Below are 281,747 nucleotides of genomic sequence, written 5' to 3'. Positions count from 1 at the left end.
TAGTTTGTGTGAGTGAGTTTGTTGTTGGGGGAAGGGAGGCAAGAATGAAGGATGAAACCCATCAGGCAGTTTTCCATCTATTTATAATGGTATGACTGTTTTATGCCATTCCAGTTTAACCAGGTCTCCCCCTCCCCATTCCAGCTTTGTGCTGGGACAACTCATTGTTCAGCTTTGAAATGAACTTAACCTGTCTAAACAATAACTCTGATAAAAAGATGACACCACTACTGAAAAAATGCTTATGAAACTACAGTCTTAGAATGTCATATAGGATTAAATCAAGTACTTTGCAAAATCAGAAGCCAAAGTTGTAATCTCAGGAAAATGAAACAAAAATAAAAAATGCTTTTCCATTACACATACTGATTTGCACAAACAATTTGACCCTTTCAGTTACTTATTACCCATTTCCTCTATCACTGTTTCCATTATCATTCTAAAGACTAATATAGTTACCTCACACCAAGAACATCCTGCTCATTCCTTCTGCATATCGGTACATCAGCTCTCTCTCGGAATTTCCCAGTGGGCCTGAAGCTTCCTGTTATGTAATGTCTCCTTGACAACTAATGGAGCAGAGAATATTTCTGTAGATATAAGCATATCTTTTCTCCTGCATTTGGAAAGAAGCAGAATTACTTTGACTTTTTGCATTAACTTTTCTCTCATTATACTTAGCCTTATCGTTAGGAGGCAGGCATACTCAAGCTCGGTTTGTCAATTCTCTTACCTTGAAGGTAAAAGGATGTGCAGCTCTCATCAGTGAAATGAGACTCCAGCTCCTGACTGATACAGTTCTTCCCTGTCTCTTCCAGAACCATCATTTATCAGTGACCACTGAAGAACTGTTCCAGCTTTTAAATGTCTGTACATTTGTGGAGAGTGCAGCTGGGGTTTTTTAAATTTAATTCTAGTGATTCCGTGCAATGGGGCTGCGTCCTGTGAATTATGGCAGTTGTCTCTAATTATCGGAGTCAAATACTCTTAGAATAGCTGGAGAGATTTACTTTTTCCCCAACATATGTGGCTCAGAGTGAAAAGTGTTTTAATCTCCTGAGTTAAGGTGCTTATTTTTTGTGCATCTTTGAAATGTGTGCAAGGACAAATTCAGTAATTGCAGCTAGTGCTCCAACATACTGTTCTTTCCTTACGTCCTTTAATCCACAAGCCTCCACTGTTCAATGGAATGCATTTGGAGGAACTTTTTGTGCGACTCTGCTAGGTTTTAGTTTCTCAGTGAAATGGAAGTGGTAAGTTTCAATCCCTTTTACTCACACCAAGTAATTCTCATTTCAGCATTAAAGCATTTGCAGTACCTGAAGGATTTTCTTCAGCCTCTACTGCCCAAGACAGCAAGAGTGAAGACAGAGAACAAGTGTACCATGCTCCTGAAATTATTCCACTTTATGGGGTCTCAACAAAAATGATCCCGCTCTTTCAGGAATCTGGACACAGGTAAGCACTAGAAAAGTACAACAAAATCATTGCTACATGAAGAGAGAGACTGACAAGCCTATGCTGTTACCGTTTTTTAGCCCTCATGGGGAGGGCCCTGTGATGCTGTCAGGAAAAACGATGGGAATCAAGAATGTATTCGTTGCTTCACAAAGGGAAGAAGGATAAGCAGCTGTGACAACTGTGTTCAGCAAGTACCGTACACCACTTCTCCCACAGCGGAGGAGGCGATAGCTCAAGTGTCAAAATCGATATATTTTACTTGGATTGTCTTAATTTGCCATTGGATAAAGCATATTCTGCCCACCCACAGTATGGTTTACTTAAAAGAGGATGCCCAGATAATTAAAGAACTCACTTGCCTCCTGGTGCCCTAGTCATGTCTGTTCCAATGTAGTTTGGAGGGCGCTCAGTGGCAGCCTTTCTTCAGCTGAGCACTTTTGTACAAGTTATCCGCAGTCCCCTCAAGTCAGAGGTGCCATTAGGGTCATCCTGCCAAACTAGGCTCCCAGAACCAACGGGTTTAGAGGCTCTGTAATTACTGCTGTGAGCCTTTTGTCTGGTTTACAGCAGCATAGATGTAACAAGAAATCACTCCCTAGCAGATGCATTTCAGTATTGAGCTATTGCTACCAAGTGTAGGTCAGGTTAGTTGCCATCCTGTCTTAGTGACAGAACCCAACGCTTAACTACTTCAGAGTAGTATGTTAAAAGGTGAAGTTTTCTTTCTCTTTAGAAAAGGCAGCATCCTCTCGAGCAGCGAGGTGAGAAACATCATCATTAACTATGTGAAGACTAATGAGTTGGTTGATGAAACTAACAAAAAGTAAGTAGACAGGGAGGTTGTCCTACCCTGCTTCCACAGGAGATGCTGAAGTTAGAGGAAGAACATGAGCTTGTCTGCTTCTAAAGTTTGGTTTTGTTTTGCAGCTTTGTAAAGGTGAATGCCATTCTGTGTGACTGTCTGTTAGACAAATCGGAACAAGATGAAATCTCAAACCTTAAATGGGATGACCTTTTCAGCAGGTGACTTTTCCCAGCGTAGTGTTTCAGTACTGTGCGGATTTATTGTGTGCAACTCAAAGCCATGTATTATCGGAGCTACCCAAGTTCTAACTTCCTGCTGGTAATACAGCAACAAAATATCCAGAGACCTTCACTTCAAGGATCTCTAATTCTTCATTTAAAAAGCATCTAGCATTAACTGTTGTTGTTAGGGGGGGTTTGTTTACCTGTTAACCACTTACCAGGGAAGGCTTCCTAAACAAAAGTGCCTGGTTCTGTTCATAATCTGTATTTATATATTTACAAAGCCATTCTTCGCAATAGATAGCTGAACATGCACTTTCTAGGTGGCAGTAGTCATCCTGCTCTTCATGTGCAGCACAACTTCTGCATTTATAACCTAAACCCACCTTTTAAATCCAAGAGGCCTGAGTATCTGACACAAGACCATTGTTCCCATATACTGAAAAACTTTGCTTAAATATCCCCAGTGTCTTACTTGCCTTGAGCCACTTCTCCACATGATGCTTCTGAGGCACCTCCAGCAGCTTCCTTTCTTTCTGAAGCCCAGTTTGCTCACAGAACAGTAACACAGTTTATGCTGAATTTTAAACTGAAGTTGCTTCATGGATCTGTGGACAATATAGCTGAACAATAGCTTCAAGGCAAAATTAAAGAAGGTTTTCCTTTACAAGAACCAATTTATAAATTTTTACCAGTAACAATCATCTAAGCTACAATTTTTGCAAGCCCGTAGACTAGTTTTCTTTTTAGTCAGTCCCTCTCTTAAGTGATAGCTAGGATGGAAGTCTTTGCATGAGATCATCATGCATGATCTTCTTAAGATACCAGTGCTTCTCACCTGTATAATCTTGGCTTTCCTGCAGTCTCAAGAACCTGTGAGAGGCTGCAGTGGAAAAGCACAGTCATCATCAGCCTTGCTGTACTGTACAGACTAATTGGATGTATAAACTTTGTTCAGGTGCCTTGAACGACTGCAGCCCTTACACCAGGTGACATTTTTTGGACAAGAACCCATCGTGAGGAAAGGAAACATTGAGCCCATCGACATAACTATAGCACAGAGATCATCAAATAAGAAGGTAAAAACCCTAAAATTAAGGGGTTTGAGCAGAATTCAGTTTCTGAGAGCAGCTTTGGCAGCTCGTTTTTCTGGGATGAATGAGACTTGACTTGCTAATACCTACAGCAGTGATGTTTGCAACAATTACTAAACCCCATAGGTGACAATTATCAAGAACCTCGAGCTGTATGGTCTAGACCCACAGTGTGTGGCCAACATTCTGCAACAAAAAGTACAAGCCAGTGCCACCATCACACCAGTACCAGGAACAAAAGACAGAGTTCAGGTCCAGATCCAAGGCAACCAAATCCATCATCTGGCCAAGATGCTGCTAGGTAAGTAAACTCGAACTGGGCCGGGACTGGTTACAGCAAGATACAGATTTTAATTCTTGAGCTTTGAATATTTACCTGAAGTGAACTCTTGGTTATGTTGCAGAAGAATACCAGCTACCTCGGAAATATATTCAAGGCCTTGAGAAGGCTCCAAAGCTTGGCCGCAAGAAGTAGGAGAAAAATCTACTGTAGGAATTACTCAGATCTCATTATTTATAGAAACGTTCTGCCAGCAAATCAAGGATAATGTACAGGCCATATTCACTCAAGAAATGAGTCCTGGATGTTTACAAGGTCTGGGATTCACCCAAATAATAATATTGCTCCAGTTGTTCATTTTTCATAAAAATAAAAAGCTGAATAAAACCCTTGGCATTATCCTTTTCCGTCTGTTTTCTAAAAGTTCTTGATGGTGCACCGGTTTTCTGGTTACAGTGCCTTTTGGCTAGTTTAACATTCCTGCTTTGCATCTTTTAGCAAAGGCATGGTAAGAGAACCTCCCCTGACACGTAAGCAAAGTCCATTCCAACACATTATCCTGGAACAGTCCGGTGTGTTCTGCCATAGACTGTGTCTGTCCAAAGTAAACACCATTTGGTTTTAGATTTTATCCTTTTAAACATTTCCAGGTATTCATACCAGACATTGCAGCACTGAGAATGAACTCTTATTACCTGGATTTTGTATCATTTATATCATGTATATAATTTTTTATATATATATACACACATTTTTATGTACAACATTAACTGTAGCTTTATCATAGGTACACATGGGTAGCAGTTCTGTCAAATCCAGCTAAAACATTAAGAGAAGATTAATAACACTTTGGTCAGGTTTCACAGGGGTGGATGTTCTGTACCTCTTTAGCTGAAGCTTAAACACTTTACAGTAGGGATAAGAAATTTAAATTCACCTCTAGGAAGGATTCCTGTTTTTCCCTTCAGACTTAATACATGAAAGTTCCATAGGAGGGCGCCAGAAAAAGAAGTTAAGGAGATTTCTTTAATTATTGACAGTTTTATTATCGTTGTCTTTTACACTGTCTGCGTGTGAACAAGTAGTTTCAGAACCTTCAAAAAAGCTGGAAGTGAGACATTTTTTAAAAATGCCATAGAATTACTAGGGAGTAGTAAAAATAAATTACAGCATTGCAAAAATGCATTTCACTTTGCCATAGAAGCTTTACTATTCTATTCTATACACATTATTTTACATGTTTTACAATAGACATGAAAAATCAACTCACACAAACTAGGCAAGACAATATACTAACCAAAGGCACTGCACTGCCAACAGTATTTTGCGCTTAAGGAAGGGGCCAGTGCTTCTATCCTAGACACAGCTCAACCACTGAGAATTCGAGTTTCAAAATCTACTGATTCTTAAAATGCCCCGTATTTTGAAAAACCAAAAGAAACAGCCCTCCTCTCCGCAGGAGGTTTTCAGCAGCATTCACGGTAATTGCATAAGAAGCCATGCCTTCTACAAAATGTCAAAGACATGCTGGGTTCCAGGAGGGGAGAGGGAGACGGTCACCAAAACTCCAGTAGAAAACAACGACGACGACAACGAAAAAGGAATCTTTACAACTTTTAGCCAGAAAGAGAAGGGATTTAAAAACAAGCGTCTGGATCATACTTCTCAGAACCAATGGCAGTTTTTACAGTGTTCTTCCTCTTGGCTGAAGAGAAGTATTTCTACGGTGCTTTCAAGACTCAAAGCACTAGATAAATGTTACTTAAATTACTTCACAGGTGCACAGTGAAGTAGTATGTGTTCTCGTAAATGGACAAACAGCCCCAGAGCGTGAAACCCGCCGCTCTGGGCTGCTGCCACATTGTTAAAGGTCATCTGGGTGTAGAGTACAGTACAGCTGGGAGGCCTGTCCTGCACCGCGTGCCCGAGGCCATAGCCCTGTTAGCAAACCCTTCTACACTGCTGACTAAAACAGGAGCTGAACTAAGCTTGCAGAAAGTGGCAGTTATACAAACCGAGGGGCTGTAAGTGATGCAGTTACTCTCTTGCAGTTTATGAACAAACATACTCAAGAATAAGTTGGGGGAGGGGGGAAAAAATCCCAATCACCTTCAAGAAAGAAACAAAAGAGTTCCTCATCCCTCTACAGACAACAGCAGCCTCATCACAGTACTTCAGGGAACTGGGGGACAGGACTGGCAAGGCCTCTTGACAAAAGCCCCTTTCAAACTCTTCCTTAGCCCAAATGCAAAGTTTTCATGCTTAAGGGGAAAAAAAAGGCACTGAGGTAAATTTTAGACTCTTCCGCATCGTCTCTGTTGTGTTACCTGACAACCTGCTGCCTCCCTCCCCACTTCACGCAGGTGGGGTCACAGCACCCTGCAACGAGCTCGAAGGGACTCGGGTTCATCAAGTCAACACGAAACCCTCTCACATGCTCCAGCCGACCCCAGCTAGTGTCACCGTTCCCTTTTCACCTTTGTGGCGGTGCCCTGTGCAGACAGAGGGAAGACTGAACCCGGCTGCGTGCAGCGTGCTCGGTGCAGAGCGCTGCGAGTAAACGCGGGGACCCTCCTCTCTCAGACTGGCATCCCCCGAGCCCTCCGAGCCCTCCCACGATCCCTGCATGGCGGCAGCAAGATCAGGGGTTCTGCTCAGAGTCACGGCAGTAGCTGACGCTCCAGCTCAAGGATTTTTATGAAGGCTGCACAGTGCGTGCGTCGGAGATGGTGGGGAGCCCTGAGGGAGGGGAGAGAGCCTGTCCTCTCCTAGCTCCACGAAGAGAGCGAGATCTGGTCACCTTCCTGGACGTGCAGGCAGAGCACCGGTTGTGAGCGGGGAGGGAGGGGAGGAGAACACGACACATACAGGGTGGCGCAGGGAGGAAGAGGATGGTGTGTCATGGACAGGAGGGGTGCAAGGAGGGTTACCAGGAGGAAGCGTGGTATGACAGTGGTGGGCAGAAAGCATCTGAGACTAATAGTTCCCTTACTCTTCCTGGTACCAAGGCTCTCCCGTGCAGGCAGCCTGTGCTCTTGGTGCTGCCTCCGCACCCTGGCCCTGCTGAGGCTCCTCTCCCTCGGTGCCAGCCCTGGTCATAGTTCAAAATCAGTTTGCTTTGTGAAAGGAGTTTTTAGTTTTCCTGGGTTAGTCTGTTGGACATGTATTGCTAAACATTCAATATCGAACCGTCAGCCTATGCCCCAACCATCACTCTTCCAACAATTTCTTAAAACATAGCTCCCAATTACCACAGAATAGAAAAATGGTAAAACACTGGCTAACTTAGCTAAGCATCAGGGGTATTTGCTTTAATTCACATCTGCTTTCAAAACTGGAAGTTAAATAGAACCAAAATGGATGCCTCTTCCTGGAACTACTATTACCAAGTTTCAATAATACTTACTAACAGACTGTTTGGGTGTTGCAGCTGCCTTGCTGTCATAACTTTACATCTCCCTGGCTACGTTAGCCCTGACAAGTCCGTCCGGCATTGCTTACAGCTGCAACACCCACGTGGTTTGGTGCAACAACCTCCTCCACCATCGCTGCTGCTTCCTGCGCTCTACTTACGAAACAAGAACTGGGCCACGTGGGCGCGCGCAGGGAGCCGCAGCACCTCCGAACAAGAACAAGCAAGTTGCTGGGAGGAGTGTGAACAGCAAGTGTTACCCTGCTCAAAACATAAGCCAGTAGACATTCCTCTTGGGTTTAACACGGAGCATTTTCCTCAAAGCTTTTCCGTCAGATGGTCCAGCTGAAAAGCGAAGCAGCAGCCAGCTGTGTTTGGTTTGTTGACCGGCGCAGTTTTAAAACAGGCTTCCCATTCTTAGACTGGCTCTGGTCCTGGGATAAGAGGTTTCAGAAGAAGAAAATGCAGTATGCTCATTTTATGGATGCTGTGAGCCAGTCCTTAATGGAGGATGAAGAGGGAGAGCGACTACTATAAGGTGTCCTGAGAAGTGTCTTTCTATTTTAAAAATAACTAGCTTAGTCTGATGCCCAGTGCCCCCCCAAGGGTTATCCAGGCTTGCCTCTGGCTTCTTTCAAGGTCTGTTGCAGTCTCTGTTTAAACTTCTCATACTTCCTTTGCACTTGCTGGATTTTGTCCTTTTCTTCTTTGTCCAGTATCATCAAGAAGTTCTGGAGCTCCGGGATGGAGAACGCATCCCACTGCAAAGACAGTAGAAACAGAGGGAAAGTAAGCACACACCATTCACCTTACTGCTTTTGTGGGGTTTTACCTCCTGAATCTCTGAAAAGGAACAAAAAAAAAAAAAAAAAAAAAAAAGACATTTAAACATGTATCTGATCCCCAGGGAGCCTAATCTCACAGCATCACGTTGCGAGAGAGAGGGGAATAGTGGGCTACAGCATAAAGGACCGTCTTTATGCTGAGACTCAGGGACTGAGTCCTGAGCCCCTGAGACAGCAGATTTAATCGAAATCATCTTTACTCAGGTGAATTAAAGCTCCCACCACAAGAGATGGCACAGGTCCCGAAGGAACCAAAATGTATATGGGACTGATTGATGTAGCATTTGCCTGCACTGCTTGTTACGAAAGGGGAGCGAAGTCCCAGCAGGAGCCCGTGCTCCTTATTTTATTGCAAAGTGATCAAAACTGTTTGAGCTTCAGTAAAGCTCTTGGCACAGGACGCCAGCAGACAGGCTGCTCCGGCTGTCACCCGCACCAGCGTCGGGCTGGCGGCGAGGAACAGGCAGGCCACCGGCTGATGGCTGTGAGCGCTTCACAAATAACTACTGCTTTATGTCTGCTCAGCACTGCCGCGGCAAGCCGGCATTCCTGCAGCATCCTTACCCGCCGCAGTCCCGCTCCTGGTGGGAGGCGGAATCCTGTGGGCTGCAGCAGCTCCCAACATTTGCTTTCATTGTGGTGGCAAGCACCATCGCAACCAAACACAAACGGCGGGTTTATTACCTGAGCGTCCCCGGCTTCTACTTAAATTAGTGGATTACTTATAACAGTGTTTAGCCAAGCTAATTATTGAGGATTAACTCTGGGGTGGCGTAGCTTGGTTCTATAAACAGATTATAGGTTGGCCATCAAAACTGGCTTTGCTATTTTCACAGCTCAAGTTGAAATTTTTTAAAACCATGAGCAATAAACGACCAAAAAAAATTATTATTTTTTTTTTTTTTAAAGTAAAGTACAAACAGTCCATTCAGCTGATAATTCAAGTCTGGAGAAAAGCCAGTACCTCACTCAGTATTTTAGAAGGCAAAGCCAGCCCCACAGAGGGATGCGGCCTTGCTGGCATGGCATGGCTGCACCCACGCTGCCTCTGCTGCACGCCTCCCGGCTCTGCAACACTGCTGCGTGCTCTGCAACGCTGCGAGCGCTCCAGCAAAAACCGAGGGCAAGAGTCATTGACGTACCTCAACTTCCCCCGTCTCATTTTCCTTCAGCACGAAGCTGAGCGCATCTGTGTCGGGGCCCGCCAGCAGCCGGAGGTACAGGGGGTACTCGGTGAGGGGGAGCTTCTGGAAGAGCACTGCAAGGGGAGAGCAGACAGCCACGGTGAGATCGCAGCTGCCAGGGCAGAGGAAGGCTCAGGAGGTCAACTGGAGCAGGTAAAAGCGGTTCATGCTGCTCAGGATCACAGTGAAAGTAGCACAGTCTCTAAGACAGATCTGTAACGATCTTTGTTAGGTGGCTTCAGACCCCTTCTGAAGAGTAGCAATTCCCCATGAACTTAAGCAGCATCACCTCCAGTGGAGGTCCGGCCATTTATTCACCTGCCTGACACACCGCGGAGTCCAGGAGAATGCTTTGGGTGTGTTTCTGCAACACAACATAGTAAGCCAAACCAATGGGCCACAGGAAAGCTGGTGGGTCCGAGGGCGCAAACTCACCTTGCCCATCTTTCCGCATCTCCTTGAAAAGTGCAAACTTCTGAGGATTATCCACCACCATAAATTTCTTCAGGAGCCCCTGGATCACCTCGCTCACGGTGGTTGTGCTGCTGATGTGGAGCTGCTTGATGGCATCCAGCGGCAGGTAGAACGAGGTTCTCTTGTCTGTCATATCAGCCAGGTTCACCTCCTTGAGGGCATCGTAGATGGACTGGGGCCGGATCCCTGCTGGGACCGTCACGGGGCGGCGCAGTTTCAAATGCACTTTAATGAAACCTGTGTACGTCCCATCGTCGTTCTAAAGCAAAGGAGAGGGGGTCAGGCTCCAAGGAGTCTTCCCACTCCTTCCCCCTGCTACAAGGGGCTTTCTGGTCTACAGTGCTGCAGCCTGTGGGGTGACTGCAGGACTTCCCACCCCTCAGTACTGCTAGGAGCTTGAGAGTTTCTTATTAATCATGTAAAAAGCAACCAGTAATTTTGGGTTAGTCTCTGTTGATTTTCTCCTGTTCCTCCCACTTGGTAGTGACTCAGACCTTCCTTGTGTCTGCGCGATCTTGTCTTATTTAAAACCAACACTGCTACAACTCAGTCATGGAAACCATTACATGTAATTTGTAGTTGCACTTAAGTGAGGATTTGAAACCTCTGGGAAGGTCTCCACCCCCATTCAGCAGGATCTCCCAATTCTATTCCTCATGATTTATTCCCCACTTACGACATTGTCATATCTCCATGTAGTAAATCATCATTCAAGATCAGCCTGTCTCACAACAGGTCCCTCACCCTACCCTCCGCTCTGCAAAAATGCAGAAACCAAGGGAAAAGCCTGGCTCTGTACGGACTGCCCATGCCACGGGACCGGTGCCAGCAGCACTCCCGTGGTCCCACGAAGGGCCACCACGAGCACCTGAGCCCAGTCGAGTCCCAGGACTGTGTTTCTGCTAAACCTCAAGCCAAAGAACTCAGGAGTAAACATCTGGGTCCCAAATGACTCCTGTAAGTCAAGGGGTGATAAAACCCAGTGGGTGAGACATTCCAGCAGAAGTTACTGTGCAGCCTTCACAAAGGAAAGCGTTGTAACATCTACTTTTTAAAATAAATGTCAGGTTTATTTTCTGATGTTAGCAAGGCAGTTACGTAGCTGCTGTTACTGGAAGTTCTACAATTTAGTTATTTCACTTTATGAGAAGCTTTTCCCCGTACTCTGTAAGATCCTCTGAAGTTTGTACCTTTGCGATACTCCAGCTGGTAAAAGAGGTTATTTCCTTGTCTTCTCACCACACACCAAGGCTTTACTTACAGGTGGTGATAAGTGAGTTTGCAATCAAAGCTTCAAAATATAAGGCATCCACTGTTGGTCTTAGACCTCTGCTTAAGCCCACCTGGCAGTGGAGAGGAGAAAAGCATCTCCTCCTAGAAAGGCTTTGTGTTTCTAAATCCACTTCGCATTACTAAATCCACCTGGTGTTTCTAAATCCGCCTTGCGACAGGTGCTGAACTGCAGCGCCGCAGCCCCAGCGTCACCGCGACACATCCCCGATGTGGGCTCACCGGCTCGTGGCAACTCATTCGCAGCACAGGCTGGTAACAGATCACCGTGCCACAGATCGCCATGCCACAGATCACCGTGCCAAGGATCTCCCAGGCGAGAAGGGATGGAGGCAGGGAAGGGTTACCTCTAGTGTGGGTGACTAACACTAATGGAACCCAAGGAGGAAAGAGCAGGAGAAAAAGCAGATCGGGTAAGGAAAACAAGAAAACCCCGACAGCCCCAAGCCCTCTTGCTTGGAGGAACCTTCCTCCAGCCCAGCTCAGTTCACAGCCAGAGAAACCAGCATCACTTCCTGCATATTAGGTAAACAGGGCCCAATACGTACCAGCTTCATCAACAGGCAGTTTGTAACTTTTGCATTGTATTTTTCGATTTTCTGTTTGATCTCCTGGATGGTCGGAGGCTCGCGTTTTTCTTCTTCTACTGTTTGTGTTACATTCTGAAATCAGAAGAGACAGGCTTCAGCTGTTGGATGTGTTGGGTAACGCTGCACCTGCTCTGCTCTCCTTTTTCTTAGGAAACACAGGAACAAAGAGCCTGTGCAGATCCTGAGCTCACGCTGGCAGCGATGGTGCAGGTGGAGATGGTCTGTACGGCCAAGAGGCTGAATGTGCAGGATGCCACATCCCTGCCCCAAACCACCTCTGTACACCAGTAACAGCCAGTGGAGGGTAACCCAAACCCCACCAGTTAGTGGGATGCAGGGGCACAGAACAGTAAAGATGTCCCAATACAAACCAGGGCAAAGAATCCAGCCTCCGAAACCTGTTTAAAAAAAAAAACAACAGGGAAAAAAAAAAGCCACCTGCACCTGCTGAGCATTGCTCTGCTTCTTACAATGTCATTGTGGGGGGGAATAAAAATCACATCCTAATCCTAGTATCCATGGCTCTGCCTACCCAAGCCAGGCACCCCCTTAAAAACCTGGGGTGCTTCTCAACCAGCTTCCAGCAGGCTCACCCAAGCAACACCTGAAGTTAAATCCCTGCTGGACCGCTCCTCACTGCTCTTGTCCAAAGCTTTGGAAGTTATAGCTCGAAGCAGTAAAATCGCACAAGCAGCAAGCTGGCTGTGTGATTAATAAGTCAGTCACTGCAAACCCAGTCCAGGCATCCCAGCCTGTGTCAGAAACCACTCAGCGTCGGCCTGCGCGTGGGCTTGCCGGGAGGATGACGGCGGCTGCTGCTCACCCAGGTTTGCGGGAATTTCCTCATGGGTGGCCAAGCGACAGATTGGGCACGTAGGTGGGTTTTACATGCAGGTCAGATGTGGAAATGTCACTAATGAATAACAGGAAAACATGATCCTGTAGCAGAGAGGCAGCTTGTGGGAGCTTCCCAAATGCAGCCCAGGGTTTGGAGTGTTTGAGCAGCAAGGCAACGGCTGGGCTTGTGTAACGTGCCGGAGCAGAGCCCAGCGCTGCCGGCAGCACGGGCTGAGCCGAGCTGGGACGGGGGGCAGAGGCCAGCCCAGGAGGATGCTGCCATGGGGTCGGAGCAGCTGCAAGACCTGCACAAGAGGGGAGCAGGACCATAGTGCCCATTACTGGCTGTCTAAACCAGGAAAAGGACAGTGCTTTCTGCAGAAGAGCCAGGGCACGCATCTTGGGGCTATGCTGGAGCAAAACGTGCAAAGCACCGCTGCGCCCTGCCCACCCCTGCGCCCCACTGCTCCCACACGGCCCCAGGGAGAGCTCTCTGGCCACCATCGAATGGCATCAAAAGCAGGTGACATGGCTCATAGCAAGGTTTGTGGGACGCCAGCCATCTTCCTCCAGGGACATGTGAGATGGAAAGAGCGGGAGCAGTGTTGGGGGAGCCGGCCGGCAGGCTCTGGTGAGGCACCGGCACCGTGCAGTCGCAGATGGTTTTCTGCGGGGAAGGTTTGCAGCAGCCTGGAGCCAGAGCCTGAGCCACGCTCCCACCTCCCATCTGCCCAAGCGCCGCCACACAGGCTGCCAAGGCCCACGGACACCCTGCAAACAAAATGTCAGGATGCGATCCTCCATCGTGGCCGGCGTGACAGCAGAGCCCAGGCGCTGCAGGAACACACGAACCAGCGAGCTCTTCTCCGAAAACCTGCTAGAAAGCAGGAAAGGGCGTGCCAGCACATACGGGCAGGGATTTTGTGTGTTCCCACTCTAAGAGTTCCAAGTGCAGCCCCGGCAGGTGCAGAGCCCCTTGAGGCTCCTGGGGCTGTCCCTGAGTGCTGGTGCTTTGCCTGCATCATGCAGGAGGAGCAAGGAGGGGAGGGAAACCCAGAGCACAAAATTAAAGATACCAAGCCACAGCCATGCCCCCAGGATGCAGCAAGTGCTTCTGGGGACACCCCCCTGCATCCCATCCCTGGGGACTACGGCAACAAGCCCGAAGCAGGTATTCGGGACAAAGCACCTGCTCACCTGCAGCATCCATCTAGAACAGTCTGTTGCAGAGTTAATGGCTCCTATAATCCAGAGATGGAAGCAAGGACTTGTGTGACCCTGAAGTAAACTGCAAATCACAAGTAGGCTAAGAAAATCTATTCTAAAAAAAAAATTAAAATACAGGGAGCTAAACTAACCCAGGAGTTCCCAGCTGCACGATAAAGCCCAGCAGCCACGTTTGGGTCTCCTCATGGGAAACAACCTGCTGCAAGGACAGGACCGCAGCGACTGCACAGCAGCTCCCAGCCTGCGGGGCCACGGGGCTGAGCAGCGTTCCCCGCGAGGTACCGCAGCTGAACTCCTGCCCAGAGCACGGCTCCCACTAGGGATGCCAGTCACGGCAAACCCCGCTGCCAGATGCAAACCAGCAGCAAGAATTGCAGCCTGCAGCAATACCTGCTCTTCACTTCTTTGCTGGAGCTCTTCACCAGCCGCTGCCTCGCCAGCAGCAGGACACGGGTCCAACAGTGGCATCCAAGGAGCTTCGATGACTTTATTGCCACAAGACCACTGGAAACTCCCTACACGAGGCTCATCTCGTGGTTCAAGGTCTGACACCACTGTATTAGCCTGGGCTACCCAAAGCCCTTCAGCGGAGGGGCTTTCCACCCAGCCGGGAGAGCAGGTCTCCTCGAAAGCATAGCCTTCAGCATCCCAGACCTGGACCTGCTGCAAACAAGCCTGCATGCATCTTGGGCTATGCTCACTGGGCTGGATTTCCCAGCGCCGCGCTCTGCTGCCTTTCCATAACTCACCACCTTCCCCAGAGACAGGCTGGGAATACATTTTGCCAGCGCTGCCTGAAACAGCAAGCAGCGCTCCCATATTTTATATGGGCTCGCTCAGAAGTTAGCATTAGCGGAGAGCAGAAAGCGTGAAGGGATGTGCTATCAAGGCCAGTAAGGCTCAGAATGAAAATTGTAACCTCTAAGAAGGAAAAAAAGAAAAGCAAAAAACAAAAAAAAAGAGCAAGATTTCAGAGCAAAGCCTGCCTCTTCCCAGGCAGTCCCACAGCACACACGACAAGGATGCAGCAAGCTGTAAATAAGCCAGCATTGCCCAAGGCTAGCTGTGATATTTCTTTTAGGTGGAGAATCAAGCACAGGACAGACTGAAATCCTGGTTGCAATCTGGCAAGACAGCTACAGTCCTGGGAGTTGAGAGCCCCAAATTTATCATCAAGCAATTCCCAAGTGAGAGTTCACAATTTCTGCTTGAGACTGGCAAACAGTACGAGATCTCTTGAAACACCACTCTGGAGCAGTAACCCAGCAGAGGAACGTTGACTTTGTATTACAGTCTCCTCCTTGTTCAGTGCCTTAAGAAAATAAAAGCGAAGCTTTTCTGAGGTATTTAAGAATTGCATATAAACATCCACTTATCACAACGCCAACTTCCACTGCACAATCCGTCAGTCTTTAGGTGCGTGCTTTGCTGCAATCTATTGACTGCAATAGGTCTTACATGGCTGCACACAGGTGCTGAGCTGGTGCAGGAGTCTTTAAAAATAATGCCAAGGGTAGAGATTTTCAAAAGTAAGAAATGAAAAGAGGGGGGGTTAGGGATGAAAAAATGACCAGAAACTTCCCTTTTAAGTTAACGGAAGATGTGCACTCAGAAATTCTCCACTTCGTCATGTCACGTGTTTCACAGCGCTGGGGACAGGCACAGCCGTGCTGCCACCCACCAGGGCTGGCCCCCACCCCAGTCGTAGCAGGAGACCCCTCGGCACCATCCCCTCCTGCATGCAAAGAGACTTATAGCTGCACCTCACAGCTGCAGGGGTAAGGCATGCCGCGCACGTACGCTGCACTTCACCCGCGGCACAAACACAACCCGGCGCAGACCAGCATCCATCCAGACACGCATGGCAAAAGCAAACAGAGCGGCTCAGTCCATCCCTGTCACTGCAATTTGCTTCTCCCCAGTGGGGCACATCCCTCCCCTCTTGTGACGGTTCCAGCTGAGGAAACCAGCGTGTGCCAGCTATTAAGAGCTTTGGGAGCAGCTCGTGCGCTGATGCCACCCGGTTTCCATGGAGGACGCACGGTGCACCCAGGACCGCAGGAGCCTGGGGTGGTGATGGTCCCCTGGGCGTCACAGCAGGCACAAGGCAGGCACTAATTGCTTCATGCTCCAGGGAACCTAAATCACTCACAGCAGGAGGAGCGGGAAGCCCAGCTCGGGAACACGGTCCTGGTGGCAGAACATCACAGGTCTCACACTGTGTCCCCATGCAACTCCAGCAACAAACCGCTGCCCAGCCCCTGGCATCCTGCCTTCCCCCGTGTGCATCTTGGCAGACAGATGTACCGGCTGGTCTCTCAGCTTGCTCAGCCCCCCAACACCCCCAGCACACCCCAATCCTTGCAAAACACTCGTACTCCTCCAGCCAGGCACAGGGCAGACTGTGCTGCAGAGCCCTGTGCCTTCCCAGCACCCCCACAGCAGTGTGACCCTGCTGAGGCATCCATAGCTGCCCTGCTGCTGCTCCAGGAGGTTGAATTTTGCTCCCAGGAGCAGGAATCGGCCGACACCTGGGATATGCTGCTGTGGCAGGAGGGCAGTTGTGCCCCTCTCGCCTGCTGCTCCTGCATGGCAGCGCTGGGGGAGGCAGGAGGCAGCTCAGTTCCCACCTGCACCAAAGTTTTGCCAAACCTCTGCCGCCTTCTGCCCATCCCGCAGCTTCGTGATGCTCAGAGCCTAGTCTGGGAAAACACTGGGAAAGAAACACTGCCCCTAATTTCTCTATTTACCACATCTATTTGTTTTGATTAACCCAAACATAAACCAAAGCATTCACAGACACCAGGATCGTACTGCACACAGGAGCGTACCAGCACCCGCTGCTCAGCCAGCCCGGCCAAGCCCTGAGAGCAGCACAGCACCCCCAGCACGACGAGCCTTCGTCTGCTGCTGGGAGAGTCAACACCCTGGTGTAAGGATTGCCCCAAGGACACAGGGTTCCAACCCTTGGCCATCACACCTCTGACAGTTCACACGATGGTGCAGCCACAGCTCCAGGTAACAGGTTGTTCTCTCCCCTTCCATGCGCCATTATAATTGATAAAAGAAACCCTGCATTAGGACAATTTGACAACTACGGGTTTTAGCGGCTGTATTATGTTCTCTTAGGGTCATTTATTAAGTCATCTTCCACCCAGTGTGGAATTAATTTGCTTTCATTAATCTCCCAGTGTCAGTGACAGATGGTTTAACTGTTTCCACTGCAGCACAATTTAAAGCATGCAGAGAGCAACCAAACTGCTCTGGAAAACAAACCCAGCGACCTTGCACAGGGCTCCCGGCTCCACCAGCAGCTGAGACCCAGCCATGGATTTAAAGATGCATCTCTGAAACAGAAGGTTGTGTGTATGGCAGAAACCAGCCCGGACTCCCAGGTCAACTGTGGTGCAAAAACCAAACCAGAAGTTACCACTTCCACAGTGCTCATGTCTAAGTGGGCTTGAAATGTAGCTAGGCCAGTTCTTGTAGCCGCTTTGATTTTAAAAGGAAAACTGCAAAGCACTGTGAGAGTCAGCTGGACCAGCACTGCCACAAAACACTGCCACAAAACACTGCCAGCGCTGCGAAAAACAATTCGTTTCCCCCCCCGAGACGGGAGCAATCCTACTGCACCAGCCTGTCCCAGCTCACCTTCCCCCTACACCCTCAGACTCCAGGAAAAGAAAGTTTTAATCATCTCTCTGTGCAGCGACCCCGCCGTGGGGCTGACAGGCACCGTGCACAGGGCAGTGCCTGGATAAAACCCGAGGGACCCACTCAGTCCGTGGCCAAGCGGCAAGGCTGCCGGAGCAGAACTAACACACCCAGCTGGCTGTCCCGTGGGACCCAGCGCGGTGCTATCCTGACTCTGGCAGCTATTTAGGGTCTGGGGAGCCCTGTGAGACCATAAAGGTGGCTCCGAGGGTCCCCCCTTCACCTCTCCTTGCCGTTCATGGCAGTGATGCTCTGGCACGGCTCTGAGCTCCCCGGAGTGACCACAGCATCCATCCCCAACCCCCTGCATGCTCCATGGCTCAAGACTCTGCTTTTCTGTTTTATAAACCAGAACCTGCCCGCAAGCAGGACCTGCACCAGCCCAGCAGCACCAGCACCACAGCTGGGGGACCCTGGGAAAAGAAGCGCTGCTCCTTCCATCACACATGATTAGATCAGCTACTTCTTGCTCTTCAGAAATGTACCCGGACCTCCGGTTTTGCAAAGTTTCTGGTGCAGAATATGCAATTCTGCCTGAAGGAAGAAAAACAGAAGCTATTAACCATAAACCGTTGCCACATTTCCTGTTGTACCAGGACAGGAGGAAACAAGCTGTTAACAAAACAAGAGCTCAGTAGCTCTGCCTGCACCTAAACTCTGGCAACCGCTGCTGGACCGGTGGCTCTCCTGGCTGGAACTCAGGGAAGAGCCACCCCCTGGGGATGGCCTGGCTGCATGGCACGACATCTGCCTGCCAGCCTGCAAAACCAGCACGTTCCCATCGCCTCCATCGTGCCACCCTCACGTGCAACTGGCAGGAAAGCGATGGCGAGCCTGGAGCTCCAGGGTGCTCCTACTCCTGCCCTGTTAGAAACCTGATGCAGAACGCTGCACGGTCACAGATGCCAGAGGTTAACTACCACTCAGCCCGCTGGCATCATTTAAACTCAGCAGGCAGCGTGTTTACCATCCCCTATGAAACTGCCATAAAGTAACTTGCAGACAGCCGTGGCCCACAGCGAGACAGCCACCCACGGGCTGCGCAGGATCAGCCCGGTGGCCTGGGGTACCCGCAGCAGCACAGAGGGATGAACCCCGCCGCGTCCTCTCCCTGCCCATCACAGCCCACTGCACACAGGCTCCCCTTCCGTAACCTACATTATTTCTCAGTGGTAGGAAACAGCGATTGTAATAAATGACTTGAGCCTCATCTGGCACTTGGGCTAATGCTCGGCAGGATAAAGGCTGCCCAGAGCAGTGCCTGGGAAGCGGTGGGCGGCTGTGATGCACAATGCCCATTGCCCCCAGCGAGTTAGCCACACCGTCCTCCCCTTTGCAATCTACTACTCATCTAATGAGCCATGAGCTTGTAACAGGCTATTACGGGGGAGGTAAAAAACCCATGGGCCATCATGACTACGGTGACACGCTCTCAAAAGAGTGATTCTAAGCCAAGAAAGGCAACAACAAAGCCTCTGTGGCAGATTTTTTCTATTCTTGGAGGGGTTTTTATTTCATTGGTTTGTCAGGAGGGACGTGCTCCACGTCCAGCTGGCGAGTGTCCTTCCTACAGCCTCTCACCTTGCAGAAGTCAACCCTCAATTTAAAAACCTTTTTAAAACAAGCAAAGGCAGCAGCTCACGTCGGGCCTCTGTGTTGGGAATAAGAGCTCTAGGTGGGACCCGGGAGCTTTCCGACACTGCAGAGGGGATGGTGCCCCCTCCCCACGGCTCCCCATCCCACCGCAGCCCCAGTTGGCACCAAGGAGCCGGGGCACAGTTACAGCTTGGATGCGCAGCTCAGGAGGAGGAAGATGGGCAGCTCACAAACCGTGGCTCTGCTAACCATAAAACTAGGCATGGAAAGGCACCATAGATAGAAAGGCTGAGTGTGCACTTCCACGGGACACTCCTTGGAGCAAGGGCTGCTTCCCTGCAGCCACAAACCAGCCTCAGAGACACTATCCCTGGCCCCTCTCTCCCAGCCAATTTTCCTCACCAGCTATTTAGTTAATGAATTTGAATAGCAGAACGGTGGAGATGGATTTGGCCCAACATCACCACATTCTTGGCAATGACTGTCTTATCTAGAGCAGGAGCGGCCAAGTCCTCCCTGGTGTGCACGGGCACAGGTCCATCGCCATTTACATCAGCAATGCTGTGACAACTGGCATCCCCAAAAACACAGCCCAAGCTCTCCCTTTGGCTCCTGTGTTTGGATTGCAAGAGTATTTCAAAGACCTGCTCCGAAGCGATTTTACGCCTCAGCGCATCAATCCTCAATTCTTCTGCTTATTAAGGAAAGATTTGCCTTAAAACATCAGAAAACAAAACCTGGAGAAATGCAGCTAAGTGCTGCTCACCGGGGAGCCGCAGTTTGGAGGAGCATCACCAGCTCATGCCCTGTGACCACCACCACACTGCAGCACAAAGGACCGGAGGGAAATGTGAACACTTCAAATTTGAGCCAGAAAGATGAGAACCGGCAGCTCAGAACTGTAAATCCAGCTGCAGCAGGGAGCAGTGGTGGCTGGGGGCAGCGGGGCTGGGGCAGCACCACACAGCCCCATCACAGTCACCGGAGAGATGGGTCATCTCTGCTGGTGCACAGCTCTCCATCACTGCCCCTTCACCGCGCGCCCCCATGGCTCACAGCATTACATGGGGAAAGGATCCCCTGCTCAAGCGCAGACAGGCAGGGAGAACAATCATACAACAGATCTGGGGGGGAAAAAAAAAAAAAAGAAAAAAAAAAAGAAACCCCAACATATTTCACTCCCTTTGAGAAATTCAAGTGAGATGCTGCGGTTTACTTTGGGGTTCAGAGGAAAACGCAGAAGACAGGAGAGCAGTGCATCTCTGGAGAAGGGGAGAAGGATTGTTGCTGCATTTCAGAGGTTAGAGGCAAGTGAAGAGGGGCTCGGTGTTTTGATTGCCATGGAGATTTCACTTAGAAACCGTTTTTCCTGCCACATCCCTGCTCAGCAGCGAGAACTGAGCAGGTCCTCCCAGAGAGCTCCATCTGAGGGGGCCTGGGCTGGACAGGACCCCATGGGTGCTCAGCCACCCCACTCTGTGTGCACAGACCAGCCTGGTGAGACCCCGGCCTGGATCAAGGAGGCTGGGTGGATCAAAGGGATCTGTTGATCCTCAGCAGCAGATATTGGGGGACCAATCACAGCCTTAAAGAGCCAGGAAAACCCCCCTCCCCCCTGGCAGAAGAGGTGCCCTGGGCCACCCCAGGCTGTGCCAGACCCCCTGCAGACCCGCCTCCCCTCTGGAATCACTCTGTTCTCCCACACTTCGGAGACGACAGGCCAAGGACAGGACCCTGCGCTGGTCCCTCAGCTCTGGCTCCTTCTGCATCGCACCAGGCAGAGCGATGCTCCCTTTGCCCACCCAGCACAGGCAACGTGAACGCTGACGGTTACCTGCAACCCACGAACTGGCACAGATGCTGCACCTGATGGCCAGCCACTTCTGGGACTTCGTTTCTCCAAGGCTGGACGGGATCTTGGAGACCACCTCATCCAGCCCCTGGCTGGGTTTTGAGCACCTCCAGGGATACAGTCCCCATCGCAGGTACCACTGCACACTGCCACCGTGGAGGGCACAAAGAGAGGGAGCAAACAGCCGTGGGGCCAAAACACCGCTGCGTGTCCTGCATCTCCCCGTGCCCAAGCTCACGTAACTCCCCGCCGGCCACCCCCTCCCACACAGCAACCCCTCCGTGGTGGTCTCTGCTGGGAGCCCCAGATCCACCAGCACCTGGTAGCATAGCAACACCGCCCGTGCATCCCACCATCCCACCACCACCACCACCTCCACAGCCTCCCTCCTCTTCAGCAGGGAAGGCTTTTGCTTGCTGGGTTACCCCAGCTCACCTTGTTCAGGGACTCCTAAGCCAGGAGCTGGTCCCATCATCCCCATCCCTAAATCCCACCCTGGATCCCACCCTGGGTGAAACTACATTCCTGTTTCTCACAATTCCTACAGTCCCTCTCATGTTTTCTATCCTTGGACAGAAACGTGCCCCTTTCCCCTGATCCAGCCCTCCCGGCAGCCACTGATGCAGGACTCAGAAGAGCAATTTGGCAGAGTTTTAAGCCATCGTGCTCCAGGCAGAAGCCACTGAAGCCACTCGGCTGAAGAGTCACAAAAATGCCAAGTAATAGATCTCCTGGAATGAGGTCACATCTGAGATGTAAAAGGGTTCTTTTCTAATGAAGAGTGATTGCACTGATGGTTCTGAAAATAAAAAGGAATTACAGAATTCCTAGAAAGAGGCTCTTCAGACTAATACAGTTACATCAATCAGAAAAATTGTTTCTCTATTCACAGCAATCAAATTCCACTCTATTGTTTTAAATGGTGGGAGGCCTCTATGTCCCCACCTACAGAGATTGTTTCCTAGGTCTTTTAAGACATTCATCCCCAAGTTACCCGTATTTAGCTTATTCCTGCCCATGCTCACGGGCTGGTGCCTGCTGCTGCTGCAGCGCTGGCCACACTGTGCATCCTGGGCTCGGGAATCATTCCTGGGCATCTAAGATCAGAGGAATGTTGCTGTTCCCCAGCGCACCTGGCAGCCTAACTCACTTTCAGGACCAAGCTGATGTTTTCTGCCCACGGCCAGGAGCAGGTACTGTACTTGGTGGTGAAAAGCAATGCTGTTGGCACACGCTGCCCTTGCAGCGATGGAAATATTCCACACTCAATAACATCGCTCAAGAGAAGATGCCAAGCAAAAAAGTGGGGACAGGGAGTGAAGCATAACCCAGGGGGGATGTCCACCCTGGGGCTGTGCCTGTCCCTGTCCCTCTGCTTTGCTGCCTGCTCCCCAGGAACATGCTCTCCTTGCTGCCCTCCACCTGCCATCCAGCCCAGCCTCACCACACCACTGCCTCCTCCTCCTCCTCCTCCCCACCATGCCCCATGCTCCTGCAGGACCTGCACCACCAGCAGCATGCCACAAACCTCCCAAAACGTTCTCCCCTCGAGGCCTGAGGATGGTTTCCACCTCTAGCCGGAGAAACCCAAGAAGGACCCACCTCCGCACACAGGTCCTTTACACAACATCATCTGCTTAAAGAGCAAATGTGTGGGGTTTGGGTTTTTTTTTTTTTTTTTTTTCCTTCACACACAGGAACCATTTCCTCCCTATGACACCAAACCCCCAAAAGGCTCCATCTTCTCTAGCGGCCAGGAGGTCTGCCACCCATGCTGGCCACATCCAGGTGAGGAGCCAGCCAAAAAGGGGCTGCAGCAGCCCCTGACCCCTCTGCACAGGAGAGCTCCCGAGCACGAGCGTGATCAGGCTGATTTTGGAAGGTAGCTGAGGATCTGCAGTGCCCTGGCTCAAAAAGAACAGCATTAAACCGGCATGGAGCACAGCGCCTATTGCACTAACGCTGCGATCTTTCACATCTCCTACACAACTGAATCATCAAACGACATTTAAAAACCAGCAGTACGTGTCGGTTAATCATAGCAAGAGGGAGCTGCTGGCTAAAAGGGAATATCCCATGTTAAACCCAAGGGAGCATTTCTTCCAAGAAATTAAAATAATATCGCCAGTTGATTGGAACTCTCCCCCAAAGTAACTCCCCCCACCAAGGGGAACAGCCCAGGTCGCCGGGAGAGCCCCCAGCACCCCGCGCTGCAGCAAGCTGAACCCCAAAGCACCTGCTGAGGATTGCAGCTCAGCAGCCTGGGGCGTGCAAATACAGCAGAGCCTGAGCAGAAGCGCCTCGGTGCTGATGGTTTACAGGGGAATTTCTAAGTAAAAAAGCTGCTCCCCGGGCCAGATCTCATCTCTGGGTGCCACAGGGCTCTGGTTCCTGAGCGAAACCCCCGCTTCCGCAGCGGCGCCTTCTCCTTTTATGCTCAGTTCTGGTTGGGGCCCCAAAGTTTATAGCAGGGATGTTTGTTGCTTTTTGGATTTTTTTTTAAAAATAAAACACTTTAAAAAGATGAAGCAGCTTTGTCAATGTTACTGATACAGAAATCTCATCCTGGGGTGCAACACTGGCCAGCCAAGCACTCCCTCCTCCTCTAAGGCAGGTACATATGCACCCAAGCACCCAGAAAAGGACCAGATTCATCACTGTGTTAATAAATTTGCAGATTAATTTAGTCCTGTAACTTTCCCATCTCCCAGGTCCAGTTTTCACCAGTGGTGCCTATTTTGCAAGGCCAAACCACAGGTCCCTGGCCAGCAGCCCGACCCATGGATGACAGCTAGCAGGGCTGCTGCCTGCCCCCCCCCAAAGCTGAAAAAACACACTTGGAGTTGGCTCCTCCGCCGTGGTTCCTCGGGGAAGGGGCCAAGCCGGCATGCTAAAGGTTGAGACATGGCTGAGAAAAATCTGCAGCCGCACAGACCCCCTGCATGGAGTGGGGACCCTGGAAGAGGCGGACAGAGCCTTCCTCCCCGCCAGCGGCTCTGCCCTGACTCCAGCTGCAAGCTCATTTTGGCAGCACCTGCAGCCAAACGTGCAGGAACACTGACATCTCCCTTCACCAGCAACCCCCCCGCCGCCTCCCACCCAGCACAGCCCTTCTCACTAGTTTTTAAGCTGTTACCTTGGCAGGAACCTTGTTCGGCGTGCTCCGGAAGAAAGAGGTTTTTGCTGTGAAAAAGCAATCCTCGAGGTCTTCATCCAAGCTGCAGTACCCGCTGCTCATGGTCATCGAAGCCCAGCAAAGGTGAGAGGCTGAGCGTGCACGGGGCTCGCCGGGGGGCTCGGGGGGCCGGCGACCATCAGCGGTCCCTGCTCCGGCTCCCGCACCAGCAGCGAGCCCGCTCTCACATCCTCAGCTCGCCGGCGCTTATCTGCAATAGCTCCTTCTGCTCATCCTCCAGAGCCAGCGGAGCTATTTCTCTTTAACAGGCAGCCGTGCCGGCTAACCCTTCCCTCTCCTCCTCCACCCGCCTTCCTGCGCAGCAGCGCTGGGGCAGCATGGAAGGGGCCGAGCGGCGAGTTTGCTCCCACTCTTGGCACCCAGCTTCGCTCACCGCCCGCGGTCTGGTCCCACGGGCGCCCGCGCAGCATCGCCTCCCCTTCCTGCGCTCGCCCCACAGCGCGCAGCCCTGCCACTTCCTCTTGCAAAATTTCTCACCCTGCGGCACACCAGGGCCCAGGCGCTGGGCTTGTCCCCGGGTACCCCCACACCTCCTCCGCTACCCAAAATCCATCGCCAGGGCAGGCTGGCCTCTTGCTCCTTCCCTGGCAGCACAACCTGGAGAGCGGCGTTGCATCTGCTGTCCCAGGGAAGCAAACCCCGGACCGAGCCTGACCACGCTGGTGGTGGGGAAGGGGGGAGGCTGGCAAGGATGTGGCCTCAGACCCTCCTCAGGGGTGCTGGGAGCCCCTGGTCATCACGCTGCAGGAGGCAGTGGGTGCCTCTCTGCTCTGCAGCTAATTTTAGAGCAGTGGGAGTGATCGCAGCAGTGCTGGCACCCGGCTGAGGCAGCTTCGATTGCAGCCCAGGAAAAAGCCATTCAGCTCCTCAGTCCCGTTTGCAAGAAGCGCTCGCTCCAGACTGATTAAAATGCTGTGTTGGCCTTGGAAAGAGCCTCAGAGCAACAGCACCATCCCAGCTCCCCTCTCCCCTTGCAGCCCTGTGGAAACCCAGGCCGGCACAGACCCATCCCCAGAGCTGCTTCCTCCATCCCACTCTCCCCTGGCCCCTGCAGGGCCCCCACCATCCCACTAACACCCTGTGTTCTGCCCAGCAGCTTTTGAAGCAGCTGTGACCTTCCTCCTCGGTGAAGATGACAGGTATTTCTGGAGCCGGGCAGGGGAAGGGCTCCACTCCCCCCAGGCTATCCTCCTCCCTCGGTGGGGGCTCCCAGGAGGGGCTGCGCATCCATGGGGTTGCAGCACATCCCGGCACAGGCTCTCCCTACCCACCTGGAAACCGACGTGTGTGCACAGGCAGGCTGGGGGGACTAAAGAAAAGCCTGGCACACCGTGTTAAAAAGGACTCTGCTTAGGCAACAGTATTAGCCTACAGGCTAACAACTCTCTATCATGCTTCAGAAAAGGAAGAGGGAACAAGGTCCGAGAGTATCATGTCGCTGAATAAATCCATCCGACGCCCACACTTGAAATACTTCATGCAAGACCCGGCCAGCCCATCCAAGAAAGAATAAAGAATTGCAAGAGGTACCACGAAGGGCAGGGTAGGCAAGATCCAGGGAGGTTTCCATGCCTGGGGCCAGCCTGGATCTGGAAAGGAAGGACTAGAAAGAACATAGACACGACTGAGAGCTACAAAATCGTGGGAGATGTTCACAGGAAGAGTGCAGTAAGGAGGAGTGCTTTTCCAGGCCACGCACGATCAGATTTGCAGAACTTATCACTAGGTGTGCTGGCGGTGGATGTGCAAAGTCAGACTCCTCAGAAGGAGCTCACTGACAGCAACTACAAGTGACAGTTCAGACACAACCCCAAGGAGCGCCCACAGCACTGCTCACAGGGAGGCCACGGCAGCACCACGCCATCCTCGCCCTGGCGTTCCTGCTCTCTCCCTCAGCATCCACCAGCTGAGAAGAGAGGAGGCACCCTGTGCCCGGATAGCTGCTCTTATGTTAATTCCTTTGTGCCCTTTTCAGGGCACGACTCTCCCCATCGCTAGGTGCAGTTTGCACGTCAGGCTGGCGAGCACGGAGAGCTCCGCACCCCGCTCCCCCGCTTGGCTACCTGCAGCAGGACCAGTGGCAAACCCCTCCTGCAAACGGGAGCGATCGCTCGCTCCTCCAGCTCACAGGGCTCCTTTGACTGGTCCAAAAGGGCCCCAAGATCTTCGTACAAGCTACCATCCACGCACGAAAACCTCTTCCCCTCTTGATGGCTTGCAGACGGTGTTTCATACCCTCCCATCTGTATCTGCTAGCTGAAGGACTTGAATTGCTACCAGCTTTTGATAGCTCTGTACCCCACAGCCTGCAGCACCCCGGGAATACAAACCGGGACACCAATGCAAAGACTAGCAAGAGGACACAACACCTGCATCTCAAAGAGGAAGGCAAGAATCCCAACGGCAGCAACTTGTAACAATGCAAATAAATAAGCTATCCTCTTAGCAGCATGCGTACTTCTGCAGTGGCACAAACCTCCTCGGCTTCACAGAGCTATATTTAGAAGAGAAAGAGGCTTGAAGTCAAGCACACACGACACAGTGAGCGTTGGGCCGATGAACGGCATGGGCATCCTCACGGAAGCTTCAGCCCCGAGTGTTTCCCATGGAAACAGGGTGCAGCCAGTTTTGCAGAGCCCCATGCGAAGCTGGATGCACCCCCGCTGCATTGCTCCATGTGCTTCTTCCAGGACCCCTCGCTTTTCCATGGCGGTTCACCTGCCAGGGAGATGTGCTCCACAAAAAAAAACAACCACGGAAAAAAACCCCAAGCAATGTTGACCCATTGGTTCAGCAGCAGCTCCGGTGAACGGTGAGCTGCACGACAACCCTCAGAGGACCCGCTCACCAGTGACCGGCACCAGTTCGGAGGTGGGAAGCGCATACCAGCTCTGCCAAAAGCAGGGACCGAGCTCCTGGTGCTGCCAAGACCAGCAGGGACTCCTGCCGGCTTTCACGGAGGCTTCATTTCACGCAGGGAGGCTAATCTGGGACCCAAATGTAACGCACTCTTAAATACTTTGTTGGATCAAAGCCCAAATTATTAATGCCTGGTATTACATGGCAACAGGGCTTAACTAGGTGATATTAAAGCAGCTGTTCCTGATGCTCCTAGTTTGCTTACATTTGATACTACTATTGAATGACTTTCAACTATGCTAGCTATTAGAATCACCGAACGGTTTGGGTTGGAAGGGACCTGACAGACCATCTGGTTCCCACCCCCTGCCACAGGCAGGGACACCTGCCACCAGCCCAGGTTGCTCCAAGCCCCGTCCAACCTGGTCCTGAACCCTTCCAGGGATGGGGCACCCACAGCTGCTCTGGGCACCCTGTGCCAGTGCCTCGCCACCCTCACAGTAAAGAATTTCTTCTTAATATCTAATCTAAATCCTAATTTAAGTTTCTTGTGTTTTCAGTGTGCAATCCCCCCCGCAGTGTATTCAGGCACCCTATTACTCTCCTTTCTGCAACACTGACACCGTTTCCCCTCCACCCTCCTCCTTCCAAGCAGCAGAACTCGCCTGGCCCACAAAAGCACACCGGGAGTGTGGCTGCGTGCTCAGCTTCATGGGCTCCAAGCAAGCAAACCTGAAGATGATTTTTCCTTGATTACCCATTATCCACCAATGAAAACAGAGCTTTATTGCAGCAATTCACCCTCTTCACCCTCAAACGAGCCCACGTACCCCCTGCCCCCCCCCCAGCCTCACAGCCTTTCCCAGCACAGGTAATGAGACCTCTGCCCACGCTTTGCCGTGCGGAGGGTTCGGAGCAGGGATTCCTGGCCGGCACCTCAGGATGGGTTTATGGATTTCTGTTTGCTGCTGTAATTGGAAAGACTTTTGTTTCGTTGGCACAAAATGCCTCCCCCCTTCCCGGGATCACACCAGAGACGTGTCAGGGTGATGAATTGCCACGAAGCGCAGGCTCTGTGTTTATTATTAGCACCATCAATAACCCCCGGCTGGTGTTATCACCCTGAAGAAGAAAAAAGCCTTTCTAATTTTTCTAAAATCCAAGCTTTTCTCGTGCTGCTGGGGGAAGCCCAACAGCATCCGAAGGAGATGTAAACACACACAAGTCTGGCTCTTCAAACAACCTCAGGGCTCAGTGGAGAAGCCATTCGGAGTCCCTTTGCAATGCGTAACTTCCAAGATAAATCCCACCTAACTTCAGGCTCCCCCTGACCCTTTCCTGCAGAGCAGCACAGCCAACAACCAAACCCACCACTGGCTGCTCACACACCCAACGGAAACCCCGTGTCACCTTTGAAAAACATTTATTCTTTGAAAAACCGCACCACTCCATTTCCAGTGTTGCACAAACGCAGCAAGGTCTTCCAATACAAGGAATATAAAGGCATGGTTATAATGGAGAAAATACAGATTTTTTAAAAGCATATAGAGATCGAAAAGGCTCTGTGCAAGTCAAATCCAGTGCAGCCAGGTTTCTAAGCTGTGTTTTAAGCTTCCAGCATTAAGCATCTCACATCTCAACCCGTGTGGCACCGTGCAGTCCTGCTGTGCCCCACTGCACGTGCTGCAGCTTGTCCCAGCAGACACCCAAGCCGGGCATCACCGGTACCATGGGACCCTCGGGTGGGGGTTAAGCAAACAACTAAACCTTCCTGGAGTAGCCCTGGGGATTAGTGCACATCCCTAATAACAGACTGAAGAGTCTCAATCCCCCAGACGAGTGAAACTCTTAAAACAAGGCTATCAACCTGAAGCTCCTTACAAAATCCATGCTCACACTGCCAAGATGCAGGTGAAATGCACCCTCTTGCTGCTCCTCTTCGAGCACTTTGCTGGGACACAATTTAATGCCGGTATCGACCCTCCCTTGCAGGCACCTGGGCATGGCCGGGCTGCAGCGTGGGGCCCGACACCCCTGGGGGACGCCGCTCCTCCCCCGCTCTGTTCCAGGCAGCCTGGCCAGGCTGACAGCAGCGTTTTAAACATGACACAGCTCCACACACACCTTTACGGCGAGGGGGACGCCCCCACGTACAACCTCCAGCGTGCCAGCTTGCACCCACGCAGGATCCAGGTGGGCAGGATGCACACAGTATATACGCGACTCATCAGTGAGCGCTGCCCGGCTCGGCCGGACCGATGGGCTGACCTCCCCGACAAGACCTCCCTGCTGGAAAACCCGCCAGGAGCAAGAAATCGGGTCTCTGAAGGAGATGCCATTGGTCACCACGAGGCTGCCGGCCCCCGCGGAGCCCCCTCCCCAGCGTACCTGGCTGCAGGGCGGCAGCAGGGTGCTCTCGGGCGAGAGCTGGCTCTGGCACTGGCCCGGCCGACGGCAATCCAGCTGGATGAGGCTGCGGCATTCCTGGTGGCACGTGTATCTGCAGTCTGCACAGGAGAGAAAGGAGACAGTGAGGCACCCAAGAGCCGCAGCCTGCTGTTGAGGAGCAGCGGGGGAACCCCAGGAAGGGACCAGGCTCCTGCCAGAGGGCAGATGGATGCTCATGGGCACTGGCACAGCCGGAGCTGTCAGCCAGGCACATGTCCTCACTCGGGCACGCTCCTGCAGGTGGGGAGAGGTACCAGGATGCCTCATCCAGAGCAAAAATTGCTCCCACACCCTCTCCCCAGGGAAACCTGTGTTTCTTGCTGCAATGCTGCAGCACGGGCAGCGTTCCTGCCTTGCATCCTGCTGCCTTTCCCCCGATCTGCTGGCATGCTGACGTACAAAGTAAAAAATATGCTCAAGTCCCACCAAACCATGTGGTACCCGGCTCCTCAGCTGTGCTCCCTGGAGACATCACCTGCACAGCGCCTGCAGCGAAAGCTCGGCCACTTCACCCAGAAAGGATGCTTCATCTTCTAGCATCAGGAGGGAAAAAATATCTTTGTATTGGACAGAAGTCAAACTATTTAAGTTCACTAAACATGAACAACTCAAGGGCCAGTTACAGTGACTGAGGCATGGATCTACCATCAGGCTGCCAAAAAGCCACCCCTGGAGAGGGTACGGAGATGTCCTGGGCCCTGGCAAAGGCTGTGAGCTCCCATCGCCAGCGCACACTGCCCAGGAGCAGTAAGGCGTTGATGTAGCCTGTTTTCTTTGGATGCTGACCTGTCCTGTGAGACATTAACTAGTTTAAGGTAGGAATTGCACAGACACCTCTGCGAAGCCCAGGTTTAACCTGTTCAGGCACAGGGTCCCAGAGCGGCAGCATTCGGCACAGCCAGCTCCATCTACCAGACACAACAGTTAGCACGTATCGGTGGCTATCGCTCCCCCAGCCCTTTTTTTCCAAGCCCTGACTTTTCTATACTTGCCTGACCGCAACTACCAACATCCTTCTACTTTAACAGCCCTTCTGATCCTTTTTAATTTTTAACTGTTGTACAAACAGCATTAAATTTACTTTTTACACTACCCAAAATTCCAGAGCGGTCACCGACCTCAAAAAAAAAAAAAAAAAAAAATCCTAAAACCAAAGCAAGAAAGCTTACTCCACAGGAGGCAGGACCGAGTGCCCATCCCTGCACCAGCCCTGCCACCCCGCTTCAAGCCAGCAAGCTTGTATTTTAAATACCTTTCTTTTTTCTTTTCTTTTTTTTCTTTAGCATTTGGGTCATTGGGTTTGAATATCTGGGGCTTGCAGGAAAGCAAAGGAATATCCCATGTTTGCTCTGGAAATAGTGATCTCTGCTCAGCTCTGCCGAGCACTCACAGGCGGGAATGCCTGAGAATGAACGAGTGGAGCTGAGCCACTGCTGGGAGCTGGTGCCTGAGGGGGGAAAACATCAATCTCCAGGGGAAACAGGGAAATAATTTATCATTTTACATTCATCTGGCAGGAGCTGTCTATCATACTCCTATTCCAAAGCAGTTGTCTCAAGTAAGCCTGGGGGAAAGCAGGGAGACTTGCTTTTTTTTTTTTTTTTTTTTTTAATTAGAGATAAGCTGCACAGTTACATGGTAATTTCATGCGTGACCTTTTGAGCAACTGGAACAGCCTTTTAATAGGGGACATTCGCCAAGCCTTTGCTGGAGCTGCCAATTTGAGATTGCTCTAGTTGCAGGTTCACCTTGAGCATCTGGCACCAGCAGAAAGTCCCTTCTGTCTACTTGGTCCATGGTTTCCAGACCCTGGACCTCAGCCTGCTGGGGCGGGAAGGCTCAAGCATCTTAGGCGAAGGAGGCACGCAGCGAGAGGGCTGAAATACGTAATACAGACCACAGAAATTACAATTCCTAAGCACACCTCTCTGGATCAGGCCCATCGTGGCCAAGCACTTCTTTACAGGATTTAAGTATGACACCTCCTTAGTCACCATCACCTATTAACAGACCTAATCACTCCGTATCCGGCAGGGAACACTAATTTTAGAAACCCAGCACAGCTTTAGGAAGCAGTCACGTGACAAGTTTGCTAAGAGGAGCAGGATGCCTCCACTCACGCTTTAAGATAATTTCCATTCAAGTCAAACAAAGTAACACTTGGAAATGTAGTTTCTTTTTTTTTTTAAAAAAAAAAAAAAAAAGTCAGATCATGATACTGTGAAAAACTTTGGTGGCTGAAAGGAATTTCCCTGGTTTTACAGATAAAGTTTCTCAGGGGGATAAAGCTGGATAGAGCAAAACCATTCAATACAGATGCCCATCTAGGTGCCTAAATATAGGACTGCAGTCATCCTGCCCACCGCATCCTCCCACTCCCACCTCCCGAATACCACACAGATGCTATGGGGCGTCTTTCCATCCAACCCATGTGTAAGCCCCAGGTCTGTAGGCTCAGGACACAGCACGAGGAGGCACAGGGCTGTGGCAGTCACCAGATCCCAGCCCCAGCCACGACAGAGGCTCCAAGAACCTGACCCCAGCCAGGCTTCCACCTAAAGGAAAACCTCCTGCAACCCCAAAGCAACACCACATGGGAGATCATGTAGGATTGCCCCCCAAATTAGGATGGAGAAGGTCTAAAGTGTCTCTTCAACTCTTTTCTGGCCGAAGTTTGTAGTTCCTGCAGCGGTGCTGGGGGATTGTCCAGGTGAGAACACCCACATCACCCCAGGGCTGCCAGCCCTGGCACACACGGGACCGCTGAGCAGGCGTGCTTCAAAGTGAGCTACAAAAACCCCTTGTGTGATGTTAAAATGAAATTGCAGGAGTTACCTGGAAGCTCTGGTTCCTGGTCATTAAGGATCCTGCCATTCATTTGAAAAAAAAAAAAAAAAAGGGGAGGGGGGGGGCAGGGAGGATGAGGGTGCAAATAAATTTGCTCCCAGTATCACCAAAGTTAAGGAAAATCGTTGAAGCATGACCCAGCTGCCTCGGGAAGGCTCAGAGCCACCAAAGAGAGAAAAATAAACCATCCTGAGCTTTGAAAGCGGCCGTGAGGCTCCGCAGGTGTTTGAGCGCTGGAAACGGACCCTGTTGGAGAACAGTGACTTCTTCCATGCGCGTTCCCGCTCCGGGATCCTTCAGCCTGTCCCACCCGCCTTCAAACGCAGGCTGTGCCAGGCTGGGTTCGCTGAGCCGTGCCAGGCTGGGTTCACCAGGCTGTACCACCTCAGGTGGAGGGCTCGGTGCCTCTGCCCTCGCTCCGAGCAGCCGCCCCATGTCACTCGGGGTGACCTCAGGCACGGCTGTGGGATGCAGCCCCACGACATCACGAGAGCCGGTGTCTCCTCTGGGCACAAAGGGTCAGGGCAGGACCTGCGGCATCGCCACCAGCTCCAGCATTCCCAGAGCGAATGCAGGGGAGGGTCTTGGCTTTCCCGTGAAGTGCTTCCTGACACCCCCCAGCAACGATCCGGCCTCGTTCCTGCCCCAAGCCTGCGGCTTCATCACTGGAGGCCTCAGCAGGTTTAGGTGTAAATCAGGTGGTTTGGGTTCTGTTTTTCACAGGTAAAACCCCAGGGTGGTCTTTGCTTGTTCAGAGCAGACAAGACCCCTCCAGTGACAGCCACCCCTCTGAGAGGTCCCTGCATCACTGCAGGATCCGGAGGGCAAACCCCGCGGCCAGGCAGATGCTCTCAAGCCATTATTTACTAAAAGTCAAATTTTCCTTTCGAGTGGCAAACGCAGCACCACCGATGCCCCACGCTGCACCGATGCCCCACATTGCACTGCAGCACAGCACGCCTGCAAGAGCCGGGCAGCAGGAGCCAGAGCAGATGCTGAAACCACCCAGTGCCACCAGCACGGTGGCCAGAGTGCATGCCAGCCCCGTGCCAGCCCCGTGCCAGCCCCGTTACCTGCTGGGCAGGATCCCAGGTGGCTGTGCATCACCGGCCATGCTCTGCAGCACTGACAGGGCAGCACCGCAGGGATCGATCCCTTCACGTCTAGCAGCAGCCCGCCAGCAAATACGCCCAAACACACTGATTTACACCACCACCTACCTCTGACCAGCAAGACCTCCCTGCTCGACCTCCTCAGCAACCGCAGTCCCTCGGACCAAGCCTTGGACTTGGGAAAATGCCTGAATATTTTGCGAATTCTCTTTGTCACGAGCCCAAAGCAGGCGGCTGCCCCCGCCTTCCCGTCTGCCATCCTTGCGGGAGATCGATCGCTCCCCGGGCACGCGGAGCCGGGCGGGCAGCTCCTCGATGCCGAACGCCGCCGAGATGCAACGTGCATCGGCGCAAGCTACGCCTGCTGCCACGAGAGGCCTTTCCTCCCAGGGAGATAAAACATGGACATTGTCCATTGACAATCCGCTGCCGTTTGAGGGATTTATTTATTTCATTTTTGAGCAATGAGGCAACACGCAGCTCAGAGCTTGTGCATCTCTGGGCTTGTCCTGTTAGCCATGGAAAACTTTCTATTTCTGGGGCTTTTTGCTTGATAAGATAAAACAACCCAACGGAAGAGATTAGAGAGAGAAAGCGCAGGACCCAGACGTATGCTGGGAGGCCTCTTTCCAATATCCTCTCTCCACTTTGCTGCTTTTCCCCTGCAGCCTGCTGAAGCTTAAGGGGGAGGGGAAAAAAAGCCCCCAACATTTAATCAAAGGTGCAATTAAAGGAATACACTGAGATTAACCATATTTATAACATCGCTTTAAAAACTGCACATGGTTTGCTAGGGTTTTAGATTGACACTACCGTCCTTTCACAGCATCTATCAGTTACAACCACACCAGGTGTCAAATGATGGAGTGGGACGTAAACATCAGTTTGACAGCATGCTCGAAATCTGCCACTTTGTACCCTCTACATCGTGACTGTCCCCTCTCTGCTCAGCTCCTCTTACAGACTGGCTTTCCAGCACCCTGCGCAACACGTTCTTGCATTTCTACAGGGAGTAACAAAGGTGTAATTGAACTAATCCTAAAAATCACACCAAGCAGCGTAAGCAATGAGTTAACACAGAGCGCTTTCTTATTCAGCCCTGGCTGTCCCCACACCCAGACAGCATCTCTTCAGCGATACCCATCCCTTCTGCCCACACCGAGAGCAGAAAACTCAGCTAAACCCACCAGGCCAGGGACGAAGCAGGGGGAGACAAGAGACACCCCAAAAACTAACCTGCCATGGAGGCGCTGGAGCCTTGGCTGGTGTGTCTCTCCATGAATCCTTCCCAAGGGCTGGACTGCAGATGGAAGGTGACCCTGCAGACCTGTGCCGCTCCAGGAGCCCCAGCACCCCACCACACAGCTCTGGGCAGGTCACTGCTCCCCCCACACCTCCGCCCCCCTGGCCAGCAAACGCCCTGCCCCGGGGAGCCCCAGCACCTCACCCTGTCCTCACCTGACCCCAGCAGCACCCGCCTGGCAAGCGCCAGCCCAACCTGCCCGAGTCACCGGCGAGCAGGAGAAGCCTCAGGAATCCGTCTGGACCAGCCAGATAGGACAGAAATGCAAAGCACCGCGGGTCCTATGAACTGCTAGCAATTATTATTTACAGAAATGCAAAGCACTGCTGGTCCTATGAACTGCCAGCAATTATTATTTACACCAATTATTATTTAGCTCTTGGTTAGCAAGACCAGAGACACGAGGGAGTGTGGGAGGACCTGTTGGAAGAAGATAACATGAAAAACTACCGTGTCCCGGAAAGCGCCAGTAGCATGAGCCCTCATCCCTGCGAGGCTGAGCTCGCTAAAGAATTTGTTATCTCAAGCAAACATCTACTTGCAAACCAGTAATATTAGAACTGTAGTTTGCTCTACAAACGAAATAAAAATGGTGTGTGTTTAACCAGTTTCCTCCTTCAGGCAGCAAGTCATGATTCAGCGCAGTACTTGAGGACTGAACTACCTGCTCTGAGAGATACGGGTGGCCTCAGCCCAGGAGATAAACCCAAACGGACACTGAAGTGCTCTGCTGACCAGGTCCGTGTTGCAAGATTTAAGGATCAAACCCTGGCTTCAGGTACAACTGCATGTGCCACCACCGTCACCAGGCGCTGGACGTGCTCCGAGGTTTCCCCCGAGGCAGCGCCCCACAGCCAGCCTTCCCGGCAGGGAAGCGCTGGGAGCTGGAATCATTTCCTTGAGAAGCAGCACTTCAGCCCACAAACGCCCTGTTTTGGTAACACCGTGGTCATCAGCACCAAGACGCAGGCCATCGGTCGGGGTGGGCACCCAATTCCAGCCACCAGCAGCCCTGCGCCAGTGGCTCCCACCACCGCACCACCTGCCTACGGTCACTCCACCTGCAATAGGTGCATCCCACTTAACCCACGTGGGCCAAAGAAACAACTCCACCGGACTACACCAGGCAATACGTGGGTAGTAAATCGTGTCCCCAGCTGCCAGGTAGAGAGAGGCCATGGGGGAGCCCCACCAGCACAGGCACGGGGCCAGCGCACCCCCGGGGTGAGCACCCCAACCTCACCAGAGGATGGAGCGAGCTGAAGGAGCGGGCACGCTGCTGAGCCATCGCTGGGACGGGTCTTACTGCGGGTTTCACTAATGGCTGTGGTGCCAGAAACAGGAATTTCTTATCAGCACCTGCATCACGGGCACAGCAAGGATAAGAAAGTCCCCCAGGAAGAACTGGCCCATCTCAGGGTGAGCTGGCACGGAAAGGGAGCAAAGCAGCTGATCCACACCCAGGTTAGGCTCCTACGTAATTCTTCTGCCTCAAGCCATAAGATCCCCGGTCATCAGTGACCAGCCCACCCCAGGCAGCACAGAGGGACCCTGAGTCACCGGCGTGATGCTGCCAGGAAAAAAAAATAAATGCAACTGCAACCCTGAGACTGCGCCAGCGGAGATACTGAGAGCCAGGGAAGCAATCGAGCCATCAGCCAAAGCCCGACCCACCGCTGCCCTGTCTGGTGCTGCTCCCACCGCTACCCACCCAAACCCTTCTCACCGGGAAGCTGCCCCCAGCACAGAGCTCAGCCTGGTTTCTCCTCTGCCCCAGCTCCAAAACGAAATAAAGCACGCAGAGGGCTTTGAAGCTGCATTAGTCACCATCTGCCCTACCAGAACAAACACCAAAAGAACCCACAGCAAAGATGCACCTCTGCAACCTGCCCATCCAGCTCCCTTCTCCCCTCTCATAGCAGGAAAAGCTGCCGGCAGCAGGGCACAGTTACGCTCCTACAGTGGTTTATTTATTTATTTTTTTATATATTCACTCAGGCTTTGAAAGGTGCCAGCAGCACCAAGCCACATACATTAGCTAGGAGATATTCAAGATACAGCATATAATGGCACAGCCACTCCTCGTGAGCAATTGCATTCGCTCTGGGACTGAAATCAAGTATTTTTTTATCGAACGCCAGCAGGACAGCCTGGGGTCCGTCGCTCCTGGGCTCCCACTTCCCCATCCCTTTGCGCTGATGCCCATGGAAGCAGCATGCCTGGTGTCTGTCACGCACAGGCCAGACCCAGACGCTCCGGATCAAGGCACTGAAAAGGCTCCCAATGTCTCAGACATCATCTTCGTCAGCCCCAGATGCAGCACCCACAGGTGGCACTGGAGCTAAAACCTCGGTAAGAGCCTGTCCGCCACCTCCAGAGCCACGGGACTGATCCAGGACAGCCGAAACCCATCAGCTGCCCAAGGGAAGCCACCCAAGGGGATCCTTTTCCAGATTCTGGGACTTGCCAGGTCTCGGCCCCCACCCCTCCCATCCAGGCCCCCGACTGGAAGAGGAACCGCAGCACACACATCCCACGTTAGCCTTGGAAAGCCAGCTCCGCGCCGCTCGAGAAAGGGGAAATGGAGCCCAGGGGATTTCAGCGCGTCTCTGGTTGGCACAAAAAAAGACGTGGCCAACCCACCTCGCCCCAGCTCCGCAGCGGGGCCAGCTCCCACTGCCCCTTCCCAGCCCTCCAAGCCTGCTGCAGACAGCGTGTCCCCCCTCACCGGGGCCAGACACCGTCACACGTGGGATGCTGTGCCCGCGGCATGGACAGGAAGGACACGGACCGTTTGGGGAGGGAGGAGGAATAAATGCCACCTTCACATGTTACTACAGACGGTCAGGTCTGATGTAAATAAAAATAGACTAGAGCTGTACAAACAAAAACCTGAGTATCCTCAGGCTGCAAGTCAAAAGCAAACAAGCAGCAATTCTGCATCAGAAGAAAAAGAAATATTCACCACGGGAGGATAGCACGCCCCGTCTGCAGCTCTTGGGCATTTTTGAAAGGATACGCTATTGGGATGACAGGGAATGCAGATGATGTTATAAGCGTCTCCACTGAAGTTTCCCTCCCCTCCCAGCCTGGCTGTTTGGGGAATTTTAGAGGCAGAACTACTCCCACAGTCTGAATAATTCTCCTCTGAAATGAAAAGGGAAATAGTGTTCTTTGAGATTTGTTTCAATATAACTATCGAAAAAAAATCCTGCCAGAGGAAAAGTCCCCCAAAACAACTATTTATAGTTATTTGCAACACCACAAGATTCCGTCACTTATTACTTTAGATCAGGATTTCGAAAGCCGCAGCCCAGTACCTCACCTCGCACATGAGCCCTGTGACAGCTTTGCAGGATGGCTGGTGACAGACAAGAGCCCCAACAAAATCTGGTTTGCTTCAAATAAACCCACGCTATTTTTTTAACCCCGTTCCATCCCGCATTTGCTCCAGCGTGCCAGGCACAGCACCACTGCCAGCCCCAGGGAAAACACTGGCCCTTACCGGGCTTCCAGGGAGTTAATCGGGGGTGGCAGGCAGAAAGCAAAGGTACACACCAGCCAAACGTCTTTCCATCACCCTCCTTCAAACAGCGCTCCAGACAGCGAGTTCACCGGCATATTCCTGTGTCACGTTGTGCCGGCCGCGTGCTGACGGCTGGGTTACGTTTAATTAACAGCAGTCAGTGCTAAAACCTTAATGCGACGCAGCAGGGCCATATGGCACGACTGTCTCTCCCAATCGCCCTTCATTTCCAAACGGCACCGGCAGGCACGTGTAAGCGCCCTGCTCACGCCGCGCCATGCAAATCGCGGCTAGAAACATTTAATTGATTCATAATCTAAGGAAAGCCAAGCGTAAGAAGCACAACAGGCTGAGTGAGGGACTAATTGCCCTGGTGAGGCTGGTGTTATAGCATGTGCCTGACATGACACACACACACACACCCCCCCAAACAAACAAACCAGCAAATGAGCAACGAAGCCTCCTCCTGAGCCACCAGCTGGGCACCCAGCCCAGCACCTGGGGCGGGATGCAGCTCCTTCCCTTGCCCCAGTAACCACCAGTACCAGCTACCTGCCCTCCACACTGACACCAAGGGCACCCTCAGCTGGCTACGGGTGATCTTTTAAGCCTGAGCTAAACGGCGTTGGCTTTAGCAGCTTCTGCCGAAAATCAGGAGGCTCAGCTGACCCCAGCCAGCAAATCTTGGAGCTGCCCAAGCCCCAGCGCTGCAGCTGCATCCCAAACGGCAGCTCCCACCCAGCCCGCAGCGGGACGTGCCGAGGCCGAGCTGGGAAGGCGCAGTTCCACTGCCAGCAGCCAGCACAGCACACGCCACCGCGCTACCCATGACACACGTTTGCTCAGACCTCCCTGCCCCCCCACCCGCACCACCACGGGTGTCACTGACCCCCACTGACGGGGGTCATGTCATGTCTTCCCAAGGCCCACGCAAACGCCTGGTGGCCCGAGCACAGCGCCCAGGGCTATGGGACAGGGAGCGTGTGCTGCTGCACGGCCGTGGCTCCGTCACCTCGTTTGCCCCCCCGGGTCCCCTCCCACGCGATAGGAACATTAATTAATTAATCTCTCCCGCAGAACGAAGGGATGAACGCAGCATGTCTGACTTGGGGGATATGCGTCCTGGGGAATCGCGCTGGCGTGAGTGCTCTTACCCAGGGAGTAAGCAAGGCAAACCAAGCCCAGCAAGGCGTGCGATCAGTTTACTCTTTCTAGAGGAATTTACACCTCACCGTAAAGCTTTAGAGACACAAACCCAGCTCACCGGGACCTGCTGCCGAGCGCTGATGCCAGCCCTTTCCCAACCCTGCGCACCCGCCGATAACCTCCGCTTTCCCGGAAAAGCCTCACTTCCCAACCCCACCGGGCAGCCCCCCGCGCCCTGCCCCCCGCCCTACCCCGTGCCCACGGCCCCTTTGCGGGGAGACCCCGGCCAGGTCCCCTCGCCCGCCCAGCCCCTGTAGAGCGCGGTAGCGCGGGGGGGGGCAGCGATCCGCAGCCCGGTGCGGAGCCCCCCGCAGCCGCAGCGGGGGAGAAGGGGGGGGGAGAGGGTGTCGCTGCGGGAGCAGGGGTGCGGAGAGAGCGGGGTGCGGAGAGAGCGGGGCTGCGGGCAGAGCGGGGTGCGGGGACAGCGGGGTGCGGGGACAGCGGGGGTGCCGCTGCGGCCAGAGCGGGGTGCGGGCAGAGCGGGGTGCGGGCAGCGCCGGGCAGGGCTGCAGCGTGGGATGAAGCGCCCGGGCAGAGATGAGGTCAGGGGTGCGGGGCGCAGGCAGGGCGCAGGCAGGGCGCAGGCAGCACTCACGGTCGCAGCGCAGGGCTCGCTCCCGCACCGCCTCCCCGCACAGGTCGCACCAGCCGCGGCGCGGGGGGCGCAGGGCGAAGCGGTGCCCGCGCCCCGCCGGCTCCCGCGGCGCCGCGAAGATGCTCCGCACGTCGGGCAGCAGCCGCGGGGCCCCCCCCCGCCTCCGCAGGCGCCGCCGCGCAGCCCGCGCCCCGCCGGGGCTCCCGGGGGCCATCGGCTCGGCGGCGGCGGGCGGCGGGCGGGGGCACGGCCCCACGGGCGGCCACGCCATGGGCTGGGAGCGCCGGGCGGGATGGGGCAGCGCAGGCGCCTTGCACCGGCCTGGGGGGAGGAGACACGGCGGGGGGGGGGACACCGGGACCTGCCGTGCACCGTCTGTGGAGACTGCCCCCCCCCACCAGAGGACGGACCCTCGGGCCCACTCCCCGCGGGACCCATTGCCCCTAGCGCACACACACACACGGTGCGGTTCTTCCTCGTGGAAACTCCTCTCCCCGCGGGATTCCCCGCCCCCCCGCAGCACCCTCCCCCGTGGGAATCCCCCCACCCCACCCCCCGAAACACCCTCCCCCCCCCGCCGGGGGTGTCCGGGGGAGCGCGTACATCCCCCGCGGTGGGATGTTCAGGGGCTTTCTCCACATCTGCTGCAGGAGCCACATCCCAGCCCGGGCTTTGTCCCCACGGGAGCGGGCAGGTCACACGTGGGGCACTAGATTACACACGGCTGGTGCAGACCCTCTCCTGGCACAAGGCGTGTGCGTGGCCCAGGCTGCCAGCCTGGAAGGAATGGCCTTTCCCCACTGCGGTGACAGCAGGGCTCGGGAGCCACGCTCCGGGCCGGGAGCTGAAGCCATTACCTCTCCCAAAGGAGGCTCCTGTGGTTGTGGGAAATGCGAAAAGGAAAATATTACAGCCAAATTCTGAAGCGGCTCCAGCGCTGCAGCTCCAAGGACAGCCGTGCCTGGCTAGCTCACTTGCAAACCTCTCGCCTGGGCGAAGGGGGCTTTGGGGGGGCACGAACAGGGGTGGCTGGCCCGGGTGTGGTGTGGTGGTCACTGCTGCTCTGCCAGCGTGACTGCTAAGCGGCCCCCTCGTCCTCTGAACACGAGGGATGCGAAGGTCCCCTGCCACCCTAACACCTTCCCCCGCGGCTGCAAGAGGCTGGAGCTGCTGCCCCTTTCCCCCTGGTGCCGATGGAGCCCAGCACACAGAGAGGATGACACGGTCACCCCGAGTTGTGCAGAGCGTGACTGGCCTCGTGGGTTAGCCATCTGACCCAGAGCATCCCTTCCCTGCTGGGCTCAGTTGTGCCGGTTTGAAATACGTAACTCAGACGGGAATTGCCCCTGGATTTCCTCGGTTTGCCTGACAGCAACTGGGCAAAGAGGCGGCTGCGGTGGGGGCAGTGCTGGGCTGTGTGAATCCTGGTTTCTGGGCTCACAGGAATCTGAATTTGATGTCTCTCATGAATTCCTGAGGACAGGATAAGCCAAGGATACCTAAATCCTTTTCAAGGATTCTAATTTGAAGGATGGATTAAAAACACTGGCTCTGAGTTACAAAAGACTAGTGCCATAAGCAGTCACTAACAAGAGCTTCAAACCAAAGGAAGAATAATGCAGCTTGGAAAATTCTAGTTTTGTACTGCACTAAGTAGCAAGATTAATTTTTGGAAGGTCTTTTTCTTCCCTATTCAGAATCCTGATTCACTTTCATGCGTCCTCTGCTTCTGCCTGAGAACAGCAGCAGATTTATTCCTGGGTAAATTGTTTCCCCAAACCTCAGTATTTTAGTCTGTGATCTCCCCAGATTCTTAATTGTGTAAGGAATCACCTGCAAGAAAGCAAATGCTATTTCTGAAGGCAAAAACCTACCTGGCACCTGGCTGAGGACCTGCTCAAACCATTCTGGACATTTGTTTTTCCAGTGCCGTCCCAGGGCACGGTTTCAGACCCAGGAGGGAGGCAGGAGGGAATCCCCTGCCGCTTGCAGGGGCCTTCGGTTCCTCTCGCCCCCGAGGAAGTCCCCGGCACCTGGGAGCCAGGCGGCCGCAGCGAGGGACACGCACAGCCTGACTGCAGGTTGCAGGCATCTTCCCGGGAGATGCTCCAGCAGAGGCTGGCATCCCCAGAGAAAGCCCTCCCCAGTGCCGGAGGACCCTCTGCCCACGGGTCACACGCCTTGGCCCCTTCCTGCTGGCAGCGGTGCCAGAGCCGGCCGGGGAAGCTGCAGAGCTCAGCTCCTGGTGCAAATAAATGTAGTATTTTCTGTCAGCACAGGAAGCTTCGGCTTCTACCTGCACAAGAGATGGGCAGAGTCATTATCCTCCTCAGCTGTCTCTGCAGGCAATCAGCTCTGACAGCACAGGACGATCTTTTAGTCCAAGGGTTAAAACATTTGAGGAGAAAAACCTAATTAACATTGGCAGGAAAATTCCCGTTTCATTTGGATTCCGGGAGTCCCCTTTGCAGCTGCTGTGTTATGGCAGTTTAAGCATGACAAGGGCTATTAGCAAAACCTCTTTTTTCTTTTTGCCAAGAAATAAATCCTTTTTTGTTGAAGCCAAACATGTTCCAGGTCAAACGCTCAGCCGGTACGAATCAGCGCAGCTCCACTGAACCCGAGGAAGTGCGGCAGGACACCCTGCCTGGGCTCCCTGCCCTGTCCCTACAGGGGATGTCAGTGAATTTGAACTGGATTAAAAATAATGTTCATTATAAAACTAAGAGAATCCTAGAAAATAATTTGTGGGAGAAAAGCTTTTAAGTGATGGCTTAGTTCCACCTCTTCTACAGTAAGTAGTTGGGTCTGACAGTCAGGATGTTGGTTTTTGGTTTTTACAATTAACATGAATGGGAACATCTGGTGCCAGATTCCACTCGGGAAGGTTTCCTGGGCGAGGGGAGCTCCTGGGTGTGCTTGGCCTGTTCTTACAAGAAAGCGAAGCTTGGCACAGCCCTGGAGCCGCCGCTCCTTGCTCGTTTTGCTCCCTCGCTGAGACTCGAGGCAGTGCTGCAGCACGATGTTCAGCTCCAGGAATGCACCATTTCCCAGGAATGCACCATTTTGCCTTATGTCCCCCTGTGTCCCCCAGCAGAGATTAGAGATCTTTGCTGCCACGTCGATCCCAGGAGCATCCACGGCAGGCAGCCCCTTGCCCAGCCCTTGCTGCAGCTCTGCCTCTGGGTGCCATCAGACTGGGAGTCCCAGCACCTAGGGGCTGCGGGCAACCAGAATAGCCGTGGCAGGAGGCTTTTAGTGCAGCTAATAACATGTGTCACCTCCAGAAAAGAGGCTGGAGAAGGAACTGGAGGAAAGGTGAAGGGCAGAGCTGGGTGATTCATTTTCTGCAGAGGGACAGGTCCAGGCAGGCACTCTGAGCATCCCTACTGCCGTTGAGTCAGACACGTTCGCTTGCCCAGGGATGGCTCAGCATCTCCTTCCAGATGCAGCGTCAGTCCCTGGGAGGTGCAGCAAGTCTCTCACCCTTGGACTTTGCTGGTGCCGGTGTTCCCGAAGCCCTGGCTCCCAGTCCCTGCTCCAACCTCCTTTAATCCCAGCAGCCCGTTTGCACACTGGCAGTAACCAGGCAAGCACAGAGGGAAGGGCCGTATGCAAGGGACAAGAATGAATCCAAGCATTTCCCAACCCAACTGCCCATGCCTCCCACGCCACAGACCACGGGGCCGGGAGGGACCTGCGCGTCCCCTGTGAGTGTCAGTAGCACAGTCCCCTTCCCTAGGGGAGTGTTTGGGGGGCAGGGGCTCACCAGGGAGCCCAGGGCAGGGATTTATGTGTCTTTGCACTGGTAGGGGTGGGAAGAGCCAAGGCAATTCTGCCCATCGGTCTGCCAGGAGCCTCCCAGGTGTAACTAACCGTGTCTGAGCCTGGCTGGCTGGGAGTTATCGCCCTGCCTGGCTTCGGCTGCAGCCTGGGATGTGGGGTCAGCGTTGGGATGACAACCCATAAATCACGCTGGGGACAGGCAGGAAAAGGTGGACAGAGGAGCAGCATGCCTGACTCTTCCCACAAAGAGCTCCATGATAACTATCTAATGCTCACGGATCCCAAGACCCCCGGCTCCCCATATCGCTGCTCCACACGCTGCTGCTGGCAAGCAGCTGACTCAGCCGATAACCGGAGGATTACGGCTCCTCATAAAACCCAAGGTCAAAAACCAGTAGGAAAATCAGAGCATAATAACTACACCTAACAAAAGGGCTGGTGCAGCCCCGATGTGGAGCATGGGGGTCCTTCTGCAGCTCTCTGTGCACTTCCCGGGGGGGCAATGAGGTGGAGGTAACGTGTTTTCCCGCCAATCCCATTTCTCTGGAGCGTAACAGGAGTGACGTGTTGGGCACGGTCTTCCCAGGGCAGCTCCACACGCTCACAGCCAGCCCCACAGAGCACCCGCTTGGGTCCCTCCTGTCCCTGTCCCAGCTTTGCCACCCCAGCTGCCGTCACCTCCACAGATGAATGCATCCTTTCACCCTGCAGAGAGGTGGATGCTTAGGATTTCTTTTCCTCTTTCACTTAAAAGAAAAAGGAATATCCCTGCCTTCTCTTGCAGAGATGTGTCTGGAGAACGTTCATGGGTGCCCTTTCATCTGCAATTTTGCCTTGGCATTCAGCAGCATCCCCGGGTTCGGTGGCTGGAGCCACAGTTTCAGTTCAGGCTTGTTTGGAGAAGGCACACACCCCCACGTGCATAAACACAGAACTCAGTTGCATTTATAGAAACATACCAAAAAAAGAGAGGCCTCCCTTGGCTTCCCATTCCGATACCCCTGAGCAGCCCAGGCACGGTGCTGGGCTGGAGGTGAAGCCCTGAAGCAGGAGGGGAGGCTGCAGTGCCCGTGGGCAGAGGTCTGTGGCTTTTGTCTTCCCTGGGCTCTCACCTCTGGGCAGAGCACTGGAGCCATTCTGTGCTGGGTCCGGTCTCTCATCCATCGGGCACAGCATCCCTCCTGCCCTGGACCCCTGCCCCGCTCCACAAAGCCTCAGGGAGCAGGCGTACGTTAAAAATGGGAGTAATCCCTAAAGGAGTAAGAGGGCCTAATTTATCGGTCTAGCCTCTTCATCATCCAATGTGGTGATACAGAGAAGCTAGAAAAACAAGTCCTTCAAGTACATTTTAAAAGAACAAAAAAAAAAAACCAAACCAAAACCCACCCAATTTTCTGGTCACACTTTTGAAGGCTCAAGGCTTGCAAGCCACTCAAAGCTAATGCTGGTGTAATGCTGGTGAACTGTGCAAAAGTGCTGGAGCGAGAGGTAGGACACAGAGAGCTCCTCCAGCACGAATGTCAAACGCCTCCGTCGCTCTGGCCCCGAAGTGCCGTACGTGTTCCCTGCTGGGGGAAGTGGTTTGCTTCAGCAGCTGCAAATTCACCATCTCTCAAATGCCGGGAGTGGGGGCAGCCCCACTCAACCTGCAGACACAAAACCAGACGCTTTAGGTTAGGGAGGGCTCGCCTGGGCTCATGCAGTCCCAAACTACAGTTTGGGCTGGACACTAATCGTTGGGCTGGCTCCTGTGCCTCTTGGGCTAAGCTCTTCATACCGAGAGCACACCAGACCTTTCTGATCCCCTTATTCACAGTGGACGTGCTGCAACAACACAGGTGGTCCTACAAAAACAGGGCTGGGCTGAGTCACCCATTTCTTTTTTTCTTTCAAAATCTGATCTGAAACTCTCTGACATTTTGATACGCGTATTCACGTTGTTGATTTGCATCAAGATCCCCCCCAAAAAAACCAAAAAAGGCTGCATAGGAAGAAACGCAGAGGGGTTTGTCAGCAGTAGGTTGCTGGGTTTTGCACTGAGTTTCATCCAGAAAGTTTCTACTTCTCCGTGGCAGTCAGCAGCTGCCAGTGCTGAGCAGCACAGGAAGAAGGCTGGAAAGATGGTGTAGAAATGACATAACATTTGCAGAAGTTCATGTTTAAGCTTCCAAGATAAATAAATTCTCTTTGCTGCCAGATCATGATGTAAACTCAGTGCCATTAAAACCCCCATGTGAACCAGCCCCAGGAGTAGCTGCGGTTGTGCTCGGCACCAGGCACGGCTGCCCATGCTGAAGCTCATCCATGGGCTCCCATGGAGCCCACCCAGACCCACCACCGCTTCCCAGGTCTGCACGGCCACGTCTGGTGTTAGGGCCAGGAATTGCCGCTCGGAGCAGCGTCTCTGGGTGCCTTCACTCACCTCTCGATGATGCTGTTGTTGAACTGGAGATCACAAGTTACTGACCTCATCTGCTCCAGGAGCTCCTGCATCCTGCCGGGGACACAAGCAGCCCCTTACCCCCGTGCTGCTCAGCACCCCACCCCCCGCAGGACCCCCTCTGGCAGGGACCCCCCCCCACCCCGGGTCACTGAGCCAGCATCACACTCGGCAGGGCCACGGTGATGGGCTGAATGCAGAGTGTCCCCACAGCCACAGAGCCCTCGCCCAACGCTCGCCCTGTTGCTCGTGCCCAGGATGAGCAGTAGCAGATCCCGCTTCTCCCTGGGGAACTGAGCTGTCGGCAAAAGCCTCTTCCAAAGGACCCACCGAAAGGCCATCTCCTGGCGTGCCTGGCTCAGACGGACGGGCAAAGGTGCAGGAGGAACCGGGGCCAAGCTCCGTTTCTCTGTCTGGAGAAACCTGTCCAGAGCCTGCAGAGGGAGAGACGTGGCAGCCCCTGGCAGGCAGCGGGCTGTCTGCGGTGCTGTGCCCGCCGGTGCTGCAGCGCCTGCCCCCCCCAGGACAAAACTTGGGGAAACGATGCCTACATAGCCACGGCCAGCACATCCACTTCGGGACAAATGAAATAAAATAACCAGAGGACCAGAGCATCTACCAGGTGGCTTGTCAGGTAACCCATCCTGAGAGCTGGAGGTGAAGCATCATTTTTCTACTGCTGCTGTTCCTGTTTACTGGGTACCGATCCCCCCGGGGCCCCCACCCCAGACCAGGGATGTCACTGCTGGGGCTTTATCCATTCCTTGCCCACGTAGTGGGGGGAAGCAAGCTCTCCAGTGTGGATCACCCACAGAGAGCTGCAGAAAGCTGTTCACAGATCCTCTGGTGTTTCCCTGCTCCAGACGCACAGGGTGGGCGCTGGGAAGGGGAGCAGCAGCGTTAGGGGGAAGCAGGGAGAGGGTGGGCAGCAGCATCCCGGCAGGACCCCGCGCGGGCACCTACGCTCTGCAGGCAGTCCTGGCACTCCATCGTCTCCACACTGCAGGTGCTGATGCGGTTGCTGAGCCTCTTCAGATGCTTCTTTATCTCACAAACCTTCCTAGAAAGAAAAACGACAACAAAATTCAAAATTCCCGGTCAATGTTCAGCAGCAGTGTGGGTATTTTTTTTTTTTTTTAATTGTGTGTGGTTTAATTCTGTACTGCTTTCAGCAAACCTTTCTGGATCCAAGTTAAAATCCTGAAGGAAAGCAAATGAGTCACAACAGCGTTGTAGTTATGGCTGCAGCTCTGCTAATAGCCACTGTAGGCCAGGTTATCCAAATAACACTAATAGCAAATTAATTGGAGAAAATGCTGCTTATATGAGACAGCTCAAGCTCATCACTTCTGCCCTAAGTGCTGCACCGGCCGGTCCTCTGTGTCTCGTGGGGGACTGAGCATGTACTCGGAAAGGGTCCTCGGGTTTGCATTTCTTTTTGCATGCTCTCCCTTCGCATTTGAAGTGTATTGGAGGGCAGAAAATTTGCCCCTCGAGCACGTTCCCGGGGCCAGCCTCAGTGCAGGCAGCACCACTGATGCTGGAGGGGACGGTGTGACCAGTGATCCCTCCGCTCTGCCCCAGTCTCTGGATTTTCGGGGGGGGGCAACTGCTCTGCTCCTGCCAGGGTGTTGGGGCCCTGGGGTGGAGGTGCCATGCTGCCAGCGAGCTGTATAAAGATAGGTTTGGTTTGGCTTTAGGAAAAAAAAAAAAAAAAGAAAAAAAAAGAAAGAATATTTAAGGTGACCGCTCCACCTCCGGTCCCCAGAAAAACAGCCCCCACACCACAAACCCTGGCTGCTAGCAGGAAGAACAGGACAATTAAAACTGAAGTAACAGTGAATTAAAAATATCCAGCTGTGACTCATGATGCCTTCTCCTTAAGGACAGAAAACCAGTGACAAAAATACTCCAGAAAAGCACACAGAAGCTTTTCCTCCCTGCGAGCAGAGGTAAAAGCCTGGCTTTAGTGCAGATTCCTGGGCTGCTGCATGCCGTGGGGCTCCATACGCAGGAGGAATCTCACCCCGAGACAAGATTCCCGCTGAAGCCAAGGGGAGATTTTGTGGCCCCGTGATGGGACATGGCCATGGGTGACAGCTTCTGTCCCCAAAGCAAAACCTGCCTGCAGGTGAGGGTCTGCAGCACGGACCTCCCCCCCCCCCCCCCCCAGCTGCACAAGCTGAGGCTGGAAAAGGGGAGAAGCAGGGAGAGGGCAGGCACTGCCTGCTGCTCCTGGGGCACTCCAGAGCACCTGGGACAAACTTCTAGCCTAAAAATCCTCCCCCTAGTAAATCCTATGCAGGGCTACTCCGCACCAGAACTAGGGGCCAGGTCAAAAGCTGGATTTAATTCTAAAGCATCACAGCAAATCATTCTTCTTCCACCCACGCTGGCAGCCCAGGGGATGAATGCTCCTCTCTAAAAGCAACCTTGCAATAAAAGTAATTTCTGCGGCATCCTCCTCCCCCAGCTGCCCCCCCCCCCCCCTCACCCCTGCTCTTTGCTGCTGTGATAGTCGGTGGCTTGCACTCAATCATGGCAAGGTAATCTGCTCTATGCCTTACTCCCCAAACACCATTTAACAGAAAATCATGCCTAATGAGTAGATCTCTTCATCTCAATAGCAATTTTGTCCTGATAAAATAACCTCTCCTAGTCAGAGAGTGAGGAAACCAGCTGCCTGAACTCAAGCTGCAAGTTTAGGGGGATTTTTTAAAAAAACAACCACAAACTTAAAACAAGAGGGCAGAAATACACGGCAGGGGAAAGAACCAGCGTACGCAGCAGGACTTCTAGCACTCACAGAGCTGCTTCTTTAAGGTCTTATTACCTGTTTACGAGTCCCTCAGCAGCAGTTAACAATAACATCATCTCCATCCATGTCTCAATACTCAATCAATAGCTGAGAGCACTGGGAAGCCCTGGACTAGTGGAAAGCCTCCTCCCTGAAAGCCAGAGCCCCCAGACCCCAGGCGAGAGCTGGGCAGGGGCTGGTACCTCATCCTGCTGCCATGGAGGGCCAGGGCCTCCTGGTACCGCTGGACACAGTTGTCCTGGAAAATCAACAGAACCTTCCTGGCCAGATGCCCTAAATTCACCCTAAAATGAGACAAAAAGAGAGAACACCATTATTTCCTTAAATGCATGAAAATGGACATCACAGTTCTCATGGCAGGAGACCGAAAGCTGGCTCTTGAATGGAGGAGGGGGCACGGGGTGCTCAGCAGTGAATTTTCCATCAGTGTTACGGAGGAAACAAAACCTAATTGTGATGAAGAGGAGAGGGAGGTTTCGGGGGCCAGGGGGCCGCAGGCAGGGATGCTCAGCTGGGCTGTCATCCCCACCCCTGGGGCACTTCTGAGAAGTCTTTGCCCTGGAGTTTAAGGCAAATGTCCAAGGTTAGACTGAAGATCGATTAAGATATAGAAGCTGCCTGTTAAATTTCACCGTCCATACCATATATTGAAGTGTGCGTTTTATTTCTTGCCCGTGTTAAATCCCCCTGGTTTCAGCAGAACCCCAAAAGAGGATTTTTAGAGGCACAAAAGCCATCAGAGACTTTACTCCCACTGAAAGTTAAGCAGATATGAAGGCATAGACACTTTCTAGATCAGCCTCTCAGCAAATAAATGGCCATAAAATGCATAAGCACTGTGTGAGCAATAGCCTGAAATGTGCTTATCCCTGCAGACCCACGCAGGGATCTGGCCCAGCAGCAACTCCCTGTCCCCAAGTCTGCAGAGGTTTTCCCACATCTTCATCTGAAATAGCTGGTAGCTTGAGAACTTCGCTGCGAAAGGTCCTGCATCGATGAACCATCCAAGAAGCCGCTTATAGGTGCCCCCTCTCAGCGTTAGTGACCCAGGAACATTTGACATCCCCTTGGGATTCAACCCCAAACCCCAAACACCTGTCTGGCTGCAGCACGGGGCAAGTCCTTGGAAGGGGAGACGGTCGGGACTTACTTATCCAGCTTGTGTATTTGTTCCTCGTTGTAGCCCAGCCCTGGGGAGGAAAGAAGCTGGTCACCACGTTTTCCTACTCATAACCGAATAGACGGGCAATTCCACAACACACAGAGATCACTCAAAGGGCTTTTCAGGGCTGCAGCCCCTGGGACTACTGTCACGGCACAGAAATAATCGCTAAAGCCAGCAAACTGAAATAATCCATTTTTCTACCAGGCCAGCGCAGGGAGATTCCTGCTGCAGCCCCATGCCCCATGCCCCCGGGGGACACCATCCCTGTCACTTACGCAGACACATCCTGGCCTTCTTGAACTGCTTGTAGATCAGCTGCATCTTCTCCAGGCAGCACTCGATCTGCCGGATGCTGCATTCGGGACAGGGGAGGAGGAAGGGCATGAGGTCGGGGTGAAATCAGCACTTTGGGGCGATGCTGTAACTAGGGGACACGGCTGCCACCCACGCCTGTACATAGGGGCACCACGCAATACCACACGTGTGTGCACAGGGCTGTGGAAAGGTGTTTGAGTGGCTGTTTGGGCACATGCAGCGACGTCTGCTCAATCCGGCCGGAGAACAGCAGAGCGTTGGCAGGGATTTTGGTAAAACCGGTGCTACGAACCTTTTGTCTTCGTGCACTTGCTGCCTGTGCTTCACCAGTTCAGACAAAATGCCATCCAGCACCCCTTGAAAGTCAAAGATGCTGTGGGAGCACTGAGAGAGCTCCTCGGCGACCTGCGGGTGAGGAGGAAGGTCGGGCTGGCTGCTCCGAACGCTGCCTGTGCCTGCGGGTGCTCCTGGCCCCGCGCCCACCGGGCTCACCCGCTGCAGCCTTGTCTTCACCATGGCCACGTCCTTCGGAGCCAGCACCCCACTGCCGGCAGGAGCAGCTTCGTACCTGAAAAAAGTCCGAAAATGAATATTCCTTAAGCAGAGCATAAGCCGGAGGCAGCCGTCACCTGGGCAAAGAAAATCCATCCCATGGTGGAAGCAGCACCAGGGTCCCCGGGGGAGCTGGGCAGCGTTTGCTCGGGCAGTAACTCTGCGTTCAGGGTACTGGAACTGAGCCACCAGATGCAAAGTGCTGACACGGGGAAAAAAACCCTCACCCCGTTGTGTCCAATTTGTTCCAAAATTGTTAGCTTTGTACCCACTGGCTTTACGCCAGATCAGATGTTGCCTGCCTCCCTGCAGCTGGCATGGGATGTAACGCCAAGTGGTGCACGCTGGCTAAGTCAGCAGAAATACGCCTGATCCGGACCGTGTTCGAAGGGATGGATAAGCCAGCAGCATCCAGCTGCAGCATTAGTGCTCTTGGCACTACAGCCCTGCGCTAATCCGGCTGGAGTCAATGGGAACCATGTGTCCCTATCTTTTCAGATGAAATGGAAATTAAGAGACTTGCTAAATTGAAAAGAATAAAAGAACAGCAACCCAGCAGGAAAGAATTTTCCACCACAATAGCAACAAAACAGAAAAGCAAAATAACTGTGAGCTACTTTAGATAAAATGGGTTCAGCTTTCCCTGGGGCAGCGCGGGTGGGAGTGGGCGCATCGGTTATGGGGAGGAGAGCCCGGGGTCTCCCTGTAATTCAGCCCCTGATGAACGCTGCGTTAGTGGAGCCTCTGGAATGGGAACCCAGCCCCTCGGACGGTGCGGCCAGGCGGGATGCCAGCTCGGTGGGAACGCGGCACGATGGGCTGCCACCCTCCCGGCACTGCCCGATGCTCCCCGCGCTCGGCTCTCCGGGGCTGCTTGCAGGGGTCAGGGCCGGTGACGGTGGCCAGAGCCCAGTGGGGACTGGGCAGCTGATGCCACCCTGCCTGTTATTTGCACTCTGCTGGCAGCGGTGGCTCTTTCCCCCTTTCCCACATGCTGGCAGCAGCAAGCCCTGTCTCCTCACACTTTGCAGCTCATGGGCTGTAACAGTCTGAAAACGCTGGAGCAAGAGCCAGGGAACAGGGACTTAATTCTGGGCTGCAGTGAAACCAGGGACCGATCGTTACAAACTGAAGCAGAGGGAGAAGCAGCAGAGCGGCTCATTTCCCACAGCCTCCACAAACAGTGAAAAAAGCCTCTTACCTTCCAGCTACCAGCTCCTTCCTGGAATTTTACTTATTTCTGATTTTTCAGGCACCTTTAAGAGTCCCACATCTTATCTGCAGCAGCCTCAGCGCAGCGCTGCTGCCTGCCCCAGCCCAGAGCCTGCACCCCAAAGGCTCCAAAGCCACACTTACAGCCCATGGATCTTCACCTCAGTCAGCTGCAGGCAGGCGAGCACAGAGAGAGCCCCTCTCCTCTGCTCCAAAATCCTCGAGCAATCTGTTTTCAGGTTCCCACTGCCAAGAAAGAAAACAGTCCATCCGCCGTGGTCCCCGGCAGCCTGGCCTCCATCCCAGGGCCAGCCGCCGTGGTAGGGGGTTAGGATGGAGCCAGTGGCTCCTCTCGGGGTGGATGCTTGTGAGAAAATGGGGGGGTGGATGCATGTAAAACTGGGTGCAGCTCACAGGCAGGAGGGCTCTCACCCACTCAGCACCATCCTGCCAGTGCACAAAAAGCTCCTGCCCCAAAGGAAATGGGCGGGACAGTGAAAATGCACAATGAAAATAGTAATAGTAATAATAACAATAACGCTGTTTTCCTCAGCATCTCCTAAACTGGGAAAAGTGACCCAAAAGTAACAAATGGGGACAGGAGCATCCTCATGGCACTAAACGGTATCTTCCTACAGGTCCAACTCCCTCACAGCCTGGCACAGGGGACACGCTGGCCACTGGGCTCCCTCCCAGTACCCCATGACCACGTCCCACCAGACCCAGCGGTCCTGCACCCTCTGGAAGAGGCTGGAAAACCCTGAGCGGTTTAAACTCCTAAAGCAGAACCCTCTGGGCGCTGGGCAGGGATGGGTGCCCCCCGCGTCGCCCCCACTCACATCACCCAGTGGAGACCTCTGGCCAGCAGCTCCCGGCAGCGCCGCAGGGCCCGGGCGATGCGCAGCGTCTGGTGCGTGGCACCCACCGCGCTCTGCAAAGCAAAGGGCACTGCTGGTGGCTGTGCCCCGTGGCTGGGGCTGCCCTGGCACCGCCGACACCGCGCCTACCTTGGCTGCACCGCAGTCGGCCACCACGTCTACCTTGGGGGCGAACTTTGGGAACTCGAGTGCCGCTGGAAAGACAGACGGAGGTCAGGGTGCTTTGGGAGTGAGCTGGGAGACCCCGAGCCGTGGCTGCAGCCCCACAGGGACATCCCACACCCGCCGAAGCAAACCCTGCAGCTGCTCAGGACTTCAGGCACAGGAGCAGCTGCGATGCTGGAGGCTTAGCGCAGCCCTCCAAGATATTTTGGAAACACAGACAAAGGCACGAACCACCCAGTGTGGCCGGCAGACATGGAGGAACTGCACACAGCAGAGGAAAACTGACCCTGAAACCTCCAAATCCTACCCTGGCATCATAACCTTCCACCCCCTGCTGTGCACTGGCATCTATTAGGATAATAATTAAAGCAAATCTCTCTTACGGCACCTACACCGCATGCTGTGATGCATCTCCAAGCCAACAGTACTCACGGTCTCTGTATCTGACTCCTGGGACGTCTTCTGGCTGCTCAGCGGTGCTCAGCAAGGTCAGAGGGTTGTACTCTGTGGTTTTGCAGAAATTATGAGCTTGTAGATTAGGATCTAACTCGTACAGATGACCTTCAAAAAAGTATTCTTGATGGTGAGGGACTATGTTTGTTTGTTTGAAGACGGCATCTAAAAACTTGGTAGTACTGAAATGAAAAAGAAACGGGGAAATGAAAAAGAAAAGGACGGGGAATAAGCGATGAGGTGAGTGCTGAGAGTACCATCACTTTAACAGCCTGCCACCTTCTTCTCAGAGCTAAACACCCCACAGGGTCAGCAGAGCCCCAGACAGCATCCCTGGGGCTCTCCATGTGCTGTGCCAGGAGCCAACAGCTCCCTGTTAGCACACGCCCCGGCAAAGGCTGGTTTTAACCTGGCTTAACTGTGGTGCAAAGGGAACGGGCGCTCCCCCCACGTTCACCTACTGAAACAAGGGGGCGAGGGTCCTGAGCTCGATTCTCAAATCTGCTTTTAATGTGACTTCGGCATCCTTACGTGTTGTAGGAGTGGATGTAGATGCGATGTGAGGAAGCTTGCTGCAGGGAGAAGACGTCAACCACGATCCTGTGCAAAATGTCATTGGTTTCTGCAAAAAACTGGTCGAATCCCCAGCATTTCTCCTGATCCGCCTCCAGGATGTTGGCCAAAATGGGTATCAGCTGGTCCTTCAGCCCCCTGCAGCAGCAGAAATGTTTGCACAGGGCGGCATAACCCTGAGCCACAAACTCAGGGTGCTGAGCACCCGCACCGATGGAGCCGCTGCCCTCTCTGGTACCCCCATTTCCCGGCTGTAAAGCAAAGACCTGGTGTGGGAACTGTGACACCCGCAGCTGGAAAGCTCGTCTGCCTCATTAAGCCTTCCCATTTGGTCCGAGGCGGGATGCCCTCTCCAGCCACTGTGCCAGGACACGAGAGCCAGAGCCCAGCCCGGCAGGGGACACTCACGCGGAGAGCTGGCAGGTGACAGGCAGCTCGTAGCTCCACTCGATGCTCCCGTTCTCCTGCCTCTGGACCCCTGCGATGGCTCCAGGAGGCTTCTCGGTGGTGATTTTGTACCTGTTGAAAGGATGCTGCTTGCAGCTGAACCGGGGCGAGTGACACCTGGGCACTACGTCCCTCGGGTTCAGCGAAGAGGGAAAGGGCAGAGCACGGATGGGCTGGGAAAGGCACGATTCACAGAAAGGGAAAAAATACACAGAGGAAAAATACTGCAAGAAACAGTCAAAAACTTCCCAGCAAACAGTAGCCCTGCCTCCTCTTTCAGCTGTTTAGCCACAAAGTCATGAGAATGCATTTTGAGGGCAAATGTGGTAAATGGGACAAAGACCCGTTACCACACTGCACACGCGCCCTCCCCACGGGCTGCATTTCGGGGCTTTTCAGGCTACACGGGATTAAACGAGCAGCAAACTACAGCGCACAGTGTCACGGGGCTGCTGGCACGCACCAAGCCCCAGCCAGGTTCTCCTGCAGCCCCCAGGGCCACCAGCCACGGTCCCACCTCCCCACGCAGCAGCACCAGCCCTCCCCAGCGGACACGGTACCTACATGATCTCCTTGTTCCTGCGAGGTCCCCCGAAGGGGACAAAGGGGAGGCTGCCAGTGGCAGCGTGGTAGAAGGTGACGCCAATGCTCCAGAGGTCAACGGTGACACCGTACGCCTTCTGCTGCGGCTTGCGCAGGACCGCTCGCTCGTACATGTCCGGGTGCTGCAGGGATGAAGCAGAGAGCGCTGCAGCCAGCATCAAGCCTTGGGCGTTGGGAATGAACGCTGGCTGCTGGCTTTGGCCTCTTCTACTGCGGGATCCTCCAAATAAAACGTCACTGGTAACTCTACAACGAAAATGCTGAGCCCTCCCTCTTCGGAAAACGTGGCCCCTTTGAGACTGGGCTCTCCGAGTCCTCCCTACAGGTTGCCCCACTGTTGGATGGAGGGATGGGGACCAGCTTCGCCCAGGACTCCCAGTGGTCACCAGACTGGCGACCCGCTGTTACTCACGAGATACTCCTCCGTCCCGTAGACAGACACAAACTTTTCATCATCATCCAGCTCTCGGGCAGCCCCAAAATCCGTCAGCTTATAGACGCTCTGCCCATCTTCCCCCATCAGCCGCATGATGTTGCCGGGTTTGATGTCTCTGTGCACCACGCCGTTCTCCCGGAGATGGTTCATTCCTGCCACTGGGTGCAAGGTGGGAAGGCAGTGTTCGTGCGCGGGGCTGGAGCACAAAAGCCTCCAGAGGGTTTTGCTTAAATGCAGGAACATAAGAAGGGCCGGAGAGGGGATGAGCCCCGAGGCTGGCTGTGCTTAAATGGGACCAGCATGACCGGGGGATGGAGAGGGTGAACGAGCACAGGGTTGGGCGCTGCCCTCGTGCTCCTCCATCACGGGGCACAGCCTGTTCCCCCAGCCGCTTCCCGGCGCAGGTCTGCCAGGAGAAACCCTCAGGCTTCCCCCGAACACCAAGCTTGCAACCCCCCCCTTCAGAGGGGCAATCTGTGCCCGTCAGCCCCCACGTCCACAGCCCGGTGCCAGTGCCCACAGGGTCCCACCAGCGCCATGACGTCCCCAGCCCGCAGCGCCTTGCCCAGGGCTGTACCGGGGGGGGTGGGGGCAGCTCCCCATCACGGGCTGGGGGCACAAGGACCCCCGCACTCACCTACGCACTGCAGCACGATGAGGAACTCAGACTCAGCCAAGCCGAAGGCATTTGCTGGGTCCTCCAGCACGTTCAGCAAGCTGCCGCTCGAGCAGTACTCCATCACCAGCACCTTCTGCTTGGTGCTGCCCTGCGGCGGGGAGCAGGCGTCAGGGCTCGGCCGACCCTATGTCCCAGCTGGTGGCCTGTCCCCACCCCCCCCCGGCAGAACAAGGTCCCCTCCCTCAGCTGGCGGGTCCCTGGGTTTCTCCTGCTCAGACAAACAAGTGTTGGAGAATGTCCCCGCTGTGCCACGCGACTGGCTGGGGGACAACAGCCGGTCACATCTGAGCTGCAGAGCAGTGACCCAGTGCTACCAGTGGACCTAGTGCTACCAGTGGACCCAGTGCTACCAGTGTTCCCAGCGCTTGAAAGGCTGGTGGTGCGGAGCCAGAGGGAGGTGGGAGGAGGAGGCAGCCTGGGACCGCTGCTCCTCACACCAGCTCCACATCACCAGCCCAGCTGCGGTCCCCTTACCGTCTCCTCCACGGCAAATAATTTGACAATGTTTTTATGGTTCAGCTTCCTCAGCATCTCGAACTCTCTCATCTGGACCTCCTGGGGCCGGAGGTAGCTGGCATTATTAAAAACCTTCACAGCAACCAGCTCTCCTGATTTCTGGGAAAAAGAGGAAAAAGAGAAAAAGGAAATGGGAGGGGACACCATCCATGCCCTAAGCAGCTCCTCACCGCTCCCACATCCCGCTCGGGATGAAACCACGCTGACACTACAACGTCTTTTCTGAACAGGCGTCCCACAGCCTTCGCTGCCTCCGCTGCCGAAGCAAACCGCTGATACTCACCTCCCTTTGCTTCCTGCCCCTGAAGCCCACGTGCTGCGTGTCAGTGTGTTTATTCAGCTTCATAACAAGTTGGTGGCTCGAGCTGCAGCCGGCAGCTCCCTGCCTGCTCCCTGCCCGCTCCCTGCCCGTTCCCCCGGGGATGGGGCTGTTTCCAACCCCCCTGCGAAGCCGCCCCTCCTGCCCCACGCCGTGCACAGACAGCTTGCTCAATGAACTTCAAAGGCCAGCAAGGCGGAGAGGCTCTATTCCAACACTGGCAAGTGTTTGCATGAAATATGCAAATCACCGAGGACGGGGTTTTCAAAACCTCTGGGCATTCCCCTGCAAACAGCTCCTTCCCCCTGCCATGCAGCTGGTGCACAGGACCTGGCTGCCAGCACCCCAAAAGCTGCCCCGGCCCCACAGACCTGAGCCGGTGCCTGCAGCCGGGAAGGAGCCAAAGAAAAAATGAAAATAAAACCCAAAGCCGCCCCCAGCGCTGCCAGCGGCCGGGGAGCTGCTGGGAGGGTGAGCAGAGGGCAGCGCAGGCGTCCCCGCGCCGTGGGGCAGGAGGGATGGGGGCACGGGGACACCGTGGCGTTGGGGTGGCTGTCCCCCCCGCTGCCCCCGCTCACCTTGTTGCGGGCTTTGTAGACGCAGGCCGTGGCTCCCTGGCCCAGGAGGTCCTCGGTGCTCCAGAGGTAGTTGGGTGTGCTCTGCATCTCCAGCAGCACCGCTGCGGGGGCAGCACAGGGGTCACCCCGGGGGCCGCTGGCCTCTGCCAGCCCTGACACCAGACCCCAGCGTGGGTCTGTCCTTGCCGGGCAATGGTCGAGGCAAAAAAGCCGGCTGGGGGATCAATTTGGCAGGCAGCTGCCAGCCTCCTACCTCGCCAGCGCCGAGCGGGCAGCACCAGGCGAAGGGCTGCGCATGGGCTGGAGCTGTTGGCGCTGCCACAAACCACCCTGTGGCTGGGACCTGCCGGGGCTGGCAGCAAAACACTGACAGATGCAAAAAAATACGAGCAAACAAATGCCGAGCTGCAAGGTGGTGTGAGGCACCTCCCCGCCCCGAGAACAGAAACCTATGGGATTGCAAAACCCGCTCTGCAAGCATCAGCTGCGGCTGGAGGAGGAAATGCTTCAGCTTCCTGCTCGAGAAAAAAAATTCCCAGTTGCAGTCATCCCCAGACAGGCTGGGCTCCGCTGGCTCTGTGGCCGGGGCTGGGATGGACTTTGGTAACAGCAGCTGGTGCTGAGCACTGACCACCACGCAGCCCTGCCTGGGGCAGGGAGATGGGAAGCAGGATCGGATCGGGATCTGCAGGCAGGTTCTGCGTTCAGCCTTTGTTAGCTGTGCCGGGCACCTGTGGTGCCCAGGGCTGGTGCTCAGGACACAGCATCGCACGTCGGGATGCGTTTGCCAGGAGCTGCTGCCACCGTCCTGCTTTACAGAGCCGCTGGCTGCTCCAGGCGGGTGCTCACCAGCTGTGCCAGCTGCCATGCACGGTGCAGAGGCTTCCCGCTCCAGCTGCAGGGATGGCTCCCGCAGGAGCGCAGCTCCCCATCCCCGGGGCAGCCCGTGAGCAGGTCAAACTGCTCATAGTAAAGTGCAGGCAAGGAGGGAGGAAGCAGGTGCAACAGAGCCAACAACCCTGAGCCTCCCCCAGCCGCAAACCCATCCCCCACGCACGCGAAACAACTGATGCAGCCGGACCCAACTCTGGCAAACACTTCCAGAGGGTCTCAGAGATGCGCAGAGGGGAGATTTCAGGGTATTCCTCGGCTCCGACAGCGGCTCCTCCCAAGCCGCACCTCCAGCATCACTCTCACTGGGAATCATGCAGCGATTCACATCGATCCGGTAGATCCAGACCTTACCTCAGCCAGAAAAGGCGAAGGTGGCTGTGCTGGGGCTGAGCTCGCTGTGCCCCACTGAACATGGCCACTGTCCATCCCACGTCATCAGCGGGCAGCACCCCATGGTCCTCACGGCAGGGCCATGGCACAGCCCCCACTGGGGACCCAACCCAGAGCTGCAGCAGCACCTCCATGGGATGTCCCCACAGGGGGACCAGGACCACCAAACCCTTGGCACCTGGCTTGGCCAGGGTGGGAAGCAGCAGGCAGAGCAGGCAGGGGTTCATGGCATGGGCTGGAAGCTGGGATGCAGGGGGAGATGCAGGGCACGATGTGGGATGCAGGACAGGGTGGGATGTAGGATGCAGGGTGCAGGGTGGGATGCGGGATGCAGGGCAGGGTGGGATGCGGGATGCAGGGTGGGATGCGGGATGCAGGGCAGGGTGGGATGCAGGATGCAGGGCAGGGTGGGATGCAGGATACAGAGCGGGATGGGGGATGCAGGATGCAGGGCAGGGTGGGATGCAGGATGCAGAGCGGGATGTGGGATGCAGAGCAGGTGCACGGTGGGATGTGGAATGCAGGATGCAGAGCCAGGTAGGATGTGGGATGTGGGGTGCAGGATGCAGAGCGGGATGTGGGATGCAGAGCAGGGTGCAGGGTGGGATGTGGAATGCAGGATGCAGAGCCAGGTAGGATGTGGCATGTGGGGTGCTCGGGGCACACCCCCACTGTGTGCACAGAGCAGAGCGGGGCTGCTCACACCTCCTAGCTCAGGGACACGCACGCCTCACCCATGGCAGCGCCAGCAGCCAGGGTCTCACTAGCAGGAATTATTTCTGGCTGGCGTGGACGTGCGCCTGAAGGCCCTGTCCTCACAAAATGAAGCCTGCAAAGGTGTGCGAGTACATCAGCTTGTGGTGCCTCCAAAAACCGATACACCACTTCACCAGCCTGCACACAAACTCTGCACCTAACTAGTTTCCTAATTACTCCTGAGCTTTATTTCCCAGCCACGTGCCAATCTGCCTGAGAAACCCACGGGAGAGCTACTGAGCTGACAAACCGAGGCACGGGCTGGCCCTTGCCCCCGGCTTATCGAAAGGGTGTCCCGGGCTGGCGCCAGGCAGCGGAGTCCAGGGCAGCGTGCAGCCGAGTGACGTGAGCGCAACCAAGTGAAACTTTAAATCGCTTTGATCAAAGTCATTTTGCTGCAGCTTGGCGAACAGGAAGAGAAAGGGAGGGGGTGACTTCTTCAGGTCGTTTCCAGCCGTACTTTCTGTGCATGCTGTAACCGTGTCCTTCAGCCTGTGCTTGTGTCCCCCCCCCCGCAAGGGGACCATCACTCCGCCCACCCAGCATCGGCTGTGGGCACAGGCGGCAGATGCGGCGTGGGTACATGCTGGCTGGGCTGCTGTGTGGTGTCCCTCACGCCCCCAGAAGATCATGGGTTTGAGCTGGAGATGCTCGAGAAGCCTTTCCCCACGCAGAAAAAAAGCGCAGCTCATTTCTCATCTCCGACCGCTACTGAAACTGTAGATCAGAGCAGTTAAGACAAGGAAGAGGGGCCAGTAAAACCTCTGGAGGGAAATTCCAGCGGAGTTTCTCCCAGAGCTGCCCAAAGGCCAAGAGCTGCTGTAGGTGCGATGGTGCCTCGTGCCCCACGTGGCCTCACAAATTCAGCTCCTGCACAGGACCTCAGCAGCAAGAAAGGGGCACGTCCTGCTGTTTGGTGCTTTACTGCAAAAAGAAACTGAAACAAAGATTTTTTTAAAGGCAGAAAAGCCAGGCTCAGGCGTTTTCTGAGGCTTCTGACCCGCACATGTTGCTTCAGCTTTCGCTGAAGGGTGAGCAGACTTGGGCCAGTGAGGGGTGAAGACAGACAGGAAGGAAATCATTAAAATATCTTATAACACCTCAAAAAAAAATTATTTCCAGGTTGTGCTACAAGTCTTTTTACATAGTTATCCACAGGCGTGCCCGAAAGGGAAACCAACACACTGATCCTGAAACCAACATCGCTGATGCTGGGATGGTGCCAGCCCGCGGCGCCCAGGGGCTCCAAGACATCCCAGTTACCCCAGCAGCTCTCCTGGCCAGTTGCACAGTCAGATCCAGCCTCAGCGGGAGATCCCAGTCCAATCCCAAGAACTCACCCACCGAGTTGTGCCTGGCTCCTTTCAGACCCCCTTATCCTTTCTTTTGCTGCCCCTTTCGATTTCACAGCTTATTTCCTTCCCCTGGTTGCCCCACCAGCGGATTTTACCCTCCCCATCTCCAGGCTGGTGCCCGAATCCCATCTGACCTGCTCAGCCTCTTTGCATCCATGGTCAGGAACTGGGAAATCCGGCTTAATCCTGCTTAACACCAAAGGTGGTAAGGATCCCCGGGCCGTGATAAATCCTGCGTGATGCTCTTATGGGCTGGGAGTACCAAAACAGGGTCTTGAAACTAAAATTGTGTAAAAATAATTTGTTCCAGCTGGTGGCAGCAAAACCTAAAACATAAAGTGCAAGCAGCAGCTCTGCCTGCAGCAGGCACCTTCTTCTCCTTGGGGGTCTTGGGACAGGAAAGCAGGGCACAGCCCCTGGCTGCTGCGGTCCCCACGCTGTCCCTGTGCCAACCCTGCTGCTGGGCACACGCCGGGCAGGGGACACATCCACGGGAGGCTGCTGCTTGGGGGGTGGCCCCAGGGGAAGCCTTCATGGGGGCACCCATGGCTGGGGGGCTGCACATCTGCTGCATGCTGGCTTGCACACCCAGCTGCATGCCAAGCTGCATGCCAGGCTGCACACCCAGCCAGCTGCATGCAAGGCGGGGTATGCGGCTGCACATCTGGCTACATGCAAAGCTGCGGACCCAGTTGTGTGCGAGGCTGCACACCCGGCTGCATGCAAAGCTGCATGCCAGGCTGCACACCCGGCTGCATGCAAGACTGCACACTCGGCTGCATGCAAAGCTGCATGCCAGGCTGCACACCCGGCTGCATGCAAGACTGCACACCCGGCTGCATGCAAAGCTGCGTGCAAGGCTGCACATCTGGCTGCATGCAAGACTGCACACCCGGCTGCATGCAAAGCTGCGTGCAAGGCTGCACATCTGGCTGCATGCAAAGCTGCGGACCCAGTTGTGTGCGAGGCTGCACACCCGGCTGCATGCAAAGCTGCGTGCAAGGCTGCACATCTGGCTGCATGCAAAGCTGCGGACCCAGTTGTGTGCGAGGCTGCACACCCGGCTGCATGCAAAGGTGCATGCAAGGCTGCCCACCCACCCAGCTGCATGCCAGACTGCACATCTGGCTGCATGCAAAGCTGCGGACCCAGTTGTGTGCGAGGCTTTACACCCGGCTGCATGCAAAGCTGTGTGCAAGGCTGCACACCCAGCCAGCTGCATGCAAGACTGCACATCTGGCTGCATGCAAAGCTGCGGACCCAGTTGTGTGCGAGGCTGCACACCCGGCTGCATGCATGGCCGCCCACCCGGCTTCGCCCTGGCCTGCAGCCTGCATCCCAGCAGAGCAAAGCCGTGCCCAGGCAGTGCCCGGCCGCGGGTCCCAGCTCAGCACAGCCCCATCCTACGGTTACCCCAACCCCCACCCCCACCCTGTTTGGTTGCTGAACCCAAACCTACAGCTGGGGGGGGGGGGGGGGGGACTCGAGCTGCAGGTTGGGGGAACCGATGCGATCAGAAGGGTTTAATGGATTCATTACAGCGGCCCCCGCTGATGGCAAATCAGGACCCATCGGTGTCATCCGATCCCCAGCCAATGCCCCCACCACCCAGCCGGGGGGACCCGTGTCCCCCAGAAACCAACGGAGGCTAGCAGAAGGGCCACTCAGGCAGGATCCCCCCGGCTGCCACTTGCCAAGGTGGCCACTGGCTCACCAGGCCCCTTGGGGCCATCCTGGTGCAGGCAGAGCCCCCATGGGCAGCACTTGGGCCACCCAAGGGCCACCTACCCAAGGGCTACCCAAGGTGGGCACTTGGCTGTGCCAGCCCTGGGCCAGGGTCTGCACTGCAACTTCAGTTGAATGTGGATGTGGGGCAGGAGCCCCCCAACCCACACAGACGAGGTTTGTAAACAACCCCCTTCCCCCGAGCTGCCCCGCAGCTGGACTGGAGGTGGCACAGGCAGGTGGCAAAGGCACCGTGACAGCCCCAAACTGCTGCCCCTGGATTAAAAAAAACCAAATTGTGCGTTAGAGGCACGTTAGCTGCAAGGTAGACCTGGACTCTGCAGAAAACGGATGTTTTCCCATCAAAACAAGGTTCTGCAGCAGCGACTCGAGACACGCCAGGCAGCTACTGTGATTTCACCTACTGAATTATGGAGGAAAAGCACCCTGGGTTTCCAGCCCTTGCACCCCTACAGCAGCTGCGTTTAGAGGAGAACGTGGGATGTAACCCACGCAGGGGGAGCAGCTGCCTGAGCCCCCTTCCTTGCCCTGGTCCCCAGGGAGCATGGGATGCTCCATCCCTGCAGGATGCTCCAACACCACAGGAGCCCACCCCGGGGACAGAGGGGTCCCTTGTCCCCAGCTGACTCCCAGCATAGCACAAAACTGCTCGGTTAAACATCAAACCTCGCTGTAAATAATTAATTCCTTGCAACCTAAACAAAGAGAATCCAAAATTACAAAACCCTGATGCCGCTTCCCCACCGCGCTCTGGAAAAGGCACGCTACAAACTGAGACTGGGGAAGGCCGGTAACAATAACCATCCCATCCATAATCTCAACCTTAAATCCTCTTTCCCAGAGCCTGCCGGAGGCCCATCCTCTCCAGGAAAATGACGAAGATTAAGCATTTTAAAATCAGGTCATTGCAAGGGAAGTGTGTGCTCTACTGAATCTTGTTATCGCGGGTAGGTGTGTGCAAGCCCAGGGTGGGGGCTCTGCTCGTGGCCGGTGTTGGAAGCACCACAGCCCCATCACCCGCTCCTCCGACCCCGCTACCGCCGTGCCACGGGCCAGGCTCCTTCCCCCCCCCCCGAGCACCCCCGTGCCCACGGACACGGTGTAGTTCCGCATCCTGCGGGTTCTTCTTCACCCACTTACCGGTGCCGGCTGCCATTGAAAGAAAATCCCCCCGAATTCCCAGCAGCCAGAGCTGCTGCCGAGGACGGCACCCGCCGGCGATGCCCATCCCTCGGTCAAACCCAGGCAGCACACGCTCGCTCTGTGCATCACGTACCGGTGTCCATAGGTCAGTCTTTCCACCATACCCAAAACATTTATTTCTCCAAAACTATTGCTAATGACAATGGATACATTTTGTTGCCCCAGTATGGATTTAACATTTCCAACACATATACGCCTAATACTGTACAATACTGTACCAAAAGGGAAAAAAAGGATGTACCTCCATATTGTACAGAGTTATATATACAAAGTACAATTTTACACAGTTTAATATATACACCATATATATATTGGTGTAGAAGACATGGAACAATGGAAACCGTTTTAGCAAGAACATTCCATCCCACCACTAAACAACTGCCGTCAATAAACCCCTGAACCCCAACGCACCATCGAGCCCGAGCCCATGACTGCAGGACCGAGGCTTCAGCCCGACACAGAAAACAAAAGATTTCCAGACTTTGCGACCGAACTTCCCTACGTTACAGCAGAACCACGACATCACTGCGATCCTTTAAAACGCGTCAGAGATGGTTGTCGATAATTGCCCTATATTTGGCTACATCGAGCTGGTCTTTTGAAGAACCTGCTGCTCACAAGTATTGCTCCAGCAGTTTGGCACGCTCATGAGTCCAATCCCTTTGGACTCGGCTTACTCGAACGACAGGACTCTGCCTGGAGAGAAAGGCTGGTGAAGTCCGCTTCAGAAGTAAGGTTACTAAGTGCCTTTAAAAGAAAGGGTCTATCTATTATTTCCATTGCAAACTGCTAAATATTTACCCTGTATGAAGCTTGGTAGATCAAGTATTAGTACAGGAGGGAGCTGCCCTCCCTTCTCCACCTTCACCTCTTTTTGGCCCATCGTTGAAAAAAACAACACTCTCTTGTCTCAAACTACGTTATAGGAAGCACAAAATGTAACAGGAAAAAAACCACCAAAAACCCACACAACCAAACTCCAAACCATCACCTCACATTTTCCAGGGCTTGCATCGCTGTCTCGGCATCTCTAGATGCACCGAAATAGCCTCCTAGAACCAAGCCCGGAAAATAATTCATCTGCCCTCTGGCAGGGCGGGCGGTGGAGGCAGAGCGATTACAACCACCCCCAGACCATTGCACCCCCTCGAGCCTTGGTGGGCACAAGGCAGCGGGTCAAGTATTTTTTTTTCTTTTGTTGGTTTGTTTTTTTGTTTTTTGGGTTTTGTGTTTTTTTTTTTTTTTTTTGTGTTCCCCCCCCCCCCCCCCCCCCAAGTACCAGGTTGTCACACACACACACACACGCAGAGAGAAGCAGAAAGCTGATCTGGAGAGAGAATGATCTTTGAAAGGGATATGTAAAGCTCAGACCCCAGAGCTTGGCGTTTGCCCAGACCCCGAGGCTGGAAGCATCCCGCAGAGATCCAGCCAGGAGAGTGAGCATCGCTGCCCTCCACACCGCCTCCAGCGCTACCCGCCCGCTAAAGAAACAGCTTTATCTCTACAACTGCATTTGTGGGATGGTAGCCAAGGCCAGATTAGCCCGCAAAAAGGCTAATTATTGGTGTGAAAACTAAAAAAAAAAATTAAAAAAAATCTCTCAAAATAAATAATCCCCAGCTTGTTAAAACTCAATTTCTGTTCTGGACAGGCTCATTAGTGATGGGAGTGCCCAAATGCTTCTGTTTTCCTTCTAGTTTTTTTTGTTTTGTTTAATTTTAAAGCAGTTTTCCTAGCATGCAGTTCACAGACCAGTGAGTAAGCGTACTTATACTTCACAGCACACCCCTATACAGCCAGGGCTCCATCCTGCCCGGCACAGGCACCCCCAGCCTGGCCCACTGACCAGCACCACGCACCCAAACTCAAGAGGGGTAAAGCACCGAAGCCTGATGCGCTGGATAGGGACCAGGCAGCTCCGCGTCTTACCGAGCTGAGCAGACAAATCGCCTCAATGGGTATTTTTCCATCATTACTATTGCCTTGCTAGCAACTATGCCCTGCTGAGAGCACAGCCTCCTTTACGTGTTCCTACAACATGTATTTCATCAGGCGACAGAGCATTCCAGTCCATCCAGTACAGTCTGCAAAGGATCTGAAGTGCTAACTAGAGACATCAATTTCTATCGAAGAACATCTCTCAAATGCTTAACAAAACCTATACAACGTTCAACTGAGTTCAACTGAATTTGAGGTTTTGACACACAAATAAGGCAGCAAACTCCATCTGCAATGACCACCTCTTTTGTCTTAATATTGCTAGAGCTCTTCCACGCGCACAGGCGAGCAGCCAGGCGACCACTTGCTCTGCACCAAGGGCAAGGTGGGGGGCTGGAACAGATAGAATTTCTTGCCAAACTCTGAAGTGTTTTGATTCGGTAAATAAATTTATGAGAAGTTGGTTATCTTAACCTACTTTTATGCAAGAACAATCTTGCCTTAAAAGAAAGAAAGAAAGAAAAAAAAAAATCAACAAAAACTCCCCAAACCCAACATATGAGGTATTCATCACAGGAAACCCAAAGACTCTTTTTGAACAGGTATCAAAATACATATACAACAATTATTTTTTTTCCTGCTGTCACAGTGTACTCTAATTAATCATTTTCACTGAAACAAAATATCCAGTACAGATAGAGAGAGTTTGCTCATGTTCCACTGCTTTGACATGAAGAACAAATTTACAATTTATAAACTGCGAGCCTTTGGATTACCTCGGAGAGGCAGAAATTTCGCGATCGTTAAAGCACACTGCTCAATTCCCAACTAGGGAAATAAAACATAAAAGGTTAGAGCTTCAAAAACTATTAAGATTGATCACCTAAAATCGTAATTTTATTTTAAAAGTTTTGGTTTGGATTATTTCAATCCAACATCTGATGAACAAGAACTCTTTGTTCATACAAAGCACTATCAAACAGACATAACGTTATTCCAGTTATCAAACACTTCTTGTCTTTATATTTGACACAAACATTACATAAAAGTCATGAAAGAGAATTTCCATGGAAGAGCTAATATTTCTTCGGAATATGAAGATATGAAGTAACATTGATACCTCCCCAAGCAAACCACCGTGTCGTCCTTGTCCACCCTGCGTCGCCCTCTCCTACAAGCTGCCCGCTGGTTTTGCAGGGAGCAGTGCCAGCATTTCCAGTTACTCTTTCCCACCTCTCCTGCAGCGACTGGTCATAAAACACTTGTGGCAAATGTTCTCTCAGCCTTGTGTGTTCACAGAGTGAAGCACAGAAGCTAAAAGTTCCTCCCCCCCCCCCAGCTTTTTCTGCTCTCCCACGTGTGTGTTTGTGTGTGTGCGCGCGCGTGTGCGTGAATTTTCTGCTGGCTGGCCAGACCCAGAGCAGGTGGAAGAGGAAGGACGATCTTCAGCCTGCTATATTGCTTGCTGTAAGTGTAAGTGTCAATCACAGTGCACACCAAAATTCCAGTTGAGTTGCTCGATATACAGGTTATCCTGCTAAGCATATTCCCCTTGACAGTAGGATTGTCCCAGAGCTGTGGATGCTAGAGATAAGCACAGTAATTCATATACAGACAGTTGCTGTTACAGTAACCTGAAGTCTTTTTTTTTTTTTTATCTTTTTTTTTTTTTTAAATCTCTTAATTTCCATTCATACTTCAGACCTCGAAGATAGAAAAGAGCATCTCTTCCAAATGTGCTGTGCGTGGCTGGACACTTATTCTTAGAAACATGAATGCTAGGCATAAAAATATAAAGAAAATAAGGCATTACAAATGAGTCGGAAGTAAATTTACAGAGATCCTGCTCCTGACACAGATTAGCTTTGGTCTTTCACGACCAAAAAAGAAAATAAAACCAAAAAACTCCCTACTTAAAAGTAAATGCCAGAAAGTTCTGCCTGAGCAAAAAATTACAAGTTTAATTCTGTTTTTCCCCAAAAGAACAAGTGATTCCTTGGTGGCAGAAGTCCATCAGAACCTGAGAACGAAGGTCGCTGGTCGCACTGTTGGGGATCTTCCCCTGCGCGAGGAACAGGGTAAGGTCCAGTGACAGTCTCACACGTACCGCGGCGCTTCCCAAGGGGAACTGCTGCTACAGATCAGCTAAGGAGAAGTGAATAATAAAGAGCGTTCTCACCAAAAGCTTTCCCATGTTCCCCAGTTTTCATATGTTCTCAATTTAGGACACAGAGAAAGTTGGCGTTTCTAAAAACCATCATCAATATGGATATTTTACTTCTGTAGAGACGGGGGGTGTGTGGGGATGGACAGGGACACCATAAAGCCCTGTTCCTTTCTTCGAGTAACATCCTAAATGAATCAGAAAAGTACATCTCAAACTGTTCTTAGAAACGTAAGTTTTCTTTCTTCTTTTTTAATTACTAAGCGCCAATTAAAACAACATGGCAGTCACAAGGAAGCTAACTGTGAGAAACCCACAAATTTAAAAGAAACTCAGCTAAATGGGAGAGAAAAATGACTTTTCTTTTCTTGTCCTTGCCTGAATTTGATGAAAACTTAAGATGTGCAGCTTTTTTTAAATCCCAGAAAAGTTGGGGAACCAGGTGAACTGAAGGTCAGCCAGAGTCTCCTCTCTTGCAGGACTGCGAGATCTTCTTTACCGTTGTAAAGCGGCACACGCCTTTTTTTGTTTTGTTGGTTTTTTTTTTCCCTAATTTTTCTTTTTTTTAAAATTAAATAAACGTTAGCATTGTGGAAAATTCCGAGTAGAGTACAAAAGAGTTCATGCAGCCTGCTAGCGGCTGAAGCATTTGCTGCCTACCATATAAATACAAATACTTAGAATTCATTCACATGGCTGCGGAGTCCTACGGAGGCATGCCAGTCTACCAAGGAACACGTCGGGAAGCCACTCCAGAAGCTGCATGCTGCCACATCACCGTCCCCAGCAGCGGCTCCTACGCCGCTCTATAAGAGCGGAGATCCCTAAAGCAGGTCACAGCGGTCACAGCCACTGCCCGAAGCGTTTGCAACCAGAAAAAGGGAGCAGATACAAAGCTTGAGAACTTCCGACTGAAGTTTTTACAGTGCTTGTAACTGGGATTTTGGTAAGGATCCATCTTGATATGTGACCAAAACAAGAATGTGTGCGTTAGTAAATGAACTCCCGTCAGAGTACACTTAGTTTTCAAAAGTTAACTTGCTTTTTTTACATTCAGTCTCCCGAGACCACACACCACATCACAGCCTATGGGGCTGAAAATTACACTGAAAAACAATAAAGCTGTTTTTAAATATGGGAGAGCAAAGGGGAAAAACAGCTAGATTGTCCATAAGCAACAACTGGGCTCTTTCTTATGCTCCTAAACCTTAGGAACATGTTTGTTTATATTTGCACAGACACGTATTACGTATAACTCCACAAAATCTAAGAGTGTTCCAGAGTAAACTATTTTCCATGACAAGTGTCGACTAAAGCATGAGGTTGGATGGCCAACAGCTTTGGCCCTGGGGGGGAGGAATGGGGGAGCAAACAAACAAAACCAGAGGATGTGATGGAAGTTGAGACAGACCCTTAACCACCGTGGCACCAGCGGGCGACGTAATAATAATAATAATAATAATGCACAAGAAACAGGCATGTCCAAGCTCCACGTAACCAGTGGCACCAAAACATGCAATAGACTAAAATCTATCCTATTGTTTCCCTGTGATAAATGAAACACAGAATATATAAGTCACTACACCAGTATTCAAAAACATGATGCCGCTGAGTATTTCTTTCAGCGGCCGAACACTTGAACAAGGCATCAGCTAGAAACCAAGATCCAATTCATCGCTTTTTGTGTGTTTTCCTCCTCAGCTTCACAGTGACCCAATACTGGATTTCCTAAGCGTGGCATGAACTGTTTTGCCTTACGAACATCACTGACGCGGGGACATGGGACGAGGTTGTTACCACTCAGTTCACTCCCAGGAAGCGCTCCCAGCAGTTAAGTAGCAGTTCGCAACTAACCTTCAGCAGAAGTCCAAAAATTAGTTAAATAGGAATTTTCATGTCTTTAGCAGAGTTCTCTTCATCTGAAACAATACAGCTGTATCCACAGAGCAGCACCAAGTTTATCAGACAGTACAGGACTTGTCAGTGGGCTGCTGAGATGCAGAGGAGGCAACGCCAGGGCTCGTGGTGGTTGTTTTGGGGAAAACTGTCGGCTTCGGCCGCGTCGCCGGAGGTTTCACCTGGGTGGCCATTTTGACCGACTTCACCGGCCTGAAGGTGCACGGTATGTCGCCGGCTGTGCTAGCGCTGCGCTGGAAAGCTGGTTCAGTGTCCTTGAGGATCTGAGTGTGCAGAGGGCTGGAAGGTTCTGAGGTGGGGGCCACCACCGGAGACGTTTTCAAAGGCTCCAGGGTGTCGAGGACAACATCTGGCGTGTGCTTTACGCTGCTTTGCCTTTCCAGCTCCCGCAGCTCGTTCAGGGCAGAGTTCATAGTAGCTTCAATATCCTGCAAACACAAAAGAGAAACTGAGTGAGTAACAGAACCCCGACACAAAAACACAGAGATAAAAGCCAGCCTTTGAGAACGACGTCTTTGTTTTCAGCCTGTAAACACCAACGCTCAAATCCACTGGCAGGTCAAGGACCTTTAGGCGTCAAAGCGAAACCCACGCCAAACTCCACAGCGTTACATGCTAAAGCCAATACGCAGTAATATTTTCCATCGACAGGGATCAGAATCATTACTAGCACTTTCTCGATGCTAATCCGGTCCTTTATTGGTCCTGACGCTGCTTGGACTTCAAAGACGAGTACAATCCCAAAGTGCAGCAACAAACAGAACAGCACACGATTCAAAGCATTAGCATCGCTTCTTGTACTTTATTTCACACGTGAGATTCAGGAGAGTAAATTCTCGAAGAAAGAATTGATGATTTTGACAGTGGCTGATGGGCCACACACCAATGGCGAAATCCTTGCGTGTTCTTGCTGCCTCATGGGTTTTCCTGCTGGCCCAGCTGTCTTCCCTTCCCAGAAAGGTATTACACAGGACGCAAAATTTTAGCATTTCAGAAAACACGGAGGATACCAGAAACGGGGATAGAAATTCAAGGTGGCACTTCTACTTCCTCTTCTAAAATATTACAGTCGTTAACAAAGAACGTTCGAGATACCAACGTGGCTTTTTCTGTTCTCGGCCGCAGCCCGCACCGCGGAGCCCACTGGTGCGCCCCGTTCACCAGAGAACAGAGGAGCTCAGCCGTTCGGTGACTCATGCTTTGGCTGCAGCTTTTCAGCTTCCTTAGAGGTTTTGCAGGGGTGGGGAAGGTAAATCAGTGAAGGGATGGTGGAAGGAACCAGAGACAGTAATCTGACACCCCCCGTCTATCTGGAGGCCAGGCAGATTTACTTAGGAAGTTCGGAAAAGACATAAAATGCACCGTGGTTATTAGATGGTGTTTGAACAGATTCGACAGGGCAAAGAGAAACCCTGATTTAACACTTTTTTCCACACCTCCCTCCCCTTTTTCTTTTTCTCCCCAGACTCTTCTCCAGTGAAAACAACGGAGTTAACATTCTGGCAGGAAGAGGAGACAGAACAACTTTAGTTGGAGCTTAATTGAAAAAAGAAAGAAACTGATTTATGTCAACCGAAGCTTTGGAAGGACAATGAAATATGGAGACAACAAGAACCACATATTACAATTCCACTGTAACAAACGGGCTAAAGATATTTGTAATGGCAAAATACAGCTTTCCACCAGAAAACTTATCAGATTTTTATTTAGGCCTATTTATTACTTGGCATTTCTGTTTTGTCAATAAAAATTATGTTTAATTTTCACCTCTCTTCCCCTAGCTTCTTAGAAACCTACAGACTCCTGCACCAGGCAGAGAAGTCAGGTCTCCCAGGGCTGGCTTTGTAATCGGAGCCCCAAGCATTCCTTGCCATGCGTCCTGCAAACAGCTGGTATAGGCAACATACATGTGCAGGCACGAACCGCTTGGAGGGGGAGAAGGGGATAAAAGATCCTTCATAGGAGAGGGAAATGGGTAACATTCACATCGTTCACCCCGTTAGTAGCTGTCACTTGTCTGAGTCAAAGCCCGACTTCCAACTGTTTTCTGTTCTACGGGTGAAACCACAGATGCAGGGATGCGGAGGCACCACGCGCGTTTTGTGTTAACAGCAGTCACTGCTCTGGCAGCGTGTAGTCCCGGACACGGGGATGGGACAGATCCAGGACGGGACAGATCCCTGGGAATGGAGATGCAGAGAACAGGCACAAACAATCTCCATTCAAACTTGCCTGCCTCAAAACTAGCAAAGACTAAGAAAAATACCAAGAACCACCTTGGCCTTGGAGCTGCACAGCAGGAATCCACAAAGACTCTTTCCTTGTTGCCTGGTCAGCGTGCAGAGCCAGTCCCCAAAGCAGAGCTCTTTGCAAAGTTAAAGCACAGCTTTAACATCCACATCGGAGCCTGCCCTCATTTCAAGGCACTTGTCTAAGGAAGTAATGAAAACGAGCAGTATCGTGACCAAAGTTGGTTTCTCATCACATCCCGGACCCTGGGAGCACACGAAGATACCGCTGTGAGTACAACTCGGCAGCCTGCTTTTCTTTTGACTGTACTACTCCATATGCTTCCAATGTCTAACCACAGGCAAGTCTGCACAACTGACAGGAGAATGTTAAATTGACACTAAATACTTGACTTTGCTCACGTCTTGAAGTTATGATTGTTTAATTTTTTTGCCGACAGCTTTGGAATCTGTGTAACCTTTTGAAATGGACGTTTTTATTGTTGAAACTAAGTTCTGGATAACGAACTGGGTCAAGTCTTTATGGAGGAAGGACCTGACTGTTTATCTTCGCTCCTGAAAGCCGTCTCAGTGACTTACACGCAGTGAGGCTGGAAGACGAAACTCAAGCTGTGCAGTAAGTTAATACTGCATCGAGAGAAGGGAAGGGGTACGAGATGACATCAGACTTTGCATTAAAACACCTCATTGTATCCAGCATCCGCTAGAGTTTCCAAAGCAAACCACTCCAACTTACCTGTGCAATAACTTCAGGGTCCATGGGCCGATGGTTGTTGAAGCTCTTGGACCTCCCTGCTGTCACAGTTTTCCGGATCTGCGGGCTGTCTATCCTGTTCTTCAGAGACGAGTGTCGGCTGATAGAATTGAGGCTGCCGTGGCCACTGATGGAGCATTTATCTGGAACCTCCTTGGGAAGACTTTGGCTCATAATGGGCTGAGATGAGGGTCTGGAACCGGCTATGGCTCCTGGGGAGGCTGGTTCTGCCATTGAACTACCTAGTCCATGGCTGTCACTTTGACGGAAGGCTCTTCTGATGCTGCCTGACTCTGGTTTCTTTCTTTGCCTTCAGTCACAAAAGCAAAACAAGTCAATACAAGCAGGTACACATAACGAGCTGTAATTTGAAGACATCCCCCCAAAACAACACAGAGGACAATGGGAAGAGACAAAGATACCCGGATTACAAAAACACCCAGGATTTTAGGAGTCGTGGTGAAACAGTAGAATTATAAATCATTCCAGATTAACACTTCTAACAAGAAGACTGAGTTCCTGGCAGCTGCGCACATTCGTAGCAAAAACAGAAAACTTGGATGGAATGTAATTAACTTGGTCAAGAGGAAAAGAATTTATACTTGAACAAAAAAAACCCTCTGTGCCATCAACAGGTTTTGATGATGTGTTTTTATTATATTAGAAGAGCAGAGCTACAATTTTTGACTGGAGGACACAGTATAAGTCTACTAAGCTCCTGGCCCAAGGCATCAAGTTATTATTTTCAGAGATTGGCAAGCAAAGAGCCCCATAGGTTGGGGTTAATGATCATTTCCAATATTTGCTGGTGGTAATAGATGTTTCTTTTTCATTGCCTTAGCAGGACCACATGGCATTATCTACGTAGGGCTACAGATATACCAAAAGATGATGTCAAATGGATAAGCTGGTCCAAACAATTTAGTTTCCACCCCAGCACCATGCAGACTGACAGCACGATTCCACTCAAATCATATGAAGGCCAATGCAGCAGAATACTTTATGCCATAGGTCTGAAGCTTGGCATCCATTATACAGGGAAGGATCCATTTATATATAGCACCAGCCCCATGAATAACTGCAAGAAAGTGTTAACTCCAGTAGGATTTTGGCATCCAAATAATAATTCAGTGGGTGGCACAACTGTCATTGCGAAACCATCTGATTTAATTTTGCCCAAGTCTGTTCACACATAGGTCAGAAGATTCATTCCTAAAGAAAAAACAACAAAATGAGTCTTATGCTACTATTGCTAAATATCAGTTTCCCTAGTAAAGGGAGAAAAAACCTGGAGGGGACATTACCCAGGCTTCTTAAAAACACTACATACAACGCTACCAAAACCAGCAGATGGTGCAGCTCCAACACAGGTCTGTTCATTATACAAATCTTTCCGTAACTGACAGAATGGCATACTTCAATGGCTCAGACAATAAATATCATAAAAGAAAGCCCAGATCCCAAGCTGATGCAGATTACCTAATGAAGCTATGTTATCAGTGGAGCTCTGCCAACTCCCCTAAACTAAGGGCCAGGCTCTGTGTAGGACATTAGCAGGTCCAAACCTTTAAAAAGGATGCATTTCTGTTAATTTAACAGCATGTAGCCTGTAAAGGCATTAACTGAAGGTTAAAAATATCCACCCCCACAAAACTGTACTTATCATTATTAACACCTTCACTGCACAATAGGGAGAGGTGGGGGGTTTTAATACTAAGGAAATAATGAGAAAGATACGGGGGATAAGCCTGCTTTAAAATCATTAATAACAGATCAAGAAATTTAGTCTATTACTAGCTTAATTTTGCAGGTTTTTTACTATGTTGAGCATTGGCTAAAGTAACAGTTTCTTATTGAGGAGGTAAAGTTAGAGCAACAGGGAGGTGGGTTGTTTCACTTGCAAACATATGGTTAGTAACCTAAGGTGAGAAGTGCTGGAGAAACGGAAGAATGTTACAGGCAGTGCCAGATGGTGGGACTCAAGGTATGTCATTTAGCACAAAAAGTGACACTAGTTTCTGAAGGAATTGTCCCCTACCCCATAAAACAAAACATGTTAAATTTAACGAGACATAACAAATCACAGAACATAACAACGAATATGAACACACGATTACAAGAACTCATTCTGCTATTCCCCTCCCTTTCTCTGTGTGCTTAGCTTATAAAATAGGACATATTTGGGAAAATGGGAACAGATGGCACCTTGGGGATAGGGAAAAGAAGCCAGTGGGGTTTTAAATGAGCATTGGCCACACTGGTGGCAGAGAGATAGAGAAAGAGAGAGAGAGAGAAACAGCCAAATATGAGCAAGTTTTACGAGGGGGAAGCAGAGAAAAAATGGTGGCAGTGCTCATTAGTTCATCTTTTTCAGGGAAAGAAGTATTCTACTGGACTCGTCACCAAGATCCTTACAGTTAAGTAAAATAACGCAAGGCTGTTCTTACTTGTTGATGTTTGCAAGGTAAATATCTGCGACGTGACCCCCACTTGGGCAACTGGCACCAGCTCTAGCAGTCACTTTTTCTTCCGGTGGCTCAGAATTTATTTCTATTTCAGACTTCGGACTGGATCTTTCAGAGATACCATCCTCACTAGGAAGGAGGAGGGAAGGAAATCACAACCAAAACAGGACCAGCAGCACTGAATTTCAAATACAGCGCTGCGTAAGTAAATATACACACAGGACAACAGCACTGTGCTAGCACCTTTCTCTTCGGAATCTTTACGTATCTTTCAAAGGAGAGAGCCTGATTTCTGTGAGCGACCTGGAGATCCCAGCTCTGCATCTTTTAACAGGCTGGCAGCACCAGAACAATTTTTGTGTCACGTCTCCACACGCGTGGACACCTACACCTCTGCGCTCTGCTTATTTCAAGAGGACTCCCTTCTTGCAGGGACAGTGGGAGGACGAACTCTCCCCACCTGGTGTCAACATCTTGACACAAACACTCCATTCCACACCTGAGTTTTAAGCAAGCCCATCTTGCAGATGGGCTTAAAGTATAACATACGTGTCTTGAACGACGATATACTGATGAGGAATAAGGCCGTCAATTCCATTGTGGCGTCCCTCCCACCAGTCATCTGAGGCCCGCTGATAGAGTAAGAGAGAAGCTCCTTTTTTAAAGGACAGCTCTCGTGCAGTCCTGCCAATGTAGTCGAACTTCGCTATTGCTTCTATGGGCTCACACTCTAGGAGATAGAAGGGAATAAACAATAATTCACTAAACACTTGGGCTCAGGTAAGTATTCGACAGTTTAAACCTAACATAAACCAGTGTATGACAAGAGCATGGAAGAGGATAAAGTGTTGCTTGTTAAGGCAGCAGAGGGTTGAAGCAGAAAGATTCAGAGGGGAACCCCTATAATATGAGGACGTTGCAATTTCAGCATTTACCTAATATCTACGTGGTGGACACATTCACATTTTCCACGCAATAAACCCACTTACATCAATTTGAGTGTACAAAGATGGATGTGGCAACGGCAAAATTAGTCTCTCATTAAAATAAATAAAAAAAAAATTCAAAGCTAGGTAGCAATCGGGTACGTTCCAGACAAAAATCTGCCTACGGTACGCTTTCTTAAAGGCAGCTAAACTAAACCTCCTGGGCAGGTAGAGCTGTTATTAGCATTTAAGGGCGGAAAACATCCTCAGAGTCCAAGCTGCTTCAGAAATAAAGCACCTATTCAGAAGGAAACTTCTGCTGCCTGTGAGGTTCACCTGACCCAGGAGACCGGATTCTGGCACCGCGGGAGGCCACGCTATTCATCGAACTGTCATGGAAGCAAACGAAAACATTCAGTGCCTCCACCGCTGCGGTTTGCGCAGTGATGAGGAGAGCAAGCTGCTCCCCTGGGCTGCACCGTGCATGCTGAGCACGGCGGCACTGCGCTCCGAGCTCACATCGCCCCCCATCCCACTGCTCCGACCTGAACAGCTCACAGAAGAACCACCGCCATGCTGTGTCTGCAGCCGGCCGCTAAGCTGGGTCCCTGTAGCACTCTGATATTATACAGGGGGACAATTATGGGCATTCAGACGCTCAGAAAAATCAATATGAAATTCATGTGGATTATTTTTAAGACTTAGAAAAATCTGGTATTGGTTGAGTCTAAATATGTATTAAGCCAGCTCCCAATTCTAGGCAGGAATCAGGGGAACGGAGAGGAGCTCAACCACACAGCCCCGGTGGACTTCAGCCTCTAATTACTTTAAAGGAGCTTTAACACAGCCAAGCTGTCCATGAAAATCGCGTTCTTTCCTGGAGAAAGAAATATGTAGTTCCTCTTCCTGGACAAGGAAAGATAGGCCATTCCATACAGAGATCTCCTCTGCATCGCAGCAAGCTTCTACAGCACAAGAGCCAGCCAAAAAGGACTGGAAGGCCAAAGATGAGCCACAGCTTTTACCATTGTTCCTTGGGAGAGCATTAGGTCTCCTCAAGAATTAGGTCTCCAAGGCTGCCCACAGGCAGGCAAAGTAGCAGCTGGGCTGGGGAACGCAGAGCGTACATCCCTCCGAGTGAGGTGATGCTGCAGTGCCACCGGCTCCTCAGCTGGTCCGGGGGAGCAGGGCAGAAACATCACACAAAGGGCCCCGTCAGCATCGGTAGTTACAAAGCACAAAGTGACCAAGTGCTGAGGGCAATTAGCAACAGGATCTACTAGACTGACCTCTAACCATTAGTTTCTCCATTACTAAACCAGACAGCTCAGGACTCTTCAGATCCCACGTTTCAGGTAAGCCCGTGGCCGGCCTCACGCGAATCCCGTTATCAGCCCTCAGCAACCAGCGAGTGATTTGCAAGGGTGAGAAAAGCCTGGCCCATGTTTGCAGCTTGATAGCTGCCTTGCCCAGACTCCCCAAAGCACATGGTTATCTGGTTTTGGCTCCTTCTTTCCCCTTGCTTGTTTTGCCTCCGGAGCCAGCTTCTTCATAACACTAGAAAACCGATAATGCTGTTTTTGGTGTCCCCCTCCATTTACGAAGGGGATGGGAGTGTGGTTTTGTAAATTCCATCTGTTTCATTAAGAAGTGTTTATTGTTCCAGATGAGTGCGGCACTCAGGTTTCTTATGTTTCCAATTTGCTTTTTAGGACTCTGGCTTTCGTCCAGAGAAGTGATTTTAGACTCTAATTTCCAGTAGCTTTTTCCTACTACACTTATGCTCGGAGAAGAAAGCTGTGTGAATAAAGAGCTATAAGGCTAAGCCAAACAATCACCCTTGCCAGTCTGACAGCCTGTGCAGGAAAGCGGCAGTTTAAAATCTTTTCACTCATACACATAATTTAACAAACATACGACCTGCTTGTCTATCAGCATTTCTGACCTCCTACACCTGTCTCAAACCGCAGAGTCCACTCGCTTGTCCAGCGAGGCTGGCTGAACAGCACGGATGCTCTGCAAAACACGACCTCTCCCCCCATCCCCAAACCAATTCCTCCCTTCAGGGAAGGCGGCTGGGATGACAGCTTTATTTTGGGAGGACTAAGTGCCAGCCTCACGGAAGAGCTACAGGAGCAAGTGCTTGCTCACATCTAAAGACTGAAGGAGTGCGAAAACCCTATGATCTCCCGTCCCACTGAGTCAGAGATGTACGCTGCCCTTCTGACAAGCACGCCTGAGGTGTGACACTGCAAAGCTCAATTAGAAGGACGCGAGACTCAGTTAACCAGAACTTGTTGCTCCTTCAAAGAGATAGAGGCCCAGCTCCCTCCTCTGCTTTGCTGCCAAACACTCCCTCCCAAATGCTTCCTATGGAATATTCCATGTAGGTTGCAGAACTCCATCCAAAACGCCTCCAAATTTTACCTTGCTCAGGGGCCCCACGCAATCTAGTTCCAGAGGCTGCAAGACAGTGTCCTTCTCTAATCTTTTAACTGCTCATTTTCTCACCATTGTACCCTCTCAGCCACACAAGGGATCTAAAAATCCCATACGAAATCAGTGCAAGTACACACCACTGTGTATCGCTCTGCAGGCTTTAGTCCCAGGCTTTACAGATGCAGGAGAAGTTAGCCTTTCCTTCATCACAGCAAATGAAACTGTACCTAAAGAAGGAGCAATCTCAAAAAGGACATGTCTTCATGCATTTTTAAGAAGCTAACACTTTTTCAGAAAGAACACACGGTTCAAGACGGCAAACTCGTGTTTCATTCCTGTAGGCTTTGTGTTTCCCCCCAACAAACCTTGGTAAGGAGTCAGGGTGGCAGTGCTTGACCTTGTGAGGGAGAACGGATTTTCCAGTGTTTCCAGCAGTGCTCAACATGGTCTACTTTGTTACTGGTGTGTGAACACCATGGAACCGTTTAGGCTGAAAAAGACCTTTAAGATCATTGAGCCATGAAGCCAGCAGGAGCCGGCAATGCCATGGGAAAGGTTAGTGAGGAGCAAAAAGCAGCACAGGAGCACGTGGCAGGGCTATTGAGCAAATTCCTGAAGAACCAGCTCAAAAAAGGATGTCACCTAATTCTAAGGAATGCTACCTTCTTCCCACCTTTACAACTGAGGCCATCACAAATAAAACCATTGCAGCACCTACTTAAGACAACTGCACGGGGCCAAAACCCAAGAACAAAACCATACTGTGTCCTGCTGCGGTCAGTCTGCTTTACCTGCTGGTCAGTAGATTTGGGGATCTTATTCCCTCTGCTGTGGATGGGGCTCACATGCAGCTGTTCCCCCCATCACAGGGGGAGGCTTTGGAAGTATCAACGACAGCCACTCAAAGACTGCAGTGTCACCTTTTGCTTAGGAAATACTGTGAGATTCTCAGCGTTGGCACCCCTTTTCACGGATCAGACAAGAAATGTAACAGTTTCCTCAAGGAGAGCCAAAAATTGTAACTAAGAGGCCACCAGGACCCTCTGCCCTAAAACCTGGCTCTCATTGGAAGAGGAATTGGTTTTGATTTTGTTTTCCTTGCTTCCTTAAAGCAGAACCACTGGGGCTTAAACCACTCCCAATTCCCTTGCCAAAGCTACCAACAGGGGAAATGCCTGGCACATGTGGAGGGGAGTGGGAGTGCATGCTGAAACATATCCAGCCTTTGGCTCTACGCTTCCCCCATGACTTCCAACTCTAAGATCCTTCTCGGGTACAGATGAGCTCAGTCATGCAAGTGTGGAGTGTGCCCAGGCCTGCTGCAAAGATGAGATACTCCCGAAAAGAAGGGATGTTTTAAAAATAGTCAGGTAACTTCTAAAGGTCCCTGTCAAGCCTGTACATTTTTACTTTTTTTGGCATCAAATGCTATATGTGATGTTTAAAGTGACTATTCAGATTTAAACTCCACTTTGGATCCAACGTTGAACTTAAATTGCAAGGCACGGCCTTCTCTGCCTCCCCCCCAAGCAGGCTGCAGCCGTTAACCAAGGAGTTCATAGATTTTGCATACCATCATCACTGGTGTGGTGTTCAGCCGTAACGTCCTGAACAGAGTCTTCTGTCGAGGCTCTCTCTCCATGAGGACTTTCACTACAACAGAAGGAAACAGAAACGGTGCTTTACATCAGCAGAAGTTGAGTTTCCTCATTTACAACAATCAAAGATAACTTAACTAGGAACATCCATATCGGAAGTCAATACCCAGGTTCCGCTGTGACAGACACTTTGCGGATGTATTTGCACATACTGAAGTCGCTGTGTCTAGAAATCAAGCTAAGTTCTTATTTGATCAAGCAAACCGAACATTTTCTTTAACCTTCTTGTATGCTAACAAAAAGGTCCAACTCCAGGTGTTAGAACCTGGACATCTGGAGATGCTGAGAAGTCAAGACAGCAGTGGCATGTTGGGTCTAGCTCCTCTCCGCCATGCCAGAATTATTGCCTCAGCTGTATTCTCCATTGCTCTAATTAGCTCATTAGATGTCTGATGAGATAGCTGCCACTTCCTACTTCCTAGGGGAAATTATTTCTCAATTCATAATGATATTTCCAGGTCTGAGTTTGTCATCTCCCTCCTTCCCTTTTATCATTCATTCCACTGAACAACTCCCATAGCCAGATTAATTACCTGGAATCTTTATTTACAGAGCACCTAAACCACCAAGAGTTCTCGTTTGTGTTTTCCATGAAGAAAAGCTTTGAAAGCATCAATAGACAACAAGTGGCAACCAAAGGTTATGTTTTTATAAGAAGCTACATGAGCAGTTCCCTCAGGACAGGAGCAGAAAGGAAACTGGAAGAGGATCCATTGCCTCTCCCGAGCAGCTCCCCGGACCCGCTGCCAGCTGGCAGCGCTGCCTGCCTGCCCTGCCTGCTTGACTTAGGAGAGAAAAAAAAAAAAAGTGAAAAAAAAAAAAGTGCTTGCTCCTCATCTTACCAGACGCTGTTGCTAAAGACAGAACCGCATTTGCTGCACTCTTACGCTGTAGCTCGTTAAAAGGGGATTTTTAATTCTCTCCACACAGTGCTAACTTCATCCCTTGCTTTGGCCTTGCAACGGTTAAAGTAAGTGATCATGGACGTGCAGGGCTCTCCCTTTGGTCGCCCACCTCCCATAATCTTTGAACGGAGAGAAAAAAAGGGGAAGGGGTAAAGTGTTTGAATCATTCTGGTGTCTCATTATGCTTAATCCGCATGACACGAAGCTGCCCTACCATCTTCTGAGTCAGTACCTCAGGAATCAACCTTTCCCGTCCTTTGCAAGCGCCTTTATGCTACTTAATAAAGTTTACAGAAGAATCTGAAGCCAAACGGAGGTCCCGAGAGGAACACAGCATTGAGGGCTAAAGTTTCACACAGACTGTGAAGTAATGTCGCATACAGCCAACGCTAAAGATCCAAATACTGCACAAAGACCACGTGTTTCTTCCTATCCAACAGCACTTTCCACCAAAAAACCATGTCCTTGCTGCAGGCTCAGTGTCTCTGTTGCGTGAGCCCCGGGATGCTGCAGTGGGAAGTGCCAGACTGCTGGGTTTCACCCCAAGGGCCCCGAAAGTGCCAGCAGCGTGTACCACCAGCGGAATGCCGTGCAAGCCGAGCATCCATAAGCTATCCCCTTCCCTGCGATTCCGCTGGTTTCACTTGCCGTATGCAGGGCTCCTGGACCCTCCCCACGCTGTCCTCGTGCAGTCTCAGCCAGACAGACGCAGCACAGTCCCAGGCTTGACTCAAAGGCAGTATTTCAAAGACGCCTGCAGCACAGACCTGGATTTGTCATAAACTCTGAACCCTGCCCTACCCTCCCCTGCCCCAGGCAAGCTGTTTCAAAGTTCCTCGGCAGCTGCCGGCTCGCAGCGAGAGCGCAGGCACGAGGCGCAGAGCACACGAGCCATGGCGCTGAGCCCGGGCAGCCTCCACGCCAAAGCACCGTCTGCGAGTTCCCCGGCACCACGACGGCTCAGCCCAGTGGAGCGGCACCGGGAGATGGCCAGCATCGCAGGCTCCGCTCCCCGATGGATCAGCTGAAGTACAAGGGTTCGCTCTGCCGCTTGCACGCTTCGCGGCGAGGAGCCCTATGGGCAACACCTACAGCCCCCCACACACCTACAGCGGTTCACTCTGCCGCTTGCACACTTTGCGGCAAGGAGCCCTATGGGCAAAACCTAACAACTATCTAAATACCAGGGCTATGAGAAGGCTTGAATGGGAACCAGATGCTTCTTCCTGGCTTTCGGCAGCCTCCCTTGCTTGCTTCTACCCTCCTCTGCTTAACAGGGTCTCAGGTCATGGTGGTTAGGAAAGGCAATGAAGAAAAAACAAATGCCTTCAGAAAATCGGTATTACCTTCCAGGACATTCTGCCTCCTACATGCTCACGTGAAGTATCACCCGTACCGAACACGTCCCATTTTTATTCCCTTCACCTTATGGGACAAAACCTCTTGTCAAAGTTAATGTGTTTCTTTAAGGTCATAAACATTCTTAGATTATTTTTCCCCCCCTCTACAATTCTTTCACATATAACATCAGCTAAAGACATCAAAGTGAAGGGTAAAATTATCAGAATTTCCAAAAGAGGCTCTGGCAAGTCTTCTGCACACAGCAGCTAGAGTGGAGGAGCCTTTCCTCGTCGCACGTACGGGGAGTGAGCTGATGGTTAAAGCTACTCTGAAACAAGCCGGGGAAGCAAGGCTAGCTCTGTCACCAGGCTGACATCAGTTACAAAACTTACTTATTTTAGTATATTAAAATAATCATTTGCATTCTTGGGACACTGGAGGAGGGAAGGAGCAGGGGGAGAAGCAAGACACAGTTTAACATTCCTCATTCTCAGAGGGAGAGATCAGCTTGGCCAGTAGGAAAGAAAACACCTACTTTCCTTCCCCCACTCCCCAACCTTCCACCTCAGATGACAGGAGCCGCTCTGGCTGAATTGCTTCCAGATGTGGCTTTCAGACTGAACACGCGGCCGGGCCTCTTGAGCTTTAAGCTGGATGGAAATGGTGATTTTGCATTCCTCCCTCTTCCCTCCCCCACCACCAGTGCTGCCCTGAAAATTAAACTATGCCACAGCTTTCTAGGTTCAGTTGCAAGTGACCCCTGCATCTGAAGAAAAAAAAAAAAAGAAAGAAAGAAAGGAAGAAAAAGGCAAAAGCAGAAGAGAAAAAGGAAAGGCAAAAGCAGGAGGGAAAAAAAGGGAAGAAGAAAAAACTGATTTTGGCAGCTACCATACAACATCCAAGTAAATCCCTACACAACCTTGCCCTTTAAGATAAGTGAGCTAGGTTTGACAACTGAATAGCTACTTTCTACCAGCTTATTACTTTTTAAGTTGATGACTCTCCAGAGATACTAGAGCCACATTCTCTTCCATAAAACAGATTTCTGAAAGCCTGGGCCAGATGCTTACATCCAGAATTAGACAACGCAGAACGCATGACTGTAGCAAGCTAATCTGTAAATAAATATCCACCCATTCATTTTCTCCTCAGTGGTACGTATCATACCAATAATCCTCTGTGTTTCCACCTCTGCTATAGACTGGACCTTCCAGCTCCCTTGGTCCTGGGAAGATGTTCTCATGTTGGATGATGATGGTTTTGATCAATTCGTTGACGTGAGCTTGGCAAGAGACTTGATCATGACCTTCAGGCACAGACATCAGTGTTGGCCCAAAGCAGATGGCTAAATTGTAGGGATCCATCATGTTCTCTTCACTGAACTGAGACAAACTGCAAGAGACAGAAGTGGGGAGGAGGGTTAACAGCAGAAACCATCACCATCATCTGCCCGAGAACACACAGCTGAGCTCGGAAGGTTTGCTGTGGGCTTCCTGCTGTTTAAAGCTGATCAGCTGGGACGTGAACATTCTGGGTCTGTGTGAAAAATGAGACACTAATGGCATCTACAGAGAAATTAAATAGAAATCGCAAAGGGAATCTGAAAGCTTGAGACTACGTGAAAAGTATTGGGTGCTGACTTTACAAGGAGAGGACATTAATCTTTGTCTTTAATTCTTCTGTATTATTTTTCTTCATAGCCCACTTGCAGCCCAGCACTCAATACCAGAGTTTTATCAGGTCCCCTCTGCCTAAGTGCCTGTGATCAAGCAGAGTGTTACGTCCTTTCTCTGAGGCCAAGGAGCTTCTCAAGTGGGCCTTGTTTGGGACTCTTCTTCAGGATTTCCCAGCCAATCTGAATCTTAGAGTTTCCATATGGTACAATTTTTTAAAACAATTTTTAGCTCGCTACATTTTTGTCCCAAACCTACAATTTAAGTCTTTCAGGTACCAATTAAAGACTCAACAGAAAACTAAGTTCCACAACAATTCCCCTTGAAACTCCCTGTTTTCTAGATCACTACTTGTGATTAAAAGCTACTGAGACTGGTAAGTCACATTTCACTGACTCCAACAGTGACACCTGTGAAATAAACCCTCTGCTTTCCAAACAGAAATAACCACTTGAATATATGGATAGGTTTAGTAAATGTCCTGCTCCACTTTAATACAAATCTTTACCTAAAACCTCAAATTCTGACACTGTCTCATTTTAATGTAAGGAATAAGATGTTAATCAAAAGTAGCTGATGAACTGTGGCTTTACAGAAGTAGACAGTAAGCTTCAGGTCTTTGTGAGGTCAAAATATTGTCTTACAGTTTTATTTCTCCTTCACCTAAATGGTATTCAAAGGGCTTTGACAATGTATATGTAGCCTTCTGGTTAGGACATTTTTCCTTTATGCTACCTCAGGTGTCAAGACCACGTTACTGCACGAAGCTACTGAGTCCTTGCTGCCAAGCTATGCAACGAACCAGCCAGATGGAGTGTTTTAAAAAAAAAAAATACATTCAACTCTCTACCACTCACAGTACTCGGTACCTAGTGCTCCTTGCTGGTGTGGAACCCAGTTTGACTCTTTCATATTGCTTTTTGTTTGGATTACCAGCACATTATTCACTGTCATTCCCGGAACTCCTTTAAGATTGTATTCGTATCATTGGGATGAATTTCAGCAAGGTTGAAAAGCCCAGGAAGGCAGACGAAACAAAGCTACTGCAGCATCTGTACCTCGAGCTGCTGCTCAGATCACACGCAGCAGCATTAAGGCTGGTTCTGTCGTTCATCACGGTTTATACCAAGTACTGCAGCAGGGCCAGGGTGCTCTCAAGGATACTCACTGACTGAGGAATGCAAAGAGGTATCTCATTACGATCAGGGTGGTCTTCGGCAGGTTCAGAAGCACCTTGCGGATGTGGAGTGCCCTCTCTTGTAAATTATCCATTGCTGAAAGGAAGAGAGAGCACCACAGGGTCACTGTCCCACCGTACCCACACAACTTGCCACTGAGTCCAAATGCAGCCAGCATACCATGACAGTTCCTGCGCAAACTCTTAAGGGTGGCAGCCACAGAGCAGCAGGAGGAGGAAAGAAGGGTCTGCCCATTTTCCAGATCCTCCGGCACTGGCCGGCATGGGAATGCAAAGGCTGCAGAACCTGCTGGCGAAGCCGCTGACAATGAAAGTCCCTGAACACGTGAAAACTTCACTGCAATTCCTTCCTAGCGTGGGAGCGCTGGATGTCATCTGTTTCAGTAGTTCTGGCACAATAGCTCATTCAAGTTAGCTTCGAAAGGTGGGTGTTTAAAAAAGAAATTGTATAACACTCAAAGCAAAATTAACATAGTTAAACGGTGAGGCAAAAAGCTCTGTGTGCTGCAGCCTACTGAGAAATAAGTGGGCAGCATAAATCATCTCAGATGGGAGAACTTATTTGGAAGCAGATTTTACTTTTCATATAATGTGAATTCAACTCTGTGAATGCATTTATCAGGAGAAGAAAACCACAAACCGTTTTAGAAACAGTTATCTTCTGCTTTACTTCAAAGGCTGCCACTGCAAAGGCCATTTCACTGCTTGGACAACAGAATCATTCTTCGATTCTGAAGGACAAGGCAATAGTCAAGGCCATTTAAAACGAGGTTGTTCACATCCAAAAACCCCACAACCCTCTCCCTACCAGAGCCACCTTTAAAACCCATCAAAAACGTTAACAAAACAACTGCGACCGCCTTCATGATTGATATTCTTTAACAGGAGGCAACAGATGGCCCCTCACGGTTATGAGGCTACAAGGTACATGCCCGATACCTCGCCAACTAAAGAGAGCATGCAGAAGCATGGCAGCAGACATAAAGGCAGCGTGCATCTATCAAAGCTGGGGAAAACACACAGGGCAAGAAACCCTGCTGGCAGTCCCTGCTTCTGACAGTGCGCTCCTGATGCCTTCTGATGAGAGGTCTTAAAGATTGTTTTTTCAGAAGTGGAGGTTTTTGGTTTATTCTGTCTTAAAAGAATCCTGTCAGGAAGCACTGTCTCAGAAAAATCCGTGACACAGTCCTTAAAATGTATTAATTTCTATCTCCTTGTATCTCTGAGCTAATTCATAAAAAAATTGTTACCAGAATAAGGATAGCTGTGAGCAGGTAACTGCCCAGACTCTGGCTAATAGAGACCAGGATACCAGTGCAACACAAGCCCAAAGTAACCACAAAAAGCTCATTTCTGAGTCAGGAATAAGCAGGAGGGGAGGAGAGGAAAGTGGGAGATTAGAAAAATTAATCCGATTTCTTTTTGGATCTCCATATACTTACTGACACAGGCAATCAGATCATGAAAGATATCCTTGGGGAAGAGAGGGTGCTCCAACCCTCGAAAATAAAGCTTCAGAACTCCTGCTATTGAATCCATGTCATGGTCATTCTGGTCCCCAGCCAATGGATCTTCCCCTTCGTGATAAACAAAAAAAAGCAGGCAAGAAAAATCAGAATACTGGAGAAAAGTATCAGACTGGAAGGATGCACCTCAGCTGGATAAAAGGATTTACGCAGCACAAAATTAATCCCACCTACTCCAACTGCGTGAGGTAGAGAGATCTCTCCTGTGCATCGCAGTGGAGAAGGGAAGCCTCTGACAGCAATCCCGGGAGACCTGGGACAGCTTTCCATCACGCAGATTACAGCCCGACCCCGGAGTGCCTGGCTCATGCCCGTGGAGGGTGGTGGGGCTCCCAGAGCAGCAGCAACACTTCCAGGCTCTGAGCTCCGGGTATTTTGGTGGGGTGTGAACTTCACAGATCCACCAGCGAGGGGAACATGACCGGAGTCCAGGAGCAGCTCTTTGTGCACGCTCACAACTGAAGCAAAGGCGGATTCAGCGGACACACGAGAGACCACTGAGCATCGCACGCTTGGCTCAGCGGGATGCAGACATCTGATGTTGAAATGGCGGGGGGTGGGGTGTTTCTGGGACAGATAATTTGTCACTGCAAATATGCCACAGTTTGTCTGTATTACAAAAGAAAAGATGCCCACTTAAGGAGTTGTTCCCTAGGGAAAACTCCCTATCAGATATAATTAGATTTAATGATGGGGCAATTCTCAAATTGAAGCTATATATATCCATTATGTGACTGAAATTACCAAAGCTTGCCTATTACCTTAATAACACACAGGATAATAAATGGGCCACTACAAACCAGAGCATTACGCTTGATATTAACTGCCACCAAGGGTTCTGGATGAAGTAATAAACTGCAGAGACGTTATTGTTGACTCTGTCAGTTCTGTATATCATATGCTTTATAGAGACAAGTGTGATGAAGAAAAAGAAAGTCACCTTTTTATTTCTGCATGTTAATGCTGGAACAACTGGCTATTTTCCCAAGCTGACTGGTATTTCCTTTGTGTAAAAAAGGAGTCCGATTCCGACATCAAGCCCTTACCTCCGGCCTATGATACACATTTCCGCTTCCTCTATCTTTGAGGATTTTAATTCTCAGGTAGATGGAGTTGAAGACAGATGAAATTAGATGCCACGTTTCACACGTTTTTCATTAAACCTCTCTCCTCCCACAAGCAAAAGAAACTTGCTATGCCTTATCAATTACTCCTCATCTCTTCCAACAGCAAACACAGAAACACGCTAGCTATATTCTTTCAGAGTGATGTATTCAGGGAATTAACACAAGCCCTGTTTTCAGTGACCCAGGCAAGACTGCGGAGATGGCTGCAAGGACCGCCTGAAGAGCAAGCTCTTCTGAACCTGCTCTGCTAGGGAGAGCAGCCCAGCTAGAAGCTGATGAGTCAGGAAGCTCCCAGCCGTTCTTTGCCTTTGTATGGAATGGTTCTTCACATAGAAAATCAAATCTATTAAAAGCTATGTCAAGTTAACAGTGTCTTGAAATTTACTCTCTCACTTGCTGATATTAAGAATAAATGTAGCCAAGCTGTGCCTCAAAAGAACACAGAAAATGTAAAATTTCATCTGCTAGCAGCCAACCTATTCATGAAGAACCGGGGGGAGAGGGTAGGAACAGGCAGCTACACCCAGTAATGATATTCTCTGTATCCTTTAGTGTTACGAATAATCAATAAGCTATCAGACATGAGAGAAGATTGAATTCAGAATATTTATTATACAGACACTCTCCAAGATATAAACCATAATGCCAAACAATTGAATATTCAAGGTTAATGAGCACTAGGGAAGCGTTTGGGCCAGGCTTGCTTAGGAAACGCAAAAATCAACAGAAAAAATACAGCAAGTTGCATTCAAATCAGGCCATTTCAGAATATTTAAAAACAAACTCATACAGTTGGCAATAATTTCCAAGATACTGGAATAGATCTTCCTTACCTCTCTCAAATGCATTTTTTATGTCATTCACTTCAACTTGTGACCCAGACACTCTGAATATTCCTTCATGCTGCAAACCTGTAAGACAATAAGAGATGCTGGTAACAATAAGGGAAGATAAACTGGCACCTTCATCAGCTACAGCATATATGAGAAAGGAAACGGACAACAAGCAGAAGTGTGCTGTTTTAAAAGCCATCTTTCCCTTACATGTCCAGGTACATATAGAATATGGAAAAACAGAACTCAGCACACAGAGAAAAAAATTCTAAACCTTCTTCGTAAACTGACAGAATAACTGGGTTATAAAAGCCATGCATGTTAACTTTTACCCTGAAGGATCCCCAAGGGATTTTACAACCCAGAGAAAGTCATAAAGACGTGGTATATCAGCCAGAAGTAAAATACAGCTAACTACACAAGGAAGCAGTTTATTTTGCAAGAGCAATACCGCAAAGGCCCAGAGCAAATCAGCCAATTGTAACGGGAGCATTTAATTACCCCAGCACGACCTGCTATCTAGGGTTTTAGGATAGTCTTTAAGACATTCCTGCTAAAAAGCAAGCATTAGCAGCATCATTAAAACCAATTATCAAGCAGGCGAGATGTTCCAATATACTACCATCGTGACACTTTTGCTGGTACATGTAAGATGAGCAGCAACCGTTACAAATCAACTAACGAACAAAGTATATGCTTCACATAGGGAAATCAACTCCCATTCACATTTTGTGAATTTATTTATTTTTTTGTGAAACAAGGAACATTGCAATGTCTTCGCTTTATTTATAATAATGGCTATAAACTAATAAGCTCTCTTGAATGCATCTGTAGCGTCTTCCTCTCAATTCCTGCGCCTGTTTTTATCACAACGCAGCGAAACCTTTGCGGTACGTGGCTGTATCTGGTGGCTGTGACACACAGCTATGAACAGTGCAAAGAAACAATCCCAAGTGCAGAGAAGCAAGAAGGAAAATGACATTCATCCCACACCTACGCACCAAAACATTAGAAATGTCAGTCAGGCTACCTCCAACAAAATTCATCCCTGCAATGTAAGTGCGTCAGGCAGGCAGTTTTATGATTTCTTCTGCCAAACATGGGTTTGCTGCACAAAAATCACATTACTTCTAACTCCAAACTTACCTTTATGCCATCGTCTGACACTCATGCAGGAATCAGTTGAGTCTGTTGGAGATCTAAGCTAACCCAGGAATATAAATCTAAAAAGTAAAAATCTCCCAATGGCCCTGATTTGGTTTGTTTTGCAATTTGGTTTCAACGATTTTTCCAGCAAACGTCCAAGTATGGCCTTAATGAAGGATTATAGCACTTGGTTCTTCCAAGTGATGATGAAAATGGGACTCTAGATTATAGTTTCTAAAATAGTAATTAAACAAGGAAAATGAAACGGGACCTACTATCTGGCTCTGTGTCTTGGTTAATGAAGATAAATTCAACCTCTTTCTACATATGTTAATTAACAGCTGTTTCACATGCTACTAACAAATGATATCAATTAAAAATGAAAACAAATTACAATAAATGTATGAAGTCTCTCACAGCATTCAAGGCTGTGAAGTTTACCTTGAAAACAGGTATAAATCATCTCATTGTGGCAACGAGTAAGCAATTAATTCGCTACTGGACCTCCTACATTCAAATACTTTAAAAGTATTCCTCCTCTAGGAAGACGGCTATTACTGTTGACGAAGGCCACATTTCAGGGCTCACAGCAAGGTGAGTGGAGGTGAGGCACGAGTGGCATCTAAGGATGGGAACTGTGTTTAACAAGAAACAAAGGGATAGTGCCGGAAGAACAACATTTGCAAGGTCAGTTATTTGGAAAAGCGATCACACACGCAATACCAACTATGCAGCCACAAAATTAGCATGACTTTGTCCTGCAGTCTCTAGGATCCCTCTGCACAAGCACTGTGTCCCGAGCTACACAGAATATTTTTCAGAAGGCTTCTACATCACTGTTCTTTTTAGAGGAAAATCACAGGACACCTTTTCTCCATAAACTCACCGTGTCTGCTAATGAATCGTATGCAGCTCTCCACGACCAGGGGAATAGCTTGCGAGGAATCCTGTGCGAAGAGAAATTTAAGTAAGAGCAGTCAGAATGCAGAGTAATGGTAGAAGCGAAGAGGGGGAAAGTAAGAAAAAAAAAAAAAAGAGAATGGAAATCAAATCTGTCCTCTCATCTGCCACATTCTGCTTCCATACATTCCAGACATGTGTAGTAAATAGCACATCAGTGCCTTTGGTTACAGTCCACTGAGTAAGGTGCACCATACAAGTACCCACTCATGGAAAACACTGTCGTCAGCCCAAGGCCCAACCACAGTAAAACCTTCTAGATCGCCAGTTTCCAGCTTAAACAACTTTAATTGAGACTTTTGGTATGGAAACAAGACTTTAACACTTCCCTACTCTCTGCTTCACAGGATCACAGATTATTTTTCAGACAACCGAATTTCTGCAGCGTCTGCAGTTCTTCCTCCCATTTTGGAGAACAGCAACTAAGCAACAGAAGCGCTGCAGTTTGCTTAAGGTCAGATGCCAGTGATTAAAATTACCATGTGATTAAAACTTCCAAGTTTCTGTTATGCCTATAGCCTCTTCCCAGTAGTCTTAGACAGCAGTGCCTCTAATTTATATCAGAATGCTCACTTGTTAGGATGCTACAGTATCGCATCTCGATCAGTTCAAAAAGATGACAGTCCTCTGCTCAAAAAAAATAAGAAGCAAACCAGTTCAACCCTTTTCCTAATTTGTTTAGGTTTAATGTTTTTGGTTTTCTTTTTTTTTTTTAATTGAAATGTCACATAACTTGGTCATATAGTGACAATAATTTCTCTACTAATTGGCCATGGCCAGCTACAACTAGTTTTCTATACGTTGCACAGAACAGCACCAACCAATTAAGGATACTTCAGAAGCCATTCTGCCGCTCAGCTGGCCCCTGAGACATGCTTTATTAATAACCATCCGAACAGCATTACAGCCTCCCCAGACTTATTTTTGAGTTTGACAGTAGGAACTCAAAGTAGTACATATTCTGGGTTCCCAGCAGAAATAAAAACTCTCAGAGCAGTTATGTTTTAAACTGTCAGGTCACAATCAAAAAAGCCCACTAAAACCACATGCAAGCAATTTCATGCAGGTTACTGCGAGATTTGGATTGAGTGCTTGCGAACAGATTAGTTTTTAATTTAGGTTTCCAAACCAGAGACTCGAGTCAGAATATGCTTCTGAGACACCTCAAGAACTACTTGGGAAAATGGCAATCAAGACACACGCAGAGTTCATTTTCAGCACCGGGAAGGACCATTTTGAGAACATAAATAAATGGGCAACAATTAAGCTCAGAAAATGAAAGGTTTTGACAGCAAAACCACAACTTGCACTGTTACTCGCTTTCCAACATACAGAGATCCTAAAAACTAAAGCTGCAGCTCAAGACAGACTTATCAAATGAACTTCCAAGCCAAATTTTACCTTTATAGTATCAACAAGAATTATTTTCATTTTCCCCTGTCTCAACGAAACACATTTTAGTTCATCAGGTACTAAAAAGTAACGGATTATCCACCACAGCCAGGGGAAACAAAGCGTCACTCTCATAAGTCTTTATTACAAGAAGGCTCAACCAACAAGCGGTTACTGGTTTAATAGCCTTGCAGTGGGATACCAGGGAAAATAAAGGGAAACAGGACAAAGAAAAAACAGCATGAAACCTATAAACCATAACTGTCCAGACGGCTCAAGGCTGTTTGGCATTTTTGGTTCCAGGTCTGTCAAAAGACAGAGCAAAATTATTTTAAAATTTTGTCAAAGAAAATGAACCAAGGCTGTGGATCCATGTTTTATTGATTTCAGTTACTGAACGAGCAGGCACCAGTTCCACTTGAAGACTGAAAAGGTCCATGTAATTGAGGGAGGGAAGGGTAAAAATGCCCGTTTTCCATCTATCCTCCCCTACACAAACATGCACTTATCCCTGTTCCATTACTTAAGGAAATGTTTATTACCTGCTTCCTTATGGTGGAGCTGCGCCTGCCGCTGATGAGATCAGAACCACCCATTGGTGCAGGAGGAAAAAAAACCACAGAAAAGTCAAGATAATTCTCTATTATCATCAGTTCATTCATTCCATATTTCAAACCATGCATATTTCGGAGGAGGGAAGGAGCCAGATATACAAGTCAATCATAATGACTTAGTCTCATTCAATTCACGGAACTTCAGAAAGATTTTAAGTGACTTTAAATCACCAAAAGCCTGAAATAGACCCAAGGCAGTCCACTGCTTTGACAGAAGATTACCCTTGACATTTTAATTCCAACCATATGGAAACCTGTTATATAGGGCTCCTTGTTCAAGATGAAGTTTGTTATAAATTGCACATAGCTGTTCTCTGAAAGAGCCACTCGACAGAGAGGAGAAGCAGGTGGGAGCACGCGCGTTCCTACTGTGCCGTTAACAGCTGCCATTGTGCAGTCTTTATTATAGTTTCTGATAAGACTTCAAATAAATAAATAACACAAACGCCCTCAAACACCAGCACACACAAGCCGGGCTAAGCCTTTTCCAGTATAAACCGTGATGGTCTCATTTATTTGTGTTGGTAGACGAACAGGAAAGAGCCTCGTTTTGCCAGGATTTCTCCCTCAAAATTTATTAGTGGGGTTTAAAATTCCTACAGTTTCTTGTAAAAATGAAGCATGAGAGATAATAGTAGAGGCCATAATGTATCATGCAAGCCAATTCCCTGCTAGGGCAGATGGCTGCTGAATTATAAATAAGGTGATTAGAACTGTGATTTTTAAGACGACTGTACAATGCGTTAATTCAGAGGAAATTCCTTTTATAAAAATCAAAAACACCCAATGAAAAAAAAGAAATCAGATTCCATGGGCTGTCACAGACAATAAGGTCTATTTTAAACTATTAGCAGCAATGATTCTTTGATATTTAAAATTGTTTCATGATGAATAATATTTTATTATTACAGATGTCAGGCTCTAATTAGGACCTGTCAGCTATGCTTTGCCGTAAAGAATGTGAAAAGTAGTAATGACTCTAGATCAGTGGTAATCACCTTCCTTTTGTTAACAAGGCAGGATGATGCACAGCCCCTGCTCCAGCTCCTCGTGCCCGGCGGAGCCCCCTGAATCCATCAATTTGGAGATGGAGATTTGTTATGTTTTATAAAAACCCCATCAGGAGAAGCTTAGTTATGGTTCTGTGATTGCTCCTAATTATAAGTGAAAAGTTTATTCTCCATGGCCTCTATACTGCTGCAATCCAGTTCCACGGTGCCGCAGAGAGCGTCAATGGGATAAAGTGTTTTCCAGTTTATGTTACTCAGCCCCGTGCACTGGCTGTGTGGGTAAACCCTGCAGAGCCACCCATCCCACCTCCAATACACACACAGGAACGTATTTATAAAAATCTGAGTTTGAAGAATACTTCTCTGGGTGACAGCGCCAAATTAAACAGTTTCTCACACCTGCCCATCCCCTTCCTGATCCGGATTAAATGCACTGAGGCAAGAAAAAAAAAATGCAAGACCTCCACACAAACCTTTCCCTCTCCCTTGGTTATTTTTAACCCCCATCAGCTTCCAACCTGTTGCAACAGGCAGCCCTGCCAGCAGGTGTACTGCCACAACTGCAGCAGCAGCAAGCAAGGAGCAGGCACTGCATCAGAAGAAATACTCGTTACCCACCTGACCAGAGGTTACTAAATGTATATATAAAGCTGCAACCCCACCTCGCACTGATGTAGGTAGGATATTTAAAGCCACACGAACTAGCAGAAATCTGCTTATGTATTAGCTAAATGAGTTATCTTTTTCTAGCAGATACATATCCTGGGCTGGTAACTGATCTAGAATGGCAGCGACCAATTTGCATCTGATTTTCCTTAAAAAACGATCCCCTGAACCGCACCTACCTGGCAAGGGAGCAGTCAGTCCGTTGACCTGTTAAGAAAACAAAGAAATACAGCATTAGGAGAAAGGAATGGGAAAACACTTCCAACAGCTTTGTAAAGGCAGTTTTCGAAGGAGCTGGAGGACAAGAACCATTGGGGAGGGAGGGGGCAGCTCCGGGGGGCTGGACAGTGGCTGCCTCCCGCAGGGGCACGGCTGGGCAGCCCACCGAAGCCCACCCCTGCCGGCACAGCTCTGTCGCAGCCGACCAGGAAACATAGCAAACGGCTCAGGCTGCCCAAGGGACTCTTCCTTTGGAAAGTATTGTTTTTGAAAATGAGTTCCCTGTGCGTTCTAATTGTTGACTTCTGCTGCCAAAAAACTGGGCTTGTCAACCTCTCCCTCCCTCCCCCTTCCCAGGGGAACTGGTGGGGCGAGAGATTATACTTTATAAAGCCACTTACTAAGATTGAAAACATTCACAGATTTGTTAGCCCACAGACTGAACGTGCTGGCATTAAGCTATTTTGGGAGACAGACGTTTAATGGTATTTTCCACAAACATTTATAAATATAAAAACGTTCCATTAACTTGCACCGAGTTTGCAAGGAAGTGGCCAAGCTAACAACTATTGCTAAAGCAGGCAACATTTTAAAATAGCACAACAAGGAGTAAGAGAGACAGAAAACTAGTATGTGCCGTTGGGAATTGTGCAGGCCAGATCTGTTGCTGGAATAGATCATCATCAGCGAAAGCACACTGATTTACAAGAGCTGCAAATCCACCTTCCCTACAGTTGTCTTCCTGCTCCTGGGGAGATGTAAGAATGAACAAGGGAAACGTCTAATTGCTGATGGCTGACAATTAGTTGAACACATCTTGATAAGTCACTTTCCTCTCCCCACGTAAAGCCAAAACAGTGCATAATTTACATGAAAATGTTATTCTGAAGCAGAACTTCCAGCCACCTGTCCCATTTCATCACAGAATATTCATACATATAAATTACATGGCTGCAGCAACATGAAGGGGCTCCTACATTAGGGTGACAAATGTGTACAGTAGGCAGGGACATAATTACTTGTAGATAGGAAGACTTGCTGCTATTTTTATTACTGGAACTTGTCATCTTTAGATTAAGGCAATTTGCACAAGGACTAATAAATGTCACCTGAGGATGGGGCAAAGAAGAATAAAAACTGTAACAAAACCATGAATTTTCCAGGGACTGAAGACACGCAGCTGTATGCACATTTCTCAGTAAAGCTTCTAACCGTGCTCCAGGGAGTTGTGAAAGGAATTTTATTTGCCCATTTCCCAATTAAGTGACATTTTATGGATAAGTCTAGGCACAGTCCCCAGTTTGTACCATTAACCTGCTCATGCGGTTTTGGAGACGAAACGTATCTCCCTTTCTCAGCTCCTTTTGATCTCACAGATTGACAGAAGTGATTTCTTTTTTTTTTTTTTTTTTCAGAACCTACTGGAGCTCACCCTGACACACACTAGGTCCCTTCACAGAGTGACTAAGAAAGCTCCGGTTTGCAAAGCAACCGCAAGAAAACAGAAGCAGCCTTTAAATCTACATAGCAGTACAGAAATTGCATTTAATTTCCTCATCTTTCCCCCCCACCACAGCTTGAGATGGGTTCAAGGGGCAGGCAGGTTAAGAGGAAATAGGTCTCGGCATGCAGAGGTCAGCTACGATCCAGGAATGTGATTAGTCACAGGGGCAGCACGGGTGTCATTTGGAGACATTTAGAGGCAGAAGAAAAATACCCTAAGGACACAGATCTTTAGCTTCACCCACCCTTTCTGCAGGACAGCCGAAGAGATGAGCAACTTTAAACAATAAACTTCAAAACAACGGCAACCTTCTTGCCTTACCTTCCAGCAGTTTGGGTCTGATAAACATAAACCTCTTAATTACTGTAGCAATAAGTATTTTATTTTTATAGTGCATTTTTAAACTGAAAGCAAAGCACTTCAAAGACCACATGCTGTTTAAGTTTTCATTCAGAAGATTTGCACACCATAAACTGTGGGGAGTCCAGTTAAGTTACATATCAAAACATGAGCCCTGCTCCAGCATATAAACCCAGGAATGAGTTGAGCCATTTTTCGACCTGACGTTTAGATTGTTAAAACCTTAAAACCTTCTCCTCTGCAAATACGAGGCAGACAGGTTTCTATGGAAACTTGGATACATAGTTTAAGCGTGTTTGGCCAACAGGATTTGCCCATACCATGAAGGGAAAGAAATCTTCCTTTGTTCTGACACTAATAGCAAATGCATATTCAGTTCTGGCTGCTGCCCCTTGACTAATGCCCTCTAGATAGGCAACATATTTTACATGCTCTGAAATTTGCTATTTATTCTCCTACTAAAAGCCCATGCTCACATACATTAGTTTGGTCTGGATTGAACCCACAGAGGTGAGAAGCAGCTAAACTACCACACAAACAAAACTTTTGACCAGCCTAACAAGGCAATGCTTCTCAACCGATCAGTAAACTGTAAATCACAAGGTTTAACCCCAACACTGAAATCACAAGGTTTAACCCCAACACTGAAATCACAAGGTTTAACCCCAACACTGAAATCACAAGGTTTAACCCCAACACTGAAATCACAAGGTTTAACCCCAACACTGAAATCACAAGGTTTAACCCCAACACTGAAATCACAAGGTTTAACCCCAACACTGAAATCACAAGGTTTAACCCCAACACTGAAATCACAAGCGAGAAGCAGAATGTGCATGTACGGGGAGGGGACAGGATGAACGAGTGGGCATATGCTTCATTTTAACAAATAAGTGATGCACATTAGTGATTCATTAAGCATTTTCTGTTCACGAATAATCAAGCAGCCATCTAGGTCATTTGGCTTCTCCATCACTCAGATCAGAAAAATAAATTTATAAAACATGAGCGTGTCCATTTTGCATCGGTAATCCAAGACTCGGACTCAGTCAGCTGACTAATTCAATAAGTGCAATAGCCTGGCTAATAGCAGTGACGAGCAGGGCCCAGACTCACTTTCTCCCAGGGTCTTCTGAAGAAGGTCGTGTTTGGCTTGGAGCTTCGTTATCAGGTTCCTGCCTTCCAGATACTCCTTCATTTTCTGTGAAGGTGGGTAAAAAAAAACAAGATCATGAGAGGCCAATTAATTTCTACAGTTGCATCTTTTGGTTACTGGATTCTGGACATGACGCTGAAGTACAGAATTACACCGACATTTACAGGGCAAAGGACGATCCAGGCATTACTGGTTTACATATTGAGGCAAATCTGAAGCTCGGTCCGTACATATCCGCAGTGCGATTTCTATTGTTTCACTGTGGAATCAGCTGAATGTTTGGCATCTTTTAAGACATCTGAGAAGCTGTCATGCATCTCCCCTGCAGACAGGGCGAAATGGAAATGCATTTCCCTCACACGTCACAGGCAACTGAATGAGCAATCTGTTTTAACAAACTAAAAGGCTGCTACTGTGCTTATTCTCTCACTTAACCTCTCTCACCCCACTTTACTTGTCAAATAGTGTGTCTGCCTCCATGCTGGATGATACACAGGATTGCAGGGGGGGGGCACAGGACAAAACAAATAAAGATATTATTTAAGTTCAGATTTGTTCTCTCGGTGAAATACTATAGTGGTGCAGTCATTTTTCCCCACTTCTTTCCGATTTTTCACAGCTCTGCAAATGCTGGGTTTTTTACAGCTCTTTCATCTCTTGTTTTGCAGTTCAGAACAGCATTATTTATCTCTGCCGTATGGTTCAGAACAGTATAAAATACTCTGCTGTATGGTAGCTGTCTGCATTATAATTAGGACGTTTTTATACTCAAAAATACATAAATAGCACACAACTCTTCGGAATCATGAGGTATTTTAAAAATTCAGCTAGCAAAATGAACACAAAGACAGGATTCTCATTTAACAATTAAATATTCCAGTTTTGCCTTCAGCTTTCCCCAGTTCTACCCATTTTCTTCCAGTTCTGGTCTAGTATTGCCAAATGAAGACTGCAAATCCTTGAAGTGGAGAAGAGTATTTGAGAAATGAGACTGCCTGGACCCTGCCTGTCCTCTGCAGGTCAGAGCAACGGCAGCCTCCACGCAAGACGTAAAGAACCAAGAAGCAATATATACATACACATACACTGCAGCAGTACTGAGGGTGGGGGGGAAACCTTCCAGGAGTTAACGAAGTTTCCACTGTGGGCTCTCCAGCAGCAGTATGTACCAACACGACAGAGAAAAATGGCTGAGCTGAGGGCTTTAATTAACTGTCAAAAGCCCGTGTTTTATGTCCCTCTGGTTGACAACATTAGAAGAAAAAATTCACAAGAATTAAATCCCTTTGGAGAATCTCAGCACTTCCTGCTTCCTATACTAATGCTTCAACTTTTTTGTTGTTGTTTTAGAAGAAAACAGGAAGTGTGAACACTGCTGGAAAAAAAACCCACAAACCCATATTTTTTGGAATTTCCCTGTAGAATCTGTTTGCCAGCCAAGCCCCAACTATGTATTTTGCACAATCAATTACATTTTCACATCAAATTTTGACAGAAGAAAACACGAAGAGTATAAGCTGCAAAAATAACCAGAGAATTTGAAGCGGGGATTTTAGGATAAATCTGGTTCTGGGAGGTGCTGAGCTCCCCATCTCAAAGTCATGATCAGGCAAAGAGACAGAAGGGCCAGAAGGCTCAGCTCCAAATAGCTCAAACAGAAGCTTAAGGATCAGCAAATCAACTTGATTCAGAAGAGAGTTAAGCCTCCCTTTGAAGCAGAAATAAGAATTTAAGCTCAGCCTACTGGTAACTGTGGTTCAGCGAGCGGGTCAGGGCAGGGACCCGCTGCTGGCACTCGCAGATGCCCTGGCTGATCGCTCCGGCTTCAAGGTATTTGCAGTGGTCACGTTAACAACGCTGCCCACCCGCAGATGGGCACCAGGGGTTGTTTTAAAGGAAAAAAAGGTTCCTGTGCAGTGCAGTATTTCATGTGTCTTTTCATTTAATTCCTCATGCCTAACGTTCTGTACTCTGCCTCTTACAAGTACACTTAAAAAAAAAAAAAGTAATTTCAAAATGAAGCTTCAGGCTTTTTTCAATGAATTAAAGATCCATTAGCATTTGATTTCTGGCTTTGTAAAAACAGTCACCAAAAGAAAATAATCAAACTACAGAACTCCTAAGGATTTCATTTCTGGCAGAGCACAGCTGGAGTCGGACTAAGTACAATCAGACACAAAGCAGCAGAAACATCCTCAAGTCACATTATTTCTGTATTGTAAAAACTAAGAGGTGGAGATCTCTCGTTCGCCAGAGATGGTAAGTATTTTGCACCTACCACCTCCTCAAAACCAAGCGCCTTTGACACCCTCTCTGAGCCCAAACTCATTGCAGTGTTTTTCCAGGGAGAAGCTGCTGTCAGGTGGCATACGTAATGAAGCGAAATGCAAACTAGACCGTATCTTCCTGCCTTGGGGGAAAGGAGATTTTATGCTTTTGAGGCTATAAAGAAAAACAGTTTCTGCCACTGTCCCACATCCTTAACTGTCTCCAATCTGGAAAGCTCAGCAGTTTTCCTCCCTCCCTCCACCCCCCAAAGAATAACTTCAAACAAGGCACTCTATTGAAGGAGCGGGTGGATCAGATCCCCGCGCCGCTGCGAGCGACAGAACGTGGGAACAGTGGCACACTGGCGCAGCCAGCGCAGCGTTTCTATAGGACTGATTAGCAGGGGAACTTTACATAATACTTACCCGTGTCTTAAGGGATGGGTAATAATAAATTTACATTAATTTTTAAAGCACTTCACAGAATGAGCATCATACCACGTTTTAATCTTCCTAGAGGAAGTTCTTCTCAATGAAGAACTAAAATCATCCCCCATTTTAGAGGTAAAAAAGAATCAAATCATTCATTCCCCTTTTCCCTTCTCAGGTAGGGCGGAGTGCCAAGCTGTATTACAATTAGCGGTACAATTTCAGCTCTCACAGGCATCCTCACACGAGCGAGCTCCGCTCTGCTGGCTCAGGAAGCAGGACTGTAGCCATGGCAGCAGTGGGTACCCACCTGCCAGGCACCCAGGACACATCCCCAAATTTCAGCTCCCTGAAGTCACTGCTGCTTCCTCGCTTTGGCTACCTGCATTCGCTCAGCGCTGAAGTCAGTTGCCCTTCCTATGCTTTCCACTGACGTGGGGAAGTTTAAACTTCTATTCTGAATACAGATCTTCCTTCAAAGCCCTAACAACAGGGCCATCGCAGCTCCAGCGTGCAGTGATATGCCTCTAGTGGAAATACAGATTATACCAGCATAGAGATACTACAGTCAGTACTCCCTCAATTAAATTCCCATGGCGGCATCACTATATTTACTTAAGAGCTCTGCCTAGCTAACAATGCAGTATGTGGATTTTCCAACTTGAGTTACATAATAATATAGGATATTCTTTCAAATTAGTATTCTTCTTTCCATTCACATCGCTCATCATAAGGTAAGAGGGGCTTTAGATCTCTGTTCTGCACGACACTTTGTTTTCCCCCTTACACAAAGAAGGCCTCGCCCACATTGCTACACAGCTCTGCCCTCCATCTCGCTAGTGCTCATCTGAGCATTTTCTCATATACCAAAAAGCCTGCTCCTTACAGATTCAAATCTTCAAATCCTTATAAAGGATATTTCTAAGTCCGGTCAATAGTAGATCAGTTGAGCATCTGATTAGGCTGGTTACAGAGCCCCCCTCCCAAACAGCTTTGTGCTGCTGACAGTGACTTTACCCACGCTGCGCAGGACACGACAGGTTGCACCTCTGCTTACTGGGACGGCTCTGCCGCCCTGCTGCAACCTCGTTGCTCTGCAGCAGGACACCAACGCGATGAAACAGAAAAATATTATACCCAAATAGAGTCCTGGGTTTGGTCTCCTATTTGAACTTACAATGGCCCCTCTTTGGAGAGGGAACGGTTAAGAGTTCAATTCAAAATCTTTTTTCTGGTTTCATAACCCTAGGGGCAGGGTGGTCAATCCCTTTTTTGTAATCCCAATTTTTCTAAGTCCAGGCCCGACAGAAACCAGCTACTGTAATTTGCCACAGAAACTTCAGACTTTTAATAAGCAACACCATTCTTGGAAGAGGAATGTAAAGGGCATTAAGTACAGCAAAAGATACCCAAAGAAATGACAAGGTAACCAGGATAAGAGGTATGATTTTCTTCTGCTGTTCTGAAATATTTTTAAAATGGAAATGAATTCAACAGTTTAACATAAATCTAATTTAAGAAAAAACATATAGACTGGCATGAAATTCAATATAAAAAGCTCTTAGCATCTTGTCAAAATGCATCGACTCAACTAAAAGCTTATGTGAGCTGAAAGTGTAAGATGATAAAAAAAAATGAAAAAGCTAAACATTCTTTTAGTTTGTATTGGTTTTGAAAATTGATATTTACCAGCTATTAAGTTCTTTCTCAATTCCTTTTTAGATGCAGAAGAAATAAAATTTGGGGGGTAGTGGTCTTGGTGTTTGTTGTGGTTTGGTTTTGGGTTTTTTTGTTTTGTTTCGGTTTGTTGAGGTTTTGTTACACAATTTATCCACAGGCTAAGTCTGCATCAACAAAAGGTATCCCAATACATCTGTAAGGAATTCAAAGCACCTGTTTTTAAAACCTAATATGCTTACTCTGCTTGTCCAAAATCAGTTACAGAAGCATGTTTATAAGATGATAGCATCACTTTGTACTCTCTTGTGAGCATAATTCTAAATGCATTGTACGTGCTCATACTGAAAATTAACTCCTTACTGTGAAATAAAACTGCTCTGTCTCCTGCTGGTTGGCCCGTCTCTTGGCAATGCTTGGTTTGCTCATGAACGTTTCCGAGACAGTGGATTTAACAGACTCCATCGAGTTGCTATACTGAAAGCAGTCAGAGACATCAAAGTCCTCTATCGTGACTATATCCTGGATTGTCTGGAGCGTAGCTTCCATAGTCTTCTTAACCTGTTCAGCAAGAATGAGAGTATTTAAAAAATGAAGACAGTACACTGCAAATTAAAAACAGAGGTAGTAAGTACCCTGAAGCATTTCACTTATAAACAGATATTACTGGTTTCATACCCTGTGTGCCATAACGAAGGTGCTCATTAACAGCCCAGTCCACATAAAGGGCTGGCAGCACACAGAACCTGCCAGGTGTAGGATAACAGCTGTAATCTTACAGGCTGGGATGAAGCGGAGATGTAAAGAAATTTAACCTCAAAGCAAAGAGTGCTGGAAGAAAGATCTTTTAATAGTCTTCTGTAACTACATTCACTGGGCATCAAATGTTAGATATTAAAAACAGGACTCTGCAGCACTGTAAATTTTTACTGAAGGCCAGAATCTGCTTCCTAGATACAAAGCAGTGGCATGTTTTGCCCAAGGAGTATTAAAAATTCTCGAACACAGAGGTGCAGATCAGGTATTCTGACCTGTCCCTGAACAAATGCCATTGATCTAGTCTTCTCATCTTAGACAACCAATTAAACAAAATAGCTCTTACCTTAGGTTATGCAAATTCACCTCCTTCACTTCAAAACATTAAACTCCTCTTTTTTTCTTAGCTATCCAAATACAACTTTTGCGCCATAGCCAGTCCTATCAGCTTAAGGATGGAAAAAGAGGTACATGGGGGTATTTCAAAGGATCCTCTCCACACACCTAACTTTCACACAAGATCACGCACTAATGTACTGTTGGCCTCAGCTGTTTTAGTGAATTTTACCACAAGTCCTCATAAAAAGAGGATCACAGCAACTAGATTCTTCATTAACTAGTCCCTGCTCCACACTGGAAGCAGTAAGATGGTTGTTGATTTTTGATTAGCTCACCTCTTCATTTTCAATCTTAAGCGTAGATAATCTAGACTGCAGCTGCTGGCACCTCTGCACCAACTCGCTCTGGACTGGTTGTTGGGCACATAGCTGCGACTCCTGGAAAAGAAACAGCACCGCTTTTAGAGGGCTAGGGAAAAACCCCACATAACCAAGAACATTGCAATACTTCATTCAATTATTATAAGCAAACATCTTCCCAAGTGCTTTATTTTAAAACTCTGTAACCCTGGATTTCAACCAGTGGAAAAGGTCCATGTTCTACCAAATTGCAGTTCCCTTCCTGACAGTACTGATAAGTGGGCAAGAGAGATAACATGAACATCAAAGACGAACTAGAAAAAACTAGCTGCTTTCCATAATTTAAACTTGTCACGTGTTTTGAAAGTCTGAAGGTGCTTCATCACAGATATTAGGCTAAATCATGCTGCTCATCAAGAAGAATTTGGTTCACGTATTAGCTAAGCATCCTGGGGCAGGGGTGTAAAGTGGCTGAGCTCGCTCGGCTGAACTACCTGTACGCTACAGCAACAGGTATGATTCACTGCTTGATGTATTCAGAGGAGTTGAAATAAAAAAAAAGAACAGGTTAGGGACCTGTCAGATATGCCAGAACGCTGGGTTTCCCTGTACTGTTAAGAACTAGTCTCATTTCACAGCATGAGGCAGCTTTTCCTTTTTGTTTAGGTTGGTTGGTTTTTCAAAAAGGAAAAGGTTGACCTCATTGCATAAGGCTATTTTTTAAAGACAGAAATGGGAATTGGAGTTTTATCACACACGTGTGCATATACCATCATATATTCAATTTGGTGTACGCAAGACCACCGCAACAAGACCATCAGCCTGCATTTCTGAACGCTCATTCGGCCTTGAGAAGAACCAGGATAAATGACTCTGCGAACACGAGCTGTTAACTGAATGACAGTCTGCAGGTCATTCTTTTTCTTCCCACAGTCTCAAAGAATACTACCAAAGCACAGAAAAAATGAGAAAGGTCATTTGCAGTCTGAGGGTTTCACTTAAGAGGAAAAAGACAAAGAGGCACCTTAAGCAGCAATTGTAATTCTTAGACCCAAAGAAGAGGCTGTCTGCAAGAGACCATCCTTACAGTGTTTCGGAGAATAATCTAGAAATCCAACCAATTGACCTAAATTATTACATTGTACATGTGTTCCCATTTAGAACCGGTTTCAGCTTGTGCGACTTTAAACAGTTCCCAGATGAGTAACCACATCTTGATAAACCTATAAAGAGAGAGATTTTCATTGCCAAAAAAGTCCTCCGACTGCCTTGTCTCACAATGAAGATGCATAAAGCACCACTACAAATCATTTGTGCTCTAAGATTACACACTCAAATGCCTCAAAAACCAGCATTTAAGTTTCTTATCTCGTTGCCCCTTTAAATCTCTAACTTCAGGGTCTGTCTCAGGGCGCAAGGGTTGAATGAGAGGTTAAAACAGAGTTTCCTGTCCACATTGAGTAATACACTTAAATAAGTGTTTTCATTTTCAGTAGCTTTGATAGTAACACTCAGACATCCGTGCCATGAGCCTCTCCTTACTCTCCATCTCAGCTCCCTTTTCCAAGGCTCCCCTCTCCATCCCCAAAACAGAACCAAACAGGTGGCCTTTTAGTGGGTCTATCTATCAAAGACAAGGGAAGTAAACAGGCAGAGCTGCAAGTGTTTACAGAGCCGGAGGCAGAACATAAACTGACCATATCACCCATGTGCGGCTGAAACTCGAACTTCATGGGCGGACAGAAGACATTGTTGTACATCTCCATCAGGCGCTGCTTATCGCTGTTGGCATCCAGGTTCTCAACAGCGTTTTCAATGGCATCCAGACCCTCATGCTTTGACTGCTCCAGGTTTAGCTCAGCAGACAAGAATGTCCTGAGAGCTCTGTTGAGGCTAGCGTGGTATCCCAGGTCACAACACTGCTGGAAAAACACACACAATTCTATATGAAAAAGTGAAGAAATTCTGGAATAGAAATAAAAATGTTTCTGAAGCCAGAAGTCATATAAATGGATAACAAGTCGTAGATATTTTATCATCATCTGGGTACCAGAGCGGTCCCACAGCTCTCACTGATTGCAGAGGGATCTTGACCAGGCGTCCTCAGAGCTGGCCCTAAACAGAACTCTCAGCCTATAATCCCATACAAATTTCAACACCATCTTGTAACTAGTTGCCAAGACAACTACAGCTTAAACTATTGTAACAGTTTGTGGAGTGCTTGTGGAGTACTACAGACTTCCTTTCATGCAAAAGTACCCTAGAAGTGGGTATGCTCAATAGTACAGAAAGGTGTTTCTCTAAATTCTAACCTTACTTCTAGGGGCAGTGACTCCCACCGAACACAGTCCTAAAATCCTTCAGTAAAATTATTCAAAGAGGAAAACGAGGTACTAGAGTACTATCTGAAGAAACAAGACACAGGAGTTGGATCATCCGTATCTAAATAATTCCACCCAGGATACAGAAAACTGCTTATTTCAACGTACTTCAGGAAGCAAGAACATGACCTGTACATCACAGGCATAAAGAACAGAGTCATCCAAAAAAGCAAGCAGTGGTCGGATGGGATGACTTCATTGCTGGGGTGAAACAGAAGAGCAAAAACTTTCTAGCAGAAAGTGGTCGTGGTCAAGAATTTCCTGGCTATTACTGACACCAGGATGATGTCACTGGAAGACAATCAAGCAGCTTCATCTCCACCATGGCTGCGCAGCCAAGTTTTAAATGTTTCAGAAGGGAGAAAGGCGCTTTTCATTAGCTGATCAGAAACAGCCTGAGTTTTTCAGACATCTAATAAAGTGAGCAAGGAGCCCACCTTCTTGGAATTACAAACAAGATTACATACACTAGGAGAATATCCAAAAAAGAAAGAAAGAGACCATCTGCTTGATTGCTGTGCTGCTCTGTAAGCAAAATTCACATGAAATCTCCTCCTCACCCATCATTTGGGTCTCATCACTGTCATTGTGTGCAAACGCAAAAGAAAAAGCTGGGGGGGGGGGGGGGGGCGGGGAGGGGAACTGGAGGGGTGGAGGGAGAGAGAAGAGCCTGACTACTGGACCATTCCCCGTTTTCACAGAATTTCTGTCACCAAGTGCTGCTAGATGCCTGGTTCCTGTGCCAACAAGCTGTGGCAGGTGTGGAGTCTTGTAAAAAGAGCTGCAGTTGCTGGTTAGGCTGGAGGCAGCGAATTAAAGGACATTACATTCAATCAGAAAGAACAAAAAACAGCCAAAAAAACAACAAAAGATGCTTGATTGAGAACTTGCACGTGGGAGGCAGTCTTGGATCAACAGCCACTCAAAGCTACTGCTCTTCTGCATGCACATTACAGTGCTATTCTCTGCAGTAATCTGGGGAAAGGCAACCTGAGCTGGGCCAACGGTCCAGCCAGGATCAGGATCAGCTCCATTTATCAGGAGCAGTCGCTCCTTTTCCCCTCCTACGGCAGGCTGGACAGTTGCACACCCATCCACCAGGGTGACCACCTTGTCCTCTGCCTGCTCGCCCTCCTCCAGCAAACATCCGTGTCTGGCAGGAACGTCGAGCTGCTGCACAAGGGGAGTTCACTGGTGGGACTGGAAAGTCAAATGGGACTTAATATTTTATACCCCACCTCACTGAGCAGCAGGACTACATTAAGACAGCAAAGTTTTGGGGCTTTATGTTATTGAAGCCAGTGACATAAAACATTTTTCAGCCCACTCCCCTACTTTAACATTTTTAAAGAACAAGCATACCATGTTTATAAATGTATCAGTCTTGCCACCCCTTTTCTGGGTTATATAAATGTTTGATGGAATCGTTCTCCAAGGAAATCAATTTTTTATAAGAATTTAATGATAACTCATTCAAATTCACTTCCCGACATGACAGCTGATTAACCCTTTGCCAGTTAGCAGTTTTCAAATGGGCCCAAGCTAAAAGATTTAAGGAGAAAGAGCCCTCTGTTTTAAAATGCAGTTTACATTTGGAAAGGAGAGTATGAAATTCTAGAGTAAACAGCAGCAGGATACCCATTCCTAGAAGAGCAGGGTAAGCTTTAGGTTTCACACACGCGCATTTTTTTCTTTAAGTTCTGTCCTAGTGACCCTTTTGTAAATACGAGTTCATACAAACCTCCCCATTACTGTAATATTTCATTAGCATCAAAGAGCTGCCTCAGTCCCCAAAGTCAGGAAATTCAAAACTACTGGGCTATGTCAGGAACAATTTATTGCTCTTAACTCACAACGAAGAATTAACTCACTGTTATCCTCCATGCACATTGGAGGGGGAACACAATGTGTTGCATAAACATGACAAGTTTCACGCTATTTGGCCTAACACAATCTACTTATAAGTAACTCTGAAGATTGCTTTTATACTGTATTTCAAAATCCAATACCATCAAATTATTAGATCAAGGAAAAGAATTAAGACCTGGCTTAAAAATCACATTTTTCTTTAAGTCAGATGCTTCAGATAACCATCGCTGGTTATAATTGTTAATTTTCGATCCTTCAGGATCAAAGGGATTAGTAAATCTATATTCCCTATGTCTGAACAATGAGATAACCGGATTCCATCTCCTGTGCTCCCAGGCAAGTCCCACATTTTTCCATGCCTTCTGAAAACAGAGCAGATAATGCTTTTCTTCTAAAGATTGTGAGAACTTGCAATGTAGTGTTAAATCGAATGCTTTGAGGAACACAAGGGGGTTAACATGGCCACAGACCCACCCAGAGCCACGGCTCCTCTCTAGGAACAGCGACAAATCCATGAAACGCCGAAGCTAGGCTTCTCGCCTTGTACCACCACCTACCATGCCCCAGAGACGGCGGGGGCTATCTGGTGAGAGCAGCACTCCCCTCACAGCTGGAGAACCTGGATTTGTGAAGGTACTACTTAACAGATCTCAGGTCAGTGCTTAAAAGTTGTTACAGGTTTACAAAATCCAAACGGATTCTTTAAGATACATGACTCATGAAAGCGTACTAAGGCGGCTGTTAGCAGACAACTGAACCAAGCACATTCACAGTGTTTGGGGAAGGACTTATATATAGGATTTTAAAAGAAAAAAAAATTAAGATAACTGATTTACACTGATGTCAGTGAAATTAATACCCATCTTGTATGTAAATATACAGAAAGTCATCATTTGTTAAAAAAACATGGTGGCACAATGCAAGCTGAGCAAATGTTAACCAAAAAAGGTCCCCTAAACAGGCAGCAGGTGTAAATGAAACATGCCTCTTCAGTACAGCAATTTTGCAAAAGATGACATTTTGAAATAACAGTATTTTTCAAAACCATCGAGCACTGACAATCCTGGCATCCAAAGGACAGGTTTAAATAAATACCTAGCAGAAGTGCACTTCATGTGATTTTATGATCAGCTGAATAAATGTATTACATATACTGTTATGTATTATAATAGCTGACTAATTAATAGTGATCTGAGCGCTCTTTATTGCCTGTGTCTAGAGACACTTCTGTTCATTACTCCCCCCTTCTACAAAGACAGTTCCCTTCAGGCTTTGCAGTTGAGTCTTTCTAACAGTGACAGCAGCGGGCTGTCCTTGGCAAGCAGAAGATGATCAAGGAACAGCCAGTGACCCAGACAACGCACTCGGTGCATTTGGTACTCCAGTCCTGCAGGCTAAAGTGGGCAGTGACGTATTTGTGAAAAATCTCAGGATTCCTAACTGGCTTTTCTGAGTTTTCCAAGAGGAAAGATGGGGTTTTCTGTTGTGCATTTTACTAAGAGCAGAAGTGATGCCCCCGGAACACTGGGGGAACAGAGAGCTTGCAGGCAACGGGGAAACATGCTCCCTCCACCTTCTGCTCCATTACCCAGCTTCTGCAGGGAGTGTTCTGAGGAAAGGGGGGGACTGGCTTCTATAGCCAGTTTTTGTCTTTGTTTCTTTGCACAGACAGACTGTGGAGGGGCAAGCAGTGGAACCTCCATCACTGCTGACACTCCTCTGACACCTATCAGAGCTGGACTGGAAGTGCTCTGCAGTCCCACTGACAGAAGAAACGCATCAAGGAAGTTGCTGTAGAGCTGGTGTGTCAGGGTATCAGAGAACGGAAGGTCTAAAAAGCAGCAAGGTTTGTCCCTCCTGTGGAATACACTTGAGAAAAAGTTAACCTTGAAATACAGGGAATTTTTCAAACCAAGTTAAAAGCGGCTTTAGAAAATGCTTCTGTCCTTGATTTCTTTTACCAACTGGTATATTGTTTCTACAGTTAACTTTCTTTTTTTAAATCTGCTTCTGAGTTATAATCTTGTGGGTTAGCTTAAAATAGTAAATAGAAAATGTCAAGAAACAGTGCGATACTGAAGCAGAGTTTCATTTTAACTAAGCAACTCCTCCTTCGACACATTTCAATGCCAGGTGCAAGCTTCTATCTGTGTAATAAACTCCAAGTTAGCCATCTAAGAAAAGCTCACTTAACAGCTTAATGACCAATTATCATGCCTGTTGTTACCCTCTAAGCTGCCCATCCAAGACCCATCCCATCCCTCCACAGCTGTACAGAGGTTACCAGTTGTGCTGGTACAGAAGATGTTGAAGGAGAGGCACGCCTGAGGGTTAATGGCAATGATATTCATTGCAGGCACCCAAGCAGCAGCACTTACATCAATGAGATCAGACAGGTCGTGAATGTAATACTTGAATACAGATGCATTGGTGGCTTCCAGAGCTAGCAGATACTCATTTCTTGCCTTAATAGCCTTCAGTCTGTTTTCAGTGTACTTCGCTTGGCGCTAAAAGAGAACCAAAACCAGAATGCATTTTAAAAAGGGGTGTAGCAGGCATAGTAGCGTTCTTGGTAACACCAGAAGATACTATACAAATCTCACTCTGCTCACACAGGTTTTATTTTTCATTTGGATTCCAGTTTTATTAAGACTCAAAGGCACAGAATTTAGATAAATTATTTAGATGTTTTTAAGCATTTCTACACTAGACAGCTTTGCATTTAAAGTCTTCTCTTAAAACAGGCTGCAGATTGGCAAAGATTAAGGGAAGAACGAAAGAACAAGGTGGGTTTATGAGGTTATGGCCCAGCTCCAGCACTGCTAGAGCAGCTGCTAGTAGCCTGTAGGTAGTCTGAGGGCTGCCGCAGGCACCCCACCTCTTCCAACAGAAGCCAGGCCTAAACTTGGTCCTCTCAGAGCCTAAATCAATCCAAAAATAACTCTTAACCTTCTGTTGGTTTGAATCTTAGTGCCAACTGACCGACTGCTAAGGCATCTGGCTCTGCCTATGAGGTCAGCTTGGGACTGGACGTCTCCCTGTACCACAGGTCAGATCTAAAGCTGGTATGAAATGGTAAACAAAATCTTGTACTCTGTACGAGAAAAAAACATCAACCATGACTTCTAAGGCGGCCATTGTTACTTTCCTACTCTCACCTTGTTTCAGCTTTCTGCGCCGTGGCTGTATAAACTGGGATAATACAAAACACTGTATCTGATTGTCCTAAGAGAAACCTGGTGCTAGCTTTTGCCTGTCCTAAATCTGATTGTCCAAAACTTGTACATAAGCTGAGACTTGCATTTGAATGTCACAAAGGACAGAACTCAGTAGCTCCTCTGCTGAACTACCGCAAAGGTCCCCTCCTCAGGCACCCCACACAGGCAGTAGCAACGCTATGGAAGTACCTTCTCCTTCATTTTCTCTATTTTTTTGACAGAGCTTCGCCGAACATGTTTTTCTTCAAACTTGACATTGGAAGTTGAGTCAGGGGAGCGTGGCGTCTGCTTGTCCTCTTGTTTCACCGACTTCCCAATCTGCTTTTCTTCCTGCTTCTCTGCTTCTTTCAGTTTGCTCTGAGCACTAATGCTGTCAGCATTGTACATATGGTAGGTTTTCATGACCTGCAGAAAATGATACGCAAGAGTCAGAGTACCACAGTTCAATTTGCAGAGGAAGAAATTGGTTTACCTAGCCTACAAACTAGGCATACAGATGTTTTTGCCTTATTTTATCTGCACAACCAAGTCTTAGGAAGAACAGTAATACTTACATCTGGAAAACACAAAAGCTAGGAGGGAAGAAAAAAATCCTAAAAAAAAGTCACATGCTGCAAACCTTGCTGGTTTTTGGTTTGGTGGTTTTTTTTTTTTTTTTTAAATTTGTCCAATGCACTCCCCAAAACTGTAAGTTTAACATAACTCTTTCATAATAGTTGTTCATCACGTTTATATTAATGCAAGATATTGTACTAAGTAGGCAAAGGCATTTGGACAGTGACCAGCAAATCAGATCTGGTTGCTATTGCGAGTCAGAAATATCTAAGCCAGCAGAATACTCAGGGAAATTTCACATCTCAAAAAAGCATTACAGAAGATGCACGAATGAAAGTGTGGCTCTCAAAATGAATCTGAAATCAAAGTGGATTATTTCACAGCTGCTTCTTTGTTTAACTTTGGCATGCGCCTTCTTGTACAATCCAATAAAGGAGTCCTAAAACCCAAAAAAAGATACAGACTAAATCCAGCCTCCTTACTATTCAAACAAAATTATACACCAACGTTGGAAAATGATAGCTTTTCATCAGCAGGTAAGGTTTCAGAAGGGATGCCTATCAGTCTTTCATCTGGATGAATCAGTCCTTTAAACATCACAAGTCTCGAGGAACTGTATGCAAATCAATAGTCTGAACAGAATGGCTGCAACAACAACTCCAGTTCCATTTGTTTAAATCAAATTTGCTATGTAAAAATACTTTTATTCACCTTATGTAATAAAAATATTAATAAAAGAATCTGGTTCTTTTGCTCAGGGAGAGCTGGACCCTGTACTATATGGACAACTGTTATTACAGCACATTTTTTATAAGTATAGATAAATATCCCCCAAAGCCATAAAACCCCCTCATTTGTTTCACAGGATATTCATATCTAGCTTTGTGTTAAGAACACAGAAACAAAAAAATAAGGGACATAATCTACAAACTAGCTTTTTAATCCACAAATGCAAAGCAACGCAATTCATATACCAAGGCAAACATTATTATGAAGTAAAGTTTGATAGGAGGCAAAAAAACCGCACACAGTTGCATAAAGACACCCCAGTAGTGTCATTCCAGCACTAATAAAGAACCCCCCTTGCAAACCATTAGATTTATTTCAGATGAAAACCTATTTATACCTATTTCACCTTAGTTTGAACCATAACATCATTTTACGTAAGTAGGACGCATGCTCTCTCTTTATGCAGTGATCAGCAAAGATTCTCAGATACAAAGAGACGTTGTATTTAAACATGAAAGGGAATGTGAATGCAGCCAGTATTAAAGAGAGACTTTCTGAATAATTTACACACACACACTTTCAGCTCCTGCATATGCTTAGACTATAAAGCAGGCATCTATAATAATAGATGCAAAGTAGCTGCTTTTCCTCTATCATTGGAAGTGGAACTGGCAGAAAGCAACAGAAGCAGAAAAAGAAATCACAATTTTAATGATTTTATGCTGCTGACTGTGCCACATTGGCAACTACAAGCTCTGCCTGCCCCGTGTTCGGCAGTGGGGTCACTGTCGGCTTGCTAGTGCCTGCTGCGGGCAACAGCACAGTCAAGGACTGACTGCACAGGACAATTCAGGACAAAAACTTACAGGTCGTAACAATCCACTATGTTTTATCCGTGCAGGGAAACTGAAGTCTTTGTCCACATCCATTTTGCCTGAAAACAGGGATTTTGCCAATCCTTTGGGTACTCTGCAAAACTAGTATTTCTAGAAGTACCAATAAAAGCAATCCCACCAGTGATGAAGTTGAGTCCAGCAAGAAATACCTTTGAATATGATCAGCGGAAGTGGTTTTTGCAAAGGAAAATAAATTTTCTGGTGAAGGGACAATTTAAAAGTTTTACAGCAGAAGGAATGCACAAATAGATTCCAAGTTCCTAGAATGGACATTAAAAAAGTTAATAGCCTATATCACTTTATCAAAGGCAGAGCTCTGGAAGATATCCCTTCCAGTAATAAAGGAATTATCAGGACTCAGTATTTGGCTCAATGATCTGTCAGAGCCTGGCATGTAGAAATGATTACATGCGTCTATGGAAACTCCACTAACCAGCCACCTTATCAACTTCAGTGCCCTGTGAACCTGGATTAGAAATAAATCTCAGTTCCTAAAAGTCTGTGTTTAGAGACAAATCTATATTCTTCCTTAGGATCCCGTCCAAGTGCATGACTCAAAAGTTGAATCAGACTGTGCCCTCAAATAAAAAAAATAATCTCTGGACTAGGCAGCGCTGATGACAAGCACTGCTACATTTACAAAGCCACCTTCATACCCAAAGTAAATTGTCTGCCTTTCAGGAACACGAGCACAATGCAGTTCGCTCACGCTATTGTAAAACCAAGGCTGTACCGGCTACAGAGACCATACATCGAAACACAGGTCAGCTTCAAAGTGCCTGCAGCTCCCACACTGCTCATTCCCGGCTTTCCTGTCAAGGAACAAAAACCCTCTTTGCCCACAGAAAAGACTCAGTAATGCTAAACACTAACCCAGAAAAGGAGGAAAATCATGACGTGGATTCAGTGTCTCGCCTCTTCAACTGCCAATTCAGAAGCAAGAACATTTCTCCTACTCCTGAGCTCCCTTTTTCCTACAAGATTAGTCTGAATATTTGGCTTCAACACTCTAATGAAGTAATTGCTTGATATACATTTCATTGATGTAAGAAATTTCAGGGAAACCCCTACTAACACTCTAGCATCAGTATTAATACCGAATTTCATCACAAGGTTCATATCCCACGGCTTGAGAAACATCCCTGGATCATCTTTTGAAAGAACAAAGGAAAGAACGTGTACCTCAGTATAATGACCCAATGTATCATTAAGGAAGGACAAAAGAAAAGACATTTTGAGCAACAAAACCATGTGTAGGTTCTGCTTTTAAAAGACAACTAGCTCAGTAACAGCTGCAGAAAGCAAAAATTTAATCAAACAACAGGCTTTTCCATTCATCTATGTGAAAAGAAAAATCCCCAAGCAGCATATGAAGTTTTATGAACGCATTCCTTCTCCTTCCCAAGGCAGTGCCTTGTTCTTGGTGTCTCCAACTGAGAAGCAAAAAGCACAGATGGAAGACTATTACTCTAAAGGGAGCTGTTTCGCTGAAAAAATTGAGGAACAAACAAACATAGTGGGTCCCCCCGCTGAAGCTGTGTGCTGCCTTTTGTATGCTGAGACCACACAAAACCACGGACTGAAGATCTTTAGCGTTATTTGGTAATAATTCTCATATCTTTTACTCTTTTTAAAACCAACGCTGCAGCTAGTAGCAGGTGTGCATTAAGGTGAGATCTTTGACAAGTGGAGCCAACACTTACAGAGCTGAAACAATATAAGAATAGAGTGAAAAAGGGAGATTTATGGTGCTTTATAGACTGGTGAACACAAGCTGCCTCTAACTGCAAAGACTGCGGACATTTATCAGTTTTGGTGCTTAATCTCTGCTGTAACAGCAGGCTGGGAGAAGTCAAACACTTCTTCCTTCTGCCTGAAAAGATTCCAAGAAGTCAGTTTGATTTACCGTGTAGAGTTCATTCAAGACCTTCATCAAGTCTTCCTGGAGCTGCAATCCCACTTCCTTGCTCTGCAACAAAACAGAGAAATGAAAGTTAATTGGGGAAGACTGTAAAAAGGTGGAGGAAGTGAGCATGCTCCACATCTACAAATAATCTAGGCTCAATTAAGCACCGCTATTTATGCTAGCAAATCCAGTAACGACTCAGCCCAGAGCCACTTATGGTCAAGTTGTACAAACAGTACTAATAAACTGAAACGTTATATATGCACAGTCAGAAAAGCCTTACAGTATGGAGTCAGGGAAATTTCCAGCAAACATGGGATTTTCAACATTACAAGCCAGGAAACACATAGATTTGCCCATTTTAGCAGGATCAAGCAAGAATACAGGACAGCTTGGAAGCTGAAGAAACGCAGGATAAGAAAGCAAACACGAATGATCTCCCTTTCTTGAACATCACATGACAAAATGGGCAATATTTCGATTTTGCTGATGTAAGGTACCTCCTTGACAAAGCCAGACCTTGAGGCTGTGATGACAGCCAGCCGCCACCTCCTTCACGCTCCCATCTCTCCAGACAGTCCTGCTGGTCTTTCCTTTGACCTTGCATCTATTCCCAGACCTTCAGTACCGCCAGCCCAGCCCCTCCTAGCCTTATTCCTTGTCCTTCGAACATGTAGGTTGCCAGTGGCACCTCATCATAACAATTCTTGAGGAAACAAGGTTGCTCAGATGGGGTCTGGCGAGGTGTTACAACTTATGGAGATGGATACAGGAGGGAAACCTTACTGCAGTGTCTGCCAGCTCTCACTTGATAGGCTGTGTGCACAGATTATTAAATCTGTTTCCTGGATTGACGAGGACAACAGTCACTCTTGGATAGTGGAGTGGAAATGGCTTGCTGAAGAAGCGTTTGTCACAGAGACGTCTGGAGAAGGAGGGAGATGCAGTACCAGCAGGCAAAAAGACCTGCTGTTGAGCACAGGAGATGCTTTGGTCCTTCGTGCTGACTGTATCTAAAAGACTATACCGAGCAACAGTCTGTTTTTGACCATAGTGTTAATGTCAATGTATTTATTTTTTTAGTTTTGTATGATAAAGCCAGAGTTAAAAAAACCCAAACAAACAACAAACATTTTCAGATGCACATTCTCTCTTCTGTGAGTCTGTGAGATTCACCAGAAGTTTACCTTTTCTTCCACAAATACCACAATAGCCTGCTACACCCCCTTCGCCTCCTCTGGCAAATGTTCCTTCACTTCTGTATTTCATCACAAACCACCACTGTCAACACTGGGGAAAAAAATTTACTATGACAGGGCTTTGCACGCATACAATTCCCATTGCCATTTAAGTTTTAAATCAACATGGGATTTACCTCAATAGGCAAAGCAATTGGCTTTTTTTTTTTTTTTTAACTACAAGGACTACGGTACAATTTAACCATATCAATACAAATCATTCTGTCCTGCAGGAAACTGGCATTTGTTAGCTGCCTGGTTAAACCTAGGTTAAACTCATGAACTTGTTTCCTTCACTGAAACAGCAGAATGAAAAGAAAAAAAAAAAAAGATGCAGATGAAAAAAAGAAAAAGATAAAAAGGTGACTGCTTGTCAAAACCAGCTGACACCTAAACTAGCCTGCAGCTGAGTGTCAGATTTTAAAAATATATTTAAACTTCCTTACTAGGTAACAAGCAGCCAGCTCTTCTACACTGGGTGCAACTTGCAACTGAACTCAACTACTGCATGAGGAGCCGGTGCCGGCACATATTTAGCTTTAGCAAAATACAGGAACAGGAACAGATAGCTTCTGGTTTTCTAATAAGACATGGAAATGCCCAAAGACGCGCATCCATAATTACCGACGACGGCATCTCTGTATGCAAAACCCTCTTTGAAGAGACATTTCTGCATGCAATAGAGCTTGTGTGCAAAGGAGGGCGAAGCAACTTCCTTAATGAGTTCAATGGTACTATTAATCTTCACGCCATTAAGAGATGGGATTTCACGCTATAACTGTCACTGTTTGCATTCTGAAGAGCTTCCTTGAGAAAAGCTGAGAAATTCAGACACATCAAAAAGCACACTGAGCCAGCATCGCTGACACACCTTGCAGAGCAAAGCAAAGGTGCAGCCACACATCCAGCCCTGCTGTCCCCAGCTGCCACGCAGACAGTCTTAACAAATCCCATATTTCTATAGCAGGAGTATAAACGATCAAGAAAAATGCCTGTATTTGTAATACAATTTACATCTTTCAGCCTACAGTTATTGAAAGAGATTAAAGCCAATAAAGTTACCGTTAGACCCAAACAGATGTTTCTTTTCTTGCTGTTGAAGACTCCAAGAAGCTATGTCTCAACTGTTATCCTGCTCACCCAAGCAGGCTGCTGAAATGATTTTAACTTACTGCTTCAGCCCTGTTCTGTGGTGCACATTATCATGCCTCATCATCCCTTTGAAATTCCAGGAAAACCTGTACTGTTTCTGACAGGGAGCTGGTTATCATCCCTGCCTTGTAGCAAGCAGCCAAGATTGCCACATATTGTAAAAAAAAAAAAAAAAAAAAGCGGAGTATCTGTTGAGTTCAGAGAATTATACAACGCACTCTTTAAGGTGGGGAAAAAAAAAAAGAAATAGGAGGGGAAATGGGAGAGGTCAATTATCAACTCTTTATAAAAAGCCATATGTTAGGGCAAAAACACAACTGAAGGAGAAGGCTCCCTCAAAAAACCCAAACTTGAGGATATCGGGCAATTATTTCTCACTTGAAGCATGGTACAGCCCACCGAAGGAGGGACAGGCCTTCGAGTCAACCTCGTAAGCTGGGTATCAAAATAGGGGCGGGAAGAGAAGTACAACACAGAGCTGTCTTTGTCAGCCGTCAGACAAAAATGTTTCCCTCAGCCTGGTGGCAGGGAAGGAATGGTACCCGCAGCTCTGGAGAGCGCAGGGATAAGCTACCGGGAGGCCTATCCCCAAGGTTTTTGTTGTAGCATCTCCCTCAACGGACGGAGAGGTGGGAATAGACAGACACACTGGGATTTGTTACCTTGTCAAAAACACAAACCCAACAGCACACACTATCCAGAGGGAAAGACGGATCCACCCTCCGAGTGACATTCACTAATGATGTCTCTGCCTGGGCTGCATGGGAGCCAGCCAGCTTCTTTGCTCCTATGAAACGTTTAACCGGAAAAACCCCCAAGTTACTAATATTTAATGACAGAAATCTCAGAAACGCAGTCTTAGACCTTGCAGTACATCTTTAATATTTTCAAACCCCTAATTTCATAGCTCTAATCATTCTGAGGTGCAGGAAAGCGATAAAGCACATCAAATTCCTCTTTTTCCCAAGGTGTTTTATTAATAAAAGACATCCAAGGTGGGTAATTGGAGAAGCCAAGGAAGAGAGCAGAGGTCTTGTCTCTCTAAACTAACATTTCTACTCACACACACACAAAAACGTCAGGCTTACTAAAGCAGCGTTTGCCTGGTTGAGCCTTCATGCTCTGCATGTTAGAGGTGTATAATACCTAGTGGGTCAAGCAAATTTGATAGATTCAAGATCATTTATGCCTACAATGTTCAGGAAAAGAAAAAGATAAAGAGATAATGCAGGCAAACCCACACTCAAACCAGCACTTCTGCTGAAGTAGTCAAGATAGCATTAAGCCATGAGAAAAACCCCAGATACTGATAAATTAAAACACAAAAAGATTACATAATTACATTTAAACTTATCCTTTCCTGAATACCATCCAATTCAACAGTGCTCAGATTTTACTGTGTTTCTGAGGTGACAGATGTTTTATTACAGACTGTGTATGTTGTGACCCCTCCGGACCAGCCTTGGATTTCGCTGGTGGCAGCGCAATGAGACATATGAACAGAAGCGTCCAAGGCCAGGTCCTCTGCATTTTCATACATTCCAGTCCCGTGTTCCTAAACTTGCTCCCCAGGTGGGCAGATGTGCTGCTGGAAGTGCCCGACACAAACACTGACAAAGGGAAGCATTTTGCTTTTTCTGAGGAGTCTTTTAATTTAAAGAACAGAAAAAAGTTGGTGATTCCCAGTCTCCAAGAGAGTCTGCAGAAACGTTATCTACAGTTCTGCAGTCTCTGAAAAAAGAAAAAAGCTGAAGCTGCTGCTTATCACCGCAGTGATACGGGTCGCAAAGATTTTATGACTGGCTTTTTCTCAACATTGGAGATGATTAATGAAAGTGACTGGCTGGGTCTGCTTTAAATGCCCTGAGCACTGAACTTTTCACACAGAAGGAGCTTTTCAGCGGCACGTTTCACTGTGCTGCTTAAACTGCCTGGACTGGACCAATCATCTGCTTTTCAGCCGGCTTTTTTCAGCCCATTTGCTTATTTCTTGCATAAAATTGCTCATTCACTGTATAAACTGCTGAAGCATCAATTATGTGAAATAGATTAAAATGAATATTTTAATGCATATTCAGGTTGAAGAAGAAAAGAAGTGTAAGTGCCAAATTGTCAAAACACAAAACTCTTTGTGCTTCCAAATGAGCTCTCAAGAAAGAAACTGCCAGATTGCTGGACTGGAAAAAACCTTACATTAAGATGAAGGTAAGATAGATCACAGGTGTCATGAAAACAAGAGCTATGCAATGAACACTGTTAATTTAAAGCTGCTGCCCGTACCAATTCCACCCCAAAAAAAAAAAAAAAAAAAGACTTAGGAGAAAAAAGCTGAGCTAGCTGACCCTGAAAAATGAAAATACATTTGGAGGAAGCAGAACAGTTAGCTCAGGAAAGTCAAAAGAAAACGGCTTTCACATTAGCAAAAAAAGTTGTTGCTCAAGTGCTGCAGAGGGTGGTGGACCTGATGGACAAAGAGAACTTTTCTGAGGTTCCGTGAAGTTCAAAGCACATCCAGATTTGAGCCTGCTGATCTTAACCATTGCCATACAGGCGTAAGAGATTTCAAGATCATGCTAGAATGTGGCATGGAATTATGAATAAAATGCTCACCAAGGAAAAACAACAACACAGTCTCTGCAGTTGCAAACGTCTCTAGGTATCATTTTCCATTTCAACATCAAATTCTGTGTTATGGTTTTCAAAGGCAGACAGTTTAGAATGATTCATTTTCTGAACAGTCTTCCAGGCAAAAGCAAAAGAACATTTGGTAAGTTTTGTTATTACCTTCTCCTGGCTGTAGCTGCAAGTAAAGTCTATGTGTACATCCTTTAAAAACCTTGAGGAAGGGCTTACGCAAAAAAATGTTATCTAATTGGCTCCAATAACAAACTGTGTGTATGCGGGGAGGGGGTGTCCCCACAAACCTTGTCTCTTTATCGCATCAGGGCTAGACACTTGTCCTCATGATCTGGGAGATTATCTAGTTTGATGTGCATCTCTAACACTCTCGGAAGATGGCAGATGCGGGAGCCCACCACCCCCCGATGCTGGGGGAGAGCAGGGTGCCAGCACCACCTCCCCTGCACTGCTGATCAGCAGTTAACACTGGCTTCCTGATCTCTGCAAATCAGCGAAATGATCAGCGGCACGCAACAGAACAAGAAAGTCATTTCAACACAGTGACAATAACCGGTGCCCAGGAGCATTAACTTGCAACCTCCGTGGTTTTCTCACAAGCTGCCTTTCTCAAGGTTTTTCTTCAGCCCGAAACAGGAAAGCAAAAGAAGCTGCCCAAAGTGTGCGTGCGTGCACATGCATAAACATACACGCTCACACATGCACACATACTCCTTTGTTACAACAGAGTGTATATGCACCATGTGCAGAGCTGTAGGTTGCTGCCACCCCTTGCTGGAACATAAATTCCCAGCACGCCGTGCCAGCTTCTCAACGGCCTCTTTGTTCCAGCCCTCCTCCCCTCCACCTCCCCTCTAATTTAATCAAGATGTTTTTGGGATCTACTGCAGCACTCGCTTGGCTGTTCCGCATTCCACCAAACATTAACGACTTCAGCTTCAAAATATTTAGGGGGGATAATAAATATGAGAGCTAAGGAATGTTGTCAAGATTTTATGCCCAGGATCTCAAGCCTCAGTAACGTAGTTCCAAATCTGATAGAAAGATGGTACGGCTTCAAAACAAACATACCGTGAAGTTCACGAGACGCTTTCTGTATAAACTCAAAAATAGCAAGGAAGCACTCAGAAACCACTGATGGGAGACTGCGTAACACATCAAGAGATTTTATCTAATACGTTGCCTAAAATTATGTCAGCTAGTGGCAAGGCTGGAACTAGAACCCAAATCTGCTGATTCTGAAGACCGCTCTAACAAGACCGTTTCTCTATACCTTTTAAAAGGGAATAATCACATATACACAGGTGGAAAGCAAACATTAAATGTTCCAAAGTTTCTTGAATGAACAGCAGGAGCTGGGAGGCAAGTGGATTGAGTTCTTGCTGAGAACCAGCGAGGAAATTTGCAGGAGTGCAAGAACCTTTTTACTCCTGTCTAAATCCAAGTTACAATACAGGGTTATTTATTATGCATTAGTTAACATCACTTAGGATGTCTGTTAAAGAGAAGGCTTGCCAGATAAAATTTTCCAAGATCATACACACAGCACTTAAACAGAACTTGCTCATTAAAGTTTAGAATTTTTTATAGCTAGATTCTTGATAATGTTTTTTTTTTTTTAAGAAGGCCTGCCTTTAATGCATTTGCATGCAGTAGCAAATACAATTTATCACTTTCATGATCTCATCTAAACCGTCAACTGGCTTCACTGTATAGAAGTACATCACATGACCCCACAGTCTGTAAAGACTTCTTCTAAAGCTTCAAACTCTCAAAAATTTAAAGAAAAGCTAGGAAAACAAGAATCTATGTCATACAATATATATGCATTTTTTGGCTGACAGATCATCAGTTTTCAGTTTAATGATCCATTATGCAATGGTCAGTCACATTTAAATTACAGTTCTATTATCCAGTTTTCTCTACCATTTCACTAGTGATTTGTTTCACCGCTATGTCAGTCATAAGGAATTTTCCTTATTGAAGTGGAATACTGTACTCTGAAAAGCCATTGCTACGTGAAACCACGTCACACTACTGCCTCCCATACTGTGGGCTGGAAGGGCTGCTCCCAAACAACCCCCACCCCCTTTTTCTTCCTTTTTTTTTTTTCCCCACTCCTTTTTGCAGAATTCTGTGTTGATCATATTGAATCTTGGGCTTCAGGCACTCAGTCCCAACAAACCAAGCAATTTTATGGCTGAGAGCATTCATTCTTGTTGTGAAGTCAGCTACATTTGCCCTCGCTGAAGGAGCCACACGTGAAATAGGCTTCAGAAGGTGGCAAGACCTACCAGCCACTAGTGAAGTCCTGTAAAATACTGGACGTAATGCTCTATATTTCTGCTCACAGTTTTAATGCTCTGCATGACAGCTTTGTGCACTGACTTCCCCCAACACCCTTTTTCAAGCTGCTGCGATGTCTCTCTAGGAAAAACCGACCAGAAGGATCAGAGTGAATGAATGACCTGGAGCACAGAGGTGCTGTTACCTTGTTCCTGGCTGACCCGAATTCACACTGCAGCAAAATAAAGGCAAGCGTAGTAGTATAGTGAAAGAAAAACATGAACATACAAGTAACAAAAACCAAAATGCAGTAACAACGGACTACTTTCACACATTAAACAGGCTCAAATGCAGTGCATTCCTTGGCCAATCTATACACAGAGGTGACATTTTTTAGCTTGTTAACAGACACAGTAAAATTACTCCAGCTGTAGCCTTCGGTATTCACCACATCACCCTGGGCAACAGGCTCCCATCGCATCGTTGTACCTGACCGGGTACGAAGTGTTAGAGGCATAACAGAAACCACCCACCCCAATTACAGGTGAGGGAATCAAATCCAAACTGACTTAAAAGCACCACACAAATTATTTCACTCCCTCTCCCTTCTCCCATTCCAACCGTTCTAAAAATAAGCAGGTAGGAAAAACGGGAGATTTCATCTCCTCAGTGAGAAAGCACACAATATCATTTCACAATAGGTCTCTGTGTCCTTTACATTTTGGGAAAAGAGTAAGAACTCAACATTACTATTCCATAAGGCACCTAAGGCAGAGGAAGACGCAGTGGGTAAGGATGCAAGCATGAGAGCAGGGATATAGCACGTACATACCAACTCTGCACCTCACTCACAGTTTTACTGATGCCATTTGTATATTTATGCATTTACACTGCTATGGAGAAACAGTTTTACAAATGCTCAGCATTTTGGCCACTGCATTTCCTTCCTGTGCATGGCTTTTCCATGTGTGGTATATTTTAAGATTTTTCATATTGTGGTACCAATGCAGCCATAAGACATACTGCAGCTGTAAAGTAGGTCATCTTAAGCATAGACCCCCTTAAGAGAATTAATAATTCTTCTTCCTTGATTACTGCAAGGCTTATAACCAACTCATTGTGGATTTTTCATTTCACATCAAACACTGTGCAGTGTACTAGTAGATAAATGTTTTTTTTTTTCCATGATCAAAGGTATTAAACAGGAAGCGAATTTCAAATCCTCAGTTTTGTTTTCTTCTTTCCTTACAGGGTTTTCTCCCCATAAATATCACAACTGAACCTGATACAAGAGTTGAAAGGCATGCTGTGCTCTCAAAGGAAGATCTGTAGGGCAACTACCCCTCCCTGTCCCCACTGCTCTATACAGAGGTGACACGTCCACCAGAACAAGCCTGACAGCTGGGCAGGACAGGGTTACTGCTCCCAGCACCTCCAGTGAGCCTCCCAGTTAACACTGCTGCAAGGAGCCCCAAGTTAAAAATAGAGCAGATGTATGTTTTAAACTCAGTAGGACCCACGCTGCATGAGAGGTACGTGTCACAGCAAGGCAGGCAGATGCTGAGAAGGTACCTGGCTCTGTTCAGAGGCACAGCACTAGAAAGCAGCTGACCAACAGCCATGGCCTGTCCTGAGGCCCCTATAGACACAGGAACTTAGACATTTGCAGAATAAATATGCTTTTCTTCCTATTAATACTCTCCGATTACTTCAGAATTTTGTTATGTAAAAATCTGTCGCATTGAAAAAAAGCCAGTTTGTTCAGTAACTACTCGAATTGACTGGGGTTTCCATAGCCCACTCTTAGGTTTTTTTTTTTTTTTCTCCCCTTCAATTTGAACAAGACTATCAGTCTGCTTCTAGGGAACTCTCAAAGAGACAACAGAGAGAGTGATTAAAGACACCAAATTAAAGAGACTGTTTCTCAAAAGGCTATACGTGTATAAATAATACCAAGGGATCCCACTAAAAAAGATACGTCCGTAGGCAAGAAAACCTGATAACCACGTAAGAAACAGAAAGGTTGTACAATGAGGAGAAATCAAGGGCCACATTCAAATGACAGGGTGACAGGGGGATAAAGTGAAAGGGAGAGAAGGGGAAATCAAAACAGCAATCAGCTCAAATGGAAAAATGTTTTGAATACATATATATAAATATATAAATAAAAAGGGCCAGTCTGAAGAAGGGTAAGCAGGAAGAAATCAAAGGAGCGCTCTCCACAGAAGTAGATGGAGGAATGAAAAGGAGCGTGCACGAGAACAGGCACTGACATCAAAGCACGACGGTCTTCCAGGAGAGGGAGAGGTGACCAGAATAGCAATGCTGGGTGGCACACGGGCTTTAAACTTCAAACTTGTATGAAACCCAGGGCTAAATCATTAACTGTTGGACAAATAAGAAAATATTACCTCCTTCCCAAGGTGTAAGAATTTGCTATTAGGACAATTCCACCAGTTCTCCCCATTTTATTTGCTCAAAAGAGCCGTTATTTATTCCACCATTTATCTTCCTACTCTTTTGTAGTAGCACAGAATTACACTGACACCATTCCTGGGGCCAGTGGCGCTGCTGAAGCCAAACGTCAGATCCCCACCGACACCAACGGGACTCATCTGCACGAGCGCTATAGCAGCAAGCCCCTTCCTGACAACAGCTTTCACTGAAATGGAAAAATGTTTCCTCAGGAGAAACCAACACAAAGGGCACAGAAAAAGAGTACACTCTTCAAAGGATACCTACACCTTAGGTTGCAAGTCTCCAGTAAGATATAAAACCACGTTTGGTTTTGCAGGGAGAACTAACTGAGGAAGTAAACAAATCCGAGAGGCAGGAAAAAATGGGGCTGACACATACTGTACATCCAGCACCACTTCAGTGCTGGCTTTGGCAGCAAACCCAGCTTCTCTTATCAGCAAAGATACCTTTGAAGTGGCTGGCAAGCTTCCATCTAACACTCAAACAATTAAGACCCTCCACATCGTAACACAGCCCTGGAGTGGGATCTCTTCATCATAAAACACGAACCGAAAAACTGTGAGACACAAACAAAGCCACAGACCACGCAGGCTTTCCACAGCACTGCGAATCCGTACGCTGCAAACAAACTCTCTGAAAACCTGTGTGCACCACACTAATGCAGCTAAGCCTCTCAGAGCTCGCTCACATTTGGGGTTTGATAGGGACCCTGGAATTTGCCTGCCACAGCTTCACAGAAAGTTCTGAAGCATCGCACAGTAGCACTATTTTCCACATAGCTCCTCTATAAACTACCTCTCTTTCAAGACTGCTAAGAACTTCTGCTAGAAGCAAGACTGCTAAGAACCGCTGCTAGAACTTCAGAAATTCACTGATCTCAAGACAGAGCCATCCAAGCTGGACTGTCAGCAGCGCTGTGCCCTTTGCACGACTGGTCTGAGTGGTCCAAGAGTGAACACACAAGAATCTGTCCCAGCCTGAGGAACCTCCACCGCAGCTGCTGGAAGAGACCAACCCTCATCGCCACCGCTAATGATGCTCTTCCTGGGCTGCCCACCTCAGGCTCCGCGCTGCTCCAGCTGCACCACAGCCAGCTCCCACACCGCTTGCCTCCGCACCCCCACGGCCCTGGAGGATGTGCTTCCTTCCCAGCACCGACCTTATCACACCCATCCAGGCCCTTTGCAGCCTTAAGGCTGGATTAAGGCCGCACGCTGTGCTTAGGTCTCTCTCATCTGAAAAAGCTCAGCACTTCAGAGGGTGTGAGATACAGCAACTCAAGAGTTTAGCAACAAAAGGGATCTTAAGCACAGCCTTTTCACCCAGCCTGTCCTTCCAAGCTCACCTGCTCAATCCCAGCATGACACAAAGCACTGATTCAGGAAAGCCCTGAGTTATGAATGGCCCAAGAAAAGGATCTTGTGCCTCGGGTTTTTATTTCAACTGACCTCAGCAAACAAGGATGGCTATCCTCTCCATATTTCATAGCATTATTGACCACCCAGTGAGCAGCTCCTAAATGTAAGTTACTAGAACCTGCAATCAGCCAGGTACACGTGTAACCTTTTTCAAAAGGTATTTTCCAAACAGAAGTGTACAAAATAACGTTCCTCAGACTTTCAAACAATAAACTGTCCTTGTTTTTAAACAGAGACTCCCTGTGTAGCATGAGACAAGGATAGAGCTCCCAAACCAGCAGCAAGATCAGCAGTACAGTTCCAACACCTACAATTTCCATTAGAAATCAGCAAAAACCAAGGTCCTGGGTTAGGCCAAGCCCGAGTGCCCTAACAGCATCACAGCTAAGGCTCTTCCTCCTGCAGGTTGCGTTTCATTAACCTGTGCTGCATTTTAATTTGACTATACTGCATGCGTTAGACCAGGCAGGAGATAGTGTAGAATCAGTGAATGAGCTGGAATGGCCGCACGGCACAAGAGAGGCAGGAAACTCAGGTCTCAGAAGTAATACAGCCAGTTATTTCACTGACGTAGCCTGGCTAATTAGATCTGTGGAGAAGCTACACAAATTTCCTGAGATGTAGCACCACACTAATGCAGCTATGCCTCTCAGAGCTCGCTCACATTTGGGTTTTGATAGGGACCCTGGAATTTGCCCTCCACAGCTTCACAGAAAGTTCTGAAGCATCGCACAGTAGCACTATTTTCCACATAGCTCCTCTATAAACTACCTCTCTTTCAAGACTGCTAAAAAGTGCTTAATTTTCCAAACTGCCACATACTGTGGTAGCTCTTCTCCATTAAAAATGGGAAAGGATGTCTCAAAAGTTTAAAAAAGGATGGGAGAAACTATGGGGAGGGGGAGAAAAATGTTCTTTCAGATTTTCTCATCAACAGAACTAATTTCCCTTTGGGCTAGCATGGTTTTAACTTCCGGTTAGAGGCAGAAAAATATATACCACTCCTAAATATCTTGCCAAGTCAATTATTTCCCTTCAATACCTACAGATACTGATCAGAAAGGTATCCTGGCTTCACTAGCGGCTTGCTGAGCAGCCCTGGATAAGTGACTTCATCCACTTGTCCCTGGTTTTTCATCCAGGGAAAGGTGCCATTTGTCTGCTTACGGTCCAGAGACATTCTGAAGTTTGTTTGTACTGCTCTTGGGACACACTGAGTACTACAAGAATGCTACACAGGGGTTTTATAAGCAGGCAGCATTAAAAAAAAAATATCCATGGGATATAAAGCTGATTTGCAATATTTTAACTGCACACTATACCTGTTTTCTAGCCTACAGTAGCTTTTGCACCAATTCATGCTGCTTCTTGCAGCTCAAGAAGGTAAAAGGTTTAGTAAAAAGGCACGAGTCGCGGCAGAGTCAAGTTCAGCCAAATTTCTCTCTCAGCTGCTATCTTACTCAACTATGTGACACTCTAGATAAGAGAGGATGCGGTTTTTGTTTTTAACCACCCAGCACAAGTGGCATAGTAAACTAATACCTGCTTTGGCCTTCAGCCAGTTTGGTATGCCTGGCAAACAGTTGGACAATGAGCAGTTGGAATTTAGTAACAAATGCCTTCTGTTTGCACAAATTAATACAGAGTTTGCATTTGGTCTGTGAGAAAGAAAACAGACCAACGACAACATACCCCTCGGGGTTTTTTTGTTTGATTTTGTTCAAGCTCTACTGCCCAAAATAAAATAAAACAGGGTAAAACCATGCTTATGCAAGGGGCTGAAAATTAAGACTCTAGTTTCCAGCCAAACTGGGATAATATCAATTTCCATGTACTACTTTGCCGAGCCATTTTCTCGGCCACCTTCCTCAAGCACACCCCTTGTTGAAATTCAGTGGAGAGATTACTTCTCCTTTGGAAGGATTAGAGGAATTGAAGAGTAACTGCCATTCAATAATCCCGTGTAAGTATCTAATCAACCATAATGTAATTACCGGAAAGTTTTAAAAGGTCAAAAAGGCCTTAGCGTGACATTAGTTGAAAAAGAGAAGGTTCCTCCTCTGCTTGAGCAATGTCTTAAAAAAAGAAGCAAAAGAGAAACAGAATGTAACATCTGAATATACTTTTCATACTCTGTTGTTATCCATTACAAATTCCAAAAACACGCAGAGGACCAGGAACACAACAGTGCACTTACACTTATTTTCATTCTCCTATAGAAATCAGTTGCCATCACACACAAATACTTGCTGTAAAAGAGCAAATGCATCCCGCTCTCCAGGCAACACAGAAGAAGATGCTGCTCCTTCAAGTGCATCTTGACTTTAAGTATCACACACAACATTGAGCACAGTTCATTTTCTAGCAGCCTAAACTGACCGCATTATATAGACTGTCTTTATCAGTTAAAGCAATATAGGTATGTTAAGAAGCATCTGAACGCTTTCCTCAAGACATTTCACAAGATTGTCAAGACCAGAGTGAAAAGCCAATGAGGCCTCCAATTACTGCTGACTGCACCTGAACAGATTTTAATTTTCAAGTCACATGCTACTCACGTGACTTTTTTAATGAGAACTGGCAGCACTGAAGGTAAAAAGACAGACATGAAAGTATGCTAGGATATTTTTATCAAAAGTGTTCCTCTTCCATTTCTCTCTCAGAGGCAATGTGATTTAGGGTGAGTCTCCACAGAAGAATTCTTTAGAAAGCTCGAGTCCTTCTGCAGCCCCCTTCTCTAGGCCTTGCAATAGTAGAAATAATTTTCCAAGATCATGACACATTGCAAGGGGGTGGCAAGTGGGGGAAGAGAAACTGCTTTCAAAGTTAAGGCTTGCAATGTTTTTAACATGTTAACTAGCAGGTGTTACAGCAATTGATAAATCTCTGAAGAGACATGGCATTACCATTTAATAGGAGCTTCAAAGCTTCCATATCATGTTTCTTCAACTGGAAGGACAGATTCTTAACAAAAAAATACCCTCCCACTCTGTCCCACCTTTTTTTCCCAGGTGGAAATCAAAGGGAGAGAAAGGGGACAGGGCTAACAAGAGACCTCAGCTGTATTTTCTCCTTTTTCCAGAAAAGGACAATGCATCCTTTTATTATCTAGCACTGTAGGAATTCTCCCTATTTTTTCTTTTAGCAGTAGTTTCTCCTCAGTGGCTGTTATAGATTTGTCTTTAGAGAGGTGCTCTTGACTACCTATATTCAGAGTTGAAGACCCAGAGGGTTTCTGCATATTTAATAAAAGTTTCAAAATGCATACGAAACGGTGAGCAGGGTACAAGGAAAAGACATGGCCTGAATTTAGACCAACAAATCTCAACTGACCACTTTGGGGAAAATCCTAAACCACCAGAAGAATAACAAAATAAAGAAATCAAAAGTAAGCCAAGCAGAGTTATCCAGAGAGAGGAAAAAGTGTTGGGCATAGTCAACAATGAACTGATCCACCAGAAGTAACAGCTAACACTGTATTTCAGAAGAGCCAAACAAAAAGGCATGTGCTGTAGCAGTCAGTTACCTTCTTGAACAGGCGCCCCGAATCTTCGCTGACCTGGACAAAGCGCGGGATGATGTTGTTGAGATAGATGTCACTCAGGGTGGTGTGATCCCTGCTCTCCCGCTTCACTTGATTCAGCAGGAGATTCCAGCAATTGACTGGTGATAGCACATTCTGATCCTTCCTATAAAGGACACAAAATAGAAACAAGAATTGGATAGGACTTTACCTGAAGTAGACAAAATTACTCTGTTCATGGTGTTCTATAAAAGGTAGAAACCCAGCTATGGGACATATGGATTTGCTGAGAGAAAGGAGAGCAGAGGAAGGCTATAAAATGACTATTGCACATACAGAAAATACGCCTTCAATTATGCATGACTACATTCACATGGCCATGGGCTCCTGTCCCCCAACAAGCAGATCAGTCAAATGCAAGCTACAGTACGCCAAATGTAGGCTTTAATTTTTTCTTTTGAATCCAATATTTCATACATAAATTACAGTGCCTGAGGGAGAGTGATGGCTCCAGTGTCTGACAATAGGTTTCACAGCACTGTCCCAGGCATTTGTGACTTAACCACAATAAAAAGATTCCAAGCATCCAGTTAGCCAAATAGCATCTGCATAGGAAGCAAAATGTTATGTTTCATGTACAAAACCAATTATGTGCAAGCATCTATATCTGTCCTGAGCAAAAGAGAAAGCAACATTTTTACCACCTTTATTTTCTCATCATTGAGCTTTCTCCACGTTATTATGGCTGACTCACTCTGCACCCTGCAAATAAGCAATACAAAGGGCAAAAGGAGAGACGAGAGGAACCTCAGTTTATTTGGATCAACATTTCATCTACTGAAAGGAGTAAGTAATTTCTTTAAGGTACAACTTCATACTAGATGAAATCAAGGACATGAGCAGTGATTTTGCATGCTCCTCCAGCAGCCCCGCAGCAGCGTTTGGAGCTGGCAGACCTAGGTGTAGTCTTAACTGCCTCATTCACTTCTCTCTAGATCTGTTTATCATTTGTTTACAGTATAAATAATACTTACGTAGAAAAAAAGCAAGTCAGATCTCTGGTGGAAAGCCAAAGCTCTTCTTGACTATTGCGCGCAACTATCACATTTCTTTCCTCTTAAAAGAAATGCAGTTTAATTTCTGTTAGAAAAGGGAGCATCCTGCACTTAAAAGGACCACAATCTCTTCTGCAAGAAATGTCTGACATTGTGAAAACCTGAAAATTAAGCCATGGCAGACTTTCATTACCCTTCTCATGACATCAGCGGTTGGATTTGTAGTGCAGTATGGATAATTTTAGATAAAGAAGAATAGTTTCAGAACAGCTGATCTTGATGCTTTGTTTCTTTTCCTTAGAAAAAATGTAAAGCTCAGGAAATGACTACAGCTTGTGATCTGGACTGCTTCAAGGTTTTAGAGTGCGCGTGTGTGTGTGTGTGTGTGTGTGTGGTGGGAGAGGGCATATAAAAAGGATTCTGGACTTTTAGTTCTCTTGGTGTTTTGAATAATAATAAAAAAAAAATAAAATGTGAGAAGGCATAGAGTTTATTTAGAGACAATACTTTCCTTCGTACTCTAGTGTCCTGTATTGCAGATGCTGCTGACACACAGAACCAGATGGAATGATCAAAATGCAGAACTGTACAAGGTTGAAACTGCCAGATGTTAAGCTGTATCAATCAAATAGTTGCCCCTGCGTCTGCAATCAGTGTTTTCAGCATACCGTTTGCTTTGTTAATATGCCAGAGAGCTAATGAGTAACTGTGAGACCCAGCTACTCGACCTGTGAATCTACCGGTACTGACCCAGCTGCAGCCGCCCTCAAAGGGCACAGTGCAGACAAGGAGCCGTATGCTCCAACTCCTGCCAAAAAGACATAAAAGCCACCACCACAAGAAAAAGTAATGTACGCATTAAGGTTTGGGTGGTTGGGGTTTTATTATTATTATTATTAGTTAGATGAGACAAGAAATAACACCCAGCTTTCTTCCACTAAAGAGAGGGCAGCAGGAGGAAAGGCACCTCCAGAAAGAGCGCCTCCAAGGAGCAGGGCTGGGTCAGAGGTGTACAGTACAGTATCAAAAGATGCTAAAAATCGGTTTGCTTCTTTACACCAATAATATAAAACTACTTTGCACACTGGCTTAGTATTTGCCCTCTAAAGCTGGAAGGGCTACAGCAAGTGAAAATTAATCAACTACCATAAAAAGCCTGCGAATGAAACTTAGGAACAAAAAGCTCAAGCTCTCCAGCAGCTGATCTTGCTCTAGTCTGTTACTGCTTCATTGCTTTGCTGCATCGCTCTTTTCCTAAGACTAGCGCAGGCACAGATCTCTAAGCAGCCAAAAGTCCAGCTGCATGCAGCCGCTAACTTGCCTTCTCAGGCTTTGTACCATTCATCTACATGAACTGCCAACCCAAAAACTCAACGGTTTTGATCCTGCCTACCTCCCACCACATTCTCCACCTCGTTATGAATTTTTGCTGTCTGCTCCACTAAGGGCACCTGGCTGTTCACGGTTGTCCCCACTGAGGTGTCAGTTCAACCCCACCTTGAGTAGCTTGCAAGAGCTGTGAGCAACAAGGACCAAGGGTTACGAGTATAAAGAATACATGCAAGGGACCAGAGAGCAGCACGGTGAGTGCCTTGCTTTCCAAAGAAAACTAAAGCACCAAATGGGAACCAGAAGAGATGCAATAGTTAACTGGACAATTCCCAGCTGTCCAGGCTGCCCTACCACAACACCCGAAGCTATTCTAAGGCAGCACATAGCACAAATACCAAGAGCCCATGAAAAGCATGGTGAGTAAAATTGCTGGTGTCTAATGGCGCCAGATGGGTTGTTGACACACTCCGTGTGGTTAGACATGAAAGGCCATCCTGCAGGAAAAAATAATCACAACCCACATGCTTCCAATCCGTGACCAGGATTGTCACCTTTGGGTCTGTGCAGTGAGCGCCGCACCCTGAGCTCACCCTCATGCAACCACAGCTCTGCACACTTCAAGATTATTTTTTTTGTTTAAATTCCTTTAATTTCTTGGTGTCTGTTGATTTCACTAACCCCTTCAGTACCTCATTAAAGTGGTACGTCTTGCTTTTGTACAGGTTCATTGTTTTCATGGCAAGGATTTTACAGGAAGCGAGACAAAAACTCTCCTTCATTATTTGCTGGTGACAATTTTCCTAGCACTGGCCAAAAGCAGATCAAGGCAGGCTTTAAGACAGAAATGAAACAGAAAAGGAAAGAGGCAGTTACTTGCTTCAAACCTTCCAAGTAGCCTTTAAAACTACACATGCATTAACTGTTAAAGCACCTCTACAAATGCAGCATTTTCTGGGGTGGAACATGGCAACAGTTTTCACAACACAGAGCAGAAGTTACACAACTGTTTACAACAGACCCTTTTCTATCATAACCACAAGCAGATGGCAGGGAAACAAATTGCGATTTTCATTAACCATTTCAATTCTCAAAGGAGCTGGCAAATATACGCTGCTTCCAGTTCCGTGTCACCACAGAGAAGGGCTGAAAAAGGGAAGGAAAATATGAAATAGGGACTGCTGGGTATAATTGAGAGTGAGCTCGATTTCCACAGATTCCACAGCATGACTGGAGTCAGTATTCGCCCTTAAGTAGTAAAATTGATGAGATCAACCCAAAACTTCAGGACCTGGGTATGAACTTTCCTGAAGTGCTGGCGATTTCACATTCACAACAACTGTTTGACTCAAACTTCCCCCGCAAGCAGAGGAGGAGGAGGAAGAAGATGCCAAGATCCAGGTTTATTTCAAGCACTATTTATCCTTGTTTAAAGATCGTGTAATGATAGTGAATCTGGGGAGTTTATTTAGGTTAGCCTAAATTACACCAGATCACAGCAATCGGGGGTGTTTGGGAGCAGGAAGAGGAAGTTGTGCACGGATTTTTAAGGAACCACAAAGTATGAAGCTCTGTGGTTTCTTGGGTGTTATCTTGATCGGGTCCTGTGCAACTTCCACTTCAAAGGTTTTAGTCTCAAAAAGATGAGAGGGGAAGATTGAGTCCCAAGTATCTGAACTGTCTTAATTAAATTACTCATTCATACACGGAACTCACAGACAATCCAAGCCTTACCTGCTTTAAGGCAAGCAGGAGAGAGCGACAACGGCCAGCGATGCTTAGTTTGGCATTGACCCTGTTCAGAGCAGCAGCAGCAAAATTATCTTTAAAACGAACTCCTCCCCCTACACTAGATTAAAACCAAACCACACCACACCCACTAACCAGGAATAGGAATATTGGGTTTCCATAAGAGCATAAGACAAAGGAATGAGTCACATGAAAATATTAAATAGAAAGAGAGAAACACTTAAATTAACATAGGCACATCACATTATCCGCGTAAACAGAAAACTTTTCTGGCCATCCTTCCTTCAAACAGGTTTCTAGGAGAGTCTCTTGGTGGTACATACAAAAACCAAAGTTTCCTGTTCCATCCCCCTGCCCCCCTCAAATATTCAGGTTCTGTTTCCTAGAGGTGTGCCACAGACATTTCCAGACCTGGTACACCCCGAAGTAATGATCAAGACCCTGGGAACAGAGAAACTGATTTATTTCCCACCCTGCACACACTACCTTTCCCATCTCTAACAGTGATCCGTGGGCTCAGGTCTCTGAACCCTACAGGGTGCACGCTCTGCAGAACTGACCTCCTGCCCAGCTCACCTGAACTACCTGCCAGAATAAAGTACGAGGTCAAGGGAGAAATGAAAAACTTATTTTCATATCTGTGCAACTGTCAAGTCCATCCTGCAAACCACCACAGCTAGAGCTAGGCCAAGTGTTAGAGCACAGACATTGTTTCTGTAGATACTTTTTCAAACCTATCTTAATTTTGTCCTCTGCAGTACGCTGTGTGAGAGTAGCTATAATCATACCAATGCACGCAGCGTGATACTGAGGTCACTGATATGATGAAAAACACCACAAAGATCCTCCCTGAGGTTTAACATCAATTTTTTCTAGTCACGTATCCCAAAGCTCTCCAGGTTCAATGAGGTCACTGAATAAATGAATTTCTAAGCTTCACGCTAAGAAAAAAAATCTCCAAATGTTGCTATTTGAAAGACTCAGAAGAAGTGTTCGGGACTCTGCTCCATCAAAAAGAATCACAAGTCAAAATAAACTACGATAGTATTTAGCGATTAAAACACCAAAGTCCACATGACCCCCAATGCTTTTGTCAATAACTCCCTCACAGCCTCTATCACCTCTCTCCTTTAAAGGAAATCATTTCACCGTCAAGGGAACTAAAGTTGAACTTCTCTGCAAGCTGCTCATTCAAATCAATGCTTGATTTCCCCTTAAAGTCTTCCTGACACAGCCCAGTGTTAACTGCAAATTTTGAGAATTACAAGCATGGACGTACACGCTGCTCCCTGCCCTTCTCTTCCAAAAGATTCCAGTTATGAACATCTGTTGTTTACAAGTGCTCAGCCTGAAGGTTGCCAGACTTATTCTGCATCTTCTACTTTCAAGGCAAAGGCTGCCAGAAAGCCATCTGAATTTCATGCTGGGATATCCTGGACATTCAGCTCTCCAGCTGACAATTGCTACTCAGTATCCTACTTCCAAAGATAATCTTGATTTAAAATACAGCCTTAAAATAGCATTGTCTTTTCATTTTTTCTTTTCTTTTTTCTTCCCCCACCCCCATTTTCTCCCTTGAAAGGAATCACTCGAGGTTTTTGCCATGGTTTTTATATTGTTAACTGATTATTTGAATAAGCAGATGCCTTTAGGACAAAATCACATTAAAACAGGAGGACTGAAGTCTGGAGCTAAAGGTCCCAGGGTTTCACGGCAGCGGGCAAACGCCTTCCTCTGAGGATGGAAGTCAGACCCCCATCCAGCACTGCTGCCTGCAGGGACCCCTCAGACCCAGCAGGCAAGACTGACACCTGCTGAGATGGATGCTCTGATTTAACCGCTGCACAAGAGACCTTTAGTTAAGCAGATCTTTAAGGAGCAATGACTATACCAAACCTCTTACAAGTGCTTGTTGGTCAGAACTGGAATTATAAGCCTTGACTGTTCAATGCCGGTTTTTTCCCCTTCAGTCCTCACATCTTGCACAAGGGTATTTACCAATGGGCACTGAAGAGGCTTTACCAAATACATATGTATTTTATATGACTATTCTCTTTAATAGTCTGTTCTAATCGAAAAAAATATTTTTAAAAGAGAATAGGCAAAGTGAGGTCTGACAGCCACGGTAGAGTAGTTAAAAGCAAGTAAAACCTGGGATATATCCAACTGCCATCAACGTGTATGTCACCTTGGCTAAACCAATCTGTTCCCCTTCTTCGAAGATATAAAACGAGAATAACATACACCTACCTCTGTAAATCATTTTAAGATGCTCCAGTGAAGCTAGCTTCAAACTGTGCAATGCGCAAACACCCTTTCAGTCCATCACCAGCTATACACAGCTTGCTGTCAAGACCCAACCACCTACGTTTCAAAACCCATATGGAAAACGTAGCCACCTGATCAGCTCACCCTCTGATGCAGCCACATCTAAGAAAAATCAACCCCATGCAATGCGTCTGTTAGAAACCCAACACAAGCCTGCACTTCACACTGCTCTGTGTGCTTTTACCAGCTTGGGGATGGATGGTGGAGGAAGCCACACAATCCAATTTCAAGGGTCAGACTGAAGCCTCCTGCCCTTGACAGCATTCCCTTAAATGAACACATTTGGAGCAACTTGGCAATTACATAATAGCTATTGAGCATGAAAGCACATGCAAATTACAGGGTTACTGCCTGACAGGTTTCCTCCTTGACAATGTTTTATGAGATCTAAAATCGGCGAGTGACATGGTAAGCAGCCACCGAATGATACGGTACCTTCCAACATAATTATCATGTTATCGAAAGAACATGCTATTACTGTATATTTATAGGGTCACAGCCAGGCAATTACAGAGTAGCCACCCGCCTGTGCACATCTCATAGTCATGTAATACCAGGCTCCTTCGGAGGAGAAATCTGAGGGCTGGCTTTGATCAAATGGTCTTCTGGGGGCTTCCAAATGAGATTACAGCTTCAGCATCTACAGAAAAGATACCAGCCAAGTTACTCTTCGCTGTTCAGACAGAGCAGTGCTGGGGAGAGGTAATTATAATTGGGACTGCTCCCTTACTGATCCCTGAGGTATTCTGACACATTCCTGGATGTTACAGCCAGCAGACACCAATGACCGACTATGTAATAGATGGAGCCACCCAGGACAGACAGCTTCACAGCCGTGTGCCACTGCTGTGACAAATACTGCCCACAGACCCAGCAGCCTTAAGAGGTTTTTGTTATTTTCCTCTATTCCAGCTCTTGACCAAATGAACAACTTGTACATTTGGGACTCAAACCTTGCAGGGGTAACACTTTCCAAGAGCAAGATGGTTTTCTGCTAGAAGATATCCGCTGCTAATGTAAGTGAAACCAGGAGCCTGAGCAGCAATGTCTTTCTCTCTGCAAAGCAAGATGAAACTCATGCTCAGTAACACTTTTCCGAGTATTTCATGCTATGCCCTGGACTTGACCAGAAAAGCACAGACATTTAATTCAAGAGTTCACATGAAACTTTTATATGCAGATAAAATCATCTGTCCAATTCAGGCTACGCTCAACAGCAAGGATATTTGAGGTCATTTTTGTCCAGGTACAACTTTATAAAGGCTAAAGTACCAACAGCTCAAAAAGTGGGAGCAGGGGTCCACATGAGCAAAATGCATTAGAACAAAAAAAACACCAACCACCAAGACTTCTAAAAAACCCTGTAGTGTCAGTCAGCATATTTAATTCACATAAAGCATGACACCATGTAGGATTCTGCTCGTATATGGTAAAAACTTCCACATTAAAAAGTCACTCAATCTCAAAATAGGAAGCTATATACAACAGTATATAACATATATACAACTTTCCCAACACTGAAAGCTGAATACAAAAGCGTTGCTGATGGGGGGTTGCATATCATGTAATACAAAGGAAACCACCTCAATTTTAACCAGGAATAACTATTAATAAACAGAAGACAACCAATCATCATGCAGAGGAAAATCATAGACACATCATTTCTTTAGTGCCGTCCTAAAGGCATATGCAGAATATACACAGTTTATAGTTACGAGAACACTTTCACTGTAAAGGAAAAGAAAAAAATACTTCAGGCAATTATAGCTCTATAGATACAATGAATAATTCTTCTCCAACCTGTCAAATAGCTATGCTTGGGAGTCATGCTTTCCCAACAACATAGCACAATGTGCGTTTTAAATGAGAACTAAAGTAAACTACATCAAAGCTGTACAGAAAGGAAGCTAAAATGATGCCTACTTTAATGGCTTTCACAAAAAGAGCTTTAGTGGAAAGGGGAAGGTGATACATCCCCATATCCCTCCAAACACAGCAACAACAACAGAAGAACAAAAATACACACAATGGCCTGACCCAAACAATGCTAAAAGTGACACTGTGCTTTGGGTGGAGGCAAACCCAGATGGATCCTTTCAGACCAATCTGTCCAAAGCAGAAGTGATTCAGATCCCAAGACTGCTTTTGCTCGGTGTTTTCCCCAGCTGCTACCCTGACAACAAAACCCAACAATCTTGTGCACTGCCCAGATGTCAGCAACAGGAGCCCCATGGCTGTGGCTTCATGCTGGCCACCTACTCGCTAAGCTGCTGTCTCCATGCCACGCAGCCTGCACCAGGCCCTTCTTCACCCAGCGGTCCTGTCCTGCATTCCCCTTCCTGGCAAAAGCACCTGCATCCTTTCCTCCAGGCAGGAGTCAGTAGTAAATCAGGCGGCTTTGAATCCACGAAACCACGTTCCATATGCATTAGTCATCCCAACTCAAGCAGCTAAGTGGGGAACAACCAAAGCAGGATTGTCAGACCTACCTGTAAATAATGTTTCAAGCAGGTGAGACAATTGATTGTCAATAAGGACATCTTTAAATTTTAGTTGAGTCCCATCAGCTAGGGATCACACACAGAGCACAGCTCTATTTGGAAATACTATTGGCCTTACTTCTCTACTGTTTTGAAGTGATAGCAGCAGAGATACAACACTCAAACCCTGCACTGAGTATGTGTAGGATATTGAAAACAGAGGGCTGCAATGGCAGATCACAGCACATAACTGATTAGAAACAGATACCCTTAAGAAAACAGACCAAAGCCCCTGACACTGAAGGAAATCCTGGCTTTGTCTGTCAAATCTGGTGTACAGCTTTGCCCACCTTCCCAAGAAAATTAGACCTTTTAGATGTGCCAATTTTTACCATTCCATTCCCTATTGACAACATACGACCTGCCAAGAATTACTGAAATGAAGTTACCAACCATGCTATGTAAAAACATGAAATAGGCTCTGTGTTTAACACAAACTTGGGACACGTTTTATTCCGACGTGCACGACAGTGCTGGTACCTACATTCACCATATAGTCTCTTTTTTACATTCCTACCCTTATAACCACATCTACAGGGGGAAAAGGGCAAAACCAAAGGCAAATACTCTACTTGAATTGCTGGTCTTTGGTGCTCCTAGTTTTAGCCAGGAATCTCTCAGCCAACTTCTCCAAATTCCTTGAGTAATCCATCTCAATTTCTGCCTTCTTGCGGAAGAAATCCTGCAAGTCCTGCAGTAACTGGACGCGAAGCTCACACTGCTGGTCAAGGCATTTCAGCTGCTCTACCAATTGGGCACGGATCTCTGTAACAAATAAAAGCACTGAAGATTAAACAAAATCCCGTTAAAGAAAACACCATAAAAATTCTCCAGTCAAATACAGTTAAAAATACGTTCCCTCATTCGTACTATGTCAGCAAAGCTCCATTACGATTAACCGTATCTGCAGCAGACAATGATTGCAGTTGCATCTCGGATGCACCGGTCGCAGGAAAGCCATCCACAAACCTGCAATCCAGCACACAGACCTACAAGCAAAGCTTTACTGCTGAAGAGTGCATCAATTACAAGTGTCGAGTGCATTTTTGGCATCAAGAAGAAGTGGTCACTGCCTAAAAATGTACTGAATCTCAGTCTGGAAAAAGGGCTGTATGCTGCAATACCCCATGTCAGCTCAGAAAATCACTTCAGGGAATTTCTGTAAAATTCCTTTGCAGACTACTCTTGATGCAGAAACAAGACATTGCACATACTGGGGCACTCCCCAAAGGCACCAATTTCAGATTATTCAGTTAGTTACTGAGTCTCCAGCTGTGCAGCTCTCATTTATAAACCTAGCCATTGAAACAGATAAAGCCAGACCTTCGGAGAGCCAACATGATAGCGCTTCCCATTAGGGAATTATCTCCAGGAAGACTATTTTTCTTTTTAAAATATATGCAAGTGGCATACATCTAAAGGATCCATAAAGTACACAGATACAGGTGTTAATATTACGCATAATTACTGAAGATATCTGTTTGTATTAACACAGTATTTTACGCTTTTCAAGCATTTTACAAATATGAAAACTTCTCAGATTAGCCCTTCAAGCCAGGGTATTCTCCTCTTCTTACTGATGCTGAATTTGAGGAAGAGAATATTGTAATGATTTGCTCATGGTCAAACAGGACAAGAAAACACAGCAGACGTGTGTCAGTCAGTCTAAAAATGCAGAAATATTCAGTGATGCAGCTAGTAGAGGTTATTTGGCTTTTATACAGGCAATAAACTCAACATGAAAACAATAAAATATGCACTTTCATCTAAAGGTCTTTGAGCACTCAAATTTTAGAGATGCCTGCTACTGCTTGACTGTTATTGCTGCTCTTCACAAAGGTTTTCAGAGACGTGTTGTTCCAAGCTGCATTCAGAATTGGCAATAAAATCAGTAACATTCAGGTCTTCCGCATGCACGGCTTTGTATCTATGCGTTGCAACTGCAGGCACCCCCAACTTTGTCACCACAACTGAAGACTGGTATAGTTTTCCAAATGCAATTTTTTAATCAACTACTTCATTGCTAATTCCTGAGATACATAATAATAGAGGCTAGCTTGGCCTCCTCAGTATGCTTGTCCCTTTGCCCAGAAAAAGCGTACCATCTGGGCCTCTGAGCGCTTTACTCTTGCCATGCTCTGTGAGTATCAGTTGCCTTGAATCGTGCTCACATCTGCGGCAACAAACAGTTTCAGGGGGGCCAGGATTTGCAATGAAGAAAGCACGCATCTTTATTTTAGGGACTCCAAAACCCAAAACACGTGTATACAAATACGGCTCCTAGTTAGGCTTGCCAGAAAAAAAAAAACACAAACAAACCAACACAACCCAACAAAAAAAACAAACCAAAAAAACCCACAACAAAACTGTGAAAATGTGGGGTTTCAAGCTTGAAGACGACCTTGATTAGCACTTTAATTTGGTAGTATCACTTCTTTGAGACTGCAGTACCCAGAGGCTTCTGTAGCTTATTGTGCTGAGAAAATACAGGCAGCAAGGTCATAACACAGAACAAAACAAGAGCAGGCAAAACTGTGACATGTGGGCAAAGCTAGTCAAGTTTATTTTTTTTCTCAGGAGAGAATGTTAGAAAACTGAAAACTTCTGTCTCTTCATCAGGAAACACAACTACAAGAAAATACACAGGCTTGAGTTGTCCACATACTTCTTTAATCAAAACCACTTCAGCACACCCATTTCTCTGGGTCCAGGGAAGCCCAGGCTACGCTTTCCCCTCCAGCCCGGGTGGCTGCAGCTGGAAGGGTGCAGGTTCACCCCTAGGCAGTGACCAGCACCATCTGGTCCTCCTGCCAGGGCTGGCTGGAGAAACAAACCCTGAGGAAGCTACAAGGAACCTCTACCCTAGCGCGCTCACAAGGGCACAACCCTCGGTCCGCAGGGAAGGTGGCACGGGGCGGTGTGAGCAGCGCTAGGTAACACCTGCGTCCTGCATTTCTTGCAAGTCTGTGGGATTTCTGTGTTTGCTCAGTTCCAGCTAGCAATAGTATTTCAGGATCAGCAGGGGCTGGGAGTTGCATGGGGAAAGAATGAATACTTAAACACATTAGATCTGCTAGCACTTATTTAAAAATTTGCTGTTGATGCTCAACATATGCTATATACATCTCCATTCAGCTCAGTCCCCAAACTACTAATGAATTTGCAAAATTCTACACCAGCAACAGGTTTAGTCACGTGCAATGCAAACAAGACAACCCCATTCTCCCTGCAGCTTTGTCATTAAGACTTTCATACAGAAAAGAAGGTGAGGTAGCTAGACGACAGCAGCACCAAAATGCAGAGTACCATAGTGTTTCCTTGCTGCAGTGAATCAGTCTGCCTAGTCCTTAAGCTGACACTCACCTGCAGGTCTGACATTCAAGAAAGAACATCCTTCAAGGCAAGGACTATTAGAGAGCTCTTCCTCCCTTTGTGTCTTCTCCTCCACCCCTTCCTCAACAAAAGGGATGGTCCCAAACATGGAAACAACTCTATGACCTTTTCAGAAGTCCCTGGGCAAAGACATTATTTTAATAAGCTGTGGCTTATTTCCTAGACCCATGAAAAGGTATCCCACAAAGAAAATACTTGAGCAGATTTGTCATTTTCTGCTAAGCAGATAAAGAAAGAGACACAGAATTCAAAAGGCTGCCAATCTCTTCCTTGTGTGTGATATATCTATTTGTGCATTTAGGGCTTGATGATCTGCACAGTGTTATTTTTTTTCTGAAAAAGTCAGCTACCCTATTAGCATGGATGTTTAAAAAGAGGAGTGGGGTAGGAAGAGAATATATGAGATACAGCTCCGACACGTAATGGTGTGGCCACCCACCCTTCCCTGTGCTACAACCGATGGATCTTTTACAAGGGTGACAATGGCAAACTCTGACATTCTTGATCGAGAAACTAGCTCCAGGATCAAAAGCACCACTTCAAAAAACCCCAGTATTTCTCAAAAACTAGAAGATAACCACATCACATGCATTTTAATTATAAAATTACGACAAAGCTCAAGTTTTTGGCTCTCGAGGTGGGATACTTCACACACAGCTCTCCTGCTAAACAGCCGCAAGAACTGGTAACCTTTTCCTTTAGTAAGAAATGTGATATCGGCACTTTTTCTTTATAAATAAACTCAGTGTTTTTTGAGGGAAACAGTGACAGCTGATCGGGCTGCCCGCAGGGGAACAATAAGCTATTCAGCTCCAGCTTATCGAGTCTGCGGCGCTGGGCTGGAGAAGGGCAACCTTGCTCATCTTTCAAAAACACACTACACAGTACTTTGCCACAAAATAAAATCAAGAATGCAGGAATTTCCTGAGGCTTACTGGGCTTTCTAGAGTATAAAGTGTCTGCTTGTTTTCCCATTGCTTACACAAGCAAAAGATATTTTTTTCCCGGACTTACTCTGAGAACGCACCATGGCAGAGCCAGAAGCTGTGTGTGCTCTAACCCACGGGTCACCGTATTACACGGGACCTTTTTATGTCTGGAGTCACAACAACCACTTTAATTTTGAATTCACTGCTTTTGCATCTTTTAATTTACACAGGTTATTAGGTTAACAGCCACTTAAAACACCAAAAAGCTTTCCACCTCCTTTCCTTTTCTAACACCTGTAGACCTTGGAGATCCCACCCACTGTGATCATTCAAGACAAGGAACAGCCTCCTGAAGACTGTGCTCCTCCTGCCAACGCTTCAAGTGCCTGAAGGTGAATAAACACATTTAATTCAAGGTCAAGGTACCTGCAGCAGAAATTAGGATTGAGCACCAGGTATTCTTATTCTCACACCAAGCCCTACCCTGTATTGCAAAATCCTTTCTATTATATTTCAAGGTCACGTGGCTGACAACTACATAATCAAAACGTCCTAGTACCAACAGGAAAGTTTTCCATCCGTTTAAAACAAACCATTTATTCATTTCTATCACCAGATCACAAAGTCACCTAGGTCACAGAGGGACAGAGTATTGTATAATGCTAGACAGTTGCATAATTTTACTTTTACCCTTTCTGCAACTACCTTTTCCACATTCCCTGTGGCACTCAGCAGGCATGCCCAGTTATTAATGAATTCAAACTGTAAGAAAGGATCTTTTACATTCTGTACTGTAGTCACACCTGTCGTTCTCAACATTTCTAATCTATTTGATTTTTTTTTTTTCCTTTTTAAATTCTGAAGCATATAGAGTATTGATAGGCACAAGCGATATGAAGGTAACCATCCCCAAATAAAATGCTGGTATTTAAGTGATAGTGTCTCTAATACTTCCATGGAAAGGTCATCACCAGTAGTTCCTATTATAGGTAAGTTAAGAGATGCGCTACATTTTTAACCTACCACCATACCTGGTCGTATCTTTAAAAAAACTGGATGATCTTCATTAACTGATTGTTCCTGCTTGAAAAAGCCTGCTAGTGAGTATCTAGGTGGCTAGTTACAGGATAAGTGTAAGGTCCCAAAACACTCCTACCCTACAATCTTGGGAAGGATCCAGTAAACAAAATTAACAGTAGGCTATCCTTAGTTTAATAATTTAAAAAAAAATTACTTTTCACACTTGAGCAAATAAGACTAGCAGTGCAATCATGGACCTCTACTGAACAGTGGGGGCTTCTCAAACTACACTGAACAGGAGAGGGTTTCTGCAAAGCTCCTGGCAAGAACCTGCACTGTCATAAAACCATTATTGCCAGAGCAGGCAGATATAGATACTCTGACTGGAACCATACCTGGCTCTTTTACAGCACGCAATGTTCAGCTTCTGAAAAAGAATTTACCAAAATGATTTTTTTTAGCCTTAAGCACCCTATAAACTAAAGTTGGAAGTACAGAAACAAAGAAATTTCTGTACCAACTTGTTCATTCTTCGGTAGGTCATGTATAAAGCTAGAAGAATGAACTTGGACCCAGGAGACCTCCTTGCCCAGTCAACTCACGCACTCTAAGCAACGTTCCTGCTCCAAGCAGGATCACTTCCTTAGGCAGGGTTTCAACTCTTCCCAGCGATAAGCTTTAACTGCTCCAACTGGATAGCAACACGGTGAATCACAGCCTGCACAGCACAGAGTACCAGGAGAAGACACAAGCAGCCCGAGCTGCTTTTCAGTATCTAGCTACATCTCCACGTATCTGCGCTGGAGCTTTCTCAAGATGTTCCCACCCCTACCCCAAATGCCATGCTGTATAAGAAGATGACAAGCTTGGGAAAGGAGTGGGATGACAACAAAACAGAACCACCAACCCCCAGCTCCCGCCCAGATTAAAGAGCAATCCTCTCACCCACACAAATCCGCTCCAACTGGCAGAGCTGAACTCAAAAACCATCCGTGCTCTCGCCTTGACTCAGTGGTCCCCCACGGCCGCTTTGTGAGGAGCGGTCCTCCTCCCGTGTTAATGCCACGTAAGTCTAGTACAAGCAGGAGGCAGGTCAAAATCAAGGTAAAACTGAACCAAACCACGAACAGCAAGGTGGAAGTCAGCAGATTCAAAGCCTTTGCATGCAGCTCGGTTACCCCTGACTTTTCAGGACCCCCACCCCTGTACACAAGAAGCGATTGTGTAAAAGGACTGGAAGACATCAAGCATTAAATTGCACGTGCAGCTCTAAGTATTATCTCTCGTGCTGCTAAGTAGCCTAAGAAAGACAAAGCAGTCCAACAGGAGCAAAATCTCCACTTCACACAGAAAATCTGAGCAGTAATTTTAGATCTTGTGCTTTGTCTGTGACCAGTTTCTTGAATCCCCATCTGCTGAAAGCTGCCACGCACTTGGGTGCTGAACATCAGAGAAAGACAGCATCAGTGGCACTGGCGCCCACCTGCCTCACTTTGCAAACCTTTAAGATTACAGTTTAGGTTGACCTTAACGCTCTTTCAGTTTCAAAAAATTAAAACCAACCAACACTACAGCTTCCAGTAAAAGTTAAACCCACTGAAATGTATAAATAAAGTTTAGAAAATGCTTTGGATTACAGATTTTTACATATTCCCAGCACGTTACTGATTGCTAAGAATTGTCCACATTTCTTCTACCGTCACATATAAGAAAGGCTGTAGTCCAAAAGTGAAAGACTTTGTAGTTTTGTGAAAATAGCCTCAGTATTTTTTTGGTACACGACTACAAATAGGGCTGTAACAAATGACAGACAACAGCCCAACAACCTATGGCTGGGAGGTTTAATGACTTAGAAAAGCCTTTATACAGTAACAGGAAGAACTTCATGGAACAAACTGCGCTGCTAGCTGAAAGCTGTTGGTCATTCAGAGCCTTAAAAACCTCCCTGGTAATTTAAAAACTAGGCTTTGAAGTGAAAATGATATAAGAGGAAAAAATACAGTCTTCTGTGTATAACTAGAGCCAGGAGTGAGATTCAGGTTCACAATCCTGCCAGAAACCGAATACCCTGGAAAAGGTATATTTTTCTTTAAAAAACAGAATATACCTTACCTATTTGAGAAATACTAGCATTGGGTAATACACATTGACAAGAATCCCTTTATAGTTATAAATACATAACCAGAACTGCAGGTGTTAGTAGCTGAAGTTCTTTCTAATACAGATTGATAAAATGTTTTGAGGTGTAAGATGAGTGCTTGAAGTTTTGAATTAGCAAAGTAAAAGAAGAGGATGCAAGACTCGCTTAAAAGTGAAAATTATGGCTAGTCTCAGCGAAGTACTGAGGACACATCTCCTATTTCCGTATCTACATCATAATACATTTGCACAGCGAATTACTTGGGTCTACCAGCTTTTCTAGGCACAACAAAAGTGTCACAGGAGCAAGGCAGCCAATGCTTTCTGCATTTATTACAGTTGTGCAACGCCTCCAATTACAACTGGTAGCTTGGAAATTTTGCAGCTTTAAGCACCCTTCAACCAGAATCCCATTGAACACAGCAAGCCTATACATTGGTTTTCCATACCCATAAACACTCATTTGCAATTCACAGACGGCAAACTGATGCAAGGCTTCAGATCTGCAAAGCTTTTAAGCAAATGCTTGAAATTGTCAACATGTTTAATTGCATAAAGTTGCCAAGGCATTTAATTCACACAGAATTCAAATTAAATAGTCAGATATTTTTTTTCTTAATGAAATAGCCATGAGTGTCTCCTTTGCTATTATCAAAACACAGTCCATGCTGTTGACTTTTCAGGGAGGATGTTTAAAAACAGAATCCAGGTTAAATTACCCTGTGCAGGAATTCACTGCTCCAATTCTAATAGCAGAGCATAGCTAACTCCCCCTGTGTGCACGAGCAAAGTCCTCGTCTTTGTAACTAGTCCATAGTACACATACAAACTCTGATAAACGGTAACATGTCGAAGTACATGGGGCAATATTTTAAGGTTCTCCAACTGTTTATTCAAAACAAATAAAAGTGTATCGATTCATTTCAAGTGAGTGAAAATCCAAAACCTGCACGCAAGCAGCAGGAGCATTGCAACTACTTCTGCCTACAGGAAGTTTCACAGCTATTTTAGGATTGTCTGTGCTCAGTTAAAGGTTTCCCCCAGATGACATCAAGAAAAAAAAAAAAAACACCACCACCACAAACCAAACCTCACACAAACTTTTGTTTACACATTCCCACTTAATAAATGCTGGATAAAATACTACGAGCAAGTAGCAAAACTACATTTTATCACTGGTCTGCAGCATGGATTTCTATAATAAACAAATTAAAACTCATTTTGACACATGGGCTATTAGCATTAATCAAAAGCCACACACACACACCCCAGTTCACATTTTCAAGTACTCAGAAAATAGTTGGGGCTGACAAACTCCCCGTAGCCTCTGGTAAAAAGTGTCCCAAGCGCCTGTGCTCTTGGGGAGGCAGAAATTGCTTTGGGCCCACTGAGCAACCTGAAATAGTTTGTTCTCCAAACAACATTTTAATAGTTATTTGAATGGCTTCCTCTCATGCAGGGTGATGAGGCCAACACTACATAGATGGCCAAAAATGTGGTGAACCAATGCAAGGGGGGGTTTTTTGCCTGCTTTAAATGCCCCTTCTGCTTCTGGCCCAAGGCAAACCAAGTCTCCCTGAAGCACCAGACCAGGTGTTTTTCATCACACTCTCCCACTGACCACTCAAACCATTCTCCCAGAAATAGGAGATTCTCTCCTCAAACAGCATTGTGTTAATTACAAAAAAAAGGTAGTCAGCAGTGCAAGGAGCCTGGCCTTGTGCTCCCAGTTATAGGAAGCCAACAACAGGCAATAAATGCAGTAAGGAATAAAGCTAAGCACACCTTGGATGCATTTTCAATCAAATTACTCCCAATTTCTCACAAAACCAAGGATGGCTACCACTAAAATGTAAGTTTCTGATTCCTTTCTGGGAGAGGACAGGAGTTGGGATCTCCACCAGGTATTGCCCAAGGTGCTCATGTGCCAAGGAACCAAAGCTTAACTCCTGCTCCCCCAGCAGCCCCAGGATCACCCCTGTCACCCCAACCACCCTCCGTTTCCAGATGTCCAGCATGCTACTGGCACCACTATTTAACATTTTAAACGTCACAAAAAAAGTTATGAAGGAATGAAAAAAATCAAGTTCAGGGATAGCTGACGAGCAGCAATCGATCCTGGTCTTCCCCATGCAGCATCAGAGAGTAAGAATTAAACAGACTGACTGAAAAGTGTGGGAAATGTACAGAAACACCCTTCAGAAACCATGTTAATTCATTTACAAGCAATGAGCCGCCTGGGCGTGGAGAGAGGGAGGGAGCCAGGTACTCATGGCTCTTCATTTGAAAACAGGAGGAGATTTGAATGAAGAATGTTGTACTGCAGTGTTTCACAGTGCACAAAGGAAGTTAAATTCCTTTGCAAAGGGAGAGGCTGGCACATGCTTTCAACATAAATGTCTATTTATTCTAGAATGGAAATCCATCAGGAAGAGACAGCAGAACAGGTCCGTGAGACAAAAGCAGAGTTAAGATGGGGCTGACCCAGCTGAGCGCCGCCAGCGCAGGGTGCACCGGCTCTTGCCCCACCGTCCAGAAACACCCCAGCCCTGTGCAAGATGAGGGCTGCAGGACACCTCCACACAGGACCATTGATTCATTTCTTGATGCTATCAAGAGCATCCACAGAAAGCAGTGTGGAAAACCATTCCTTACTGAAAAAAAGCCAGAACAACAACAAGCAGCTAGAACTATGTCCCAAAATCACCACGAAGCAAGAGATGGAGGATCATTCCGCATTTCGTCATTCTGCAGGATGCTAGCACTTCTCTGCTTTACACAAAACACACCAAAAAAACCCACCCCAAAAAACTGGAAAAGTGGATTTTTAAATGCAGAATTATCAGCATTACCTTTAGTTTTAGTTCAGATGCAACAAAAGACAAAGTGGGGCTGGTTACCTCTATTTTGCTGAGTTGATGAAGAACCAGCTTTTGTCTATGCCACTAACTTACCTGACACCAGATGTTAAGAGAGAAACTCTCTACTCTTAATTTCTGCAACCCTGCTTCAGGCTATTATACGCCCACCTTCATAGGCAATCTTGGGTACCTACAGTGCCACTACCTTTTATTGTCCAAGCAGGACAACTCAACTCCATTCCAAACACTCCTACACCTTTAACAAATAATTAAGCCTGTGTCTCGCTTTCTCCATTTTTAAAGCTACTCAGGATACCCGACATGAGAGCTCTGTGTTTAATAAGAGTCAAGCCTAAACAGCATCCATCAGTTAACATTCACCTCCCATTCCCCAAACACACTCCTTGAGCGACAGTGGCAGAACTTTTTTCAAGAAGAGCTCAAAAATAGGTGGAGGTCTTTTTTTTTTTCCCCAAAAATCTATGAGTACCATAATTCAGAAAGGTGGACTTTAGAGTGAGGATTTCCCCCCCCGCCCCCTTCTCATTTTAAAAAATAATTCTGGCACATTCTTCCCAGCTGTTGTTTCTACTAGTCTCTGCTGTGCTTTCCTGGCTGATTTTAGAGCTAGTTTCTTTGCAGCCCCACAGCAGCCCGTCACAACCCCTGTCCCTCCTGAAGCCTGCTCCCCTGCCACACAACATCGAGGAGCTTTTTAATAACCACAGCTCCAGCCCCGGACTTTACATATGTCTTCATTCTAAGCATTAAGATTTCCTCTGCTAGCGGTGATTAAAACAGAAGTGAAACAACTGCTTCCTCTCACCTACAGGTTTTTTTTTTTTTTCCCCCTGAAGTGTTTCAGCTGCATTATGTCAAATATTGTGAGGGGTTTATTTTAATGGTGGAACAGTACTAAACTGAATTGAATTATTCATCAGAAACGTGTAATGCGATCATTATTTCTGGCATCTGCTGTACGTTCTTACTGCCTCAATTCACTTCAGGAATCCCAAATTAAACTCACTATACATCACTGGACTACTACATTCATATGCATCCACACACAGAAACATCTATAGATGAGAAAGTAGCATCCATACACACACAGCCACATGAAATCCTCCACAGCGCTAATTGTTTCCTCAGGAAAACCATCCAGACGGACCAAATTCCCCAGACCCAACTCCCAGCTGCCTTTGGTCCTACTGCAAAAAGCTTAGTTCATTTGACATCATCATTTTCCATTTCTCTGTCAAGGGTGCCCCAAAGGTTAAGTAAAGTTTGGAAGTGCTGAAAGATACTGGGATGCAAGAACCCAAAAGAAGTTATTAATCTTAAAAATTATTACTTCTTCCCAATTTGTAAGACCTGATAGTTACACTATTAGACATAAGTATTTCATGCAAAGTAACATCAAGTGTATTTTCCAAATCAATAAAATTGCTAGAACAAAAGTGGCAATTTACGACCTCTGTGTTTTAATCTCTTCAATCAAACAAAAATCCTTTGGTGAATTATGTCATATATTTAGAGATACAAACTGAATGATTAATGCTGGTGCCCGATTTAATTTCATGTCAGGATTTATTCTCCTCCCTCTCCTCTTTGGTAACTAACACGTTAACATGCATAAATGATCAAGAAATAAATGAAGAGAAACAAAAAGGGACATACAAACACTTCTTGAGCACAGCACAGTAAATTAGATTTCAGAATCACTTCCAGTAGACTGCCAAATTCCCTGGCTGTCTTAGGCAGCTAGGGGAAAGACAGATAAATATGAGTTTGGTTTTTTAATTGCATCAATGATTTTGATCCTTGCTTTGTATTTAAGCAGATATTTTAAAAAAAAAAAAACAGCATCAACTGACCTGGAATTTTTTACAGAAAAAAGTGAACAGGGTGAGGCTTCATTTTACAATCCAGTAACTATGCAACAGCAGAAGATAACCTTTGGTTAGCACCACTATTCCAGAGGCATCCTGAAGCTGCCATGGAAATGAACACTGTGCCCTGGTGCCGCCAATGCGTTCCCGTCCCGGTCCTCAGTCTCACTTAGATAAACCCGCTTCGGAGCTGCCGCCATCCAAACGCAGACATTAGATCTGAAACCCTCCCACGTCCTTGCACACCTCCCAGCTCCTGCTGCTGAGGGTCCCCAGGAGACGCGAGGCTGGATGTGCTCCTGGCTGACCTGTCACATCGCACCGGGGACAGACCCACCTGGTCGGTCACGAATAACCCAGCGACCACCCGAGCCCGCTGCAGGCCAGCAGCCCGGAGACTTGTACAAGTGAACCATGAAGGATCTCTGCAGCCCTCCTCCTTCCCGTTTCCCTTCCTGCTGGAACACCAAGTAAGGCTCTCAGTCCATCGAGAAGACAGACAACTGTCCAAAGAAGTCAACAAGGTGAGTCAAATATATTTCAGCAGCCTGATCGAGTTGTCACTGCCTCCCTGTCAGTCCCAGCAGAGACACTGCAGTGTGTGTTTCTGGGAGGTTTTGAGAACTATTAATTAACCATAAACATTCCAGGAGAGGTGAATAACAAGCATCATTACAGACATTTCACAGATGATGTCAACAAGATCAAAAAGGTCCAAGTTATGCCCGCGGTACCAGCGGACACTGATGACTGTAGCTAGTTTCCACCGCAGCAGCCTCTTATTTTCCCCACTGTAATAACTAACACCTGCCATTAAACCAAAACCATCACAGGAAATCAAAGTAAAGCCTCTCTAAACTGGTATGAGAATTTACGATAAGTCAGTCTTAACGTAAGAAATCATGTTTACATAAGAAATCAAATTGGAGCATTGTTTTTAATTCATATATAAGCATAATTTAAAACCACAAAAAAAGTTTATGTTAAAAAGTTTTGTTCCAGTCTCCCTGTTGTGTTCTGGCTTTGTTCACATTCCTAAGAAGCTTACACCAGAAATACTCGGTGAAAGCAAAGGTATCCCAAGCAGGCTTTTCCTACACGATCATAAGAAACATAGAAGTCATTCCTGTAGTTATAAATATTCAGCTGTGTAAGTGAAGGACTGCTGTCTTTAAAGGAGCTTACATTTTACTTTATAGCACCTCTTGTAAAGAGGTAAATGAGTATTTGACTGAGCCTGCAAAGCTCAAATTACGTGAATCATCATTTTTCTATCGGTTCATTGTCGGCTACAGCAACACCCATTAATCAGTGCAGCTCAGACCAGATCAGGAACAAGGAGATGCTTATTTTCCATGTACCTTTGTCAGAAAACCGACACCAAAAATCGGGTCCTTCTTTTTACACACACATGCACGTACGCTTTAACATTTAGAAATCATTTATATGGCTCCAACTTCTACAACAAATCACCCAAAGTTCAGTAACAGCAAACAATACCACATACACTGTTTGGAAGACATGAGGTTCTACCTAGTTTCTGCACAATAGGTAACTTCTACAGTAAAAATGAAACTAAAATCTTAATCTGAAAATTTGTTTCTTCTCTGCTCCCCCCCAACCCCTCTGGGGAAAACCACCTACTTCCCAGAAAAACCTTTTTCCAAAGAAACACAGATGCAACCCACCACACAAATTGCAGCCGTTCATTAAGATGATCACATAGAAATATGACTAATAGTCAAAAGAAAACCCTGTTTTTCAAATATATATAACTTTGAATCAGTTGAAGCCAGAGTACGAAACACAAAAGCAGGCACTAATCTGAATTCCCAGTACTAATTAGATAACAGAATCGATAAAGAATTCCCTGAAATCAAGCATCCTGTACCACAGACACCACGTACATGTTCACCGAAAAGCGGAATGTTGTCCAGTGTCATTTCCTTCCACTTCTCACGAGTGAAAAGGAGCCTTTTTATCTAACAGATGGAAATGGGGACAGAGGGAAGGAAACAATCCCGCTCTCAACAAGCATTTGAAAGACTGGGCAAAATCAGAGAAAATGTTAGAAATACTTGAAAGCTGCACAGAAGTTAAAGCTGTGCAGGATTTGACACTTCTAGAAAAATTCAGCCCCTAGATAACAAAAATGATCACTCTTTAAAAAACACATTAGGAAACAAGTCCTTCAGCACCTATCAATATCAGAAAGCTCTTCCCTCTAAGCAGAAACCAGAGCACAAACAGAGCCGCACACGTTTCCCAGAGGCAGGAAGCGAAAGCCCTTTTGTGCAAAAGTGGGAGAGAAACGTGTGTGTTCCGTACGCCTCAAAGCAGGAGGAGGGGGAGCACCGGCAGGGAGGCTCTGCTCCAGCATCCCCAACAGAAGAGTGTGCAGCCGGGAGCTTTACTCTTCTGCTGACATCAGGTGGATTTTAGCTTCTGCTGCCAATAGGCAGCAACACAGGAGGGTGTAAGAATGTCTGATAAACTGGACCCTCTGCCCAGAGATCTGCCTCCGAGCCTCAGCTGGCAGCAGGGAGATGGGCATGACCAGGAGTCGCAGCAGTGCTGATGTATTTCACCGAAAGAGCAGAAAAAAATTGCCTTGGCGGTAACTCTTGGACTATCTCTGGGTTCATGTCCTGGCTTCCCCTCACACTTGCAAGCACTGGAACCTCTCCTGACCACTGTGCTGCACCAAAGTAGTTTCCATGCCTGGCCAAGTGCTTCTCCTTCCAGTCCCCAGTATCTGACCTCACCAGTTTACCTTTGGTGGTTTGAACACCCTAAAGGTCTGCACTACAGCTCTTTTTCTTCCTTTTTGAATTGGATGCCCAAAAGACAATAGTGAGTTCAGAATTTTTTTGTTTTTCCATGCAGACCGATCCCGGCAGGAGAACTGCCACATCATGTCTCCTCCGTACAGCTCAAGCTCTACCCAAGCCCTTATTAGCAACTCTTCACTTTTCATTTACTTAATGCAACTCCGCAAAAATAATTCAGTACCCAGAAAACACCCCCAAAAAAATGTTTTAAATTTTAAGATTTATTAGAGCCATTTGGACAGGAGGAAACCAAAGCACACGTAACCCATTCACTGTAGCAATTCAGATGCTGGGTGTGACTTATTTACCCAGACTATTTGAAGCTCCAGCGATCTGCCAAAAGGAGCCCCTGAACCAGCGCCGTGCGGCACCAGCCAAAGTCAACATGGAAGCCAGGAGCAAAGCATTCAGCATCGGCTCTTCCGCCAGCCTCGCTACAAGGAATGTTTATGTTGGTTCATTTACCAGTGACTTAAAACAACACACCCAAATAAACCAACCAACCAGCCCAGCACAGAAATACTAGGAGTAGCTAGGAGGCTTCTAAGCGCCAACTGTTTCGTGGGCCGGTCATTCTCAGTTTCAGTGTGAATTCAGGTTACTTCAAGACATCTCTCCATCCTTCCTTTGAAAAAACCACTTCAATACAGAGAAAGGAAAGGTCTTTCAGTGGCATGCCAGTTTATCCAGAGATTTAAGCAGCCCAGGAATATCCATGCTTCTCAGTCTCATTAAAATTCCAGAGATGGTGGAGCATTTTGTTTGGTTTTGTGGGGGTTTGGTTTGGGTTTTTCTGGGAAATATACATACTTAACAAAAGCCTGTGTCAGGAAGGGCTATGAATAACACTGTCTTAATGATATGGAGCAAGGAAATAAATGGTGTAGTAAAATCTCCATGGATAAAGTTACCTGTGTAACTTTCAATAAAATTTATTTAAATTTGAATTATATGCTGACAACACCTCAGGTAAATTAGGAAATCCAGTTATTGACACCCTTGAATTATGGATTATCAATACAAGACATTTCATTTTCTTTTATTGCTTATTACATGTATAAATCATTAATGCCATGAAGCTGCGACTGATATTTGTAAATCTCATAGTGGTGAACTGTTATCATCAAGAGAGACTCCTGCAAAGAGCCAGGACAGATGGATTTCTTATCACCATTTAAAATCCAACACTTTCACAGGAACATCAGAATAACTTACAGTGGGAAATGAGCAGTGAAAGCTTCAGATGCCCTGGTCCTATTTTTGTTTTCAAGAGAATGAATGGTAATTTCCCATTAACATGAGAGACCTGTTCTTTTACTGCTATAAAGCCATCAACTATCTGAACAGAACGAGTAACCTTATCAAAGCAAGACACTGTACCTTACAGTCTGACTCGCACTGAAACCATCTGGACAAAACATTCAGACAAGAGCTTTAAAAAAACTCCAACATCTTGAAATAAATTGCCAGACAGGATTACACAAAATGATCTGTTGAACATGTTGGAGACTGCCAGAAAATCTTTGAAAGCAGACAGAGGGTAGGAAACGTGTATCCTTTGGGGATCCACTTACGACTTATCTTTTTGCATTTCAACATTTTCAGATATAAAACCCAAGAGCAGGTAATGCACTGGGGGTTAAAGGGAGCCAGCAGTCCTACAGTGTCTTAAAAGACATTAAAGGATCAGGTCACCATTTGCTATAAGAATTGGTTCCCCATTTCCCTTAAGCCATTGCCATGTAGAAGCAATTCTGGACCCACCAACCCATCGTCACCAGCTGCTTTTCTAAGTTACACCAGCTATCTCCCAACACCAGTATCGTGCCACTGTTTCTTCTTACCAGCCAGAACAAAGAAAGATGCAGACCCCAGGTATTCTTGCTCATTTCTACCTCTATTTCCCCTGACAGCAATCGTTCCAGCTACTAAATAAGAACTTAGTTCTTAGGTTTGATTATCCAGGGTAGGTTTCATCCTTTATCTGCCAAAGCAGATGCACCTATACAGACAAACCACTGAATACAGTTGAGTTTCACATTTGCCTTTCCCATTAATGAGTCCATACGTCATTTGCCAAAGGACACGGAGATAAAGTCAGCCTAACTTTCCACTACTCCCCCTGACAGCTTAATTACAGCCTCAAATTTGGAGCAAGCCATGACAACTTCCCATTTGTTTCCACATTTCATTTTTATGACACTCCAACATCTGCAGAGGATGCTGTAATTAAAAAGGAATAAAATTATGTTTAAAAAAAACTGGATGCAATCAGCTTATTTGCCTGAAGAAAACTGATTACAGGGCAAGTGAGCCAGTACGGATGCTCTTCAGAAAGAGTGAGTAGTCAGCCAGCAAACTTTACAGTTCTGAATTACATACACTACTACAACTCCAAAAAATAAAGCTTAAGAGAAGCAAAGCAGACACTCCGTCTTGGTCTTATGTATTACATTGTTTTAAAAAACCCAGGGTTTTTTGTTTGATAAATTCCAGCAGTGTGCTGTTAAGTTAATACTAGGGGGAAGTTGAGGTTGAGCTTCGGGAAAGGCAAAAGGACATCATGCAGAAGAAAACAGAGAGAAAAAAGGATAAATCAAAGTGTATTTTTGCTATTAAACATCCAGCAAGAGGAAAAAAGACACTAAGAAATGCAGTGAAGGGAAATTAGTGATACTGCTGTATCATTGCAAAGGAAGCAAGAACACAAATGTAAAGTGTCACGTGTACCAACATGGCAACAGCCCATTTCCCTGCAGGGCAAACACCTACCCCCTGCCCCGTCCCGTATTTAGGGAGTACAACAACTAAGACTCCCATCCCTAAGCTTGCATTCTCCCTTGTTCCTCTTCCTGTGTCTGCAGACAGGGCAGACTAAAAAGAACTGAAAGAAAATCCCCTGCATTTAACAGCACTGTGTTCAGGACAGCTGCTGACATTACATTTGGCTGTCCCACAGCATGGCTGGAAGTTTACTCTATGTTGGACTGGGAATACCATCACACTGATGCCTTAAGCTTATCTCATTAATCGTTGCAGCATCCCTACTTACAAGTAACCTACACTGCAAGCCAGAAGTGCAAAACCTCCTCAAGATCAGGATGTCCAGCTTTTAATCTCCTCCTACAGTGTACCTAAGGACCCATTGCATGGGGAGGCAGTCAAGCCAATCAACCTGAAGACAGCCTGATACATTCCAGCTTTCCACCTCAGTCCAACTTGAAAAACTTGATTTTTAGCCACCGTGACACTCAGCAGCACTCCTGCACATCCTCGTAGATGATGTACGGAAGGACTGGACTGAAACAAACAGCTCCGCATTTGGAGCTTGCATCAGCAACGTACTCAGCAATGCAAATGATCTTCCTCAAATTCAAGAGCCTGCAGAGGAAGAAGTCAAAGTCAATGTGCTGGTGACAGCGGCTGCTTCTCCTACGGCTGAGGCTGACAGCAGCCCCTGGAAGCAGAAGCGTGCAGCAGCTTGCTTACCGAAAGCCCCGCACTTAAAAACGAAGTTTTAAGAGAAACCATTTCTCCCCCTATACTTTATAGTGAAGATTTTAGATGGCCATCCTCCAAGAGGAGAGTTTCAGTGCAAATCTCCATCGCTGCAGATTGCGCTGAACAATGCCATGGTTTAGCCCCATCACTCCTCTGCTCAATATTTCTTCCGGGATTTCAGCCCAATTTAAGGGCTGTTGGTGCAGACTGCCTGATGGATACACTCTCCCAATCACCATACGCTTCACCCTAAGTGCTGATTCTTGCTGCAGCATATACCACAACTATCTACATTTTAATACTAGTTTGTACTTTCCTTGATTTCTCAATATACTCAAAATAGAATGAACAGAAAATCCTTTCCTCAAGAGGTTTCGGTTCCCTCTTTCCGAAAACTGCGTCAACGACTTATGACAAGACTGTTCCTTGTCTGACATGTTCAGATCTCCAAAAGTGGACACATGCCAATTATTCTTTGAGGCTGAACTTAGTATTTTTGAAAGTCAAAGATCAATTACCATTAACTATACAAGACTGCGGACCAAACCAGAAGAAAGCATGATACAATGCTGATGGAAAACCCGACCAAAATTTCACTCTGTAAACAAGCCAGATAAAGGGCTATTAAAATTCATATTCAAATAATAAAATTACATTCAATGCTGTGGGACAGCTGGGATTGTTTCTTAGGTGCCAGATATGTCATTTCAGCATATCCAAAATGTCCAGAGGGTTTGCACTAGGAAAAGTTCAACTTTAAGACATTTTTCTGGTATAATGCTATATCTGACTACAAAAAAGGCAAATCTGTCCTCCTCCTAATGCCAGAGTGTGCTGCTCGATTTGTGTAGCCGCTGCTTTTTTCTTCTAAAGGCTGGGAAGGTAAAGGGACAAAGGCATCAGGAAACCAGACTTGGAAAAGTCACTTCATGGACCATGTTGCTAAAAATATGATGTCGTTTTACCTACAGCTTCAAATTGGATTTTATTTTGCAATGTAAATATTTAAATGCTGTCTCTTGCCCTGACCCATGCAGTTGTCAGAAATGGAATGCCCTTGAAACGGAGGCTCTCTCTTACTCAGACACATCTGTGGATGTGTAACTTGAGTAACCTGTGCCAGATTACAGCTTACTTTCTTGTAAAGAAGTTACACCTGCTCAGTCAAAAAAACCTGTTTCTTAAAAATTAAGGTTTTGTTACTCCTAAACAGAGCAATGGATTGAGTCAGCAAAATGCCAAGAAATCCTGTTCATTTCTGACATCAGCCAAGGTCAAGATGAACTCCACTCAGCTGCATCGGCTTCCCCCGGAGCCCTGGGAGTTTTTGGCTTTTGAGTAATACCTACACAGATCATCGCCTTTCTTTTGCAGGCATAAACCTCCTTTTGAAAAGGGAAACATTTACAAAATTTATCAAGACAGCCATATTTTGAACGTACAGTTACTCTTCTTTGTAAAAACTGTCACTTTGCAAGCACTTAATGGGGAAAAACATACAGCCTGTTACACAGCCTTAAACCTTATCCCATGCAAGCAGAATTTGTAAGTCTGCTTTAAAAGCAGTCACTTAGCAGCCATTTTCCTTCATAACCTCCACTGTCCCCAGCAAAGAAAAATAGCAAGAGGTCTCCAATGAGGAGTGTTAAGAGAAGGACATCCTGAAAGACCTCTGGCTCTCCCAATTAAAAACATCACTTGCAGACAATGGCCCAAACGTGAGGCAACGTCCACGGCTTTTCATTCCGGCTATTGTCATCTAATAATAGCCCTGCAGAGCCCCCACGACCCAGGCTGGCCGCATTGTACGCCCTCACTCTTTGCCTCCCCATCAGAGAGCTATTTAAAGTATAAAATGAGCAAGTTTCTCTTTGAACGTCAGCTCTGGATGGGAAGTAGAGCTAATGCAGTCTTTCGAGATTGCTGGATTTTAAAAACCCTGCCCACTAACTAAGCTGTGCAGAGTGGATCTCTTCTTTAAAAACAATCGTAAAGGAAATAAGTTGCTAAGAAAAGTACAGCAGCGTGGGTAGGAAAAACTGCACAGAACACCACGCTTCTCTGTAAGCCAGCACCTTCCCAACGGGACCCGGCTGCTACTAGATCCAGGCCACTGCCATTTTCAACCTCGTTAAGGTTTTAAAGAGTGTCCACGATAGATGGAGGCACAGAGAAGTACAGAAGAGATAGTGCCCAGTGAATTGTCCTCATACAGTAAATATATCCCAGTTACAACCACTACCTCCTGGTATACCTGCAATAAGCCAGCAATTCAGTAATTTTATTTTTTTTTTTATCGAGTTACCTGAAAAGGTTTATAAAAGTACTAAAATCTCACTATGCTCTCTGATCCAGCATCATTCCTATACTAATAAAGATGACAGGTACTGAGTAAATCAGGCAAAATCATAGGGCAAGTCAGTCACAGGCGCTGAAATCAGAAGCTGCGCCTCTGCTTTCCAAGAACAAGACAACACTAGCTGAACTCCCTCAGTTATAAGGAAATCAAAATATATCAAAACCAGTAGGCACATACTGGGAGTGAATGCCATTGCCTAGCGATACTGCACACATCTCAGCACGAATTTGTAATTATTTATGAAGTGATATCCCATTCACAAAATAAAGCAACGTACTTTGGTTATTTCTATAAACATTTGTTTTTGATTCGTAACTGACAGGGAAATATCAGCCTTTAGAAAAAAAAGAAGATGTTACTTAAGCCCCAGGAGCCCCATCACAGCCTCAGTGCTCTAAGACATCTGCAAAAGCCCAAGACACAATTTCTTCTTCTATCTGCAGCCGTGCAGAGCCAAAAGCTCCTCCCAGCTCCAGTCTGGGTCCAGAAGAGCAGAGAAGTGATTCATCCTCCCACTCTCCATCCAGGCTCCTGCTTCTCTGCCAGAACTGCCAGGAGGAGTGGGAGCCCACCACCTTTGGCAGCATGGTGCAACCCATCAGCAAGACAGGAGTCACTCCCAGCTCTTCCGACAGTGTGAACATTTGGTGACATTTCAATTGCTACACACGGGGAATGAATTTGAATCAGGACCTAAAAAAGATGAAGGTTGAGTCATCCACACTGACTTCTCACTCATTAAAGTAAATTTTACTTATTCCCAATTCACAGCTTGCTACATATGAACAGTACATTAAAGAAAACATAGTTAAGGAACCCTTTAGCAAACAATAAAAAAAGCCAGCCCCCAAATGTGAACTCACTGATACCCAGCTCTCTTCTGCTTACTGTGTTAACTGGACTCCTCACTTTATCTAGAACAACCCTGCCAACAGGAGAAGTTAAACTAACCTCTATCCAAATAAAAATGACAGCAATTAAGCCATTAACAAGTTGCTTGGCTTGATTAAAAAGAAAGAAAAAAAAAAAAAAAGAGTTCAAGCTATGAACCTGTAATATTAAATCTCATTTTTAAGCCCTCCTAGGGAGAAACCACTGCTTGCTGTTAAAACTCTCCAAAGGCCTGAATGGATGGTTACAGAACTCATGTGCAAAAAAGCTGCACCTAGCTGAGCAAAAGAATTAAAAATAACCTCCCAAAAAAACCCCACACCAAAAAGCTAATCGTAGGTGGGTAAAAATATTAACTTGGGCAATGAAAGAAACAGTCTGCACTATTCATTTATTTAGACTAACCACGTTATTAACCAATTTGCCATCAGTAATAACAGACATAGCCACTGTCACCACTATGCAGAGAACATCCATTTTATAAAACATCTTAGTATGAACAGTCTAACCTCAAACCAAGCTAAGGCACATCGAAAACAAAATCATTAAGGAACCAGGCAAGGAACAGTTACCAACAAGGTAAAGCAGATTTTTATTCACTCCCCACACACTCTTGCTTTCCTCAAACACATCCGATGCTTTGTATCTTTCTCCTTGTCTATTCTAGTCCCAGCTGACAATATTAACACCTTCATCTGGCTTAACAGCTTTTGGGAGCATTGAGAAAGCATCCTACAAATGCAGCTTTTGACAAAAGCGGGCCCCACAGCAGCCTCCCTGACCCTTCTCCTGCTGGACAAAATAAAGGGGTCAGAAAGCAAGAGGCAATTCCCAGCACCACACATTAAAACCAAGGAGAAGGTCCCGGCAGCACAAGGGCTCTTCTGTTTGCTCTGGCACAACCCCTCTTCCCCACAAACACAAAAAAGACATCCCCCAGGACCGAGCGAGTCCACCCCAAGGAACCCGAGCACTTCATACACAAGAAAAGGACATGGAACCAGTCCCCATACAGTCTGCCGTGACAAGCATTTCCTGCTCGCTCTACCACCAAGAGAAACATTTCACATTCACAAGCTTTCTGTTATTTAAACTGAAGGTCTTCACAAAGCTCTGAAGTTCAACTTCAGTGGGAACAGCGAAGGCTTGCTTCAACACTAAGTATTTCTCACAGATGTAGGCAAGTGTCAATGAAACCCTGGCACAAGAGGCGGTGAAATGAGCATCTCTCTCAGTGTTCTCAACTGGTCTCTCTTCCTGGCAGCTTAAAAAGATTTAGAATTTAAAATATAAATTTGATGTTTAGGGCTGGCAATCCAGTATCTTTGCCAGCCCTTTAGTTCACATAAGCCTTTAACTCCCAAAAATAAATCTTAAAGAAAACATTCATTCAAGACTCAGTCCCAGCGGAGCAAGAAGAACTTTGGAAGAATCATAAAAACTGGCACTTAAAAATAGCAAACCTGTTTATTTGTGTTAGGAAATTTCAGGGGAGTGTTTATTTCCTACTTACTACCCAAACCATTTCCCAATGGCACAAGTCAGGGAGGAAGAAAAAAGAAGGGAGAAAGGAGTCAAAAGAAGTGATATTGTATGAACACATTTCAGCTACCTGACGATCCAATGCAGGATTGTACAAACTGATTCATTCACGGAATTGTTTTTGACTGTTCTTCACAGTAAACTCCACTGAGTTTTACGTGAGCAGTGAGCTGCATTCCCTGCTCCCTGTTTGCACTCAGAACAGCGAGCATCTCTTGACTCCACAGCCATCTCATTCAAAACAATGCCGGGATTTGTCATTCTGTCACCTCCAAAGTACCAAACGAACAAAAAAATAAAAAAGTAAAACCACTATGCAATTATCTCCTCTGTCCAAGTAACTTTTCTTAAAAAGCAAAGGCACATCCTTTCCAGCCGTGCAGGCTGCACTGCCAGACACACATTTTACAACAACAACAAAAAAAAAGCGTTCAGTGTTCTCTCAACATGTTTCAAGATCTGTAACTGAATCCCATAAATCTCACTGGAGACCTTGATTTAGGTCATTTCGAGTAATTCACTACCATTTAATCTTTTTACCTACTTTCCATCTACCTTCAAACACAATGCCATTCCACTGTGCAAGATCTGCTCAAAGACCTAATTCAGCGACCCAAAGAACACAGACTCCTCAAAGCAGATCTGCATTGATGGCACCAAATGCAGGAGGATGCCTCTCCTCACCCAAGGGGAAAACAGCACCCACAAACCTTCGGCACTGTCAGACTGGTGAAAAAGCTGATTTAGCCTGGATGTTCTTTCCGTGATCATAAACCCCATAAAGCTATTTGAAAAGAAAGTAAATTTAAAGAGAAAAGAAAGTAAATTCTTATTACATGCATATTATAAATACAGTTATACCCAGCAATACTTCACTTTATTTAGCTTCAAAGTAGCTGAGGAATAACATCTATAATGCTTAAAATATGCCACAGGAAGTTTCAGAATCAGAGAATTCTCCAAAAGACAACCCCAGCTTCTGGGCTTTTTTTTTTTTTTAAAATACCAAAGATGCAAGAGCTCTCAATTACAAGTATTATGTATGAACATCCTGACTTTCACTGATAGGCAGGAGGTCACCTCAAGACTGAAACCTGAGTTAAGTTGTGAAGTGAAAGAGGACTTTAAAAAGTGATGTAGCCATAAAATATGAACTGCAAGAGACTTATGATACAGCTGAATAGTTCTTTAGCATATTGAAAAGAACAGGCATTTTGTTTGGGCTACTTAAAAAACAAACTCACTTCTCCCAAGTAAATAAGTACTTCATACACTGACAGATAAAAAATAAAAGCTTTCCACATATCTGATAAAAACTACTCTATGTAAAAGAAATTAGAACACCTGTGCTCCAAAAAGTTAATGGTCAACAGATTTTAATATTATTGCCATAAGCTAAAAGCATGTAGTGAGGCTTCGGGGGGACCTTTGTTTTGTTAACTAAAGCTTTAGGAGAGGCACAGGAGTAGAAGAAAAAAAAAAAAGTCAGGGAAGGAAAAGGAACCTGTTTTCCTTGAACATCTGAGAGCCTTCAGTGCAGACAGTTGAATTTATTCTTCCTATCACTGTGAAAGACTCAAAGTAGTGCTGAAAACACAGCGTAACCTTTCCAGGTCAGACAGTCCAAGCAAGACTGGCTGAATACTGATCACTTCAAACAAAAACAAACAAAAAAATCAACGTACTCTTTCCTATAGATACACGCAGCTCTCATCCTCTGCATGCACCTTTCCATCTCAGATCTCAAAGCAACCTCCTTCTCAAAATGAAAGACATTGATCTTTTAGATCTTTAAATGTGTTTAAGTAGTCAACATATAAATAACTTCTTACAGCAAGGCCAGCAGCAAACCTTTCAAAAGATCCAGAATCCTTAAACGAAAGGTAACAGCAAATTAGCAGCACTTTCCTGCCAACCATAGCAGCTGGCCATGCTGCTCGGGGTTTCGTAGAGGGTGGGGCATGAATGAGAACTATTTGCACCAAGCCTAATCATAAAACCACTGAAACGATGCGAGTGAGCTGGAAAAGGCAACAGAGTACCCAGAAAATTATAGCTGCTCTTTCAGCTTACAGCAAGTATTTATTATGGGACTTCACAAGTTACAGATGCTGCTTTCTGGAGAAACCTCCAGCAGCAGAAAAACAACATACATACTCATCCACTCCATACATGTTGGTCTGCAAATGGCAAGCTCCTTCTCAAAACACTGATGGCATCGTCTCTCCCAGGCTGTAGTACTGTAATACTGCTCCCATGGGTGCGCCTTAAGCTCAAACTAGAAATTAATCTCTAACAGTCAAGCAAATTTATAAATCGCAGCAAGAATGACCAACTCTTAGAATATGTTAACCAGAAACTAACTTGGAAGATTCCGAATAAAACAAAACCCCAAAACCAAACCAAACCACTTTCTCATTTGCTGGCAACAGCTGTCACTGCTTTCAAGACATAAAAGAAGGCTTTACTTATTGGGATTTTCCAGAGAGGCCAGTGCCAGAATTTGTTCCCTTGTTTTAAATCTGAAGCAAATCTATCACCTGAAACTAAGCTACTACCCGAATCCCCGGGGGCATGTTTGGAGGGGGCATTTTTAGCCAAGATTTTTGGGGAGAGAGAATGAAAGGCTGAAGTTAATGGAAGCAAGGAGCCCTTCACAGCTATCTCCTGTCAAGTTCATTATGATGGGGATGGGGAAAATAATTTGATTTAAAGCCTAAGCAAAGATTAATTTCTTAAGTATGAGGACAATGCATATGAATGTTTGGCATGAGACAACTGGGCTAAATAAAAGGATTTCTCTTACACTTTTGGGTAATTTATCATTACAGGCAGAAATTAATCATGTAATGGACAGTAACAACAGCATATGGATTGATAAAAGATCAAACCAACCTCAGAAAATACAGGCAATCTGGATGGGGTAAGAGCACATGGAGGGAGAAAAGGCAACTTAGCGATCGGTAGCAAGACTTCACGCCACACAGGACATAAAATCAACACTCAAGGGGTCCAACAGTCAGCTCCAAGGGGTACCTAGCCCAAGTTCTGAGTTTAACCAACAACTCTGTTCAGCAGCGCTGACATCTTTGGTAACGTATTAAATTCCCTGCTGAGAAACCTTACACATTTGTTTAATGCAGACAAAACCTGGACTTGCGAACAGTTGTACTAGAGTAACCAGAAACTAATAATGTCACAGTTCTGATTAACCCAACAGAGATTAGCATATTTAAGCCTCTCCTAGCATGTGTGGGGGTGCTGTCTGTCCTCCATTTTCCTGGTTTTTTTTTCATTTTTATAGCACAACTCATGAAGGCTCACAAGAGCCAAAAAAAGAAAAGGAAAAAAAAGAAACAGAACAAGAAGTATCCAGAGTTTGTAGACATTCAGCTCCAGGGGGAAAACACAAGAGCGCAATTTCATTCATAGCAAGTTAAGTTTCCATCCAAACATCATTACTGTATCCTGTGACCTTTGTAGTGTTGCATTTGTTCCTCCCTCCATACGGCACAGAAACCCTTTCCCCCTCCCTTTCCCAGCTGCACACTTTTAAGTCGTTTACTGGCAAAGTCTTTTGTTCATATTTCAGCATCTTTTGCAGTACTGGAGTCCACCCCATTGCACTGGGACACAGACTGGTACAAGCAGCCCACCATGCAACAGAAATACTGGTGGTTTACAGATTTATTTATTTTTTTTTAAGGGTAAATGGGATGAAGCAGGCTTCCTTCTTCATCAGATGGAGAGAACACAGAAAAGTTAGCAAGAGTTACTTTCATTAAAGAGACCAAAGCAAAACTAGGCTTCTTTCCAAAACCACTTCACAGAGATATTCATTTATTAAATTTCTGAGTAACTGGTTATCGAACGCAGGGGAAAAACCTTCATGGACCTGCTCAGAGCTCTGTACCTCCACAGTCCATAAAACACTTAGTACGCTATGGTTTGTCATTATCATTCATTAATATATCCACTGCACATATTAACAAAAATGGAGACTGTTTTTTTTTCACGGTAATAATGGCTGCAGCTTTCTTACACATTTTCTGTCCTGAGCTTTCAAAAGCACTCCACATTCATCAGACAGGACTCTTCAAAACCCATCTGTAACAAAGCTGCTTTATGATCCACTGAACTGAATTTACACCTACTGATGACAAAAAATAAAATAAATAAATCAAAGAACTTTACCAGTGGATTTGCAAAACCCAAAGCAGGCACGTCAGCATCTTAGTAAACCTCACTCTGCCTTGCCTTTGTGCTGTGTGTCCAAATTCTGCTTTACAGGCATATGATACCACTATGGGTTTCCAAAAAGGTGGAAGAACATCAGTTTTCTGGAAAGCTTCATTTCTACTCACTGATCAGAACTGCCTGGATGGTTATTCACAGAGTCATCAATAGCCTTAGGAGAAGTTAACTTGTCATAGTTGTGATATCCAAGTAAAACACTTCAGACAGCCTTCCCCAGATGCATTGGGATGGAGGAAGAATTGTCGTATGCCAGTGAGCACGCAACAGCTACCATCTGGCTGTGGTTGCTGCAGTCTGCCCAAGCTGAGCAACTACATCTGGCAGCTGAGTGTAAGTTTCTTGGACCCATAATCCTGTCCCTGTGTAAAACTTCTTCATATTTCAATAACAAAGAGTGCTAATGAAACACGTGAATAACACTTTTTCTCCCCCGCCCCCCCCCCCCCCTCCCCCCCGCAAATGCAAGAACATCATATAAAATGTGTTTTGGATACCAGATACTTCTAGCAGTAGAATAGCCATAACACTGCTCCAGTGTTAACCTGCATGAAGAAAAGGATTTCGTGGAATTTCCTGTAACAACTAACTTTGCAAATTAAGTGCTAACAAGTAGGAGCATCCTCAAATACACAACAGTAATTTATCCCACTATATTTAAACCTCATCCAACAGGCATCTTAAATATTCCCCAAATAAAGGCATAATCATACATAACATGTACGGTCCAGAAAGTTCCTTGAAATTGTCCATCAGTTTGGTTTCCTCCTACCTTGCACGGATCACTCCCTCTCTGCTGAGGAGGGGAACGAGGGGATCAATTAATGCCTAAATACAAGGTTGACACACAGAAATGACAATCCCTACCTCATTTCATTGAGATCACTAAACCAAAGAGCAATTGCTGTGAAGGACTTACTACCACAAACTGGCTTTCCCCTTGATTTCTCACCGCTAAGCCTCCAGCAGCACCAGCCAGCAGCATATTTTATTACTGCAATATCCAGACACACTCTGAACTGAACGGGCTGGCGATTAAAACATCGGCATTTGCCACACTACCTTCAGCACCAACCTCACGACTTCTAGAAGTGGTGGAATACAGCAGAGATGGGAAACTGGGAGGGTTAAAAATGGGAAACAGAATGGCACCCCGTCCATCACCAAATCTCAAGCAACAACTGCTGATGGGGGGGAGGGGTGGGGGGACGACCTTCACATGTTATAGCAATAGCTTAAAGCCCTGCACTCTCGCCTACTGTAGGGATCAATGATGATGTGACCAGCAGCCAAACTAATGTGGTTTTCAGCCTTCCCTCATGCCACTGGCACGCCACGCAGAGGCTAAAAACCAAAAGAGAACAGAAAAATATCTTTCGAAACAATCCCATTTCTAGAATAAGCACTAGTTTGTGCTGCTAATCACCCTCTCCATTTTCAGACAGCAAATAAAAGCTACAGCAAGAAAACCACATTCATTATCCTCTACACTTTGCCTTACGAGAACTTGCCGATGACATGGAACTGTTTTGATGGACCAAGACTTAGGATCTTCGGTTAGAAAACAATCGATCCACTTGTTCAGAGTGAGAGGTCTAACAATTCTGGCAGATACAGGTCTGTTGGGAACAAACCCCTTCCTTGCAGGACCGTCAGAGCATGCTTCTTGCAGTGGGACTGGACTGCTGTCCAAAGAAAGAGTCAGGGACTAATTCCCAGGCAACAACTGTTGTTATTTTAAGTAGATTCAATTTGCAAGCACTTCCCATCTATAAATTGCATAGCTCCATGGCTTACTCTCTGCATGAAAACCATTGTCCAATGACAGCAGTACAAAACCAAACTAAGAACTCTTCCCTGCTTAAAAGAAGGGAAGCCAAAATGCTCTTCCTGGAAAGTCCTATGATATAAAAAACAACAACCAACTTCAAAATTAGTAGGACTGACCAAATCACCCTGCCACAGTGCTTCATGACTGTAGATTAAAATCCACTCTTGGTTTAGAGTTAATCTGTTTATTTGGCTCCTTCTCAAGAGACAAAAAGCCAGGAGCTGCTCATATGCCACAGGATAAGACAGCTCCCCTGGCCTAATTCAGCCAATTTCACAGCAATAAATGTGAAGCAAAAGTTGTCTCTGTGGCATGCTGAAAACACTTCAGAGCTAAAAACTTTTGCACCACATTTAGCAACACCTTGAAGGAAAATGTTGGAGAAGAAGCACTCATTAAAGGAGAGGGGGGAACCCTACAAACGTTCTGAGAATTTGCTGTAGTTCATGCCAAAGATTTACTGCACTACTCTGTGCAGCATGCTGCAGCATACAAAAGGGTGCACACCAGATCAAACACGGCTGTGCCAGGCGTATCAGCTGAGATTTACACCCAGACACACCTCATTTTATGTTTATACTTGCTTCTATTTCTGCTGCTTTGCTTGGTTAAAGAACAGCAAACGCTGGGCTTGTTTCTCACGACATGGGTATCCTCATGACGCTGCCTGTCACCAACTCTTTCCTAGGCTCACCGCAGGCTGCCTACTGCCATCCTAACATCATCCCCACACTGCTTCAGAGTACAAGCAGCACTCCCAAATAACCCTAGCTCTTGTAAACACATGACCCTTTTACATTCATAATTGCAGAGAAAGTGATTTCCCCCCCCTCCTTAATTCCCAGCCCCTTACTTCTTTCCAAGCAACAGCTCTCACCGTATCAACTCAAAGCAAAATGACTGGGTCAGAAGCTTTGGAGTTTAACGCCAGTAAATAGTTAGTTTGATGGCAAGAAATTAATATTTTCAACTATTCAAATCCATTTGCAGCATCTACTTGGAAGAAATACCAGCTGAACTTGCTTGACACAGTTATTCTATATCCACGCGTCTTTTCTGACTTTAAACACTCACCTCAAGTTTCCCTGACCACTACCTACAGATTTCACAAAAAGAAGGTCCTGTGCTGTCTTCTGTAATATTACAGAAAAGAAGAAAGAGAAAGCCGAGATGAAGAATGGTCTCTAATGATGGAATTCCTGTGAAGTCAAGACCCTTTCTCCCATTTTTCTCCCATACCTTTTCATCCCTCAGCAAATCAAACCATAACTCTGCATTTGCTTCCATCGCCTACAGAACGTTGACAATATTCAGAGACCAGCACTCCCATGATGTTGTAGAAATTCTCAGAGAAAGCATGAAATCTGCAAAAGTCATACAAAAATGAACTAAATAAAGTCGTAAGTAACGAATATCAACTGTGCAAAGCATAGCAAAAGCTATTCAAAAGAACATGTGTTTAAACATACTTTCCATCTCAACAAAGGTTTAGATTTTTCACTCTTCATAAAGACAGCTGAAGAAGTTGACCAGGCAAGTAGATTCTTCCAAGTAAATTCCCAAAATGGGCAAAAATTAGTAAGCATTAAAAACATAAAAAGAGAAGTCAAGCCTTTTAACTAAAAGAAAAAGGGAAAGTTACTAATGCGTACCCTTACCACGAAAGGAAATCATTTAGAGCTAAGGAAAAATGTTGTGGGGCTCCCTTAGTTGGAAGTTAGGGAAAACTGGCTATCACTAGTAAACTTTTTATAGAAACCCTACTGGAGTTACACTGGCAATTCCTTCTGCTTTTGGAAGAAACTGCAACACTTAAGTGGACTGAGTCTTTTGGTCAGCTTTGGTCTCTAGCCTTGCAATATGTGATGAATCTGCAGCAGAGATATTTTGGAGATGGAGAGGAAAGAAGGAATACCCTGCATTCTTTCACCTCTTCCCATCCTCGTTAGCAATCCATTAGTAAGAACTGTACATAGGACAAAAAGAAATACAAACTATTGCTGTAACATCAAACCGGTCTCCCAACAGCCCCTTCCCCCTCTCTGGCAGCAGGCTGCCTCGTTGGCCCAATCCAGCTCCAAAACTCAAGGGATTAGCACTATCAAGGACTGCAGAAAAACAGATGATTCTACTGCAATTCCATAGCTGGAGTTTGGAGCAAGTCATTGTTGCAAACAAATGGAATCACTTATGCGCAGAGAGGAATTATTAACTGTAAAAACCCCTTAAAAGGTAGTTTTACATTTTAAATGTAAATGGTAATCCAATACATACAAACTCAAAATCTCAAGATTCAAAACTATTCCACTCAACCACAGCAGGGTGCATGGCTGAAAAGTCTATTTACACGGTGTATTAAACAGGCGTTGCCAAAGAAGTGGCCAACAGCTCAGCCGTAACTCTCAAAAGCACACATACGTGGTGCTAGGATCTGCAGTCATAGCGTGCAGTGACCAGCTTGGTGACCTGAAGAGAATACAAGAGAAATCATAGATACGCAATGTCAACAGTACTGAAAATCCCCAGGTGCACAGGTTTAGCAACAAAATAAATCAGTGATTTTAACTCATCGATCTAAAAATCGGAATATAATTCTACAAACACCTCTTTCTAGACAAGTGCTGCATGTATAAACGTTCAACAGTGGCGAGAAATGCCAGTTCTGTTTCAAATCACCACCGAAAGCATCACACTTCCTTTCCAGCCCTCCAAATTACAGCTGCTGACCCAGTCACAGCTACTTTTGCAATCTTTCACGCGGAGAAGGTCTGTACCACTCCTACGGGTTTACCAGGATTAAAAACTGCCGGCCACCATTCAGGGTGCTCAGAGGATGTACCATGCAAACAAGATCTTTATGCAGCATTTGAGACAAAAGGTCACAATCAGATTGAATACACTATCAGTCCTTCAACCCAGCGAGGAAAAAGGGATTGATCTGAAATTTATCAGCAATTTAGGGGAGATTAAAAATAAAGTTTTAGACCTTACAGTAGCCTGAATCTGAGGGCAGCTGGGACATTTGCCTGAAGTTCTTCTTATCAGGCGTCTTCTCTTAGTTCAAGATACACTCAGCTAAATAACCACGCAAGCACCTCCGTGCTGTGCTCGCTCCTGCTATAAATTACCTCATCTATTTTTCATATTCCTAGCGCTTTTTGGACTGTGCTGCAAGGTCTGCAAGAGGTACATTTTAACCTTTGCTAGAGACTACTCAAGGACAGAAGTGGCTTATGAAACCTCACTGCGTAAAAAATTTCAGTATTAAATTTCTGTAGCCTGAACCACGAAGCTATTTACTGAAGCTTTATACAAACTAATTAAATATAAGGCTCTCAAGGGACATGAGTAGAAAGAAAAAAAAAGAATTAGAAGATAAATCACTGGCTTTTCTTTCCTCAGCAAATGTACACTCCAATTTAATACATTAAACCAAAAAATGGTCTGACAGTCCTTGGTCGGGCAGATAGGCAGCATCCAAATCTCACATGGAACACGCTGCACAGCATAAATTAATTATCTCTGCTTTACCGCAACTTGCACAAAGGAATTGGGAGAGACAATCCAGACAAGGGGATGAGCTTGAGATATCAAAGGCTCCATATGGAGACCACAGAATCTCACTTTCCAGCTTCACAGAACTCATAATCTTTGTGAGCACATGGTACAGAAACGTATCAAAGCAGCACTTCCCTCCCCTGCTGACCCCATGTCATCTTGTCAGGAGAATTCCTACCGCATGACACGCAGCCATTTCAGAGTTTCCTCAAAGAGAGGCACTCAACAAGTCTTGCAAGAAGAGCCCACTAACACTGGCAACCTCTCCTCACCAACAGCGTGAAACATCGAAGCGCAGAGAGCACAGCCATGGAACAGAACACAATGCAGATTTTGCTTGCATCACCTACAGGCAAAAGACTCAAGGTCAATGCAGTTGTTGAGGAAAGCCACCCTGTTTGGACCTCTGCTGGTTAATTCACTTCTGCAGAAGGCAGAAACTTGGTAGTTGAACCTCCAAATACTAGGAGCCATGGGATCACTGGACAATTCAGGTTGGGAGGGAGCTCAGGAGGTCATCCAGCCCCATCTCTGGCAGTCAGCTGTAAGGTCAGACCAAGTAACTCAAGGCCATATGCAGCCTGGTTCCAGCAGCCTCCGAGGATGGATGCACTGCACCAGTACCTACAGGCTGCAGAGCTTGTCCTCAACCACGCTGCACAAGTCATTAGGAAGAAACACATCTCTCCCTCCACGTCCCCTGACCACTGCACGGTAGGTTTGATGTATAAGAGGTAAATAGTCTCCATCTTCAGAAACTCTTTTCATCCTAATGTTGATTTCCCCTGCCATTAGCTGCATGCACAAACCACGGGAAGAGCTAACTCCAACCCAAAAGAGGTGAAGAACCAGCTGCTGGGAAGAAGAAACTGGGGAGACAACAAATACCCATAGCTCACAGCCATGGAAGAACAGAAAGTTTCACTCACTCATCAACACCCTGTCACCCCTACACACCTTTTAGACGAAAAATTACCAAGTTCATTCAGCAACAGAAAATAAGAAGTTTTGCATAACAATGACCTATTAACCATAATCAGAAACTGTTTAAAGAATAGTTTGGTTAACAACTTAAGACTAATAAATTTTTAAACAAAGCTTCAACTTTCTATTAGTAATAAAGTGCTTAAGTACATGTTTGTGGATTAATGGTTTTAAACGAAGCCACCAAACACGGTTTCCAACCCACAGCCAGTACGGAGTGTAGGGGGGAGGGGGGGGAAACACAGTCAGTTTTGAAATGCCAGTAAAAATACCAGAGTTTCTTCATCTGAGGAAGAGCTGATACCTGACAATTTCTGTAGCATGCCAACACCTGATTCATCTCACTCCCACAGCGACTGCTTCATGGCATCATTTCACAACAGAAAAGATAGCAAACAACCCATGATCAGAGTTAACACCATTTCTACACTGTTCCCGCAGCTGAAGACAGAATTTGATCAGGACACCAAAATTTTTATGCAAGGACCATGGTAAGTTTAATGACTAGGCAGCACTACACTTTCGGATTTAAGCATGTCTTTAGTACCACCTCATCTTCCCACTGTTACAGAGACACCAGCGCATCTCTGGAATTACAGAGGCACGAGGTTTTACCACTCATGATAGCTTCCCTATAGAGCCAAATCACCATCCAACTCGGAACAGAGGTGTCTATAAAATGTAAAGCAAGGTTCATGAAATTTTAAGAGGAGCGTATAACTTCAAAGTCTCCCCCCAGACCTGAAAAGCAGGGGGATGATGATCCCTGTTGTCAAAGCAGCCTGTGAAAGGCTGAAGAAAGAGGGGTAAAGGAAGCTCTCCTCTGTACTTCGAAACAAGTGAGGTGATGGAGATTGTTACCATACTGTCACGTGTATTTTGGCCCACCTTCACCTCTCTCTCAAGGGAAGAGCAGGAGATGGATCAGCACCTCCCATTAACCACTTCTGGAGTCCCCTGCGCAGGGAAAGCTGAACTGCAAGAGGGATGAACATCCCAAACAAACTCATAGCTGCCCTTGCCACTAATCCAGGAAGGAAACCCCTTTCCCCAGCTCCTCGTCATCCGTTTACATACTTCCAGTCTTCTTAACCTCACATATTTAAAATAGGCACATTTTATAAGGCAAAAAGCAAAAGAAATCTGTATGACACTACAACAACTCACTTTTGAGACCACATTTACAGGCTAATTGACAGGTCTCTGCACAAATACCGCAAGAGATGAACTGAGTTTTGGCAGTCATGGTCTCTGCACACAGGGAAGGCTCATTTCCATTCTACACATCTTGTTGGTCTCTTTTTTTGAAAAGGAAGGGAAAGATTTTTTTTCTTTTCTAATGCGTAAAAAACCTGGGAGATGAGAAGATGCACTTTACTAATTCTAAAGCCTTGTTTCTTATTATTGAGTCCAATTCACAAATATTGTGACTACAAGCTTGTATCTATCACACACATTTTGATGGGGTAAATAATAAAAGAACATATAGGCCTCTAATTTTACACTGGCTTCAATTCCCATTTCCAAAGACAGCTAGAAAACAGGAATAGAAACTACACTAGTAAGAAAGAAACATGCTCTTCTCCATTTTTAACTTTAAGAACATGAAAATAATAATAAAAAAACAGAATAAACTCTTACTCAGCTTTATATTTGCTCAGGTAAGCATTTTTCACATATATGTCAAAACTACTTCTAGGTACAGAGTACTAGGGTCAGTGTAGGACACGCATCTTGTAGGACATGTTTTAATGATTTGCAACCAGCCAGCTGCCCCCTCCCCCCCCACTCCCCAGTAGGAAAAATTATTACGTACCTAATTGTAAAAGAATATTTTAATTGGCAGTTTTAATCTAGGTTTCCTATCCCGATTTAAATCACATTTTTTTAAATCACATTGATTCAACTCAATCAACCCTGCCCACAGGCCATCTTTCCTGTGTGCTAGGAGCATACCAAGCAAGTTTTAACCAATTAGATAAATCACTAAATCTTGTAACTTCTTAACAGCGATAGCAAGCCATACACATGCCATAATTATTCTTTCAAATACACATTATCTTGAAAATAAGAAGCCAAGTAGACATTTCACCTTTTTTTTTTTCTACCTAGGGCACATGATAGCCTGAAACCCAGCCAACTGAATTTTGCAGAAGACTTGCACAATCATTGCAAATATGCCTCTGACTCCTTATTGCCTTCCTTATGATAATGGGAATAACACTGATGCATTAGTTATATTCATTTCTATATGTATGCATATATGTGTGCATATACACGCACACACACTGCAACCTTAAGGTGTTACACTCAAGAGCACACTAAGAAAAACCAGACAGTAACATTACAGACTCACCAAGAGCAAAATCCCGAATAATGGAACTTTCTAGCACAAACAGCTTTACAGGGACCCTCAGCATGGTCCCCGTTACTACCAGTGGAAATATGCTCCTCTGACACTACACAGATTTTTAAAAAGATTCCCTTGATAGGAGGAGGATTAAAAAGCAATTAACTGGCTCTCATATTTCAAATGCAGAGCCATGTTTTAGAACAGCAGACAGAAGAATATGGATCTCTCAGAACTCAAAAATTTGTTATATTCCATAAAAAAACCCCTTACCGTGATACCTTAAAAAGGCAATAACCATAGCAGGAACCTATCCCATAGGGACAAGAAAAAGCATTGCAAACCCGATCCAGCATTGTATTATGAAAAAGCCCTGCAAATTCCAGGCAATCTGCAAATGATTTCCCCCTTCCCCACCCAAACATCCACTGCAAACTCCTACAATTGCAAGTCAGGACTGCAATAGCGAAGAGATGATAATAAAACCATTCCTACCTTTAACTTGAGTGTCATATTCAGCTATGATCTCCTTATCCTTTTTGAATTTTGCTGGCGACGTCATGTTTTCTCTTCCAAAAAGATTAACCTCAAAACAGATCCACCAGAACACAAGATATAAATGCAATTTCTCTCCTCTCAATGCAATGCCTTGATTTCTTGCTTGTCCTTCCCCCCACAAAAAGGGAAAAAAAAAAAATCAGTCCATGGAGAGAGGGTGTGAGACGGCGCGCAGCAGCAGCAAAATGCAGATGTTAAGATATCAGTGGATGGAAGAGGCAGCAGTTTTGTCTCCCTGCACCAAAACCTTTAGCAGCAGCATCAGACTAGCGAGATCCTGCAGCCCCCAAAGGCTCTTCCTGATTGCTAACGTTAATAGCACAGCCAGGGAGTGGAAGTCCTTCCGCACAACATGTTTTGTGTGGGTTTGGTTTGCCTTTTTTTTTTTTTTTCTTCTAAATGGGCTCAGAGATGATGCAAATCAAATCCCAAACGCGAGCAGGAACGGAGGACAAGAAGCCGTTTTCTTTGGTTTGTTTGCCTGCAAATACAAAAGAAATATATATATATATATTTAGAAAATTACAGCTTGCAGCCAGCAGGCACAAGACGCGCTGCCAAAAATTTGTGATGGCAAGAAAAGCTGCCCTGACATTGCAAATTGTCCTTTAAGCAGCAGCGTGAGGTTAGAAATGCAGCCCGACCAGGTAACCCAGGGAAGACGCCTACACGGCGGCCAGCCCCAAGGGGGGGGCAGAAGGGGCTCAGGGGGAAAGCGGGGTCCCCCGGGGAGCCAGCCTAGGAGGGGGAAAGCGCTTCCCCGGAGGGGCGGCACGGCGGGGGCTGCACACAGCATCTCCCGCCGCAGACCCGCCCCAGCCCCGCGGCTCCCGCACGCCAGGGCGGCCCCCTCCGCGGCTGCTCCCCCGGCAGCTCCGGCCCTTGGGGGCTGCCGGTATCCCGGCTTCCTCCAGCGGCCCCAGGGCCGGTGCGGGGGTCGGAGCCGGCGCGGGGCGCCGCAGCGCGGCATGTGCGGGGCGGAGGGGAACCCGCCCGCCGGCGGGACACAACTTTTCTCCCGTCTTCCCTATTTATTTGTTAAAATTTTTTCCCCCTTATTTTCAGGAGCGGGAGGGGGTCAGGCTGCAGCCCCCGCGGAAGATGCGCCTATGGAAGGAAGAAATAAATAAACACGGCACCCGCCGGATCCGCATCCCGCCCGGGAAGAACAATGAGGGCGGCGGAGAGAGGAAGCGTGGGGGGGTCCCGGGGGGGGCCGGGGCTGAGGGACGCGGCCCCGCGCCCCGCCTCAGGGCCGCGCTGAGGGGAGACTGGGGGGAGGCGGCGGGGGCAGCCCGCGGCCCCTCGGCGGGCTGGCAGAGGAGGGGAGGGGGCCCAGCGGCCGGGCGGGGCGATTACCTGGGCGCTGCGGAGCCGCCTCCCCGCCTCCCGCAGCCGGGCGTCCTCCGGCCGCTGCTGCCCGCCACCCGGTCCCCCTCACCGGCCCGCCACCGCCCCGCCGCGCCGCCCGCCCAGTCAGCGGAGAGCACTGAGCCGGAGCGACGGGCGCCGCGGCCAATTAGGTGGCTACATTCCTCCGCTGGGCCCACCCCCCTTCCCGCCGCCTGGCACCCTTTGCACCGCCCCGCCAGGACGGGGTGGGCGGAGCCCGGCGGAGCGCCTGAGCCTCCGCCCCAAGGACAGCGCAGGGGCGGGGCGAGTCATGCAAAGAGACCGCCAATGGGAGCGAGGCAGGGCGTGCCTCTCCACCAATAGCCAGGCGGTAGGGGTGGTGCCACCTGTCTCCTCCAACGGCTTGCAACGATAGGGTGGGCCCCGCCACTGATTTCCACTAATCAGGTTGGGGGGCGGGGCTTTCCGCGCCCAATGGGAGACTGAGGTCGGGAATTCAAACTGACAGGTGGGAGCGTGGCTGTTGACGGCTCCGGGACGGGACGGGACGGGACGGGATCGGAGCGGCGGGGCCTGGCCCGGCCCGGCGGTGCCCGCCCGCCATGTCGGCCAGCAGCTGCACCTTCGAGGACCGGTGCGTGGCCGTGCTGTGCTGCCGCTTCTGCCAGCAGGTGCTGAGCTCGCGGGGGATGAAGGCCGTTCTGCTGGCGGACACCGACACCGACCTCTACTCCACCGACATCCCGCCTTCGGGGTAAGCGCCGGGCCGGCGCGAGGGGGGGCGGGGGACGGCTGGACCCCACGGATCCCTCTGGTGGGGCACGACCACGGCCCCGAGGCCCCGCATGGCCGGCCGGGAGCTGCAGGCTGGCACCCCCGGGGGGCTGTGCCCTACCCCCGGGGGGCTGCGACCTACCGCCAGGACTGCGGCCTACGCCCCCCGCGATCCCGGGGGATCAGTGGCATAATCCGCTGTCACCGGGAGAGCGGCCTCGCAGCACGCCATTCAAGCCCTTCCTCCATTTCCAGTTCCACAGGGCTCGCCTTCAGCCCTGGGGCAGCGAGGCTGGCCCTTGTCTAGTAAATAAAAAGTCTAATTTAATCTGTTCGTGGGGAAGACGTAGGCCCGGGAAGCCACGGGGAGTTCCTCCAGCTCCTTCCTTAAGCAAAGGTTAGAACTGGAAATAAATGCCTGCAAACAGAACAAACCTGCTCTTGCGCAGGTTCCAGAATGACTCCCCTCCACGTCGGCTGTGTGTTGCTTTCCCATTGCAATATTTGAATACTAAGGAAGTAAGATTGCAAAATAACATGTTAATAAGAAGGGTTAAAAAGGAGATAAGAAATCAAAGGTTTGGTTTTAAATGGCCTAGCCTTTAAGCTATCGTTCTGTAGTCTTAGCTGAGATTCACCAGGAACTATGGTGACGGCTGTGATCAGATTTCTGACTGATAGGGCCACGCTGCCAGCAGCCAGCCCCGAGTGTGCGAGTGATGGTGAGTGCTCAGAGAAGTGGCATTTTCTGGCCTGATTTGAGAGGACTAGAGATACTGTCATGTAACGTCATATGGGTCTCTGTTTCCATATGAGTGTGGCTGGTAGCTGATAGGAAAACGGAACTGTGTGGTCTTGGGAGAGTTTAAAAACAAAACAAACCAACACAGCAGACTGCAGTGGTAACATCGCTTTGCTGTGACTTCAGACCTGTATTATCAATACAGTACAGTTGTAGTCATAGCTGCATCTAAATTCAGTATTTTCACTTTCTTCCTATCTAGTACTGTTGATTTCATTGGAACCTGCTATTTTACCGAAATCTGCAAATGCAAACTGAAGAACATCGCGTGTTTAAAGTGGTAAGAATGCCATTCCGTGACACTAACGCCTCCTCCAGCACGCTGCAATACTGTTTCATCTTCTCACTGTAGACTACTGCAGTGCAAGAGTTAAGGGATGAATGAACAGATTGCATACTGTATTTCAAATTTAATGCTGCTTGATAGAAACTCAGCCCACTACTTCTGGGCATGGCTGCCAGTCTATTTCTGTGCAAGTCCCAAGTGGAAATGTGACAACCTTGTCAGTAGTCTGAGTATATGGGAAGGCTTGCGTGCCACCTGCCTGATTAAATGTCTGCTTCAACACTGAGATAATTGTGTGAATAAGGCCGCAGTAAGAAGTAGTTACTCATATTCTAATTAATAGAACATCCTCTTGGCAGATCTAGTTGTTGCTAGCAGATGGAACATGCTGTCACTAAAGTTCTTGGAGTTCTTTTATCCTCTTTATTAGTGCCTGATATTTAAGAGTAAAAACAACAAGTCTCAAATAACTCACAGTTATCTGAGATGATCCTTTCAGCTTCATAAGCAAGACTTTTACCTTGTTCAAGTTTAAGCGATGGGGGGCTGTGATAGGAGCACAGTATTTTATTTTTTAAACAGGAGAAACAAGTATCTCACCAGAGTGCACAACTGAGAAGTAGAAAGATGGTTGTTTGAGGTTTCAGCCTAGGAGAGTAGACAAGGCTTTGATAGTCTCTGTCTCATTACTCCTACTACTGATACTCTCCTGTGCACAGTGCTTCTGTACAGATGGATTTTGTGTGCGTGATGAACTTCTATGTTGATTCCAATGGAATCACTGGCTTTCCAAATAAAAAAATAAAAAAAATTCCACCACCATTTGTTGGTATGTAAACTAATCTGGATTACACAATTTAGGTTACTAAATGGTTCTCTATGCCAAAGATCTAAAACTTAGATATTCTGAACTCCTGACAGATGTTCCCTGAATACGTAAGATGCTTGTTTAACTATGTTCCCTTAACTTTATGAAAATTTACATAATGGTCTGGTACTGTGGCTATTTAACATTAGTTTGAGCTGGAAAAGCCAACAACATCTATCTTCTCATCAGACATTTGTGTCGCTCATGATTTCACTTGTCTTTCTAGTGGTAACATTGTCGGTTATCATGTGATTTCTCCCTGCAAACCTTGCCTGCTGTCCTGTAATAATGGCCACTTCTGGATGTTTCATAGCCAAGCCGTCTTCGGCATCAACAGACTAGACCCTTCTGGTAAGGAACACATATGTTTCCTTCTCTTCCCTAAAATCTTTAATCCTAAGTGCACCTTCTAATGAGGCATCTCGATATAGTTAAAGCATATGGAGGGAGTGTAACATATGGAGGAATAAGGCAAGCGTTACTGTATTGCTAATCTAGCAAACTACTTTGGGGGAGGTAGTTGTAGCTACTTTGTAAATGAAAATTTCTAAGTGGAAATTTAGCTTCATCAGAAAGCTTAACCTACCCCCTTTTCTGGGCAGAAGTCAGGATTTTCTGAAGCAATATTATAACTAGTATAAACACAGCTACCAGCTGCTATTTATAGCGGTATGTATAGCTTTACGGGGCTATTAGGCAGCTGTCCAATGGGCACTCTTTTTGGGTGAGTCATGTTGTCACTTTGACCCTATATAACTGAGTCCTCATTAGCTCAAGCTGAAGTTAGAGCTCGTGCTAGCTAGTTTCTTCAGCTAGGTGTTGTTTGGATGCCAAGTGTCTAGCATAATTTGCCTTGAGTCCTCAGGAATGCATAGCATTCTGACAAATCATATCTCCTCCTTGCAGATGGGAGTAACTTATTGTCTAAGCCTTTCAGTGTCACCTGTGTCTCACATCAATGCATTTAAAAATAAGTCAGCCATGAGGGGATTATCAATAGCTACAGGAATTAGCTGTAGAAATACATCTGTGAGCAGGGACTTATTCTTTGAGTGATGCTGTAAATACCACCACTCACAAGATCACTTTGGAAGACACTAGGAAAGCATCTAGCTAAATATATCACGAACATGACTTACCAGGTTTTTCAATTACTAGAGTAGTTATTTTCTCCGAAAATAGACAGTCGTGCAACTTAAAAATAAGGTCGCAATCCAAAAATACTTTTTCTTTCCCCCCCCCGCCCCCCCCCCCGTCTTCTTACTTCCTTCCCACCAGGTGTAAATGTATTGCTTTGGGGCAACTTGCCGGATTTGGAGGAAAGCACAGATGAAGATACGTCCTGCATCTCTGAGGAGGAGTATATCAGATAAATGTTATCTACAATCTACTACAGTATCTTCATTATATTGCTGTTTGGTTTGGATTTTTTTGTTCCTGCTGGCCCATCAGAGTTTAAACAATATAGGAAACCAGGAAATCTGGAAAACAATCCTAAAAAGGAAGGTATCGGCTTCCTCTCTCACTGTAGCCTTCCACAGACTCTTGATTCTGCCTAGCGTGTATCTTCTGAGTAAAGACATGCCTTGATTAGACCTAGAAATGCAGATGGAAGGTGCATTTACTGAGACCTAGGTCTGTTTTGTTTTTTTACAGTTGATAATCCTTCTCAACTGTATTTTTTCTTCTTTCCTAAAACATTATTCACAGAGTCTTTCAGTTGCTGTAAGTACAGCTTAAAAATCTTAATAATCAGGCTGATCGACAAAGTTCTGAAAGAGCTCTGCTTTTGTGGTCGGACGGATCATTGTCCCGGGCTTCTATTCTGAGTATACAGAGTTGCTGAATAAGTGGCTTAAAGTATTGGACCTTTGGCTCTATGATCTGGCTCTTCTGCTTTTAGCAGCTTGTTCTCTGGGCATCTGAGGCATGCTAGGATGCTCCTGAATGCGGACTGGGAAGCTATCTTGCACAGCTTTTCCATCTCATCTTTCTGTACTTTTAGGATCATGTTTCTGAGATCAAGCTCATTTTTTTTCCCCCCCTCTAATAAAACCTCAGTAATTGCTACATATACTTAATGTCTAATAGAACTTCAAGACTACACTGGAGTTTTTCTTAAGGTCAACAATCAAATCCATCCAGTTTTAAGTGTTATTTTTTTCGTCTTCTAGGGTAGGCATCCCTCCAAAGCAGAAATCTGTCATCTGATTGAGTCTTTATAGAGAAAGAAAAAGAAAAGAGATCAGGTTAAATATTTGGTGTTCATGCCTAACCTTATGTTCTGAAGCGCACACAATCTGGTTCTTGTAAGAACTAAAGGATTCAAAGCTTATTATCCAAATTGTTACAGCCATGGTATTTAACTTATGAACTAAATACTGTCCCCTTCAGCAAGTCACCTGAAGGATCACCTTTAGAAAATTCAAGGTACAATCATATAAGAGAACAGAGTACATTTTTAAATTTGGATTGACACTGAGTAAGTCATTCTATAGCCTCCTGTGATACTTGGAAGAGGTGCAATGACAGCAGGTCTGAATTGTCTTATTATTTTTACTGCATGTTATATATTTCTTAATTAACATACTACCTCTTCTGCATTGTTTAAATGTATATTGGTATGTATATATATGCGTGGGTGTATGTCTTGTTTTGACTTCCTGTGTTATGTCTGCTCATTAAATAGATGTTTTGGACTATATAATCTTCTGGGCTTTAATTAATATGGATGTGTAATGATAATCAGAACAATGAAAGAGCATCTTGTATTAAACTAGTTGAATAATTAGGTTCTTACTACTGTGATGTTGATTTAGAGACCCCCAAAACATCACCTCCTTTTTACACTGACAAACCTGACAGTTTCTCAGTCTTAAAAGTGTTTAGTCAGTTAAATCTTCCATAACACCACATTGCATTTTTTGCCAGTTTTCTGTGCTGCATGAATTTGATCATGTTGTGGCTACAGTATTAAGCTGGCAAGGTGACTTTCTCACACAAAGACTTTCCAACAGAATTCATGAGCTAAAAATACTTTTGATTGTTGGGGTTTTTTATAAGTAGCACAATAGTTCAAATAGATTTCCCATAATGTAATTCTGCTTTGTTGCAAGTTTAACACTTGCCATTTATAACCTTTGCAGTTTTGAGCCAGCCCTGTGTAGTGGCAGAGCTGACTGTTGAGCTCTTCTCCCACAGAGAAGTTAAGAGGACTATAATTTCTTCACATCAAGTCAATAATTCTGTTTTTGCTCCCTATCTGTTTGTACACAGAGAACTGGAAGTTCTGCTATGAACTACTTTAATTACACAGGCCTGTTTGAGCTAGTTCATCTCAACCAGGCATCAGCTTGAAATAAAAAATGAGCCAACTTTTAAGTAAGTTCAGTTTTTGTTTTTTTGACAATAAAGAAGTTCTAGGTATTATATACAAAGTAAACAAACATCATCTATTGCCCCAGCTGTCCTGAACATTATGGAACAAACTAATCATGTCTAGGGCTACTTCTTTCCAGCTGAAATTAAAAGTACTGACTGAGCAGTTTGTGGTAAAGCCACTGCTCCTTATTCACAGGGCCCTAATGTTATGGGTTAAGTTTGCAGGGATCAGCCTGTGTAGGGAAATACTTTCTGGGTTGATAGATATATCTGACATTAAACAGCTGGCACAAAACCAGATCAATATTTCTAGAAACACTCCCAAGTACTTCACCCCACCCAAGGCTTTGTTTGAAATAAAACAACTCAGGTCTCTACGGGGTTTTTGTTTGTATGCCTCGACATACAAGGTACGTATGTTGTAGCACAACCCTGGAATCTGTTGTGAATCGTTTGGAAGGTGATGGCTGCAAGGCATTTGGTATAAAAATGCTGGACATTAAGACACATAATGTCCAGAATTAATATATCAGCAGGGTTCAACTGCCTGACAGATCTGTGGTCAGTCTGAACGAGAAAAAGCTGGACGGCTGTTGTCATCTTTGGTGTAAGGGTGTTAATGAAATTCAAAAGCAGAGCACAAAGCTGAAAAACAAGAACTGAGTCCTAAGGCCTTTCTCTTCTGCTCATTAAGGTGCACAATGCAAGTAATTAAAGAACTTTAGTCTCTCTAATCAGATCTGGTTTTAATCAGAAGGGACTGAACACCAGGCAAAGGGCCTTGAGTCTAAAATGTAAAGTCAGTGCTTCTGCAAGATTTCCAAAGTCTGCTGGCACTAACAGAACAGCCAAAATTGATGCAGTTATCCTTAGTACCCCCAGCACTGCATCTGCTGCAGGGCGCACATCGGTCACAGTGTGCCCGGCACATTCCCAGCAGCTCTGCAGCTACACGATATTGAGTAACGCAGACTTGTAGGTTCAGGGTCACAGACTTGTTTGCATGAAAACATTCGAAAGCAGGATTCCAAAAGCCACTGAGGATAAATAACTTTGATTTGATTTTTAAATCACAGGGACCTCTGTAATCACGCTGCCATAGATGGTCAACCATTTTCTTTCCTGCAACGCATTATCTGCACTGCACAATATTAGCTGGAAGGGTAGGAGAAAGTCATATCCAGACAGTGATAAATTGATTCCCTTTCATATTAAATAAGACTTACTAGAAAAAACACATTTAAATATTCTTCATTATTCCAGTACAGAGTAATGCCTAATCATGATCTTACATTTATGTAGCACCATTCATCCCAAAATGCTTTACAATGACAAACAGTTCAGAATTCTTTTACCCTTGAACTGCAGCCAAGTGCAGGATGTAAAGCAGCTGCCGAGGAGACAGCATGCTGCAAGGACCACGGTAAGCATGACTCTGTAATGAAATGCAGTATGTGATCTCTATCAGTATAAACCGATACGTTGATTCTTGAGGGAGGTTCAGCCTGAAAGACACTCTCTTCTTACACAGCCCGGAATGCAGCTCATCCACTGCGAGCCAGATGACAGATGGGTCCCTGTTCCTAGGACAGAACCTGGAGTCCCAAGGTTCAATCAGTGGAAGAGCCCGACATTCAGAGACGGGAATTACTAAGCTCTCTCTTATGTTGTGCTCTTCTCTCTGGCATGCAAGAGCTGGCATGCTTTTTAAAGTCAAGTAAAATGGTCATTTATTATAAATCACCCAATTACTTTGTCGTGAGAGGTCATTGTTACATATTTTATTGCGTTTGCAGTCTCTGTGGTTTCTGAAAGCATACCCCAAGGAACAGCACATATCCCAAGTAAACAGCCTTTGTGTGCTATTATTTGGATTAAGGGAGTGTCTCCAGGCTAGTATAGTATAACATCCACGGGTGCCAATTGTGCAAGAAACTGTACGAGCAAAGCGACTTGCAGACTCAGAGAACTTGCCCTGTAAACAAAGCAGCCCAGGGATGGCAAGGGAACGGCTCTATCGGAGAGGGAATGACTCTACCGGAGAGGGAACGGCTCTATCGGAGAGGGAACGGCTCTATCAGCAATCAGAGATAAAGCCGAAGCCATGTAAGCCTGAAGAGGAGACTCCTTAGTTCCAAGCCTACAACAGAGATCCGAGCCGTGCCTGTTCCTGCAGCTATGGATCGCGTCTTCCTATTCCAACAGGCATTTGCAAGTCTATGAATAGATTCAGCTCTTCCAGCACACATGCTCCATCACCTCGTACTTACAGCAAGGAATTTTCCCTATGCTGGTGTTTCTGGGTTTCTGCCGCGTTATTAGGCTTTACTCTTGCTCTATCACACAAAGGAGATTGATCTAGCCTCTAGCCAAACACCCGTAAAAAGCCCACAAAGAAAACAGGTTATTCCAAACCTGTACAGATACAGCATTCATAGAACTAAGAGATCCACGCTGCAATTTATGCGGATTACAAGAACGACAAGAGAGAAAAGCAGGATGCCTGCCTGGAACATCTCCTGTGAAATTAACTCCAAGTCGTTGATGCACCACCCAAAACTCCCTCTTCTCATCAGGAAATATCAACCACGCTATTCTCTGAAAAAGCATCAGCATTTCCAAGCAGCTATTAGCCAGGGGGACGTTTTAGCTGCTTTGCTGTCTGCAGCGTCTCTTGTCATCTTGCATGCGTGACACAAGCTTAACAAAGTGAGTCTGCACTCTATTGATTTCTCATTAGAAAGCATGCCTTGCATTTTGGACAGCAAGAGGGGGAAAAAAACCAACAGGGAACAAAGCTGGTCAAATAGAAGCCAAACAATCTCTGGTGCTTCACTTCTTATGTCGTCTGAATGCTGACAGCTTGATGTCTCTGGGTAATGCCACACAAGGGAAATTAGCACCATAGCACTCTTAGGCACTGCCATCTGCATGTCAACGTATGTAGAAATTTGTGCAGGCAGTTATAAAGCCAGACTGATAAAAAGGACTTGATCTTTTGCATTTCTCTGACTACACTTATTTCCTGGAGGAAAGTGCTAATTAAAAATAACCCAGTATCGTTCCAACATAACTGCAGCCGCACTAGGCTTCTTCCCTGCTGTGCTATGGCAGAAGCTTATTAGTTCATCCCACTCCAGCATATGGCAGGTTTTGGAATAGGAAATTTCCACTATCAGAGGAGACAACGCTAAAAATACAGGTGTTTTGGGACCCTCACCCTAACTCAGAAGGGAACATAAAACCAAAGAGAAACTGCTCCTGTGTCTAACGGGCACATCTGACAGTTCCATACACAAAAGCAAGCTAATAAGAATTAATTTTTTTTTAAAAATTGATCTGATTTTGCCTCTTCCTATCGTCTGTCTGCCTCTCAGCCAACACAACACTCCCCAGGTAAGCAAAGAGGTTTCAGGACCAAAGGACACAGAGAAAACTGAGAATACAAAGCTCACACACCCTTTGTCTACACTTTCTGGAGGTTTCGCCAGTAGCTATTCTTTTATTAGCGATTTGTTTGTCTTCATTTTAAAAAAGTGTAAGTATCTATTCAGTTCTGAGACTAGCAAAGCTTCAACAAGCAGGAATCTGGTCTCTCCTTTCTGCTGTGCTTACAGAACAGACCCAGAAAGCTTTTCAGCAGACGTTGGCAATGGAAGAGCTGCAAACTAGCTTGCAGCAAGCTGCTTTGGACGCGAAGGGTGCCAGGCTTCGTCGTCGGTATTGCAAGCAGACTTTGGCCTGAATTAAAAACACAGTGTGTGAAGCTAGAGAACCAAAACCATTTGAAGACGGCACAGATAGGATCTGCGCCTGAAAACAGGAGTGAGAATGCACCTTCACCAGCCAGATATTCAGGGAAAACGGTGCCGGGCTGCTATGCCAGATGCAAAACCGAGCTCCTTTCAATGACAGAATTTTTAAACCACTTCAGAGCCACTTGCTTTGACCAACTCTCTTATTCATCACCGTGTAAGTGGACACACAGAGAGAAGTAGCTGGTTTCAGACCACCAGAATACCAAAGCTGCAATAGTTTCCTCACGAGGTGGTCGGGGAAGCCAACGCAACCAGAGGATTATTTGGTTGATAATGCAGATGGAATAACCGGGGTCACATTTGAGGGAAGATTGTGAAAGCTGCTGCAGATTCACCCCAGCATCCACTCGGATGTTAATGAGCGCCTCAAATATTTGGAAAAAATTAAGCAATCTGCTGTTGTGCAAAGGCCCATCACAAGACTTTCCACAACGTCGCTCTGCTTTTTATTGGACCCCAGGCTGGAAGTGCATTTTGCCCTGTAAAGTTAATTTTACTCTGCTTCACATTTTACCCAAAGTCCAAATTGCTTTCTTTGTAGCTTTGAATTTAAAATTCAGATAAATACATTTTTTTTCAATCTCACCTGCTACCAGAGGCAGCATTCATAAGTGCCAGGAAGTATATATTCAGCAGAATATATCTATTTTTTTTTATTCCAGTCCTTATGGGAAATCAAAATTTTAAAACTGCTTAAAAGCAACTGGCCACTATAAGAAACCTTTTACCTTATTAACTGGATTCCCAGTCTGATCTGATACAAACATGCCAGCGATGCATGAACTCGAATCGCTCCTTACCTTCGTGCCACTCTGATGGCACAAAGCAATTCTCAGCAAATTGAGCAGCGCTTGCTGCAAGTCAATCACAAAAATCATAGGGCTTAATAACAAGCAGCTTTCGGGTGGCGGCAGGCACTTTGATAACAACCTGCCACTCTTCCTGCATCACTCGAGCCTCCTCTCGCTCCTGCCAGGGGGTTCAAACCATGGGCACTGATGGCTTTGGCATTAATTGCAGTGTACGTTGCCAGACCTGACAACGTTGCTTTCCCCTCCCAGCGCCTTGCTTGTGTCTCTCAAGCAGTCACATCCATCGCGTACCGAACTGGCTAGCAGGAGAGGCCAGGTGGATCCAAGCTTGCTCTTTTCCAAAGCCCAGGGGAAAGCGGCGCAGTTATCCCCGTGCTCTAATGCCCCTAATAATAAGTTTGATTTTATAGGCTCCGTATTCTCCCCAGCCTCCCAGCAGAGATCAAAGACAGCTATGTCTGGGTGTGTGCATGCACATACATGCATGGAGAAGACACATTAATTACGGTCTGAAAATTTCTCTGCTAGAAAAAGAACTGGTTCCCTCTTTGTCACTTACCTCTCCCCCACAAAAACTCACGCTGGCCCAATTTACTCCTTGAAAACAAGCCTGGATTGCAAATGACCCAGGGAGAGGAGGCACCGACTGAGCGTACCTTGGCTGAGAAACGGGCGCTTTGAAGAAGAGACACTCGGCACCAACGCGGGCTTTGATGCCGTAGCACAGACCCAGCGACTTGTCCCTCAAGCTTTACCCTCCCTGTCCAGGCAGTGGCCAGGCCAGCAGTCGCCCCAGGGAGCCTGCCCGCCGCGTGGAGAGGACGTGTTGGTGGCCAAGTGGCTGCGTCACTGGGTTGCTAATTCCATAGGCGCTGCTGACAGCACGACTGGAGGAAAATCAGGAAACCCTGATCTTCCTTTGGCTGACTTGGGTACAAAAAGGGAACAGCGCTGGGGACGCACAGACGATGCCGCAGAGCTTTCAGCTGGGATTGTAAGTCAAAACTCTGCCTCATAAGAGCTTGGGAGAAGCATCCCTTGGGCCAAAAACCGCACAGAGTTTTGACATCGTCTTCTGGCCACCGCTAGAAAGAGAAAGCAGAACTCCCTCCTGGAGGGATCACAGCCTGAGCACCGGGTGCTTTGTGTCTCGGAGGGGAGTCGATGGGGCCATGGTGGCCACCGACAGCCGAAGCCAGCCCAGGCTATGGCCTGTGATGCCCCATCTGGTAGCATGGACATCTCGTAGCAGCTCCCTCAGGCTGCCACACCACGTGCTGGGGCTGTTGGTCGGGCACAGACCGACGTCAGGAAGGATCTGGTGCCTTTTGCTCCCTGTTTGCAAGACGTGGCCTCTGAGGGGGTGTAACAAAGCAGTGGGAGGGAAAGTATAAAGTACAGGTTTAGTCGGGTGACTCCATCAAGCCTGCAAGGTCTGTGCACACCTTCACAAATTGACCCCAGGTGCTGAACCAGCTGGAATGTGCTCAGGGGGAAAAGGTGTATAAAAAGTTGACAAGACTCACCCTTTCTCTCGCCGGGGAGGTGGGGAGGCTGGCTTTGTAGCAAGGGATGTCTGGGCATGCCAACCCCAGCGAGGGAGCACGTTTGTGCCACTCAAGAGGTGGGTCTACACACCAGCAGATTGCTGGTTCCTCCAACTCGTACGCGTCCCTTGGCCTTGGCTAACACTTCAAAGGACAACTGTCTTTGTTCCTACCATGCATGAATACCCCAGTTCTTGCCAGGTAGCTATCCTATGCCTCCAGAGCTCCAGCAACAGGCTTTGGATGTTTTCTAAGCCCAGCAGGAGCACTTCTGCCTCCGCCACTACTGTCCAAATTTCTTTGTAAAACAGACAATCCTGTTCCTTCATCTTCCCACTTTTAAACACGAAACAGTAACTGTTTCATGCTAAATAACAAGTGTTTCATGCTTGACAAACTGGTTGGGTTTTTGTGGGGTTTTTTTTCTGCTGGTGTAAATTGCTGCTAGACTGTTGTCCTCCAAAACCTCCCTGTCTCAGCCCCCGCAGATACCCAACTGTACCCTCAGACCCCCCTTTGAGCATTCTCGTGGTGCTGTACGCTGGAGGTGACAGCCTCCCTGTTGCTGAGCTCACCTGGCTTGACATCCTGCTGCAGCTACTACTGGAAGGGCATCGCCAGACCACCGCCGTCGCGCTGTGCCCCACACATCCCATGCCTTCTCCAGCTGGTGGGGTCCCATGGCCAGAGCAGGACAAGGGCGCTCCCTTCCAACAGAGGCAGGAGGAGGTTGAAGCACACAAATAATCAAGGCTGGGGGTGGAGGGAGTACAGCAAATACATGCGTGTGCACGTGCCATGGTGATCCGGGGGTCTTCCAGCTCTGGGTCTCAGCATGAGAGCTGTCATCAGGCCACGGAATAAAAGACACTGGCATTATGCTCGACAAATTTGCATGAGGAGTGATAACAGAAAATCCAACTGAATTTCTAACTTCAGCCAATTGTAAAGACAGAAAGGTTCCTCAACGCAACACGAAGTATTTAATTCTCTGATAACAGAGTGAAATAAAGATAGCGGGGGGAAAGCAAGAGCTCGCTATCAATGGAAACAGAGAAAGGGCCACTGATATTTTAAGGCATTCACCTTTAGGTTATAAGCCGCTTATCTCAGACTGCTACATATGTGGTCTCCTTGGGAACCGAGTCAGACAATAAATCAGATGTGCCAACATTTATCAGAAGCTCCAACTAGCCAAAAACATCAGCTCTCCTAAGAATGCCAGATCAGTTCTGCAAGACACAGGGCCAAGCCTGGAGTCACTCCTGAGGCACGCAGCAGGGCTAAGAAATGCTTCAAAATAAATGTCAATTAGATTCCTGCTCCTCGTCGCCGTGTCCTCTTGGAGCCACGGGCTGTTCCAGCAGCTTTAGAGGAAGGCGAAAGGAGAAAAATCAACCGGGCATCATGTAGGCATGGTTAATGTGCACATCAGGACAACATCTGCGTAACATGTGCCCAGTCAGCCACAGAAATAATCCTACCCGTTCTCCTCACAGTTTGAAGCATGTAAGAGATTATTCTTGTCTTAGTCTGAACAGGGCAGGGGGGTAAAAGCGATATATGGACAGAGTAATGGTAAAAATAAAAGCTTGGGGAAAGTCAGCAAGATCATTGTATGAATATTCTCTCACTGCAAGTCTCCTGCCAGACACAAGGAAAAAATCCAGACATTTCACATGTCAAAAACAAACAAACCCATCTCAACCAAATCTCTTTCTTTAAACTGGTGAAAATTTCCCAACCACTTCCAAAATGTTCAGCTGCTTATGCATAACCAAAAGAATGTCACGGAAGGTGTTCTGGGGCAAAGACTCAGTCTCATTTACAAGGGATTTGGGCAGGAATTAACTAGTGGGAAAGCAACGGTGGCAGCATCGCTTGGCGAGCCTCACTCACCCAGCGGTCCTGACTCCTGGAGGCATCAGACATACGTGGTGTATGTATGTGGACATACGGTGGCGGGCATGTGATTCGGTAGGCGACCCACGAACCAGGAGCAAACACCTTCAGCCGCAGTATCGGTGGAGCTGGGGGAAACCAGTGCTCACAGCACAGCTTTGCCTGTGGCCCAAAAGAGGAAAAAGTCACTTTTTTCCCCTCCAACACTGTGAAGTGACCCAAGCGAGATATATATATTAAAAAATTAAAAAACATATAAGTAAAACAGCTTGCATGTGGCCGGGCCACGTGCTGGCAACTGTATTTGCCAGGAGCGACACTCGGTGCCCTCTGTCCGAGCACAGATGGTTCCAGCTCCCTGGCTGCCCCAGAGCCCCATGGGCAGCACGGCCACAGCCCCCAGGGGTGGGCTGCGTGGTGGGGCTGGGCGGTGGGCTCGGCTGGGCTGGGCGGTGGGGTTTGGGCGGTGGGCTCGGCTGGGCTGGGCGGTGGGGTTTGGGCGGTGGGCTCGGCTGGGCTGGGCGGTGGGGTTTGGGCAGTGGGCTCGGCTGGGCTGGGCGGTGGGGTTTGGGCAGTGGGCTCGGCTGGGCGGTGGGGTTTGGGCGGTGGGCTCGGCTGGGCTGGGCGGTGGGGCTGGGCGGTGGGCTCGGCTGGGCTGGGCGGTGGGGTTTGGGCGGTGGGCTCGGCTGGGCTGGGCGGTGGGGCTGGGCGGTGGGCTCGGCTGGGCTGGGCGGTGGGGTTTGGGCGGTGGGCTCGGCTGGGTGGTGGGGTTTGGGCGGTGGGCTCGGCTGGGCTGGGCGGTGGGGTTTGGTGGTGGGCTCGGCTGGGCTGGGCGGTGGGGTTTGGGCGGTGGGCTCGGCTGGGCTGGGCGGTGGGGTTTGGGCGGTGGGCTCGGCTGGGCTGGGCAGTGGGGTTTGGGCGGTGGGCTCGGCTGGGCTGGGCGGTGGGGTTTGGGCGGTGGGCTCGGCTGGGTGGTGGGGTTTGGGCGGTGGGCTCGGCTGGGCTGGGCGGTGGGGTTTGGGCGGTGGGCTCGGCTGGGCTGGGCAGTGGGGTTTGGGCGGTGGGCTCGGCTGGGCTGGGCGGTGGGGTTTGGGCGGTGGGCTCGGCTGGGTGGTGGGGTTTGGGCGGTGGGCTCGGCTGGGCTGGGCGGTGGGGTTTGGGCGGTGGGCTCGGCTGGGCTGGGCAGCAGCCCCCCTGCAGGCTCCGGACGCCCCTGCCAGGCCGCAGTGTCCCCAGGGCAGAAAGCCCCCCCCGCAGCCCCCTCCCCTGCAGAGAGCCGGGAACGATCCAGCCCCCACCTGCAGCCACGGCTGCCGGGGAGCAGCAGACCGAGGGGTAATTCCCTGTCACTTTGGGGGGGGGGCAACGGCCCCCCCGGCACTGGCTGACCCCTAGCTCTGCCCATGCCACCCCCAGCACTGACACCCACTCTGCCCGTGCCCACCCACTCCCCCCCCAATCACTGCCGGATCCCCAGGACTGCCCATGCCGCCCCCCCCCTCCCCCCCAGCACTATCTGACACCCACTGCTGCCCGTGCCCCTCCCCTCCCCCCAAGCACTGCCCGACCCCCGCGACTGCCCGAGCCCCCCCGAGCCCCCCCCGGCCGCGCCCAGCGGCAGCCGGAGCCACGGCGCCACCTGCCGGAGCGCGGGGGCAGCGCAGCGCTCCTGGGACGCGCCCTTGTAACTGGGGGGTTTGGGGTTTTTTTCCCTTTTCCTGCCGTGACCGTGGGACAGGGACGCGGCCAGCTCGGGCCGGTGGCCCCCCGCACGCAATGCACCCCCAGTGTCCAGCGTCAGGACGGGGGGAGCCCCGCTTCCCAGAAAATAAGGAGCCGCTGTCAGGCAGGGGGTCTCACCGAGGGCTGCCACCCTTCCCTCTGCGCGAGTCACCGCTGAACCCCTCCTGGGGTCACTCCCTTGTTAGCAAAGGCAGAAACGAGGAGAAAAAGTCCATAAAGTCTCAGAAATGGTTCACTACAGCCTGCGCTGGGGTTCCCCCGCCAGCCGTTGGTCTGACTTCCCCGACCCCGCTGCAGCTGGGCTTTGACTTTGCGGCCGTGGAAAATCTGCCCGTCACCAAAACGGCTCCCAAACACCGTCACTGCCAGTACCTCTCCCTCGCTGGCCAAACCAAGCCAATCCCTGGAGAGCGCGAGGACTGGGACTCGGCTTCCCCCTGGCAAACTTCTCCTCTTGGAATCCGTGCTGGAGTTCAGCCCGTACTTACTGGTCTGTTTTCCAGCAGAAGGGCCACCAAGTGAATAACAGGTAGCGGAGAGCCATTTACATCCAATTAAGTAACTCCTCACCCATCTGAGATGATCAAAAAACAAAACAGCTACTGAGGGGGTCATCCGGAGAGAAGGCCTTTAGCAGAGGTAATCGTGGGTGTCAGGATTCAAGAGCATCCAAAAGTTCACAGCTTAACAAGCTTTGATTTAAGATATTGGAGCAGGGTGCCCAGAGCAGCTGTGGGTGCCCCATCCCTGGAAGGGTTCAGGACCAGGTTGGACGGGGCTGGGAGCAACCCGGGCTGGTGGCAGGTGTCCCTGCCCGTGGCAGGGGGTGGGAACCAGATGGTCTGTCAGGTCCCTTCCAACCCAAAATGTTCGATGGTTCTGTGGTAACTTTGCACCCACGCTGCAGCGCTGAGCTTTTCAGGAAACAAGCAATCCTTGGGGACCACGTGGGAACAACTACTTAAAACAGTCTTTCCCCATAGCAATTCCCTTTTTTCTGTCCCCTTCTCTCCCTCAGCCATACTGCAACTTTGAAAGGAGCAAAAGCAGTTACCTGGGATGTCAGAAAGGTTGTGCTGTTTTACTGCATGTCCAGTTGCATGCTTGAGCTTATCTTACATTTCCCAGATCTTAGATTATCTTAAAATTCCCAGGTCGCTGCTGCTGCCTGGCCAAAATGTTACAGAGTTCCCAGCGTGACCGTGGCAAATATTTACTGACTGTTCAGGACTTGTTTTCCTCTTGCTCTGCAGAAGAGCTGGTTAGTGCATCAGCCCTTCACCACGAACACAGATTCTCCAGGGACTCCAGCTGTTCGGATTGGGAAGAACCTGGAGGGATGAAAGAGGGGCAGGACCAGCCGAGTCCCCCCCATCACCCTTGGCCCCAGGGCTGCCCAGCACCCTCAGCTCGGAGCTGAGCAACCTCACGCTTCCCCCAGTCAGCCCCACGAAAGCAGAACTATTGAACTGATTCATTTTGATTTCCTCCGTTAACAACTGGCCTGTCTGAAGTGAAGCAAAACCAAGCAAATAAGGTGAACAATGAGGTTTTCAGAGGAGGCAGAGTCAGATCCCCATCATTAACACTTACGTAGTTTTTAAACATTTCCCAACACTGTCATGGTTCTCTATGGTGACAGACTCTGCTGCTGCTTCACTTGGCTCCAAGCTGAAGTCCAAGACAAAACAACAATAAAATTCTACATTTAATCTAACACAGCCTCCCAGCAGTATACACTTTGTTGGAACTTATTAACCAGCTCCCAGCTCATTCCCTGCATAATCAGTTTGTACTTCAAAGTCTCCGCCAGCAGACAGAGCTAAATGATGGTGTTAAATTCACTCATGTATAAAATTAATTAGTTTTGGGGCAGGACAGTGGATATTGGTTGTCAGAAGTTGGGATATTAGTCGAATAGGGTTGCCCAGGGCTCTGGGGACCTTTGTAACTTCCCAAGCAATGCCTCGTGCTCTTGTATCCTCAACGTGCTCTTTCAAGCGGGGTGCATAAGAAGAGCACCGGCGGCTCCCTGCAGTGAATTGTTTGGGACCACGGGAATTATCCCCGAGCGGAGAAAAAGGCTGTGCTTGCTCCCATTAAAGCAGAGGGACTGCTCCCTCACTCAGCTTAAACGCACGCCTGCCAGGTGAAGACACGTCAGGTCAGACACCGACATTGCAATTCCCCTCCAAACTGCTGCACCGTCAGGGCTGCTTGGCTCCCCATCCCGCTGTGGCCGAGGTGCAGGGAGAGGTCTCCAGGCCAGGCTTCCCAAGAGGCTGTCAGTGAGTCTAGGGTCGGCTGGGACCCCAGCCTGGCTGCTGGGACCAGCAGGGGATTCTGTTACACACAGATCACCAGGAGGGAAAACAGCATCTGGCTCGTCACCTGCTGAAGCAGCGAGCACAGGTCACGTCAGGGAGCTGTCCCTTTTCCTCTGCATCTCTGGTTTCTTTCTAGGATAATCCTATCCCAATTAGCTTTTGAGGACTTAGGCATTAATTTAATTATTTTTAAGTCTCACCATTGAAACTAACAATAGAGGAGAGCCTGGACCCGTGCGGCACCAGGGGCAGGTCCAAGCCTCCTTGCCTCGCTTGGCTAAACACAAGGGGGTCAGCAGCGATTTTCACATTTCCCCTTAATCCAACACTTAGCTGTAAATCTGCTCTCCTCACCGGGGAGGAGCAGTGCTTGCTCTCACCTCCGTGTGACAGGCGCAATGCTGATAAGCCTCGGGGTGGGATTTGATGCCCTGAGTTGATGTGGATGATCCGCAAGGAGAGCCAGCGGCTCGCTGCGTTACGGTCCCGGACCCTCCTGGGGACCATCTCTTTGGTGCCCAACAAGGAGGCAAAAGCTGCTCAGACACAACCAGGCACAGGCTGTCCCCTAAACACCAGTTCGTCTATACAAGTTCGTAAATATGGAGCTTTGGAAAACCGAGGGCAAAACCACCCACACAAATCCCCATCTAACCAGGGACAAGAAGACTGCAGCCCGTGCTTGCTCTCTTTTTTTTTTTTTTTTTTTTTTTTTCTTTTTTGTGGCCATACAACCAGGGCATGGGAAAAAACAAGCATCTTTCCCTCCCTCCCTCCTTAGCCACGCTCTGTGATTCCCCACGCTCGCCCACTGCTGCAGCTAATGCCGTGTCTGAGCCCCCCCGAAGACAGGATGCAGATCAGATGTAATTATTTTGTTGCTGCTACAGCAATACCCATATTCTCATGCCCATATAGAAACCCTAAAGAAAAATCACCTGTTGATGCTTGACCTGCACGTTAATTTGGTTCATTTTCTAGACGACAGCAGCTCGGTGAGACAGGGAGATAATGGAAAGGCCAATGAAGAAATCCATTGATTTCAGTCTGTGGTTTCCCCACCGGCAGGCTCTCACTACAGACTGCGATTTGCTCGCATGATGAAGTGATAATCCATTACAGCCAAAAATACTGGTCCACAGATCATTGGAATTATAAGTGATAAAACTATGCATTTGGCAGGTTCCAAAATGTCATTATTCTGAGACACAGGGCAACATTCCCCATTTGCAGCAGCGCTAAGTACGTCCTCGTGGCCTTTCAAATCTGTTGTGCAAATGCATATGAAAATAGCTTTTAAGAGATGCCTTGGCAATTAGCACTGTACGCACAGGGAAGAGTCAGAACAAAGCAATTGTCTGGGAATGTCAAAGGGTGTTCTCGGGAGGCGCACAGACCGGGCTGCCACAGACTAATCAGCCTTCGACTGAAATAATCCCTTCAATCTATGAGCTGCCCAAAAAATAAGTGTTATACTCCTGACACGGCTTTTACCTTCACTCCCCATTATCAGGAGCTTAGAGGCACCGAGTCAGATACTTCTTAAAATCAATTTCTGAGGAGGGGGCAGAATCATTTCTGTTCCACGCTGCTCAAATACCTTGGACAATCCACATGAAGTGAAACGAGTTGCTTTTTGTAAGAGCTCTCGATTGTTGGGTTTTACCATCAAAGCAAACCACTGTTCTGAATGATGACTGCTCTCTCCCCAGAGAATCCCCGCTCTGCAAGGAGCTCTTCGGATAAAGACGGACAATCTTCCTAATTTGTACATCAAAAATACCAATTTCTGGCAGTTCTTCACAAGAGCCCCAAAAGGAGGCAAAGGTTGAACCTCAGGTTTAAAAAAAAAAAAAAAAAAAAAAGGAGGAAAAATTGAGATGCAGAAGAGTATTTAGAGATTTACCCATGGATCCCTGGGAGGTTTAAACCTGATTTCCTATCGAGTTGAATAACGGCCCACACACCGAGGCACACACCCGAGCTCGGTGGCGAACACACCCCCCCCATAGCACCAGCGTTAGCAGGCATAATCCCAAATTCTCTCTGCAACAAGTGTCCGTTCAACATCCCAGATGCTGCGGAACGGCGTCCATGGGGTCTTCAAACCCATTCAGGGCAGAACAGGGACAACACAGCTCAGTGCTGGTGCTGGGTGCAGGATACGTCCCGCAAAGCCCACCCCAGCCGGCAGCACCCCCCAGCACTGGCACTTTCGCCTCGGCACCGACGATGCTGCCGGGAACAGGTCTGGGCTGCCTGATCTGACCTCGCCACCCACCTCCAGGCAGGCGGTACATGGTGTGCAGCCGCTGTACTTTATCACCTTCTCCTCAGACACCCCACATTGGGAGAGGATTAAACAGCATTAATTGCCTTCCCAAAGGCTCCCATCCCACCGCTCTGCCTGCCGAAGAGCCGAGGCGAGAGCAGTTTGAGGATTAACGACTCTTGTCCTAACCAAAGGACAAAGAGCTGGTGGGTGGGTGTTGCTGGAGCTGCAGGCAAAGAGCTCACCACACTTGTGCAACCCCCTGGAGCCGGTGCTGGTTCCCAAACAAGCCGGTGCTGGCTCCCAAACAAGCCCCGACAGCAGTGATGGCAGTGCCGCAGCCCTGTGTCGAGCGCGTTGGTGGGTAGGGGGAAAGGACTCCCTGGTGAGCTGCCACCCCCTACCATCCCCGCTGCCATTTTCTGAAGGGATGAAGCTGCATCTCCCAGTTCACACCGGGAAAATCTGCTCCCCCAGGTCACGGAACAGAGCTGGGGCAGCAAATTCTTTCCTTTGGCACACGGGGCTGGGATGCTCTCCAGCCTCCGCAGCTGGGACCACCACCCCAGCAATTCCCACAACAGCGGGGACCCTCAGAGCACGGTAAGGAACCACGGGTGCCCAGGAATCAAGAGATGCAGCGAGAAACCGCCAAACAAAGCCAGCATCCCAGCATCACAGCTCCATCAACGCTACACGGCTCTTCTGCCCACAGTCATTTAATTAGGAGTAGCAGGCAGCACATTTAGAGCACAGCTTTCTGCTTCGTTTGCAGGAACCGCAGCACAGGGAGGAGGCAGACCATTAGGGCTACGTTTCCTAGGAGATTTTCACACACTAAGATGGGGGGGAGAAAAAAAAAAAAAAAAAAAGACAAAAAAAAGACCCACATTTCATGCAAGCTAAAGGTAGTAATTCCACTAGCGCTCCGTATCTGTTAAGCATGTTGAGCTACACTACTAGTGAAATTGCAATAATGCATTTGAATTGGACTTATTTTGCCCTACTCCCTGCACACACAAAAAGGTAGTGAGAAAAGCAAAGAATTTGCTCAAAAAGCTGAAAAGAAGCAGCACATCTAACAGCAGTGCTTCTAGGGGCCAAGCCCTGGTTCTGTGAACTTGTCGCTCAGCATCTCGAAGCCCCTTAGCTCAACATCCAAGAGCTTTTGGGGTAATAATATCAGGGCAGGTGAGACTTGCCCAGGGTTTTAATTGATCAACCTCAGTGCTGGTCACTCAGCGGGAAGCGGTGTCACCGAGGCAGCTGCACGATCCCGGACAAGTTTCGCTGTATTTGGGTATAACCTGAGCCTGGCAAAGCAAGAACAACCTTTAATCATGAAGCCTTGAACTTTGCTTTAGCGGGGAGAGTACAGAATGCTGCAGATATTTTCCCTGTGATTCATCATTTTCTAATATATTGTCCTGCAACAGCTGCTCCTCTCCTTTCATAACCCTGATTGATGCCTCTCTCACCTGGAAGGCAATGGGTTCTGAATAACTGCAGCGTTTCCAGCAGGCAAGCGGGGAACGGTAGACAAAGCAGATCTGAGGTCATGGAGAGGTTCTTGTTCACTTCCCCCCCTGTACCGAGATTTTCAATTAAATGTATTTTAAATCCTGGGCTCTTCTTTGTCTGCGCCAGAGGGGAGGGAGGAGGGCAAGGGCAGCAGCCCCCCCCCCTTCCCAGAGCATGGGATGTCTCCAGCATCCCTGGACCCAGCCAGACTACTGTAACCCTGATTTCAGCTGCAGATGCTGCTGGAAGGCGACGTGGGCTGCAGCAGCTGTAGGTGCCGATGCCTGAAGCTGCCCCAGCACCCACCCCACATGAGCTGCCCGTGGTGGCCAGCTCTGCCTCACAGACCTGTCCCCACGCAGCCACGCTGGGGGCTGGCGCCTGGGAATTGCCTGCGCGACCCACACACATTTCCTAGCAAGGTCTTTATTCCAGATAACACAAAACTTCTCCTCTCTCTAGGCTCGTAGGGCCTGAAACCCCCATGCACAGGTCAGACCTGCACGGTATAAAGCAAAATACAGGATGGGAATAAAGTACCTGTCCCAGCCTGGCCACGGTGTCACCGCTGCCGTGGTTAACCGGCTTGGCCAGCCGTCCACACCGGAGCTAACAGGAATAGATTGTCCCCACAGCAGCCCGTCACCCGAGGACAAGAACAAGCCATTTGTTTCCAGCCTTGAAATGTAATTTGGGGGGTTTCTTATTGATTTTAAAGGTTGTAAATGCTCTGGCTGTGTCTGGGTTTTAAATGCTAATGATGATAACAGCAAAAGGAGATGAGGGAGTGGGGAAGGGAATTGAAGCGTTTCACAGCTACCAAAGTCTTTAAACATCCCTGGCTACACGAGGAAACCAACAGGGAGAATGTAAGGGTGATAAACAAGTAATTTGCTATTTCAAAGATGCCTGTAGCTCCAATTTTTCCTCTGGCAGTTGCCTCTACTTAAGCAGACTATTTCCACACATACAGGTCAAATGAAAAGACACAACAAAACAACAAGGAAAAAGTAAACTGTAATAGAGTTATCAGCTGCAATAACACCTCCAGATTTGATTTGTTTTATCCAACAAAAATCCCCTGGTGCTCTTCACCAGCCTGCAAGGCACGCTGGATCACCTTGCTAACCATGCCAGGGAGGGGATGCTGGCCCAGACCCCACCGCTGCAGGCTGGTTTGCTTCCATGGGGTTTGGGGGGGGGGGGGGGCAGGGCACGTGTGCTTCTGGGCATGGTTTTGGGAGACTCTGTGTGTTTGAGTGAGCAGGGCTGTCCCCACACAGCAGAGATGCCGGGAGCAGCGTGCAGGATGAAGGGAGCGATGCTCTGAGGCAAGCTGGGCTGAGTCAGCATCAGAGCTTGGACACAACACCTCCAGGGATGGCAGCTCAGCCTCCCAAATTTATGTTCCAGGCAATGTTTTTAAGCACTGATACTTTGAAGTTTAGTTTTTTGACACCAAACTGTCAGCTTTTGTTATTCCGCTTGCCAATTTTTACAGCTTCACATGGATTTTCCATTAAAATCCAAATGGCTTGTTCTGCCCAGCAGTGTCCCTAGCAGGCACCGCTTTGGGGCATTTGCCATGTGTTTAACATATTTATTTATGTGCCCAGACACGCTTTCTAATATTAAGCAGGATCAGAGGTTTTAATTAAATGGAAAAAACCAAATCTGAATGAGGAAAAGAGGGGAGGGAAAGGGGAGAGGGACTGACACATCTGGCTTTTAATTACTTTAAAATTATAGAAGCTCCTGTCTTCAGTTCTAGAGCTGTATGACAGATAGCTCTGCCCTGTTATACAGCACCGTTTTCCCCCTGCGGTGTGCAACGGGAGTCATAGTGCAAGTGTTGAACCAGGTGTCCATTTAGAGACAGGTCAACGTTTTGGGGCATTTCACATGGTATCAGGATGGACCCGAGCTGTGCTAAATCCTTCAGCACTCTCAGTAATGGCTGCAATCACATCCTCTGCTTGATGACCACACAGCAGAGAAATTTGTTTCCCTAATGAGACAGACACTACAAGGTCACTTTTCTAAGAACGCCTCACAAATGTTGCAAGAAACACACACACAAATCAAATTATATCAGGTTTTCAGCTTCCGACATCCCCAAGTCTCAGAAAAATGAAGGACAGTCCTACGTGGAGTTAGGTCAATGGCAAGAGCAAGCTAGGCTTTTAAAGGTCCTGAAGTCTCAAAGAACTGGAAAGTCCCAGCAGTTTGTATTTTCAGGATACGGAGGGGAAGTCATTCATAGCTTAATTTTGACAGAGAGTTGGCATTAAAAGTAGCGTGAGATACCAGGAACTCCCAGCCCTCATTCCTGCCCTCGGTCTTTCCAAGGAGATGATCCCAAGCTGCTATAAAGCGGTTGCAACACCATTAATTTTACAGCATCTGAACCAGCGCAAAATGACCAAATCTTGCTTTTTCCCTGACCTGAACCACAAAAGCCATTTCAGTAATTAAATGCTAAAGACAGACCAAGTATGCTCTGGGCTGTCAGCAGCAGAAGTTTAACACCATTTCATACCACAAATAAAATATTTGAGTTGCAAAGTGAGCCAAATCAGCATCAAATCCAAGCCAACACATTTTTTTTATTTATTTATTTGAGCTGCAAGCTACCGTGCCAAAAGATTTAGCAATCGCAAACCCTCTACCTCTGTGCTCTACAGTAGCTGGTAATAGAAACAGCACCTCCTGTGCGATGCAGGAACAGCACTTTCTGTGCTGTGCTTCATGGTGCATTGATGCTACCAGCTGCCAAAAATTCGCTACGTAACGCCAGTGCTACCCTGAGAAACCAAACGCTAAGAGCTTAGAAATCCAGTGACACGGTCCTGCCGCTCAGCATCGCGGCCAGAGGGGAGGGGGGAAACACAGACCTTGTGCCAATGGTTTTCACTGTGTTCCAGGGCTCAAGTCACCCCCTGGTGCAATAACCAGCAGTGAGACCCCAAGGGCTACTGACCTCTGGCAGGCATGTGCACCCCCCCGCCGCTGCGCGCCCCGACGAACAGATGCGTTACCAGAAAGCAGCAGCATCCTCCCCGTCCCACAGCACCTCCAGCCTCTGCCCCCCCAGGGCCTGGCTTATGGGAAACAGCCTAAATGGCTGGGTGGGGTGGGCTGGGTGGGCTGGGCTGGGCTGGCACAGCTGAGCTGGGTTGGGTGGGCTGGGTGGGCACAGCTGAGTTGGGTGAGCTGGGTGGGCATGGCTGTGTTGGGTGGGCTGAGTGGGCATGGGTGGGCTGGGTGGGCTGACTGGGCACGGCTGAGCTGGGTGGGCTGAGTGGGCATGGGTGGGCTGGGTGGGCATGGCTGGGCATGGCTGAGTGGGCATGGGTGGGCTGAGTGGGCATGGCTGGGCATGGCTAGGTTGGGTGGGCTGAGTGGGCATGGGTGGGCATGGCTAGGTTGGGTGGGCTGAGTGGGCATGGGTGGGCTGGGTGGGCTGACTGGGCATGGCTGAGCTGGGTGGGCTGAGTGGGCATGGCTGGGCATGGCTAGGTTGGGTGGGCTGAGTGGGCATGGGTGGGCTGGGTGGGCATGGCTGGGCATGGCTAGGTTGGGTGGGCTGAGTGGGCATGGCTGGGCTGAGTGGGCATGGCTGGGCATGGCTAGGTTGGGTGGGCTGAGTGGGCATGGGTGGGCTGGGTGGGCACGGCTGGGCATGGCTGAGCTGGGTGGGCTGAGTGGGCATGGCTGGGCTGGGTGGGCATGGCTGGGCATGGCTAGGTTGGGTGGGCTGAGTGGGCATGGCTGGGCATGGCTAGGTTGGGTGGGCTGAGTGGGCATGGGTGGGCTGGGTGGGCATGGCTGGGCATGGCTGAGTGGGCATGGGTGGGCTGAGTGGGCATGGCTGGGCATGGCTAGGTTGGGTGGGCTGAGTGGGCATGGCTGGGCTGAGTGGGCATGGCTGGGCATGGCTAGGTTGGGTGGGCTGAGTGGGCATGGGTGGGCTGGGTGGGCATGGCTGGGCATGGCTGAGCTGGGTGGGCTGAGTGGGCATGGGTGGGCATGGCTAGGTTGGGTGGGCTGAGTGGGCACGGCTGAGCTGGGTGGGCTGAGTGGGCACAGCTGGTCTGGGTGGGCACGGCTGGGTGGGCTGAGTGGGCACTGCTGGGTGGGCACGGATGGGTGGGCACTGCTGGGTGGGCATGGCTGGGTGGGCTGAGTGGGCACAGCTGGGCTGAGTGGGCACTGCTGGGTGGGCACGGCTGGATGGGCACTGCTGGGTGGGCTGGGTGGGCACGGCTGGGCTGAGTGGGCACTGCTGGGTGGGCATGGCTGTGCCGTTGCCTCCCAAGAGCTCCCAGGGCACTAAACAAACCAACACGGTGCTCGGCGAGCGATTCCCGAGCTGCGGAGCCGCAGAGCCCAGCTCCGGCGCTGCTGAAGCACGGGCAGCCGGGCAATAGTGGTGATGCGGCAAAATGCTCGGGAAACCAATGAGAGAAAATGAGTTTATTTTTTAATCCACCTGCTTGAAAAAATTCTTTCCTGTGATAATCACTCTCTCAAGAAAATGAATTTCTGTTTTCCAGGGATCATTTCTCTTTTGTGGATTACCTTCACTTTCCTCTAAGCACCTTTGCAGAAGGATTCTCCCCGGAACTAAACTTAGGTAAAAGCTCCAACTCTGAGAGAATCGCTCCCCGATGTGCCAGTGAAAGCCGAGTCCATCCTCAAAACCCTTTAAATGCTTGTTTCTCTCTGCAGAACCTGCCCTTCCATCTCACTTTTTATTGCTTTGGAGTTTTTTTTGCACTGCCCTCTATTAATTTTCCAGAAAATCAGCTGTCTGATCACAAACATCTAAAATTATATTATTCACTGAAATACCCTCCTGTCCCTAACCCCAGCACCTCAGCCAGGCACTTGCCTGTGATGGGTGCTTTATATCCGTAGGGTCTCTTATAAGGATGAATGTCTTTTAATTAGATACAAATCCTGCTCATTTATGGTTATTAGAGGTGATCTGCAAATCTTTATTCAGCAAATAACAGCCTTTTTACAGGCAGCTTAATTGCAATACCACCAGCGGTGAGCCGGAGCAGCTCTGCAAGCAGCAAAGCCCCTGTCGAGCAGGCAAGTGCCGGGAAGAAGCCGGTGTCGGTGCATTTCTTTGGTTTGCTGCTTCCCTCTTTCCCCAGCAGAGAAAGGAAAAACCACTGGAAATGGATGAGTGGCTTGATTTGTTATTGTCAGTAGTAGGGGAAAAGGAAAAAACAAAGCCTTAAGGTTGCAAAACAAAAACGAAACTGTGTGTACACATGTATATTTCGTGTATGTATGCACTGAAGGTATTTTGCAATCGCACATGACGTGGGAAGACACACCGAAGGCTCAGACAGGGGTGGGAAGGGGAGGTGAGGAGAAGAGGCGGGCGAGCAGGTACCCGAGCGGCCAGCCCCGTGCCCAGCGCAGCTCTTGGTTTTCAGCCACGCAACGTGCAGCGCCCGTTGCCCTGTGGCCGAGGGGTCCCTGCTGCCCACCGCTGTTCCCCGGGTCACACCACACCTTTGCGTAAAGTCCGCAGCTGAACTTCAGCTCACCTCTGCCCATCAGCTTTTCCTTGCCCGTTAATTATTCCCAGGCTCCGTGCAGATGAGAGATGGGGCAAAAACCGATGAGCCAAGGCAGGGGCTGCTCTCCAGGGAGCAGAATCCTGCTCCCCACCTCCGGGACGGTTTTCTGTGGGATGGAGCAGACCGACAGCGTGTAGCTGAGGACTAAGCAGGCAGAGTCGGGCTTTTGCTGCATCTCGGGGACAAACTCCATCCCCACCGGGCACAGAAGGGACAGCACATCAGAACAGGCAGCCTCAGGATGCGGTGCCAGGAGACGATGCTTCCACTAGCTTTGCTGGGGGGCTGAGACCCGGCTGCACGAAATCAGGGGATGTCTGACCCCCCCAGACAGGGGGACCCACACCCCCTCGTTCCCCATGCACAGGCTCTCGGGACAGGGGCCTCCTCTGCTGGGCCAGGAGAAGCCAAGGGTAGGGACTGGGGTCTGACTAGCAGGGAGAGTGCAAACAAGGGGGGGGTGTCCCCAGCCCTGACACGCTGCAGGAGAGGGGATGCAGGGGACAAGGATGGAAGCGCAGGGGGATTCCCAGCCTTCAGCTCTTGCCCAGAAATCCCATTTGGTAAAAGCCCCTGGCAAAGCTCAGGGATGACGGCTCCCGAGAGCATGGCAGGAGGGGAACCAGCTCCCACCTGCCTGTTGCAGCACCCATCGGAGCCCGGCACAGCGCAGCAGCAGAGCCGGCCCAGGAGGCTGGGGCCAGCGGGGAGGGGAGCTGCTGGGTTATAAAACCCACCCGGGCACACAGCGTTCACACCACAGCGACCGAGAGCCACCGCCGGCAGACGGCCACCCCACCTCCCACAGCGATGCAGGTGCTCAGACACCTCTCACCTGACTTTTGCTGTTCTTGGAATGAAAAAGCCAAAGAGATGCAGCCTGTCTAGCATTTTCTGTTACTTTTACTATGCTGAAAAGAAGCAAAGATTATATTTTTTTTCCCCACTTTTTCCCTTTCAACTTAGCAGTGCAGGGGGGAGAGGGGACGCACAGGATGAGCAGTCCAGGGAGAAACAAGCGTTTGGGAATGTTTAGTGCAGATGAGGGAAAGCTCAAGGGCTGAACCAGGGGCTCTTGCACCTCTTCACTTAACAAGAATATTGGAGAGAGCCCAGCCAGCGAAGGGAATTGCAGCTGCTTAGAACAGCGTTAGGGTAACGTTGAGCTGCGCGAGACGGAGGTGACAGCCTGCACCGGTGCTGGGGACCGCTGGAAGAGGCACGTCCAGCCCCACCGGCTGCCAGCAGAGGAGCTGGTGCAGCAGCGTTCAGGGGCAGCACTGATCCTGACAGCTCAGCCCTGGGGAGGAGGGGAAGGTTCAACAGGCCGTTGGAAACGAGCACTGTAGCTGCCTGCGCTCCTGCAGGGCTTCCCGACGGGATGGAGCCAGGCTGGGGCTGGAACAGCACTCATCGCAGTTGGCCTGGGCACAGCCAGGGGCTGCTGAGCCCCCAGACCCTGGCAGGGGACCCCAACCTGACCCTCCTGCACACCCGGGATGAGGAGCTGGCCAAGGCAGAGATCGGGGTGCTGGCCACCATCCTGGCTGTAGCGACCGTAGGCAACGTGGGGGTGCTGCTGGCGATGTACCGCCTGAGGAAGAAGATGAGCCGGATGCATCTCTTCATCTTGCACCTGGGGCTGACCGACCTGGGTGTTGCGCTTTTCCAGGTGCTACCGCAGATGATCTGGGAAGTGACATACCGCTTCTTGGGGCCAGACCCACTCTGCAGGGCAGTCAAGTACCTGCAGGTGCTGAGCATGTTCGCCTCCACCTACATGCTCATTGTGATGACGCTGGACCGCTACATGGCCGTGTGCCACCCGCTGCACACCCTGCAGCAGCCCAGCCGCCAGGCCTACGTGATGATCGGGGCTACGTGGCTGCTCAGCTGCCTGCTTAGCCTGCCCCAGATCTTCATCTTCTCCCTGCGGGAGGTGCGCCAGGGCTCGGGGGTGCTGGACTGCTGGGCAGACTTCAGGTACCCATGGGGAGCCCGAGCCTACATCACCTGGACCACACTGTGCATCTTCATCCTGCCCGTCGGCATCCTCACTGTCTGCTACAGCCTCATCTGCTACGAGATCTGCAAGAATCTCAAGGGCAAGACCCAGAGTGGTGCCCCCAGCACGGGGGGCCCTGCAGCAGCTTCCCTTCCTGCCCCTTGCTCCTCTGAGAAGAGCGGCCAGGGCCCCAGTGGGCAGCCCTCGCGGGTCAGCAGTGTGCGTACCATCTCCCGTGCCAAGATCCGCACGGTGAAGATGACCTTTGTCATCGTGGTGGCCTACGTCGCCTGCTGGGCACCATTTTTCAGCATGCAGATGTGGTCAGTGTGGGACGAGGATGCTCCTGATGACGGTGAGTAGCGGTGGGGATGCTGGGCTGCAGCCCAGAGCAGGCACAGAGCCCTGGGCATCCAAGACACACAGCACGCTCGTTGCATTTTTAACAAACAAGAGCTGTCTGTTATTTTGTCATTTTAAAAATCATGGGGGAAGCTGTACTTTTGCTCCCCAGTAGTAATTATAGAAAACTGTTTGCAGAGTCAAATCTTTGCTCTCACCAGAGAAACACTGAAAAGCAATGGCTCCTGACCGTCACCTCTAGGGATGTGTAAACATGTGGGATCATCTTTGCCGTGTGTGTCTCCTCCTCCATGTGGGAATTTGCTCGAGGAGCTGCTGTGTTTGGTATGTGACTGCAGGGAGGGTTTTAGCTGTGCCTGCTGCTCCCATCCTCTGCCAGGATTGCCTCACGGAGCAGCCGTGCTGCTGGAGCGGGTCCTTCACACGTAGCCTGGAGTGCCTGTACGGCTTTTGCTGAGCCAGCAGCAGAGGTTTCAGAGGCAGATTTCCATTTCCATAAGTTGATTTCTGCTGGAATTTTCAGCAGCTCTCCTAGCCTGTTCGTGGGTAGAAGGAACTTTATCCAAGACTGAAAGGCCTCTGGGAGATGCTCTGGCCAGCAAACAGGCTGAAGGAAGGTCCAAAAGCTGCTGGGTCTCATGTCCCAGCACCCCCTGACGATGTGCTCCGGGGGCGCCCTGTGATGGTACATCACCCACCTGCAGCCCTCAGCCCGGGGCAGAGCCTGGCTCTGTCTGCCACGCTGCAAACTCTCCTACCCAAAGACGTGTCAGTCAGATGGGAATGGGACAAGGGACACATGCCCAAGTGAAAAAGAGCCCCAAGGGTCCTGCCCATTGCGCACTGGGACCCTGCCCAGGTTGGTGGATGTTTCAGCTCTCTCCCTTGCCTTCCCAGACTCCACCAACGTGGCTTTCACCATCACCATGCTGCTGGGCAGCCTCAGCAGCTGCTGCAACCCCTGGATCTACATGTTCTTCAGCGGGCACCTGCTCCAGGATGCAGCACGTTGCCTGTCCTGCTGGGGTGGCCCCCGGCCCGGGCTGCGGAGACAGGCCTCCACCGGGAGCCTCTGCAGCAGGAAAACCACCATCCTGAGCCACAGCCACCACCCCAGCCCCACTGGCCTCCCCCTGCGCGGGGGCAGCGCCAGGGACTTCTACCCACCCTGCGAGGAGGTGGTGACCGAGTCCGGCACGCTCTAGGCTGGAGCAGTGGCTGGTCCCGGGGCACATCCCTCCGCTGGGGACAGCTGCCACCAGATGTGGCACCACAAACTTCACCTCGGCAGAGGTGTGTCCCTCCCCCCCTGGTAGCATCTCGTTTTGCAGAAGGCTGCGTGCTTATCCCGGAAAACATCACTGTCCACCTGGCTGCCGTCTGCTCGCTGCTGCACGCGCTGCATCTGCTGTGAGCATCGGGGGAGATGGACAGAGCCCCGACATCCGTGTCCTGCCCACAGCATCCACCTCCCCCGCCTGCTGGGGAGGCTTTTGCTGCCTGGCTGCTCTGCCCCAGACATGCCTCGCAACCTGGGTATCTGCCAGGGGATGCTGCACCAGCCTGTGCTCCTGGAGGGGCTTGAGCTCTGGGTGTTTGACAGATGCCAGCGAAGCAGCCTGAGCACAGCGGGAGGCAACGTGGCTACATCTGCTCCAGAGCTCCCTGCAAGCAAGTTACTCATCTCCCATCCTCAAGGCTTTGCAGTCGGAACAGACAAAGGCACAGCTTTCCCATGCCCTGGGGCACAGCACGCTCTCCCCTCTGTGCTGACGGGCAGGTCTGGAGCCAGACCCCCTGCCCACCTCCCCAGGGCCAGGGATGGGGCTGGAACAAAACCCACAGGGCAAAAACATCCTCTCCTGCTGTGCGCAGCTGTCCGGCTACCACACAGCAGCATTGCGCTGCGCTGATGCAGGCATCCCAAATCCAGCACTGGCACCACCAAAGAGCTGCTCGGAGCAGCCCTCGCCCAGCTCCAGCTTGCCCAGGCAGATCCTGCCACCCTCTGTGTTCTGGCACTTTCCATCAGGTTCGCTCACAGCCCCCAGCCGCTGCGTGGGGCTGCTTCATGCTGTTCAACAGCTGCTGCATCCCATTAAAGAGCTGCTCTCAAACCGCTGACGCTTTTGTCTTATTTAGCAGAGATCAGAGTGCTGAAGCCACCCAGGGCTCAGAGATGGCTTCAGGGAACTTGGGAGCACAGAGGAGGGGTGGCTGGCAGCCAGGAACAAGCCATGGCCCTGCAGTCCCAGCCTGGCCCCTGCCCTTCTCCCTGCGTGTTGTGGGTCTCCCAGAAGCTGGTTTGTTCCAGAAGCAAGCGTCAGGCAGGCAAGAGCATCCATTTGCTCTGGAGGTTGAGCTCAAAAGCTGCTGATGGGGGATGTACGTGTGCCTCCGTGAGTACCAAAGGTACCAAATTCCCTGCAAGCAAGGTGCATTATGCCCTCTATTATCACAGGCTAAGCCTGTGAAAATAAGACATTTTGAAATGAGGTATTTTGAAAATAAGATACTTTGAAATTATTTTCATTTTTTTATCACCAAGCATTTGAATCAGATTTTTTCCAGAAACTCCCACTAGCTGGTTTTGGCCTCATCTCCCATTCCATAAACACACCTCTCCTGCCCTCTAGCAATGTTTCCAGAGATTGTTTGGGGTTTTGAACCTTTTCCTTCATGGGCCATTCTAGCTGGGCTGGATCTGCACAAGGTTCTAAGACCAGGAGTGCCTGACCCCCCAGGACCAACACCAAATCCATCATCTCACAACCTTGCACTGAAGCGCATCACTGTTGAGTCAGTTTGAAACGCACCTGGGGCGGCTCCATCCCTGACGGAGGGGGCTCCATCCCCCTTAGAGCTCCCAGCTACGGCACAGCTTCCCTTTCCTCAGCACTTGGAAAGCTTATTTCTTGAAAAATCCTAAGTAACAAAATGCAAAGTGATGGGGAGGAACCAGCTCCATTCGCAGCCGCAGAGCGAGGCCAGCGAGCCAGAGCTGCAGGCAGGGCTGGCCAGGCACTGGCTCTCCTGAAGCTCAGGAGCATGAAGGTGACCTGACAAATGCAATCATGACAAGCAGGGGAAGCAGCACCTCCGAGAAGATAACAGCCTTCCCAGCACATCCAGCTCACAATCCCAAGCTTATCTCTGCAAGCTCCAGAGTCCCCAGCTCCGTGCTGTTAGAGAAAATTGCAGCGCTGTATGTCAAGTCCCCTGGAAATTAAGCCAGTATTTAAGGAAAATGTGACACACAGCGTGGGATCACAGGGGGGGTCAGTGGCCTGTGCCCCAGCGCAGGGCACCAACTCCCCTCCACAGCTCTGCAGGCATCGCTCAGCTGGGGGAGCCCAGCCCCCACACCCAGGGCACTTGGTGCAGGGACAAAGCAGGACAAGCAAAAGGTGGGAGACAGGGAATGCCACCCCTTCCCACAAGATGCAGCGGGGCTTGACTTGCCTGTGCTTACATGGAGACCTGCGGTCAAGTCCTGTGCCCCTCACAGCCCAGGTCCTCCACTTGAGGAGGGGGGATATAAATCCCCGGGGAAGCCCTGGGCTGTTTGCCACCTGGGATGATGACTACGGCTTTCAGCTGGGGGAGGAAGCTCCCTGGCAGGGTCACCCTCCTTCCCTGGCATCCCCCTCGATGCGTGGCTGGGGGTCAAGCCACCTGCATGGGCACCCCAGGCCAGCTCTGAGGGCAACGAGGGCTTGGAAGACTTTGAGCCTCAAAGGAAAAGGTGTGCAGGGGAGGGTGATGAATCAGGGCTTGTCAGGCAGCGAGAGCCAAGCTGGTGAAGGAGCTGGATTTAAACGGATTTTATGACAGCGATCAGCAAAGAAAGTGTCATTCAGAGGAGACGCCAGCCTATTTGGGTGGATGTTTTGAAGACCGCTACATTTCCCTCCACAGACTACATCCTGAAGGGCAGGGGGGGTGTTTCATTTGCTTTCATGAAATGAGAGAAAGGGCCATCACACAAAACTGGAGAGCACATTTCAGCCTGGGCAGGAGGAACGCTTCCCGGCGCCATCCCACACTCAGCAGCCTTCAGGAACAGTGATGTATTTAAGTAAAATACCAAGCAAATTGTATCGGTGGGTTGACGTGTGACAAGGAATAAAAGCTGGCCAGCATCAGCCCGTGCCAGGCGCTGACGGAGGCGAGGGGAAGGGGAAGCCCTGGCCGTGTGGCTGCGGGGGTCTTTAGCCATCCCCCCCGTGCTGGTAGCAGTCTGACCCGAAACCCTGCCAGCAGCATCCCGGCTGTCACAGCTTCACCTCAGTGTACTCGATCGACTTGGATGCCACAGGGCTGGAGCAGTGCCAGAAATCTGCTTTCTTCTTCTTTGGGTCCACATTGACATAGTCTGCCCCCGTCTTCATGTTCTCGTAGTCCGCGGCGCAGCCTGGCATGCAGCCTTTCCCCGGGAAGACCAGGGACGTGTAATTGAGGTTTTCTTCTGAGTGAGAGCCCTGCAGAAGCAGGAACAAACCCCAGGTCAGGCACAAGCATCCACCCGGGGTGGCTTTGCCCTTGAACCCCCGGGAGGGCGTGCAGCCGTTCCGGGTGCCTGGCTTGTGCCCAGAGGGCTCCCTGGCACCGGGGGATGCTTCCCTCTAAGTAGGCAACGCTGCGTAAGGGGTGACAGCCCCCACCCTAGCCCCACCGCTGGTATTTCAGTACAGTCCCGTGCATCTGCCCCCTTGCTGCTGCTCTGTGGGTCTGGAGCTGGGCAGAGGCTGTGCCGGCAGCGGCCAGCACCTCCGCTGCAGTGGCTGGGGTTGCTTTCGGTGACGGCTGGGTCCCTGCGGCCGTACCTGCGGGCAGGAGGGGCTGCTCTCCGAGTCCTCCGAGGTCTCTGAAGATGTGTCATGGCTCCCTAAAAACCAGAAGCGTTATCACCTCCATCGCTACTTGGGGGAGTTAAAGGTGGGGAAAGAAAAAGGGTAAAAAAAGCAAATGCACTCAAGACTGAAAATTGAAAATCCAAGAAGCATCAGTGTGATCCCTGCCTTCTCCATCCCCCTGGTGGGAACTGGGCAGGGAAAGCCCAGGGGAGGCAGGAGGCAACTGGAATTGCCAGCGGCTGTTGTGCTCACCCTTTGCCCCACCACTCGCTCCCTCTCCCGCCCCAAGGCCACCAGACGAGGGTCTCCACAGCTGGTTAAGGAAGCGAGTATTGCCCAAATGCAATACCAGGCACGTAGAGCCATGTGCCAGCACAGAACGCGGCTGGCACAGGGTGCCCTTACCTGCATAGGCCGGTGTGTGCACCCCCTGCCCTGCCGCCGAAGGGGGGGCGGGCGGCCAGGGCTGTGCTGCAGGGCTGCTGCTCGCCTGCTTGCTGCAGGAGTGGCTGGCTGCAACCAAGAGGCAGGTTAGCATCCCGCTCCAGCCGGGATGGAGGTGTCCGACACCCCACACACCCCATGCCCCACACCCCCACCCACCCCCGACCCTCAGCGCTGCCCCACAGCAAAGCCACACGAGCCGCTGGCACAGCAGTCATCGTTATTATGTATTGGAGCGGGCAAGTATCTATCAATTCAATTAGCGAGATGGTTAAGTGCACGTGCTATTCTCCCATGATGAACGACTCCAGTGTTAAATCACGGCATCTGGGCCTCTTCCCATGCAAGTTCGAAATTAGTTTGACCCGTGGGGCCGAGCAGAGCTTCTTTCTGCACAAACGTGGGCAGCAGTGCTGCGTGAGAGCTTCCCTGCTGGCAGCTGTAGCATCATCTGAATGAATATTTTGCAAAGGGATTCTGATGGTGTTTTTCCACCACCTTACTAACAAAAGCAATAAAAAGAAAATGTTTTTGAAACAACAAAAGGCTGTATAGCCCTGTCCGGTACTGCCCACACCGTTACAGCTGCTCACACAGCGCTATGGGGCAGCCCCCCCCGGCCGCAGCCTGGCCCCAGCACAGCGAGGGGGTCAGTCCCTGCCATGGTCCCATGCTGGTGCCCAGCCCACCTGGGGGTCCGGCGGGTCCCTGGGGGGGCCCAGCTCCCATGCTCACCCCACATGGGCTCCGCAGCAGCACTGGCTGCTCCCCAGAGCGGGAGCGAGAAGCGGACCCAGAGCAGGGACGTGGTTGTGCTTTACGAACTGGGGGATGCTGAAGCGTTGGGCAAATGCTTCTCACCAAGCTGGACGATTGGGAGCGAGAACGAGGAGCATGACAGGTACAGCGACCAGACAGAAAATTACCTATTTTCCTGCTGAGCATGATGTAAAGTGTCAGCAAAAGAAGAGCATATAGGATCAAGGTGACAGCTGAGATGGTAACAAGCACCCACCTGAACAAGAGAAAAATATTTTGTCTAAGTGAAAGACATCACCGAATTATTTTGAGTCTTTCAGGTACCGTTTGCCATTGCTTCAAAGCACGTTTTAGACCAAGGTTTGCTGGTACAGTATCGGGGTTTGGTTTTTGTCTTTAAGGCAATGTGCCCGAAAATCTGGGGTTTCATTTTCAAAAATAACTAGCGCTCCTTGCACTTTTTTTTTTGGTTTGTTTTTTTGGTTTGTTTTTGTTTTTGTTTTGGGTGCCCACCGTAAGAAGGGTTTTGCAAAGCCTCGTTGCCAGCGGGGTTGTGCTGCAGGGTTGAAGCTGCAACTATGGCTCCTGCCAGAATCACAAGCCCTTTCCAAGCCCTGCGCCTGCGTGTCTGCTCAGCGGGGCCGTCCAGTGATGACACGCAATTGCCCTCAGCACAGCGAGAAGCAGGCGCGGTGCCAGCAGCCATGGGGGCTGCAGCATCCCTGTGCTCTACCACCGCTCCGGGGCACGTGGCACGGCGTCCCCGAGGGCTGGGAGCCTTCGCCGAAAGGTGCCCCCCGTAGCAGCCGTCATCCTCCCACCTTAGGGTGCTTCCCTTGCTGCAGGGGGGTACCAAGGGCTGCCTGCGGCTCCCGAGCCCGGCATGCTGTACTCACCACTCGCAAGCGCTCATCCTTCCTGGAGGCGTCCCGGTGGTGCCCAGCGGAGCGCGGGAGGGCTCAGGGGGCACAGGGAGAGGCAGCCGGCCCTGGTGACAATCAACCAAAATGGTCCCATTGACACCGGAGGAATTTTGGCAGTGTGCTTAACCGTAAATGTTACAACTAATGTATCCGTGACGTTACCGAGCTGCACGACGCTGCGCTATGTGGTTTAGCTACTAGTAGAACACTGCAATGTGTAGTCTAGCTACTAAGGAGATAAGAACCGGTCCGAAACCAAGACATGAGCCAAGAGTGCTGAAACAGGGCCAGGAGAAGAGAAGGTCATGAAAAGGATGAGAAGAAAAGGAAGATGATGATTAAGAAGAAAGGAGGAAGATGTTCCAACCCCTCGACCCGTTACACCACATGTAACATAGCGCACAGACATAAGTAGTTTTTTGAACTGTAATGAGTATTCTAATAGTTTCTCAAAATGCCACTAATATGTATAGATCGGCCCTATAAAGATGAACCACGAACAAAGTCGGTGTGCATGTTGGGCGGAACCTATCCCTCCACATTTGGCACCGAAATGCTGTCGAACACTCAAAATCAGGCATTAGAGAGTTTTGTCTTTGATTTTTCAGTATCACCACTGGGCTTCATGCTGCTCCACATCAATTTGAAAGCAGCGGTCTGACATCGTGGAGCTAAAATAAAAGTACCCAGCCTTCCCTCTGCGGGAGGCTCCTACCGTGCGGGCGAGCATCTCTCATCGCCACAGGCTCTCCCTGCTGTTACCACTGAGCTTAATGGTTCCATATACCACCCTAGTGTACCTGCAACATGCCTGGAGCTTCTGGGCTCCACCGGGGTGCTGATAGTAACAAGAACTGAAATTTACTCTTCTTTCTTTAATCCTCTCTCACATTTCTTTTTTTTTTTTTTTCTTTTTCTTTAAAATCCACAAAAAAATACTTGATAATTCTAATCTGGAAAAAAACCCCAACCCATAGAAGAAAGTAACCAAAAGAAGGACACAGGTTTGGTGTCAAGCTCTTGCATCAGTCAAGATCCAGACAGAAAGTTCAGGGGCCCTTCACCACCTCTGCATTTGGAACACCTCGGATTTAATTCCAGGTGAGCGCTTAAATCCTATTGAAGTTCGGGAGACTTAAGGCACATAATCAGAAAACACACACGCCTGAACTGGGCCCCTTGGCTTGGGGCTTTCGGCCAGGATCCTGAAGAGATTTACAATAAGGGACAGCAACGGAGGACACTCGTTTTGTGAGCTTTCACTTGCAAAAACGCACTTTACATTTTCACTCAGTGCCTATATACTTATTAATTATATATGGCTAACATGAGGAGATATTTGCAACTAAAGCTTTGATACGATGATTAAAGGAGCCATAATAATATGATTGATAGGCTGATAGATAGATAGATAGTTAGAGCAAAGGCATCACCCGTCCTATGGACCAGATTCTATAATTTCCTCTATGACATATTTCTAAGAGTAATTCATCAAAAGCTTTTTACGATAAGCTCCCCAGTCTCCTGTGGAATTCCACTTACCCCACCAGGTTGGCCACTGCCAAGCTAAAAGTCCGTTTCTTGCCGGAATTTCCCCCCTCCCTTATTGAACTGCTCTGTCCCCCAATATCCTACTCAGCCGGCTGTCATTCTTAAATGGCTCATTTCCTACTGTGGGGCGGGAGACGCTGCTGCGGCAGATAACAATCTGAAAAATGAGCTGTTCAAAAGGAAATTGCAAAAGAAGACCCAAATCCAAATATCAGTAGCAGGCAGCTTCTTTGCTGAGATGGGGTACGGCCAGATCGAAGAGGTGATATGCATATGCGTATTGAAATGTCTATTTTGAAGATAACAGCTAGTAAGATGCTGGCAGCATGTACTTTTTTGGTGTGCCAGGTAATCTGCTGTGAGCCTCCCCCCCGCCTCCAGCCCCCAAGATATTAACCCTTTCTCAAGCAAAACGCCTTATTGAAATCAATCAAGGCTTGTAAAAAGCTCCTACTCGGCTGGTTACCGACTAGTAAATTCAAGATGTCTACCCTCCGTCTAAAGGCAAGCAAAATTGTGGAAATGCCTCAAATTATTTTAATCCTGTTGGAGTCCAGCTTTGCTGCCCCAGGTTAAGGCTAAAGCTTGGGCTGGCAGTGACACATCCCTGCAGGCATCCTTCAGAAGCAGACACCAAACCCAGCTCTCGCCCTGATGAACAACCCCGCTGCTTCCCAAGTCATCCCGTCGATGGAGCGCAATATCCAGCCACGTTTTACCTGGGAGACCAGAGCTTTCTGCACCTTCCCTCTCCTGCAGGACTGGAGCAGCCAGGGCCTTGGACGGAGCCGGAGTTAAGGATGTTTTGGCAGCATTTTCGGTGGCCGTGCAGCTGGAGGGGTCCGGCAGGGAAGAAGGGCTCGCCAGCTCGATGCCGGATGCGGTCTCGCTCTACCCCGATGGTGATGGCAGGAACAAGCCCACATGAGGCTCCATGGCGCTTCCTCTCTGTCAGCTGGCTCATTTAAATATATTTGGGTGTTTCTGTGCTGTTCTGTGGCCATTTCTGCTCCAGGGCAGAAGCGTATCCCTCTATCACAGGAGTATATCCTTCTATCCCAGGAGCTGATCACTGTATCCCTCTCTCCCGGGCATTTCTCCCTCTCACTCCATCCTCCAGCAGCTTTCTGCTGAGATGCAGCTGAGCTTCCTTGGAGCAAAGCATCCCTGAGGGCAGAGAGCCCTGACCAGCGGCAGCGTGGCCGGCTCAGCCCACAGCAATTCAGCTGCCACCCAAAAAGTGCTCTGGGTGCTTCCAAGTAAAAGTCTTCTAGAGGGGCAAAACATTTTAAATCATAAGGGACATGGTGGCAGAGCCTGGCATGGCTCGGTGCCTGCTGGGGGTGAATGGGCCTCCACCTGCCTGTTTTTTGGGAAAATTTTCTGGTCAGTAACAACTTGCGGCATCACGTATTATCTGGTGCTGGAGGTGCCCTGCCACAGCCCGACCTCTCTTGTGCTTCTTCGCTGGCAGGAGATGGGCAGGGAGCAGAGGGACCCCACTTCTCACAGGGTCCCTGACTCATGGGGACGATGCCCACTGGTGTTTAAACATCTCCGCCACCCCCACGTTCCCATAGCAATCCTCTCCCGGGGGGAAAACACCCCAGCATCTCAGCAAATCCCCCCAACTTCATAAAGACAAAGAGCAGGTGGGCTCCTGAGAAGCCCTACGTACCCCCAGCTGCCAGGCGCCGTCGGCGTTCGCCCCCAGGAGCTGCATCACGAGTTGGGGTCCCCTGCCAGGTCCCTGCTGCGAGCTGCCCACATCTCCCCCACCCCCTGGGACCATGAGCACCACATCATCCCCCTGCTCCATCCCAGGGGGTTTGGTCCTGCTTCACCCACCGCTTCTGTGACACAGGTGAGGACTGAGCTGAAGCTTGCTTGGCTTTTTATGGGTTTTTTTTGAAGTCAAAGTTTGCCATTGCAGGGTTTCAGCCCTTCAAGTGTTCAGTGATGTATAAACAGATTAACAGGTGGAAAAAGTATTTGATAGAGAAAAAAAAAAAAAGGCTTTTCAGAAAATGCTACTTGGGTGCGATTCGAATCAGTCAAAGCTAATTGTGGAAGTGGCTAAACTAAAGGAAATACGAAGAAAGAACACAGATAACATATTTTTAGCCTGAAACCAGATTACTTAAAATGAGTAAAGCGCCGCACGCCGAACTGGTGAGGGGTATGCTTTCCGCATGAGGTGCCTATGAGTAACCTATTTCTAACGTTTCTGAGGGCACGGATGCGAAGCTGGACGGGGTAAGATGCACTTTATGACAGCTGCTGCCTGGAGCGATACACGACCCTATAGAAGCTATATTAACTTACAAGACTTGGGACGTTCCAGTGGCTGGCAGTCACCTCTCATTACATTTCTACTGAACGCAAGCCCTTTTTCTGCTGTTTTATTAACAAGACGGATTCAAAGGCTCCCAGTCTTATAAATAATTCTGCATGTTTGGCTCCCTCGCTCTGGGCTGTCCCCAGTGTGCCGGGAGGTGCCGTCATGCCGCAGGAGCTGGAGGATGGGCAGGGATGGGCAGCACCATGCAGACCCCAGCTGAGGCGAGAGGCATCGTATATCGGTACATTTATAACACATAAAGTGTATTTCAAACATCAAGGTGCAGCTGGAAGGATGTATGAAGCAAAGCCTTTTTTCCCAATTTTCTGGACAAATATTGCTCAGTCTTGCATTGGCTCCTGAAAGAAAGAGGGGAAAAGCCATTTTGCTCAACTGGGTATAAAACTTTTGATTTCCCTTTAAGAGTTTGGATTTTAAAATTACTTTTAAAATAGCTAAATGAAAGTAGAAATAAATTTGCTTAACTTCAAAAATTTCTAAACGAAAGGCTTGGCCTCTTCATTTCTTTCATCTTCACATTTTAACACTGAATCTACTGTCACGAGTTTGCAGATTATGATGATCCAATTTGGGTTCTTTTCCACTAAATAAACTATTTTGCTTAAAGTATTTGGCTTGTCTGTACTACAGCTCACACTCACGTTTATCTCAGAAGCCAAATGACCCTTCAGGCTGGATTTTCTTACAGGATTTTCGGGTTATAAACCATGTCTGTAACAATCGACTTGCTGCTTTCGGCTGATCTGGCACTTGCTGGGAGTGCTTTTCTTTTCGGAAGCTGGTTGGTTTTTTTTTTAATTCCTTCTATGAATATATGATTAGAACAAGAAGGGAGGCCGGTACATTAAACTGCATCTTAAAAGAGAAATAGATGATAACTTTATATAAAAGCCACTCAGTAAAAAATACCGCAGCTCCCAACCTGGGCATGGGGAAATGCAGGGAATTTGCATTTGACTTGGATAAAACAGCCGCATCTGCCATCAGCATTGACTCTGCCGTGTCCCATGTCTCCACGCTCACACCGCAGAAACCTTGGATAAGATTTTTTTAAGCTTAAGCTCCTTGCAGAGGCAGGGAGAAGAGAAGCCTGGCAGCATCTCCCGGGGATGGAGACACGAGACTCCCCCTACCAGGAGCCGCGACTCGGCTCTTTCTCAGCCGTTCCCGTTAGTGGGGGTCGCATGTGGCCACGTTGGGCTCACGGCCCTGCTGGTACCTGTGCCCCACAGACAAGGACTTTAATTCCCAGGGCGAGGACTTTAATTAGATAAAATAGACTAGCCAGGATAAATGGAAAATTGATCAGCACAGCGCTAAGGGTAGAAACCCCATTAATTACCTGAACGGTGCTCGCTAGGTAGAACATCTCCCCTTGTGGCACCCGTCCCCGCTTATTACAGTGCCATAAACATGGAAAAGCACCACAGAGATGACACAGCATCATCACAAGCCTTCAGCCGCGTGTCTGAGAGATGCTGGCAGCAAGAAAGCCCTCGCCTCCCCCAATGCACCTCCCCTCCATATCTGAAGGTTTTATTTGTTCGTTAGCATTTTTTATTTGCATTCAGAGGCTTAATGAGACGGCCATCCTTGTGTTAACAAAAGTCAGCCACTGGGGAAGAGCCCATCAGGGGCTGTAAAGCGATGTGTAACTGCTGCAGCTTCTTCCTGACCAGGCTTTGATGGTGCTTGACCACTATTTAAAAGGGAAAGTTACAGATTCCCAAGCAGTTCATCACAGCTAATTAGTCTTTTTCTTTTAAAGTTTGCTCGGCAGCTGCCCAATGCTGCCAGCACATCCCTTTCCCGCATCCCCCCTGCAGCTGCCAGGGCGTGGGGCACCCCATGGCTGTGGGCAGGTCCCGTGGGGCAGCTGAGGGGCAAAGCAAAGCCCCCATGTAGCATCTGGGGAGGCTGCCCCTGGCTCAGCCCGGCCAGGTGATTTCCAGTGGATAACGGGCTGGCACTGGGATGGAGACCACATTCTGCTCCTACTATGGGACCTTTGCTGCCCCCAAAAGCAGCCGGCACAGCCCCCTGCCCAGCACCCGGCAGGTCCCCACTCATGCCCTGCTCTGTCACCACCAGCCCCCCACCCATAAAAACAAACTTGACCCCAGGGCGCTTGCTCTGCCTCGCCTGGGATGTGGCCCGTGATTCATTTCAACTGCCAAAGCCCTGTGTTGACATTGAAAGGGGTGTTATCGCGGCGCTGCTACGCCGGGGCGAGGGTGTACCTGTTGGTATAAGAACAACGCCGCAGCACTACCCACACCGGCAGAGCCCAGCCGAGGCCAGCGCTGCCACCGAGACGCCAACATGAAGCGTCTCCTCCTGCTCGCCGTGCTCTGCTTCTCCCTGGCCAGCAGCTTGAAAAGGTAAGGGGGTCCCCATGGTGCAGCCCAGCACCCTGGGTTCTTGGGGGGGGCTTCGCTCCCAGGGTCCTGCCAACATCGAGCGCGGCAGCGATGATGGGGCAGAGCTGAGCTGCCCCGGCACAGACACCCTGCGGCTGCACCGAGTGCGGGGACCATGCGGTGGTTGCTGGTCTGCTCCCATCGGCTCTGCGGCCATCTCCATCCCTCCGGGCAGACCCCACCAGTGGCAGTGGGCTGCGGAGAGGTTTGCAGACCCTGTCAGAGGAGAGGTTTGTAGACGCTAGCAGCAGCAGCAGGCTGCAGAGAGGTTTGCAGACCCCGTCAGAGGAGAGGTTTACAGACCCCGTCAGAGGAGAGGTTTGCAGACCCCGTCAGAGGAGAGGTTTGCGGACCCCGTCAGAGGAGAGGTTTGCAGACCCCGTCAGAGGAGAGGTTTGCAGACCCCGTCAGAGGAGAGGTTTGCGGACCCCGTCAGAGGAGAGGTTTGCAGACCCCGTCAGAGGAGAGGTTTGCAGACCCCGTCAGAGGAGAGGTTTGCGGACCCCGTCAGAGGAGAGGTTTGCAGACCCCGTCAGAGGAGAGGTTTGCAGACCCCGTCAGAGGAGAGGTTTGCGGACCCCGTCAGAGGAGAGGTTTGCAGACCCCAGCAGCAGCAGCAGGCTGCAGAGAGGTTTGCAGGATGAGCTGCCGTTCACAGCTGAGGTCTGTGCAAGCAGACAGGGCAAACGCATGAATTCACCTTGGCCTCGGTCCCCTCTCCCAGCCTGAAGGTCCTTTTCCATCAGTCACGTTGAGCTCCTGCCCGCCCCATCGCTGCCTGCCAGCTGTGCCCCGACCTGCTGTCTCTGAAAACAGATCAACACCCCACCCCCCCATTTTGCTGTGCCTTGGCTAGGAAGCACTGTGGTGGGGATGCGGGGAAGCAGGCTGTGGACCTGCATCCTGGTGGTGCTGGGACCCTCAGGGTGGACATGGGAACCGCAGGACACTTGCAGCGCCCGCAGCCCCGGTGGGTGACCAGGACCCTTGCTCCCCCAGGGTGACCCTGGTGCGGCAGCGCTCCCTGCGGAAGGTGATGCGGGACCACGGGCAGTTCTCCCACTTCTGCAAAGCCCACAAGCTTGACATGATCGAGTACACCGAGGACTGCAACGTCTTCAAGGAGGCCAATGAGCCCCTCATCAGCTACCTGGACGTAAGCAGGGCGGCACTGAGGACCGGGGGGTGCTGAGTCCCAGCAGTGTGCCGCAGGCACCCTGAACGCACTCGTTTGCGTGAGTGGTCCCCAGCGCCCAAGTGCTTCCCACGAAGCCCACGCCTGCTCACGGAGCACGCCTGCAGCCCGTGCCCAGCGTGCCAGGGCTCGCTGCCTGCCTGGCCCTTTGTTCCCGGGAATGCGATGATGAGAGGGGACAAGGCGGCGCATTCACGGCCGGTGCTGCCAGCGCTGCCAGCCCTCTCCTGCCCGCTGCCCTCCCCGAGCCCACAGTGCTCTCGGGCACACGGCGGGGACACAGATTTCTTCCAAAACTCGCACGTATCGCACGCATCAGGGGAAACCCCACCCCAAAGGACCCAGAGCCAGAGGGGGAGGGTATTCCCCAGGCTCATCCCATTCCCCAGGCTCATCCCACTCCCCAGCAGCATGACAGTCCTGTCCCCAAAGCCCCTGCCACTGTATGCATCCCAGTGATGAGGGTCCCCTTGGGGCCCAGCTTTCTCGTTGCACCCCACAGGAAGAGGATGGTGCCTGCCCCCACTGTCCTGCCTTTTGTTCTCAACTTGCCTTATTGTTCCTTAAATATTTGGCTCCTTTATTCCGCCTGGCATGATGCGTCTGTGTCCTATCAGACACTGCCCCCATGCCAGCCACCCCCCGCACCAAACCCCACCAGCCCTCTGCAGACCCCCAGCACAGGCATTCCTCGGCATTCCGACAGCTAACAGTGGTCTCCTCTCCGCTCTCTGCCAGCTGGAGTATTTTGGGCAGATCTCCATTGGGACCCCCCCCCAGAACTTCACCGTGGTGTTTGACACGGGCTCCTCCAACCTCTGGGTGCCATCCATCTACTGCGTCAGCAAAGCCTGTGGTGAGTAGGGGCTCCCCGACCGGCCGTGTCCCCCCCGGCTGGCAGAGATGGGACCCTGGGTGACCCCCGGGGGTGTCAGCATGGGGTCATGCTGACCATGGGGTCAGCAGCACACACAGCCCGGAGAGCTGGGGAGGACCTCTCCGCCCAGCTGAGCCCTCCAAGGTCCACACAGATACAGCAATCTGGGGGGCAGCAAGCGCAGGGAGCCTCAGCGGGTTTGTTTGCTCAGGCACAGGCGGCGATCACACCACCAGGACCCAGCACCATCAGCCTGCGGGAGATATCAGACACTCTCTTTAGGCCATTCTTATGGGAGAGCCTTTAAACAAACAAGCAAAGATAATAGCACATAATATAGCTTGTCAGAAAAAGGCAGGGTGGCAAGAACAAGGTGGGCACAGAGAGCAGGGCGCAGCTCCAGGCTGTCTGCCCGGGGGCTCGGTGGGTGACAAGCACCGGGATTGTTGGTGCTGTTGGGGATCAGCCAGCCCCGGTGACTCCAGCTCGGCTGCCCCGGGACCTGGAGCATCTCTGAGCAGCCCCAGGGCTCCTCCGGTGCTTCCACCACAACCCAAGGTGGGCTGGGGAAAACAGCTGCATACAGCAGCACCTGCGGGGCTGCTTCTGTCCCTAACACTGATCTTCAGGTCTCACAGAAATGTCGCACACGCTGACCCCGCTCCCCTTCACAACCCTCGCACCTTTCAGGCGCGTTGAAACGGGATAAGTTTTACCCCTCCTCAAAACACCAGCGTGCCTCACCGTCTCATGAGCAGCACCTTCCCTCGGCAGCGTGCCCCTGACACGGGCATTGCAATGATGCCACACAGCTTCGAGGCCAGTCGCTGTCACCAACCGTGGTGGCATCCGTGGCCGTGCAGATAAACAGCGTTTCTGCTGACGGCTCCCATCTCCCTTCCCAGCTGCACACAACCAGTTTCAGCCAGTCCAGTCCAGCACGTACCAGGCGGTAGGGACCCCCTTCTCCATCGAGTATGGCACCGGCAGCTTGACGGGCATCATTGGATCTGACCAAGTAGTCGTGAGTCATCTTTGGTTTCTCCTGCTCTGGGTAACGTGCCTGGGACTTGCCTACAGGCTCAGCATCACTGTCAAACCTCCTCCTCCCCGCAGATTGAGGGTCTCACCGTGAGCAACCAGCAGTTTGCAGAGAGTGTCAGCGAGCCGGGAAAAGCCTTCCTGGATGTCAGTTTTGATGGGATCCTGGGGCTGGCTTACCCCTCGTTGGCTGTAGATGGGGTCACCCCCGTCTTTGACAACATGATGGCACAAAATCTGGTGGAGCTGCCCATGTTCTCCTTCTACCTGGGCAAGTACGGACACGGCTTTGCTCTGGGATGTTGCTTAGACTCAGGCATTGCTTTTAAGGAACAGGAGGGGCCACTAAAATAAAGATGTTTTACTGACATAGTAAAGGGGGTTTTTGGTACCATGGCGAGCATCGCAGAGCTCAGGCCTTAGAAGAAAGCGAATGACCCTAAGCATTTGTGGGAAGCGAGTGGGTATAAATCCACCCCTTTAAAATGCGATGTGCGATGCAAGAGGGAGACAATCCCTCAGGTCTCCTCCTCTTCCCTCCAGGAACCCCGAATCCCCCCTGGGAGGAGAGGTGATCTTTGGTGGCTTTGACCCTTCCCGCTTCATGGGGACCTTGAACTGGGTGCCGGTCACCCAGCAAGGGTACTGGCAGATCCAGCTGGACAAGTGAGTGGTGCTGGTCAGGGAGGGAAGTGCTGGGCTGGGGCAGAAGATCATCAGGACAAGTCCCTCCTGGTCCTTCTCTCTTTCCTTCTCCTCCAGCATCCAGCTGAACGGGACAGTGGTTTTCTGCATGAACGGCTGCCAGGCCATCGTGGACACCGGGACGTCACTCATCACAGGTCCTACCAAGGATATAAAAAAATTGCAGAACTATATTGGTGCCACACCTGTGGATGGAGAGGTGAGACTGAGGGTGGGGAGAGGAGGGGGGCAAAGCCCTGAGACCCCCACCTCACTGGGAGGGAGCTCGACCACTGCCGAGCCACCTGGCTGTTTTGCAGTATGCCGTGGACTGCAACAACCTCGGCATGATGCCTGACGTGACCTTCACCATCAACGGGGTCCCCTACACCCTCGCCGCCCAGGCTTACACCCTCACGGTACGGCAGTGGCTCTGGAGACACAGGTGGCCCAGAGCCGCGTGTCCCAGAGGGTGACAAGCCACACTGCTTCATGCACGGGACCCGCAGGCACCATTCCTGCCTGTTCCCATGTGCACAAGGCTCTTGGGTTCGTCCCCAACTTTGCACTGTTCCTTTCCCCAGGACAAGTATGCTGGCACAGCCTTCTGCAGTAGTGGCTTCCAGGGCCTGGACATCGCCCCTCCTGCTGGACCCTTCTGGATTTTGGGCGACGTTTTTATCCGTCAGTTTTACTCCATCTTTGACCGTGGAAATAACCGGGTGGGGTTGGCCCCCGCCGTCCCGTAGGGCTGTGGCATCCCATGGGGCAGGAGTGGAACAGGAGCCACCGGGCTGCTGCCTTTGGGCAGGGCAGGGTCACCTCACTGCTGCATCAGTGTCCCTGGAGGTGATGAAGGCACCCAAAGAGCCCAGGAGAAGTTCGGTCCATGCCAGGAAGCTATTTCATAATTGATATAAAAATGCCGTGAGCAGCTCTGTAATCTGCTTTGTAGAGTCTCTTTTAAACGCAGGTCAATAAAAGCTTTAATAAAACAAAACCTGCCATGCTCATGTCGGAATCAGTGCAGCAGCAGCAGCCCCGCAGATCTCGGCTGGGTTGCACCAGAGCAATAACTCCTCCTTCCCCGTCCCCTGCCCTCCTCCCCGGCCAGCTAAAAGCCTCGGTGCACCCACGGCACAGCCCGGTGTCACCGCAGCTTCCCCGCTCTGGAGGGAGCCTTGGTGGTGCAGGAGATGGGTAGCACTGGATCCGAAAGGTCAGCCTCTGTGGTCCTTAGCTGGGATTTCCACAGGGGCAGAAGAGGACACTTTGTCCAGGTAGAGCAGAAAGTCCCCTGCGGCGGCTGTGGGCATCCCCGAGCTCTCCGCCGAGCCGGAGGGCAGGGCAGGGGCTGGGGAGCAGCGAGTTCACTGGGGAAATGTGTTGCTTCAGCAGGCTGAGCTGATGCTGGGTAACGAGGAGGTAACGAGGGGACTGGGGAGACACTGGGGATCTTTCTGTGCCGCAAAACTCCCGGAACAACCGGTGGTTTCCAGTGAATTTGGCTTTGATCCCCGGGCACTTGCAAAGAATCTATGGTTGGTGAGTGCTGGAAGCGAGAGAGGGCAAACCAGCTGGCAGGCTGCGGCCAGCGGCCGTGGGCTGGGCTGGCTCAGAGGATGGGGGTCTGGAGGGCCGTGGGGGGCTGCTGGCCCTGGGGGTCCCTGTGAGTCACTGTAGCGTGTGTGACTTGCTGATGGTGCAAGGGATGTGGGAGAAAGCATGAGCAATCGTGGCTCATGCGTGATGCATCCCAAGACAGGCATGGAAGGCTGTGAGAAAGGGAAGCGCAGTGAAGAGTTATTTTTATCCGCGCCTTTGCTCAGCTTTCCTCGCTGACGCTGACGTGAGGCCCTGCAGTGGGCTGGCATCGAGGTGCCGGGGTCCCCGCAGCCGGGGCCAGGCTTTGCTCCTGCTGCGGTTTTCCCAGATCTGAGCAGACTTCAGGGCTGGGTCTGAGTGCGTTGGAAAATTCAGTTGTAAACTTGTCGCCTGCAATGAAAAAAATTACCTGCCTTACTCAGAAACACTGATTGTGCCACTGACCAGCATATGCCTCCTGTAACTGGTTCCTGTATTGACTTCACCTCAGCTGCACCTTCCCCAGGCTCAGCGCAGATAAGATGCCAGGGCAGCGGGACAAAGGTCTCCTCTCCCTCTTCCAGCTTAACTCTCACCATGCCAAGGCGCTGCTGGGCACCCACCCATCACTGCAGCTGTAGGCAGAGGAGCATACAGCTTCCCCAGCATGATAAGGGACCACCCAGTAGCCCCCGAATGCAGCGAGAGGTGGTCCAGCCTGGACTTAACCAAGATTTCTCCAGTGCCATGGGCTCTTGGGTTCACCAGAGCATCCCGTGCCTTCCTGGCACGTTTTGGGGGGTCCTCGCCAGCCCTCCTCCCCACACACAGCAGATGTTCCAGGGATGTTGCTCCAGCCAATATTGAGCATCCCAATAGGGAGCAACCTGACTCCCACTGGCCCCCGGGGAGCAGAGGTGCCAAACAGCCGTAGGGAACAGTTTGGTCACTTGGACGCCTTTTGCTTTCTTCCCCTTCCCTCACTCTCCCTGCCCTGTGAGCCTTGCCGCAGGGAACAGCCTGTCCTCTCCTTGTCCACGCAAGCCTTTCCTCTGGATGTGGCAGCCCCCAGCCTGTGTTTCGTTGTCTCTCAGCTGTGACATCTTCCTCATAGTCACAGGGCACGAACCCCACTCTTTTTCCTCAGAAGTGCTGACTCAGTGAAGCAATCAGGACTGGGTTGTAGCTGTAGCTGCAGGAACTGCTGAGCAACATCTTGGCCATCACCTCCACTTGGCCATCACCACCGCTCCCACTGCCTTCACCCAGGGTGAAGATCACGCCAGGAGCAGCGAGGAGAGCAGGAGCTTTGGGAAAATTCCTTTTCTTGTGAAATGAAACAAAAGCCGGAGCTGGTGCTGTGCCTGGGCTGCATGCCTTGATGGGTATGGCCCCTCCTGCCCGAAAGCAGAAGTGGTTGCAGGCATCAGCTGTAGCAATGCAACCACAAGCCCCATCTCCGCTGGCATGGGGAGGCACTGATCATCTGATTGAGTGAGCAACCTCCATCCCACCAGGCTTGGGGGGACACGTGGAGAAGAATGAGGGCAGAAGTAGTCAGAGAGCAGGCTGGACAACAAAGTCTCCCTGCAAGGGCAAAGGTGAGGCAGCACGGTGAAAATAGGCTGAAAATGGGTTAGGAGAGACCTGCTCCAGGGAAACATCAGCCTCTTACCCACCGCTGGTGAGAACTGGCTCGGGTGCTCCTCCTGCTGCATCCCAGCTCCTCCCAGTGCCTGCCCTGTGGGGGGAAAAACAGATTTTTCTGGCCAGACAGGTCCTAAAATTACACCTGGGAACGAGGAGGAGAAGGGTTCCTCCTGCTGAGTGCAGTGTCTTCCCTGAGATCCCATAAGGGATGTCTACAGAGGAAAAAAATCTACAAAAGCGGGCAGCCAGTGGAAAAGCAAAAGCAGGTGGCTTTGGAGGGACCCTGTGCCTGGCCATGAGGTCCCTCCGAGGCCACCAACAGTTGTTCAGGTTGAGGGAGCCAGGAGGTGTCACAGATGGGGGGGCTCACCCCACTCCTAGTGCAAATCCCAAATCCTATCAAATGCTTGGCAAAAGCCCAGGGCCTGCCCTTGCATGGTGGGAAGAACAGCTTTGCAGCCGTGGCTAGCAGGTTTTCCCATGCCAGACAGCCCCGGCCACTAGCCTGATGCTCGGAGAAATGGCCAGAGGCTTCCTCGATTGCTCCATGGTGGCAGCTAAGATCCCTGAAATCCCACTTGCCGGCTAAACACATCCTCCAGGAGATGCCACCAGCTCTGGTTATGGGGGTTCCCATCCTGATGCGGTCCCCTCCTTTTAGAGTGCTTGTGGGGTGCTGGTGTTGGCCGTGGGTGCTTGGTGGGAGCCCCTAAGGACTGGGGGTTGCAGGGATGTGGCATGGAGTACCGCGGGGCTGCAAATGCTCCTGCTTCCCACCCTGCCCCTCTCCCGCCTGCAAAAGGAGACAAAACTACGCCGAGCCCACAGCCCCCTCCAAGCCGCCCCTGCCCCTCCGCTCCCCCCCTCTGACCGACCCCCAGCCCCACCTCGCCTGCTGCCATCCCTGCTCTGTCTCCAGCTCCCAAAGCCGCTTATCCCATCCCACGCCACCGGAGCTGCCCGAGCAAAGTCCAGGGTGGTTCCCACAGCCCCGGGGATGCTGCCGATAGCCCAGCTGGGCTTTTGTTCTCAGTTCTAAATAAATACCCCAGCAGGAGCGTAGAGAAGGGGTCCCGGGGGGGTGGGTAAAGGGGTCTGGATGTCTCCGAGTGAGAGGAGAAGCCAAAAGTCAATCCCAAACCCCAGCGGAGGAGGGGAAGCTCATTCTCTTTCCGCTCTCAGACCGAGGGAAGTGCCGTGACACCCCAGTGCCCCCAGCGGCTCCTATCCCCGCTCCGGCAGGATCTCGGCCCCTTTCTGCTGATGTCACGGCACGGGGCCCGCAGCCTTCGCGGGGCAGGCAGGAGGGAAGCAGCGCCAGGGCCGGCCACCCTCTCCTGGATCCTCCTCTCTCGCCTCTCCCCTCCCCGGGACTCCGCCTGGAGCGGAGCGAGAGCCTTGGCCAGCCGGCAGACGGATGCCCCGGCAGGTGAGTGCGCTGCCCTCCATCCCCTCCGCCCCCCCGGGGCTGTGGTTGGCACCAAGGCCGAGCAGGGGACCCCCGGAGCAGCAGCCGGCGGGCACAAAAGGTTGGGAAACTCCATTTTGAGTTTTAAACCGCCTGGCTTCTGAGAAAGCATGCCGGCGCTGGCAAAAGGACTGGAAAGTTTGTGCGTGCTGAGACACGAGGCTCTGCCTGTGCCAAGGATGATGCCCGCGGCTGGGCTGGGGTGACAGAGGGGGGTGGGAGACCCTGGTCCCCACGGCCGAGAGCCACCCTGGCAGGGGGGGATGAGCCGAGGGGAGCGGTGTGGGGCTGGCCAGCGCATCGGTGAAAAATGCAGGGATGAGGCTGTCAGAAAGTGTTTCCATCTGCGCCTTGGCTGGAGCAGAGCCTGACGCTGCCAGGCGGACAGGGCTGCTGAGACCGCCGGGGGATGCTTGTCCCTGCCTGGGGAGAGGGTCTGCTGGAGGTGCCCAGGGCTCCTGCCTGGGGATGGCCAGGCACAGAGCACGTGGGGACAGCAGGACATGTTGGGGACGCAGCCTGCAGGGAGCCTTTTGGGGTGCTCCCAGGCTGGGTGGCATCCCTGGGCTGTGCTTGGGGCACCCAAGAAAGTCCATCCAGCCGCAATCTTTAATAAACATAATTTTCCCCAGACCCCCCGGTGTGGGCCAGCTTTGGGAGGAGAGGCTGCACTTTAGACGGAGAGGCAGGGAAGTTGCTCACAGCAGCTTTAAATGGTGATGATTTGGTGCGGCGCAGTGGCATGTCCGGACGTGCACTGACACCTGGGGAGCCGGTGCCAGGCAGTGATGTGGGCTGGGCTCGGCACGGGGGTGTCTACACCCACCACCGCCAGGACACGAGCGCAGCAGGGTGCTGGCACAGACATGGTGCTGGCATGGCATGGATGTGGTGCTGGCATGGCACAGACATGGTGCTGGCACAGCGCAGACACCGTGCTGACACAGCACAGACGTAGTGCTGGCACGGCATGGATGTGGTGCTGGCATGGCACGGGCACAGTGCTGGCACGGCATGGACGCAGCGCTGGCACGGTGCGGACACAGCGCTGACATGGCATGGACACGGTGCTGGCATGGTGCAGACGTGGTGCTGGCACAGTGTGGACACGGTGCTGGCACGGTGCAGACGTGGTGGCAGACAGGGCCCTGGGCTGGCCGGGGTGGGAGTGGGGAGAGGCTGGGGGGGGCCAGCGGCTGTTCCCACACCTCCGCCAGCACCACGGGGCTCGCCGGGAGCTGGTCCCATCCCTGCAGCTGGGTGACCCCCTCATCCCACAGGGCCCGTCCATGGATGCCAGCAAGAAGGTGGACCTGAAGATAATTATCATAGGAGCTCTGGGGTAAGGAGTGGCGCTGGTGAGGGGCGCAGAGCCCCACATGTGCACTGGCCTGGGAGCCTGTGGGTGTGCAGCCCCCGTCCTTGCTGTGACTGCCCGGCTGCGAAGCCTGACGCACCTCCCTTCCCTCCCACCAGCGTGGGCAAAACCTCCCTCCTGCACCAGTACGTGCACAAGACGTTTTACGAGGATTACCGCACCACGCTGGGCGCCAGCATCCTGACCAAAGTCCTCGCGGTGGACAACACCCCCCTGAAACTGCAGGTGAGCAGGGCTGAGACTGCTCGGGGTCCCTGTCCCGCTCCCGCAGGCACGTGTGTCCCATCACGTCCTGCTGTCCCTACGGGTGTCCTGGGGTGCGGGGGCTGGATTTGCAGGGCCTGACTTGCAGCAGCCCTGAGCATCCCTGAACTACACTGAAATCCCACATGAGTTTTGGGGGCTCAGCACTCCCTGAAGCTGGTCCCCTGAGCTTGGCAGAGCCCAGGGCTGCAAACACCCATGCCGCTCGTGTCGTGTGTCTGTACCCCTGCCCTTCTCTGCCCTAGATCTGGGACACAGGGGGACAGGAGCGATTCCGATCCATGGTGTCGACCTTTTACAAAGGCTCAGATGGCTGCATGCTGGCCTTCGACGTGACCGACAGGGAGTCCTTTGAATCCCTGGACAACTGGAGAGATGACTTTCTGGAGAAGGTCATTCCAAGGGAGCATGATTTCCCCATGGTCGTGCTGGGGAACAAAATAGACCTCTGTGATCGGCAGGTAAGGGCGGAGGAGAGAAAGCGGGGTGCCTTTGTGCCCCAACAAGCATACGAGTGCTGATCCTCTGCTGGCAGAACCAGCCTTCTTCCTCTGCTCACACGAAAACCAGGACTCCCAGCCAGGGCGCTGCTGGGCACCCAGTGCTGCCGCCCCCTCCATGCCTCTCGGAGAGCATAAGCAGCAACCCCCACGCCACCCTCGGCGCAGAGACTGTCCCTACTGAAGGCAGCAGGAATTTTAAGCATCTCAGCTGCCTGCACTGCCAGCATCCTGCCCTCACCCAGCAGTGCCTGGGTGGGTGAGGAGGGTCCCCTCCGTCCCCTCCACCACCACCCCCGCAGCTACGGGCAGCCCTGCGCAGTGCTGCGCTCTGGCTCCAGCCGCTTTTCCCGCAGGTACCCAAGGAAATCGCTTCAGCCTGGTGCAAGGAGAAAGACATCCCTTATTTTGAAGTCAGTGCCAAGAACAACATCAACGTCGCAGAGGCTTTCGAGACCCTCGCGAAGCAGGCGTTAACAACGGTGAGCATCACTCCTGCACCAGCTCCGTGCCCGCAGCAGGGATTTGGGTGGGAGCCGGATTCAGCCCGGGGAGCTGATCTGACAGACCCTCCCAGCCCACCCGCTGAGCTGGGATAGCTTCGGTTTATAACGTGTAGGAAAGCCCCAGGAAAAAGCGTCAGTGTTTCATTTCTTTAAATGGATCTTAAACCAGTTTTTTAGAAAAGAGTAAGACTTGCCATTTCTCTTCCCCACGGTGCGCCAGCACTGTCCTCTAGTGGCCAGCCCATGGGGACCTTCGTGTCCCCACGCCAAGCAAGCGGGGTGGCCTCACTCCTTGGCTGAGCTGGACGTTTTCTCCTTGGATTTTGTCTTTTATCACAAATCGGGACTGAACCGGTGCTCCCAGTCCTTTGGTCCACTCAGGCTGGCTCTGGGCTGATGCCACTCACTCCATCTCTTCTCTGTTTTTTTCCAGTATAAAGGAATTTTTGAGAGTTATTTAACCGACTCCATCAAACTCACTCCCAACGACAAGCCCAAGAAGAGCTGCTGCTGATCCCGTGCTCCAGGCTGTCCAGCGCAGGCATGGCCCAGGCGTGCTGGACCCCACAACCCGAGGCTGGAGCCTGCCCAGGGGGTCTGTGCCCCCTGCCTGGCCACAGGGGCTGGCCAAGCCAGGGCGCAGGACGGCCACCGCTCGACGTGCCAGGGCCAGCTGGCTGCACAGCCCGGGGCTCACTGCTTCCCATGTCTCCGGAGCTGCTCTCCCAAACCAGCAGCCTCCCAAATCGTGGTCACAGTGGCCCCGTCCCCCTCAATCCACTGCCGTCTGGCACCCGAGCGGGTGATCCCCCTGCGGTGACAGTGCCAGGGAGCTGGGCAGCGCTCCTGAAGCCTTTCCAGAGACCATGACCTTGGTGAACCTTCCCGGTACACGGACTGGTGGCCCCGTGGCACTCACAGCGCTCGTGGTGCGTATGGGCTGTCCTGGGGGGAGAAGTGGGGCTGGTGGCCACGGCACAAGTCTGAGAGCAGCCGGGTCCCCTGCCAGGGTGAGCCACTGTGGACGTAGCCATTCTGTGCCTCAGTTTCCCCTGCTGTCATGCACACTCCCTGTAAACACCTTCCACCTCCTGCCTCACTGGTGAGGATCCTCAGTAAAGCACTTTGTCAGGGATTCCTTTTTTAAAAAAAGGAAATTAAATATTTCATTTTTATTTATATATATATGTGTGTCACAAAATGCTCTTGTGGTTCAAGCAGGTGGCTTGGGTTGGGGCACGGGACTCATGCTGTGCCATGGGCTGTGGTCCACGCTTCCCTCCAGCGAGGCCAGCAGCTCTGAGCCTGTGCCAGCTTCTTGGGGCAGGATCATGAATTTTGGGGGCAGATTTTTTTTCCAGTGCAAATTTTGGGTCAGAGGAGGGAGAAGGTGTCTGGGGCATCATTCAAAGTGGGTGTGCAGCAGTGGCGTGGGGGCCTGGCCGAGGTGGCTGTCAGCAGAGGGAGCCCACTGGGAGCAGAGACCAGCACCTGCTTCCCTTCTTGCATCCATCCTGTTCTGGCTCGGGCACCTTTGGGAAGATGTGTCAAGGCACAGGCTGGGGCTGCTGGCGCGGTGGCCATGGCCGTCATGTGCCACCTTCCCCGTGGCCTTGGGGGCTGCAGCACCCCACTCGCTGCAGAGCTGCAGGGCTGGATGGACACAGGGAGACCCCCAGCTGGGTACCCTGCCCTATGGGTCTCCATGGGACCTCCCACCCTCTCACCACTCTCCTCCAGACCCATCCACACCAACCGCCGTGGTCACCCAGAGCTTCCCAAGGGCTGTGGGGGCTCTGCCCTGGCATTGCCCAGACCTTTCCACGGGCAGCTCACCCCCACCCAGGGCCACCGGGCTGGGACAGCGGCTGGGGACAGCACCCACCTGTGGCAGTGGCAGGGCACAGGGCTGGCAGGTGCCTGCAGGCAGGGCAAATCCTGAGCGAGGGCTCGGCACGGCGGGCACGGGGGGCACAGCGCTGTGATTAGCCTGCCAGTCTCTGGAAAGGCACGTAGGTGTTCCCACCCTCCTCTTTACGCAACGCTCAGCCTGTTTATTTGGGCACCAGGCCGGGGAGAGATTTTGTCCCTTAATATTGGGAGGAGAGGGGCATTAACTATTTCCTCCCCGAGCTCTGCGTGCCCTTTCCCCCTGTATCCCCCAGGCAGCTGGACAACGGTACGTCCCCAGTGCTGGCTGTGCAGCCCCAGCCCTGGCCAGGCTCTGCAGCCTGCCTGGCCCCCCCTCACACCCGGCACTGCACAGCCCCCACCCCAGCACAGCTCTGGGCTGAGCATCACCCAGCGTGCTCCATCTGTTTGGACCGTGCGTGTCAAGCACCATCCGTGTCAATGGGAATATTGTTTCTAATTACATCCTTTCTCCAGCAGCTCTCGGTGCTGGGGGCAGATGCAAACTTGATCTGTTTTATTCCAGCAAGCAGGATCTGGACACCCAGAGCTGAGCAGGTCAAATAAACGCACTCAGCGGAGCAGCTGCTCCCTCGGCTGGGGCTGAGTGGCTGCTGGCGTGTGCCCAGGGCTGCTGCAGGTGCCGGAGCCTGTGAGCAGCAGGAGCCAGAGCCAGGCGGGACCTGCAGGCTTGGCTCGGGGTCCACCTGCAGACGGGGCTGTCCTGGCAAGGCACGGCCAGGAGCATGTTGCAGCACCCGGCTGAGCTGGGGTCAGACCTTTGACTGCAGGTACAGCTCGCTCCAGAGCCCTTGTTTAGGCTGCGAGATGCTGGGCTCAGACTGAGGGGGCTGGAGGACAGCAGGGCCTGAGCACTTTGTGCCAGCCACAGAGCATCATTCCAGACACAGGAATTAAGTCTACATAGAAGCTTGCAACCTTGGAGCTGACAGGATCTCGAATGACATCACCACCCTACGGAGATCCCAGCTAATGCACCTGGCAGATGTGCAGCACTACGCTGGAGCTGACCGCAACTGTCCAGCTTTTCTTTTCCCTCCATCCCTCCCGGCGTGATCCTGCCAGCCTGGCAGCTCTGGGACAGTCAGGATCACCCCAGGAATCCTCCTTCCAGGAGGACCAGGAGACTGAATGGGGTGGCACTGTGCCAGGCAGGATGCTGGCAGGAGCGGCCAGAGGTGCTAAGCTGGTAATACTATCCCACGGCCGGCCGACACTTGATAAAGGACAGGGGGAGGTTTGTAACGCATGGGATTAACAAGGTCAGCTCAAGATTTTCTCAGGGTGAAAATCAAAGGGAAAAATATTTGCCTTGTGTGAGTCAGTGAGTTCCTGTGCAGCCAGTGGTATCAGCTCACCTCGGCAGAGGGCCTGGCCCATGGTGAGAGTCAAGAAACCAAATCAACTGGAGCTCTCACCCTCCCGCTGTCCTACCCCACACTGTTGTATTGAAGAAGTCAGAGGTGCTTTCCAGCCGCGATGCCGGGCTCTGCGCTTCACTCGGCTTGGCCAGCACAGCCAGGCTGCACCTCTGCCTTTACAGGTTCTCATTCACTGATTGACACGATGCGCAAAAATCAGTAAAACGCCAGCCTGAGGATGCTGACCACCGAACAGAAACCATCGTTGGCACGTACAGAAGAGCTCCCCTCGGTATTTGCAGAATTAGTACCTGACACTCACCCTAAATCCTTCCCTCCCAGCTGCAGTTTGCTTCAGTGCTTCTGGGGTTTAATTACTCCTGAAAGCCCTTCCACCCTCCACCAACCCATGTGCCCTACAAATGCAGCGTGCGCTCCATTTTATCTCGTGTAACCAGGCTGGCTGAGTTCTGACTGGTTCCAGGTGTGGGAGTCTGGTTAGAGCCTGGGGATTTGCATTGCAAACCAGCTCTGTGGGGCCGACAGACAGCGGCTCCCCGGCAGCTCCTGCTGCAAACACGTCCCAGCAGTCCAGGGAGAGGCAGCAGCATCCGTCCGCCCCAGCCTGAGGCACCTGGTGCTGGGCAGAATTAAATTCTTTTAGTAAACTTGTGATAATTAGAATAAAGGCACTGGAAAGTAGCTTTAAAAGCTGCAAAGCAGATTTTAAAAGATTAAGTTTTCCTGTTCTAAAGCCCTATTAACCTGGAGCTGGGATTGAGAGTGATGCAGCGTCTCAGCCACTTCAAGATGTTAGTCCGAAAAGCAAACCTGATAAACCCCAGAGGTTCAAAGTTCCAGGTAAACTTTCAAACATGAAAAATAAAATCATGGCATCAGGCAAAACCTTACCTCTGCCCTCTAGTGCCACCGGGCAGCAGGTATGCAACCGCATCTGGAGGGCGTCAGCAAGTGTTTTTGCAGGCTGCGTGTGCCGTGCCTGGCCGTGCCTGGTCCCTCTCGCGTGCGGCAGCACCAGCCCCGTGCCGGGCACCGCTGGCTCCTTCCCGAAGGGTTTGGTGTCCATGGCTGGGCACGGAGCAGCGCCGGAGCATCCCGCAGCACACTGGCACCTCTTTACATGAGCACTGCTCAGGCTATTAATGATTTGAATGACTATTCTTTGTTTCCTCGATCACTACCCCATTATTCCACCTCAACCCACCAGCAGTGAGCCCGTTGTGGGTGACACTGATGGGGCTTGTGTGACTGTCACAGCCCACAACTGCCAGGGCTGCGCAGCCAGCCCCTGCTTTAAGCACGGGCAGGCAGGAGCCGACACCATCCTCTCGCCCTCTGCTTCTTTGTCCGCCTACTCACAGCAAATATCGATGCTTCTCCTTCAGACCCATCACACGGGAGCTTTTGTTACCATGTCCCAGCTGTGGTGAGCGTCCACGTGTGGGGTTGTGCGGGGCCACAGGGCTCTGCCCAGCCCCAGGGGCTGCGAGCGGTGGGGCCGGGGGACGCGGCAGGGCTGCGAGCCAGCACGTAGAGAGGATTAGGGGCTGTGGCCAGTCTACCAGTCAGCTAAGGTACATGCTGAAGTCAGCAGCAAGCCTGAGCCTCAGGCGTCCTTCCCACCGCATGTGGGACAGCAGCAAAGTGCACTCTGCTGCCAGCCGTCTGCTGGGACAGGTGGGGTTGCTCCAGCCAGCCTGGCATGGGGCTGCACCGCGGTCCCGTGGGGCACTGGCTAGGGCACTGCTCTGCTTGGACGGTTTTCCACCCCTCGTTGCAGTTGTTGTGCATTTTGCAACGCCCTCCAGAAATGCTGAGTGCTGTGGAGAGAGTCCCATGTGTGGGCCAGACCCACAGGTAGGGTGCGGGCAGGAGTGACAGCAGCAAAAGCAACTCCCAGCAGCCTGGGAAGGACTGGTTTCACTGGACTGGGACTGCTCCCTGAGCAAAGGGCCAGCCCAGGGCCAGGCACGGGCTCGCCAGCCCCATGCCACAGCAGTGGGCAGCTGGATGGTGACAGAGGGAGGATCAAGCACGCAGTGGTGCTCAGCACGGGGTGGATGTGGCCCTTTGCGCAGGGGTGAACACTGTCTTCGCTAAGGAGTTTTGGTGCTATCTGCACCTGGAGAGCAAGACCCACTTCAGCCCCCTTGCTGGTGTGTACCTGCTGCCCGATGAGGAGCTCGCTGCTCTCAAATTCACTTGCTTTTGGCTTGAGATGAGCCGGACTGTCCTGCAGGAACAAGCAGCTCCCCAGAGCATGGACAGATGTGAACCACGGTGACTTGCAGCCTTTTGGGTTAACCCACTTTCGTGCTGACCCAAGGGAGATTGCAGACATGCTTTCTCCTGCTGCACCACTGGGTCTTGCAAAGCCCAGCTGCACGAGGCCACCAGTGTCCCTGGGGATGTGGCCAGACCAGATGAGGAGCCAGGGCATGCGTGGCCCAGGGCTACAGCCTCCCTCCAAGCCCTGGGCAAGGCTCAGAGCAGAGAACCATGCTCCCAACAGATTTCACCCAAGCGTTGCATCCCTCTGGCCTGAAATGATTTATTTAGCTTTAAATGCCCGCTGCCTGCTGACTCTTTCAAGGCAGACCGGCAGCCTGAGCTGGCTCCTGGCCTCGTGCCACCAGGGCCCAGTCATCAGCGCAGAGTGGCAACACCCTGCCCAAAACTTCTCGAAAAGGCAAAGTGGACTGCCGGCTCTTCCAGCTAAAAGCTGGATCCTGATCTCTGTAACCAGGGGTGACAGGACCTCCATCGCAGCCATCCTCACTTTAAATACCTGAGTACTTCAGAAGATACCGACCTCAGAGCCCCAACAATGAGATGTTTTATTTCACGGCTTATCTCCCGTCACTGAGGTTTGAGCATTTTGGCCTTGATGAGTTGCCCAAGGCCACAGAGCAGGCAGCCATGAACCTACAAACACGATGGCTCCTGCTCCTCCAGGACCACGTTCACTTTCCACCCACACACCCCCTGCTCCCATGGCTTCCCCGGCTTCGCATCGCCTTGCAGAGATGCCGGTGTAAAGGAGGGAGAAGCTGGGTGCTGCTGAGCTTCTCCCAAACTCCACACACCTTCCCACATTGTTTTGGGATAGATTCCTCTTTTTTTTTTTTTTTTTTTTTTTTTAAACTGGAAAACCTCCCTTTACTGGAATTCAATTGTTAAGCAAAAAAAGCCTCATTTTGGTTGACTCTCCTAATTCCCAGAGTGGGCAAAAAGCCTCGAGGGGGGAAAGATGGGTGGTGGGGGGAGGCAGAGCCCCCAGCCCGGATTCCAGGCGAGCAGGATGGTCTGCACGGCAGCCTGCGGGCTGGGGGCCATCCCGCTGCCGCTGCGCAGCTGCTGCAATGCCATGCATTTTGCATTTTTGACTGAAGGTGTGGGCTGGGGCTGCTCCCCACCCAGCCCCTGGGAGCAGCTCGCCCGGCTGCTGAGCTCCGTTCATGCTCCCGGGCCTTGGGCAGACCTTGCTGAGCACACGTGTGTTCCCCTGGAGAAGGCAGCTATCTTGCACCTATTTTACAAATAAGATAACAGCCCTTGCTCAAGGTCACAGGAGGCAGAGCTGGGAAGAGGGCCATCAGGAGAGCACCACATCCAGCCTCAGCACTTTGCCGAGGACAAACAGCCCAGCTCTGCTCGCCGATGCTCTCCAGGGGCTGCCCCTTTGCTGGGCAGGGTCTTCTCGGGGATGATGCTTGCTTGGGAGGCCCTTGCTGCACTCCAGAGGGAGATCAGTCAGTGGGGCTGACTCGAACCAACAGAACATGCTCTGCCACCTGAGCCAGGATATTTTATGCTGCAAAGCCTCCAATCTGGGGATGCGCTTGCACGGTGCGCTCATGCCAGACCTACAGCTGTGGCCCAGAGCTCTCCTGTGAGGTGGTCTCCCACTGAAGACAAGGGTCAGCACCAACGTGACAGGGCTTATTCAATAGACACATGCAAGGGGACACAGTTCCATCAGAAGGCTACTCCTTCCCCTGCCTTTGGAGATGTTCCTGCAGGGCTCAGGCAGGTTGTAAAGGCTGTGAGCAGATGAGACACAGCAATTCCCCCCCGGCAGATAACCAGAAAGCTGTAGTGCCTCTCCCCAGCTCTAAGTTCACACCATGAAATAAATTGCACGGAACATCCACGTGCTGCTGAGCCGTAGGGGCAGCTTTGAACCTCCCAATGCCTTTCTGCATTCCACCTTTTATTTTGGTGCTGTAAATAATCCTGCTGTCTCCCTCTAGGACACTGCGTACTTCATTCTTCCCTGGATAAAGCCGTTGACCCCTGTGCCAGCTGGTGAGACCAACCGCGTGTCCCTGCAGCGAAGGGGGAAGCTTGGGAAGCGTTAGAAGTTGGCGGTTCCCTTTCAAGCGAGACCTGTGTCTCCATCACCTGGCACCACGGAGCCGGCGGCTCAGCCATGTCTGCCAGCGAGAGCGTGGCGTCCAGCCCAGGCCCAGGAGCTGCATTCCTGGGCAAGAAGGAAATGATGATAACCAGCCCTGGGAATTTCACCACTCCAGCCAGGCTCTGCACGGTGACATGTGGCCCCCATGGGTGACACTGCTCGCTACACTGCAGATGCCCGGTGGGTACCAAGCCCTGCTTATCCTCTGCTCGCAGCTGGGAGACCAGAGCATCCTACAGCACTGGGCACGTCCAACACCCTGCTCCAGGAACGGCCACCTCACTCCTGCAGGAATTTGGCAGCCCAAATCTCTGCTTTCCCATCTGGCTGAGGAACATCACTGATTTTAACAGCTCCTGAAGGGACAGACAGGGAAGTAGGACACCCCACCTAACTTCAGATGACCCCTGTGCAGGTGTCACAGCCTGAGCAACACATCAGCTATGTGTTCCATGGAGATCCACCTGGAAGCACCGGTTTCTCTCCACAAAGGCTGCCCAGCTCCACCTGCAGCATCTCCATCCAGACCCTGGCTCCTACCCAGACCTGTGGCTGCACAGGCCCTGTTCCCTTGGGAAACCTGTCCCAGAGCTAGAAGCAGCTCCGGCTGCAGGTCCGAGGGAGGGAGGGAGACTACCTGCAGGTCCCAGCACCAGCACAGCTCCCAGGAACCAGCCCCTTCTGCCCGGGGGACGCACTGCCTTTCCCCACCTACTCTAACCTTGGGGCTCTAAGGAACCCTCCCCATAATTTCCATCAGTAAATTACCACTGAATTATTACCCTCATTAAGTGCCATATATCTGCTAATATCAATCACCTGCAAATAAATCCACACATTCCAGTACTTGGTATGCTGTTATCACACTAGAAGATAAACAGCTCAGCAGTCCGTGCACCCAGGGCTCCATGTTTGACTCAGGGGAGATCCTGTGCTGTCCTTGTATCTCCCAGTGCCTCCCGGCTTTCCGGGCAGCCCCAGTGCTCCCCAGAGTCCCCAGACACTCCTCCGTGCCCTGTACATCATCCTGGCTGGTCCGTTGGTGGACACAGCCCAGCAGAGTGGCTTGGGCCACACTCAGTGAGTTTGGCCGAAGCCGAAAGAGGCAGAATGGGAGTTACAGTTACTGAAACTGGAATTTGACCAGGACTGCAACCTCCTGTTGCAAGAAATGCCAAAGAACCGTTGATGGCTGTACGGGGCTGGTTTCTCTATAGGGCAAGACCTTGCAGTTCCCTGATCACACCCACCAGGACTTTGGAATAGCAGCTTTTGCAACAGGGAGCTGCCAGCCCTCCCCATGAGCCCCCCTGTCCCCACGTGGCAGGAACCGTCTGTCCGTGCAGGAGGGACACCTGGATTTGAAGGGGACAGAGCAAGTCTGAAAGTTTCACGTAAGTCACCCCCTGTGAGCAATTTACCTTGCACAGGACTGAGAACTTCACAGGGTTTTGCCAGCGCTGGGTGGGCAAGAAATCCAACCAGTTGGACTTCTGCCCTGCCAGTGTCCCAGCCCAAGCCCCAAGCGTTTTGCCTCCCAGTGTGACTGCATTTTACTGTCTGTCTGCCAGGGATCAGTGGCATTCCCTCGGACCTGGCGTCCCCACTGCTGACTTTGCTGGGTCCTACACAACGTGCCTGGCCAGGGCCTGATGCAAGGAGCAGAGACAGCTCGGAGGACAAGAAGCACCAGCAGCCTCCTCGCCTGGGGCTGTTCCCGTTTTGCTCATGCAGTATGCCAGCTTTGGGATTTTACTTTTCGTATTGGCTAGACTAAAACGAAGCTGACGTTGCTACCAAAGCTCGGAGCTGGGCTCATCCCCCAGGTGAGACCTGTCCCTTCTGGACACACAGGCTGGCTGCACAGCCTCTCTGCTTGGCAGCTTCTCGTTTTCAAAGGCAGACGGATGTGATTGGAGTGGAAGCTTCAATTCAGGGCTCCGTGGTCCTATTCCAAGCTCAGATACTGATCTCAAACGGGTCATTTATCCCCCTGTGCTGATGGCCACTTCTCCAGCTCCACAGCTCTGCCCGCATTGGGATGTCAGTTTAGGCAAGTGAGGGGAAAAAAAGCCTTTCATTGGAGCTCTGCTAGGAAAATGCCAGTTCAATGATGGCAAAAAAAAAGTCCCTTTCAGCATTAGTTGATTGCCCAGGCAGTTTGGCAATGCCAGCATAGCTTCTGCAGCAGAGATGCTGTTTCCTTTCTTTCTGTGGTGCCTTGTGAGCAGGTCCCCTGTGGCTGGGACCTTTGGGTGCTGGTGTTCTGGCTTCCCTGGATTTGCCCCACAGCAGGGACCACTGTGTGCACTTGTGGGCTGGTCCTCCTGCCATGTCACGCGTTTCCGTTTCAAAGGGCTCCATCCATATCAGGCTGCCCTTTAACAAAAAACACTTGATATGGGTTATTAATGATATTTACAGGATAACTGCTTGGCAATTATTACCTCTGTCAGATGGCAATGAATCAGTCCCCTTCCACCAGCATCCTCTGGCAGGGTGTTCCTCTGGCATGCCCCAGACACAATGATCGATTCCCATGCAATGGGGTTTCTTGGCAGTAAACACTGATGTCTTGTGCATGCACAAGGTACCAGAGATTTTTACTCTGAGAGCCTCTGGGAGCGAGCAAAGGCAACACCAATGCTTTCTCCCTTCCTCCTGCCCCAGGCATGGCCCCTCCTTCTCCCCCCTCTCTCGGTGCCCTGCCTTCTCTCTCCCCTTTCCCTTTTCCCATCATTTTCCACACACACAAGCTAATAAATGCTCAGAGGTGGCAGCACACCCCACCTGCCCTGCATCTGTGCTCTGGGCTCACACCTGGAGCAGGGAGGGCAGCAGAGCCATCCCCTATAAGCAGCTCATGCCGAGCTGTCCCTGAAGACAAAAGGAACATGAAAGATCAATTCCTTCCACTGCAAATAACCCCCTACAGCTTCCTTCTAGTGGCTTATTCCTTTGGTGATGTCCCCTGTTTGATGTCCCTATCTATCCCATCATCTGCAACATCCCCAGGAGTACCTGGCTCCTGCACTCTCGACTCCCTCTGTGGTGGCAGGACACCATGGCAGGAGGGGACAAGTCCTTTCCCCTTGTCTGAGCTGGCTGCTGCCTGCCAACACACATGCCACACCAGCACCTTTGTCAGTTCAAAATGTGGCCTCTCCTGAGACATCAGCAACTTCCCAGGCCAGGGATCGACTGGTACCTCTGCAGGGTGGCTCCCAAGTCCGCAGCTCCCACAGCCCATCCCAGCACCTCCCCGCTCCATCCCTGTCCACTGCCAGGGGCATCTGAGGAACTTGTCAAACTCTCCTGCAGAGAGCACGTGGCGAAGGTGTGGCTCCTGCCTGGGGACCATGCCTGCAAGGCTGATGACAGATAGCCCAGCCCGATCCGCAGGGCACATCCCTGCACCATCGAGGGCTCCGACCTCTTCCCGGTGCAGGTGCAGGGGAAGGGAGCCCGTGCCCTCTCTCCTGGGCAGGCAGCGGGGGCTTTGCCTCTCTTTCCCACTCCTCTCATCCCTTTGAACCTGGAAATAAGAAAGAAACTGCTTTCCCCTGCCAATCCCATCTTCAAAGCCCGAGCGGCGGGGTCCGGCGCTGGCACAAAGCACACCATTGTCCATTCCGGAGGCGGAGAGTCGGCCAGAGCACAAAGGCCGGGGAGACGCTACCCACCGCGCCGGGAAGCTCGCCCAGGCCAACAAAAGCATCTTCTCCTGCCCCGAGTCCGAAGCAGGCGAGGGAGGGGGCCTAGGGTGACGGTGAATATGAGCTATTGTCACCGAGAGCCCGGAGCATGGAGGGACCTGCAGAGGTGATCAAACGGCCCAGGCCTGAGTGGGAAGGGGTGGGGTGAGGGGGGACATCCAAAAAAGCCCTTGTCCCTCTTCAGATCTCTCCTTATCTCCCCTGGCTATCTCCTGGGCTTAGCCTGGGTGTACCTGCTTGCAATTACCTCCTGCAAGCCAATCAGGCGCTGAGCACAGCCCTCGGTCCCCTTGACTGAGGTGATTTATAAATGACTCACTGGCTTATTTGAGCACAGACTCCTGCACACCTCCTCGGGAGCACCTCTCTGCCAGGGCTTTCTTGCCACATCTGCAGCTCCCCTCGCAGAATCGGCCCTTTCTCTGCCCGGCGAGGCGCAGGTAACCCAGCTCCAACAATCGTGCTCTTTGTCTGGGTGGGCGTGGGGGATTTACACTCTGGTTGCACAGCCACTGGGTGTGAGTTTCAGTATTTGGAGAACTGGTACTTCTTTTTTTTTTTTTTTTTTCCCCTTTCTCTTTTTCTCCTTCTTATTGCAAAGGGGATTTACAGCAGCAGATTTACTCAGGAATTAGCAACACCACCGATCCAAGAGCTTGATTTATGAAGAGAGGCTGGAAGAGCCAAATATGTGAATTAATTATTACTAGAATAAATCCTGCCATCTTATCCTGGCTGGCTCGTGCTGAGATCTGTGGGGGGATTTGCTTGGTATAGGAGAGGCAATACTGATGACAGACCCTCTGTTTCTAGGTCCTTGTTATGACCAGAACTTTCTATGCATGGGACTATGTAAAGCAGTCCCTGTCCCAAGGATGTTGCAGCCCAAATTAGACTTTGCACGTACAGGCACAGGGAGAAAGGATGTGGACCCTGCAGGCAACGGCTGAGGAGCACCCGCTGCGCACCGGAATCTAACCTAGACAAGGGGTCTTTGCTGTTCAGGAGATCCTGGTGCACGGGTGCATGGCTGTGGGCATGCAATCCAATCAGGAGGGAATTTTAAGGCTGGGAATGACAAGTGCTCCCAGACTGGGACCTGTCAGACTGGGTGCAGGGTCTCCAGCTCCTCCCAGTGCCATTTCATAGGATGTTTAGGTCCAGTCTGGGCAGGTTCCCTCATATATAGGCAAAAGAAAATACCCCCATATGCTTGCTCCGTTGTGGTAAACTGCTGTTCAAGCAGCTAAGATGCTTTCTGCTCTGCCCTGATAAAACTTGTCTACTCCTTACTTGTAAGCGAGCTGAAAACTTAAGCTGGGGACCTGTCCTTCCTTGCCTTGAAGAGAAGTCCTTGGAGTGACACTTGTGGCTGGCCACACAGTATTTCTGCCCCAGGTCAGAGATTCCCAGCAGAGAAATGCGTCCCATCCTCTGCCTCTGGGGAAGGATGGACTGGGTGATCCCAGAGGTGTTTCTCCTTCTCCAAGAGCGAATCCGCAGGGGCAGGGAGCATGTGCAGGAGCGAGCTCTTAGCAGGCATCTCGGATAAGTGTTCGCAGGCAGAACAAGAATGCTGCAGTCTGCAAACTTTTTAATTCCTTGGGATTTGCATTGCCCACCTGCTCTTCACAGGTGGAGGGCGAGGTCTGTCAGAGGCATGTGGAGAGCAGAGACTCGTGGCAGTGAGGGATGCCGAAGTTTCACTCCTTTCCTGCACTTTCCAACCTTCCCTCCTCTCCATCCCAATGGCTCCGTGTGCCGAGGGAGCTCCAAGGGGATGTGGAGGATGGACACACTGCTTCCCAGGGGACAGACTCAGATGCCGTTAAGGGCAGGCACTGCTCCCAGCACCTTTGTGCCACGCTCAGCAAGGTGACACCTCTGGGGGACCACAGTGGCTTTCGGAGGACTGTGGTGGGGTGATATCTACATCCCAGACCGCAGCACCCCAGGCCATGTGCCTGCTGCCTCACCCCAGCCCAGCCCTCCCTCGGCGAGGTAGGGTGCTGGATGCAACTACAAAAGTAATGGAGAGTTAGGGTGGGGTTGAGAACAAGTGGGTTAATCAAACAAATCACAGAATGGGCCAAATCTGGGCTCATTTGCACCGGTGTCAGTGCAGAGCAGATCCCCCATGCCCGTGGCATTTGCTGCATTTACAACAGCATTAAAAGGAGCAGAAGCCGAGCCACTGGATATAAGCTTTTTACCTAATAAACAGCCTTTGAGACAAACGCTTTGGCTTCACCTTCAGTAGCTGGCAGATGTCTGCAGATCTTATTATTCTGGTTACCAAGCGCAGAGCTAGTTTGGTTAGAAACTCGTGTGAAGTGGTACATCAAACATTGGCACCGGCCCAGCGCCGGCAGAACAAGAGAACAGTGCAGTGCTCCTGCCCGGTGCCTGCGCTGGGCTGGGTCGCTTAAAACAAGAAAAGGGCCATCTGCCTTATGGAAATCACCTATTTAACACTCCAAATATTTAATCTAAACAAAAAGAAAACATTGATTTAATGCCTGGCTGCTTCATGGCAAAAGTGTAGGAGTGAGGAATGGGATGGCTGCTCCCGAGGGGCATGTTAAAGCCGAGGCTGCAGCACGGTGCAACGTGATGGGAAGGTGGGAGCTGGAGGGAAGCGGAGATGTCTCCTCCCTGCCCCTGCAGCCGTGGCATACGGCTCCCTCCGTGCCTCACCGCGGTCGGGAAGGACCAGTTATTGCCTCCCAGCACCTCTCTCCCTCCTTTCCCTCTCCCTCTGGCTTTTATTCCACTAGCCATCATGATGGTTCCTGCATGCTGCTCATGGAAAATTGGCTGAAACAGCAAAGTTTTGACTGAACTTTATGGCACTCTGGCATTTTGTCTTTTCTGAGGCTAAAAGGTGTTTTTGGGATAGGATATTTTTCATAACTGTTCTATAAGCTGTCCTAGAATCAGCTTTTTCTATTTCCAAAGGGCAAAGGTTAAGAAAAAGTTAAACCCCAGGGTCAAACACTGTGTGTATTCAGTGTGTGGCACCGTGCATGCAGCCAGCTGCTCAGCCTCCTAAAACACAACCTCCACTTCCCTGCTTCTTCCCCTTCCCCAGACTACTAGGAAAGATGTTTTTATCTATATACTCACGCCAGAAATATGGGACTATAGATCCAGCTTTACCAAGATGCTTTCTTCCTGTATCAGTTCATTTGGAGATGAACCCTATGGCAATTCAGAGCCAAAGGTAAAACAGAACTAAATTGGATCAAAGCAATTTTAACTGTGAGCAGAAAGGTGTGCCCAGTCAAACCGCCCAGCTGAAGACACTGACCCAAATGAACGTGCTGGGGGTCCCGTGGTGACGAGCTCCTGGTGTGGCCCATCAGCCAGACTGATGCCAGGAGGTCAGAGAGAGTGAATAACCCAGGAGCACAGGGGTTGATCCACTGGGCTGATCGGCATCTGATAGCAGAGGTGAATTATACAACATCCTTTTGAAATACCTGAACTGACTGACAGCAGAAACCTCCTTTTCCTCCTGCCTGTGTGCTTTGTGAACGCAGCTCACACCAGAGGCGTGAAAGGGAGAGGGAAGCGGGTGTGCAGCATGAGGGTGAGGCAGAGTTCAGCCTGAGGGAGCACCCAGCACTGCAGTATCCAGCACCACAACACCCAGCACCGCAGTATCCAGCACCACAGCACCCGACACTGCAGCATCTGGCACCGCAGAGCCTGGGGCTGCAGCCACCCTGTCCTTCCCCATGCTGTGCCCTGGTGAGGAAGCACAGCACAGGTCTCGGGAGGAGGTGACGGCTTCCTCACCTGACCTGGTGAGTCTTGGGCTCTTTCACCGTGTTGCCCCAGGGCTTCCATGGCACCTGCAGCCGGAGCTGTGAGCTGCAGGTTGGGAATCACGGTGGACACAGTGCTGAAGGCACTGGTTCAGTGGGACAGGAGTCAAGACCTTGTCCTGGTGTCGCAACCAAACCCTTGCACCTGTGCTTGCCTTCTCCAGGCAGACCTTGTCTTCTGGGGTAGGGGCGAGTTGCTTTTTATAGCCCTGTGTTGGGCAATGGAGCTGGGAGAGAGGCACTTTTAATGAAGATTCATGTGAGACTTGGAAGAGAGCAGAACTCTGAACTCCATCAGCTGAGAAGTAATCAGCAAGATCTGCAAGTGCATCACCTCATGCAGGGGGAAGGGGGGGATGGAGGGGGGCAGACAAAGGAGGAAACATTATTTCACTGATTTTTTTTCTCCCTCAAATTTAGCAGAGGCTTTCCCTGAATGTTCAGCTCTTGCACTGGAATCAGTTGGGGCCCTTATATCACAGGACGAGATGCTTTTCCACTTAATTTCGACTCACACTCCTTGGACTGGGCTCCCTTTTCTATGCCTATGCCAGCACAGGAAAGTGGCTTTGTGCCAGTGGCTCCTATCAACACTAGCCAGAAACTTCAATGTGACTTTCCTCTTCCCAAACACAGCTATCACCAGCACGGGGACAGAAGATAAGAGCTTAGTAAGTGCATTTGCAAGATGAACACTGGAAAAAAGGTCTGTGCCTGACGTGCATAGGCTGGTTTGAGACTGGCAGGCCAGGGATCAGCCAGGTATGAACAGATGGGACTCTTAGCTGATGACCTACGGGGATGGTATCTTTCACCTGCATCATATTCTTGGAGAGAAGCAGTTCTGCCTTCGTTTGCTTGCTCCAAGTATCACACCACAGTTATGTACCCACTGTGTCACAATTGCTCCAAGACCCCAAGCTCAGTAGACGTACCAGTGAGGCCAAACTTCATGTTTCTCAGCATCGCCCACTCTAGCCAACACACTGGAGGAATGGGCTTCCTGAAGAGCTTGTAACAGGGGCTCTGCACTTGAAGCTCTTCCCCCAGACCTCATCCTTTATTTCCATGCCCATACTGGAACAGAGCTCTTGAAAAAACTGGTCCCTGTCACGCAGCAACTTACTGGCACTCTGTTTTTCCCTCCACACATGTTGCATTGCTTCAGCATCCTGCCCCAGCTGCAGGATTTAAAGCAGCTCTGCAGCTTGCCGTCATCTTATCCCATCAACACCAGGACAGCTGGCTTTGCCTTTTTTTCAAGGAGCAGTCACACAGTTCATTCTCTTTAATTCCAAAATCTCGAAGGTTTAACCTGCTGTTTGATCTAGGGCAAGGCCAGTGATAAGCCAAGTCAAGAACTTGACTCTGTCCGAGACGCTGACATCATTAGTCTGTTTGTTTAAGATGGAATTTAATCATGGGGGTATTTTTCCCTCTACTTGCCTTGTTTATTATTTTTCGTGATTGCCAGCACTTTCACTCAGCGGGGGAAATTCATTAAAGAGCTGTGATATAATTGGCTGATTCAGTCTGTCTGATGGCAGGCACACTGCTCGGCAAGTGATGGAGCCAAGAAATAAAGCTAAGGGAGACTTCTTGCATCAGAAACGCGGGTGGGTTTATCACCCTTCAGAAGCCTGTTGCTGAGCCTGGACCTGGGCCTCCAATTATTCACGAGGGAGAGCTAGAAATCTAGAGCAGAGCTGCGGGGCTGGGACCTGGGAAAGGCTGGGCATGCTGGCAAGTGCTCAGCAATGGGCTCTGGAGACAGGAACAAGGCTTGTGCAGACTGATGTAGGAAAACCAGGGAATGACCATTTATCGGATGGGCTTCTGGCATGCATGTGGGGACTGGGAAAGAGCCTAGGACACCGCTTAGCTTTGGCTTGCAGCAATCCTCCAAAAAGTAAAGCTTGTAATTGCTCTTGGAAGGGTGTCTCTGGCTGAAAAGGAGCAGCGGGGTTGCCAGGGTGTGCATGCCTGCAGAGGGCACTGGATTAAGCATCTGGCAATGCAGGAAGAGGGGCACATCTCCTTCACCTAGTGGGCCCTCCAGAGCCATAGGCTGGGGTCCTCCCAAGCCAGCGTGGGTGCAGAACAGAGCCTGGAATCACAAACACCCCATCGCTGGAGCTGTTTTACAGCAACCTCCGCTTGATTTCCCCTGTGCTCACTCAAGTAGCCCTGGCAGGAGTGGGGGTTGATGACCTCCCTTTCTAAACCCATTAGCTCTTATTTGCATAATGATTCTGTTGACCTAAATTCTCCCAAAAGTTTCATCTGCCTGCATCATACTTTCCTGCCTGCCCTGGACTGCTGGGCTGCTCTGCTACATATTACTCATGTCTTCCAGCCTCCACTCTGAGGTAACTGCTTATCAGCAAGGACTGACATTAGTCCTACAGATGGACATTTTGCTCATCCTGGTTCCGCTGAACTCGGTGTCAAGGTGTGCACTGATTCAGCGGTACTTACAGGGTCAAAAGAGGAGAGGGGAGGACCTGGTACATTCAAATTACTCCATGAGCTCTCAGCAACCTGGATGTTGTTTCTTGATTTGTTCTCTTGACTGAATCACCAGCTTTTCCCACCCCCTCTTCTACTCCTGTGTTGGGCAATGACCCACTTAGATACATGCCATACCACAAATAATTACCAACATCCTTGGTTTATAGCCGACCACTTCCTCCCTCCACTCCCAGCCTCTCCAGTATGATTCTCCCCTCTTCTTAGGTATTGCTGTTCATAGTAAAATAAGGATTGTCTGAAGTTCATCACCTTTCTTTGGTGAGACCCAGCCACTGGGCAGGACTAGTCCACCCAGATGTTTTGGCATCTTCATCACTGAAATGAATTAGCAACGGTTATCTTTCTGCACATCACTTCCTAGAATAAACCAAGGATTCATCCACAGCCTCTCGCATCGAGTGCGAAACAGGAAGGCTGATGAATGCAAATGAGACTACTCGGCAGCATAGCCAGAACACCTCAGACGGAAACTGCCTTTCATCATGGTGCCAGTATCTACCATGGCAATGTCAGGGCTGCCCAGCATTGCAGTCTCACCACCCCCACTGGCAGATGGTGAAACTGAGGCATGAGAAAGGTCAAGTGACTTGCCGGAGGCAAAAAGGCAGTCGCTGGCGGAGCTAAGATTAACACCCATGCTCATCTGCCAGACAATCCAGGACGCGCTCCGGTCCCCTTCACGTGGCATCGCTCATTAGCATCACCTCAAAATAGCTGGGAAAAGCTCCCGGTGCTGGGGAGCAGCAGCCCCCGGTGCTGGGAGAAGCCACTCCCAGGACCTGCCTCTGCGCCACAGGGAAACTATTTAGGGTGGAGATGTTTGGGGAGGGCTCCCAGACGCTGGAGGTGTCCGGTCTGTTATATTGCAGGTGGGGCCAGCTCCAGTCACATTCTTGGCTTTGCTTTTTCTTTTTTTCTGGGAAAAATTTAAATGATCCAGCGATGAACCACGCCAGGCCTCGCTATGTCATCGAACGTCCTGCATATTCGGTCAGCCTCTTCGATGAAGAGTTTGAGAAGAAAAGCAGAACCTACCCCGTTGGGGAAAAATTGAAAAACCTCTTCAGGTAATATAGAATGCTATAGCTGGGGCAAACATAAACCAGATTTGGTCTGGAATTGGGGCATAACTTAGACCTGGGGATATTAGTTCCCATTTTTCTCCTGGGAAAACTTCTCCGTGATCTTCAGGGCTTTGATGGACGAAAGGCACAGGGGAAATGCAAATTGTACTGGAGCAAGTGAAACTGGTTATTCTTTTCACTGCCTCAGCTGTTAGGCTGTAAGGCAATTAAATAAGCAAAACAGTTTGCACTAAGCGCATTTGGGATTTGGGGTTCTGTTTTCCAGTGGGTTTTTAATAGTGAAAAAGGTAAAATTGGTGATGTAAGTACAGGTGTGTGAATTACTTCTTTAAGCTTTCCGACTGGGATTTTATTTTATCAGCTTTCTGATAATAAACAGTACTGGCTTTCCTTAAAGATCAGTAATTGTGTAAATAAAGATCGATAAACGTACTGATCGCTGTCTTGGAAATCTAGCTCCATTCCTTGGAAAAGGGAAGGCAATAATACAAGAAAGAGAGAACATACATGTTAGCAGGCAGAGATGTGAGATATTGCATGTGTCAACCCAAGAAGCAAGCTTCTTTCAGACACGCTCAGAGTTTTTTTGACCGAGCATCTGAGAAAGTTCATCTTTGGCTCTGTGCAACTGCCTCATGACTCTCTGAGCTGTGTTTCTTCCCTACAGCTCACCTGTGCCCTATGTGAAGGGTATCAAGATACTGGGGAGCTAAATCCTTCGAGAAGGTCCCCACAAAAGTCCTCCATGGCATGTACAGTTAGTTAACTGCAAGAGCCTTGCACTCTCACAGGGAAGGGCTGTGCACCAGACACTGGGCTCAGGATTTGGCATGGGAAAAAGGTTGAGACATTCCAAGGAAGATCCTTCTTTGCTCCCTTGCTTGCTCACTTCCCAGGTCACTTCCTTCTTTACTTATTTGCATTTTTTGTTTGATCTCCTGTAGATGTTCAGCTTCCAGATTCAAACTCATCCTCTTTAGCCTGTTCCCAATACTTGTATGGCTTCCCAAGTATAAAATTAAGGACTACATTTTGCCTGATGTTCTCGGTGGGCTCAGTGCAGGGACGATTCAAGTGCCACAAGGTGAGAGACAATGACTTTCTGGGTCACTGGGAGGGGACACTTTGCCACTTCAAGTAAAGGTCTGTAGATGACAGCTGATGGCAGTCGGGGGGGGTTAACTACCTTTACTGCTGACATGTATAAACTCAAGCTCCACCTTCAACCTGGTTGTCCCTGTATTTCTCCGCGGTGCCCTTCCCTGCCTTCTTTGGCCTCTCCTGCCCAGAAAGCAGCAGTCTGTGCTGGCCACGGCACCTTCTTGGAGGTGATGTGAGTGTGAGTGGGGCAGGGGGCTGACACCAACTGCACGGACCTGCCCATTTCCTTTATGTTTTCCAGGGATGGCCTTTGCGCTGCTGGCCAACCTACCTCCCGTCAACGGGCTCTACTCCTCCTTCTTCCCCTTGGTAACATACCTCTTCCTCGGCGGTATCCATCAGATGGTGCCAGGTAAGAGTCTGCAGAGCAATTTGCTGCACAAGGCAGTTCAGTTGTGGCTGGGAGTACTCGGTGTATCCCAGAGTAGAGGTGTTTGGACATGTTTGGTCTGTCAGCGGTTTATGGGATCCCTGATTCTGGCTGCACAGCGGGATCTCACCCCAGTGAACCGCTGCTGGATGCTGCCAGGGAGCTGGCTGCGGTGACGGGCTGGGTGACTCGGTATGGACAGCCTAACCTGTCCAAGTGCCTTCCAGGACAGGATGCTCTCTAGTGAAAACTACTGACATCACCGTGTTGTGCTGTAGGTACTTTTGCAGTCATCAGCATTATTGTTGGCAATGTCTGTAATGAGTTGGCTCCAGAGTCGGACTTCCAGTACTTCAACCATACTACCAACGAGACCAGTGTGAATACCACAGCCCTGGAAGCGGCCAGGCTGGAAATCTCTGCCACGTTAGCCTGTCTGACAGCCATCATACAAGTAAGGACTTGCTGCACTGCCTCTTCCGTGTCCTTTGGCCAGAGCTGACCCACACAGAGTCAGCTGAGCTCTCTCCCTGGAGCAGAGATGGTGGTAGCAGATGCTAGAAGAGGCCTCACTCCTCAGTGGATGATGCCTCAGAATAGAGGTTTTGGGGGGATCCCACCCCAGCTGCGGTCTTGGTATGAAATCCTTCAAACAGACTAGCCAAGAGTGAGGCCAGCCACTGGGGCAGGGTGGCAGCCAGCAATGACACCCCAGCACCCTGCACCTTTCCCCTCCCCATCCCTGCTCTGGGACAGGCTGCTCAGCCCAGCCCGTGCCATGGCTGCGTGGGAGGGATGCACCCTCTCTCCCAGCGGAGCAGCCTGCCCGGCACGGGCACGCTCAGGCTCTGCACCTCGCCCTTTCAGGCTGGCATTCTTCTGATAACGCCTTGTCTGTCCTACCCTAGCTGTGCCTGGGATTCGTGCAGTTTGGCTTTGTTGCTATCTACCTCTCAGAGTCTTTCATCAGGGGCTTCATGACAGCAGCAGGGTTGCAGATCCTCATCTCCGTGCTCAAGTACGTCTTCGGCTTGACAGTCCCATCTTACACCGGGCCCTTAGCTATCGTCTATGTAAGTGGGTGCTCTGGACAGGGGCCTTCCCTGCACCTCCTCCCCCAGTGACCACCATACCCCAGGCATCACTGCCACCCATGCAAGGGAAAGGGGGCTCGGAGAGAAGGAAAGGGTGGAGGGAGGGGCAACATGACTATCTGCACCCCTACACTGCTGCCACTGCATTTCCTATACAGTATTATCTGAGTCCTCATCTGCTAGTTTCTAATTAGAAATAATGAAATGGGTCTGGGGCTTGGGGACAATATGAACTGTGTTGCTTTACAGCAGGAGTCTTGCACAATTGTTAGCAACACAAACTTTTCCTATGAGCAGGTTTACCCATTCCTGGACTTTCCTGCATCTTCCATAGGTGCACTCTCCATTGATGCAACTAGGACTGCACTTAACCGGACAGCAGAGACCCAGGGCTGGTTGCTGGTCTCTCAGCAGCAGGGTTTCTAGCACTTGTCTCATCCTCATCACATCTCAGGGTGTTTGCAGTTGATTGTGATAAGAAATGCTCTCCACTGTGCTGTGTACTTTGTCCAGAGTCTCTGTTTCCCCATGACACTTTCTCCTCTTCTCTCCCCTTTAGACATTCATTGATATTTGTAAAGGTCTGCCCAAAACCAACGTGGCCTCCCTGGTCTATGCCTTGGTCAGTGCTTTGCTCCTGATCATTGTCAAGGAGCTCAACCTAAAGTACATGAAAAAGATCCGGATGCCCATCCCCATGGAGATCATCATCGTAAGTGACGCACGAGCTGTCCCTTGGACCCTCCAGGAGACAGTTCCTCCCCTCTCCTTACAGCCCTGGGACACCCACTTCTGCTCACAGAGGGCCCATCACGTAGAGCATCTTTGCACTGAATATGACATGGCCCCCATATGGCTTGGGGCCAGAAAGTGGGCCATCCTCATAGAGGATACCTCCGATGCCCAGCTCATCCCTGTTAGACTGTACCTGCATCCTGGTGATGCTGAGGATGAGGAACATAACTCCTGCTGGGGAGGTTCTCTCCTTTCCTAGCCTGAATTTGGTGCTAATTTTCTACTGTCAATCCCAGGAGCACAGCAAGCTCAGTGCTTCTGAGAGAGCTCATGCTCTTTCTGCTTACTGCTCTTTTATCTTCTGTACTTTCAGGTAATAGTTGCGACCGCAATCTCTGGCAGCTTTAACATGCCCGAGAAGTATGGCATGCCAGTGGTTGGGAAGATCAGCATGGGGTAAGTGCATGTGCAGGTCTGACACAACTTCCAGATAAATTTTATTCCTCCTCTTCTTCCTCCAGCCTGGAAAACACCTCGCTCTTCCCTGCTGTATGACAGTCCCCTTTCTGGACTCTCAGGCAGCACTGCTTGAGCCCTCTTACACCACTGCCGCCATCCACTCAAGCTGTCCACAGTGTAGACACGGATTATGTCATTCCTGAACACACAATCTCCTCACCCACTTCACCGGCCTCCAGACACCAGTGTCACAACTGCTTCTCGCCTCCGCTCTGAGTGCAGGTTCCCAGCACCAACCCTCCCCCTGGTGAACAAGTGGAAAGACATGATCGGCACAGCCTTCTCGCTCGCCATCGTGAGCTACGTGATCAACTTAGCCATGGGGAGAACACTGGCAGCCAAGCATGGCTACGACGTGGACCCCAACCAGGTAACGCTTGGTCTGGAAGGACGCAGTCAAGGACCGTTCCCCTTGCTCTCAGGCGTGAAAGGAAAACCTCGCTGCATGAATGGCAAGCTTTCAAACGGGCTCTGCTTAAAACAGACGTGCTGCTCCCATGCACACAGGCTCGCGTGGCAGCTTGCCATGTATGGGTCAAAAGGACATGGCAGATCCATCTCCCATGGACTGGAGAGAGCCTGCAAAAGGGAAGAGAGCCTTAGTCTGAGCTCTCTGCTTTGCTTTCCCTCCAGACCTGAGCCTTCAGCCCTGAGCACTGGCACAGACGGCATTTTTGCAGGTTGTTGGAGCACAACGAGGCACATGTTATTTCTCACTGAGCAGAGAAAGACCTGGATTCCTGGTGTGTCACCTAGATACTGCGAGAGGCAGGACATTAAATAATCCTCTTTTGTCATCACTGGCACAGTGGCAGCTTTCAGTAACAGCCATGCATACCACATGAAGCCCTGCCCTTAGTGTGTCAACAGATGACAACGTGTTTATGTGGAATTGTGCTTCCAGGTTTCCCTGCTATGCCACAGCTCATTCCAGCTCATATTGGAAGGAAAGGGTCTGGGACACACTGCAGGGAACCCAGGTCCCTTTCCTGGCCCCACAACCCCAGGCTCAGGCACCTGCTCTCCTGCCTGGTAGCTCACACGCGTTAGCAGGGCAGGACAGGCAGCTTTCCTCTCTGATGACCACATTCCCCCATCTCCACAGGAAATGCTGGCCCTGGGCTGCAGCAACTTCTTTGGATCCTTCTTCAAAATCCACGTGATCTGCTGCGCTCTCTCTGTCACTCTCGCCGTCGATGGGGCAGGAGGCAAATCACAAGTCAGTACCCTCTTTCTCCTCCTTTCTTCCCTACGTGACCCTATTTGACCAGCTGCTGCACGCTGCCAGCCTGACATCACTGCTGCAGGTCTGCAGAAGCTTCATATCTGAGTGCTTCGCGTTGCTGTTGTTAAAGCAGAATTTCTTGCCTCCCACCCCCACTTTGTTCCATGGATGGTTCTTTGGATTGGTCCCAGATGTAAGGCTGTAAATCTGCCTTCCCAGTCTGGCTCCCTCAACTGAGCAGAGCTACCACGTGAGGGAAGCTCAGGGTTATCTGCAAAGTCCTAGCCTGTTTCTCAGAGGCAATCATCTGCTCACATAAAACACTGCAGTGAGCAGTTGTGTCGTTGGCTGAAGCAGCAGAAAAAGCCCAGAGGGGGGTTAGGAAGACCCTGGTGTTTGCTGAAATGATTTCTTTCTTTTCTGCAGGTGGCAAGTTTCTTTGTGGCCTTGGTGGTTATGGTGACTATGCTGGCTCTGGGGATCTATCTCGAACCTCTTCCAAAGGTAATAAACAGTGTGGCCATTGCATCACATACTCTTACACACCCAAGCAAAGGCACAGTCTTGCTCCAGAAAAGCTTGATGCAAATTGCTGCACAGCACAGTTTGCTCCTGGCCTGGGGTCCTGTCTGCACTGAATCTCTGGAAGCAAGAATAGTCTAAAGTAGCATGCTCAGGTCCAAGTGAGACCTTTGTGAGCGTCACTGTTTCCCATTCCCTTGTGGTAACTGGACCAAGGAAGGCAGGTGCTGCAGAAAGTATCTGCTGCAAAACGTGGCGCATCCACACTGCACATCCACATCCCTGCCGATAAATGACCCCCTCTTCTCTGCAGTCTGTCCTGGGAGCCCTCATCGCGGTGAACCTGAAAAACTCCCTCAAGCAGCTGGCTGATCCCTTCTACCTGTGGAAGAAGAGCAAGCTGGACTGCGTGAGTGCCTAGGGAGGGATGGGAGGCACCCACCTGCCTTACCCTGGCAGCTCAGCCCACGGCTATGTGAGGCAGAGGCAGGGCAAGCTGGCTACCCCCTCGGCAGGTGCTCGGGGGCAGGAGGGTGGTATGAGTCCACTGCAAAGGTGGGTTTCGCTCTCTCAGTGGGATCATGCTTCCAACCCCTCACCAATGAGGTGCTGAGCCGCAGCAGAGCCTGTCCTGCCCAGCTGAGCACTCTCACGCTTAGCGCACATATCAGAAAGGCCTGAACTATTACCTGCTCTGTTTAAATGCCAATCAAGTGCAGAAGCCTGTTTGCCCAGAACTAGCCAAACCGGCCCTGCTCAATATCTAGGAGTCATGACTTAAAAACTCACACAATAGCCCTCCAGGGTGAAGAGAGCCCTTCACAGCGATAAGGACTCCAGGCACTGGTTGATGTATAAACCCAGGCAGGGGGTGCGGGGGAGTGAGAACGGAATTTGGAAATGTCTGACATAAAAAGACAGTGTTTGAACAGGACTCCCACGGCTGAGTGGTGTCTGTGGACACTGAGCCAATATCCTGTCAGGTCCCAACAAACCGCCTTATCGGAGAAATCTGGAGTCCAAAGGGGCTGACCTGAATCATCAAGAGCTTTCCCAAAATACTGTTCAAACAGGTGCTGGAGAAGAGACAGGTTAGCAGTCCAGGCAGAGACTTCACAGGGCTGTGATCATGACGTGAAGGCACACTCCAGCACAGGGCATGAGCTACAAAAAAATGGTCCAAGCTTAGGAGTGAGCCCGGCAGACTGACCAGACCAGGGATGTGCGAGGTCTGAGCTGACACGGCTATGCAGGCAAGAACCGGCAGAGCGGGAAAGTTGCTGATGGGAAGATGTGATTCTCTGTCAGGAATCGTTTATGGCAGTTTAACCACATCTCTGAACAGGTTCTGCTGATGCCTGGTGGGTAGGATGGAAGGTCTCGGTCAGCTCTGGCAGGTCATCTGAGGGCAGGTGAAGTTATTGCCCTTTATCGGAGCTCACGGAGGGGAGCACAGACCTACCCCACAGCGCTCCGCAGCCCCCAGCCCAAAGTCTGGGCAGACACCTGAATGGATGATGGACCGAGCAGAGATGCACGGTGCTGCCTGGGGAACACCCTGCCAGTGTGTCTCTGCCAGATGTGGTCACTGCAGCGGAGGTGAAGGGCAGTCAGAAACCCCTCCGGTTTGCCCTGACTGTGCTGGGTTTCCACTGAGCTGCTGGAACAAAGCTCTTGCTACCAGCAACCACAGCCAGCCTACAGTTCAGAGAGCGTGGGGACCAGGCAGATGCCAATGGAGCGAACTGCATTCCCCTGACCTTAATCTCCCTGGAATTTGAACTAGATTCAGTGTCCTGTCCTAAAATGGGAAACACCGTTCCTGGCTGTTGTCAGACCATCAGCATTCATTACCTCAAGCCTGGTTGTGTTTCATGCTAACTGCAGGCATCACTCCATAGATACAGCCCAGCTGGATGGAGGGAAGCACTTACTTGCCATTTATAAGTACGATGCATATAAATTAAGATGCTGAAGTCATCAAAGTTACTCTGATTTGTCCAAGGTCAAAGTCATGTTTTGTCAGTCTTGAGGGTGGGTTTATAATAACCTCATAAAGATTCTCAGAGGGCAGGTTTATATGCTTAGGCAGGACTAATTTCATATGGAGAGAGGTGCTCAGGTGCTAATATATAAAAATGACAAATGACAGAGCTCTGAGCTGAGAGGTGGAGCCCGTTTTGGTATGCTCTGTCATACTTTGTCATCAAATCTGTCCTGTGTTCAGGTCATTTATTGTAGGTGCTCAGACGGTTTTCAGAGAGATGCTCATTCCTTCTGAAATGCTCTGACAGCAGGAGTTTTGTTGCGGCTGGGAGCAGTTATTGAGCAGCAGACGGTCTGATCTGCAGGAGCCTTTTCTTGACTAGTTAGGCTGATACTTTCTGAACTGAATGAGTGGTACGGGTGCTCATGGAGCTGTGAAGAAACACACTAGCTGCATTTACAGCTGAAAAACTGGGGCTTCTGGCAAGCTTCCCAGCAATGATGTTTCACATGAAAGCAAGTAATAAACTGTATCATTAGAATAGCTGCAGAACTCAGGTCTTGGTCTTTTGATCCTGAGTTGTGTAGTTCTTGGGGTCCAGAATATTGGCACAGAGCTATTTTCCAACTATCACTGGGCTTTAGCCTATGGTAGAGTAAAAAGACCTGCCATGCTCTTCCCTTTCTGCAGTTGGTCTGGTTGGTGAGCTTCCTGTCTGCCTTTTTCCTGAGCCTTCCCTATGGAGTTGCTGTGGGCGTGGGATTTTCCGTGCTGGTTGTGGTCTTCCATACCCAGTTGTAAGTACCAGTGCAGCTACAAAAAAACAAAAGAGAAGAAAAAAGGTCCCAGTTGCAGAATAAACAACAGATTATTTTTATAACCGACCTCTGGCCCATGTTTCGAAGGAACGCGTGGCAGGAGCCTGGGGGAGTGCAGGTGTCCTCCCCGGCCCCTGGAATGTGCAAACAGGAATGGCAGGCGCTAATTTACTGCCTGCATTCCCACTCCAGCGCATGGTTAGCGATGTGCACATCCCAAGGCAGGGGGAAGTCTGAAGGTATTTACTTCAGCACGAAAAGCTACCTGCATAGCTCCCAGCAAAAAATCCTGCTCATACAATGAGCCTCATATATGTGCGGAGAGTGGTGTGAAGCTTTCACACCATTTTTAATCCATCAAAGCCCTTTATTAATATTTCCCAGTCTGGGATCTCAAACTGCTGACTCTTTTTTGCCCTGTAGACTCTGCAGGGATGAAATCTAAGTATTTTCATAAAGCAACTTTTCAAATCCTGGTATGGAATGTGAAGCAAAGCAGTTTTCTCCCCCTGCAACACTTTTGCTAATTCTGATGGCCTCTTTTCTCCTAGCCGTAACGGCTCTGCCCTGGGCCAAGTAACTTCCACTGACATCTACAAGAACCCTAAAGCCTACAACAAGGTAAGCAGAAACCAAAGCATCCTCAGAGGAAATGCCGTTCTTTGCCACTGGTACCCAATGTGATCAGGAAAGCCAAGCCCATCTCCGTCTCAACAAAGTTGTTTGCTGCTTGTGTCAGGGGTAGCAGGAGAACTGCTGTTCAGTTTGACCTTCCCAGTTATCTGCTACCCAAACTCCCAGCCACCCCCCACCCCCCCAACACCCTGTCACGCCTGGTTTGAGCTCTTGTCTCTGTTGCAGGTACATGAACTTAACGGGATTAAAATTGTGACCTACTGCTCGCCACTATATTTTGCAAACTCAGAGATATTCCGCGAGAAGATTATAGCCAAGGTGAGCAACGCCCTAAGAAACTTCTGCTTGCAGCCAATCCCAAATGGCCTTTGCTTTCTCCTGTATCGCCACATGGAGATAATTAAGCCTAGGATGATCAAGAAAGATGGTCACATCCATCCTCTACTCTTCCATCCTTTCCTCCCTGATCTTCAGGACTGTTTGTAGACCTCATTTTAGAGGTTAAGTGTGAATCCTGGCAGGTATCCTCCTCCAAGCTCTGCCAAAGCAGAGTCATCCTGCTTCTCTGCTCTCTCCTCCCTGCATGTGCAGGTACTCTGAAACAAAATCTGAAGATGTTGTTTGGTTGCCATCAGGATCACCTCACTCCTGCGCGCAGCCAGTGCCGTCCTCCTGTGACACGTGCCACAGGCTGAGAAATAGCAAGAAAGAAATAGCAGCCCCTGACTAGGAGGCTAAATAGACTTTTTCAAAGAAAACTCTCTCTTCTCCACAGACCGGGGTGGATCCTGGTAAAGTGTACTTAGCCAGGAAGAAATATGTGAAACGGCAGGAGAAGGGGACAGCACAACCACCAACAAAGCTACCAAAATTCCTACTGAGGCAGAACAAGGTAACTCAGTTTGGGTTCCTGTGTCGATGAGTAAGACCCCAAGTCCCCATCAGACAGCTCCTCTTGTCACAGGATTTTCTGCACTGTCTTCCACTTTTACCACCTCTTGCCTCCTTTACTTCCCACCCACATCTCCATTCCTCCCAATGGCCAAAACCTTAAGATGCAAGAGAACTGGAAATGGCTGGGAGCAAGAAAGCTGTAGAGATGCCTAGAATGAAAACACGGTGAACGATCTGCTAGAAACCAGGCTTGCCCTCTTTCTCTAAGGATGCATCTATGTCAGTATTTCAGTTCGAAAGTGTCCTCCTGAAGCATGTTTCCCAGTCATCCCAGCTTCATTTGGTTTGCATTGCTCAGAAGTCTTGAAATATGTGAACAAGAATAATTTAAAATTAACCTAACATACTCCAAACCCCAAGGGACATTCAGTCTAGCTCCAGGCTGGAGTTAGTCCACATTAAAACACTTCATGCCACTGAATACCTTAGGCACATTCACATGTCAGGATCTCAGCTTGCGCTGATTGATGTGCCCTGCCCTGACTGTGCATTTGTGCTTTGCTGTAGACCTTGTCTTTGCAAGAGCTCCAGAAAGACTTTGAAAGCACCTCTCCAACAGATACCAATAACAACCAGACGACTACTAATGGTGCCAGCATCTCCTACGTTACATTCCGTCCACCTGCCAATGGTGCTGGGCAAGTGAACACCTCCAGTGAGCTGGGCAGCATCTCTACCCTACAAGGAAGCACTTTCAGTGTCATGCCTACAGCAGATGTTGACCCTGTGATGACAGCACCACCCTATATCAGCTTTCACACCATCATCCTGGACATGAGTGGAGTGTGTTTTGTTGACCTCATGGGCACAAAAGCACTGGGCAAGGTTAGTTCTGTATTAGAAACACAGCCAAACAGCAGGTACTTTCTACTGTTTTGGGCAGCTCCGATACCCTCCTCAACAGAAGGTTTGTGTGGCTTTCTCCTTCAGTATCCCCAGGACACATGTAAAGCCCTGGATAAAAGACTGTATAAACACAAAGCTGGAGCAGCAGTGTTATTAATCCTCTCTCTCCCCTCTCATCCCTTCTAGTTGTGTTCCAGTTATCAGAAGATTGGGATTAAAGTGTTCTTGGCAAACGTGCATGGTAAGAATCCACGAAGAACACATTTCCATGTGATCTTCTCCTATTTATGTGCTTCTGACAGACAGGAGATTTTTTTGGGGTCTTTATGCAGACTGTGCAAGTTGTCAGCCTTTTGTTGGACCAAACCAGAACAGATGATCTGTGTGAAATAGCTCCTTTCATTTGGGAAGTGATATGACTGGAACATGTCCACATTCAGCATGTAGAAAAATAGTTCCCTACACTCTCGTTTATGCAGCAAACCTGCTTCTTCCCTATGCATCCCAGCCTTGTTTTAGCTCCAAGGACCAGTGTCAGCCATGCACACCTTCAAAGGCTTTCTTCTTTGCTTTCCTTCTTGCTCACGTGCCTTTCTGTTCTCCAGCCCAGGTGTACAATGACATTAGCACAGGTGGAGTCTTTGAGGAAGGAGGTCTGGACCAAAGTCACATCTTTTTGACAATCCATGATGCTGTTTTGTTTGCACTGGCAAATATCAAAGAAGTTGTCCACCCGCCCATCTTAGAAGAGGTAAATTTGCTCCCCAGTTTTTCTCCAGCTCTCAGTGTTCCACTATTAGGTTTAGATGCTGTGGCAGCAGAAAGGAAGAACAACAACTCATTACTGCACCTAATAAAGTTTCTTGTTTATCTCAAGTGGTAAAGGTCTAAATCCAACAATATATTTCATATCCTAATTCTCATGTATAGGTCAAGCACCTACTGATTGAACCGATTTCAATGGAAATTCAGAAAGGTAAACATGTTCTGCAAAGCCCTAGCTGGGAGATGATGTTATCCCAGCCTGGAGAAGCCAAAAGAGCTTTCCTGGCACTATGCCCTCCATTTGGTGTTGCCTGGAACATGCAGCTGCACACAAAGGCATAATTTGGCTCCCAGAAATGAAGGCAAAGCACATGCACCTGTCCTTGAACAGCCTCAACATCCATGAATACTTCACTGGAAGGGAGGATAAAAGGCCAAGGCAGGAATGGGGCACATGCTGACAAGACAGGGTCAGACAGGCTATTTCCCCAAACATGGATTGGTTCATTGCATAACTGGAGTGGGAAACAGAGCAGTGTTAGCCAGTTATCTCACGAGAATAAGTTAAGGTATCTCATATCTTCGCAGAGAGATATGTAAATGCCAGCTCAGTCACAGGATATAAACAACTGAGACACAATTCCTTCTGTACCCCTTCTCCCTGGGCATTCCCCCGGGAGCACGTGTGTTGTTTTAAGCCTGGGTTAGTAATTTTTTTTGGGCCTTTCAACACTGCACTCTGCTAATTTGTGGATTTGATTCCTTCCTGCACAGAGGCCAAATCAGACAGAGCTCTCCATCTACGACGAGTCTGTGGACGAAAGCAGTGCAGAGTTCAAGAACCTGGAGGAGGTTAGTTCTAATGCCAGGGGTCACTTCTTCAGCTGTGGACATAAGGTGGAGATCAGAAGTTGTGGTTGGGATTGCTCAGATGGAAAGTACCCTGTGCCATTGCCAGGCAAACTGCTAGTAACAGTAACACTTTGAAAAGGTAGCTGGAAAAACAGTTTTAAATCCTCATCATGAGGAGCTCTGGCAGGCACCTGGATGAAGGAGCAGCTAGGTTACCCCACAGGGGAACCCTTTAATCCATTCTGGGCCACAGAGCTCAGGTTCACAGTCAGACCCATGGTGTTCATGCAGTGGGGTGAACTTGGAAAACCAGGTTTAGCTCAAGTCCAAAAGAAGGGTCACTGGTCAAGTCTTTCAGCACTGACTTTGTTAATGCTGAAGTGATCTGCAGGCACTGAAGCCAGGTCCCTGGGAGGAGATACATTCCAATGCTGACCTTCCCCATGCTATCCATGCAGAGCTGGAAGCGGAGCAACCTCCCCACCGCCAGCTTTCCCTTGAGAAGAGGGGCTGGGAAGGGTTGGAGTTTCTGGTGGCATTTCTCTGTGTGACCGAATGGCTGCTGAGCTGCATTGCTGGGTTTGTGCCATGGCACCAGCTCTAACCCAGCATACCTTGTGTGCCCTTTAGGAGATGTTTGGAAGTATGTTCCACTCAGAGACCCAGACAGCTCTGTGAGCGCACAGGGAGCGTCAGCGTGCGGGCAAACTCTCCTGAACAGGCTCCGCTCTCCCGTCCCTTCGTGAAGAGCTGCACTTCTACCTGGGGTTACAATAAGTTGCAAAGCAAGAGACCGTCACACCTCTTGAACCGATAAACTCCTCCCCCGTTCCTGCTCTACTTCTGGTATTCAGAGCAATGGACTCTGGAGCAGGCAACAGAAATCTACGGAAGCAGGAACTCAGGAAATGCTATCTCATCAATTACAGAAGAGAAGCGAGTTCGTTTGAAGGCAGGTGCCTTAATACATGGGACAATTAGTCATTATTGCCAAGTGCTCTCCTTTGTTTCACACAACTGCACCCTTCTGCCCACATAGGCATTACGTAATTTGGGCATCCCCCTTCTTTCTTATCCTTCCTCCCTCTTTTCCTGATGAAGTGAAATACAAGCAAATATGAAGAGCCTCTCAAGGCTTTGATTCACAAACAAAAGCAACTCTTGCAAGGTGCGGCGACGCAGCTTTGTAAGGTAATGTTGTTCTAAAATGTGCACTGACCTTCAGGGTTTCTGCACAGTAAGTGCAAGCCCCTGAATTTCCCTGCGCGCCTGTGTAGCACCACCTCTGCCTTTCCCGTGGCCCCTCTTCCATGACCCCCTTGTGCTGCTCTCTCTGTGACCCAGAATCCCAGAAATCACTGCCTCAAACCAACGCTGTATTTCTGACACCCCAAAGTACCTCGATACTCTATCTCAGTAGGGCTACTTTCTGGATTACAATTTTTTTTCTTACTAATAGGACTAACTTGTAATCAAAAATAAGAATTCCTTGTTATAGTATGTTTCATGCATATGTTGTCCTGTCTGCCCAGCGGGTTGAGTATGTGCTCAAAAGACCCAGGGTCCAGTTCAAATCCCCTCCAAAGTTTTTCAGGGATCTTTCTACTGACTGAATGGCATTTCAGAGAAGGCTCTTAAGACTGTGAATGGCATAAAAACATAAATCCTAAGGGTGTTCTGACTCTTCCCATCTTCTTGTTGACTGGAGCAACTAAAAGATTTAGTCCAGAACGTGGATGGGTTCTTTGGGGAAAGATGCTTTTCCCAAATCATTTTGATCACAAATAGAAAATTCAGGGCAGAGAAGGAAGCCCCTTCTGCAGGCTTTTCATGATGCCAATGACAGAGAGCAGTAAAACTGAAATTTTAGTGTATTTTATGCCTGCAACTAGGGAACAGCCCAAGTGACACCCCATGCTATGCAGGGCTTCTGGTGACAAGCTCTCAAATGGTCACTTGTGCAGCAAGAGAAAACTCTTGCGATATTTCCGTAACAATTCTCTACTACATGTTCAATGATTTTCATTAAAATTCACCACAGGCTAATGCCACCAGGACCATCTACCTCTCAGGCAAACAAGCCTGCCTCACTAACCCAGAGATAGACAGCTGAGATCTTAGTAATTTCTAAAAATCCGACATTTATTTATAGTTGAGTGATGCTAATAACAACTGGTATTTTAGTTTCTTTTTCTGATGCCTTCCCTTCTTACTTGGTGCTGATGTTGTGACGGTAATGACAAGATGGCAATATAAAGCCTGAAAAATCTAAGCGTAAGCCAAGGGTTAAAGGGACCCTTTTTTCTTCAGTGCATTTCAACCTCAAATATGGCTTTTATGAAAATAAGGTTATAAAAAATTTAAGATAAAGATACATACCGGTATGTCTTCAGTTGCAATGGAAGCAATTTCTTTTGTTTGAATTTCAAATCTTCCTACAAAGTACTTTCAGCACTGGGATAAAACGCAAGCATCAACAAGAAAAACCAAACAGCAATGCGACAGTCTGTTATCTTTCCATGAACACAAAAAATAAAAAGTGGCCTTAATAATAAAAGTAAATTATATTTTAAAAAGTTATTTCTATTTTATTACTCTAAGATATTAAAAATATTAGCAAGCTTTAATGTACAGTTTTGAAGTACATATACATTATTGAGCTGATTCACTAGCAGATTGCTAGGAGGCTTTCTGGGGAAAGTGGGGCTTTCCTTACAGCTCCCAGATGTCCCATTTTTAAGGAAAATAGAGCTTCATGAACCATCATAGCTAGACAACCATTAAAGGAAACAACATCAGGACCCTGACAGTTTGGTTTTATGTAACACCTCATTAACTAAGTCACCATTTCTCTACCTCAGTTTCTGATTATGTGGTGCAGGAGAGAGTAATAAAACCAAAGGAGGTTAGTTTCCAAAAGGAAAAACCCGCTAACTAATGGTTATTACTTATTTTAGACAGCAGTGATTTTTTCCAGAGCCATGTATAGCTCATTTTATAAGTTAAAATCGAGAGACTAATTCTCTTAAATGATCTTTGAGGGTGATTACTCATGGTCTTTTGTTACTGCCTGAGCGCTCGTTTTAGTTGCTCGTTTGAAAAAAGGCAACAACGAAATCCGTGCAATGGAAAAAGAAACTCTCCTACAGTAGCTAATCAATATTTCTGTACCTCTGAGGTGGCATCACATTAAATGAGGAAAATGCCAATTTCCAGTTCTTCATTCAGGGTTAACTGCAGCAGGCTGATTTCACAGTCTCAGGGCCTGACAGGCCAAACACAGGAAGCCTCAGAGCAACAGACCATGTATAAAAAATAAGACTGTATTTCTTGAAGTTCCTACAAGCATAATGGATGGGATGTCAAGAGAAATGGCTTGAAAGCAGCAGCACTGACTATATGCTCTGCAATTCTGATGACCCAGGAAGAAGAATACCTCGTTTCTGTAGCCATGGGCCAACTGTGGCAATATATGTAACATCAGTAGGCAAATGGCATTGTTGCAGGCACAACATGGCCAGTTCAAAGTCTGAATTTCCAAGTGCTCTGGCAAGAGAATTAGGGAAGCTCAAATTCATGCTGGAGTAGAAAACTTTTTATCTTCCAGTGTCCCTTTATTGCTCTTTAACAGTGATGTTGATGTGTAATGGCTCTGAAGCCTTACCTGATAAATGCATGATGTATAACCAGCTCAGAAATGTTTGTAATTTATTTAATTTAATATCGGTTTTGTTCTTTTTTTGATAATAAAGAATGTGTGAATAATCATCATCTTCTGCTGATTTGAGAGAGGTTTTCCATGGCAGCTCCCATCTGGTATTAAGCATCTCGGGACAGTTTATACCACGAGAAGATGGGATAAATCTTCGAATTCAGTACAAGACAGCTGTGAAGAAGGGAAGAACGACTTTTCCCATCATGCTCCTTGGGGAAACTAGGCAAAAAGTAACGCATTTTGAAAACCGGGTGGATTTAAACCCTGTGAGGAGTGGGACTGGCACACCCCAGGGCCCACCACCATGCTGCTGGGGCCCGTCCCTGACTGACCACTGTCCTCCTACCTAATTTTGTGGCCCCACTGAACGTGTGTGTGGGGGGGTGTTATTGTCCACGGGCCCCCGAGCACCCCGTCATTTTGGCAGCAGCACCCTGAGCCCTCTTGGCCTCCCAGCAGGATCCAGGCACGGCCCAAGTCGCGGTAAGGGGACATTCCCACTCTTGCTTGCTGCTGTGGGCACTAGACAGCGTTCGCCACGGCTCCGAAACGTCCCCTCGAGAGAAGACACATTAGATTTCAGGGAGGGGAGGGAGGGAGAGAGAGAAAAACCTGCGCGCCCTGCCCACCCGCTGCCATTTCACTTGTGCCGAGGCGCCGCACTACAGCTCCCAGGAGCCCCCGCGGAGGGGGCGGGTCCGCGCCGCCCATTGGCCACCCCCTCGGGCGGGTGCGTGACGATTGGCGCTCGACCACGCCCGTCGCCTCAGCGGGGCGGGCGGCGGCGGCGGCCCAAGTCCGCAGGGGATGGCTGGCGGGAGCGGGCGGCGGCGGGCAGCGGCGTGGGCCGCGGGCCTGGGGCTGTGCGCCGGGCTGCTGGCGCTGGTGGCCGCCGTGCTGCTCCGCGCCTACGCCCTGCGAGCCCCGGCCATCCCGCGGCTGTGGGCCAGGCGCGGCGGCACCGCCGCCTTCAGTGCCGGTGAGAAGCAGGAGCTCAAGGAGGCGCTGCGAGGTGAGGGGGCCCGGCGGCCGCCCTGGCTGGTCGCACCCTCCCGGCCCGCCGGACCTCCTCGGGGGCCCGCAGCCTGTGTGCCCCCCTCCATCCCCGGGGCGAGGGTTGTTGCCGGCCCCGTTAGCCCAGCGTCGCGGGTGGGGCGGCCCGGGCCGGCCCGGGGCTGTGGCGGCCTCCGCAGGGAGGGGAGCCGGCAGCAGGGCCCGGCCGTGGGCCGCGTGGGAGCGGGCGGTGGGGAGGACGGAGGCTCCTCAGGTGCTTTCCCCTTGGAGGAAACCGGTTGTTGGTTCTCCTGAAGCCAACTTTCATCCCATGTTGACTTTTCTTAAATGTTTCCCTCATACACGCATAACGCACCAGGCGCCCCGTGACTCTGTTTGTCAGACATCCGTTTGTCCGCTGGATAAATCATTGTTGGGTTGGCTTTTTCTTCTTTTCTTTCTTTCTGGCTGAAACCCTGCACACTGCTGTCGGCAACAAGTGATGGTGTGTTTGTGCTCTGACTCATTCTTCGGCTTAAGGCTTTGAGGGTATTAGATATGAGGGTTGGCAGTTTGCAGGAAACCACAATCTGGCTTGGAGCAGTGATAGTCCTGGACCGTTGCAGTAGGGGTTGGGTTCTGTAAATCTCCTGTGTTGCTGGTTTGTAAGATTTATTGCCTTGCAAATTCTGTTGACATCCTTTTCAAATGGGAAAATGCATGGATACAAGAGAAGCTTACTTTTGTGTTTCTTCTTGAATAACACAACTTCTAAAAGAATCTGTAACCTCACTTGACGGATGCCCAGGAAAGGCAGCTGTGATCTGGACTAAGTTATACCCATGTTTTCCATGACAGTGACTTGATGTTGGAGAGCAGCCTTGTCTCACCCTGTTTAAATGACAGAGCAAAAGGACTGACAAAAGACCTGTCTGTTTATATAGCTTAATAGGTTGGAGCAGTATTAAAGAAGGTATTCTAACAATCTTGCCGTCACAACCTGACTTACTGTTGACAAAGAATCTTGAACTGCCAGCAAAGCTGGAATAGTTTATAACTATGAGGTATAAGGTCGCCCTAGCAAAATGCAGCTGCTTCTGGACAGTAGCATTTCTAACAATATCATTCAACACTTCAGGATGAAAAAACAGAGTTGCAGTATCTAGAGAAATACCTTGGCCGAAATCAGAAGGAATACTGATGTGCTGCATGCACACACAGCTGAAGTAAATCATTTTTTTTTGATAGTGACGGCTCTTACTATCCAGTGAAGTAATCTTTAAAAGCTGGAAAATATTCAGGAATGTAAATATTACTTGCCCTTTTGAAATGCAATTCAAGTATTATTTGACTGATTTTCATGTTGAATGATTTCTGTTTTGTATTTCATTGAAGGTGCTATTAAAATCCCAACTGTTTCCGTATCTCCAGAGGACTTGAATAAAACCGCCATGGCAGAATTTGGGAACTACATTCAGGAAGGTACTAAACTTTCCTTCTTGGCAATCTCTGCTGCCCAGTTGTATTTTCATAAACAAGTTGAAGAGAGTATATTTCGTTCTTGAATACAGTGGAACATATTTTAATTTTGTTTTTCCTCAGGAAAGGACTGGCAAAAATGGTGTACATAAGTCACCTCTGCAGCAGTGTACTTTGGTGTAGCAATGGCCAAAACTAGAACAGAGAAGTTTCAAATATCTTTTTGCAATGGTGATTTTTGGTCCTTGAGATGGTTAAATGACCTTGCCATTAAAAAGAAAGGACATCTACCCCTGCTTCGGCCTACTTTTTTGGCAGTCCCATCATTGCCACCTGCAAAGCAGCCGCAGCATTGGTGAACAACAGTTCCTGGTTTTGTGTAGGAAAGTTGTAAATGCAAAGTGAGGTGGATTGATAGAAGTGTAAGAATGAAGCTGCACATCTGCTTCCTGAAGGAAATTTGTTGTGGTCAGTCTTACTTACAGTGCTCCCTTTGAGGCTAAATAGATGAGTACTCTTATGGAGTATATAATGATGAAATTAGACATTATTGCTAATTTTTCTTTTTCATATGTTTTTAATTTTTTTTTTCTTAACAGTCTTCCCGGCTGTATTTTCTTCAAAGTTCATTCAGCATGAAATTGTTGGGAAATACAGCCATCTCTTTACTGTTCAGGGTTCTAACCCTGAATTGATGCCCTATATGCTGCTTGCACACATGGATGTTGTGCCTGCTCCCCCAGAAGGCTGGGATTTTCCTCCTTTCTCAGCTGCAGAGCATGAAGGTTTCATCTATGGACGAGGAACGCTGGATAACAAAAACTCGGCCATAGTACGTCATCTTGGTAATACCATTTCAGAGAGATACAAAGCCTGAGAAAGGCAGATTGGAGGAATCTACTCTCTTGAAATTTACTGTATTGTCTCTCTTGCTCCTCTTTAAATGCAGGATGTTAGTGAATAAATTCCTACGCCCTGCAGTTTTCTCCCAATTTTCCCTAAAGATTAAGTGAAGTGGTCTTTTATTACTGAAGAAAGCAGAGTTAAAGCTCTTAAGACACAGAAAAACACATTCAGAGATGCAGGTGTATTTGGGTAAATGCCATATTTAGATTTTACGTCAAATGCTGTGTTTGAAGTCAGGGATAGACCTTTTTCCCAGGTGTCATACAGGCATTCAAAGCCAATCTTGGCCCTTTAAAAAAGGCTTGAGTTTTGAAATAAACAATGTTTATTTAACATTATATTCAAATAACTTTGTATCTTTTATCTAGCCTGTGTCAGAACAAAGAGCTGTTATTCCTCCCAAATGTACTTAGTACAAAGTACAAAAAAGATTGATCTGTGAAGGATTTCTCATTTGGGAAAAGGCTGATAGAAAAATTAATAAGGAAAATAATCCTTTGTGACTTGCAAAGATTACTTCCACGTCAGCCCTGTATTTAAATTTAAACAGATGTTTAGCAAACCGGTGTCATAGATACTGTGGCTGCTTTTTGTGGTATAGGCCATGATCCTAGAAAGTTTCTTCAAGTTGTTGTTTAATCATAAGTTTCAAAGCCTTGCAACTTAAAACTTCATTTTGGTGCTTCCTTCCATTGTGAACTGCACAAGTAACAAATGAACAATGAAAATCAGCAATTTCAGTGAATGTGGCAAAAATGGGTGCTGACAAGGTAAACGCAATATGATTTCTTCTAATGTGAAAAATTAACTAGCTTAAATTGGAAAAACAGGTGAGATGGAAGTAATACAGCAAATGATAGATTGCATTTCTCATTCTTCAGATTTTCTTGTTCTTCTGTTTCTGTCGTCTTAGCACTTTTGGTACAAAATGCATTGCTCATTGAAATAAATGGATTTGGTACTCAAGTCCGAGCCAAACTGGGTGTAGAATAGGCAGTTTAAAGGAACAGTGAATTCCTTGGATAATTACAACTGTGACGCTTCCTGTGCAGTTTGTCACTGACTTCATCAGTAGCCAGAACAAGCCTACACTGTGTTTTGTGTATGTACACTGACACTGTTAGCACACTAAGTCTTAAGCATTATTGATCAAAAATATTGCAGTGTGTTTTCCAGAGAATATGAATGTCATCTGTAGGAGCTGTAGAAACAAAAGCCTAACTGTGATTGGGATGAAGTCTCCTTAAGGGCTGTGGATGCATATTTCTTTTATGTTACATTGCATTCTTTTGCATTTATTCCCCTTGCTAATGCACAAGAATACAGTCTGCTTTCTTTTCTGCAGGGTATTCTGCAAGCCTTAGAGTTTTTGCTGAGAAGAAATTACAGACCCCACAGATCTTTCTATGTTGGTATTGGACATGATGAAGAGGTATTTTCTTTCATTTCATTGAAATAGAGAGTTGTTTGCATTGTTCATGTATGCAATAAGGCTTAATTTTTAAACATTGTTGAGCTACAAAGTCTTTCCTGTTTTTCTTGGTTATGCGGGTAGATACTGTCAGGCACGTGGTCATAGTTATATATTGATTGTTTGGCTTTAAGTGACATAGACAAAGGGTTTGGTGTGATGAGCAAAGAGAAAAGAACACAGCAGAGTGTTCAAATTCTTTTCTGCATGGAAGGTGCAGCAGCAGTCACATTTTGGAGTATATATAGTACATTAAAAGCTGGCGTAAGATTCACATGCTTGTTACAAATGATCAGGAAGAGCTAACAAAAATATTTCACTCTGTTGTGGGTATGCCCACTAGTAGACGGAACAGACAGACAGATGAGGTGGTTTTGTTTATTCATTTTCAAAATATAAAGACAAAGAACTGTTAATAGTCAATACCTCTTTAAAATGACTAATCTGTGGAGCTTATAGCTCTGAGATACCATTGTGTCCAAGAGCTAGCAGGATTCATAGCAACCTTCAGTGACTCGTGAAGGAGAGATTTCCTCAGTGTGGATATAAATTCATCTGCTACTAGGCCGTTAACAATCTCCAATGAATTTTTCTAGGAAGAATCTGTTATTGATGGGTTGCAATACGGCTGTTCACTGGGGGATTTCTTGCACTCTGCATTGTAGCACTGGTCACTGTCAACAGCGAGATGTTTTCCAGTATTCTTCCCAATGGTATGGCTTAATCTGATCAGTTCCTCTGACTGGATTCTCGCAGGTGTTTGGTCGGAAGGGAGCAATGAAGATTGCAGCTCTGTTGGAAGCTAGAGGAGTGAAACTTTCCTTCTTGCTAGATGAGGGAAGCGCAATACTGGATGGCATCATTGCGGGAGTGGAGAAGCCAGTAGCTGTGTAAGAGAAAATACAGTTGACCACAATGAAAGTGATCCATTTCAATAATTAATTTGTGGGAAATGACCTTCAATAGAATATGCTTTCAAGGCATGTGGCAGTGTTGGTGTTGCTGAAACTACAGCAGTGGCACAAAATACAAGCAAAGGACCTTCAGCATTTGCTTGCTGTTCATCACAGCTCTGCTGACAAAAGCAGAATGTTCCACTTAGCCAGTGCAAGCATCTTAATTTTATGCTGTAGAGTCTGCTCACTGGAAAAGGAGCCAAAACATCAGTCCTCCAAATATCTAAAGATCTTGTTAAGGATTTGTTGTTGCTGTTGCTTTGGTGTTTTTTATGATACTCAAAATATGCAGAGTATTTCTTTTTACCTATAGTCTGTGCTTTTGGAGTTGCATTAATCGTTTACTTCTTTTATCTTTGACCAGAATTGCTATCACAGAGAAGGGTTCGTTAACACTGAACTTCACGGTGGAAAAAGAGCCAGGACATTCATCCTTTCCTCCTAAGGAGACGAGTATTGGCATTCTCGCAGCAGCAATGTCCAGGTGAGGGCTGTCAAAAGACAGTCAAGCAGACTCCTAAGTCACTGGTATGTGACTTTCTCTTTTAATATTTGTATTTAGAGTATTTTGCAGATTCTTGTTAAATATTTGAACTTGAAGTTTGTAGCTCACTTTGAAGGGCAGAAATGCAATTGCCAGCAAAGGGATAATTGCCAAGTGTCTGGAGTATCTTTTCGCTTCAACTGTCCCTGGTGTCTTGGTTTTAAAGAATCGACTGACAGTTGCTGCATCATGGTGTCTACTGTAATTTGCTCTGTAGCACCAGAGATTGCTTTGTTTGGGTTGCAGAATTTCTCTGGAATTTATTCTTGCACATACCTGCTACCTCTAGCTGGTAATTATCCAAGCCAATAAACATGGTGTAGAGTCAGAATGTGACTGTGTAAATCATCTCTTTACATGCCTATGTAGATAGCAAATTGGCTAATAAATACGTATTTTGGGAAAACTTGATAGGTCCAGATACGATAGAATTTGATGTGATATTTTTCTAGATTTCCATGTACTCTTTTATAAGAGTCAGGCTTTTGAATTTCTTCAGCTGTTCTTCAAAGGAAGTCTTTGCATGCGACTGGAATGCTCAGAAATCTGTCGTGGAGCTGTGCTCACAGATTTACTTACCAGGAGAGGAAAGTGTGATTGTGTCTCAAATACATGGACACGTTTCAGAAATTAAATTCCTGTCAACCTTCTGGAGCATTAATAGTCAGATACGTTAAATTTCAAATGTTGATTTGCTTTGCCGTAGGCTGGAGCAGAATCCCTTGCGCAATCTGTTTGGCCATGGGCCAGAACTCATGACTATGGAGTACCTTGCATCAGAGGTGAGGAAAGAACTGTGATTTCATTCTCAGATTTTCATATTAATAAGTGAAGAGTAATCTAGCATATGAATTTAGAGCATAGTTACATAGTTCCTGGAAAGGAGAAGACTTAAGCTGGCCTTTCTCCCGGATAATTGTTTCTGCTGGAATCGTTTCAGCCATAGCCAAGTGACTACACTGTCTTCTTGAAATCTAGAAACTTTCTGATTTGGGGTTTTATTTCTTCCACTTAGTTCAGGTTTCCTCTCAATCTCGTCATGAGCAATTTATGGCTGTTTTCACCTATTGTTAGCAGGTAAGAAAATATATCCTTGATAAACATTCCCAGCCTCTCACCATTAAAAGATAAGACCACTAACCATTTCTAGTCCTCCCAGGAAATCAGTTATACCATTTCATAGTTTACACAATGTTAGTGCTTTACTGTTAATAATCACTTTGTTAATTGAATAGGCCATCATTCAACTTATTGCCTATGTAATTGTGGTGCTTGTGTTTTATCGTTTTATCGATACTAAACTTTGAAATGTTCTTTGGTTTGATTGTTTCTTTTTTGTAAGAGTACTTGCCTGGAAGCCTTCCACCAATGCCTTGATTCGAACTACTACGGCAGTCACGATGTTTAATGCAGGAATCAAGGTAGCTTCATTTTGATTTTTCTCCATGTATTGTGATGAGACAATTAGGATGTTTGGTTTCCACCTATTTATATCCAGTTATAAGATCAGTACAGGTCTTGGTCTTAGGCCCTGTGTGGTGTCACTGGAACACCAGTTTCATTTTTACTTCAGATGTAGCTTGGATTTAGCTACAGTTGAAAATGTCTTCCTTTTGGAAGTATCTGATGTCTGTCACAAAAAGATCTCAGTGTTTATATTTCAGGGTGGACAAGAAAGAGTGTTTGTAATCATGTAAAGTATCCATGATGGTATTTGAAACAGTCACAGTTGTGAACACTTCCCTAGCCCAGATGGGGTCTTGTGTTTGTGAGCCCGGGCCTGGCGTTTACCTTCATTTGAGTAGGGTTAATGTGCACCTTGGACTGAGAGATAACGGGTTCTGGCTGATACAACCAGATCTTGCCCTGATAAGGAGGTGTAGCTATCCAAAAATACTCTAGCCCTGGAAAATAAACAGGCTTTTTGGTGTGTCCCTGAAAAAAAATCTGTTACTGAAAAGCATCACTGGACAAGAGAACAAGATGCAGTGGCTGAACAGTGACACTGAGTGGCCAGGAGAGAAGTGACACCCTGATTTCTTGGGTTTCTTTTCTGAAGATTGTATCTTTTTTGTTTAACAAAATTATAAATACCCATTGTGTCGAAAAGGAGAGTTATGTGTCTTCAGTAACATAATTTAAGCGACTTACATGTCTCATACTTGGGGAAAAGCAATATGAAATGAGGTAAAAATGTTGCTTACAAAACCCAACATAAACCTTCAGAATTTGTCAATATAGTTTCTGAAGGGAGAGGGTTTACTTGAAGAGGAAAACTTATCTATAAAACAGCTAACTTCATTTTTGTTGACTTGGTGAACATTTCTTTGTGTAGTTACCTGCATTATAGGTGAGATTTACTGTATTTTAACACAGAGCACAGAAAGAGATAGTACGCTTAACATAAGTGGAAACGGTGAAGCATTAGTCTGAGGCCTGGAGCTGTCTGAGCAGTTTGAGTTTGCAGTTGGCGTTTTAATCTGTTTTTAACTTCATTTTAAGTTTTGGTCCTTCTTTTTTTTCTAGATAAATGTCATCCCATCCTTTGCAAAAGCAACTGTGAACTTCCGGATCCACTCTGCAGAAAAGGCTGCTGAGGTACTCGCTGTACCCCCCAGTGCGGAGCTGTTCTCCATCACTTTCGGAGCAGAGTAGCACTTGGCCATTTACGGCAGCAGATCTGTCCGAGAATACTTTCTTTATGTCTCCCTATATCCATATGGGCAGTAGAAGAGGAAGATTTGGGAATTACTCTTTTATGGACACGGTCAGAAATGCAGATTATCTAATGTGTTTTCTCCTCCTTTGAGATGGATTGTAAAGTGCGTTGTTTACTATGGCTTCTGAATGGGGAGCACAGCAAGAGGTAGACCAAACCTGCAGTTACATCAAGCAGATTTCAGAAGCTTCTTTGTGCCCAAAAGCATGTGGATCGTATGTGCTTATGGAAGTTTCAAGTTTGTGACATGGGAGAATATGGGAATCTTGCATACTTCAGTAGGTGTGACATGCCTGTCCAGCCAAGGACAGCTGTGAAACATTGTTAGGAAATAGTATTGTCCCTTCCCAAGGTTTTCTGAAAGTTTACAGCTGTGGAAGCTTTTTCTGTATTAGTTACTGGGACAACAAAGTAGCAGCAGGTTGACCACTTGCTTTTCCAGAGCGAAGCAGTTCAGGAATACCTTGAGACAGTAATGTGCATCTGATTGCGCTGGGGTTAAAAAAAATTAGCCATCCACTGAGTAAGAGGAAGAGAGACTGCCACACAATTTCAGTCATGACTATGCATCTGTATTTGCAGCCACAATTGGCCATTCATGGACAAATGTTTTATGGAAAGTGGAACACGCTGACATCTTGAAGGGGTGTGCTCTCATTTCTTTTGCCTGTTTAATCTCTGTTTTATCCATAGGTGCTAGAGACAGTTAGAAACACTGTTGCTGATGACAGAGTGAAGATTGATGTAGTGGAGGCCTTTGACCCACTCCCCATCAGCCCTTGGGATGACCAGACGTTTGGAGTCCATATTTTTCAAAGAACCATTCTGGATACTTTCCCAGATGTTAACAGCGTAGTCCCAGGTAACAGCAAGCACATGATGATTATTGTTTCCTCTCCAGCTTCCGCCTTGTTTTTCTCTCCCCCATCCCCCAGTATTGACTTGCTTCCATATTCTGTGTACTTCCCCACCCCAGCTGTTAACTACTGGAAACAGCTGTTTTTTCCTCTTTTTATTCCCTTCCCTTTTTATGTTTTAAAAGGTTTAATGTTGTTTTTTAGTAGTGGAAGTAAAAAAGCAAACAGGAAACTGATGGAAACAATGAGCCTTGCATTTGACTCTCTGCACATACAAAGAAACCTCTTCGAGGAAGAAAGGAATTGTGAGGGAGAGTAGGAGGTCTTCTTGCTTTAGCTCTTCTTTTGTTGTTTTTGTAGCTGGCAAAGCCATTCCTTCTTTCCTGTATTGTTTCATATGATCCCAGCCCCTTCCCTTTCTCGCAGCTCCTTCCTAGTTCTGCAGAGTTTGTTGGACTGCAGTTTGAAGCTTAAACTTCTGTGGAGGCTGAGTATCATGGCTATTCTTGGAATGATTGAATTATATGTTCAGCTCCTCCTGTTCATGAAGAAGAAAATGTTCTTCCAGCATGTACCGAGAAACGGTTTCCAGTGATTTTGCTTTTGCTGTACCTAGGGGTTAGATAGAACTGTTACCAGATGCCTTTCCTTTCTTCTGGGAAAAGTGTGGGTCATTAAATTGCTGCTCTCATGCAAAGTAAACAGGTTTGTTTTGCAGGCACGTGTATTGGAAACACAGACAGCAGGCATTTCACTAACGTCACCAGCGCCATTTATCGATTTAACCCGCTGCTCTTGAAACCAGATGATCTTCCCAGGTACTGTATTCTGTCTGCATGTGGGCAGCTGTTTGGGGTGGGGACTGGTGAAAGAAAAGATCGATACGCGTTAGGCAGAAGAAGGAAACCCAACCTTGTATACCTTGGCGTGGTGGTGGTGGTGCCTCACATTCTGTTTGGCCGCCCATTTCCTGCAGATTTGGGTGCTGCGCAAATAGGGGATGGTAATTACCCTGGGAGAGTGTTAGCCCTTATTCTTCTTTACTTCAAATGCAGGCAAGACCTCAGTTAGGTGGCGGGTTCAGTAGTACAGCAGTGCTGTGAAGCTGACTGGATCCTTTATGTAGCGCAGCAGTATGGAAGGTGGTGTTCTGGTAGTTGCCCTTGCTTAAGAGATTTATCCCTATGTTTGGACACATGCCACTCTGAGCTTACTTGTCCTTAAAGCTGAAAGTTAGGTTTCCTGGCATCAAGTGATGACAAAGAACATCATCATGCAAGGGATTGTTTATTTATTTAGCATGTACTAGATTGGATTTATTGAGCTGCAGATGATACAGGAGTAGAGCGTTCTTGCAGCTGTACAGGAGGGTGACATAAATGGCCAGAGAGCTGGAATACCGTTTCTACTTTTCCACATACACCATGGACTTAGTTGTGCTCTGAGCCCTAGAATGAGAAAATTCGGTTGGCCTGAAGAACAGACATTGCAGTTACAGTGCAGTATTTGGTGTATATTGCTGTATTTTTATGTTGTCTATTGCTTTATGAAGTAAACAGGCAAGTAGGGTGCTGGGTATGTGCGGATGGGTCACAAACACACACTGGAATGTGAAACGTTCTTTTTCTTCCAGGATCCATGGGTTGAATGAGCGAATCTCCGTTGAGAATTATGAGAAACAGGTCGAGTTCCTCTTTCAGCTGATAAAGAACTGTGATATTGACAAGGTTCCGGAGCCTCACGCAAACTCCCATGAGCTGTGAGAAACGTACCCGAGAAGAGCAGCTACTAAGGTGGACTCTGGGGTCTGGGTTGTAAGAGGCAGTTGTGTGTTGCGTATTGAGCTACACCTGGAATTTGCTATTTGTATTTTGTGGTTTACTAACAGATGGAAAAACTGTGGGTTGCTATGTTAGGCAAATGTACAGTTTGCTGGGAAGTGATAAGAACCTGGAGAAAACACGACAAATAACCCTGATTTCTGTTCATCCCTCGTGCAACATGCAGCCATTAAGCTGATGGTATTAATTTTTTTCAGCGTTTTCTGTAAATCTCTGAAATTGATAGTCACTTAAAAATCTAAGCTATAATCAGCAGTCACTCACCTATCAGTAAGAGAGGTGAATCTTCCTATGAGCGCTTTTGACAAACTCATTTTATACGGTTCATTGATTTTTCACAAATGATGTGTCTGTCAAAAGCTCACGTGAAAGGTTTGTGACATGGTGTAGGCTTCGTGTCACTAGGAGGGTTGCCCTGAGATTATTGCACTGCTGCTTGGTGTGGCCTTCTTCCCCAGGTAGTGCTCTCAACCAGCATCAACGGTGCTCTCAACCGCTGTCAGTGTTAACTTACTACTGCCAAGTTCTGTGTGCAAGCGTGGGAGATTTCTGACTCTCTTTCAAAATACTGAGCTCCAGAAGTCCTAGCTGTGTTGCTTTAACTGATGTTGCCCTGATCTCAGATGTGCTGAAAACTTCTCTTCCTGCCTTGTCAGTGCCTATTTATTTTTTTTTTCTCTCTTACCCTGGGCCATATCAAAGAGTATGTTTGCAGCTGGGTGTCAGAATAAGGAATTGCAGCATTAAATAAGAAAGTAAATTGTTGTGTCTGTTCACACATACTCTCCTTTCACTTGGATCAGTTTCTGTAGTGTATGTATCTCTCTTCCTCATCTGAGAACTTGATTGTGAAAGATCGGTAAGCCCTTCAGTTTCTTCCAGTTCAGTGAGAGCAGAGAGTCTTTGTTCCTTCACTGCCTATGCAAGCAGTTTTCACTTCACTGCAGCACTTCTGTTGACTCGGCTCTTTGGGAATCCTAGTGTCGACAGGCCATTGATGTTGACTCTATTTCATCTTGTGCTTTTTGCACTAGCATGCCTATCTTTGTTAGCACTAAAAGAGTTAAGCATTTTGGCCTTTATAGTCTCTTTAGTTGGGATTACCATTATTAATTAAACAAAGAACTAAGAACCAGTTGTTAGCCAAAGTAAGAACTGGGTGAAAGTTAAGTTGCTTTGTTACACTGATATGCAGGCTCTGCGCTGCAGGTACTAGTGCAGCTCCTCCGGTTGCACTGTTCCAGAGATGTGTGTCTCTTCCAGAACTTGAATTATACACTGGAATGGGTAGTTGTTCTACTCTAAATTCATATTGTAAAATGTACGGGAATGTACAGGAAATACCTTGAAACATATCCTGAAAAACAGCGATGGAACTGTGATTCCTATTCTTTCCGTTCACCATTCTCTTATTTATTTGCAGTCTGATCTTATCAGTATGGCCAATGGGCTAAAACTGTATCCATCTACTAAATAATTGAAACCAGATCAGTATGTTCATCTAATAAAACAAGGAATGCAAATTCTTTTCTGATTATTATTTAGTCTTTTTATGTAACTGTATAATTGCAGTGAAGTCATTTCCACACCTGATTCGACACTAGAGCAAGTCATAAAGTTTCCATCAAAACACATCCACATATTTTCCAGTCTGCTTTAATATTTGCACCCTCCCTGGTGCTCCCCTTTCTATACAAAATTCGCTAACTCTGTTTGTGCATTATTGGGTAGTAAATAGCTTGCATCTTTTACGGTTTGTTGCGTTTTGTCTTTGTGCCCTAATGTCATTAATTTGTTTAGCCACATGTCTATGGCTCTTTTGTGAAGGTGTCATTCCTCTTGCAAACTCTGTTGCAGACACAGCAAAAGTGATGTGTCAGGGTACAGCACAGAATAAAGTACATCCCTGGGTGTGGGAGGTGGAGCAAAGGTTTTGGTTTGGTGTTTGGGTTTTTTTTCCTCTGGCCAGTCTCTATAAAGATGACTGAATTTAAAGTCTTCACTTATGACTATGGCAGTGGGAGTTCAATATCATTTCACATCTTCATTAATGACCTTCGTGATAGGACAGTGCATCCGCAGTAAGTCTGCAGGTGATGCAAAACTGGGAGGAACGGTTGACTCACTTGATGGTTGTGCTGCCATTCAGAGGGACCTCAACAGGCTGGAGAAATGGGAAAACAGGACTCTCGTGAAGTTTGGCGAAGGGAAATGCAGTGTCCTGCACCTGGGGAGGAATAACCCTGCGCTGGGGACTGGGCTGTCTGGAAAGCAGCTTTGCAGAGAAGGACACGGGGTTCCTGGTGGACAGGTTGAACATAAGCCAGTAATGTGCCCTGGAGGCAAAGAAGGGCAACAGCATCCTGGGTGTAAAAATTAGACGATGTCCTGAGGTCTCTTCCAATCTCAACCGTGCTGTGATTCTGTTGTAGGGCACAGGTTATGAAAATCCAAACTCGGGCCCTGTTGTTGTGCACTGAGGGGGTGGTGGGATGCAAGGAGGGATTTGTTGCCAGTTGTAATACCAAATGGGTCCTAAAGACATAAATTATTCTTCCTGTTTTATCTCCTGTCCCTGACCAAAAATCAGTCATCTCAGTGTTTTGATGAGGATCATTTCTTCAAAGGACATTCATCTGAAGATTTTCATTT

At 48.6% G+C, this 281,747-nt stretch overlaps 11 protein-coding genes and 1 long non-coding RNA gene across 25 annotated transcripts in view; 7 read left to right on the top strand and 5 right to left on the bottom strand.

Annotated features, from left to right (window-relative positions):
* The window catches only part of EIF2D (eukaryotic translation initiation factor 2D), a 12,627-nt gene extending 8,367 nt beyond the window's left edge, over positions 1–4,260 (top strand). For 2 of the 3 annotated variants that reach the window (XM_055728355.1, XM_027816550.2), the window contains 6 exons: positions 1,300–1,458; positions 2,195–2,284; positions 2,389–2,484; positions 3,446–3,566; positions 3,708–3,882; positions 3,986–4,260. In XM_055728355.1, the coding sequence (XP_055584330.1) occupies positions 1,300–1,458; positions 2,195–2,284; positions 2,389–2,484; positions 3,446–3,566; positions 3,708–3,882; positions 3,986–4,056 (712 nt within the window). In that variant the 3' untranslated portion in view covers positions 4,057–4,260. The remainder of the gene's footprint in view (positions 1–1,299; positions 1,459–2,194; positions 2,285–2,388; positions 2,485–3,445; positions 3,567–3,707; positions 3,883–3,985) is intronic. The other variant, XM_055728356.1, reaches the window with a different exon arrangement.
* Positions 4,261–4,882: 622 nt separating this feature from the next.
* RASSF5 (Ras association domain family member 5) lies at positions 4,883–40,260 on the bottom strand. 4 transcript variants are annotated; one of them, XM_055728360.1, is made up of 6 exons: positions 39,975–40,260; positions 29,326–29,444; positions 11,615–11,728; positions 9,738–10,035; positions 9,261–9,376; positions 4,883–8,034 (listed from the first exon to the last, which is right to left on the bottom strand). In XM_055728360.1, the coding sequence occupies exons 1-6, from the start codon at positions 40,243–40,245 to the stop codon at positions 7,882–7,884; spliced, it is 1,071 nt and encodes a 356-aa protein (XP_055584335.1). In that variant the 5' UTR covers positions 40,246–40,260; the 3' UTR covers positions 4,883–7,881. The 4 variants fall into 4 exon arrangements, with proteins under 4 accessions (XP_055584335.1, XP_055584336.1, XP_005447238.1 ...); XM_055728361.1 differs by lacking the exon at positions 39,975–40,260 and adding an exon at positions 29,861–30,533; XM_005447181.4 differs by lacking the exons at positions 29,326–29,444; positions 39,975–40,260 and adding an exon at positions 24,019–24,472.
* Positions 40,261–44,683: 4,423 nt separating this feature from the next.
* On the bottom strand, positions 44,684–58,437 carry IKBKE (inhibitor of nuclear factor kappa B kinase subunit epsilon). Of its 3 annotated transcripts, none has more exons than XM_055728229.1 (21): positions 58,163–58,437; positions 57,910–58,010; positions 56,971–57,111; positions 56,455–56,584; positions 55,794–55,975; positions 55,343–55,503; positions 54,740–54,850; positions 54,290–54,358; positions 53,738–53,940; positions 53,270–53,334; positions 53,102–53,193; positions 52,407–52,508; positions 50,991–51,066; positions 50,791–50,903; positions 50,459–50,535; positions 50,169–50,208; positions 49,201–49,302; positions 47,164–47,260; positions 46,531–46,634; positions 46,183–46,254; positions 44,684–45,406 (listed from the first exon to the last, which is right to left on the bottom strand). In XM_055728229.1, exons 2-21 carry the CDS (start codon positions 57,994–57,996, stop codon positions 45,373–45,375), a joined length of 2,058 nt encoding a protein of 685 aa, XP_055584204.1. In that variant the 5' UTR covers positions 57,997–58,010; positions 58,163–58,437; the 3' UTR covers positions 44,684–45,372. The 3 variants fall into 3 exon arrangements, with proteins under 3 accessions (XP_055584204.1, XP_055584202.1, XP_055584203.1); XM_055728227.1 differs by having other exon boundaries at positions 54,290–54,469; positions 58,163–58,434; XM_055728228.1 differs by lacking the exons at positions 57,910–58,010; positions 58,163–58,437 and adding an exon at positions 57,296–57,886 and having other exon boundaries at positions 54,290–54,469.
* An 8,623-nt stretch (positions 58,438–67,060) lies between these two features.
* SRGAP2 (SLIT-ROBO Rho GTPase activating protein 2) lies at positions 67,061–177,858 on the bottom strand. Of its 4 annotated transcripts, none has more exons than XM_055727988.1 (23): positions 177,757–177,858; positions 176,335–176,878; positions 140,080–140,272; positions 130,510–130,672; positions 115,775–115,837; positions 111,878–112,093; positions 110,849–110,977; positions 105,918–106,142; positions 104,197–104,298; positions 103,130–103,327; positions 98,354–98,438; positions 95,334–95,361; positions 93,407–93,437; positions 91,399–91,459; positions 89,367–89,444; positions 87,323–87,457; positions 85,851–85,956; positions 84,177–84,401; positions 80,679–80,758; positions 76,290–76,470; positions 75,723–75,869; positions 73,258–73,585; positions 67,061–70,700 (listed from the first exon to the last, which is right to left on the bottom strand). In XM_055727988.1, exons 2-23 carry the CDS (start codon positions 176,399–176,401, stop codon positions 70,317–70,319), a joined length of 3,225 nt encoding a protein of 1,074 aa, XP_055583963.1. In that variant the 5' UTR covers positions 176,402–176,878; positions 177,757–177,858; the 3' UTR covers positions 67,061–70,316. The 4 variants fall into 4 exon arrangements, with proteins under 4 accessions (XP_055583963.1, XP_055583964.1, XP_055583965.1 ...); XM_055727989.1 differs by lacking the exon at positions 177,757–177,858 and adding an exon at positions 177,537–177,660; XM_055727990.1 differs by lacking the exon at positions 177,757–177,858 and adding an exon at positions 177,537–177,660 and having other exon boundaries at positions 105,918–106,139.
* Positions 177,859–178,243: 385 nt separating this feature from the next.
* FAM72A (family with sequence similarity 72 member A) lies at positions 178,244–182,721 on the top strand. Its single transcript, XM_055728303.1, has 4 exons — positions 178,244–178,504; positions 179,529–179,606; positions 180,707–180,831; positions 181,759–182,721. Exons 1-4 carry the CDS (start codon positions 178,353–178,355, stop codon positions 181,851–181,853), a joined length of 450 nt encoding a protein of 149 aa, XP_055584278.1. The 5' UTR covers positions 178,244–178,352; the 3' UTR covers positions 181,854–182,721.
* A 24,063-nt stretch (positions 182,722–206,784) lies between these two features.
* On the top strand, positions 206,785–208,976 carry AVPR1B (arginine vasopressin receptor 1B). Its single transcript, XM_005447179.2, has 2 exons — positions 206,785–207,763; positions 208,669–208,976. Exons 1-2 carry the CDS (start codon positions 206,785–206,787, stop codon positions 208,974–208,976), a joined length of 1,287 nt encoding a protein of 428 aa, XP_005447236.1.
* A 1,385-nt stretch (positions 208,977–210,361) lies between these two features.
* Positions 210,362–217,309, bottom strand: RHEX (regulator of hemoglobinization and erythroid cell expansion). Of its 2 annotated transcripts, none has more exons than XM_027816564.2 (6): positions 217,024–217,309; positions 214,727–214,818; positions 213,998–214,086; positions 213,033–213,140; positions 212,598–212,659; positions 210,362–212,252 (listed from the first exon to the last, which is right to left on the bottom strand). In XM_027816564.2, exons 2-6 carry the CDS (start codon positions 214,741–214,743, stop codon positions 212,046–212,048), a joined length of 483 nt encoding a protein of 160 aa, XP_027672365.2. In that variant the 5' UTR covers positions 214,744–214,818; positions 217,024–217,309; the 3' UTR covers positions 210,362–212,045. The 2 variants fall into 2 exon arrangements, with proteins under 2 accessions (XP_027672365.2, XP_055584380.1); XM_055728405.1 differs by lacking the exon at positions 217,024–217,309 and adding an exon at positions 216,296–217,006.
* Positions 217,310–220,720: 3,411 nt separating this feature from the next.
* On the top strand, positions 220,721–228,050 carry CTSE (cathepsin E). The gene is made up of 9 exons (XM_005447177.3): positions 220,721–221,047; positions 222,086–222,242; positions 223,020–223,137; positions 224,064–224,182; positions 224,275–224,474; positions 224,743–224,865; positions 224,962–225,103; positions 225,204–225,302; positions 225,468–228,050. Exons 1-9 carry the CDS (start codon positions 220,989–220,991, stop codon positions 225,630–225,632), a joined length of 1,182 nt encoding a protein of 393 aa, XP_005447234.2. The 5' UTR covers positions 220,721–220,988; the 3' UTR covers positions 225,633–228,050.
* LOC129737493 (uncharacterized) lies at positions 224,908–229,137 on the bottom strand. Of its 3 annotated transcripts, none has more exons than XR_008735404.1 (3): positions 229,005–229,137; positions 228,143–228,208; positions 224,908–225,044 (listed from the first exon to the last, which is right to left on the bottom strand). It is a non-coding gene; the product is annotated as an uncharacterized LOC129737493 (long non-coding RNA). The 3 variants fall into 3 exon arrangements; XR_008735405.1 differs by lacking the exon at positions 224,908–225,044 and adding an exon at positions 227,958–228,054; XR_008735406.1 differs by lacking the exon at positions 224,908–225,044 and adding an exon at positions 227,958–228,054 and having other exon boundaries at positions 228,147–228,208.
* A 276-nt stretch (positions 229,138–229,413) lies between these two features.
* Positions 229,414–233,414, top strand: RAB7B (RAB7B, member RAS oncogene family). Its single transcript, XM_055728299.1, has 6 exons — positions 229,414–229,546; positions 230,866–230,927; positions 231,062–231,188; positions 231,473–231,688; positions 232,084–232,209; positions 232,667–233,414. Exons 1-6 carry the CDS (start codon positions 229,535–229,537, stop codon positions 232,745–232,747), a joined length of 624 nt encoding a protein of 207 aa, XP_055584274.1. The 5' UTR covers positions 229,414–229,534; the 3' UTR covers positions 232,748–233,414.
* A 7,858-nt stretch (positions 233,415–241,272) lies between these two features.
* SLC26A9 (solute carrier family 26 member 9) lies at positions 241,273–267,382 on the top strand. The gene is made up of 22 exons (XM_005447087.3): positions 241,273–241,361; positions 241,539–241,793; positions 250,986–251,112; positions 252,075–252,214; positions 252,533–252,643; positions 252,940–253,115; positions 253,570–253,734; positions 254,315–254,467; positions 254,864–254,946; positions 255,232–255,379; positions 256,115–256,228; positions 256,661–256,738; positions 257,070–257,165; positions 259,434–259,540; positions 260,113–260,182; positions 260,423–260,515; positions 260,973–261,089; positions 261,659–261,976; positions 262,184–262,238; positions 262,603–262,748; positions 263,537–263,614; positions 264,245–267,382. Exons 3-22 carry the CDS (start codon positions 250,988–250,990, stop codon positions 264,290–264,292), a joined length of 2,421 nt encoding a protein of 806 aa, XP_005447144.1. The 5' UTR covers positions 241,273–241,361; positions 241,539–241,793; positions 250,986–250,987; the 3' UTR covers positions 264,293–267,382.
* A 715-nt stretch (positions 267,383–268,097) lies between these two features.
* Positions 268,098–280,844, top strand: PM20D1 (peptidase M20 domain containing 1). The gene is made up of 13 exons (XM_055727940.1): positions 268,098–268,341; positions 269,718–269,804; positions 270,401–270,633; positions 272,053–272,139; positions 272,935–273,068; positions 273,499–273,618; positions 274,385–274,460; positions 274,694–274,755; positions 275,021–275,099; positions 276,205–276,276; positions 277,091–277,259; positions 277,973–278,072; positions 278,888–280,844. Exons 1-13 carry the CDS (start codon positions 268,137–268,139, stop codon positions 279,015–279,017), a joined length of 1,554 nt encoding a protein of 517 aa, XP_055583915.1. The 5' UTR covers positions 268,098–268,136; the 3' UTR covers positions 279,018–280,844.
* The last annotated feature ends 903 nt before the right edge of the window (positions 280,845–281,747 follow it).

This window comes from Falco cherrug, chromosome 16 (assembly GCF_023634085.1).
Source record: "Falco cherrug isolate bFalChe1 chromosome 16, bFalChe1.pri, whole genome shotgun sequence".
NCBI lineage: Eukaryota > Metazoa > Chordata > Aves > Falconiformes > Falconidae > Falco > Falco cherrug.
Note: the sequence above shows the minus strand (reverse complement) of the source record. Positions and strands in the feature narration are given on the sequence as shown.

What these genes read in the sequence shown, in the direction of transcription:
- RASSF5 (XM_055728360.1), bottom strand. Translation starts at nt 40,245, where the DNA reads ATGGCGTGGCCGCCCGTGGGGCCGTGCCCCCGCCCGCCGCCCGCCGCC. An exon ending in GCGAGCCCTGCGCTGCGACC is followed by an intron (nt 29,445 to 39,974) that starts GTGAGTGCTGCC and finishes TCTCCTGTGCAG; the next exon opens with ACTGCAGATACACGTGCCAC. An exon ending in TGCTGCCGCCCTGCAGCCAG is followed by an intron (nt 11,729 to 29,325) that starts GTACGCTGGGGA and finishes TTCTGATTTCAG; the next exon opens with AATGTAACACAAACAGTAGA.
- IKBKE (XM_055728227.1), bottom strand. Translation starts at nt 57,996, where the DNA reads ATGCAGAGCACACCCAACTACCTCTGGAGCACCGAGGACCTCCTGGGC. An exon ending in AGGAGTCAGATACAGAGACC is followed by an intron (nt 53,335 to 53,737) that starts GTGAGTACTGTT and finishes CTGTCTTTCCAG; the next exon opens with CGGCACTCGAGTTCCCAAAG. An exon ending in GAGGTGAAGATCCATGGGCT is followed by an intron (nt 51,067 to 52,406) that starts GTAAGTGTGGCT and finishes GACTTTTTTCAG; the next exon opens with GTACGAAGCTGCTCCTGCCG.
- SRGAP2 (XM_055727988.1), bottom strand. Translation starts at nt 176,401, where the DNA reads ATGACGTCGCCAGCAAAATTCAAAAAGGATAAGGAGATCATAGCTGAA. An exon ending in ACCTGTCTGATCTCATTGAT is followed by an intron (nt 106,143 to 110,848) that starts GTAAGTGCTGCT and finishes GTGTTTTTCCAG; the next exon opens with CAGTGTTGTGACCTGGGATA. An exon ending in TACCTTGCAAACATCAACAA is followed by an intron (nt 73,586 to 75,722) that starts GTAAGAACAGCC and finishes TTGTGACTGAAG; the next exon opens with GCAAAGAAAGAAACCAGAGT.
- FAM72A (XM_055728303.1), top strand. Translation starts at nt 178,353, where the DNA reads ATGTCGGCCAGCAGCTGCACCTTCGAGGACCGGTGCGTGGCCGTGCTG. An exon ending in ACCGACATCCCGCCTTCGGG is followed by an intron (nt 178,505 to 179,528) that starts GTAAGCGCCGGG and finishes CTTCCTATCTAG; the next exon opens with TACTGTTGATTTCATTGGAA. An exon ending in CAACAGACTAGACCCTTCTG is followed by an intron (nt 180,832 to 181,758) that starts GTAAGGAACACA and finishes CCTTCCCACCAG; the next exon opens with GTGTAAATGTATTGCTTTGG.
- AVPR1B (XM_005447179.2), top strand. Translation starts at nt 206,785, where the DNA reads ATGGAGCCAGGCTGGGGCTGGAACAGCACTCATCGCAGTTGGCCTGGG. An exon ending in CGAGGATGCTCCTGATGACG is followed by an intron (nt 207,764 to 208,668) that starts GTGAGTAGCGGT and finishes TTGCCTTCCCAG; the next exon opens with ACTCCACCAACGTGGCTTTC.
- RHEX (XM_027816564.2), bottom strand. An exon ending in GCACACACCGGCCTATGCAG is followed by an intron (nt 212,660 to 213,032) that starts GTAAGGGCACCC and finishes TCTGGTTTTTAG; the next exon opens with GGAGCCATGACACATCTTCA. An exon ending in GCAGCCCCTCCTGCCCGCAG is followed by an intron (nt 212,253 to 212,597) that starts GTACGGCCGCAG and finishes CTGCTTCTGCAG; the next exon opens with GGCTCTCACTCAGAAGAAAA.
- CTSE (XM_005447177.3), top strand. Translation starts at nt 220,989, where the DNA reads ATGAAGCGTCTCCTCCTGCTCGCCGTGCTCTGCTTCTCCCTGGCCAGC. An exon ending in CTGGCCAGCAGCTTGAAAAG is followed by an intron (nt 221,048 to 222,085) that starts GTAAGGGGGTCC and finishes TTGCTCCCCCAG; the next exon opens with GGTGACCCTGGTGCGGCAGC. An exon ending in TTCTCCTTCTACCTGGGCAA is followed by an intron (nt 224,475 to 224,742) that starts GTACGGACACGG and finishes TCTTCCCTCCAG; the next exon opens with GAACCCCGAATCCCCCCTGG.
- RAB7B (XM_055728299.1), top strand. An exon ending in ATTATCATAGGAGCTCTGGG is followed by an intron (nt 230,928 to 231,061) that starts GTAAGGAGTGGC and finishes CCCTCCCACCAG; the next exon opens with CGTGGGCAAAACCTCCCTCC. An exon ending in CGAAGCAGGCGTTAACAACG is followed by an intron (nt 232,210 to 232,666) that starts GTGAGCATCACT and finishes GTTTTTTTCCAG; the next exon opens with TATAAAGGAATTTTTGAGAG.
- SLC26A9 (XM_005447087.3), top strand. Translation starts at nt 250,988, where the DNA reads ATGAACCACGCCAGGCCTCGCTATGTCATCGAACGTCCTGCATATTCG. An exon ending in TATCCATCAGATGGTGCCAG is followed by an intron (nt 252,644 to 252,939) that starts GTAAGAGTCTGC and finishes GTTGTGCTGTAG; the next exon opens with GTACTTTTGCAGTCATCAGC. An exon ending in GTTGGGAAGATCAGCATGGG is followed by an intron (nt 254,947 to 255,231) that starts GTAAGTGCATGT and finishes CTCTGAGTGCAG; the next exon opens with GTTCCCAGCACCAACCCTCC.
- PM20D1 (XM_055727940.1), top strand. Translation starts at nt 268,137, where the DNA reads ATGGCTGGCGGGAGCGGGCGGCGGCGGGCAGCGGCGTGGGCCGCGGGC. An exon ending in ATAACAAAAACTCGGCCATA is followed by an intron (nt 270,634 to 272,052) that starts GTACGTCATCTT and finishes TCTTTTCTGCAG; the next exon opens with GGTATTCTGCAAGCCTTAGA. An exon ending in GTGGAGAAGCCAGTAGCTGT is followed by an intron (nt 273,069 to 273,498) that starts GTAAGAGAAAAT and finishes ATCTTTGACCAG; the next exon opens with AATTGCTATCACAGAGAAGG.